At 45.3% G+C, this 288,358-nt stretch overlaps 1 protein-coding gene across 4 annotated transcripts; it reads right to left on the bottom strand.

Annotated features, from left to right (window-relative positions):
- Positions 1–126,880: 126,880 nt before the first annotated feature.
- Positions 126,881–264,215, bottom strand: AJAP1 (adherens junctions associated protein 1). 4 transcript variants are annotated; one of them, XM_090024068.1, is made up of 6 exons: positions 263,527–264,215; positions 211,251–212,014; positions 155,854–155,941; positions 150,376–150,618; positions 148,014–148,177; positions 126,881–135,935 (listed from the first exon to the last, which is right to left on the bottom strand). In XM_090024068.1, the coding sequence occupies exons 1-6, from the start codon at positions 263,553–263,555 to the stop codon at positions 135,922–135,924; spliced, it is 1,302 nt and encodes a 433-aa protein (XP_089880194.1). In that variant the 5' UTR covers positions 263,556–264,215; the 3' UTR covers positions 126,881–135,921. The 4 variants fall into 4 exon arrangements, with proteins under 4 accessions (XP_089880194.1, XP_089880196.1, XP_089880198.1 ...); XM_090024070.1 differs by having other exon boundaries at positions 148,014–148,145; XM_090024071.1 differs by lacking the exon at positions 126,881–135,935 and adding an exon at positions 146,712–146,775 and having other exon boundaries at positions 148,014–148,145.
- Between the last annotated feature and the right edge of the window lie 24,143 nt (positions 264,216–288,358).

The raw sequence follows: 288,358 nt of genomic DNA, 5'->3' as shown, positions 1-288,358 counted from the left end.
GGATGATACTTACTCATTCTACATCGGGCTATGATACTATTCATAGCATGGTGAATTGCTTCCTAAAACAGACAATACATGTAATGTAGATGAGGCTCTACTGCAGAGAGGTCATTTTTGGATATAAAATGTTTCGCTTCCTATTCCCCTTTTAATAGATTAATTTATTTTCTTCTATTAGCAATTAATAAATTAACAAATGCATGGGTCTATCCACAAAGAGTGATAACTGTGCAATTGTACAATACCCAGTTTCATTCCTGCTTTTGACTTGCAGTAACATGTCATTGCTACTTCATTGCTCTAGCCTTCCTTTGTCTGGGAATGACAGGATACATCCAAGCAAAGATTAGCTTTAAAAATTCAATGGGTCAGTTACACAGTTTGGAACATGCTCTCAACTCTCAACTAAGCTTTGGAAAAAGAATTTTGACTTCATCGCATTAATACAGATCATAACTTGATGGTCACTATCATTTGAAAAAAAACAGTCTTTGTAACCAACTCTGATTCAGGGGACAGTGATTCAATTTGGTGATTCTGCATGAGCCCCCTGACCCCCACCCCTGCATTTCTCTCTGGAATGGCTAGCCAGTAGGGCTGTGTGAAACACCATCATTTTGTTTTGATGTCCATTTGGCCATTTCAAAGGGACAATGTTTTCTTTTGTCATTTCATTTCATTTTGAAGCACTGTCCCATTTCGTTTTGTCAAAACTTTCACGGTTTTGACGAGTTTTGTTGTTTCCCCCATAGGCTATAATGGGGAATCATGAAAATGTCTAATAGTTGCCATTTCTTGCCTGATTTGGAAGAATGGTACAGGGATAGTAGCCCCTTCTGAGAGCATGAATTCTGCCAAATTTCAAGGAGATAGGTGCAGAGGTTTCTGGGAAACTTCACCTCAAACTGTTTAAAGCAAAACTCGTGATACTTGCCGGCGGCAGCTTATCCAGAGGCCTGCACCACAAGTAAGGCTGCAGGGATGTGCTGGACTCCTCCCAGGGGTATGAGACCGTGGCTCTGCACACCAGATGAGAGGAGGCTGCCACTGCTGCCTGGGAAAGCTGGCGTCAGCAATTTTCTCCAGTGCTGGGCACAGCCCTTGCCCAGCACCAGTCCCAGGGAACAGGGCAGCCTCTTCTCATCTGAGGCATAGATCTGGGGGCTTACATCCCCAGGAGGACTGCTGGGCTGTGCTGGACTCCTCCTGAGGGTGCAAGCCCCTGGATCTGGGCACTGGATGAGAGGAGGCAGCAATTTTCCGGTCCCGGGTGACAGGGCAACTTCCTTTCATCCGTGGCACAGATCTGGGGGTTTGCACCCCTAGGAGGGCTGCTGGACTGTGCCAGACTCCTCCTGAGGGTGTAAGCCCCCCGCATCTGTGCTAGATGAGAGGAGGCTCAGGTTGCAACAGCAATCTTGTCCAGTGCTGGGTGCAGCCCATGCCCAGAGCTGGTCCCAGGTGGGAGAAGCGGCCTGAGCCTCCTCTCTTGTAGGGCGCAGATGTCGGGGCTTGCACCCAGGGGAGGGCTGCTGGGCTGTGCGGGCCCTCAGATCTGTGCACTGGATGGGAGGAGGCTGCCGCTGCCACCTGGGACCAGCAATGAAGCCAAGTAAGCCCAGCTTCAAAACTCGAAACATTTTGAAACGTTCGAAATATTTTGAGTGCCGCTGTTTCATTTCGAAGCCTTTTGTTTCATTTCGATTTCACTGTTTTGAACTCAAAACAGATCGAAACAGCTTTGAAATGAAACATTCAGTGAAAATTCACACAGCCCTACTAGCCAGCTGTCCAAAGACAAACTGTCTTCCCTTGGGACGCACATTATAAATGCTTAAGCAAATTAGCCATAAATGGAATTTGTAACATATGGGTCTGCAGATAATGTTTCTTTATAAATTGTCATATTCCCCAGGGTGATACGCCTCTTCCCTTCACACCAAAGACTTTTTATTTCTTCTTATGCAGATTTTGGCTTTATTTTTCTTTTTTGCTACTGTTTTATGGTAATGATTAGACCTGATAGCTGATTTCCAGGGTGTAGAAACCGAGATGTAAAATTCAGTCCTACTGAAACCCACCCTGGATTTAATATTCTCTCATAAAAAAAAGTTAATATAATATCAGAGAAAGGTGCCAGACTGAGAGCTCTGAAGACTAAACTGTTTATCCAGTGAACAGTTAAAGCAAGAACAACAGAACTGCCTCCATCAATTTAACTTAACCCAAGCCTGGAGCAACAGCTACTGGCTAAGTGGTCTATCTACACTGGTCTCTGTGGAAAATGCAAATAAAAGCTAACTGGAACCAGTTTGGAGTGGGGATCTTTTTTCTTTTCTTTCTTTTTTTTTACTATTTTGCCATGAGTTCAATTGTTCTTAAGTGTTTGGAACAACAGTCTCATCAGGAAAGCTACAACCAGATACCAAGCGGTAAAGATTTTAGTTGTCATTTGCTCTGAGGGCCATTTCAAAAGATGATCTATATGTCACTGTTTCTCCTGGAGCCATATATTGTGAATAACGATCTTCATTATTTTTCTTCTCATGTTGGTTAATTACCCCTTGCAAATAGGTCTTCCTGATTTTCTTCAGTTGCATTTTGGTTTTTTGAGGTATTTATCAGGGGTAGAAAAGATCATTTTCCTTCCATAAGATGTCCCTAAACTTTCACTTTAGCCACGCTTTACGCATTCTGTATGTTTTTTTCATGCTTTCCAGTTGGATGGTTGGAATATTTTTAAAGAAATGAATGCATTCATAACCATTGCCACGTATTTGGTGGCATAAATAGGTTGACCTGCTACCCATAAATGTTATCTACAACGATGCCAGAAGTCACAGGAAACCTAATTCAACGCATATGAAAATGGAAAACTAACTGTATTGTATTATTCAACCACCTGTAGTTCCTTAAAGAAAATAATCTTTCTACATTCTTGAAATCTCATCCTGTGCATCCTGAAAACTGATGTTCCAATTGTTCGTGGTTCTATACGCCTGGGTTATGCCCAGACCTCACTGAACCAGGAGTTCCTTGGAAAGTTTCAACTTATCATGCTTGAGCTTATTTGAATTATGCACAAGAAAAAATGTTTAAAAATCTTTCACTCTAGAAACGAGTATGAGTTTCACTTTTCTCTTTCCAAACAAATTTACATTTGGGCTGAGAAAAATACAAATACGTTAGTATGCATTTACATATATTCCAGAATGTTTTGAGCATATGGAAATATAGTCTGTATGATGGATGTTTCATAGTTGGTAGGGTCGGAAAGGACCTGAGCAGATCATCAAGTCCGGCCCCCTGCCATGGGCAGGAAAGGATGCTGGGGTCAAACGACCCTGGCTAGGTGATTATCTGGCCTCCTTTCAAAGACCCCCCAGGGTAGGAGTGAGCACCACTTCCTTTAGAAGTTGTTTCCAGATCCTAGCTGCCCTGACTGACACATGTTACAATGCACCAGCTAGATTTTAAGTAATAGCCCATAGTAGTATATAGATGTTGCTTATGTGCAAAATGTATTGAAATGTTTTGGACAATTTTAAATGAGATTATTATAGACTGAGAAAGTTACCTGCTTTAATTAGAAAAAAATCTTGGCACTCACCCCATGAAGCTAATTGGCACCATCAAAGCACTGAATGATTCCTAATTTTGCTAGTTAGAGTCACACCTGGTGTCTGTGTTTCTCAATAATATCCAAAGACTTAGGGGAAAGAGAAAATATACAGTAACATCTGCTGCAATGCAAACATTTCAGAGGAATATAGGGTGAAAGCTGTTCTTAGTGGTAGATCCACCAACTATGTGTAAAATCATCCATTCAATTTGCTAACATTTTTTTCATTGACTTCCACTGGGACTCAAAATACTTGTATCAAACACGACAAGAAAATTTCAAGTGAACTTCCGAGCTGTTGTTGCAAAGCTTTTTCAGCAACAAGACCACAGTGTTTTACAGTTTTAAAAAACCCAACTGTGTCCTTAGGTAGCCTGTTCACTCACCGGTGTAAAAGAAATAATTATTAGTTTTAACTCCTTTGGAGCATTTTGTGCACATGTTAATTGTGCAACTGTTATTTCAGGACAAATCCCTGATGAATGAAATAGAAAGTGTGTGTCCCCAGTACACTGCATAGCTGAATGTGGGCTTCTACTTTTAAACACAACCATTGTTCAGTATAAAGTAAAAGTGCCTCAGTTAATAAAAGAATTTGCTGTGAGCAAGCCTTTTTAGGGCAAAAAGATGAGTAGTCTTCTTCTGTCACATACAGAAGTATGAATCTGTCTTCTCCACAGGAACCAACTAAAGATATTTGTGACTCTTTCACAGGAAAGGGTGACGTTCCTCAAACAAGTTCAGCATTGACCTGAACTTTATCTAACTAGGGCCCATGAGAGCTTAATTACTGACCTTATGGAAGCAGAGTTGGGCTTACGTGTCTGTGGAAATACACTGCTATGTCACAGTTGTGTGAACTCATGGTATTCAAATCCAATGCAAAGCAAAACATGTCCAATAGAGGTTTTACTATAACATCACAACAGATGGGATTCTGTGAAAGAGCCTCTGAAGGTGACTGAACTCTGAACAGAACTGGTTTGATTTAGGGTCTGCCAACAAAATCTTGTGAAATCATAGACCATAGGGGTGCTCAGGACCTTGAGAAATCATCCAATCCATACCGTCTGCCCCTAATGTTTGCTTTCAACATGCAGCGGAGGGGTTTTAAATTAATTTTGCATTGTGGCTGTGAATACATTGGAAAACCAAACAAAAAGTGAAGCCTGGAGGGGAGAGCCCATCAGCAGCCCAGATGCAGCCAGTGTTACAGGAACCCTTGTGCAAGCTGAGCTGACGCACTGCCCCTCTCTAGCCACTGCATCATGGATACAACAACTGCTTCCAGACAAAGAAATCCGGTTCTGCAGCTCTCCCTGAAGAAGCACCTTGCTTCTAGGTACAGAAGACCTGACTCCCAGGGTTGACGTTTGCGAGGTTCCCACAAACCCCAGCAATGAAGAGTGACACAGTAAAAACACTTCCACTTCTTAAGCTAAGCCTGTGATTGGGGTTGGAGAGATGGTTTAAAGTCTCTTGTTAAAATACATTTTCCAGCAAGTTACACTGCAAAGCAAGTAGCTTGAGCAATGGGTTTGCACCCCCAGACCATCCTCAATTCTCTGTGCGTTTCACAAGGTACTGTAAGGGAGGATTTTGGGTTGCTTTCTCTGTCTCACTGAAGGCTTTAAAAGATGTACTATTGAAGTAGAGCTCAGGTGACTTAACTAGGTCATCTGGCTTTGCTCTAAAAAGGCTTAGACCAAAGTATTAGCCTCCTTAGCAAATTTCCTGGCAAACTTCAAAAAGAAAGAAAGAATTATTCATAATAAAATTCCAGCTGAATCTGAATATAACTAAGGTGAAATGCATGTGCTGACTTCTCTCCATCACAACTAAAAAGAAGGTACCTGTGAGAAGGGCAGCACCTGCTGATGCTGACACATTGCAGTTCTGATCTTGCTTTAAAATGCAATGCCTGACAGTTTTGCTATTCATTTTTTTTCTGGGGCAAGAACAGGCTCTGCATAACCCTATCCTTTTCATCTGCCTATCTACTAGTATTCATAAGTAGTGATCAAAGTGTTGTTAGGAGAACACTATACAAGAACATTGATCTCACAATAATTCCTTCCCCAGATACCTAAATCTCCCTCAGGGATTTTGTTCCATATTGAATCCCATTAGGGCAAGAACCAATCCACAGCTGAGGAGATAAATGGAAGTGCCAGTTATGTTGGACCCTTCATAGCACCACCTTTGCCAAAGCAACTACTGTGACAACTTGGATTCCTTCCTATAACTCCTTCCTTGGACTCCATGCTATAACTGGCCTAGTAATGTTTCAGGGCCTTTATCCCTGGCTGAAAAAAAAAAAAGGTCAGTATTAAAAAAAATGCCCAAGTGCTGCTTAAACAGAATGGCTGCTTTAATATGAATATTATTAAAGGAAACATTCCTTTCCCCACCTACCTGAGCCTTATGTACCGAGTAAAACAGTCATATTCTGCTTTAAGCCAAAACTGCCCAATGGCAGTGACTGCCTTTTATTTCTAGTACCACAAGGACACTTTGCTGGAGACTTAGGTTCCTTGCTAAGCAAAATGGTATCTGATAGCATTCGCTTCTCTGAGATATTTCCCAGTTCTAACAAGGTAGAGAGCTTTGGTTCATTATCACATGATGGGGATTGACTATCTTTGTTCATGTTGTATCAACTGTCCATGATCATAGAAATGACTGGAGAACCATGTGGAGCTATGAGAAAGAGGCTTAAAATATGATGGTTAAATATGGGAAAAAGAGTATTGAAGTGGTGGTAAATCATTCTGAGGCTTAGATTTGTTACCCCAGGTCACTGGCTGATGTAATACAGATCCATTGATGTTCTTCCTTCCAATGGTCATTCTCTTCTGGGTATTTATGTGTATATATTATTATTAAGTATTTATGTACATTATCTCCCTGCCTCTTTCCAGCACAGCCACCAATTGCTTGGTAATCTTCACTTCACAGTGCTTGGGCAAATGGAGTATTTCATGATGATTCTCTATTGATGCAGAAGGATGCACATATTAAAACAAACCATCAAGAGCAATGAGAGAGAAGACTAAAGGACCAGACTCAATGACCCAGTCCCTCCCAGTGCTATATTCTGAAGATGGAGCTGTCAAGGGCTAGCTGGGGGAGAAGAAACATTGAAGAGTTACAGACAGTACAGTACTGTTCTTTCAGTCATGCTCTAAGAAAGCAACAATGGGTTCTTTAGTTTGCTTTGAACTATCATCCTAGTTCATTGGGGAAAAAAGGCCTCAAGGTAAGCACTGCTGCCCTTGAAAGTATAAATGCCTCTTGGAGCCTAGTAACATTTTTTTACCTTTTCTTTTTGGTAAAAACAAGGCAGATTCAGCAACACAGAACTATTTCATGAAATAGTTAAGTCTCGCCAAATTGTTCACATAAGAGGTAGGCAAAATCTGAAAAAAAAATAAAAATGTTTTATTTCACTTTTTTAAACATGTCAGTGATTTTTCATTTACAAATTTCCTTTAATTTAAAACTTTCATGCATTTCAAAATTGAAATGAGACATTTTTCTATTTTCAATTAACTGAAAACATTGATAAAATTGTTTTCCGTTCCATCTTAAATAATTGCTCATGAACTGAAAAATCCATTATTTATCCAGCCCTAATTCCTGCATGTACATCACAGTATATGTACAAGTGGTAAAATAATTAGTCTACTTATTTAAAATAAATAATAATCAAAATTTGTGTTTTTTTAAAATTTTCAAATCTTTGATTTATTGCTCTAGTCAAGAATTAATTACAGCCCTGAGGTCTTGGAAATGAAAAAGAAATACAAAAACCAGGATGACAATTACACATCTGGTAGCAAAACAGCTGCCTCTGATTAGGAATAGAACACCCTTCCTTCTCTCCCAAAGCTAAAGCAAATGGCCTTTTCTCTCCGCCTAGCTCCAGGGGCCCAGGAACCGTCAGCAGTTGGAATATCATTGGCATCTTTTTTCCCTTTGGGTTACAGGGAGAAGATCACATTCTTACTACAGCTGGGATCTGTGTCCTCAGTTTTTAAATGAAGATATAGAGCCAGTGGTCTCTGGTCCCATTCAAGGTAACCTTTGCGGACTCATTATGCCTTTAATAAGAACTCTTGGAAGGGCAATGAAAAATGTTTTTCTACTAAAATATAAGCAGAACAACAATATAAAGCAATACAGGATTGTTTTAGAAAGAAAACAATAGATTTATATTTTCTTTTATTAAATTCCAGATCTCCCACATTGATTGCTAAAGAAATGGGTATGGGGCATGATATTTCATCTGCTAGTTCAGCTGTGCTGCATACTTGTACACGTGATGGGGTTTTAGTCCTTAGGGTTGCATTTTATGCCCCCTAAATTGAAATGGTGATTTTTTTAAATTGAAACAGTAGGTTTTATTTTTCTGTCGCTGTATATGTGTTATTTTCTTGGTGGATACAGGTGCCCAATTCTTTTTTCTTTTTTTTTTTAATGAAGCCTGCCCTCCTCTCCTGCAGCCAGGGGGCCATTTATCTGTTCCACTGATCTGTTAGCTTGCCCCTGGCTGTGGGAGAGGTGGAAAGGCTCCACAGGAAAAAAGGATCGGGCCCCTCGCCGCTTCTGACTTCAGCAGGCTCCTGCAGCTGGCAGGTCGCCTGGGGCTGCCCAGGAATAGGCTGGCTTGCCCCTGGGACAGTGTGAAGAGGCAGCAGGAATGCCACTGGGCGGGCTGGTGGCTGGAGAAGGTGCCGGGGATGGTGTACGGGGCACTGGAAGCCTAAGCAGGCTCAGGAAATCTAGTAGCCGTGCCCTGTGCCCCATCCCCACTGTCTTCTCTGGCCACAAGCACGCCCAGCTTCCCTCCTGCTGCCTCCCTGCACTGCTCCAGAGGCAAGCCAGCCAATTCCCAGGTGGCCCCAGGCATCCTGTCGCCAGTAGGAGCCTGACGAAGGCAGAAGCGGTGAGGGGCCCAGTCCTGTTTCTTCTGCAGAGCCTGCCAACCTGTCCCATGGCCCAGGGGCAAGCTGACTAATGGCTGCAACTTTCCAAGTTGCAATGTTGCAAACTAAATTACATTGGGATGTAGTTTAGTTTGCAATGATGCAAACTCATTTGAAACTTCCAAAACTCATGTACATGTAATGTGTGATGCCATTAAGCCACACAAAGGGAAATTTTCATCATGTGTACATCGTGACATTATCACATGTACATGTGCCCAATGAGTCATATAATAGTGTAAAATCTTTTTCCAATGATAAATAGGGTAACACTTCTATCCCTTCATTTGTTTGCCGTCATTTGTTCCTACAGTTTATCATTTAAAATCATTTGAGAGTAAGCTAAAGTGGGACCAGTGAGCACAACCTAAAGCAAAATTATTGCCTCAGCAAGTAATTCTCCCCATTGGCTTTACAATGATCCCCATTACCATGGTATCCGAGCATTTCCCTGTTCATGAGATTTATTGTAGCAAGTCTCAAGAGGATTTCCTTTAGACACAGCTCTCCTCTCTCCTGCTAGAAAAAGGCTTTACTTGGGGTACACAGTTTTCCTAACTCTATTGGAAGCCATGCTGTTATGACAGGGCTATGTGCATCCCACAAAGACAACATTCAGCCTTGAACACAGGACAATCTGAACCATCAGCTAGGATAACAAGCAACTGGTTTGGCAGGGGGTGTGGAAAGGAAGCATGTGTTCTTTGTTTTGCTTTTCAATATCCTCCTACTTCACTGGGGAAAAAAGGCCTCATGGCAAGCTTTGCTATCCTTGAAAGGATACTTACAGTTTCATAGTGCTTAGGGTTGGAAGGGACCTAAACAGATCATCAGGTCTGACCCCCTGCCCCAGGCAGGAACGGGTGTCAGGGTCATATCACCCCAGACAAATATTTGTCCAACCTCCTCTTGAAGACCGCCAAGGTAGGAGAGAGCACCACTTCCCTTGGGAGCCCATTCCAGAGCCTGGCAGCCCTAACTGTAAAGTCAAGTCTCCTGATGTCCAGCCTGAACCTTCTCTCTAACAATTTGTGGCTGTTATTCCTAGTAACCTCTGGTGGCGCCCGGGGGAACAGAGCTTCCCCTGATTCCCTTTGCTTTCCCCTGGCGAGTTCGTAAACAGTCACCAGATCCCCTCTCAGCCTTCTCTTGTGGAGGCTGAATAGATTCAGGCCCTTCAGACTCTCTTTGTAGGGCCTGACCTGCTGCCCCTTGACCATGCGAGTGGCCCTCCTCTGGACCCTCTCCATGTTGTCCACATCTCTCCTGAAGTGCAGCGCATAGAACTGGAAGCAGTACTCCAGCTGCGGCCTGACCAAAGCTGCATAGAGTGGAAGGACCACCTCTCTGGACCTGCTTGTGCTGCATCTGTAGATGCACGACAAGGTACGGTTAGCTTTACTGACTGCTTCCTCACATTGGCGGCTCATGTTCATCCCAGAGTCAACAATGACTCCAAGATCCGTCTTTGCCACCGTGTTGACAAGAAGGGTGTTCCCCAGCCTATAGGTGTGTTGCTGGTTCCTTCTCCCTAGATGCAGCACCCTGCACTTGTCTGCAGTGAATTCCATCCTATTCTCATCTGCCCACCTCTGCAACCTGTCTAGATCTAGCTGGATTCTGTCTCCCCGCTCCAGTGTGCCCACTTCGCCCCACATCTTGGTGTCATCAGCAAATTTGGACAGTGTGCTTTCCACATCCACATTCAGATTGCTGATAAAGATATCGAACAGTACAGGCCCCAGGGCAGAGTCCCTGGGGGATTCCACTGCCCACATCTCTCCAGGAAAAACAACCTATCCACCACCAGTCTCTGGATGCGACTATCTAGCCAATCTGCCACCTGTCTTACTGTGTAGGCATCGATGCCATAGTCACTTAGTCTTTTTGAGAGGATGTGGTGGGAAACCATGTCAAAGGCCTTTTTAAAGTCCAGGAAGATGACATCCACCCTGACACCCTCGTCCAGGGACTTTGTGACCTGATCATAAAAGGAAACCAGGTTAGTCAGGCAGGACCTGCCCTCAGTGAACCCACGTTGGTCACCTTTGAGCATTACCTCCCCTGCTGGGCCCCTGCAGATGTGCTCCTTGATAATTTTCTCAAAGGTCTTCCCAAGGACCGAGGTGAGACTAACTGGCCTATAGTTACCCAGGTCCTCCTTTCTCCCCTTCTTGTAAATAGGGACCACATTGGCCCTTTTCCAAGGTATCTGGCCAGAGCACCACGAGCACTCATAGAGCCATGCCAGGGGCCCCACTATGACCCCCACCAATTCCCTCAGCACCCTCAGGTGAAAAGCATCTGGATCTACTGATTTAAACACATCCAGCCTCTTCAACAATTACCTAACTAGGTCATCCCTGACCCTAGGCATGGCAGTGCCTCCCCAGGGTCTGTCCGTAATCCTAGTGGGGGAAATGTCCCGGTCCCTGTTCAGGAATATGGAGGCAAAGAATTGTTAAAGGGGTCAGCTTTTTTGTTAGCTGCAAGCACCAGATTGTCAAGCCTGTCCTGTAGGGGCCCCATGTTCCCTGGTGCCGTCTTCTTACAAGCAGGCAATGACTTACACTGAGAGACTGAATCTTTCCACAGTTCCTGGTGGACAAGTTTGAACCTCTCAAAAAAGTATAAGAACATATTAAAACTGCCGTTTATTGGGTCAGACTGTAGGTCCATCTCACCCAGTCTCCTGAGTTAGTGCCAGAGTGGATGTTAAAAGGGAGGTATGAACAGGGTATGACCAGAGGTTTTTTCCACAGTTCCTCTCCCACTTGCAGCCTCAAGCTTTTAGGGTCTTCAAAGTTTGGTTTCAGAGTTTGCACCCCTAACTCTTATCCTCAATAGCTACTGATGCCCCTTTCCTCCAGTTATTTGTCCAATCCCTTTTTGAATCTGGCTAAACTGTCAGCTTCCCCAACATCTGGTGGAAATGAGTTCCATGCTTTAATTACATGCTGGGTAAAACAATAACTTCCTTTTGTTAGTTTTAAACTTACCTGCTAGTTTAAGTTTATGACCCCCTAGTTCTTGTACTGCATGAGAAAATAAATACTTAAACCCCTATTTTCTTTCTCTTCACCATTTAGTATTTTGTAAACTCTTATGTCCCCCCTCAAGTGTCTCCTTGCTAAACTGAATAGGCCAGGCCTTTTTAAGGCTCTCCTCATACAAAAGCCCCTCTATACCAGTAATCATCCTTGTTGCCCTTCTCTAGTACTTCTTTATTCTTTTTAAGGTGTGGGGACCAAAATGGGCACCATATTCAAAGTGCAGATTCACCAAAGATTAATAAAGGAGCTCAATGATACTTTTTGTTTGGTTTAAACCAGCTTCTTAATAATCCCTAAAATTTTCTTTGCCCTTTTGATGGCTGTTATGTTTTTAGCCATCTGTCCACAATGACTCTCAAATCTTTTTTCCTGTGTAGCAACAGCTAATGCAGAGATCAGCATAGTGCAGGTCTAGTCTGGGTTATTTTGGCCAATGTGCATGACTTTATACTTATCTATATTGAGTTTCATCTACCACTTAGTTGCCCATTCACTCAATAATGCCAGTTCCTTTTGTAGTTCCTCTCAGCCTGTGTTCATCTTTACCACTGAATAATTTTGTCATCCACAAATTTGGCCTCCTTCCTATTCACCGACTTTTCCAAATCATTTCTGAGTATGTTAAACAGTACCTGTCCCAACACAGATCCCTGGGGGGACCCTACTGTTTCCATCCTGAAAACTGACCATTTGTACTCACTTGGTTTTCTATCTTTAAACCATTTTTTAATCCATGAATGGACCTTACCTCTAATCCCATGACAGCCTAATTTCATTAAGGGCCTCAGATGGAGGACAGTAACAGGAACTACCTCAGAGGGGGCTACAGCACCCCTTATGGCCATCCTATGCCCGTTTCCCATCTCAGGCCCATCAGGGGCATTGGCCCCTTAGCTTCAATTCTGCCTATGCCTGGCTATTGGCCCCTCAGCACTCCATGCACAGGCCCTTTTAGGCCTCTGCCCATTGCCAGTCCCATACTGGCTGCCCTTCATGGCACCTACCCCTCTAGGCCTCACTGAGCTCATGCCTGGGCCTCGGCCCGCTTGGTCTCAGCCCAGTGTACTCTGCCTGACCCTTTTGCAGGGCTCAAAGCTCAGGGTGCTTCATATACTGTGCTTGGTGGCCTCTCCCCCCTCATCCCCACAACCTGGTCCTCTTGTCTAATGTAAACTCCAAACAACAACAGAAATAATACATTATTTATTTAACTTATCTCCTGCCTATATAGCCTGTCTGTACAGCTGCTTTTATTGTAAGGGTCTAAGCGTTGGGCTCCAGGCTCGGCTTATATGGCCCTAGCTCCTCCCTCTTCCAGTCACCTGACCTGGCTTGTTGCTAATAGGGCCCAAATGCCACTCATTCCCTAATCAGTATACAAATGTTTATTTGTCTCAATCTGAAGGCTGAGTCCCACAGTCCTTTCAGCCAAGTTCCTTGCAGGCTACACCCATGCTGCTGCTCTATTCTTCCTTCCTCCAAAGAATAGAGCAGAAGGGTACCCTGTTACAGGACACTGTCAAAGGCTTTTAGGAAGTCCAATTATACCGTGTCAATGTAAATCACTCAAGTTCCATTTTAAGTAGCCCATGGGTCCTTTTGCTTGCTTGCTGGAACATAAGCAGGATTTCAATCTAACAGAAGAAAAGGCAAAATTCATCAGTTAAAGTACTTATATGAATTATTCATCCTGTTTTAGTCAATATTAATATTCAGAGTGTTGGCTCAATATTAAACAAACACTACAGATGTGGCAGAAATTAGAAACCTAATCAGTCTCCCTTTGGTGTCCAAAATATACCAGTATGTCTTGTCTTTTCACACTAATGAAGGTTATGGCTAGAAATACTTACAAGGCCAGGATGGAAATATATGTGTACCTTGCGCATCTAAGTACATTATACAATTTCTTTAGACCTTTGATTTCACATATCATTTTTTTCTATGTAAGTATAGGTTTACTTGGGAGGTAATTATCATCCTTTCAAAACTGTTAGAGGAGAGCAAAATGAGATGGAGTATTCTTTCTATAATTTCATTGTAAATAAAATGGGCCATAATAACCCCCAATTAGCACGTTAAAATATGTTGAAGATTTGTTTCATCATTCTGCTGTAAATAAAGGAGGCAATAATAACACCTTCTATTGACAAAACAGCACCAGTTGTTTGCCTTTAAGAGCAAAGGGAATCTAATTTTAAAAACTCAGTCATTTTTCAATAATTGCATTCACACCAAACAAACCATTAGAGGTTCCATATTTTGCTATTGGATGCAAAAATTATTCCCTAAATATTCTGAAAGTCATGTGGCTTCTAAGCAAAATAAGAGAACAGCATTCATATGGGGTAGGAACCACGCTGAAATGATAGGCGTTATTTTCCCGTGTGTCATATAAACAGAACGACAAGAAGTGTAGGGTGTCCCTAGCACCACACTGGAGGCACTCAGTGGAGCTTTCAAGTAGCTTGATATATATGGGGTCGAGGGGCCCATATCCGGGAGAAAAGTTTTGCGTGGCAAAACCTTTAGTTGGGTAGATGATGGCTTGGACTGGAAAGCTATGCAGGGAAATTAAGAGGAAAGGAAGATCCCTGTGTGTGCTGCTCAGAATACCATATGCCAACCTGAACAAATTAATTGTTCGACTTCTAAGGTCCTGCCATGTCCAGAAGCAGAAATACCTTAAATCTCACCAAAAGAGAGAGAGAGAGAGAGAACTCCTCTTGTAATATTTCCAGTTGCATTCTGCAGACTTGGGAGAAGATGTGGATAATTCATGTAACATAGTTGCAATCATACGTGCTTCCATGTGCATCTCAGGATCACAAGTAGCAACAGAAATGCCAATTACACCAGCTAAAAAACAATCCCAATTAACAGCAAGGAGAAGCTGAGCTTAAAGTTGCAGTTGGTGTAGTCATTTTCAAACACAGAAAAGAAAGGAGAACAATGTTCTAGCAAAATTGTCATTCAGACTGGGTGACGTTCCTGGTACAAAGGGCATACCCACTGGCATTAGAAAGTCAACGTTTAAGCTCATAAAAGGAAATGCTTTTGAGTGCAATGTGTAATCAGCCCATGGAACTTGGTGCTGCTGCATTTCATCATGGCCAGGAGCTAAATAGGATTTAAAGGGTATTGGCTGTATATCTGGTTGTATCAGATAACATAAAATACCTTTATTTACAGTCCAAACACCAACTGATGGGAATTTGACAAAAAAGCACACTCAGGGCAGGTTCTCTCATCATGAGGTACCTTGCATCTCCTTCAGAAGCAACTAAGGGGGAAAGGAAGCAGGACTGGGGGAACGTTGGCTTAATGTTTATGTCAATACTTTGGGAAGAGATCACAAAAGCAAACACCAGTTGTCAGAGAAGCAGCTGCACCTCCTGCTCCACTCATTTTGTGAGTCCTGCACAAAATAGAGACTCCAATAAGTGTGGGGGAGGTTTTATACTAGTGACTGTCCCTGAAGCTATTCTCCTAGCTGTCCCAGACAAGCTGTTCAGCAAGTAAACCTCTCCTGAAGAACCACCAATTATTAGCGAAGAAAATCTGTGATGCTACTGAACAGCAGAGAGCTCCCTTACTTTACAGTTCCACTAGCATTAAACGAATGACTCTGACTAGTGACACATGACCTGACTCTCCCCAGTAATGAGAAAACTCCTGAACAAAGGCCTTGTTCATAGCATGATTTATTTCATTTTCCATACCGGTACAGTCTGAGAATTTATTCTAGTCACCACTGCACCAGGGAAGGAAACAGAGCTTGCTTGATTACTCTGGTCATTCGGAGGGTGTTGGTTCCCCTGGCTCAGGCTGCCTCCTCCCAATGCAACAGAACTGCCTTGAAGGCATTTCTGCATTTCAGGCGTCTGTCTAAACTGCCAGCATAAATACAGACTTTGATGTATAAGTGTTAATTATAAAATCCAGTGTGAGAGTCTTTCCCTCCTCCCACCGCCCTTCCTTCCCCCCCTGCAAAAAAAAAAAAAAGAGGAAACTGAGTGATACGTCTTTTTGCGAGGCATCCAACACACTTTACTGCACCAGTCTATACGCTTTGTCTGACATATGAACAGGGAACGCAGCCACGTCCTAATATAAAGTGAGATGTCTTTAGTGTGGGAAATTAGAAGTACAACTCCCTGCTAACTGTAACTGAGTTGCATCGATAATTCTCTGCTTCCTACACCTCATTCTTTAGGCCATGGATCTGGGTTTCTGTAACAAAGATTTTGTGCTTCTGCAGTTTACACCTTTTATCTGTGTTTTACTGTGGATTTTTTCATTTAATTTGATTGACCCTCACAATGTGTTTTCCGAATTACTGTCAGGCTTGAATCCATCAACTTAAATGGAAAAGGGGGGAAGAAGTCTGAAAACTATTGTGTCCCTCTGTTACCAGAATTTAAGAACTCCAGAATCACTGCCATTTTTGCCCTGTAATCAGAAAAGAAATAACTGGGGGGAAAGAATGGTTTGTATTAAGGGAGAAAAGCTTACTCAGAAACACCATTCATTTGGGTCTTCAGTTACAGAACTAGACAAAAAGGAGAGAGCTAAAATGCCCAGAGAATTTTTATTATCAAAGGAGATGAAATGCAACAGATGGGCCTGTGTCTGAATTCAAAAGAAATTCAAATAAGAATTCATGTTAGTGGATCACACGGCAGTAAAATACGTAGTTTCATATTTTCATAGTTTCTAGAGTCGGAAGGGACCTGAGTAAATCATCTAGTCTGACCCCCTGCCATGGTAGGAAAGAGTACTGGGGTCAAACGACTCCAGCAAGGTGTACATCTAACCCCAGCAAGTACATGAGAGTGGGCTTGTGCGTTTCACCTTGTGTAAGATACTGCCACTGAATAGACACGGGGCAAGATTCAAAGAACAGCAGTGAAAGTATAAGCCCAGCTCCTGTTTATTCACAAAACTGTCACATGGGCTCAGAAAAGATTCCTGTAGCACTTGTGCTTGATGGGGTGTGTATCGAACTGGCTCCCCGGGCAATCACCCCCTGACTGCCTACCACAGGGTCTCGGTTCCGTTTGCTCGGGGGCTTGAAGAAGTCGGGGGCTGTGAATGGCAGGAGTAGGATTGGCACGGCTACCCAACAGCAGCACTGAAGAGTTGTGACAGGACAGAAGGCACAAGTAGGCCTTTCTGGCCTCGTTTCCCATACCAGCTATGCCGTAGGCTTGTATGGCATAGTGGGCAACAAGTGATCCATGGTTATCCCTGGCAGGCTCTGGCTTCTCTTTCACCAGGAACTGCAGGACCCCTGAGCCCAGTCAGGCCAAACAATTCTGACCAGCCTTCCATCATGTAAAAGCAGGAATTAGCATTTCTGTCTCAATCAGGAGTACAACGAGTAGCTACGATACCAGGCGAGATAACCATATATGTCAGGTGTATGATGAGGTGTACAGCTGCGAGCTAAGCACCTGTGGCAACCAGCATGCCACCTTCCAGGGATCACACAGGCATTTTTGGCGGTGTCAAATTCTCATTACAGCACCAAAAACTTTCTCAGGTGACAAGGCTCTGCCCTTTGCCAGTCTACACTGGCTTCTCCATGTAGACTTGAAGCTGCACAGATTGAGTTGAATTTCTTATTGCCTTTGTTTACAAACTCTCTGTTCTCAGTTGCACATGAACTGGATCCAAATCAGTGGGAATTTGTCCATTCAATTGAACAAGTTTGAGAGGAGGGTTTATGTAAACTGAAAACCATAATTTAGCAATTGGGCTTTTCTGCTGGAATTTGAGTCCAAAAGGATAGTCACCTCTAATAAATATTTATCAGTTTGCCATGTTGAACATTACAACAATTGACTCGGAGATAACAATGTTTCTGTTGATTTATGTAAGTACATAGAAAGCAAAAAGGCCTAAGCCTTTCCCAAAGCCATGATTGCAATTCTCAGGGGAGACTCATTTTCAAATGATCTTGTTAGACATTGTTAGAAACTGATACATTTGCATAGCATGAATGTTAAAACTCTGAAAGAACTCAAATGCCAATTAGAACCACTGAGTTTTTCCCCCTAATTAATCAGTCATAAAAGAGCAGCTCCAGGTGTTTTTCTCCAGCTAAACAGTAAAAGTCTATCATTAATAATTTTGATGACCCAAGTGTCATCAGCATATGCAGATCCCTTTAAGGTGATTGAAGACTGGAAACATTTTAAAGCCTTTACTTAAGACTAGAGATGCGTGTGCTTGTTGCAGATTTCTCCTTGGTTCAAGAGACTCAGGTCAGGTCAATAATAAAACAATCACAACAACAGCATATACAGCACATCAAGATCCAGAGTGTGTTTGCTGTTTCTTAGATAAGCTTTGGTCCACCTAAAATTACTTCGGAGAATGCTATTTTAGTCTAGTCTATTCTACCTTGTTAGTCAAAAAAAAAAAACTTTGACAGAACTCTTTTCCATGGAAGAAAGTGAATAGAAATGCCAAAGGTCTTCCCAAGCTGAGTGGCCCAATGGAGATGCATAGTTAAGGCATGCTGGGCGCACACAGGAATGATGTGCCTGGCATCCTATCTAACTGTTTTTGGTTCCCCAGAATGAATGGCCAGGTACCCATTGTCAGGAAGGTTGGGTGAGGGAGGCTTTTGGTACAAACCTGGAGGCTCAGACTCATGCCTCTGCAGCTGCAGCAAGAAACATGAACTGCTCTGCCTATGGACCCCACAAGAAACAGTAGTTTCAGCACAACTGAAATGTTTCATAAAGTCATATTGGCTTCACTGACATTTATTTCAGCAAATGGAAGGGGTAGGGGAGAAGCTCTGTCAGGTTTTTTTAAATTTCAAAATGCCTTTTCCTTTCATTTAAAAAAAATCGTATCAGATAATAACTTATTAATTATAAAATTAAAATGGAAATTGGAACTAATCATTTCAATTGACCTGAAGTGAATCTATTTTTGGAATCTCCTTAAGTCAAGGGGATCTCAGTGTTCAGGTTTTGTTCCTAATTGGAAAGAAAAGAGATTGCATAATCTGGAAATCCTGCCCAACACTGGGGGTCTGCTTTCTGCACAGGGGGCCTGCATGGCATGAGCACTAAAGCACACAGTTGATAGTCCAGAGGTCACAAGTTTGTGGGCCATAGTAGAAGCATTCGAAGTGCAGCCATGTCAGGTTCCAATAAATCTGTGAATCCTGCTAAATACCTGTTACAAGGACATGAAAAGGAAGGACTCGTCCCCAGAAGGAGGAGGTAGATTGTTCTATTTTAGCATTTCATCTACTGGGTATTGCTTCTCTTCTCAGAGTGGCTGAAGATTTATAAAAAGAAGGGCAAGATTCTGGTGTAAAGAAACAAGCACCTGAGGGTCCAGAGGAGGCCACTCGCATGATCAGGGGACAGCAGGGCAGGCCCTACGAGGAGAGGCTACGGGACCTGAACCTGTTCAGCCTCCACAAGAGAAGGCTGAGGCGGGATCTCATGGCCTGTTACAAACTAGTCAGGGGGGACCAGCAGCATTGGGGGAGTCCCTGTTCCCCCGAGCACTGCCAGGAGTGACCGGGAATAACGGTCACAAGCTGGCAGAGGGTAGGTTTAGGCTGGATATCAGGAGGCGCGACTTCACGGTCAGGGCGGCTAGGTCTGGAACCAACTTCCAAGAGAAATGGTGCTGGCTCCTACCCTGGGGGTCTTGAAGAGGAGGTTGGATGAACATCTTGCTGGGGTTGTTTGACCCCAGTATTATTTCCTGCCATGGCAGGGGGTCGGACTCGATGATCTACTCGGGTCCCTTCTGACCCTAGAAACTATGAAACTATTTACCCTTGAAGTATCTTCAAGCCTATGAAAGTACGAATATTCTCATGAAACGCAGCCACTTCCCATGTGCATGAACCAAACAAGATTTTGCACAGGGGGTCTTGGGAATATGAGCAGAAAAGGGAATGAACTTGGCTCAAACCAAAAGCAGAAAACACCACCTTCACTAATGACAGTTCTTACTGCTTGCCCAGCCCTTGTTGCAGGCAAACCACTTACTAGAAAGACTCTGGCCACGGTGAGATGTATCACATAACTAGTCCACTACCTGGGGAGCCTTGGAAAACCAGACTAGAGCCAAAGCGCCTTCCCAGGCCCAACTTTGCAGCTGCAGTGGGAATACTGGGCTACTGCTCTCTCTTATTACCCTTGCCAGTGCACATTAGTGCCATACTGACTGAACTGCACTGATGAGCAGCCTGTCCTACCCCCTTCCTTTTGCCCCATGCAACCTACACGTCATGAAGTAGTGATGTGGGTATGACATGAAAGAGGGTGAATTTAACTGCAGACAGTAAGACCTTCTAATGTTTGTTTGCAACTTATACATATGTATGTATGTATGTACATCCCTAGATATATAGATACCTATATATTTCCATATATTAATATTTAAATGTATATCTTACTCCCAGTAGATGCAAATGTATTTAAATACACCAAAGTATTTTCTTTTTTTCATTTAGGTGACAGCAACTGTCTAGGGCAAGTACCTAGTTAATGATCCCTAATTCAGCTCCGCAGAATATCTTACAAAAATAAGTCTCTAGCTTGCTAAACTGGTGATCGAAGGAACTTCTCTAGCACTGTAAAAATGCAATCTCATAGTTTAGACAAATGCAATGGAACATTTATCTCCTGCCCTTCTGAAGTACACAAAGTACTCCTGGAACATTTCACTCTGCATAATATTGCCAAAAAACATGGGTTTTCTTTATGAAAACCGGAAGAAAGTGATGAGTCAAGCAAGAATGGACCTGTCTCTGAGTCAGAGGAAATGCACTTGCTGAGGAAGATAATTCAAGTTAATGTTCAGAGACAAGAAATATCACACTCAGGTGAATGCAATGACATTTTGAAAGTAAAACATACTGCAAATAGAAATAAAATATGTGTACTTTAGGCAAGTGGCTCCTGTTGATATTAATAAAAACTACAAATATGTAATGCAGACAGGAGGATTTTCACTGGTTTGCTTTTTCTTTTTCCAGGAGCCAAGTGACTAGTTTCAGTGGCTTTCCTGAAGATTTATTCTTTTATTAACAGATTCTACAGCCCCATGCTGGAGGAGTCAACAGAACCAGAGAAGCCCTTTGTGTTTCTTTGGAGCTCCACCTAGAAGGACAGCCTTAAAGATCGTGCTAATAAAAAGTAATAAATCAGAATCTCAGCTGGTGTCATTCCATGTGAGGCATTCAGTTTAGTAGGGTAGCACCAAGTGAGGGTATGGCCCTATTTACACATATCTGCATTACACGATGGAAAAAGAAAAGGGTTCAAGCCACAGCTTTTAGATGTCAGTAGAGAAGAACTGCAGATGGTATGGTCCCTGTCCCAGCCAGCTATCAGCCTGGCCCCCGACACTGGAGTCTTCCTGTTCAAAGGGGCTCTGTCACTCAACACCGCAGAAGGTCAGGGTTGCAGGGGCCCTTACCTAGTCCCTCTGGGCTTGGAAGAATCATACCAAGAGCACACCCTGGCCCGTGCCATGGCAACTGGGTGTGTGGGAATGGGCAATGGCAAAAAGTCCTTGCAGCCCTGACATGGGTTATTCTGCACCGTGCTGAAAGGAAGGCAAAGAGCAGTTCTGACGGAGTGTCTGGATCTGATCCTTTCTCTCTCTCAGTGAAGTCTTGATGTCTTACAGGGCTGAGACTGGCTGGCACTACTGACTATTCTTCTGAGAACCGCTAGTCCATTCTGCATGCTTTCTTTCATACAGCAAGCTTTTGGCTGATAGTCTTTGTATATTTAAGTTGGCTTTGGAAATGGCCTTCTTAAAAATGTCAAGATTCACTTTTGCTGACGGAAACGTAGGGCAGTAAGTATATCATTAGGTTTGTGATTTTGTTCGTAAATGTATTTCTTGTTTTTATTTTCCTCTTATTTATATCTCCTTACAGTTTCTCCTTCTTCTTTTCTGGCTGTTGAAAATAGATAACATGCTTGAAATATCCACCACGTTTGGAAATCTCTGCTCGCTTTCCCTTCTGTTCTCCAGTTCTTTGTTGCACAAGTGATACTGCAACTATTTTCTCATCTTGTTATTACTTCCATTGTCTACATTAGACATCAAATGGCATGATCTATATCACACTGTCTAACACCTGATTCACTGTTTAAATTAGCTGTTATTTCTTTACACTGCATTACAATCTGGGTATAATTTGTTTATGAATCGAAACGTTCTTTTTATGGTGCAAGGCTTGAGTATGCATTCATTACAGGTGAATCATAATCACTATATGTCATAGGAGACTCTGTCCCGTGGAACAGACCGACACTTCATCTGGTTCAGTATCCTACCCCTTGCCCTACCAGTACCAGAATACTTTAATCTACCTACATCAGTATCCTATCTCCACATGACCTGTCATGAATACTTCATAAGAAGGTTAAACAAAACAAAACAAGGGACTAATGTTTCCAAGCAAAAGCAATAATACTATCTCTGAAGGTGGAGACTAAAGGGACATCATAGGGCAAAGGCACTGCAGTCCACTGCAGGTTTAGCATTAAAAACTAACTACAGAGCGGCCTGATCATAGGTGTCCTTTTTCTATTACCTAAGTGAGCAGGAGAGGGTCTGGAAAGGACCACCTGCACTTGCAGGAAGAGGTGGTGATGGGGGGCACCTCCATTAAGTGGACAATGGGAGAATGCTACTTTCTCATGCCACTTGGATGTCTCCTGTCCTACAAGCAAAGGCATGAGGGAGGGAGTAAACTTTTTAAGTCATCAACCCTTATGTCACGTTACAAACTTTATTATGATTGGGCTGAGGATCCACTGAACTCCGTAGCTGACCTTACAAGCAGACCGCCCCCGCCTCCTGCACCACTATATCTGGCCCCCATGTTCATGAAAGCAGGTTCAGTTTGTCGACTTGAGGTGAAATTCACTCCTGTCCCAGATGTCAGTGTAAGGCCTATGCACCAAGTCCCACCTGTGGAGGAATTAAATGTTGCCTTGGAGCAACTTGGTGGGAACGTCATCCTTCAATGTGAATGCTTGCTTTTGGCAAACAGATACATCTTCCAGATCCAACGCTGGTTTTGTAGTGCGTTCCTTCAGAGCTGTAATAGGAAGCAGAAGCACATCTCTCATGGTGCTGCCAACCAAGATTTGCACACTTACCTACCTTGAAGTGTGCATGTGATTTGCTTAATTCAAATGAACAGGATCCATTTTGCATGGCTCATAAAAAATAAATGATGGATTTTTTATTTTTTTTTTTTGTATGAACATAGAAATATCCTCCCTGGGACAATGACGGGAAACATTTCAACTTATTAAAAAAAGAAAGCTAAAAACCTAGCTACCTTTCTGCTTAAAAGATAGCATTTCAGATATGCAAATATGAATAGACTTTAGACATTGTCTAATAAAATTCTGTTAAATATTAATTATATTGCTATTTATAAATGTATGCATAATTAATAAAGGTAACTAATGTAGCTAGGGTTTGCTAAGAATGATTTTTAAAACATATGAATAATGAGACATAATTATGTTTTGATGTGAAAATGTCAAATATATAGTCAAGTATCTTTATTATTAAAATTAGAGAAGTTTGATGGGAAATATTTGTAGCAAGAAATTAGGTATGTGGCGTGATGCTGCTCAGCTTGTGTGGGGTCCCTAGTGCACTCAGATGCTGTGGTGCCAGAAAGGTTCTATAAAGCAACAGTTACTGCTATTATTTTTGGTAGGGTTCTATTTATTTTACACTATCGTTACAGGATATATTGAAGTTGGCAAGCTTTGAGCTTAATCTCAAACCTCTTTACCTGTGAAACTCATCTGCACAAGATCTGCTTCTAACCATGCTCATGCACTTACCCAAATAGGGAAGTGATCTCAAGTCATAATAATGTATAATTTTAATCCATTGATTTTCCTGAAAAATGTGGTTTAAATTTGAAAGTGCCATATCCTTCAGAATGTCTTGATAGACTCAAAACCTCTGTTCCACCTTCTTGGGGCTTGTATGCTATGAATCAGAGAATCAAAGAAAAACGGAGTTGGAAGAGACCTCAGGAACTCATCTCACCCAACTCCCAGTTTAAAGCAGAACCAGCCGCAACTATACCACCCCAGCCAAGGCTTTGTCTATCCAGATCTTTAAAACCTCTGAAGGTGGAGCTATCATAGACATTAGGGCTGAAAGGCACCTTGCAAGATCATTGGGTCCAGCCCTCTTCCCAAGGGGCAGGAAGTCAGCTGGGGTCAAACGATCCCAGCAAGATAGGCATCCAAGTGTTGCTTAAAAGTGTCCGGAGTAGGTGCTTGCACCACTTCTTTACTGTCCGAGTCCCCAAAGCCTGGAATAGACTTACCCCAGAAGTTATTTTTCTTATATCCAGCCTAAAATGGTCTTCCCATAGTTCATGACCATTAGACCTTGGCTTCCCATGGGTGCCCTGGTGAACAGACAGACATTCTCCCAGGTCCTGATGCACACCCCTTATATATTTGAAGCTGCCACCAAATCCAGACTGAACCTTCATGTCTTCAGGCTGAAGAATCCCATACCTCTCAGCCTCTCCTCATATGGCCTATTTTCTTGTCTTCTAATCATGCGTGTCATTCTCCTCTGGACTGTCTCAAGCTTCTTCACATCCTTTCAAAAGTGTGGAGCCCAGAACTGGATGCAGTACTCCACTTGTGGCCTCACCAAGGCTGAGTAAAGTGGGAGGATGACTTCCTGGGTCTTGCTTGAGCTGTATTGGTAGATGCAAGCCAGGGTTTTGTTGGCTTTGCTGGGTTATGCATCGCATTGGTGGCTCATGTTCATCCTGTGGTCAATAATGACTCCCAAGTCTCTTTTGGTCATGGTGCTAGTGAGTGTAGCACTGCTGAACCTATAAGTATCATGTGAATTTTTTCTTTCCCCAGGGTGGAGCACTTTATGTTTCTGTTTCTCCATGTTGAACATCATCGGGTTTTGATCTGCCTACCTTGAGAGCTTGTCCAGGTCATCCTGAATTGCCAACTTATCCTCTAATGTGACCATACTTCCCCATAATTTGGTATCATCAGTGAATTTACCCAGTTTACTTCCGATACCTGAATCCAGATCATTTATAAATATATTAAAGAGTACTGGTTCAAGTACAGAGCCCTGAGGGATGCCACTAGTCACCATGCACCATGTTGACTTGTTTCCATCAGATATTATTCTCTGGGTCTGACCATAGAGCGAGTTCCCCAGCCATCAGACTGTAAATTTGTCAAAGTCATAGTTCCCCAGTTTTACTATGAGGACTTCATGGGAGACCAAGTCAAAGGCTTTTCTGAAGTCCAAATAAATTATATCAACCTCTTCTCTTTTGTCCAAGTGATGCATCACCTGATCATACAAGGAAATGAGGTTGGTCAGGCAAGACCTATTCACAACAAAGTCATGTTGGCTCTCTCTCAAAATGTTGCGTTCCATTAGTCGTTGATGTTTTTTTCCAATATCTTAGCAGGGACTGAGGTCAAACTGATTGGCCTGCAGTTCCCTGGATCTTCCTTCCTTTCTTGAAGATAGGCACCACATTGGCCATCTTCTAATCTTCAGGAACCTCTCCCGAGTGCCACGAGTTCTCAAACATCCTCCCCATTGGCCATGCTATGATGTCAGCCAGTTCCTTTAGCACCCTTGGGTGCATGCCATCCAAAGCAGCTGGTTTGTGGATGTCCAGCCTCTCAAGGTATGCCCTCACAAATTCTTCACCAATGGTGCGTATGTGTTCACCCATACCCTGGCAATTCTGCATCTTGTTTGGCAGGGTGATCCCTCTGGGCTGGTGGAAGATTGACACAAAGTAATAATTAAGGAGATTAGCTTTTTCTTGGGTGTTGGTTGTCAGCTGCCCCATTTGGTTTAGCAAGGGTCCAATTTTTGTTTTTCTTCTGACTACCCACATATCTGAAGGAGGACTTTTTGTTGTCCTTGATTTCCATAGCCAGTTTGAGTTGGGTTTCATAGATTCATAGACACTAAGGCTGGAAGGGATCTCAGAAGATCATTGAGTCCAGCCCCCTGTCCCAGGGGCAGGAAGTCAGCAGGGATCATAGGATCCCAGCAAGATAAATATCCAAATGTCTCTTGAAGGCATTCAAAGTAGGTGCTTGAACCAGCTCTGGTGGCAGTCTATTCCAAACCTTGGGGGCTTGGACAGTAAAGAAGTTCTTCCTTATGTCCAGCCTGAACCGGTCATGGAGGAGTTTGTGACCGTTCGACCTTGTCATCCCTTGGGGTGCTCTGGTGAACAGATGTTCCCCCAGATCCTGGTGAGAACCCCAGATAAACTTATAGGTGGCCACCAGATCACACCTGAGCCTGCACTTTTCCAGGCTGAAGAGTCCCATAGCTCTCAGCCTCTCTTCATAAGGTCTGCTTTCCTGACCTCTGAACATGCATGTGGCCTCTGTACCCTCTCAAGCTTCTCCACATCCTTTTTGAATTGTGGAACTCAAAACTGGATGCAGTACTCCAGCTGCGGCCTCGCCAAAGCTGAGTACAATGGGAGAATGATGTCCTTGGATTTGCTTTGGCCTTGGCTTTCCTAGTTTGCTCCCTATAGGTGCTGGCCCCTTCATCATGTCCCCCCATAATCTAACCCAAAGGGTCTGAAGTCACCCTTCTTGAGTGCCAAACTCCACTTGTAAGGAAGCATACTGCTCCTTTACATAGAGAGCTACACCACCACCCTTTCTAGCAACACAATCCCTCCTGTACAAGGTACAGATAGCCATCTATACCTGTGGTCAGTCATAGGTGGAGTCCTACCAGGTCTCCATTATTCCACAACCTCTTTGGGTAACCTGTTCCAGTGCTTTATTACTCTCCTAATGAGAGACTTTTCCTAATATCTAATTTAAACTTCCCTTGCTGCAACTTGATGTACAGTGCTGAAGGCAATATAACCTCTCTATAATGAAAAGTATTTACCAGCCACAGTGACTCGTCTTCTGCCTTTTGTACCCACTAAATAGAAACAATGTTAAATTTAATTGTAAATGAGTGTTCTAACTCAACAATTGAAAAGTTTTAAAAGGTCACTGATAGGCTTCAGTGCTTTCCAAGTGCCATGCTCTGGCATGAAAAGGGGTCATTAATGCATGCTATATTCAGAATATCTTTTGTTCCTGCCCCCTGTTAGCTGGAAAGGAAGTCCATTTATTAGCAGGGTTTGGGCAGTTGGGCATACCTCATATCCCTTTTACATCCCAATGTTGTGATAAAAGCATACAACATGGGATAAGTGATACAATAAATTCAGTGTACTTTAATAGAATACCATCCTTATAAATTACTACATTGATAGAGAAAAAATGACTAGTTAGAAGATACAAAAGGAAGGAAAGGAGAATTCCAGTGTCAGTCTGCTACATTTTACCATTGCTAAATTCATGCATGCATAATATCAGGTTTAACTGATAACAAAGCTATGAATTCAGTCTTGGACATTTGATGCAAAAAAGTCAGAATATGCATGGAACATGCAAAGCAAAATGCACTTGTGCATTAAGAAAAGGTCATTTTAATTTGTAAGAAATAGTGTAGCTCATCCTGGTTCCCCGAGGCAAAGAAGTTTAGCATAAGGCTGCTCCTTGTGAAACCCAAGGTCCTAACTAGAGTTTCCTTTGTATATAAAATACACTTACAGCATGTTTAACTGCTGGAGAAGACACTGCACTGAACAGCTAGGTCAATCAGCAGCCATGCCACCAATGAACAGTTTCTTTGCACCTACATCAAGGACTGTTCCTGCTTGTCTAGACTCTGTAATGCTGAAATCTGTTTCCAGACACTGGTTAGTCTTTGAAATAAATACTTTTTAATAGGAATGATGCCATACATATTTCTTCCTTAGCACTTTTCATATTTGGATTGAAAATTACATGCAAGGGGAGGTTCACATTTGCTTCCTTCCTCCCCCAACCCCACTTCTTTAAATGGAAGGGATATTGAGGCATAGAGAGGTAAAATGACCTGCCCAAGTTGATTATAAAAGTTAAAGGTCACCAGCTCAGGTGGGGATAAAATCCATCTTTCCTGAAACAGTGATGTTTATTGAATAAAGCATGCCTGAGAGTGAAGAGGCAGCATACTGCATCTCCATTATGCAGCCTTTAGTACTGCCAAACAGTAACTTTTCACTGAGGGGGAAGTGTTCAGAAACACTCTGCAGGAATGCAGAAGGCAAGTACAAGGAACGTGCTGTGCTCTGCATGAGCGAGTAATTTGCAGCTGATCAGAAGGTACACACATGATAAGAATTTATATCCCAGATTCATTCACTAGTGAAAAGCAGCAAAAGAATGCATCATCCCAAACTAAGCTAGGTTCCTGAAGCAGAACCTACCCCTGAAAAAAGGAAAGCTATGTTGATACACAATCAAGACTGTGGGCACCAAAATATGTGCACTGATGCCAAAAAGCGCACACAAACCAAATGTGCATTACTCAGCAGCTGTCAAGTGTGCAGAAACCCTTTGCCTATGCAGGCAGTACACTCAGGGAGAGAGGAACTACCTGTACTTTGGGCATGTTGCCAAGTGAAGATAGGCTTTTAAAAAGACTCCATCTCCAAGACTGGGTTTAGATTTCATGGGAGCTGCTGGCTGCTGAGCACTTGTGAAAACATGGCTACTTTGCTGAGATGCCTGAATGAGAGCAGAGCTTTCTTGAAAATCTGGCTTTGTGGAACGAGTTATGCTGGAGATGCACTGACCTTCTCTGACACTTCAGAGGTTCCCTTATTTGGGCCATAATGAGTGTATGGGAAGAAATACAGATGTCCAAATGCTTCCAGGATCAGGCTGAAGGAGCTAAGGCAAGCTAAACATAACACGAGAACATTGCACCTTCAAGTCAGTCAGGAAACCGAATTTTGAGTTCTCTACTTAGTGCTCCATACTTAATAGAGTGACCTTCAAGGAAGGAAAATTGAAACTCACAGTAATGACATGTTTTCAGAGGATATTCCTTTGGGCTTGCTCCTCTATTTTGGTTTGAGTTTCAAATCAATCTAAACATGATGGGTAGGGTTTCAGAGGGGCATTTCTGCAATTCCATTTTATTTCTGTCTTGGGAAAACAGATCTGAAGGAAAATTTTAACTGTGAAAAACAAAAGCTCCCAGGTCCCTAAATGACTAAAACCACCATGACAACTGGCCTCTTGCTGGCTGTCTCAGAGGAAAGGACAAGGACAGAATTAGCTGTAGAGACCAAATTCCCTTTGTGTACAGAGACAGTGGCATGTGACCTTGCAGGCACATCATAGCACAGTACAGTCTTGTGATGCAAAGCTACAAGTGGCGCCAGCAATAGCATCTAAATTTGTCTTTTCAATAGAATTAGTTCCCATTCACACAGCTTCCCACAGTCCTGTTAATTCAGGAGCCACACTGGAGAACTGCAGTTGGCAAATAGTAGATGGGGGAGGAAGGGTTGAAATAACCTTGATCAAGTTGCCACGTGCAATTCCATAGTCAAGTGCCAATGAGGCATGACTGCAATTGTCAAGATGTTACACGATGATAGTGCTTTGCTGCTTGTCAATCTCTCCTACACAATCTAAGATGCTCAGTCCTTTATGTGACTTCTTCACCTTCTGGACTCTTCTGTTCTTAGCCCATGCGTGCCATGAGAGACTCAACATGAGGAGACAAGCCTTCTGGACACGAACAGCTAATCATGGTGATGTATTTCCTCATGTTACTGAGGTCAGGTGTTAAGAGGGGGATGTCCCATGTGCACTCCATCCTCCATACACATAGCTTTCTATTACCTAAACCAATGCCTCTGGAAGTGCTATGGATATGTTGTGTGGCCACGGATTGATTATAATAAGGAAATGGCTGTCTTGTCCCTATTACTTTACTTCGTAGCCTATAGGAGGATTCAGACAGTACGAGCCATCAGATCAATCAATCTCTAATTCAGCAGAAGAAGTGACTGGGTTCACTCACTCCTTGGAAAACAGAAGTTCATTGTACCCAAAATGCTTCAGCAAGAACTTACCCAATCCATGCTAACATGAGATATTTGTCCTGCAATCCTTTCTTCTCAGGCATGTCTCCCCCCAGGGTCTCACTGATTTAAAAAAAAAAAAAAAAAAAGTCTTTTCTTTGGAATCCCCCAAGAGCCCTGGACATTTCTATAAGGCTGATTGCCCATATACCAAGCCAAGTAATGAAAATGTTATGGAATCATAGGGATCTTTTCCTAATAGTATTTGTAGCTGTGCCTGCTGAGGTTACAGTAATTAGGGACTACAATATTCCTCTGTTCAGTATGGTATTCCTGGGTGTGAGGGGGAAGGAAAGTGACCTCTAAAACTTTTCATACAATGAAATAATGACATTTGAAGAAACAGCAAGATGGAAATTAAGTGGAATTGGCAGGGAAGGCAAGAAGCTTTTAGAAAATCAAGCTTTTAGGCTTGAGAACAAAGGGTGCACAACTTAAGGGCTGGGGAAGTATATTTCCCATGAACAATAATGCACAGATGAACACATATGTTTATGGTTTTTCACTTACCCAAAGCAATAGGTATTGGCCATAGCTTGAGACAGGCAGCTGGACTGGAGTCTAATCTTGGATGGCAAATTCCATGCATACATGTAACATTTTTGAGGATGTTCACTAGCTACACTTGCAGTTGTCTGATGACTGCAGGTGGCCAATAGGTTGAGAACATCAAGTTCCTTTTCTCCCTAGTATCCAAAAATGAATTTCACATATGGACTCCAAGAAAGAAAGCAGCACTCAGTAGCATTCTGTGTCACTTTGCCCTCTTCCAAGCCCTGCCCTTTGATTTCTGGGCCGCTTTCACATTTAACATTCTTGTAAAAGGCAAGGATTAGATTTTATTTAGCAAAGGCCATCCTGTTGTAGAGGAGCACAATGAACCCTTGATGTTTAAGTGCTCTGCAGTAGCACTTGGGCACACTTTGACATCATCCTGCCTCTTAAAAGGTCCTTCTATTGAAACAAGAGCTGCTATTTGGTGGGGGGGGGGGGAAGCACAATTCAGAGTTTCTAAAACAGCACCTAAGTGAATGCTCTTTCTGAGCCTCATTCCCCACAATCACAGAAGCACATGATACTCAGCTTCACTGAAGCCAACAGGCACTCCTCTGCAAATATTCATGTCTACTGAATGGAAATTCACTTAAACTTCCCCAGCTCAGTCCACTGTGAGTGTATGCCTCCTTCCCAAGCAATGGCTGTACCTCCCAGCCCCCATGTGGATAGAGACAGCTTCAAGCCTCTGGTATCCTTTGTGCAGCTTCCATTGTACCACAGATGGGAACTGGTCAATTTGTTTGTTTTGTACAGGTGCAAATGATAACGCTTTGGCTGTACCCAGACACCTGATGGATGATGATATATTGTAAAGGAGAGAGGTGAATAGGCTCGTTCATGCTCTGAGGTATGTCTGCTGCAGTGAATGCTGCTCTTGGCAAAGCAGCACAGCGCAGAATTACACACGAGTTGCATTCAGCTTCCCTTGTTCTACTAGGATACCCCGTAGGATAACACTAGGATTCGACCCTGATACCATGTGAAGAATTGGCGCAGTACAGAAGGAAAACCCTCATGAATCACACACTGCTGGTTATGACATACCCTCCCTCGAACCTATATGGAAAATACTCAAACAATTGCAACCCGTACTAGGAGGAAACCCAATTCTTAAAGAGCTCTTCCCAGAACCACCCATCCTGTCCTTCAGCTGAGCACCAAACCTCGCTAACATCATCACCAGAAGCAAACTTCCTATGGCCCAAAACATACCGAACAGATACAGACCATGCCACAACAAGAAATGCAAAACCTGCCAATACGTCTCCACCATTCCCACAACAAAACAATCAGCATTCCTGGATCTTACAGCTGCACCTCCAGAAATGTACTATATTTCATCCAGTGCACTAAATGCCCTGATGGAAAATACATAGGAGAGACCAAACAACAACTGTGCACCAGAATGAATGCCCACCAGAAATCTATTAAAGACAAGAATACCCAATTACCAGTAGGGGCACATTTCTCACAAGAAAACTAATCTCTCTCTGATCTTTCAGTTCTAATCCTCAAAGGGAATTTACAAAACATATTTCACAGACAAGCCTATGATCTTCACTTCATCAACCTCCTGGATACAAACAATCATGGATTAAATATAGTCATTGAATGTATGACACATTATAACCCACCTGACATCTGACTCCCCAGGCATCTCTTCACTATATTTACCAGCTCCATTCATCCCCCTCCTGCCCCTCCGGCCCACCGCCCCAGCCTCTCTCTCACCCAGTGACTCCTCACTTTTTACATCTTAACTGACTGGCTTTCTTGCATGCATACCAGCCTCTGGCTTCTTTACTAGTCATTCCATTCAGGAAGAGCACACACCAACTGCAGATGCTTCCTCAGCCTGGCAAAGGGTATTTAAACCCGAAAGCTTGCTAAGAAGAATTTTTCCAACTATATGAGCTGGCCTAATGAAAGATATCAGATTTACCCAAAGAACCTTGTCTGACTATGTCCTTAGGCCCCCTACAACCTACACCATTGTCCTGCTACCCATTAGAGTCACTTGTTTCCTTCTTCTGCTCACCACCCCAGTGCCCCACTCATTAGCACTCCTACCTCATGAAAAATCACATCTCATTTTCATTGGTTCGCAGAGATCCTCTGCCTACCTCAGGAGTGACAAACAGAGAGGTTGAGGTCTGTGACAGAACTGCACCTAATGCTCACTCAGAAGCCTTGGTCTGTAGGGTAAAAGATGACTCGAAGTCCAGGATCCCTAACACTGCATACTGACAGAGGGCTCTTTTTTCCTGCGCAGATGCTTGCCTACTCACGGTGTCCCACTGAAGAGAACCCTTCCTCTTCCCTTGCAGCAAATCAGCTAGGGGTGCTGTGATTTCTGTGAACTGAGGTATAAACCATCAATAATATCCCACTAATGCTAAAAACACCCTCAGTTGTTTGTGGTTCTGGGGTGGACCATAATGGTGCGGGGCTTCTACCTTGTCAGCTAATGGGTGAACACACCCTTGGCCTACCATAAGCCCTAAGTACTTAGTTTCTGCCTTACCCAGGACACATTTTTTGGATTGGCCATGAGACTGACTTGACGCAATTCCTGCAATACTGCCTTGACTGCTTCTAGGTCTTCCCAACTTTGCATATATATAATAATGTCATCTATGTAGGTGGCAGTGTATTGCTGATGTGGGGCCAACACCAACTCGATCAACCTTCGAAAGGCAGCAGCCACCCCGTGTGGCATATAATCCCCATTGGATGCCAAATACAGTTTTAGCCCTATCTTCTTTCCTCAGCAGTACCTGCCAGTACCCCTTTGCCAAATCCAGGGTTGAAATGAATCTGGTTTGCCTCACTTTCTCCAATAGCTCGGGGAAAAGCATCAAACTGCGATATGGCATTCACTTTCCTCAAGTCCACACATAGCCACAATGACCCATCAGGCTTAGTTACCGCAGAATGAGGATGCGCCATGGGCTTTGGGACTCCTGGATAATACCCTGTTCAAACATTTTAGTAATCTCTGTGCAAATGGCATTATATCTATAATGGGGGATCCTTCTCCATTTTTCTCTAACGATCTGCCCATGCGGGGGTTATTATACAATGAGTTATTTCCCTCGCACGTCTGTGAACTTTGCTGAAGACATCTTGAAATTCATTTCCCAAACCCCTAAACTGATGTTGCCGCCGAAAGCTAAGTTGGACTCCAAGCAGGACCATTATGTCACCTGCCTCTGGCCCTGGATCTGCCCCTACCTCCCAACCGAACTCTGGTGAGGAGGGAATCGACCAACAAGCCCTCCTGGTCCCTCCATTCTTTAAGTAAATTCACATGGTAAATTTGTCTCTCTTTCCTGTACCCCGGTTTAGAAACCTCATAATCCATGGGGCCAGCATGTCGAACCACTTCAAAAGGTCCCTGCCAACACTTCAGAAATTTGTTTTCAGTATTGGGGAGCAATACCAAGACTTTCTGGCCAGCTTGAATGCTCCTTTCCTGAGCCTTATCATCATATGTAGCTTTCTGAGTCTTCTGTGCTACTCTCAAGTGTTCTCGTGCCAGTTCCCCCACCTTCTGCAAGCGCTGTCTCAATTCCCGCACATACTCTGTGTGATTAACACCCTCCTGAGGGCTTTCCTCCCAACCTTACTTTACCAAATCTAACAATCCCCTCAGCTGATGCCCACACACCAAGTCAAATGGGACACTCCCTAAGACAACTTCAGGGCTTCCCATGTCTTAAATAACAACAGCAGAATCATCAGGTCCCACTTACGGGGCTTCATCTGAACACACCGCCACAGCATATTCTTCAAGGTCTCATTAAACCTTTCCACTAACCCATTAGTTTGGGGGTGGTATACCATTGTATGTAGCGGTTTAACTCACAGCATCCAACACAGATTCCGCAGAACGCCTGTGTAATCTCCCGTGTCTCTCCCCTGGACATTGTGTGTGTGCATGCCTCTTGAACCTTGCCATGGCTTTTTGGGACGGATGTTCTGGTTACTGAGTTACTTTGGGGCAGTTCCTCAGGGGCCTGCCACGTCTTTAATTGGTTTGCTAGAATCGGGAGGACAATGTTTGGTCCCACCCCCCTGGTGCCTTCCATGGTTGCTTCCTCTGCTCCTTCTTTGTGGGGCTCCACCTCCTCTACACCCCGCCTACTGCCAACTGTGATGTTGCCACTCAGGTCGTCAAGGGTGATGTCCAGGATTTTCTCAGTGCTGGAGTTTGCAGGGTCTCATGGCCACAGTTGAGTGGCACTGTTCCTTCCCTAAGTGTTTCCTGTGGCCCCCTTTCTCTGCCTATGCGGCGTCCATCCTTGGCACTGTCCTATTCCCTGGTGTGTCGCCTCTTCCCTGGGCTTGGTCTTTGCTGTTCATCAGCTGCGTCCAACTTGCGGTGTTGCTAGGTCCCACAGGGCTCCAGTATTCATTGGTGCCAGTCAATGCCCACGTGAACTCTGTGGGTGACTTCTCCAGCTCACACTGGCTGTGGATCCTTGGGGCAACTGCCTCCTGGGGTACCCACCAGTTCCTCTCCCTGGGACCACTTGTGTGCTCCGTCCATTTTTTTTCTTTGATCTTTGTCTGCACCTGCTCCGCCTGCTGCAGTTTCACTTTCGCTGAGCTCGTCTCCCGGCACGGTGCCTCCCAGCTCCAGCAGGTAAGTCTTTTTCACAGCCTGACATAAAATTACACTCTTGGCCTGTGACGATCTGTCTGGGTATGCCAACCCGGGTAATCCATTTTAGAAGCTCTTCCACCACCTGGGGTCCCGTGATGGCCCACATGGGGACTGCTTCTGGGATCAGGTCGCATAATCTATAACTAGCAGATACTGATGCCCTGCTGAACACTTGGGGAGGGGCCCCACTACATCCAGTGCAATATGGGAGAACAGAACCCTGATCATGGGCATAGGCTGTAGGGGCACCTGAGCCAGTTTACCCACGCTCATCCTCTGACATGCCTGGCAGACCCAGCAAAAACTGCCTGCTTGCTCATATAGTCTGGGTCAAAAGCACCATTTGGTTAACCGGGCTTCTGTTTTACTATACCCTATGTGTCCTCCCAAAGGAATTTCATGGGCCAGCTTCAATAGGAGAACCCTAAAAACTGATACAGTATTAACAGTTGGGCTACCTCCTCCCCCTTTTGTGGCCTTCACTTTACCCAACACAGGAACCCTCTCCTAACCTCAAATCTGGGCAGACTTGTATAACACCCTGGGTCCACTACTTCCTCTTCCTTTTTCACCACTTCAGTCTCTTTGATGGCCTAGAACTCCTTCTATGCTCCCTGTGTGCTTCAGAATGCCCTAGCTTCCATGTGAGGCAACTAACATGCAGTTTCTCCAACTGTATCACCTTCCTCACTCCCTAGCAGGCCAACCTCACCCAGCCTGTTGTTTTTTATAACATGCAAGACTTTGTAGATCTCTTTCCAGTCCCATCCTAAAATCATTGGATATGGCTGGTTGCGAGCGACTCAGACGGGCATCTTCCGAGTGGTTTTTAATACAGTGACCTGAAAGATCCTCCAGGGGTACATCCAGCACAATATGGGAGAACAGAACCCTGATCATGGGCATAGGTTGTAGGGGCACCTGAGCCAGTTTACCCACACTCACCCTGACATGCCGGGCAGACACGGCAAAAACTGTCTGCTTGTTCCATGTCCATGCATGCACATCATTCTGACCAGGGTGGCCTTCTGGGCATATTTGTTGGGTGCCAGCGTGTCTTGTATGAATGTGTGAGAGCATCCAGTATCCACAATAGCTTCAAACCTTTCGCCCCCAAACCATGCTTCCACCACCAGATGGGGCAACAGGCCACTCTTAATCTCCTTCCCTGTGCTACAGGGCTCTACTCCTACGGAATTCACATGACCTGGGGTTATGCCCAAGTCTTCAAATGGAGAATACGTCGCTCTAGGTGTCATCCGTATCAAGTTGGCGCAGACTTGGGACACGTGTCCTGCTTTCCCACACCAGAAACAGATTACCACATTACTGTTGGGCCTTCTGGGAAATAGAGAGATTTGGGAACCCAATCTCACAGATTCACAGGGTTTTGGATACCCAGTTACATTCAAGTTCCAGTCCAACGCCCTCTCCCCCGAGCACAGTGCCTTAGCCAATGATCCTGGCCTATGGTAGTGGACTCAACTCTGGGTTTCTTCATCCAAATCATTTAGGAATTGTTCTGGTAGGGTCTTGTCACAAACGCACTCTTTGAACTTTCCGCTGACTTCATCCACTTTGTTGCTTGGTCAGCCAACTGTTGCAGCAAGACCCATGGCTCCTTTTCCTCTCTCTTCTTTTTAGTCCTGAATGGCTGCCAGTAGGCTTTGGGGTTGATATCCAATCAGCATAAGATTTCTTTTTTTACCTTCTTATTGTCCAGGGCTTCATCTCATGTCATGGATCCAGAGGCTGCTTGGGCCTTCCCTATTAGCAATACTCCCAATTGCCCAGCCCAACAGGATTTTTCAAGCCCAGCCAACAATGCTGCCCACTCAAAACTTTCCAGGAATACCTCTGGGTAATCATGTACTGACACCTTGGGTATTCTTAATTCTACTGCATTCTGCTATAAGATCCAACTTAGACACAGAGGGGGAAAAAAAAAGTCAGTCAAAAAAAGAAACTTGTTGTCCATACTGTGCTCTTTTCCCAGCTGCAGGGGCTTGGGGATAACCTCCCTCTTCTTGTATTCACCTGCAAATGCTTGACTGCTGGGGCTGCAAGCAAGTGGGGGGTTTTTTGTAATTGACTCCATGCTAGCTTAATTGACCGCCTATGGTGTCTAATTAGCATGGGAAACAAAAGAATGCCTCTCTCTTCTCTTTTTTTCCCCCCTTTTAAGTGTGAGCTCCTCCAAACTCACAAGACCGGACCGGTCTCTTGCCCCATTCCCGGGGACTTCAGGCTTGGGTAGCAGATGGCTCTCTGCCCTACCTGCCCACGTAGTCTTCTCCACCTGCACTCCTCTCCTGGGTCCTGCTTCCCACCACCAGTAGTAGTCCTGGCTGCTTAATTAAGCCAATCTGCCTCAACTGGCAAGGCAATAAAGCCAAGCCAGGACAGACCAGAAGTTCAGGCTACAACATAGTCACGCTGTTCCAGCCAGGTAAGTGCTCTTGGCTAGGGACCCACTCTGGGTAAATAGTCTTAGGATCTTTACAGTCACTAGGGTTGTGCAAAATTTTGCTGGTGCTGTGATCGGGCTGGGGCAGGGAACTCAGCCTGGCTCAGTTCCCCAGCCTGACTGCAGTGCTGGGGAGGGGAACTGGGCTGGGCCTGGCTCAGTTCCCTCAGTGCAATCAAAGTGCTGAAACAGCAGCAAAACAGTGATACTGTTTCAACTAAATGGAACACAACAGTGTTTTCGAAATGAAACAAAACTCGAAATGAAACACTGTTCCGTTGAAATGCCGAAATGGATGTTGAAGCAGAACCCTGCTGTTTTGCATAGCCCTATTGGTCACCCTCTTCAGGCTTCCACACCTTTACCTTCTCAGCTTGCAGAATCAAACCCTGCAAGAGGTTTGGCAAACAGAGAGACTGCAGTGTTTTGTGTGTTCCTTCTTTCTCTGCCAATTTGGTCCTTCCTTATTCTTCTTTTTGTGCATGTACCATTTCCATATAATTCAGTAGGGCGATTAGAAATGAACAGTCTAGCACTTACTTGCATCCATCAAGTAATGCTAGCATGTACAACATAATACATGCCACATAGACCTCTCTCTCAGGTCTCCTTTTCCTTAGCAAAATATTCTTATAATAGCACCTTTGGTCTATTTGATGGTCATTTAAATTATAAAATGTGCTTGCTATGGTGTTAATCTATGCTCTGTGAGCTACACTGTAAAATGCTAATTCTTACATGAACAATTACTGAAAAGCATATTTGCTTTTCCTAGTTGTGCAAGATTAGAAAGATTATCATGGAATATCAGAAAATCTTAATTTAGGCATTAGGCTTTTAGGCATGTTAGCTGCTAGGCTAATATTTATTAATTAAGGACCACCAGGCCAGTACTGCCATCTTATTTTATTATCTGGGAGATCTAGTTAATATTGGTACTGCCAAAAAGGAATTTCTAAATTGTGAATATAACATGCCATGAACAGACCCTTTTACAAAGCACAACATGTCTTTCTATCTTGATGTGTGGGTTGCAATACAGAACTGCCCTTGGCTTTACTCTGAATAAGGATGCTCCCTCTCTGTGTTCTTCCATTCTACACTGTTTCTCTCATCTCGGAGAGGTTTTCTAAAATGAGACTGATCTTGACCATTATCTTTGATGAAAAGTGAAAAGAGATGTAGTATAACGTTATGAATTACTTCAGACTTTCTTCCTAGGACAGAAATTGACAATCTATGATTACAGGAACTGCTCCTCTAAGGCGATTTTTCAGAACCCACACAATCTACGTTGTCCCAGTCACTCCCTTTAGTTATGCTTTCTGCCCAAATAATAACGCACACTTTGAAAGAATGTGGATTTACTTTACAGAGCACTATAGACAGCTAGTAAATTTACCAAATGGTAGATATGGCACATTAGCAGGTCACAATCGACTTTGGGAACTTACCCTTTTAATGACGCTTGTTAGGACATCAGGGCTCTCTCTTACTGTAGGTTTTAATCATCATCTTTTCACACACGCATCCAAGACAGATGAAGACACCTTGGCTTAATGGTTCATCCAAACCTTGCAACCCTGCTGAGCTTGGTAACACAGCAACAGCATAAAGTTCAGGAGACTTATTTCTCCCTCTCCCTCCATTTTTGCAGCCTGTACAGGCAAAGAGTTCTCTATCTCTTGCAAAGAGCCTTTAAGACATCTCCTCCTGATACAGCAAATTCTAAATAGAAGCTGCTGTTAAAACTTAATTCTAAAAAGTAAGAAGTAAACTGTGAAGTGTGAATGCCCAACAAAGGCATACATACACTTATTTTTGTTTTTGAATTCCATGTTCCGCTGGTTCTGATAAGAAGAGCTGAAGAGGCCCTTTGAGCTGGTAGAAAGATCTTGCATTTTCTATCAACAATGCAAAATCTGCAGTATTCCTATATTTAAAACAACATGTGTCATCCCCTAATGCTAAAATTGTACCTAATCACAGTAGCAGGGATTCAGCCTCATGTGGTTATTGTTATCATTTTCAATTTGTTTTGGAGCTAGGTTTCCTGTGATAAGACAGAAGTTGTTTCACCCATCCCTGTTTTTTAATCTTTTGAGTAGGAGCGTGACTGTGTGATTGGAGCCCTGCTGAGTGAAGGAAACTAGAGCAAAAAAAAAGCCATTCCGGCAAGCCATGGAGGCAGGTAAATTTGCAGTGTTCCTGGAGAGAACTTTAAATTTCTTTCCCTCCCCAATAATCGTGGGGAGATGTGTGCTAGAAATTCTCATGTGTAACAAAGCACAGATAGCTAGACTCAGTACAACATTTCCCCTCCACTCTCCCCACTGTTCTCAGCCCTCCATGCTCTTCAGATGCACCTGAACTGGACACTAGTTGCAAAGCTGGACTTCCCATGAAGGCTACCAAGAGTTTGGTGAAGATGCAGTTAACATCCTTTACCTGTGTGAGGGTGTGGGGCCTAGGAGTGGCCATGTACTCCCTAGCACCCCCACCACCATCACTTCAGGTAATTCAGCACCCTCTGATTCTCACCCACCACAACTTTGATGATAATTAAGTTTATATGGGAGGATGCCTGGGTGCATGGTACGCGTGTTCCTACCCCTACTCCATATGGGGTGCCTCTGCGCACCCCTGCCTTAAGGGATACGCATATTGGAGGAACCGTGCCTCCTTACCTCCCCTTTGGCACACCCCAAGCCTCGCAGATGTTCTCTGGACGTTGTTTGGTCCCTTGCCCTCTGGTGCCCCTGGGCCTATCCCGCCTTGGTGCCCCTCTCTGGCACCCCAGGCCTATGCCGCGCCTCACACGCCCGCTGCCCCCTTCGGAGGCCTATGCCGCGCCTCACGGCTGGGGCTACAGCCCCACACCCCGAGTGCCCTTCCAGCACTCCTCATGCTGTGCCTACAGCGGCACGGCACACTGTGCCCCTACTGGGCACCAGGAACCCTCAAGCTGCTGGGGAGCCCCCATGAGGCCTCCTCACACCCCTACAGCCTCACCCGGTCCTCCGGTATCTATAACCGAAACCCGAACCAACTGGCTACAACACAAGCAACGCAGAGCCTCCCCACTCATAATGTAAACTCCAAGCCCCTCTAGGGCTTCCAACCCTACCTCTCTTCAGGGTGTTCTCATCCCTAGCATCATTGCAGCCAACCAGCAAGGTCATGCTGCAACCAACCCTGCCCCTGCCCCTGAGCCCTGGCCTGAGCTGTTATAAAGGGCCCGGCCCGGCCCTGCCCCCTTCCGGTCACCTGACCGGCTGGTTGCCATAGCAACCTGCAGGTGCACTGCCCTGTTGATTGGCAGCTCTGTTACTTACTTCTCTAAGGCACAGGACACCTCAGTGCTCCTGTGACGACCTGGACAAAAGAATCACCTGAGCTGCTTGGCGTAACTTGGACCTGAGTGGATGCATCTACACATGCTATTAGTACACATGAATAAACTCCAGAGCTTATTGCTCCCAGGGGCCATGTCTGCACGTGTGCCCAGGAGCACAGGCATCTGGCAGGCAGCCTTCACACTGAAGCACCCTCATGCCCCTGCCACCTGGGGCAGCATCTACATGCGTGCTGCTGATAGGCGGCAGAAGGCCAGGGCTAATAGGGCTTAGCCCCCCAAACATGAGGCAGAGGGTAGGGCCTCAGGGCAGCCCAGGCAAGGGCTGCAAGCAGCTGCAGTGGGAGGTGGGCTAGGGAGAAGGGGAAGGGTCCACACACTCGGACACAGCCAGGATTGCAGCCCTGGAATGTGGATTACTGGTCAACATGGCAGACAGGCAAGGAGTTTCAGTCTTCTCTGTGAAGGGGAAGGGACTTGGGGGACAGATCAAGGCCCCCACAGTGTGGGAGAGAGTAGGGCAGAGGTAGGGGAAGGGTTGGGGTGAATGGAGCTCAAGGGTGGGTTATGGGACTATTAGAACCTGGGTGGCTCATTCAAGGGCATGGGGGGCTCTTGCCACCATGTGTACCCTGGGGGAGACAAAGGGGGGGCATGTGCCCCCTCAACTGTGCACGGGGTGAGTGTGGGCTGCTGCTGTGGGCTGGGCTCAGCGCCCCATTAGTACTGCCCTGGGAGCAGTATGACACTATGTGCCTACCACCACCAGGCTGTGCCCAGTCCTCTGCCCACCTGGTGCCAGTAGGCACATGGTGTTGCACGGCAGTGGGGCACAGAGCCTCAGTGTGCAGTGACATCCCTCCCTCACCCCGTGCACAGATTGGGGGGCACATACTCTGCCTTAACTCCCCTGGGGGGCACGCAGCAGTGGGAGCTTCCCCGCACACCTGGACAAAGCAGCCTGGGTTCCAACCCTCCCACAACCCGCCCTGGGGCCCCATTCACACTAGCCCCTGCCCCTGCCCCTTCCCCTGCCCCACTCCCTCCCACAATGTAGGGGCCTCAATATGCATTCCCACATCCCTTCTCTACATCAGACTAACCTGTTGGGGGGGGGGGCACACACTAAGCACACACATGCTAAGTCCCCCAAATATTTTCTCCCTCTGCCTATGGTGCTGCTGCAAAGTAAAAAACTCTACAGCAGAATATAACTTCTATTTACAAGTACTATCCAGCTGTGAAGATAATTAATCTAATCTGGCTTAATAGGGGCACACATGTAGATGCACAATGTTTATTGCACAGCTAATTAGTCAACTGTTTGGTAACTATCTCATGTAGACGTACTCAGTGTGTGAGAGAATGGTGCTAGGTAGGGTGGAACCTGATACCCATTATCACAACAAGAGATAGCCTGGGATGTGGGAACACAACTGAACACTACATGTAAGGTTCAGATATTTGACATGATGCCTAGAGCATCACTTACCCTGGATTTTACTCCATAGTACCTTTATAAAGAAACAGACACACCACCAGCTCTCCCAAGCAGCTGTTCCAGTGTGACAGCATTGGTCACTTTGTGGTGAAACAGCTGATTTGAACTGGAAAAGTGGAGACCCCAGGATGCAACAGAATAGGGCAGAGGACACATAACTGGTACACTGAGATAACTTATCCCAGGGTACAGTTACTGCTCACTTCCTAAGAGTTAACTTTATCCAGAGAGTATGTCTACACGTCACTCTATATCTCCATACCGATGTGCTACATTGCTGTATGACATGCTACAGAGGCATAGTGATTGCGTGAATCTACACATGATTGGCAGCTACTTCCTCAAAGTGACGTGCTCCCTTAGCGCACCACTACAGTGAAGTAGTGGTGAAAAGTAACTGTTTGCCATCCACATGGCTCAGTATGGGTGGTTACTGAGTGCTACTCCTTGTGGAAATACTAAAGCACAATGCAATAACAACATCACCGTAGGGCAATGTGTAGATGCGCCTAGAGTACATGAAATTACACTGGCATATGGCTGCTCTATTTTTACTACATGGAAAAGTCATTTTTTTCCATAGGAACTGTCAGGTGTATACACTTACAGTGTTGTGAATAAAAAACCCCACAAGCCCCACATGTTCCTTCACTCCACTAGCACATGCTGCAGGAATTGCCTTGTAAAGGACATATCTATTAGGGCTGTGTGAAACACCCCCATCTCGTTTCAATGTACATTTTGCTATTTCAAAGGGACAGTGTTTTGTTTCATTGTTTCATTTTGTTTCGAAGCACTGTCCTGTTTCATTTAATGAAAGCTGTTTCTCTGTTTCAACGCTTTTTCACGTTTCACCCATAGGCTATAATGGGGAAGCATGAAAATACCTAATACTTTGTCATTTCTTACCTGATTTGGATGAAAATTTCAGGGATGGTAGCCCCTTCTCCGAGCATGAAGCCTACCAAGTTTCAAGGAGATGGGTTCAGAGGGTTATCAGAAACTGTAAAACTGTAAAAACTGAAACTTGTGACACTTGCCAACAGCGGCACCCTCCTGTCATCTGGGGTGCAGATCTGGTGCCTGCACCCCCAGGAAGGCTGTGGAGCTGTGCCAGATTTGTCCTGGGGGTGCGGGCCCCCAGATCTGCACCGGATGACAGGAGGCTGCTGCTGCCATCTGGGACTGGTGCTGGGCACAGCCCACACCTCGCTCTGGGCTCCATGGCGCTCAGCCCACCAGCAGGAGACAGAGCACAGCCCTGGTCTGCCCATCTCCCACCACCGGGCTCAGCCCAATGGTGGGAGGCAGGGAGAGCCAGGGCTGTGCTCTGCCTTCCGCTGCTGGGCTAAGCAACATGGATCTGCAGAGCCACTTGGAGGAAAGCCCTGGCTCTCCCCTGCCTTCCACCACCAGGGTGCTTCAAAACTCGAAATATTTAGAAACTTTAAAAACATTTCAAGTGCCTTCATTTCATTTTGAAGCTGTTTCGAAGCTTTTTGTTTTGTTTTGATTTTGCTATTTCAAGCTCGAAATGTGTCAAAACAGCTTTGAAACAAGACACTCAGCAAAATTTCACACAGCCCTAATATTTATTTCTGCAAACAGTGCAGATTTCCACTGTGATTGTGCAATGTCTTGTCAAGCGGTTCTAATTCTTGTGATGGAAAAACAAAAAAAGGCATCAGACTGGTAATACCTGACTTCCAGGAAAGAGTTTTGCATGGTAAATCCCCACATAGATTACTGAGCTTCTTCTTATCTTCTCCCCCTCTGGAAGTGAGACACCTTCTGCTTCCCTGTGTTGGTGCTGATATCTCTCCTGCATAGGCTAAGAGAAGGATTTTCATTGCCTTCCCCAATTCAGCTTCTCTTGTAATAAGTGCTAAGTAAAGAATGGGGATTGTCAAGGTAATTAGGTCCTTGGTAAAGAGATTGCTGGTGATTTATAAAATGGTGCCTATACTTTCTTTTCCCCTTAACCTAAATTCAATAGTAAGAGTGAAAGATCTGTGGAGATTCATGGCTTGTTCACTGGGGCAGCAGAAGTTTTGCTCCTGGGTAAACAATGCATAAGTCTAAAATACAGTCATTCGATAGGTGGCAAATTATACCCAATTAGAAAATCTCCTTAGTGCAGTGAGAAAGTGTTCAGAAGAGCCTATTTTCATGTTAGTCTTCATATCAGTTCCTGTAGGGAGGTGGGTAGGACTAGCCCTGTGCTGAGAGGTCAGTTCATTTCTGTAGGTCTGGGTGCAAACCCTAGGTCGGGGGTATGCAACCTCCAGCATGGGTGCCAGTGTGCCAAGGCATTTTGTTTGGCATGCACACTTCAGGGTGAATGGTGGAGAAGGGGCCTGGGTTGTGCTGCCCCTTGTGGCTGCCCTTCTACCTGCCCCTGGAACACCAACATCCTACAAGGTTACAGATGTTTTTGGCACTCTGCCCAAAAATGTTCCCAACCACTGCCCTAAGTGATCTCTAGAGAGAGCTTGGCTGAGTCATGGTGTGCATATGATGGCAGGGCAAGGAGTGCTGTGAATCCAGGCCATCCTCGGACAGGAAGAAATTCTTTGCAAGCCCAGGCCAGTCATATGATTGTAGGAGAAGGTTGCAGTCATGTAGGGACTGCAATTAAATCCTGTACTATAAGGGCTTGCCCTGCCCATCCTCCACCCCCAGTCTTAGCTCTCTTCCAAGGGATGTTGAATTAGGCACCATAAGGGACACCCTGCCCAGAGAAGCTAACCAGAGCTTCTAGTCAAACAGATGATTTGGAAAGAGCTGGCCCTCTTTTCTTTTCACTGTTTGTTGCAAACAAAAAGTCCCAAGCAGCTTGTAATTGAAATGGGGTTTAAATCCTTAAGTGACCTTCCACACCAAATTATATTCAAATCAGCAAGACATGTTCCCTTTTTAGTCAGTCTGCACAACTGATAAGGATTCTTCCTGTTTTTGGTTCAGTAACTTCTTTACAGAATCTTATTAGCATTCAGGATCTGTACATGAGTGCAGAGACTGCTCTGACGCATTGTAATTACAGTCCATCGGAACAGACTCGATTAATCGAGTCTGATGGAACATGGTAATTACCATGCTCCAGCACCCTCCCATGTCTTGTGCAGTGCTGTAGCAATGTGGGGGGAGGACCAGGTGGGACGACTACCCTAGGCGCTGAAGACGAGGGGTGTCAAAAGGTGCTGCCCAGCTGGGGCAGGGCATGGGATGGAGCCATGAGCAGCCTGTTTGAGGGGGTAAAGGGATGGGGGGAGGGTGGCTCCCACTGTTGCATTCACTCCTGTACAAGCATAGGAGGGCTGTCTCCCCTGGATCTGTGTGCAAGGCAACAGCAGGCTGCTACTACGGGCTTTACACCAGGCACCAAATTTCATTGCTATGGTATTGCGTATTAGTGTTTTTGGTTTAAAAATGGTGATGGTCAAATGAGCTTTTAGTTCAAGTGCCCCCACCACCATTTTTAAGCACAGGGACACTAATACATGAGATGCTGAGGCACTTTATTTAAAGTGGCTCTCGCAGCTGCTATAATTAAGGCGCTGCCCTCCCCTCCCCCCAAGCATGCATAAAAGTGCCTCTAGAGACCAAGGTTGACATGGAGCCTGGAGGCATATGTGGTTTAAATTCATGGATTATCTTGGGGGGGGGGTGTCTGAAGGAGATGTTAAATTAATGTATATGTGGTGCTGTGTATTTGGCCTGCCCCTTTCAGTCTTTTACATCCAAAACCACCACCAGCAGCGGAAATTTCAATTTCATCCTCAGTAGTGCAGCTATGTGAAGTAGCAATCCAACAAGACAGTTAATGCCCTGAAAACGAAAAAGCAGAACTGGGCCAGAAGTTTGCAAATATGGCTAAAATGGGTTAATGTTTTCAGACTCATTCAGCCTGGACAGAAACTTAATGTTGTCAGGGAGGACCTGAGCTCTGGAGTATTCCCCAAGTGTATACATTTAATCACATCTCAGATTCTCCTACCATCCAATCTTGTCCAAAGAGCTAGGAGGATTCCTGTTATTATGACCATTGTCGAGATGGTTCTGTCTTGGAAGAAAAATATGTGGCATCTAACCATCATGGCCGCATGACAGCATTCTGTTTGCCACCCATATCCTTTTGGGCTGCAGGCCTTATTTTGTTTTTATTAATACAATGTAGTTCCAGTGCTCTTGGTTCAAAGTAATTTCTGATCACGTTATCCTGAAGGATCCAGTTCTCCAAACGGTGTTCTTGAAGACCTAAGAATCCTACCTTTATCCTTTCCAGCTTGTGGCTGGTGGGTTAATAACAATAGAAACTGGTCTTTAGAGCCTAAACAGGAAGCATAATTTGGTCAGGTTGTACAGGTATAACTAACTAAAGGAACAGCTGCCCAAAACATCAGACCTTGCTGCTCACTCTGGACGTCATTTTTCACATCTGCAGGAGTTCACTTCCAGCCTGTGCTTGTCATTTTAATGATTCCTTGGAAGGAGCAATATGGCCCATTGTGATCCTGCTAAGGAAATCTGGCAAGAGATACAGGCAGGGAAATATGACACATTCTGGGGAGTAACAGCCTTCTCAGAACAGTACTGAAACTCAGGCTGCAAGCACACTTGGCCAGATACTCTGCCTCAGGACCATATTGAAATGACAGTGACCTTACACAGATTTAGCACTTTCCATCTGGAATGATATCAGGCTGTGCACCAATTACAACCAAAAAGATATCCACCATTGACTTGGAAAAGCAACTTGGTGACACAGAGGAGTAGCATGACAGCACACAGTAACACAGTCCGGCAGGTTAGAATACGTTGTGGCAAAGCGTATGTTAGCCAATTACATCTGGAAGGTAAATATGACCTTGAAAGAAGTTATTGTTATCCTGAAATTGGACACAGCATTGAAATACATAACCCTGATCTTTCAGAGAAAGACTTGGATTTATTTCTAACCTTAACAGTGTTACTATATCACTAGAAGTGTGGTACCCCCACTGCCAGCCTGGAGTACTGCCAAAAGACTAGACCTAGAATAGGATCATGAGGCTGAAAGGGACCTCAAGGATCCAATAGTCCTACATCCTGCACAGAAATGCAGGATGTGCTGTTCTTGAACTGCCTCTAACAGATGCTTTTCCAGGTACTTAAACAAATAAAGATGCAGATGGGCTCTTTTTAGGATTTACGAAGATGCCTCTCCCCTTCTGAAAGGGATGTCCCCAACAGTACTTTTGTTGAATCATAAACTCATCGTGAACTAGGCCTGTAAGGGACTTCAAGAGGTCATCTAGTCCAATTCCCCTCATGAGGCAGAATCATCCCTATCCAAACCATCCTATACCAATCCACTGTCTAAATTCTTAGCAAAGCCACAAAGTCAACCCTGACAAAAAACACAAGACAACACTGTAACTTGTCACAGGAAACACAGGTGGACCTGTTGCTGATATATGCTGGAGAATTTCCATGAAAAGTGCCATGGCCCCCAACTACAGAGGGAGATAAAAACCCCAAGAGTCCTTACCAACCTGGCTAGCGGGGGCATGGCAGTGGCAAGCAGGGACTGCCCGCAGGCAGCCGCAGTGATGTTGGTGGGGAAGGCGGGCCGAGTAGGGACCACCTGCAGGTGGCTGTGGCGGTGTCAACGGTGAGGGTAGCGGGTGGCAAGCAGCAGGCAGCAAGCAGGGACCGCCTGCAGCTGCTGTCTGTGCTGTTGGTGGTGGCAAGTGGAAGGGGAGGCAGCAGCTTCAGCAGCAGCCAGTCTCGGGGGGGGGGGGGGGGCGCATGCCCCTCTGTGGCGTCACTATGTGTAGCCTGTGCTGGGAGATCCTGGTGTCACAAAAAACCCACACCTGAAAAAAGCGAGGCAGTGCAACCCAAAACCAGCTGGGCTGCCTGGAGCCAGACTCTGGCTGCTGGCCAGGCTCCACACACTGGATCACCACTGCTGGATCCCGGGAGGCCTCCAGGACCCCCAGTAAGGGTGCCCAGCCAGCCCAGGTACTGGCCTCAGCCACCCCTTTGTCACCTGGAGCACCTTGCTGCACACCAGAGTGCACATGCAAGGGCATTCCCCAGGGACAAGGAGCAGCAGCACAACTGTGCCACTGCTATTTGTCCCTGGGAAAATGCACGTGTGCTTGTCTGGATGTGCCCATTGACTTTAAAGGGACTAAGTCACAGGCTTAAATGTCACTGCATGGTTAAGTGCTTTACTGTATCATGGTCAGAGAGCCCAGTGCTTTCCAGGACTGACCCTTGAGCTGCCAGAAGCCTTCCAGTTCTCAGAAGCCAAACATTTAATCCTACAAGTGGGGCCACTGAAGACATTGCCAAGAGAAGGTGAAAGGCACACAGAAAACAAACTTCCATCTTGTCGCCTAGGCTATCCAGATCCACAAAAATGCTTAAGAAATTAAGTCCTACTGAAATCACAAAGGGATTAGACACCTAAGCATTAGGGCGGTGCAAAATTTCACCAGCTGTTTCAATTTGATGTTGTTTCGACTCATTTTGAGCTCAAAACAGTGAAATTGAATCGAAATGAAGGGCTTCGAAAGAGCCTCAAAATAAAACGAGGCTAATCAAAATGTTTTGAAAGTTTCAGAATGTTTTGAGTTTTGAAGCAGCCAGCAGTGAGGTGGTGAGAGACAGGGGAGAACCAGGGCTGCACTCCCACCAGCAGCCAGGAGCGCCGTCTCCCACCGCTGGGCTGCGGGAAGTCAAGAACAGAGCAGGGGAAGGGAACTGAGCCTGGGCTCAGTTCCCCTCCCTAGTGCTGCAATCGGGCTGGGGGCAGGGAGTCAGCCCAGCTGCGATGACTCCCCATCGCCAGCACTAGATCGGACTGGGGGCAGGGAGTCGAAACGGCGCCGAAACAGCCTTGCTGTTTTGATGAAGCCAAGTGGAACAGCTGTTTTGAATCAAAATTAAATTCAGAACAGAATGCTGTTCTGCTGAAACCTTGAAACTCAAGGCAAAACGGATCAGTGCCGTTTCGCACAGCCCTGCTAAGTATCTCTGTGGACATGGGCCATAGTGAAAGGGATATAGCAGGAATTGTTACTGCCGGAATCTTTACTGTAGTTCAAGACATGACATCAGTTTCTTACTAGAGCATCTCTCAGCAGCAATACATTTACCTGACTTCCTTTGAGAAAGAAAAAAGCCCTCGCTTCCCCTCCCCTGCCCCAAGCACAGTGTCTGGTCTACGAGTAAAAAAAATAGTGCCAAAGAAGAATCTGAAATGAGAACAGATTTAAAGTAATGCAACAAAAGATGGTATTTTGCAAGGCTGTTAAAGAGTGGGAAATGCCTCTCATTAGTTATACAGAGTGATGTAGTTACTAAAGGAACAGATGGAAAGAAAGTTACACACAGCACTAACTTAGCAGATCGTCACGGAACAAGTGTAGCTGGTACCTCCCAACATGTCTCTAATGGTCTGTAGCAATGGAGACTGGTGGAACTGGAAGCTCAGGCTCATGTGGACACAGACAAATAATAACTAGAGATCTTGAGAACTATTTTAAAAAATCTGATTCTCTTTTTTACATGGTGAAGTTTCATTGAAGAAGGATTCTGGGCTCTTACAGTTCTTAAATTCATAACTCCTTTATTTGAAGTAAAAATTCTGGGACTGGAAAACACAATTATTTTCAACACTTGATTAATTGGTAGACCAAGGAGAAGTAAGAGAGATAAAGACCTGCATCTTACTTGATCCCTCCGGCTTCATGGAGATAGTGTTCAGCAACTGAACAAGACTCTGTGAGCGCTCCACTAACTTTTTCAGGAATCAAAGCGGAAATTGTAAACCCTATTCTTTTCTATATCTACCAGCAAAATTAAGGTTGCAGCAAGTCTAACATGCCCAAACTACAAGGTGCAAATGCAGTCACCACAGGACCCTTCCTCAGAAGCTGTTAGGCATTTTTTACAAGGGTTGTTTTTTTTTTGGTTTTGCACTCAAAGTGCAAATGAATCACACATCTCATTTCCAGAAAAATACAGTACATGCTTTTGCACTTTACTTAAAAGGTAAAGCTATAAGCAAACAATAAATTCCAAAGAAGCCGTATTTCTAAATGGCATCTTGTAGTCAATGGCTTTGTCCTGAAAAATCCTTGTTGACTTCCCTCACCTCTCCTTTATTTAATGAAGAGTGTGGTCGGTTGTGACAATGACAGGATCACAAATTTAGCTAAACTCCTACGGCATCCTACCTGAGGTATCCATGGGGAAAATATCCCTAAGCAGATGGATACTGCACTGATTATGCCCGAGTGCAATGAAAATACTGTGCTCCTATGGCAAAGAAATGCCATTCCTGAAAGATACCATCTTCCCAACATTGTAACGTTTGCCCCCGGATCAGTGGAGTTGCCCCCAAAAGTAGCATCTCCATTGAAATGAGACAGAGAAGTGCCCTTTTCTCTCCAGTAAAAGCAAAACTCACAGTGAAGAACCCTGTTTGGTGGCTTTAGTAAAGTCTTCATTTTGTTGCTTTTATTTTGGAGCAAAAAGCAGGTCGAGGGAAGGACTGAAGTTAATGAGGGGTTTACAGGGACCTGGCCAGTGAAACAGGACAGCTAGGTTGCTTTTCCAGCTCAGACACAATGTGCAGTGTGGTCATGGGCAAGCTGATTCCCATCTCTGTACTTCTCATTCCCTGCCTGTCCATCATCTGTTCTACTTGTTATGTGTTTATACAGTGCCAAACCCAAGATGGCCCTCGTCTCCACTGAGTCTCTAGCTGACAGGACAGTATAAGATGTCAACAGTAACAACTGCACACAATAATTACATTGATGGCAGAATCCCACAGATCATTCATCGTGTGGAAGGTGTGAGGAGGGTTTTTTTTAAAGGCTATTCAGAAGAAAACACCACTCAAAATATTAAATGCAATTACAACCATTAATGGTTTTTTACTTGTGTCCCTTTTAAAAGAAAGACAAGCATTTAAATGTAAAGATAAAGTATTTAAATTGAATAACCGTTCCCCCTTCAATTAGGAGTTAACTTGAATCTGAACTGTAGGAGCATGTTACCAGGCTGCAAGAAATAATCTACAAGGATAGCTAATAAAATAGATTTTTTTTTGCAGATTCCTTATTTGTTGAAGAGTTAATGCAGAAAGGGCTCTCATGTGCTCCATTTACCTTATGGTTACATATTCCTTCTGCATGGAGCCTTGAAAACACTTAGCAAGATGGAAACCACTGTTCAAATAGTTCATTTGGCTCTGTACGTTGCTGCCGCAGAATATTAACCTCTAAGACAAGACTGTATCATTTAGAGTGAATAAAGTAAATTAAGCATCTGATTTGAAAGGTTTGCAGTCACACATGGACGTTTATCACATTTCTGGGACATTATCTTAAAGGTCATAAAAGTCTGCCTTATGCAGGTGGACTCAACCTCGGAGTGTGTCCTTTTGAAGTAATGTAATTAGACCATAGATAAATTTATTCCAGGAAGCTGAAAACACAGTATACATGGAGAACATGACACCTCTTAGTACTGGGAAGACAAACTAAGCCACTTTGCATTCTTATTTTCTATAAATCCAGGCCAAGATTAACATTACAAATAAGTGGAAAGAGAGTGTAATGTGCCTCACAAAATCCATATTGCATGTCATTCCATAAACCAGAAAAAAAGGGTCAAGATGTCTTGCTGGGGGTGGGAGGTATTAAGGAGGCATAGAAATTTTTCCTGGCAGTGTCCACTTCAGTCCATGCATCATTCCTAATGAGTCCTTGTATTTATATAGCCATAAACATTACCTGTTCGTTTAACATGTCTTTGACATCTGTTGCTTTGTAAAATGCTACTGGAAGTGTTTTAGATAATTTGACAGTTATACTTTTTTAGTGGGAAGAGCTGATAGATTTTGATGAAGGGGAAGAGATGAGTTAGAGAACAAAGACAGATTCTTTATTCATTTCCATACTGGAATAAGAACCCAAGACTGGAATGGAGCTAACCTAAAACGTTGTACAGCAAAAGCTTTCTTATCCAGCACCCATGTGGAATTGGGGGTGCCAGATAACCAAATACGCCGGTTACCTGAGAGGCCCGAACAGGCATCTTCCTGCCACTTCTGGCGCACCACCGCCCCTCCCTGGCATCAGTGTGCCAGGGGACCGGGGGGGGGGGGGGGCCACATAGGCTGCTTTACCCCGGGCTCTGGAGGCTCGGCAGTGCAGGATGCTTTGCCCTGGGCCATGGGGGCTGTGTGAAATTGGAAGTGCCACAGTGGACACTTCTGCTTTCGGTTTTGCCACATTGACCGGCATGCCAGTTAATGGAGCATGCTGGTTTGTAAGGTGCCGGATAATGAGGCTTTTGCTGTACTGTGAATGTAATATGTCTAGCAGCAGGAGGAACCGGGGCAGTCTGCAGAGATGTGCTGACTGTTAATTTGAACTGCAACTCCCAGAAACCCCCAGGGGCTGGGGGGCAAGGGCAAAGGGAAGAGGAAGCCTGAGGCTGGAGTAAGGGGAAGAGAGAGCAGCATGCACATGGAGCCTGGTCGCCCTGCACAGACAAGCGCGCAGCGAAGCTGGAGATCTCCCTGGCTCAGACAGCTGGACTGTGGGCTGAAGGAGCTGGATTTGGACCTGGGGGCCAGTCTGGCCCCAAGACTGGGGTCTGCACGGTTGGCACAATATGTATCTACATAGACATGTTTCCTGCTAGTTGGGATTCTGTGGGATTCTCCAGGTAGAGATCATTATGCAGCACTGCAAGTATCTTTTACTATGCACTTACCACTCAGAACATACACCACACATAAAGAAGTAATTCTATCAGTGTTAAACATTTGCACACAGTATATAACAAACCTGTGCCCATTAACTGGTCTATTGGTCTGCTAATATTCCACAGCTGGGATGTTATGACATGCCTGTATGGTGGTAATAAAGCCCTTTTAGAGCACAAGCTAGAGTAAAACATGAAGAATGTACTGGGGACCATGAAAGAAATGCTACAGAACAATAAATATCATCTTGATGAAGTCTCTGTGCTCATCGCAGCAAAGGTCCAGATGCTCTGCCTCTTTCAACACTGTTAAAAATGAAACTTTCTAAAACTCAAATATATGAAAAAGAGGATTTTTTATTTGTTGCAACAATGCTTTGGGTTTGTTTTCTCAGTCTAATATGATTGAGGAGAAAATTCACCACTGACTTCTGGGAAGGTCTTTTAATTTTTTGAAAAGTTCATGGCGGTGTTGTGTCTTATAGTGCTATTGTTTTACGTGAAGAATAAATAGACTCTTAAAATCACTTCTGCCAAGCAGTTCTTTTGTACCGAGGCACTTGACTGTCTCTGATAGATCATGAATTGCTTCCTGCTCAATTAATCTAGTGCTATTTAAAGAGAAATATTGACCATAAAATTTGTGCTTCTGTTTATGGTATTGATTTTTATGTTTTCAAAAAATATAACATGCACAGACACCTCCAATGAAACTTCCGATTAACAGGCTTGCACAGAATATAATTAGTTGGGTATTCTGTTGTTGCTGCCAAAAATCCCACTACTGCCTGAGCATCTTTCTGTGATATGTGATACCGAGAAACACTCCACGGATAGAACTTGAGAGAAGTTAGTTAAACGGATGGAGGCTAAAAGGTTCATCTCCAGAAGCTGTGTATGCTGCTGTAACAACCTGATTCAAAGCCCATTCAAGTCAAAGCTGTCTGGAATCAGGCCTCCTGCTGGCAATATTGTAAATATTATTGTAAACCAGATTAAGGTTTGGAGCAAGGAGATGAAACTCTGTTCCAGCCAGTGACATCTGGCTGTTCTGGACTTCGGCACAAGTATGCCATTGTAAGAGTTCCTCCAGTCTTACAACTTCGGTGGGTTCAGTTTGAGCATAATTGAGTACAGAACCTGGCCAATGGCCCTGCATGTTTCCCCAGTACTCACTTTTTATATCACTCAGTCATATGTGTTTTACACACAGAAGGTCAGACCATGTGCCGCTGTTGCTTCACCATCTCAGGATCTCACCCACACACTGATTTCCATGTGCAATGCTGATTTACACAAACTGGGGTGTGGCCCTATGCACTACAGTGTGTGCTCTTGGGATACATAGAAAATTGAACTTCAAGGCAGAGCAACTTTTACAGTTCTGCTTCCTGGACAGAGAAAACCTCTCCTCCTCTGTTTGTACATTATGGTGCAACCTAGCCAGGCATGGCTGTCACTGTAAAATGGAGCCCCATGTAGGTAAACCTATTATACACCACAGAGTGTAATGAATCCTCAATTGCATATGTAGCAGAGCTGAGTTTCAAATTCTGCTGGAAGATTCAAGTATTCCTTTGACCCCTTCATCTATTCCCCCGCCCATAAAATGTACAAACTCTCAGTAAACGTGTAATGACCAAGCAGCCAGAGAGTTTCATTTAAAAAGGTAAAAGCAAAATAGATCAAAACATCCTTTATTCTACAACCATTTCCCCAAAGCAACATGTTAGCCCTAAGGTAAAAATCAATGTTCAAAGCCTGTACCAATTTTCAGAAAGATAAACGTTGCATTTAATACTTTGCAGAAAGGATTGCTCAAGAAACTGTCCTAAGTGTAAATAACACAGCACCAGCATTTGCCAATTATTTCTACATATTGGTGAAGAAAAGACTCTGGATTAGTAAAAAAGAAAATGGCTCGGGAAGCAGACACAAGGCTGAATCGCATCATGTTACTTGCCTATGAGGAATTTGATTGTAGATTGACAATTTGAAAAGGATGCCAGTAATTCAAGGCTTGGGTAGTGTAAAATTAAGCTTCTTTAAAACTAGTGGGGATGTTTCTGCAATTATTCCTCCTTTTTTTCAATTGGAGCGTCATTTCCACTGAAAATCTGAGCTATAATAACACCAAGGTCACCTCAGCCCTGGCTCTGAGCATCCAGGCAGTTATTTAAAATGACAAAACTTATTTTGTTCTTGACTTCTACAGGGCACATCTACACAAGTCGCTACTACCTGTATAAGCAAGTACTAAATAAATGTGCAGTAACCGGAGTAACGGTGCAGTAGTGCCAGCAAATGCTTTTTAAGTGATGCCACTGCACAGTAGCCTAATACTATTGCACAGTAGCGTCTTGGCATGGTTTCTGCCACAGAGCACTACTAAGCAGTAGTATCAGGCTACTGCATAGTTGGCATCGCGTGTAAATGCACCCACAAGTCACCAAAAACATGGACAAAGCAAACTGACACAAATTATTTGACATAACCATATGTAGTAACTGGGTAAAATATACATGCGCACTGCCATGGGTGGGTTTCAGAAAGCTTCAGCAAGAGAAGACAAGGAAGTTCATCGGAGGGCACAAAGTTTTTAAAAGACTGTGACATAACCTATATTTGGCAAAACAGTTTACCCCTGCCTTACAACGAGCAACAGCCCATGACTGGAGCTGGGGGATTTTTTTTTTTTTTACCTGAAATTTTTTCAGAAAAAATTGCAGGTGGGGGGACACTGAAATAGTTTGTGACCTTGTGCCAATCTTGGGGGAATGGTTTATATAAAAAAAACCAAACAAACAAATCCTGAAAAAGTGAAACTGAAACAGAGTTTTTAAAAATAGTTTCAAAGTGAAACAATTTGAAATCGCTATGTATTCAAAAATGTTCAAAACTGAAACAAAATATTTTGCTCCACTCCAATTTTTTTTTCAATTTTTTTTATTTAATCAGAAAGTATTTTAAAATCCTATTTAATTTTCACCCAAAACAGTGAATTTTATTTGGAACTGTCAATCCCCACAAAACAAAAAGAGTCTATTATTCACCCCACTCTGTAACCAAATACTAACATGCCGTTCATCAGGATAGAATTTCTTTTTCTCTCTCCCGTCAGATGAGCCCAGCAGCATGATTTTTAAATTGCAGTAAATTTATCACATTATGCCCTAACTTCCTGGAGAAGACAGGACCAATAACAAAGGAGAGCACCCTTTGAAATCAACTGCTTTCCATCTTGCTTATGCAGACAGAAGAATTCAGTCCAACATGTCAGCAGGTGGAATGAACACCCACTGGAACAAGCTCCAGAGCATCAGAACATTAATTAATTTTCTATCTGTGGTTAGACAGGCTGTAGACCAGGAACAAAAACTGGAAGAAACCCATCCCAAATATCTCCCACTAAGTTCCTGCATAAAAAGAATCTCACTTATCTTTGACTTTATATTTGAAACTCTATGAAAACAGTTATTGGATGCCATAATTAAAAAACCCCTCCAATTATCTACCCTGTACCTGATACTAAGGTACGATGCATGACTGGTATCCCCGTATCAGCACAGTCCCAGGGCAATAGTGAATGCTATATTCTTTAGGGTGTTCTTGTGTGATTTGTGGTGAAGAGTAAGATAAGGCGTTCAAACAAGGTTACTTTTTAGCCTGTAGCAGTTTAATTACTCGTTGCTAGGATCTCTATTCAGATGGGAAACAAGGGACAATGTTTCTTTTTCCTTTCTTTCTAGTACATGCTAAAAGTCTGTCTAATTTCTCATATTCACATCTTTCCCCCCCACATTATTGTGGCAGGATAATATACTGGAAGGAAGGAAGTGAAATAGAAGCCAGTTTTGCTCCTGATCACATTTATTTCAAATGCATTTTCCAGCTGCAATGGAAGTTAATTCTTCTTCATTATAAAACATTAGGGGCTGAAAAGTTTCTGCTCCTTTGAAGTACTCAGTTTCAGGATACTTTCCAGAAGTGAAAAGCTTCTCATAAAGGTAACTTAGGCCAGGCTGAGCTCTGTGCTTGCATGGCTAGCCTGTCTCTGACACCTAAGTTGGCAATTAATGCCTCAGCCTTCAGTGTTGACCTACAATTTCCAGTAGCCTAGGCATGATAGGAGCAGACAAGTTTTGCCTGATCTGGTCCCAGAAAGCAGTCTACAGCCATGACCAAACACAAGTGCATGGCTGCAGTCTGCTTTAGAAGTCTCAGATCTCATGACACTCTGAACCCTCATTGCACGAGGATTCAGCACCTTCATTAATTTGTGTCTGCATGAACTGGGAGCAGGGCTCGGCTGATGCAGCCCAGCCCTGCTCTTGGCATTGTTTTCAGAATGGGAAGGGGGAGAAGGCAGGGGAGGGAGGTCTATGCCAGGGGTTTCCCAACTGCGATGCAGTGGGATGGCAGGTGTATTGAAAGCCCCCAATTCATGGCCCCCTACACACAGACACACTCCAACATGGCTTGGGAACCTCCAGAATCAGTCTCCCTCCCCTGCCTTCTTCCCCACCTATCCTGAGAGAGCGCTGGGGGTTGGGGGTGGAGCCAAGGGAAAGAAGCTGCAGGCACACAGCCTCCCTCCCTGGATCAGCTCCAAATTGAAGCCGATCCTCCACCTCCTGACCCAACAGCTAACGTCTGCTGTGAAATACCATGAATTAGACCAGTGAGCTGCACTTCTGTCTGTGCCTCATATGAAACCAAGAAATGAGTAAGAACAAAGGAGCAGGGCACATTTGCATGGCTCCACTACCTAGAACTGTCCAACACAGGGTAGACATATCTGAATGCTCTGCCTTTTGAGCTCAATCCTGCAAGGTACAGAACATTCTGGCCCAAGTGCAGCCAGGTTCTCAGGCAAGGCTTTCTGGGTAGATGTGATATCTTTTATTAGACCAACTGAGTGGTTGGGAAAAAGTTCTTTGCAAGCTTTCAGGCATGACCTCTCTCTCTTGAGGACACTCAACAAGGACATTCCTCAAGAGAGAGAGACTGTACTTTTGAAAGCATATACCATGCAAAGTTTTGCTGCAGTACAAAAAGAAAACCCTCACAAATTGCACACCATTCATTATGACATACCATCCTTCTCTGGAATCTACATGGAAAATCCACAAACAATTGTAACCCATACTAGACAAAGACCCAATTCTGAAAGAGATTGTTCCAGAACTACCCATCCTAGCCTCTAAACAAGCACCAAACCTCACTAACCTCATCCCCAAAAGCAAACTCCCTATGACCCAAACCATACCAAATGGATCCATACCATGGCAGGACAAGAAATTCAAAACCTGCCAATACATCCCCACCACTCCCACAATAAACTACAGCCCACTACAGAACCATCACCATTCCTGGATCTTACAACTGCACCTCCAGAAATGTTATATATCTTATTTCTCATCCAGTGCCCCAAATGCCCCAATAGAAAAATACGTAGGAGAAACCATCCAACAACTGCGCACCAAAATGAATGCACACCAAAAATCCAAAGACAAAAATATCCAAGTACCTGTGGGGGCACACTTCTCCCTTTTCAATCTCTCAGTTCTAATCCTCAAATGGAATTTACAAAACACCTTTCATAGACAAGCCTATGAACTTCACTTCATAAATCTACTGGATACAAAAAATCATACACTCAATATAGACATTGAATTTATGACACATTAAAACCTGCCTAACATCGGATTCACCAGGTACCTGCCTGACCTTACCATTTACACTCCTCCCCACTCCTTCCTCCCCTCCCTTCACTCTCTACCCTTTGTCTTTCTAATTTCCAGTTATTTACTTTTTCACAAACTTCCTCTTTCCTACCTTGGAGAACTCAGCTACAACAAAGTCTCCCTTACTAACCTTTGGCATTATATTCCCCTCCTTCCCCTTCTTCCCTCCCTCCTCTACCCATTGTTTTCCTAATTTCCACCTATTTACATTCTCCCTGACATCCTGCCACAGTTTTAGCTTCTTTCATCCCTTGGCGATCTCAGTACAGCAGAGAGTCCCTATGCCTGAAGAATGGTGGTTGTGCCTGAAAGCTTGCAGAGAACTTTTTTCCAACTACTCAGCTGGTCTGATAAAAGAGAACACATCTACACAAAGAACTTTGCCTATGTTCTTAGACTAACATGGCTACAACCAAAAACCCTGCCAGGTTCTCAAGCACATGATCATCACTAACCACATAAAGTCAATGGGATTCCTTGTGCTGAAAGCTAAGTATGTGCTTAACTGTTTTGCAGTTTGGGGGCTTCATGGAACAACAGCCAAAGACAGGAGTGGGTATATCTATCCTGGGGGCTGACCATGCATTCTCATCTGCAATAGGGACAGATCAAAACTGATACAATAAGCAACTTTCCCCTGGGGTCAGGAACACACTGCTGGTTTAGTTAAGTTTTCTGAGCTAAAAATACTTTTTGTCCTTGATGGATTCTGAGCTGGATAATTGTATTTGCTGTGAAGTAAAGTAAAAAGTAAATTGCACAAAATTAATATTGATTCAAATTAAGCCATTTATCTCCTTGTGCTTTTCACTCCACATCAAATACAATTATTGCTTAAGCTACTACACAGCAAATAAAATTGCAAGTTAATTTGCATCCTGTTTTATTTTTTCTCCCTCAACCCCCTGCTTTGGTGGTGGTGGTGGTGGGGTGGCTGGGACCCACCACCTGAATTAACTGAGATCTTTCCACCCAAACGAAAACAAGCATCACTATGTGGTGCCACATATTGTTCAGATCTATTAAAAGAACCACATTTCTGAGTGTAACCCACACAAAATAGACAAGCCATTTTGTACTGCAAAGTGTGTTGCTGTATATGGTTTTACTTGAATATGATTTGTATATGTGTGTATATGCTATGCTGTACGTATGCATGTTTTCTATATTTGAGTATCTTGTTTTCTTTCCCTTTCTTGGATAAGCTGGAAGGGGACAGAAGATACTACAGTAGGCAAACTACAGGAGGCAAATACCTGTGGATTTCATTAGGCCTATTGTCTGGGGGTGCCCCTGTTGTTTACTATAAATAACAGGGCATGGGGGTCAGTCACATAATTGATTAAACTGGGCAGCGGTCTTTTTTAATTAATTGGCTAAGAGAAAAGGGCTGAAGGCCTGGCTGAGCCCTGTTTGGATACTTGGGGGGATGTCACACCAGGTACATAAGAAAAGGGAGTTGGAGAATGTGAGTGCACTCCAGGGAGGACCACAGCAGGGAGACCTCTCAGGTACAGGGGAGTGAGAGATTTTCTGAGTCTGGGACTCCTCGCCTCTCCCTTTCTTTGTCTCCCCTTTGCTTCCTGGGTTTTGAGTGGGATAATACCATAGTGGGGTAGTAAACTGTGGAGGATTAGAATCCACCAGGATTCGAGTCTTGTAGAGTGTGGGTTAGCATTTGGAGCCTGGCCCTTGTTGTGACTGTAGCAGTTCTTGTGTCTTAGACTCAGCTATCTAGCTAGACTATCTGCAGTTCAGGACCGGGAACCAGGATAGGTCTGGCTTTCCTTCTCTTGAGTTCTTTTGCAGTTTTTTCCCCAACTGGAGCTGTGACATTTGGGACCAGGAATTTTGGGGGGTGGTCAGCCCTCCCCTCCCCCCCAAGCCACCATGTGGAAGTGGAGATTGCCACTCTACAGCTTCCCAGGGAGCAACAAGGGGCCCCATGCACCCCAGAAGGACCCATGCTCACTAGCAGCTCCCAGAGATGCAGTGAGATCCAAGGAGCAGTTTATAGGACTCTCCTGCTGAGTAGCAGGTATAGGGGTGCACCCCCCCTGAACTGACCCTTGGGTGAGCCCCCCATGTCTCAGACTGCCTGGGCAAGGGAGAAGTCTCCCCAGAAGGGGTGCAAACTAGAGACTCTACTTCGTAGTTGGCAGTGCTTTAAGTTGCATTTGGTGTTTTCCTTTGATTTCCTTGCCTTTATTTCCTGTAAAAAAAATCTGTCCTCTGTGTTTACACTGCTTGCTAGGATGAGGCTTTGTTTATGTGCAACACCCCAGCCAAATTCAATGATCCCAGACTTCTGGGTGGGGGGTTAAGTCATAGTGGAAACTTATTGGGCACCCCAAAATTTGAATCCTTGTTGTTGCCGACTGGTACCCAACAGAAGGGTTACATGAGTGTCACCAGTACCTTTGCCTTGAGACAAACCGTCTCTCTAATTGAGCTGAGAATGGCTTTCCTTAGACCTGGGGTGAGCAATTATTTTGGCTGGAGGGCTGCTTAATGAGTTTTTGTGAGCTGTTGAGGGCCATAAGGGTAGCTGTGCCCCTTGGCGGGTGCACTGCCCCTAGTCATCTACTTGGGGCCAGAAGTCCTGCCTCAAACCCCTGATCTTTGCCACTGGAAGTCCCCCCCAGACCCCAGAAGTACTCCTTTGGGGTGGGGGAGGGAGGAGTGCCATCTTGGAATCAGAAAAAAACCGATTATCTACTAAAAGTCAAACACCAACTATAACATTTTAATGTTATTACAAAAATATTTTTGTCATGATTTGTGTTTTTTATAGTGTGTTTATAGGGGTAATTGCATAATACCTCAAAAATAAAGTCTTACCTTTGTATATTGTGTGGGGGAGGGGGGTTATGGTGGGGTGGGAGGTTGTGGGGGGGTTGTGAGAGGGTGTGGCTGTGTGTGGGGGACTGTAGGGTATGTTGTAGGGGTGTGTATATGTGGGTGAGTTGTGGGGGCAGGGTGTGTGGCATTTTTGAGTTGTAAGGGAAGGTGCAGGGGTGAGGAGACCCCCCCCACACACACAATCCCCACCATGGCGCACAGCCCCTGCTGCAGCAGCAGTAGGTGGTGGGCCCTTGGGGCACTTGTGGCCTGCGCAGGCACTGCTGTCTGGTAGTGCACAGCTCCGGCCAGAGCTGCACACGGTGGCAAGAAGCACAGCCAGGCTGACCTGCCTCAATCATGCAAGGCTCCCCGCAGCACACATGCAACTCCCAACACTTGTGCACCCCTGGGGGAAGCCCCTCACAATGGAGCCGGCTGCCTTCCTTGCTTCGTGCTGCCACAGAAGCAGGGAGTGGGGCTCCCCTCTGCTTCCGGGGAGGCCCAGCATCTGCATGTCATGGCAGGGAGTGGGGAAGGTAGCTGACTATCATGTGGGGCTTCCCCTGGTCATGCACAAGTGTCGGGAGCTGTGCATGTACTGTAGGAAGCCCTGCATGCTAGAAGTGGGCTGGTCTGGCTGTGCTCCCTGCCACCACGTGCAGCTCTGGACGGAGCCATGCACCACAGGATGGCAGCATCTGCACAGGCCATGAGTGATCCAGGGGCCCACCACCTGCTGCTGCTGCCAGTGGTGGGGTCTGTGTGCCATGGGGGCAGGGGGAGTCTGTGGGAAGTTCCCTACACCCTTCCACCCTCCCTTACACCCACACCCTGCCCATCCAAGCTCCATGCTCCCACTGCCCTTCTGGGCACAGGCTCTGCCCTCCTGCCAGCCCTTGCTCCATGCTCTCTGGCCCACCCAGCTGCATCTTCCACCCATCCACCCCCACTGCAGGTTCTCTATCCCCAGCTCAACCCCCACCACTTCCCTACCTGATGCGGGGAACGAGCACTGCAGCAGAGAGATGAGGGGGAATCCCTGGATGCCAGGGAAGCCAAGCAGGTTCCCTGATGCCTGCACCAGTGACAGCAGCAGCCCTGCCTGGAAGGTGTGTGCTGGCTGGGCCAGGTGCTTCCACGCAGGAGGGTGGGAGCAAGGTGTGCGGATTGTGGGGGTGCAATTAATTGGTGGGTGCCCACGATCCGGATCCAGTCCATGAGCCATATTTTGCCTGCCTCTACCTTAGACACATGTGCCAGAGCTGCTCTGCATATTGGTCTAGGGTGGGCTCATGTAAAACTGCCATATAACATGAATGTCTGTGGGGTTAATGAGGGATGATGCAGAAAGGGAAGAAAGCCACAAGCCCAACTTTGCCACAAGCTGGCAAAATTCAAAGCCTTTTCTTTTCTATCACTTCCTTTTAGTGATAACTGTGGTGAGGAAGGAGCTATAAATACCTCCAGCAATTAAAAGACGTGTATGGCCTTGGTAGAAAGAGCAGCATTTTCTGGGGACTCTGCTTCATCTTCCTCCATCCTTTCCTAAGTGTTTACTTTGGATTTTCCATTTGTCCCCCACAGGAGCATGTCTGAACCAGTATCAGATAGTTCCAGTGGGATGTGTTTTCACTGTCTCTGGAGTAATGTATTGAGACTTTAGAAAAATGAGACTTGGGCATTCTCAGTTCTTTGACTTAAAATGAAACGTGGGGCATTGCACTAAAAGCCCCTAAATCTTATCACTTCCCCTTCAGTTCTGTCTGTGACCATCCATGGGTGTAGGGGGGGAAACCAGCTGAGGCTGGAAGAGGGCGTCTGCACTCCTCCATCCAATCAGGAGCCAGGACTGGAGTTCTCTGTGTGTAGTTTTCTAGCTATATACAATCATCTCTTCCTTCAAAATATCACTGGTAAGAACTAGGCTTTCCTGGTGGCATTTTGTGCTTGTTATCACAGGTTTGACTCAAAGGCAGAAACTAATAATTAGAACAGAAGGCCAGTGGGGCGAAGACGGACCATGCTGAGGTAATAAACCTCAAAAGCAGTGCAATGAAGGACTCTACAGCATTTTAAGTTTGCAGAAAATTTCATTGTTTAAATATAGTTTCACTTCTGCAGCACAGGTGGCTGCTCCTGCACCCCACTTTGCCAAATCCTGGATCCACTCCTGACCATGCATGCCCTGCTGCCAGGATCTGTTGGGAAAGGGTAGTTTGATTAAACCATTCTCTTTGGGAGAGCTTCTGGCCTCCTTCTGCACTGTTGTAAAATCCAGAAGTAACTTAAGAGACTAGCTCAGACCAGCACCTGAATCTCCAACCCTTTTCAGCTTCTTTACACCTCATCATCCTTTTATGTACTTCTGTCCCTGTCACAAGGTCTACGCAAGCCAAAAGCAACTCTGCTGTCTGTTAAGAAAAGGCTGAGTATCCAGAATGGATAAGTGTGTTTGGGGCTAAAGCTTTGTAAAACTTCTTCCCATCCGGGAACTCTTTGGTCAGATTCAAACCTCTGGCAGAGATTGCAGAAGAATGTACAGTGCTCACTGTAGGTGATGGTGGATGCTACACCCAAAGCACATAAAGTGAACACAGCACCAGCTGGATTCAAATATTTATAACCAAAAAATGAAGAACCCTCAGAACTGAGGGGTTTTAAGAAAAAGGCAAATCCAGACTTCATCCTTGACTATAAATAATTGACAAGGTGATGCAGCTACTTTAATGGAACAGCAAGTATGGTGTGTTTTCTCTTTTCCAGAGCAAATCATCATACTGTCAAGGGAAGCCAGATCATGGGTATAAGAAAGTACGATATAACTTGAGCCTGTTGATGTCTTTCATGCAAACTGCATCATGAAAGATTTGCATGATACTAGCTGCTTCACACGGGCCTAGTGTGTATTTGCAGCAGTACAAAGCGCCAAAGAATTGAACAACATGGTCTTAGTCATACGTGCATGTGTGTATGCACAGATGGCTCAGGTTTGCTGGGGGCTTATGAGGAAGAGGTTGCAAAGGTACCTTTCTAAATTATGCATTTTTAATTGGTAAAATAAATGAAAACACTTTCCAGCTCCAGTCAGCATCATGGATTTGGGAACCTCTTGTTTCCTCAGTCAGTATTCTTGGCAGTTTTAGTGCTAGCTGAAGTAGAGCCAGATGGATTTTTTCAGGCAAATATTTTATTCACAGAAAACTTCTGGTTCTGATCAACCCAAACTCTTCACGCACTTGTGCTGAATTTTGTGAGCAATTTTCACTAAAATAAATGTTGAAAAAGTCAAAAAAGTTCAAATAACATCTTTTAGGTTCTCATTTTGAGGTGTTTCAAAACACAGTTTCCTTCAATATAATTTTAAAAAGGAAAAAAAAAATCAGAAATGATCTTTCTTCTGATCTACAGTGTGTTTTTTGGGGAGGAGGATTTAAATGTGGTAAGAAAATCCCTCCAAAAATGTTTTTTTCATATGAACTATAACCAAGTAATAAATGATGCCAACATTGGAGTTATATGCAGTATTGCTTGAAGGTTTAGCGTGGCAAGATTGCTCCCTGTAGCTGGACGTATGCCCACCTCTTTGAAGCAGTTAAAACCTGCCCCTTAGTTCTAAGATGTGGCCACCCTCCATTGTGAAGAAGTTATCCTCTTTTAAAAGTCTGCAGCTGCCTTTGAGCTCCATTGACTCTGTAGTAAGGGTCTTGTCTGTCTGTTAGCTGGAAGCTCAATGATAAAAGGGTAGTGGTTGCAAACAGCTTGGATGGTTCTGGATGAAGATCCTAGGTATTCCCAGGATAGAAATGCCTGGGCTACTTGCAGCAGGGGATGTGACAAAATGGGGAAAGATGAACTAAAAAGTAGTGGTATGAGTTGGAGCAATCCCTCTAACATACCACTGCTGGGCTAGAACACAATCAGACCTACAGCCAGCTCCAGCTCCATGATGTCCCATCCATACACTGAGAGTGCAGAGTCCATACACTGTTCCAGTGCTTTACTACCCGCCTAGTAAGAGCATTTTTCCTAGTATCTAGCCCAAATTTCCTTTGCTGAAACTTGAAACTTTTGCTCTCTGTTCTGTCATCTGCCATCACTGAGAACAATCTAGCTCTATCCGCCTTGGAACCACCCTTCAGGTCATTGAAGGCTGCTACTAAATCCCATCTCACTCTTTTCTTCTCCAGACTATGTAAGCCCAGTTCCCTCAGCCTCTTCTTGTAAGTCATGTTTCCCTACCTCCTAACCATTTCCATTGCCCTATGCTGGATTCTCTCCAATTTGTCTGCATCCTTTCCCTAGTGCAGTGAAACTGGACATGGTATTCCTGATGTGGCCCTACCAGTGCAGAATAGAGGGAAATAGTCATTTCCCACGATCTGCTGGCAATGCTCCTACTAAGGCAGCCCAGTAAGCTGTTAGCATTTTTCGCAACAAAGGCACACTATTGGCTCATTTTAACGCCTTGGGCCTTTTCTGCAGAGCTGCTGCTTAGCTGGTTGGTCTCCAACCTGCACTGGTGCATGGGATTGTTCCATTCTAAGTGTAAGACTTTCCACTCGTCTTCATTGTACCTCATGAGTGTTTTTTTGGTTCAGTCCTCCAATTTGTCTAGGTCTTTCTGAATCCTAGTCTTGCCTTCCAGCATATCTATTACTCCACCCCCCAGCTTGATGTCACCTGCAAACTTGCTAAGGGTGCACTTCATCCCATCTTCCAACTTCTTGATGAAGATATTGAACAAAACCAGCCACAGACCTGGCCTCAGGGCACCCCACTCGACACTGGCTGCCAATTACACATCGAGTCATTGATTCCAAGCTGACCTCAACAGGCTCAGGAAATGGGTGGACAAGAACCTGATGGTGTTTAACACCAAAAAATGCAAGGTTCTCCACCTTGGGAGGAAAAACCTCCAGCATGCTTATAGGCTCAGCAGTGCTACACTGGCTAGCACTACAGATGAAAAGGACTTGGGGGTCATGATTGACCACAAGATGAACATGAGCCTGCCATGTGATGCTGCGGCTAGTAAAGCGAGCAAAACGCTGGCTTGCATCCATAGATGCTTCTCAAGCAAATCCCAGGACATCATTCTTCTGATGTACTCAGCCCTGGTGAGGCCGCAGCTGAAGTACTGTGTCCAGTTTTGGGCTCCACAATTCAAAAAGGATGTGGAGAAGCTTGAGGGAGTCCAGAGAAGAGCCACGCGCATGATCAGAAGACAGGAAAGCAGGCCTTACGATGACAGGCTGAGAGCTATGGGACTCTTCAGCCACGAAAAGTGCAGGCTGAGGGGCGATCTGATGGCCACATATAAGTTTGTAAAGGGTGTCCACCAGGATCTGGGGGAATGTTTGTTCACCAGAGCTCCCCAAGGGACAACAAGATCTAACGGTAACAAACTATTGTAAGACCATTTCAGGTCGGACATAAGGAAGAATTTCTTTGCTGTCCGAGCCCCCAGGGGCTGGAATAGCCTGCCACTGGAGGTGGTTCAAGCACCTATTCTGAACTCCTTCAAGAGAAAATTGGATATTTATCTTGCTGGGGTCCTATGACCCCAGCTGACTTCCTGCCCCTAGGGCAGGGGGCTGGACTCAATGATTTTCCGAGGTCCCTTCCAGTACTAATGTCTATGAAATGTATGAAATCACTACCCTTTGAGCCCCACAGTCCAACCAGTTTTCTATCCATCTTACAATCCATTCATTCAACCCTGATTTATTTACCTTGCTTGGGAAAATGTTGTGGGAGACCATATCAAAAGCTTTGCTCAAGTCAAGATACATCGTGTCCATGTTCTTCTTGAATTCAGTGAGCCAGTCATCTCATCATAGAAGGCAATCAGGTTGACCAAGCATGACTTGGAGAAGGAGACGGTGATTAGGAACAATCATCATGGATTCACCAAGGGCAAGTGCTTAGAAATGGATTCTTTGAGAACTTGCTCCATGATTTCTCCAGGAACTGAGGGGAGGCTAACTGGTCTGTAGTTCCCTAGATTCTCCTTATTTCCTTGCTTAAAGATGGGAACTATGTTTGCCCTTTTCCCATCATCCAGGGCCTCCTCTGATTACCATGAGTTTTCAAAGATGATGGCCAATGGCTCTCCAATCACATTAGGCAACTCCCTCAGCATCCTTGGGAGCATCATGTCAAGACCCATGGACTCATATACATCCAGATTTTCTAAACAGTCCCTAATATGTTCTTTTGCTACTGTTGGCTATTCATCTTCTCGCCAAACTGTGCTGCCAGGTGCGGTAGTCTGGGAGGTGACCTTGTCTGTGAGGTCTTAGGCGAAAAAGGCATCAAGTACTTCAGCCTTTTCCACATCTAAACACTATGCACCCCCACACATTATTTAACCTTGCAATGTGATTCAATGCTTTTCTTAAATGATTTTAGACAATATTATTTTTTCTATTTTTGTGGGGACCGTTATCCTCGCATGCTATCAAAGTCTGATGGCTTAAATTCCACCATTGTTTCTCAACTGTTTAATACACACCACTGGTTTTCTGTCCTACTCAGTGGAGTTCTGGCAATTTGCAGTTAAGTCTATCAACACGTTTGCAGCTGCTGCTGTGAAAAATTAATTTTATTTTAAATTAGTACCACATCGCATCTCTCTCACCCAAGCTCACAGCTTGAGTTGTGGGGGATATTTATACTAAACCACAAACCCACTTTGTCAGAACATGGGTTTGATGTTCAGTGCCATGGTGATCCTCAGCCCATCCTCACAAAGTGGATATGAAAGTTGTTGTTGTGTTGTCATTGAAATGAGGAAAGTTAGGCAGAAAAAAGAAGTTTCAGAACTAGAGCGTGCCCTGCTCTAGTCAAAATTGTTCTCGGTATTACATTCCCCAGTGCTTTAAAGTATCTAATTTAAAGTTCCCTTTCACTCAAAAGAGCAACAAAATTCTAAATGTTCTTTGTTCAACTTGTGAGCTAAAAAAAAGTATAGGTGCTCAACAGTAGCAAAAAAGTAAGTAGTGAGCCCTACCTGCAAAATGCACTTAGAATATGAAAGTTGAGCTGGTTCTTTACGTCGCATTCATCCGCATGAACAATAAGAATACTGTAGGGCAAATTCTGCCCTCATTGCTACACGCATCCTTTTTCCTTTCAGCAGTGGACTGAAAGGAATTTTCAGAATTGCTATTGGGCTGATATTGCTAAATGGACTAAAAGACTGGAGACAGGAAGAAGTAATTGAAGTAACCTGGAATAATAAAGTGACCCCACTAGGTCCCTAAGGAACAATAAATTACTGGAATGAGAGTTCTTATGATTCACTCAGTACTAACTTAGTAACTTGTGTTTTTTGCTTCCATAAATAACGGCAGCAGCACTTTTTTATGTTCATTCCCCTGCTGGTGCAAACAGCTCCCATGGACCTAACTATACAAGCGAAACATTTTCTGTGGGATACTGATTGATTTTATCAATTTCTTATTTGATATCTCAGCCTTGTTAGTTCTTTAACACACATAACATTATCATGAAATAGCATTAAGTCTCCAGCTTAAACTAACAGAAGCCAGGAATAAAAAGAGCTTAAGGAAGATGCATTTAGCCTCACTCTTCAGTCCCCCTTCTGGCCTGTCCCCTCATGCCTTCCCAATCTAACAAGGCACACTAAGGTTGCAGAGGACTTTAAGTTCAAAGGAAAGCAAATAGGCTCACTGAGATTCATCCCTGGAGCTCTAACACCTGCCATTTGTAGAGGACAAACTGGTACGGTGACTGCTTATATAAACCAGGTAAATCCCTCATGACACCAATGAGCAGGAAGGGCTTGATCCAAAGCCCACCAGACTCAATAAGAGTGGGATGTTCAAAACCATTTAAGCAGGTTAGGGGCCTATCTCCTGTTGAAGTCACTGGAAGTTAGCACCTAATCTACTTATATGCTTTTTGAAAATCCCAGCCCAGGAGTTCTGCCATTTATTTGAATGGGATTTGGCTCATATCCTAATTATTCAATCCCCAGCTATGTGTTCATGTAATTCCAAGATTCGTTGGTATAGTGAGTCCATATGTGTTTTTGTAGCGCTACCAGTTGCATCCCTACTTGGTGAGCAGCATCAGCTGTCTACGATACCTCCGTGTAAAAACAGATGTGGGAGATACAGGGACTCCACACTGAAAATCCAGCCCAACTGCTTAGGACAGGGGCAAGCAATTATTCGGGCCACATAGGCAATTCTGGGGAACTGTCTTGGGGCAGTCAGCACCCTGTGGGCTGTATCCTACCCCTGGCTTAGGACCTCTTCAAGCAAGCATGTTTTTAAGTCCTACTGAAGTCAAGTACATATACAAGTGCTTTCCCAAAATAAGGGTTTTATTTTTATCTTGACTATATGCTGGGTATTTTTTGCCAAGTTTTCTATTTTTGAGCACTTCTGTATTTTTTTTTTTTTGGGGGGGGGGGGGGGGGGAGGTTGGTTGTTTTTCTTTAAGGGAAGTATACTCCAGGAATAAGTGTACAGAAGGTGACCAAGTCCAAAATAATTCCATTTTGTTCATATGGATTTACTGTCATTTCCAAATGTGTATCATGCAAAGACATACCCAGCGACCTTTCCAAATGTGGAATTTATTGACCAGCTAGATGCTGCTTTAATCTGTCTGGAAATGTGCATTAAGGGGTTTTTAAAGCCTGGATTATCTCCATAGGGAGACCTTAATGGCTCTTTTGCAGCTGTTACAATGTATTGTGTAAATATTGTAAATAAGTATTTAAAGACCTTTAAAACAGGAATTATTGACTAGATCGACCATAAAAGGTTCAATATCTCACTAAATCCTACTTCAAAGGTTAGTTGCCTAGTAATAACAATTATCTATCTAGTTCATTTGGCTTTTGAGTCTAAAATCTTTGAAACATTAACTGTTTTCTAAAGTCAGATAATACCACCATTTTTCATTATTTATGAATGATGTGATTGTTTAAAGGAATGCTAATGCCACTTCTGTATTTTAGTTTTTAAATCTTTATTAAGGATTTGTATCTGCCTAACAAAGGGAGCAACAGTGAACTAGAAATCAGTGAATGATGTGCTATGCTTCTATGCTATGCTGTGTTATGATACGATAATACTCTGGGCTTTCATGATCCGAGGCAACTTTCAGTGGTGAAATTGGAGAAGCAGAAAAACAGTGAAATACTTTGCTCAGATTACCTTTGATCCCAAATAACTGCACATAGCTGAGTGTCCCAAGAGAGATAGGTAGGTTGATTCTGATAAGGCTGAATTTGAAAAGCTGTCTTCTTGCATGGTTTTGAGAGACACAGAGAGAGAAAACGAGAGACCTGAATTTCTAAAGTATTCCTGATTTCTCTGTATACCCTCCCTGTTATTCATGTCCTATTCGTATGCTCTCCCATGTTCTCTCACTAACATATTACACATGACTCCCACAGAAGGCTGTGAGATTTACTGGTATCCTCCAGTAGGAAGATTAGAAACCTTAAGGCAAGCTCTCATCTAATCTCCCTGGTCAGCTTACCAATAAATCCTTGCTAAATTAGGATGCTCACTTACCTCAGCAATTAGGATGCTATTAATACAATAATATCTGAGTGTACAACAGATGGATAAGCACACTGTAGGTAAATATAGCATCGATTTAAAACCTCCATCACGCATCACGCCCCCACACATCATTATATTTTATTTTTCATTTTACATCAGCTTAGTTTATTGACAATCTTCCTGGTTATTAGAATCAATCTCTCTCATCCCATAAGCAGTACCGTGATTTCCAAGGGTTAACACAGTCTTCATGCATAAAAAAAATTAATTCAAAAGTTCATAATGCTTAAGGCCAAGCAGGAAATGTTAGATCATGACTTTATGACCTGCTTCACAGGCCATTACATTTCACTTAGATAATCACTGCTGATTGGGCTCAGTACAGGGTTAACCAAGGCATAATTTGTGTTTGGTTAGTGCAGCCCCTCTTTTAGAAAAGGCATCCAGTCTGGACCAGAAGGCAGCAGAATATAACAAATCTGCCACAGTCCTTGGTACCTTGTTGCAAAAGAAACCACCCACACAGTTAAAAAGTCATTCCTAATTCAAATTTGTCCAGATTCATTTTATACCCATTGGTTCTTTTTAGGCCTTTCTCCACTAGATTAAAATATCTTCTACTACCCAGTATTTTTTCTCTGAGAATGTACTTATACACCGCAACGAAATCGCCTTGCAATCTTCTTTTTTGATAAGCTAAATAGATTGAGCTCTTTATGGCTCTTGCTGTAAAGTACTTTCTTCAGCCCACTAATATTTTTCCCTAGCTCTTCCCTGGATCAACTCAAGTTTTGCAACATCCATATTAACGTATGGACACTAAAACTACACTGTGTTCCCACATCTGTCTCACCAATGACATATACAGAGGTAAGAATCCCCTCCCTCTTCTCATGAAAGAAAATTAAAAGGCAAATCCATCCCAACAGAGCTTTAATGCCTTAATAACGTACATAATTATGTCTGAAAGGAACATCCACCAATTAGGCAATCCATTGATACTGACTAGTTAATAAAGTCTTCCATAAGACCTCTCTTCAACTTGAGTCATCATTTAAAATGTGAAGTGTGTTAAATAAAAGTCACCACATTCAATCAGCAACCAGGTTAACAACGGGACAAAGTAATACATTGTAATCTGCTATAAATCTGATTCCTCTTGTGCAAACAGGAGCTGCAAATCCAATGAGCTTTGTCGCTGACAGGGAAAAGTCTAGTAATTCCTGTACTGTAAGATACATGAACCTGCATTGCTGGCCCTGTGCCTTAAAGACTGGTCACTGCTCTCTTCCCACCTGGAGGCCGTTATCCAGAAGTGCCTCAAAGTTAAATTTATCTTCCTGATTGGCAGCAGTACTTGAAGGTAAATATCAACATGCATGTAGCAATATGTTAGGCTGCATCCACACAAGCAGGGGTGTGTATTAGGGCTGTGTGAAGCTTCAGGTGCAGATTCAATTTGGAGGAGATCTGGCCCAATTTAGTGTTCGAATCTCCAAATCTGAATCAAATCAGGAGACCGGTTAAAAGGTCTGAATCAATTCAAAGCTTTCCGAATTGATTCTGAAAAGATTTGGAAAGCTTTGGCGATTTGGGCAGTCCCCACTTGCTGAAGCAGGGAGCTGGACGTGGACTTCATGCTGACAAGTAGAGGGCAGGGCAGGGGGAGCTGGAGGAGGGGGACAATGGGGGGATTCCTGCCAGACCCCATCCCCTGCCAGGGGGGAGGAGGGCTGGGAGAGCAGGTGGGGGATGGGAGCTCATGACACAGCCCCCCACTCAGCGCGGGGCAGTGGGGGGAAGCAGGGATTGTCCCCCATGTCTGGCAGCAGCCAGTGAGTGCAGGTTGTTTTTTTTTTAAAGACCTGGGAGAGCAGGCGGGGCAGCCATTGAGAGCGGGCGAGGGATGGGGCCAATTCAGAGATTCGGCCGATTTGGTGGTGGCCGAATCTCTGAATCAGATTCGGCCATATCGATTCGGGACAGTGATTCAAAATCACCAAATCGAATCACTGTCCCCCAAATCAGCCGAATCCAAAGTGAATACTACCCGCTTCACACAGGCCTAGTGTGTATTTGCAGCAGTACAAATGGTAGTGGCACAGATTTGTGCTGCTAGTTTGTGCTGCAGTGCACACCCATGCTTATGTCTCTCTGCTGCTCCCTGTGCTGCAGACAGCCCCAACTCTGAAGCACCCTGTGTCCCAGCCAGCTGGGGAGTGGCACATGGAGGCAGGGGAGCAGGCAGCCCAGGGCCCCTGCACCCCAGCCAGCTGCTCCCTGGCAGGCTGGGGCACAGTATGCCTTGAGACAGAGGAGCCCTGGGCTGCCTGCTTCCCTGTCTCTACATTTGTCCTGGCACACAGCACTTTGGTGTGTTTTGTGCTGCTTTTTTTCCCCCAAGGCTTTTTGTTGCTACTGAGATTTCCCAGTAGCAAATTTTGCCACAGCATTAGTAGTGCTGTGCAGTTTAACTTGCAGTACATTCAGCTTGTGATGCAGCAAAGAGGTTTGTGGCGCTACAAATCACATGTACCTGCATGTCTGGATCCAGCTGGTATTACTGTACTACTGCCGAGTAGAGGAAGGTCTGGTCCAGAGTTGGATTATTTTAAAAGGTCTCCCATCCAACTGCCAAAGAAGAGGAAGGACCCTCACTTCTGAGTTTGAGCCAGTACCCGCAGCCTGAAGCCCCATTAAAATAATGTTATAATATTAAAATAATGTTATAATGTTAAAGTGATAAAGTGTGGATTAGCTTCCCTAAACCTGATTTCTTGTTTCTTGGTTCGTTTGGTTGGATTGCGGTTGGGGGGGGGGGGAAGAGGGCGGTCTATAAAGAAGAGGCATATGAAAGAAACTCATGCTTCCTGTTCATGTGAGCCCAGAAACAAACTGTGCAACCATATTCCAACCTACCCAGATCTTTCAAGAGAAGAGGCAGGCAGAGATCACAAAAGCAGAACCCTCTTCCATTAATGCACATGGCTCAAAGGCGGCACCTGAATTCTAGGAGGATTTAATTGAAAGAAACCTAAAAGTTTTCTTAACAACTTCAGTATTACACCAGTCATGCTCTGTAGCAATAACACTTAACAGACCCCCAAGCATCTCAGTTGGTCTTCAGGGGCTACTAATAATTTTGCTGTTATTAATCCTCAGTATAGATTTGAGTACCCTTTCCATAAGCTATAATGCTTGCTTTTAAATTCATTAACAAACTTAAAATTAATTGCATGTACAAAGGCAATGATCAATCATGTACATACAACCGGTCATTTTGAACATGCAGTTGTGCTAAATTACACATGTAAGTAAATCAAAGCAAACTTCAAAGTCCCGGGGAGATTTGCAAGGAAAGAATTTTAAATTTGCATGCAGACCAATTTGTGCTGGATGTACTTTCCTGCCCATTCACTTGCAGAAGAGGAAAAATACCATGTGGCATGTGACCAGCCACAATTAAAAACAGAGCTGAGATTTTTAAGCACCCTGATGAATTGAAGGAGTAAACAGTTCTCATAAATATTTGCCAAGCAAATGCAAACAAGCCGATTTGTGAAAGCTGTGATCTTCCAGGATCAGCAAGAGGCAAAGTGAATCCACTACAGGTTTGGGAGTTTTTTGCTCCTTGATTTCTCACTATAAATGAGCAGGGAAGAACAAACACACAATACCTACGACAGGAAGGTGAATTATTAACACAACTATATGTAATGAGCCTGCTAAATCAGAAACAGTGCTGGCATCTATCAGTTTTATTCCTCTTGCATAATCCTGAAATAGCCATCTTACGCATTGCCATAAGCTATTGAAGTACTCAACTATTATTTCCAGTGTAAATAATAGCTTACCATGCTGCATTCCTTTGCAAGAGGTATTAAAATGCATCTCTCTCCTTGAATTGTTCTATCCTACTGGAGTTAAATTCCAGACCTTTCAGACTGGTATCATATTGCCACGGAAACTACATAGCAGAACAACGTTCACTGGTGTCTTAAAGCAAAAGGGCTCTTGATTTGCAGCGGATGAATTTCAGCAAGATATTTTTCTTTGTCAGCAGGGGAGCAAAGACTAATTTCTTTAAGACACTAATAAATTACATGGCTGATTTATCTCTGATAATGTCAACATGAATATTAAAATCCTTCATGAAACATAAATCTATCAGACTTCAATAAAAATGATACCAGGAAATCAAAAAATCTCATTAACAAAAACTGAATTAGTGCTTAGGGGTTTATATATAATAGCCAGAGACACCATTTGTGGTGTTATCACCTGAATAATAAGGCTTTCAAATTGACCATATTCTGGCATTGGACTAGAGTGCTAAATCAGAACTTGTCAAAACCATTGCCCCTTCCCCACCTTTCCAGCCCATCGATCAAGGTTTATGTGTACATGAGTAACAACTAGATTATACTTCATTTAAAATGAGTGTAAGGAAATATTTCTGCCTGGCTGTATTTCAATCAAGCAAATGATGCCAAATACATGGTACATTTAGAAATCAATGCTTCATTCACCACTAAGCTCTCACTATATTGAGACTGAATAACTGGGTTATCTAAGCAGTTTCAGATAATATATAGAGCCCTGTGTCAGCTGCTTCTAGTTTTAACCCAGAGGGGAAAGGGAAAACCATACTGGAGTATCTGTGCGACAGTGTGCACATGAATACAGAGAGTGACAGCCTGTTTCAAAGCCCAAAGCAAGATTCCTGGTCCTTCACTGGACTTTGGACTGGTTCACTATGTTTATAGAACAGGCTTGGGGCTGAAATGAAATTTCTCTGCCAATCACTTTAAAATAAAATGATTGGCAGAGGTTCTCAAATTCTGATACGTAAGCAATGTCAAATATTTCTCCCTGGACAAGTTCCTCCTGTAATGGGCATAGGCTACGTATAGGGAGAACAAAGAGGGGGCATGTGCCCACCCTGAGATTGGCCACCACTGAAGCCACTGCCAGCTTCTGTGGGTGGTTGCTGCCACCCCCTCACTGCCAATGTGGCCACCAGCAGCTGTGGGCAGTCCCTGCTTGCCACTTGCCACTACTAATAATGTAGACGGTAGCTGCAGGTGGCCCCCACTCACTACCCGCCGCTTGCCAGCCCCCACTGACACCACCGTGGCTACCTGTGGGTGGTCCCCGCTCAGCCTGCCCTCACTGCTGACATCACTATGGCTGCCTGCAGGTGGTCCCCACTTGCCACCACCATGCCCCTGCCACCAACACTGCTGCCTCTTCCTGTGAGCAGTCACCATGCCCCCTCAGCCTCCAAGAGCACAGACCATTCATGGTAATGGGGGAGTCTCCACCAGCATAAAGACCTTTCTCCTGCTGTAGGCAGAGACCAGGTCATGTTGAGATGCAGATGGATGAGTGGCAAAGTGTGACCCCAGTGACACTACCTCCTGGGGGATTTTTTGTTAGCTCCCTAGTGCCCTTAGCTTATGGTAGGGCCAGGAAGCTGACAATCAGTACTATCCCATCCAACCTCTTTGCAAGAAGCCTGAGCAAGACTTACCTGGGCTAGGGACAGACATTCAAAAAGCCTGAGCCTGAATTGATTCACTCTCTGCAGGTTAGTTTAACTTGGCTAGACTAAATCACTTTTAACTGCACAGACATCCCCTCTGGACTGAAAAGAATGCAGGCACATGCTTGCAGAGCTCAAGCTAGAAGCCAGGGGGTGCTAGAGCAGCCCTTCCTTTGATTCTACAGGGCTAAGATGGGGGAGGGGGATGTGGCCAGGCCCTGGCAGGACACTCTGATTATTCCCCCCCCCCCTCCCCCCCCCCCCACCAGCTGCCCAGCAGGGAATGTTTATCATCCTTTACTCAGTGTTTATCAACCCATTAAGAAAACAAGCCTCTCTCCATTAACTAATGGGGCTTTTCTTAAACAGCTCTTCCAGGGAAGGACATTAAGCTACCTGCTGATTAGCTCCAAAAAGCCTGTCTGTCTTTTTCATCTCCCACAGCAGGGAAGATAGCGAGCATGTGATCTGCTAGCTAATGCTGAGGTGTCTGCATAAGGCATGGGGGCACAGCAAATTATTCCTGCTTAGCAGGGAGAAGCAGGCAAAACACTCTGTGCTTGCAAGTCTCTGCCAAACTCCAGGGAGCAGAGGGGAGGGGCCAGCCTGGTTGTGGAGCAGAAAGTCCCACCCAGCCCAGAGAGCATGCCAGGATGCTGGGGGAATCTGGTTTATCTAAAACCAGCAAGAGGTCTGGGACAGACAGTGCATAAAGTGGCTTGATCCAAATCAGTTAAGTCTGATACTACCTTCAACCAGGTTTATCTCATACCAGTTTCAGCCATTTTCAAACTAGTTTATGTGCACTGAACATCTGTTCTGTTACAGGTTTAAACCAGTTTCTGATCATTTAAGCCAGTTTATGTGTAATGTTTGTCCCTAGTCCTGGAGCCAGAGTTTGATTTACATCTTGAGGTGGGTCTGTGGCAGCCGGAAGGAGCTGCTGCTGCCACCTGAGCTGCTTAGAAAAATGTAGGATGGGCCAGGGGCTCTCATTTCTTATGGGTGGGCTCTCATCTCTTACGAAAGGGCTCAGCCCCCCCCGAGCCTCCCTGTATTTCAAGAATGTCATGATATAGCCTTAGGTTCAAAAAAGCTGCTGTAAGACATGTGGATGAATCTACCTCACTTGAGTTTAGGAAGACACAAATAGGATTTGTGTCCACAAGAAGGAGAGGAAATGTAATTACCTTAACTTTTGAAAGTTTGTGAAAAAATCCCTTTCCCCATATTCAAGGGCAGATCCTCAGTGGATGCATAATGTCACAGTTTTGTGAACTCAAGAGGGGCCAATGGCAGTTTACACTAGCAGAGCATCCCACACCTTAGTATCACTTTTGGGACAACCATAAGCAAATTACCCAAAAGTTCACAAGTAAGAAACAATGGCAGAAGTTTGAATGCAAATCTTCTGGATCTCTTCCATTCAGGAATCAGATAGGAAATGCATTTCCTCTCTCATGTGTTTTCTACCATTTCTTATTTCTGCTACATGATAAGTTCTATAAGAACACCAGCATTTCCCTGGCTAGTTGAACTCCAGATGCATTATCATAGGCAAATGTGAAAAGAAACAGCAAAGATTTTTAAAAAAGGCGAGGGGGGCATAGTCTCGCCCTTTTTTGCCCAAGTTTGGACAAGAGTTTTTATGAAATTCTGCTCTTCTTTCAGCCGTTCCTAGGTTCTACTAGCTCAGAAGCTAAAATCAAAATCCAGCACAATGGGGATATCAGTAGTTTTCACCTTTCCTGGACAGCATGACTCTGTAATACAACATGTTGGATCAAATCCATCACTGGCTTTTTCATGTAACGCCATTCAGCACAAGTTGATATGACCCAATAAGATACAGCCACACTCAACAATAAGCTGGACAGAAGTGCATCTCTGAGATTAATGGCATAAAACAATGCTCTTTAGTGTAACATGTTTTGGACATCTTGATTATAAAGACTCCATTAATGAATGTTTTATCAGTTCTGCTTTCCTACCACCTGGTGTTCTCAGTAACACTGGCATGTGTGGGCGCTCGGGAAATCACTGTTAACTAGAGATGGGAAGAATCCACTTCTGATTCAAACTAATTCTTATTCTGTCCAGACTAGTGATACCATTCTTGGTATCACTGCTGTCCCTTTAAGCTGGTTCCTTCCACTTCCCTGTTTCTCAGGTATTGGTATCTTTTTGGTTACCCAGTGTGAGCTGAATTGAAAATGAGAGAGAACATGCTGCAGTAATATCAGCAGACAAGTTTTCAAATAGCCTTCAGACTCCATTATCAAGAAAAAAGAACATGCTATTCACAGTTTTGACTGAGTTCTGTTTCTAGCACAGCACAGCAAGTTAGGAAAAAAATTGTCTGTGAATATTTGTCTGATTCTAAAGGTGAATTTCAATTCAACTCTATCTGTAATCTCTTCTCATCAAAGATTCAAGCATTTTACTTTTCTAAGACAAATGTACAAAAAGGAAACAGTTAGCTTGCACGTCCTGCTTTTTAGGCAATTTTCAAATTTTTTTATTCATCTGTAAAATTTGTAATTAACTGGGGTAACTAACCAACACACCATGAATTTTTAATAGCAAATATGATCATCAAATATATAATTACAAATTTCTGCTGTGTTGGTTTTTTTCATCAGGTACATAAGCCATATCATGTCATATAAATTTCATATTTAGCATCTAGATTCTGGTGATTGGTGTTTTATTAATCTACTCAATTGATGGAAAAATAGTAATGGCCTGCAGTCTAGTGACTATCCAATGAAGATATTCACAGTAAATTAACAGCAAATTTCAGCAACCTATCTGCAGATAATTGAGGAACAGGGAAAAGGTTGTAACCTCTTGAACAAACTCCTTGTTGAGCACATACCTGGACTGAGTTCCTGGACTCAGACTGGATATTCTCAAATCATGTACTCCTGAATTGACCATCCTGACATCTCTCTCATGTCATGTCTCTGCCCTCTGGAACCAAGTAACATAGCTCTTTAAATGTAGGCACAAGTAACCTAACCCACCTAACAAGCTCCAACAGCTGTGTCCTCTTTGAACTAAACTCCTTTAAATGGAGGCAAGAGCAGGCAGAAACCACAAAGAGGGAGAGAGGTTGGTACTACTGACTCTTGCCTCCATTTAAAGCCTGATCTTGCAAACTTTCAGTGCAGAGAGTACAGAAGAGCTTGCTCCTGGGAGTGAATGGCAACTACCTCCTCCCACTGGATGCAGAGCAGTACATGGGGTGACCCCCACACCTTACTCTGGGAGTACTTGGGACATGGGCTCCTTCTCCACCCCACAATGAGGGCTTGCAGAGAACTGCACCAAGGAGCCAGACAGGGACTCCAACTGGTCCAGGTAACCACAGAAGCAACCGCTGCGGGGACCCGGTGCTGCTCCAAGACCTTTCCACAGGGCAGATGCATTGCTCTCCACCTCGTATGGTGTGGTGTTTGCCCTGGCCATGTCTCACCGTATCCATAATAATCTCTTCGCTGCCACTCCCCTCCACACCTGACCCTTTTGCTGTCTTTGGCCCTATTTTGTCCTCTTCTCTTTCCCCTTTTTTCACAAGCAGTTGCTCTCCTCCTCATTATACCTACCCTCCAAAAATACCATGGCCCTCTCCTGTCATTCATTGCCCATGTGTTCAGCCCCTGACACTACCCTGGGTCTGCCTGGTCCAAATGGACCTGCTCTGTGCAGCAGGGCCCATTTGGGGCAGGAGCACAATAAGGGCCCCTTTCCTAGTTAATGCTCAAGCCCTGGTATAACAGACATGATTACTGATCATAACACCAGTTCTGCAAGCCAGGTCTCCCTCTGCATTTGTTTTATACCTTTATGCACCTTTATGGCACTATATTCAGTAGCGATAACCAAGAGACACTGCTAGATTTCAGCCCAGACGCATGGATTCTGCTGGCAGAGAGCTTAGCTTCAATTAATGAGGAAAACACTGCCACTTTTCCTCCTTGAAATGAAATCAGCAAACAACTCTCTGGAAGGCAGTGAACAGCTGCTGAGGATCTGCGAACAGGGACATGACAAAGAAAACTGAGGCTGTGATAGGAATGAGACAGGGCCTTTCTCTACTGTATTCCCCTCTCCCCCATCTTGTCTGTTAATACCATCAAGAAACTCACTTGAACCTTCTAAGTTTGTCTTCCATGCTAGCCCCACTCCTGGTAAACTTCTACAGGGTTTCTGTAGCGTTAGTTTTCTTGATGCTGTCAAAAATATTCTGTTCCTCTCAGTGACTCATTTTCCTCCACACCTCAACAGAAACACTGAATGGGCCTCATAGCAACTGCCAAATTAGCGTATCTTCCTAAACCAGACTTATTATAAGATGAAAGTCCAAGTGCTCACGCTCACTTGCACATTCAGTTTTAGCTTTCCAGAGGCTAAAAACACCGAAACAAATTAGATAGAATATTACTTTTCGGGGTTCTCTGACATCAGCAAAGTGAAAAATGGTATTTGTTTTTCAGGGTAAAAAAAACACTTTTGTTTTCTCACTAGAATATCTGCTAAGAGTGAATTTGACAGGGGGATCAATTCATCGTGGCATCAGAAGGAAAGCAGCTCTGTCCATATAAGTATTCCCTTCTAGCTCATCTCATCCAGCTAAAACATCAGTTTGCTGGCTTTGACTATGAAAAGGGAATCCAAATTTAAGACTAGAATAGGGCTAACCCATTCTAGCAAAGAGTTTGTAATGAAATGCAAAGCAGCTCAACATTCAGATGAATTCATAATGGGGCCAACAAGTTGATAAATTTCAGAAATTTTTAGGGTCAAATTTGCCAGTTCCAGTACTGTTTAACGGAAGCTAGGTTTCATTGTGGGCATAGATGACTGGTAGGGGAGGTATGGGGGGCACATATCCCGTCCTGACAGGGCTATCCCCACTTCCAGTGCTGCCAGCAGCTTCTGTGGGTACTCATCAGCTCCATCCCCACCGCTGATGCCACCGGCGGGTTCTGCAGGTGCTCTCCCCAACTCAAGAGGCACCAGTCATCCATGATTGTGAGGAGAGCGGAGGCACAGCGACTGTGGGTGCCCTGCCCTTTATGTCATCACTGATGCCAATGCAGAGAGCACCCCTTGGCAAGGAGGAAGAGATCTGATTTGATGCTGGTGTGAATGGCAACATCTGGTGAAAGGTAACAGGCTAGGGAGGATCTCAAGTGGCCTAATAAATAGTTAGATGCTTGTAGAAATTCAAGGGGAGCTGGCCATCTACTGTTATTGTCCCTGAAACATCTCCCCCAATATCCCCCTCCAGCCTACGTTACCACTCAGTCACAGTTCATGAGTGCTTATTGTTTCAAATTAAAATAAACCATGATTCTGCCAGTTTATATTCTAACCAATATGCTCTTCTGCTGTGTTTCAGGGAAATGGTAGAATTTAACCCATTGATGTTTTCTTTTATCATTTTCAAAGAGATGTTTTATTGTCTTATTTTTCACCTTTACAGTTGGCCTTCTGCTTCTCATTTGCTCACTACTGGAAGGAAAGCAGACAGTCATCCAGTAGTTAACTGCATGGGACATAAAGATCCCTCAAGGCTGTCACGCCTTGAAGAGCAGGAAGAGCCAAACACTCCTATGCTAGGTTGCATCATGGATCAGCTGCTCCTTCACAGCTCCAAGTCCTTTAAAAGGGAGAAACCCAATGCAGAATGGCCTCAAGATAAGTGCACACCCAGTTCAAACTACAGGAGTATTTTAGCTAAAGACACTCTGTTACAGGTTGTGTCCTGTGTAGCAGTTGTTAGTGTAGGGTTTAATCGGCCCAGTCCAGGGGAAGACAAAATCAGGGGTTGGCTGCACTGATTTCTATTAAAGAGAAGCTGGGCCAGCTGGCAAGAGGCCTCCAGCAGAAGTCTTTGAAGGGGTATTCTGAGTGGGACTGGGATTTGCCAGTGGTAACCAGGATTAGAGGAGTTCTTGCTTTAGGGCTAGGAATGAGAAAAAAGTGATGACCTCTGGAGTTGGACTCATATGAGTCACTCTAAAGATTTTATCTATAGTAAACTTTCTTTGGCTGGGGATAAGTCCAGTTGCATTTGTGGTTGGCCCTTTAAGGGCTGGGGCTTGCTTTGCTTCACAAAGCCCCAGAAGTGTTTAAAGTGCTCCTCCAAACCTGAAAAATTCCTTCCTGCAGCTAACTGGAGATCAACCATTGCACGTGGCTACTTCTTACAGCTTGTATGTAAATTATGTTCACACTTCTGTTTCACTTTCTATACTCTGCAAAACAGGCTGGGGACTGGGAGAGAGGTTTTCAAATAGCCATACTTTAATTTTTACCTTTTCATAATTGTTTGCACTTCTGACTGGGAATGTTTTTATTGTGGTTACCCTATTGATTGTATAAATCTGTATTACACTGCAGCTGCAGAACAAACTAGAAATCATTTACTACATAAATATTTCACAGTCAGGTAATGGAGTGAAGAAATGGATATCTTGTAACCCAAGGGTACCTTATGGGCAAGAGACTTTCAAATACTGAAGTGCTTATTCACTGGTATCTTCAGCGCTTACTATATAGCATTTGTTAAATCCAAGCCACACACTGAAGTTGATGGCCTGCTTTCTTCAGATCACCCCTGTCCTGGGGTGGTTATTCTCCAAGGATTAGATTGCTGGTGGGAAGATTTCTCAGCATTAGCCATCATAATACCAGGGAGATGTGGACTGCACTGACTTCTGCCAAAAATCCTCTTTAGAAGGAAAGGCATCTTTTTCCACCTGATTTAAATGTACCCTTGGCCTCTAAATCCAATACCTTGGCATCCCAGATGGAGCAATAATCCTCTAGGTATTGCTATTGCCATGAGATGCTGAAGAATATATATAAGGTATGCATGAGATACTGCCACAGATGGGAAGTGGGGTCTGGTCCCAAACTGAGGGAGGGAGGTGTTCCACACAGGCCTCTAGTCTTCCATGGAAGTGCCGCTGCCTGAATTGTGAACACGCCCATGCCATGCCTTCATGCTTCCCACTGGACTGGAATGATACCTTAGGGTTTAAAGTAGATGTTTTAATCAAAAACTGTAAAAGGGTGTAATAAGCAATGAGTACTTCGGTCATTTCAGATATGCTGGCTGAGACGTGCAAGCAAATAAAGGATGATAAATGGCCCCACTTTACTTTGAAAACAAACATTTTCACAGGTAATCTGCTTTCTTTGGAGAAGTTTGGTCCAGGAAATAGAGCACTAGACTAGGGCAGGAGGAGCCAGTACTCAGTTCCTGCTGCACCATAGACATCTTGGTCATTTGATTGCTCTGTGCCTCAGTTTCCCCATCTCGCTGCATGCTGGCTTGTATCTGAGGTCTGACTGCGCACACAGCAGTGCAGTTATTCCCACTGAACACAGCTTGCTGCTCAGATGCTGCAGTAATGGGGGTCATGTCAGACAGACAGATCCTAGCAACCAATAAGTATCTTCACAGAAGTGCTCTTTCACACACACATGCAGACAGAATCACTGGGTACAGGATGTCACCATTATCTCTGCGGCGTTTCCAGCTGAGCGAGCCTGTGAACACTTCACCTCCCAGCAAGAGCTCCCGCTCTATTTTCAGGTTCTTTGGAAACAGCATTAAATTTTCTCTTGGTCGGGGCAAAGATGGGAAGTGGGAGCAGGGTGTCCATCATGCTCCTTCCACTCGGAGTGCTTTCCTTGTGATTGAGGAACAAAATTCTGGCATATCTGAACCCTAAAGAAACACACTGATTGATGCTAAGCCAAAATGTATGCATCACTTAGCATTGCTGCTGGCTTTTCCTTCTCTCAGAAGGGGAGATTTGGCAGTATCTTATCCCCTTATCCAGATCGTCAACTGTCTGGATGGTGAGACTCATTAACACGTTGTCCTTGTCTCTGGGGGTTGGCTTGACCCAGTATAATGTGAACGTAATGCATGTAACAGCAAGTGGAACAAGGGGGCAGTCTGCAGAGCGGGGCTGACTGTTAATTTGGACTGCAACTCCCAGAAACCCCCAGGGGCTGGGGGCAAGGGAAAAGAGAAGAGGAGGCTTGAGGCTGGAGTAAAGCGAAGAGAGAGCAGCGTGCACATGGAGCCTGGTCACCCCGCACAGAGGAGTGCGCAGTGGAGCTGGAGATCTCCCTGGCTCGGTCAGCCGGACTGTGGGCTGAAGGAGCTGGACTCGGACTTGGGGGCTGCTGCAGGCTGCTGTTTGAGCACTCTAGGGACTAACGGGTGGTTTGGGGACACCTCTGAAGGTGTGTGTGTGTGGGGTGGGGGAGAAATAAAGGTACTGAGTATATGTCACCCCAGTGTTGATGTTTCTTTATCTTTTATCTGTTCCCTCTTTTTGGCTTGTGACCCTAATCCCTATGCTGTTCTATAGTGGGAAGTCTCACTTGCTTCTGGAGCTGCAGGGTTGTACACAAACCCAGGGTGGCTGGCAATACGGCAAGACAATACCCCTCATCCTTCTCAGTTCCCGGAGAAGGACTCCTGAATTCCCTGAGACTTATCAGTACTCAGACTTGTCCTCACATGTGTTATCTTCACCTTTCTGGTGCTGCAGAGATGTGAAGAATTGTGCATAAAAGGCTAGAAAAGATACTGGGTTATTTGAGGGTGAAAGGAATGGCATGAAGAGGCTCCCTGGCATGTGTATACCCCAGTCCTATTTACAGGCAGTCCTCAGACTTACGACACAATTGGCTCCTCAAAACTGAGTCTGAAGTCGAAACGTCGTACTCAGAACCAATTTTCCCATAGGAACAATGTTATAAATGGGGGATTGGTTCCTTTATGATGCTCGACACAGTTGTGTCCAGCTGGTAATCCTGTTGTGGGGGGGGGAGGGTGGAAAGGGCATTGGAGGGGCAGTTTAACACCCCTGCAGAGAGGGAGGGATTGCAGCTGTGGCTGGGACAGGGTCTCCTGCCCTGCTGCCAGCCCGGGAGTGCACAGGGGGTGCCCCCAGATCTGCGCGGGGCAGGCGCGGCGGGGCTGCGCTCCAGGTGGAAGGCGTTGCTTTTAGTCTGAATGACTCCTTCCCCCCTTCCTACAGGACAGCTCCAGTGCATTGGTGAGAAGGCAGAGAAGGCCCCAGGTTCCCCAGAACATCATTCCTCCTTTCCTGTGACACAGCTTGCTTTGCCCTGGCAATTGTCTCGAGCTGAATTCTCCCCAAGAGCCCACTGACATGCCAGAACAATGTGATCTGTACTACACTGGAAATGCTCTGCAGAGCACTTTGCATCCCAGCTGGACTCCTATGCAGGGTTTTGGCAATGTACATACACGCTTTCTGTCCCTTGTGAAATTTCATGTGGGTTTAGTTGCAACTAGTACTAGACTATCATTTCACCAGCCGTGTGTGTGTCATTTGCTTGGTTTTGTCATGCCATGTCCACCGCCCTTTGCTTACCATCTGGCCCTATCTCCTCATCAATGCTCAGCAAGTTATAGACACTGCTATTGCACTTTGGGCAGCCTGCTGAGAGAGGGGGTACCTGGAGGTAGGGGCCATCACTAGAGGCTCACAAGACAGAAGTGAAAGGCAAGGAAGCATCACTCCATGCCTGAAGTGGTAGGGAATAAACCATCTTATTCTTATGTACTGAACTATACTGATGGTGGCACATTGGACCAGCCTAGAGCTCAACCCCAGGGTGCCTTCCCTCCTGCTCCGCTTGCTGCTGAGCGTTTCCCCTCCCACCCCTCTGCTTTCCATGCCCAGCTATTTCTCCAGCTCCCATGGCTCCGTGCACTTGAAGCCTCCCTGACATTACATCTGGCTGCCTGAGTTCCCGCTACTCCATTGCCTCTCTGTCTCCCACTGTGCACTGTCATCTCCCTGGTTCCTGCTGCACCAAGGTCTGTTGCTTGTGGCCGGCTCACAACCAGAAACAGCAGAGACCCTAATTGCTGGACAGTGGGTGGTCCCTGGCTGCCTTGCTGTGTGCAGGGCAAAGTCCTGTGGAGTCATGCTCCTGCTTCAGTGATTTCAATAGCTGGGTGGATGCTTACAGAAATTTTTTCACATGGGAGAGTTTTACTGCTCTTTGCAACAAATTCTTGGAGTGTACTTTAAACACTTGTACTATTATGCCATTATCTGTGCCTAATTTTCCATCTCATCCCCTAACATTTCAATTTCTTCCTTCACTGATCTCTTGCTTTAATAGTGCTCACAAACTTTGTTAGAGAAGTATCCATTTTTACATGCATCTTTCTAACTCCCCTCTATCTTCCAGATCCTTACCCCTCCCTCCATCTCTCTCATTACCCTCTCCTCTTTTGCTGCTTATCAGTTGTCTTTATGCCATAGGTAACTGGTGCCACCTTAGTCAGGGGGGCACATGCCCCCACTCCGACTAGTCCTCCCAGAAGCGGCTGCAGCGAGCGCAGCAAACATCCAGCGCTTGCAGGGGCGGGCACTGGCACCTGTGTTCCCCCCTGCCCAGCACCTAAGCAGCGAGCACAGCTGACAGGGGGTGCACTGGCACTCTCAGGGGATGCACGTGCACCCCCCTGCACACTCTATGCAGTGCCACTGCTTTATACTCAGTCTGTTCCTTCTTTTGGTCCTTTCCCTCATTTGGAAAGCTCGGTGCTGCTGTTTCCCTTGCCTAGTGCACAGTTCTGCCTGTTGGCATTGCTACCACAGTCAGTTTCCCTTATCATGAAGCCCTCCCCGCCTCCCCCCGCCCCCCAGCTGTAATGGGAAGTGAGCAGGCACCATAGAGTTCAATATCAAGTTCAATGCAAGCTCTTTGCAGCATAGTTATAAGACTCATTCATGTCTGCAACCTCCATTTCTAGCCATTTAAACCACTCAGGAGAGCATCAGCATTTCAATGGCAACAAGTTCCTGTAGCAGGCAGGCAGAAGCGTCAAAAGCCTCTATGAGGGTTGCTGAGGCAGGAGTATCACAAGCTGGGAAGGCTTTAGAAATAGAAGAAACTCTATGACCTGTTGATTTCCAACCCCGTCCCCCCCCCCCCCCCCCCCACCAAAATCCATACACAGATGACACATTGGCTAAGTACAGACATACAAAAAGCCCAAGACATTTGCTTTTGACTCCAGAAATGCAAGCACATGCCTGCAGTGGCCCAGACCAGAAGCCAGGGGCACTACAGTGAGCCCTCCTTTCTCTTTCACAGTGACTGGAAGCGCCACTGTCTATGACTGGGGAGAGGTTTAAACCCCCACCCTGGCCTGTGGGGACCCCAGCCAGGGTCCTGGAAGAGGAGTGGGGAAGCAATCCTTGCCAGGCTTTTCGGATAAAGGGGGAGGGAGTGCAGCCAGACTGTGGCCCCCACTGGCACCAAAGGGTCCAGCAACAAGAGTGAGGTCATGGCCAGACCCTGGCCCTAGGCCTGAGGCAAAGCAGGGGGAGGGAAGGGGGAATCGCGCAGAAGCAAGGCTGGCAGGCACCTCCAGTGGTCCTCTAGTGTCTAGTCCAGCCCCTGCCTGGAGCCTGACCAGACCCTCCCCTACAAGGCTTGCTCACAGCACCTACGGCCAAGAGCACCTGCCAGGGGCACTCTGTACTACTGGGGAAAAAGCCACCAAGGGCTTCCTGCAGCCATGCCTCCCTCCCCTCCGCCCGCCAGCCCACAGCAGGGCCTAGTGCTGCACACCTCCAGCCCTGAGCGCCAAGACAGCACTGTGCAAATGCGCCCACCAACCTGCAGCGAGGGAGGAGGAGGAGGAGGGAGAGATCCCTGCCTGCCTTGGCGGCGTGGCTTGGCCCCTCAGCACCCGCCCTCAGCAGTGCCTGCGGGCCAGCCCAGCTCAGCCCCACAGCCCCACTCCAACCCAGCCCCAGCCCCAGCCCCAGCCCCAGCCCTGGGGGAGATGAACAGGTAGGTGGGCTGGGCCAAGCCATGGGGGCAGGGTCTTTCCCAGCAGGCTGCAGCTCAGGCTGGGACTACAGGCGCTGTGCCCCCAGTTTGCTCACCAGTTTGCACCCGCAGCAAGGAGAACGCTCTGGAGCAGAGGGATGCTGGAGCAGGCATCCTGGGATGCTGGCAGACTGTCAGTTTACTTAAACCAGGAAGGAGTCTGGGACAGAAATTCTGTGAACTGGTTCGACCTAAATCAGTTATGTCTGATAGTCATTACACCAGGTTTATCTTAAATCAGTTTGGGCCCTGTTGAAAGCATTTTATGTACACTGAATTTCTGTTTTGTTTTTAAACCAGTTTCTGATCACTTAAACCAATTTATGAGTAACTTCTGTCCCTAGCCATTTTGATCTCATTGGCCCCTTTGCAAACTGGCTTGTTTACAATGTCATCACTGCTGAGAAGCTGCCGCATGGAGCGGCTCTTTGCACTGAGATGTCTTTTTCTGCCCTCCCCATCTCTTTTCTCAGTCTCTCCAAGTCACAGTGTGAACTCATCTCATGCTTTTTTAGCTTAAGAGGTTGGAGTGCCTTTGCAGGCCGGCCAGCAAATTGTTGACCCTCCATAGTCCCAGTAGTGCTGCGTAGGGGGTGCATGGGAGTGCACGTGCACCCCAAGAGCACCAGTGCACCCCCTGACTGGCCACACTCACCGCTTAGGCGACAGGCAGGGGGGCAGATGGGAGCACCGGTGCCCCCCCTACAAGAGCCGACCGGGGTATGGGAGTGCCATGGCACTCCCAGAAGTGACCGCAGCAATCGGTGGGATTGGCTGGTCAGTGGGATCGGCTACGGGGCACCCCCCCCTTCCGGTCACTGGCTGGTCACTGGGTGGGGAATGTGTCCACCCTAACTAAGGTGGCACCAGTTGCCCATGCTTAGCTGAAACTCAGCCGGAACCTGCTCCGCAGCCCTTTGCAGCACAAGTCTGTCCACTTTCACTTGGCAGGCTTGGCAGCATCAACTCCAAAAGCTTTCTTAATTTCACTTTGTTTCAGAAAAATAAAAATCACACTCCAAAAATATTCCTTTACGTTTGGACATATGCTCATTGACGGTGAAAACACTTCTGGCTGCTCACAGGTAATTAATTAGCAAGTCCAGTTTCATCCCAGCCGAGCTTCAAAAATAAAGTCCTGTTTGACTGTGCTCCATATTTCCACTTCAGCCCGCCTGTCAGCCGAATTTCAAGAGAGACCAGTATGTCAGGCTTTGACATATTGTGCCAGGGGAGGGTTTCTATAGCAACATCCACATTTGGAAACACGCGCCCCAGCTCTGGGCTCCTTCTTCCCTTTCAGGCTTCACTCAGAAAGCAGAAAGGCAGGGAACCCGCCTGGATGGGAACACGCCACAATTCCCCGAGAGAGGCTGCCTGCATTGTACCACATGCTGGCTGCATGCATTATTAATGCTACATTTATATTTCATACACTCACGCATCTGTTTAATGTAAGTTTGTTTATGCGTTTAGGCCCACGTTATGGCTCCGGGAGTCACTGGAGCTTGGTTACAGGTGGAGAAAGGGATGGCTGAAGAGTTTGGGCAGAGGCTGAGGAAGGTTTTGGATGTCCTACCCTTTGGTGAGGACTTTCTATGTGGCAGTGCTCTGCTACAGATGCAGCAGGCTCTTCTCCCCAGCTTTGCCCTTCTGCCCTGTAGGAGTACCCACAGAGACAAGGCTGTGGCCATGCTCCCAGTCCACGCAGAGTGGCTCAGTCTGTGCCAGAAGCGTTTTTACTTTTATGGAAAGGGTGGTCAGTAGGGATTCATAGGAAAATAGGGCTAGATCACAAGATCATCTAGTTTAGCCATCTAGTTCAGCTGGGGACAAAGAGAAATGGGCCTCTGCTACTAAAGAAATAATTCATTTCCTTGTATCCACAGCAGACTATCCTCTTCAGTGGCTGATCCAGTGCAGTGGATACATAACACACGCACCGAATCAGTGAGTTAATAGAGACATAATTTGTAAGGCCTGTAGGGACCATTATAATCATGTCCTCCTGCGAAGCCAAGCCAGTACATTTCACCCAGAGATTCCTGCCCCCAGACCACAGTTTGTGGTTCACATGAGCAGGAATTAAAGAAGGGCAAAGAACTGAAACGAAGTGTTTTTCTCTCTCTTCTTTTGTGGTGCATGTAGAAGATAGAGCCCAAGTGAGGTATGGTACATTGGAAAAGGGGTCCCCAGTGAAATCTTTCCATATGCAGCCAAAAGGTAGGCCTGCTTGGCATATTATATAAGCAAAGAGACCTAATGAGGCAATTTCAAGCCATGACAAGCTCAACAGTACCTACTCCAGGCATTTCATTATAAATACAAGGAGGTTATGTATTTACACTGGTAAAATAGCCACCTTTGCTTGCTTACTTTACATTAGATTCTTAACCTGTAACTTCCAAATTATGTAATTAGCTGCATTATTTAGGTGCAATAACATTGTTACTGATAACTTCATTGATTTGGAAGGCGGGCATTGGCATGATGCTTTTTTTTAAAAAAATCATGATTACTTGTACAAATATTTGCAGTAACTCCTGCATCCAAAATGTTAAAGCTTGGTGAACAAACTTTAATTGAAGTGGCCCCACTGCTGTGTTGAAGCCCAGGATGCTGAATACACAAGACTCTGTGGGTGCTTTAATTACAGTGGCTCCTAAGAGCTGTTCTAATTACAGCCCTACACCCCCAACCCTGGAGCACATGTAAAGATGCCCTGAAAGCCAGGCTTTCTCCCCAGGGTCCCACAAGAAGGATGCTGCGGGGATTTTGACATGTTCTTCCCCGGAAACACAGTCAATAGCTCTTGGCCATGGTTAATTTATTTCACCATGAAACCACACTGGGGTTTGCCTGAAGGTCTGTACCATAACTGTGTGGCTTTTACATGCACATAAAGGCCTCCCAAGGAACACAACCTTGACATGGTGGAGAGGCCCATGTACTACCAGTGACACCAAAAGTAATGCTGTTTGGAGTCTTGTCCTCTTTGTAGGGTCATCCATAGTGAGAGTGAAGTCTGCAGAATAATAGTGATCCAAAAACAAAAATGAAAATCTTTAATGGTGCAGCAGGCAGATGAAGAGAGTACTTCACAATGGCTGCAAAAATGGATGAAGGCTGTGGCAGAACAGAAACCTCTTGTCATCTAGGTTTTCCTTGCCATTGGATTACAGTTTGGACCTGAAACCAGTGTGCAGTTTGGCAGCTTCAGTCATGACGGAGCAGGCCCATTTAGGATCCACGCTGCTCACCCTAACTAGGAGGGGACTTAAAAAGATGCTCTAAACATAGAGTGATCCCACTGGATGTAGTTTTCCAATCAGATGAAGTGAGACAAACTATCTGTGATCTGAATCAAGAAATGAAGTTTGCAGACTGGAGTATATACACCCTGATGGGTAACCCTAACAATGACTGATCAAAGTCGAGACACTACTAGTGGCCAGAGAATTTGCATGCTTTGAAGTTGATATTGCTGTTCTTAGTGACACCAAAATGCAGGGGAGGGACAGCTCACAGATCATGGTAGTGGCTACACTTTCTTTTGGAAAAGAAAAGCTTAAAAAGACAGATGCATCCACAGCACTGGTTTTGCTATCAAGCCAAGATTATTTCTTAGATGCCAGAATATCCAGCTGGCATCAATGAGTGTCTCATGAGCCTTCATCTTCCACTGACCAATGGACAACATTCAATACTCATCAGTGCCTACGTCCCAACCCTTGATGCAGGTGAATGAAACAAAGGAAACATTCTGTTCTAAACTCACCTAAGTCCTGTCATTTATCCTCAGTGAAGATAATGTAATTCTTCATGGCAGTTTTCAGTGCCAGGGTAGGCAGAAACTCTGAGCTATGGAAATGAACAGTTGGAAAGGAAAGGGGTGGGAGAAGTCAATTCAAATGGAATTCTTCTCCTGAGAAAGTGTTCAGAACATGATATCATCATCACAAACTCCCCATTTCATCCAAGTAACAAATAGAAGACAACATGGATGCACCCTGATTCAAAATATTGGCACCTGATTGATTATATCATAGTGTGTGCCCAGGACCACCATGATGTCTGTATTACTGGTGCCAAGATCAGCACACAGGACTAATGGACTGACCATCATCTGATACATTCCATCATGTCCTTCCATATTCTCCCAAAATGACATAAGCAACAGAAGCAATTGAGGAAGAGATTCAGTTCTACTTGCTTAAAAAACCCTGCTAAGAGATAATTTCCGGCAGTACCATAGTGTGAAACTCTCCAACCTCTCTGATGACCTTGACACCACTGATTACTGGAAGAGACTTAGGAAAGGTATCCATGGGGCATGTGAAGAACGTTTGAGCTTCTCCACAAAGATACATTAGGACTGGTTTGATGAGAATGATTAGGAAATTCAAATTCTTGTTGATGGAAAAAAGACAGCCTCCAAAGCTTTAGCAGAGTGACATCATCCCTGAACAGAATGAAGACACGTCACCACATTAAAGCAGAGACCCCAAGGAAAATTTGGGAGAAAAAAAAAAACAAGTGGTGGGAGGACAAAGCAAGAGAGATCCACATGTTTTCTGACAGCCATGGTATGCATAGTTTCTTCAGTTCAACCAATGCTATCTAGTGTCCAAGCACACAAGGCAGCATCCCTCTGAGTTCTGAGAATAGAGCAAGGGCAGACCGTGCTCTCTGGGTGAATATGGTATCTTTTATTACACCAACTTAAATAGCTGGATTTTTTTATAGCAAGCTTTTGGGTTAAAAAACCCTTTGTCAGGCTGCGGAAGTCTCTGCAGTTGATGTGGGCTCTTCCTGGATGGAATGAATAGTAAAGAAGCCAGAGGCTGGTCAAGTATGCATATAAGATAGTCAGTGAAGGTGTAAATTGAGGAGTCTGTGGGTGAGAGACAGGCTGGGGTGGGGGATGGGTGGAAAGGGGGGTGAATGTAGCAGTTAGATAATGGAGAGGTACCTGGGGAGTCAGATGTTAGGCAGGATGGAGGATGGAACAACGCTCTTTAGAGACAGCGCCATCATTACTGCGTGATGGAAGGAACACTTCCAAGAGCTTTGGAACTGAGATTCTAATGTCAGAGAAAATGCCATCAAAGTCGTTCAATAACACCCCATTAAGAACTACGTGGCATACCAATCAACCTATCAAGAGGTCGTGAAAGCCACTGAACAGATGAAAAAAAACAAAGCATGTGGTCCTGATGGAAGGTTGTAAGCATGGTGGAAAAAAAGAATCTCTCTCACCAACTATTTGCTGTTATTCTGAAACTCTGGAAACGTGAACAGATTCCCAGTGACAAGAAATTCCCAAATTGTAACCACATTCATGAAAGGAGATAGATCAGATTGCAGCAATTACTGCAGCATTGCACTCCTGTCCATAGCTGAGAAGATCCTCCTCAATAGACTCACTCTTCTTGCCAAGGAGCTATTACCTATGTCTCTGTGCAATTTCAGACAAAGCAGAGGTATGATAGGCATGATTTTTGTTGCTAGCCATCTGCCGGAGAAATGCCGTGAGTACCACAGAGATCTTTACATGGCCTCCGCTGACCTAAGGCCCTATGGGAGATCCTGATGAGATTTGAATGCCCACCAAAAATTTGTTACCATCATCAGACTTGACTCACTGTCAACTTCACAAAAACCAAGATATTCTACCCCAAACCAACCAGCTTCTCCCATACATATTACAATTAGAGGGCAGTTTTTGGAGAATGTTTGAGTATTTCCCCTACCTGGGTAGTCCAGTCAGTCAGTCTTGAGGCTACACTGACTGTTGTGGCAGCTGTGGTGTAGCAATAAGTTTCCTCCATTCTTCCCAGTCTTTTGCAATCCTTGTACAATCAGCCAGTTTTAATCCCATCCACTCTTTGATGTTGGTGGTCCAGCTTGTCCTAGGTCTTCCTCTTCTTCTTCATCCATCCATAGTACTCTGCAGGATGCTGTCGGCAAGGGTGCGAGGACGTCTTGTTACATGCCCAAACCACTGCACCTTTCTTCTTATGATTTCAAGTAAGGGTTTGTATTTGCAGACTTTTGTCTGATTTGAACTTTCACTGATTCATTTGTTCTATATGCAGTGTAGGTGTACACAGCACTCTTCTGAAGCACCTCGTTTCAAAGGTCTCAGTTCACTTTTCCAGTGGCCTAGTGAGTGTCCTGGTCTCACAGCCAGAGAGTTGTTGAAATGACAGCAGCATGTAGTAGGTTGAGTTTTGTTTTCAGAACTTTCAGTTTGTCTACTGAAGACACCGAGGGTAAGAATGGTCAATAATGCTACTGGGTCCAAAATCAAGATCACTAAATAAGAAATCACCATTGGGATATGGAATGTGAGAGCTCTCCATGACATAAGAAAACTTGAGGAACTTGTTATTGAAATGACTCGCTGCAAGTGAAACATCCTTGGTCTTGCTTAACCGCGATGGACACATTTAGAACTATTAACAGGGAAAGGACACAAATTCTGGTACAGTGGAGAGGGAAATGATCATGGAAGAGGAGTCGAATTTCTCATACACAAAGGCTCAGTCAAATCAGTCTTAACTTGAAAACCAATAACCAGCCAAATCATTTCTATCCGGATTTCTATGTCACCTAACATCACAATCATCCTCGTATATGCACTGTCTGACTGCACTGAAGAAGAAATTGAAATGGCCTGTAAAAAACTTGATGAAATAGTAGCAACGACACCAGAGGAAGATACTCTTATTGTCTAAGGTGACTGGAACACCATAATTGAGATAGCCAGGGACAGCAGAAAAATATGGATTAGGAAACACCAATGATAGAGGACTGAGACTGCTGGAATTTGCACAGCTACACAACCTTGTACTTCCCAACACCTTCCATCCACATAAGACATGTAGAAGAGTAACATGGTACCAGGTGGTATCTACAATAACTACATTGATTACATTCTCATGTCCAAACTATATCAATCAAGCATCAATCCAAACAAGACTCAAATGTTTCCAGGAGCCGATATTGGCAGTGACCATAACTCAGTGATGATGTCAGTCAAACATAAACTGAAGATCACTAGCAAAAACCACCAAGAGTTGGATATAATCTAAGAAAACTAAAAGATCCAGCAGTCAAAGCTGACTTTGAAATGAAAATAGGGGCAGGTTTGAACCACTTGTAATGCTCACTGACTTACAGAACTTTACAGATGACTTCACTCAAGCACTCAGTGAAACTGAGGAAGAAGTACTTGAAAGAACAAAGAAGAAGAACTAACCATGGATGAATGACAAAATCATGGAAATGTGTGATGCACGCAGAGAACTAAGAGCTGAATGCTTTCAGACTATAATACCCTCCAGCACAGAGATGCAAACAAAAAAGTTATACATTACATAAGGAAAGTGAAAAAGAACTGGATCCTAAACAGATGTGAAGAGATTCAAAGAGTCTCTGAACACAACAGCAAGGAAGTTTTTGAGAACCCGAAACAGATAACCAAGACGTATCAAGCAAAAAAATCTTCAATAGAGAATAAAAATGGTGACTTGCTTACCAAAAGCAGTGCAATACCTAAGAGATGGGTGGAGTATGTGAAAGAACTGTATAATCACAGTATCAAAACATTCCTAAAAGTAATAACTCAGTTAGAGGAAGGAGGATTGGGAACTGTAGAAGAAAAAGGTAAAAGCTTAGATATCACCAGGCATCTTGATTTTCTCTGATTTAAAAAAGAATCCCCATGTTTTGGTTAAAAAAAATAAACCCAAATCCACATTTTTCCATGATTAAAATGAAATAGCACTATATATTGATTTATATATTAATGTGTTTCATTTAAATCATGGGAAAATGTGGATTTGGGGCTACTTTTTTTAAAACAAAAATTGGGGATTTTTTTTTAAATCAGAGAACACCAGGATCCCTGGACATCTCAAGAGAAGAAGTAGAAAAAGCTATCAGAAGCATGAAAAATGGAAAAACTACTGGTCTAGACAATATGCCTCCAGAACTATTAAAAACAGGGAACAAGACAATTGACATACTGTACAAAATCTGCAATATAATATGGAAAAGGAAAAGCTGCCCAGCACAGTGGGCAAAATCAATAATAATCCCTATTCCAAAGGGAGTATACCATGTACAAACTACCACACTATTAGCCTTATCAGTCATCCAAGTAAGGGGCTTCTTAGAATAATATTAAACAGGCTCAAGCCACAAAAAGGGACTGTATTAAAAGAAGAGCAAGCTGGATTCAGATCTGGAAGAAGTACCACATATCTTTAGTCTTAGAATCATGTGCAGAAAGTACTGTGACCACCAAAAAGAACTTCATCATAATTTAATAGGGAAAAAAAAACCCTATTTCTTAAAAAAGCTTTTGACAGTCATGTTGAAAAGCACTTTGGTTGACAATGAAGAAGCATAACATCAGTCCCACACTGATAAGTCTTATAGAAGAACTGTACAATAATACAAGTAGTGGAGTCCTGCTTGACAGCAACACTGTGGAAAGGTTTGCAACATCAGTAGGAGTATACCAAGGTTATCTTCCCTCACCATGCTTATTTAATTTATACCTGGAACAAATCATGTCAGATGCCTTAGAGAACTTCACTGGAACAATTTCAGTTGGAGGACAAGAAATTAACAGCCTTTGTTTTGCTGATGATATTGATCTAATAGCTGAAACTGCAAAAAAGTTTTAAGGAAATAACAGAAAGGCTGCATAACGCTATGAAGAGATATAGTATGGAAATTAGTGTGGAGAAGAACAAAGTAATGATAACATCAGCCAATAGCAATGATGATACATCAGTAAAAATTGGTAATGAGAAGCTAGAAAAAGTAACACACTTTAAATACCTTGAAGCAACCATCATAGAAGATGCTACACCAGAAAAAGAAGTAAAAACAAGAATAGTCATCACCACTGAACAATAGCAAAGCTGAAGAAAATCTGGGCTTTGCAGCAACATTGCAATGAAAACAAAACTCCTGGGTAGTTACATTTCCCAAAAAGTAAACACAGATGATACGCAATACTGAATAAAATCTGCCAGTGTTATCTTTATTCTCATCTACCAGGCTGTTGTCATCCCTACCCTGTTATATGGGTGTGAAAGCTGGGCAATATATCAGAAACAACTAAAAGCCTTGGAATATGACCATCAGCGATGTCTTTGAAAAATCCTTGACATCAATTGGAAGGACAGAAGAACAAATGCCAGCATTCTGGCTCAAGCAAACACCACCAGCATTGCCGCTATATCTATACAGCACCAGCTCCATTGGACAGAACACGTCATAAGGATTTCTGACAACTGGCTCTGAAAACAGGTGCTATACTCCCAACCGATCAATAGTCACAACTCTAGGTGTGGACAAAAGAAGAGATTCAAGGACACCTTGATGGCCAATCTGAAGAAGTTTGATATTAATATCAATACCTGGGAAACAAGAGCTAAATTGTCCCCAGTGGCATTATGAAATCCAACAAGGTACCAACCATTCTGAGCAAACTCACTTCACTATGGAGGTAAATAGGAGCAAGAGACTCCCCACCACACCAAGCATCTGAGTGGGGGGCCCTGCTGATGGCTAGAAAATGGTAGTTAGAGGTTTGCTTTTGGGAAAGGGCTTGTAGGTAAAGTAGATATGCATTAGAGCAAAACATTGTTTGTATTGGCTTGCTTTTTGCCTTGGGGTCTGACAGTTACTGAGTTATCGTCCAGCAGCTCAGGAGCGTTAACCGATGAAGCCTGCTATTACCATTGATTTGAATGGTTTCCTACTTGCTAGCCTAGCAAGTGGGATTCCACAATACCTTTTGCTTTTTCACCAGCATGACAGTCTCCTTCACCCTTCCCATGCTGAGCCTTCCAGTACCAAAGGAACAGCTGGAGTGGGAGCTGGATCTGAGTGCCTTAGCAAGGGAAATTCTTGGGGAAGGAGGGCAAATAATGTGATTTTGTGCTCCACACCCCTCAAGTTTCCCCTAGATTCAGGTCTCCTTTTCCAGAAGGCACTTCAGAGGAGGCAGAAGTAGAGGTTGCGGAGGCAAGCAACTCAGCTGAGTTGGCTCCTCCTGTTGCTGTGCTTCTGCCTGCTGAGGAGGGGGAAATTGCAGCATCTACATATGCACCCGCATCCCAAAAACAAGTGGGTAGTGTGGTCTGGGATCATTTTTAGCTGCTAGATAACCATGCATAATCTATCTGCCTGCACTGCTGAGCCAAAACCAGCCAGGGCAAGGAAATAAAACACATGAGCACCATGGGAATGCTGATGCATCTCCACAGGCACCATCCCTTTGCCCTTGCTCCTCCTCTGCCTGGCACTAGCAGAAGCATGCCCAAAGGTAAGTTCCCTTCTTGCACCAAAGCCCCCATCCCATCAAAGCAGAGGCAGGCCACTCTGGAACAGTCAGGAAAAGATGGACCAAAAGTGGAGTGCATTGCAAGGGCAAGCAAGATCACCCAGAGCACTGGGGATATGCGTACTGTGCATGGCCAGCCCTTCTCCTTAGTTGAGTGGCCAGGGTTCAGGTGGCTCATGGCACTTATGGCCCTATCCTACCAAGTGCCTGCATGCACCACCTTCAGCATGGCAGCGGTGCCCTCACTCTATGAGGCATGCAGGGAGTACTTGAGGGAGAAGCTGTGTGAGGCAGGTCCACAGGTGGCTTTACACTTCACCTCGGACATCTGGAGTAGCCAGGGTGGACATCTGGAGTTGCCCTACCTCACCCACACAGGGCACTGGTGTGACCAGTCAGGGCTCTCCTTCAAGCCAAGGTGATGAATGAGTCCTACACGGCAACCAAGATCATGGGGGCCATGAACCGCTTGGTGCAGGGGTGGCCCTTTGGGCAGAGTGAGCTCACCCACAGGTTCATGATCACCAAAAATGGTGCCAATATGGTCAAGGCAGTCCACAATGCCAACTTTGTTGGCATCTGCTGTGTGGTACACAAGTTCCACCTCATTGACAGAGATGCCTTGGAGGGGGACAGGGCTGTCAGTGATAGTGCCAGCACCACAAACAAGCTCATTTACAAATGCAGGAAGGGGGCAAGCTACTTCCACCAGAGCCTCAAGGATGGCAAGATGTCATTGGACAAAGAAGCAGAGCAGAACCTCCTGCAGCGCAAAATCATGCAGGATGTAGAGACTTGGTGGAATTCCACATACATGGGGCTTGAGAGGCTGGTGGAGCAACAGAAGGCCATCCATGAGATGACCTTGCTTGGGGACAGTGGGATCAGTGGCTCCCTTAACAAAACTGAGTGGGATACCATCTCCCAGATCTTGGTGGTCCTCAAGCCCTTCCTCAAGGCAACTGAGACCCTCAACACTGATGTCCTCCTTAGCCAGGTTATCCCTCTAATGAGGGAACATCATAGCCAAATGGAAAGCTTCCAGGGGATCAATGTTCCTGGCTGGGGCAAGCCACTGTCACCAGATGTGTAGGCACTGGTGAGGTGGCTGAAGGTGGGCATCAGGAAATGGCTTGATCCAGTGAGGTCCCATATGGTCCACGTGCTGGCCCCCATGTGTGACCCCAGGGTGAAAAGCAGTGTGTGCAGCAGCCAAACCCTGGATCAGTGGACAGAGGTGCTGGTGAAGAGAGTCAGGGAGGCAGAATGGTGGAGGCAGGTGGACGTGGAAGAGGGGGATCCACTGTCCCATGCTAGCATGCCATCCACCAGCCAGTCTCCTCCTCAACCACAGGTGCTGCCAATGTGGGCTAAGGGCATGGCTTCCATGATGGGGTCCAGAGGCACCAGACCCCACCACCAAGCAGGTAACACTCAGGCTTTGGTGGGTGCTTATCTTGCTGAGGACATGGAGCTGCTGCTGTGTGACCCCTTAGCTTACTGGGCAAACTGTAGCTAGATGTAGCCACATCTGGACACAGTTGCCCAGGAACACGTGTCCTGTCCACCAACTAATGCTCTGAGTGAGAGGATGTTAATCATTGCTGGGGATATAGTGACATCCAACTGCAACTGCTTGGATCCTTGTTTGGTGGAGCAGCTGGTTTTCCTCAAGTTGAACCTCCTGCTGCTGGGGTTCCCCAAGCTCCAGGTGCAGAAGGAGTGAAAGCCACCCTTCTTACTGTGTGTGTACTGATTTCCTTTTTTCATTTTTTTAAAAACATTTAATACCCCACTCTCAGAGCTGGAGCGGGTAATCACTGCATCACCAGCCAACAGGGGAAGAACATTTTCCTGCTGAGCTGCTGTACCAGGACAAACTTGGAGGTATGAGCTGGGGCTATGGGGAAGGAGGAGGCCCCAGGTCCTGTGCATGACCACTAAAACTGAACTTTGCCAGGGTTGGGGAAGCTTGGTGGGACTGCTGGCATCATGGCAGCCACAGAAAGTGCCAGGACCAAGGATCCCCCTGGTGGAAGGCGGGTAGGAGGCGCCATAACCTCCAGCCACCACACGCACACAGTCCTGACTGGATAAAGCCCAGACCCATCACGTCTTTGACAGGCCTGGAGCTAAGTTCAGCTTAGCTGCCTGGGATGCCAGCTTTTGGGTTGAAAAACCTTTGTCAGGTGAGGAAGCACATGCAGTTCATGTGTGTGCTGTTCCTGGATGGAAGGAATAGTAAAAAATCCAGGGGCTGGCATGCAATGCAGGCAAGAAATCCAGTAAGTGAGAATGGAAATACAGGCATCAGGGGGTGAGGGACAGGCTGGGGTGGGTGGGGAGAAGGGGGATGAAGCAGCACAGGTAAAAGTGGAGAGGTACCTGGCGAGTCAGATGTCAGGCAGATTGTAGTGTGTCAGAATTCCAATGTCTATATTGAGTCCATGTGTTTCTGTACCAAGGAGGTTGGTAAGGTGAAGTTCATATGCTCATCTGTGAAAAGTGCTTTGTAAATTCCATTGAGGATCAGGCCTGAGAGAGTGGAGACAGGTGGTGTTGTGGTGTTATCTTTGATAGATATTTAGTGTGAGCTCATTCTGGTGTTCAGTTGTTCCTTGATGTCTCCTATGTATTTTCCATCAAGGCCCTTCCCCCCCTGTGCTCCTGGTGGACACTCCATTCACCCCAGCATCGCCACATTCACAAGCTGCACCTGGTACCACAAGGTATGTAGAAAAAACTTTTAAAGCTGTGTCTATGTCCAAATCACTGATTCTTCAAATCGACATTGAATCTTCAGATTCAGATTCAGCCAGATCAAATCAGGGACAGTCGTCCAAATCAACAAATGGAATCGCTATCCCTGATTCGGCCCAAATCTGAATCCAAATCAAATAGGGCCTGCTTCGCACACCCCTACTAGGTAGTAGGTACAGAAACTCATGGACTCAGTTTAGACATTGGAATTCTGACTCACTACCACCTGCCGGACATCTGGCTCCCCAGGTACGTCTTCGCTTTTATCTGCGCTTCTACATCCCCCTTGCCCCGCAACCCTAGCCTGTTCCTCACCCCCTGACGCCTCCATTTCCATTTTCACTGACTGGCTTTCTTGCCTGCATTGCATGCCAGCCTCTGGCTTCTTTACTATCCCTTCCATCCAGGAATAGCGTAAAGACAGACCACCTGCAGGAGTTTCTTCAGCCTGACAAAGGGTTTTTCAACCCGAAAGCTTGCTATGATATATTTCTGTAACTATTCAGTTAGTCTGCTAAAAGATACCAGCTTAGATTGACCCAAAGGAAAGGACCTTGTCTGCCGGTGCCATGTCCTTAAACCAACACCTCAGTCAGTCAGCTGACTGGAAGGATGCAGGGCCCTGGGCACATCTAAGCCCCAGGGCTGGGCCCGGCAGGGAGAGTTCTCTGGCAGCCGGTGGAGAAGAAGCTCCTGCAGGAGAGGAAATAAGGGCTCTGTCACAGTTTGACTCCCTGAGATGCTGCTGGTGCTACTGTATTAGTGCTCACTAAGTTATTTTTATTACCTGTTGTCATTTAAAGTGGTGGACTGAGCTGAGGCTGTAAGGGAGGAGGGGACCACATTTGGGCATGCTACCGTGTCATGTAGAGGCCCCAGCACCAGTGAGGGTGCGCCTTACACATACAGTTTTACCCATGTCACGAGTTTTGCTTGTCAGCAGCCTGAGATACAGTTTTCCAGAAACCCCTACACCTATCTCCTTGAAAGCTGGCAGACTTCATGGCTTCAGCAGGGGCTAGCATGCCTGCAGTTTTCATCCCGCTGTGCCTTAGCACACACACACGAAACAAGTTTTGCTTTCAAGACTTTGAGGTGCAGCTTCCTAGAAACCCCTGCACTTATCTCATTGAAACTTGGCAGACTTCATGGGGCTACCATCTTTGCAAGTTTTATCTGAATGAGGCAATAAATGACAAAGTTATAGGCAGTTTCATGCTTCCCCATTATAGCCTATGAGCGAAACATCGAAACAGCATTGAAACAGCAAACCGGTTTTGATGAAACAAAACAGAACAGTAGTTTCAAAATGAAACCAAACTCGAAATGAAACACTGTCCTGTTGAAATGTTGAAATGGAAGTCAAAACAAAACAGCCTTATTGGAAGAGACCTTAGGAGATCATCTAGTCCAACCCCCTCCTCAAAACTGAACCATCCCCAGTTAGATCATCCCAGGCAAGGCTTTGTCTGCCTGAGTTATAAAAACCTCCAAGAATGGAGATTCTACCACCTCTCTGAGCAACCTATTCCAGTCTTTTACTACCCTCCTAGTAAGAGAGTTATTCCTGATAGCTAACTTAAATTTCCTTTGCTGCACCTTGAGACTATTTCTCCTTCTCTTCCCCAAACTAAATAATACCAGTTCCCTCAGCTTCTCCTCAGAAATCATGTTCCCCACCCCCTCTAACCATTTGCATTACCCTCCACTGCCTTTCTTCAATTTGTCTGCCTCCTTTCTGTAGGAGGCATGGGGGGCGGGGGGCGCAAAACTGCACATAGTACTCTAGATGTGGCCTCACCAGTGCTGAATAGAGGGGATTAATCACTTCCCTTGATCTGCTGGCAACGCTCCCACCAGGGCAGCCCAGTATGCCGTTAGCCTTCTTTGCAATAAGGGCACACTATTGATGTCATGCGAGCCAAACATCTTAAGGCAGCTACCCATGCAGAGATTTTACTGCTGACCTTGTGAAAGTGAAGGTCCGCACTGGCCTGGAATGAAGCAGAAGCACCGGGGCTGGTACCCCCTATTGTTGTTGAGCGCTTATCAATCTGTCTTACATTGAGTGGGGCCATAAATCTGGGGAGTTGTTAACAGTTAGTCCAATCCCTCAAGGTCGCATTGCTTTCCTGAGAGACCAGCATGTTTACCGGGATCCATATGACACAAACCCGAACACGATATACACTGAAAGCTTTTTTTAAGCCCCATAGCCAAGGTGTAACCAACCTGCAAAACTGAACATTTTCACTGGCTACACTTCAGGCACCATTTGGCAGAGCAGCTACAAATGAGCACTGCTGCAGGCAAATGAGAATTCACCCTAGAAACTCCTCTCCCCTCCTCACCCCACACTCACTCCCTCCCTCCTCCTCCTCCCAGAGGACCAGAGAAGGCTCATGCCTCCAGGACCTGATGCTTGGGTTTCCCAGCCCTCTTGGCTCCCATAGCAGGGAGATGGGGCCAGGCCTCTGGTTTTTCTCAGGCTGGTGACAGACCACAGAATTTCACAGCATAGTCAATGCTGGGTTGTGAGCAGCTGCATAGATTCTGGCCCCAGGCTGGAGAACGGGTCTGAACAGGGGACTCACCATAGGTTCCTCGGTGTCTCTCTTGTCTGCAGACTCTGCATGTGTACCTGGGAGGCCCAGACATGGAATCTGAGATACTGAATCCAGGATTGCTGGCCAGACACTTACAAAGCACCAGAGACATGTGCGTAGACAGTGCTGGCAACATGAGGACCAAGGGGGACCATTGATGTCAGGGGTTGGAAGGGGAAGATTGGTGACTGCTTGCACCCATGGTGCCACTGCAGTTTAACGAGCTGCCTAGGCCCAGAAGCACACTGCAAAGGTCCAAGAATTAGGTATATTGATGCTCACCCACTGTTTGAGGGAGGTCACACGCGCTGCTATGGAGCTGAGAGATTCAGAGCCAGGGTAAGGAGTTTATCCATAGGGTCAAAGACTCCTTGGGATTCAGCTACAACACCCCAGAGAGGCATCAGCGCCACCTCTGGAGGGAGACTGCTGCCCTCCCATGCCAGAGTGATAGGGCAGACTGTCACCCACCCCAGCCCACCACAGAGATCCTCACTGTGAAATGCCTGAGAGCCCCACACGGTGGCCATGGAGAAACACTCCACTCCACACATTGATTTGTGGGATGCTGGAGGGCAGCAGGGGGCCTGAAACAGGAGATATGCTACATGGGAGCCAGTGACCCATGATCTGAAGAGCCAGGAGGGCACTTGGCAGGGTTTGCTCTGGGGTGCAGCAGTGCAGAAGGGGGCGGGGCAGGACCAGGCTGCCCAAGACCTGATGCCACAACTGGTATTGGTTCAGCCCACCTTTCAGGGCCAACTCGCTATACCTGGCCACTAGGGGTTACCAGCATAGGCACAGGGTCTGAAAGAAAATTGTGGGGGGTGGGGCGTGCATTCCACCAGCCTATCCAGACAGCAGTGGGTCTGGGTCCCACTGCAGAGAATGGCAGCCCCGGGGCTCTGCTCCAAGTCTGGGAGTGGGCAATGTTCCACAGCTTGTCTTTATTATGCACACAGAAAGTTTGGCAGCTGCAACATTTAGTTAAACTGAGGGGAAGCAGTTTTGCACAAGGCATTCCCCCTGCCACCACAGGTTTTCATGTTTAAGCTGAGTTCCCCCTCTCCCCCCATAGCATAACTGCTTGGTGCAAGCAGGGCCTTTTCCCACTCTCTCAATGTCAAATGAGAAGTAGGTTCCAAGTTCCAGAGTGGGTGACATTACGTGGTTTTTGTTTATTAAACACACTAACATGTTGGCAGTTTTGACATTTGATTAAAATGAGGCGTGTCTCTTCCTCATGCCACCTTACCCAGCCCCTGGTGTCTGTTCTTGGGGGAGCTGGGCAGGGAGAGGGGAAGGGGAACAAAGCCCAGGCATCCTGGATCCTTGTCAGTGGTACCCATGATGTGGGGATAGAGAGGGCTGGGACATGAGACCCACGATGCCAGGACATGGGCATTCAAAGCCCTCTGGCCCTACTCTTCTGGGGAGAGCTCCTGGTCCATGAGGGTGGGGAGGCAGTCAGCCACAGTTTCATGGATCTAGATAGCCTGCCATGGTGTGGGGCCCGGTTCACATACGAGACACGCTCACCCTCTCCCTCATCCCTGCGCGACATGTGGTCATGGTGCCAGGCCCAGGCTGTACTCTTCCAGCCATCCAGCTGTCCCCCATAGGGCCTCATGAGCCAGGGCAGAAGAGTATAGGCTGGGCCCCTGGCAAGGACTGGGGGGCCATGACATCACCGATGATAAAATCAGGGACCCTGGGAGTGTAAGGCCTGCTCTCCATCACCCTGGGGAACACAGGGAGTTGTGCAAGAGGCAGGCATTGTTTTCATCGGCTACATGAAAATCAGTGGCCCAGCTGTGCCCCAGATGCTTGGGTTCTACGGGTGTGTGTGGCATCCAGGTGAGCAGCCGTGATGTCCCTGCCGGCCTTTCAGGGGTGGTTCAGCCATTCGGCTCTGCTCAGGAGTCTTCAGCAGGCCAGGGAGTCCACAGGCCATGCTGGGAGGCATGCAAGAGTCCCCCCACCCCCACAAAGGGCTAATGAGTTTCTTCCTCCCCACCTAACCATGGGTACTTAAGAGTACAGCTTGAAAGTTAGAGTGTTTATGCAGCAGGCTTCTTGAATGCCTGTACTTAGCCTGAGATGTGTATGAAAATCTCTACACTCTTTGAACTGAATGATTATGTGTTTCTCTTTGGTGCTATTATGTGTGATAGTGTACCTCCCTTTGTGGCTGATATTTGGTCATATCAGACACATAGGCACCACCATGAGAGAAATTTGGATAGCTTTATGAAGCTGACATCACCACCATCATTTCATCAAAGCACTCTATCTACATGCCTTCCAAAACACTGACAAAATACAAATAAAAACCATGAACAAATCTATTCTGCCGCTTACAAAGTGAATCCCTCCAGAATATCTCTCTGGTTTGATTGAAAGCAAATTGACAAATGCAGCATTTCTGCTTATCTGGAACTGTGCTCATGGCTAATTGCTATGATGTTCAGGTTTATGACCTGTAACATGAATATTGCTCTTCTCATGGCTTCACAAAGCCCGTTTGTAAATGGGTTTGTCCACCATCCACTCTGGTATGTCTGCAGCTGTTGTTCTGGATGTCAGCATGGAGTCTGAGGCAAGAGAGAGGGAAATATGAATGAGAAATAGGTAAAACATAAATGTCAAGCGGTGCTTTTTATAGACCAAGGGCACAGTGCTGCCTAGCCTTTTAAACTCTGTGAGGTACAGAAAGATGTGCTGGTAATTGAAAACATGTAACCTGGGGGTAAGAGTAGAATTCAGCTTCCCTTATCATCAGGCAATTGTAGAACCTGCTTGTTTACATCCTTAACACTGTGATGCATGCACTGTTTGGCGGGGACTTGTATTAGGCCAGCTTGCCTGTTTGCTTCGCTGCATATTGAAAGGTAGGTATCAGCATGAATCTTCATTTTCCATGCTGATAAGTAAATCAGAGGTCACTCCACTGAAACAGCAAAGTGACACTGGTGTTTCAGGGACTGGAATGAGGGCTCTCAACGTCAGCATGGTAGCTCTGGCCTTACACATGTATATGAGACAAGCAATGGGCTCTTCATCACTTTTCTCAGCAGAATGGCTCCATGGGTAGCAGATCAGTGATGACAGTCTGAAGCATTTCTCCTCCAGACAATACCCCTGCTCATGTAGAAAATCTTCCAGAAAGACATTCACTGTGCTGTTTCAAAGCCAATGAACCACCAGCTCTCTGGTGTTAGTGTAAGCATCTGTTAAGGGTTTTGGAGCAGACTGGGTAGATGTCACACAATTTCACAACATATAAGAGTCTCAGGTGGTAGAAGCTGGCATCACCCATTGAATCCAAAGGGCCAATCCTGACTTAGACCAGCTGAGAATCTGGGATAGAGGTTTTTTGCAGAGCCTGTGGCGCCTAGCAACTAGTGAAGTGGACAGAGGGCCAGAATTAGGCCCATGGCAGACGTTACACTTAAGACACTATTAACCAGTTAATTGTGCCTTAACGTGCAACCCAGCCATGCATTCAAGCAATTAATGGGGCAATAAAGCATGAATCCAGCCACAAAGTTATTACACAAAATATGTCTAATAACTTTGTGGCTGGTTACTAGGGCTCTGCGAAGCTTTGGTGGCCAATTTGATTCGGAGGAGATTCAGTCCGATTTGGCTGTCGAATCTCCAAATCTGAATCAAATCAGGAGACCCATTAAAAGGTCTGAATCGAATTGGAAGCTTCCGAATCTATTTGGAAATATTCAGAGAGATTCAGAGATTCAGGAGGCTTGCAGGAAACAGAAACTGAGAAGAGGGGGCGGGGTGGGGTTGTCTTCAATATATGGAAAAGGCTGGGGGAGGAGGGGAGGAAGACTGCTTCGATATTGAAACCTGTAGGTGACCAGTGACCATGATCTTTCTCTGAGTTCCCTTCCAATCCCAGTGCTCTGGGGGAGGGACGTAGAAACAACGTATACCGCTGTGTCTGAAGGGATCTGTGCCTTTTGTGAGTTGTGTCTCTCCTGGAGCAGCAGCATCTGAAAGGACCTGGCTTGCTATCTAGTCTCTTGCTAGCTAGTCTCTCTTCTTGTAACTTGTATCCAATTCATTCCTACTTATCCTTGCCTAAATTTCCTACTGTTACCCCCATCCATTCCTTTCAACTTATTCTTCCCCCAGTATCCTCTTATTTGTTCATATTAGTTTGTCTTCTTTCCCCCCACAAAAAGAAATCTGTGTCATCACTGTGCAGGAAAGCACAACATATATTACACACGCGCACACACACACACGCGCGCGCACACATTTTGCAGCACTCCAAATATTCCTGACTCTGTTCACCAGCACCTCCGTCCAGTGATCGAGTGTTTCAGTGCTGCAGGCGCCCCCCTTCACCCGCGGCACACACATGCCCGCCACCATGTGGACTGTACATGACCGCAACTGATCCAGCTGTTTTTTCATGTCCTCCTTCATCTGCTTCACCAGTGCCTGCACCTCTGGTGAAAGCGGCTTGCCCCAGCCAGAAACATCGATCCCCTGGAACTTCCCCACTTGATTCTCCAGTTTTGCTTTCAACAGTTTGAGGTGCACTTTCACAGAAACCCCTGCACCCATCTCCTTGAAACTAGGCAGGATTCCTCAGAAAGGGCTACCATCCCTGTTGTTTTCATCCAAATCTTCAAAAACATGACAAAGTTACAGATATTTTAGTGATTCCCCATTATAGTCTATGGCTGAATACCCAAATCCGAATCAGCCGAATTGAATCGGGACAGTGATTTGAATTATCAAATCAAATCACTGTCCTTCCAAATCGGCCGGATTCAAACCCAAAGCGAATACTTGATGCTTCACACAGGCCTGTTGGTTACCATTGTGCCTAAAACTGAACGTGTGGCTGGATTACATTTTAAGACAGTGCAGGTAGAGCATGGGATAATGATCGTGGGCAAATGTTGTGCAGTTGAGGTCTAATCCACAATCCCAAAAATGTGGCATGGCAGGAGGTGCAATTCTTAGGATCATGGATTAGATCCCATCATGCTTTCATATGACTGTCAATCAACAGCCTGAGATATAGATATTGTTACTCCTTAGGAAACTCAGGGGGATTCCCCAGTAATAACCAACACTGACCTGTAAGCATACAGGTAAGCATACTATGTATGCTATGTAAGCATACTGGGAAGGGAAGCATATCTTCCCTTCCCAGACACACTGCTACAAGTGGTTTTCAAGGAAACAGCTGGAAAGGAGCCCATTGCAAACCAACTTTTGGAAGTGGATCTGGGTGCAATACAGAGCACTGGAGCTGCACCCAAGCTCTCTTGGGTATTCAAAGGGATCTCCCATTCTCCGCATTGTCCAAGGTTGATCCTACCTAGCTTTTGGAGACCAAAGGGATTGTAGCATGTAAGGGCAGCTCTGCCAAAAGGTGAAATAAATTGGAGCAGGTAAGGAGGTTGGAAATATTAAATGGTAGACAGAGCTTTGCTTTCAGAAGAAACACACATCCTAAGTCCAGTGTAAGCAGCTTGCTTACTTTCACTCTCTGGTAAGGGACACTAAGAAATATATTGACCAACACTCACCTGCTGGCACAGGTAAAGGATATACTCACCAGTTCTCACCATTTGGATAACAAGCACCAGATGAAGCAATCAGCTGCTCTTTGATTTGAACTGACTGAAATCAATGGTTGCAGGAGGAGAGAGGGGTCAACCATGTTAAAGCCCTCTGACACGTCAATAAATGTTGTGCCTTGTCAGGAGACTTTAATCCACTGAGGATGAAGTATTTCCTCCCATGCCTTTGTTATCTGAATGACCACTTCACACAGGACAGCGTGAACATTGGGTGGTGTGTGCAAGGGCTGTGTGTACTTCATCTGCTCGGGCATGACCCAAGTCTGACCTTCAGCAAACTGCTAATAATCTCAGAAACTCCAAACTCACTAGTCTCATAAGGTCCTTGAGGCCTTGTCTGCAGGCTCCCTTCTTTTCTTGTACCTGTGCATCGCTTGTATACCTCTCTGGTCCAGCCCTGATTAGGTCTGTGCGAATAGGGAACTATTCCATCTGGGTTTGGATTCGGCTGATTCAGATGCCAGCAATTTGATTCAGAGCCCCGAATTGGTTTACTGCTTCAATTCAGCTGAATCAGCTCTGAAGCTGATTTGGAGATTCGGCCATAGGGAATAACAGGGAATCAATGGAACACCTATAACTTTGTTGTTTTTTGTCTGATTTGGGTGAAACTCACAGGGGTGGTAGCCTCTGCTGAGAGCATGATGCCTGCCAGGTTTCACAGAGCTAGGTGCAGAGGCTTGGGGGAAACTGTACCCCAAATTCATGAAAGCAAAACTCATGTCACGTGTATGTGTTAAGCCACAGCAGAGTCAAAACTGCAGAGATGGTAGCCCCTGCTGAGGCCACAAAGTCTGCCAAGTTTTAAGGAGATAGGTGAAGGGGTTTGGGGGAAACTGCACGTCTAGCTGCTGACAGGCAAAACTTGTGACATGGGTGCTTGTGCAACTGTGTCTGTCTTGGGGCAGCGTGGGGAGGGGGAGAACTACTGCAGGCCTGGCTGCTAGGCCCTGCTGCAGCCACAAAGCCTGCCAGCTGTCAAGGAGATCGGTGCAGGGGGGTTCTGGGGCCCTGCACCCCTAGCTGCTGACAGACAAAACTCAAGACATGGGTGCTTGTGCAACTGCCTGTCTCTGTCTTGGGGCAGTTGATTGTCTGTGTTGAGTATTTCCTCTCCTTAGTCAGTGGTGTTGTAGGTGTTAATCCTTGCTCCTTAACTCGTTACATTAGGTCCCTACTGTGTACTGAGCTGGTCCCTGAGTGAATCATGATTGATTGGTAACTGGTGTGGTCTTTCAGATAACAAAGGCATGGGAGGCAACCAAAATGCTCAGAACTCATTTTAAACTCAGGGAAGAGGCAAAGATTCCTCTGTGCTCATGCTGGCAAGTGTAGTGCAGGTGAGCGGTCAAATCTCAGGAGCAAGCACTGACAAAGCACCATTTTTCAGTGAAAGCAAGTTGGGGTCAGAGGTGACGCATTGTAGCAAGCATGAGAGAGCTGCCAGAGAAGCACCCCGCAGGCCCTGCTCTAGATGACAGCTGTCCATGGCAAGCAAAACAAGCTGGCAAAGAATGGATTGATTCTCAGTCTATCATGTTAGCTTTGTGAGCCAAGACTCACAGCAAGTCGGATGCAATTTATTCATAGTTGGGAACTGGTCATTTTGGCTGACAGGAGTGTTTTCTCTGGGGATTACAATTTGACTTAAAAATCTGTTGAGCACTTGCTGGTCAGTCAGATTCAATCTGTGCTCCTCATTCATCTTCTTAGCCCTTCTTTTGAGAAAGCAGTCTTCTCCGAGACCTGCCTTCCCTTTTCAAAGGGAGCACGGTTTGGGCAAGCTCAAAACAAAGGAAAAAACAGCAAAGCAATGAGTGGTTCTGGTGAACCCCAATGTGGGGCTCACTGATGGGGCAGAGAGAAGTGGACATGGAGCAATCCACTGCAGGGTTATCATATATGGTCATTTCCAAGGCTTCTCCCATAGGCCTCTCTTACTTTTCTGCCCTTTCCTTCACACCAAAACTGAAGGATTTTCCCCTTTCTTTTCATTACTGGATGATTGGGGCTTATATGAAGAAAGGTTCAGGGCAAGCTCTGTGATGTAGCTCTTCACTATGCCATGTTCATTTTTTGTTGCTAGGTATTCATCAATGACTCACACTTCACAATTTACATCAGGAAAAAACAAACAGCAGAGCTGAAATTAGTTGTTTGGTCCCCTAGCCTCTATCTTTTACATCCTTTTCTACACTCCCTATTGAGGTGACTGCTGTGGAAACCTGAAGAAACTCTAGCCTGGTGAAAGTCTATCAGGAAACTAAGACACGTGCATTCTTTCACCAAGCTTCTCATGTAATACCTAGTCCTGAGTGTAAACAGAGCTACGTTTATGGAAAGGATTTCATTTTGGTGGGTTTATTAAGCACATATACAGGCATGTCACTTTTGGCAGGACTCTGCCCAGGTCAGCAAGTCTGTGAGATCAGATATGATCAGCCTCAATAAAACCAAGATTAACTCTGACAACAACCTGGCCTTTGCAATCCAGCTAAAAGCATGCTTATGCACTTCCTGCGCCTGGGTTCTAATAAATCACAGTTGAATAAGGCGCCTTGTGCTTAAATGGCAGGGCTGAAATCAGCTATTTGCTCCCCTAGGCTACATCCCCACATGCAGGGGCGTGTGCATGCAAAGGCACAAAAGGTAGCGCCACAAATTTGTGCCGCTACTTTTTGCCACTGAATACGCCCCTGTACATGTGTGGTGTTGCCCCTGCACGCTTCGGGCAACCTGCCAGTTTTCAGTTCACACACCCTGCTTCTTCCAGCTCCCAGTGTGCTGGGGAAGCTGGGGTTAGACCTAGAGGAGGGGACATGCTCTGCAGCACACAGGTCTGAGACCCTGCAAACCACATGTGTGCACTCACCTGGATGTGCCTCTAATCTCCATCTTTTCTATCCTTTCCAAAATTCCCCATTGGGGCAGCTGCTGTGCAAATCTGATTTCAGAAGCCTGTGGTCTGTCAGGGCTATTTTAAGATGACAAATGATTTTGCATAGATTTTATTTAGTTTTATTGTTTTTTGCCCCTTGCAAAGGAGACCTGCAAAAATGGAGCAATCACTCAATCCTGGACCTCAAAGTCAAGCAGTCTCCCTTCAAAAGCAGCAGTCATAACCAAGGGCTAGGTTGTTGGTAGCTTTAGCAAGGATCAAGCTGTGGAAAAGTCCTCACCCTTTAAATGATATGTTCCTGCCCTGAAAGCTCAGTGCATTGGCAGGTAGGCCCAGTGTTTATCCACTGCTCCTCTCTCTCGTTTTGCTGTGGTGTGTGTTATCGTTTGCTAAATACATTGTGACATCCTATTTTCCTCGGCCTGCCGCTCACAGACCTTTGTGCTCCTTCATATCCTCTAGGAATTCACAAATAAATCATTAGCTTGATATACCTTGAAATGCAAGATAAGCTTTAATATCTTCTGACAAAGGTTCGGTTGTGGGTAATGCCGCTAATTTAGGGCCTAATTGTCCTCTCTATTATGCAGTGTAGCTCTGTTTGCTGTGCTGGGGCTCATCACATTCAACACCTGCAACTCTTGCTTTGATAGTCTTCATGCAGAATTAGGAGAGGATATTGCAATCCAAGCTTGCAGATCAGCAAGGGGAATTCATATATTATTGCCTTTGTGTAGTGACTGGCTCCAAATACCATGGACAGACAAACCGGATCAGTTTTGCACGTACTTACTGAGGGGGGCGAGGCACTCCTTTTCAGTGCCTGCAAGCATTTTTTCCTACCTCTCCCCATTTTGGTTAGCTGTTCTTCCATTAGAATTCCTTCTCTTAAATGAATTTCTGCCATAATTCAACTCTCTGCTGAGAGAGTCTGCAGCTTGAAGCTGCTTATTACTGCAAATTGCCTTGAAGTATTAAAGCACTTTCACAATATTAGCTGTTTACTGGGAGAGTACCTTCCCTAATATTAGCAATATACCCAGAGAGGGGGCCACCTCCTGACCAGAAAGCTCCCAGCATGCCTCAGACAGAGAATACTGTAGGAAATGATTTCAGGTAACCATTGCAAACCCATACATATTTCTGTTCTCATCGTGGGTGTAAGTGGGCATCATTCCATTAACACCTATGGAGCAAAAGCAGTTTCCCCACACCAAGGCCCTAACCTTCAGTCTCCCGTCAGAGTGAAGTCAATTTTCCAAGTATAGGCACGGGATGCAGCATACAAATCTCATTGGCATTAGTGAGGAAATTAAATTGCACATGCAACTCCCTCTCCAGTGCTTTGATGTTTATTTCATTCAATTGTGCTAAGTCTATTAAAGTCGCAGCTTCTGGCTTTACTGTGTTAAGACGGGGTTGTATCATATCCCCTGATTCAAGGAGAGGCAAACATAGCACAAAGAGTACCACTGGGAGGAATAAACCTTTTTTGGGTACTGCCTGGTGCCTGCATGCATTTCAAGTTTCATCTGCAGTAGCCTAGGCAAACCACTCTAAAACACATGGTCAAGGAATGGGGCATCTCTGCTGGATTGAGTTGTTTCCAGTATTTGACCACTAGCTGGCAGACACCAAAGAAAATACTGAGATAGAATCATGGCTAACAGAGTCCATTACAAGTCAGATGGGCTAATGCCTGTGTGTTGAATGAGACCATTAATGGCACTGGAAAAGGATATGATGCATGGAGACCTTGGATGTAAGATCTATCAGCTCAGATGAGAGTTATTTCTTATTAAAAGTTTTTGTTCATCAAGTTATAGTGCATTTCCAGCACTTACTGAACTGGAGCTCTGTCTTTTCCTTCGTAGAGCCCTGATGCCTATCCTGGATGATTTAAGAATGATCCATCTGGAAAATGACGCAGACAATTTGTAACATCCAGCCAGAGAAGCTACAGAAACCACAACAGCAAGTTTAAATGATTTTAGCACCACTCAATCATCCAATACAAGCCAATTTTCCTCAGAGATATTGCTGAGTCTACAGGGGAAAAGAACAGCCAAATGGACTCCTTGTTACCATCTCCTTCTGCTGTATGTCCAGTCTCCAGTTGCTTGCGTTGGTCTCTTGAAGCTCCAGGTTTTGAAGTCCGGACTTTGCATGAGAAGTTCAACTTCCACTTACATTAACAACAGCAATAAAAAAAAGTGTCTAGTCTACAACTCTGGATGCAGAGGAAATCTCACCTGAGCACACATCAAAAGACCCTCAAATCTCAAAAAGCCAATCCCATCCCTTTTGCATTATGAAAGATGGCAATATGAGGGAGTGCAAATGGCACTGAGCTGAGTATTTCTAAGGAGCAAAATATCTTTCAACTGTTGTTTGCAAGTGGGCTGGCTTGACTCCAGAGCAAGTCAGCATTAATCCAGCTACACTTTGCTTGTGAACAAGCAACCACTTGATTAACAGCCATGAAGCCAACCTTACGTAAACAGCGGAGTGTCCATTATTCACCACCGGGTGGAAATTGTATGTTAAATCTTCGTCTTCATCTGACCATGGTAACAGATGCATCATTTTATGTCAAAGAAAGTGGAGAGGCCTGAGATGAGACATGCGGGAGCCATTTTCTCAGCAACTGCTGAAGCAGAAGCATTTACAGAAAGGCACAGGTTATCCCCTTTGAATATGTGGGGTGGAGCATGGTTTCCTGTATACCACTCCATATTTTTCCAGTCACTTTTTAAAGTTGGTGTCTGTTTCCCCAGAACTGTTTCACTACCTTTGTTCCTAAAAAGCATGACAACCAGGAGCAAAGGTGGCTGCCACCTACATCCGCTACCCAAGTGATGTTGGCACAGTGTGAGTATTGGGTGCCACCAGCTTTTATTGCTGCCATTGTCCATCTCAGCTATTTCCAGATGAGTGCTGGATGGCATCTTGCATATGGCATCAGGAAGGGTGTGAGACATTTGTAGCTGCGAAAATCCCCCTGCCAACACATTCCTTGCTGGATGTGACAGGATAATGGGATATAAAATTCCACACTTTAAAACATTTCTCCCTCACCCTGTCCATTCCTCTTCTTCAAAAGCCCCATAAAATGTATTAGGTGTTTGCTAAAAAAATTATGCAAACTCAAAAGTTGCCAAAATTGGTTGTTTGTGCAGACTATAATGCTCTGTGTGGGTGGTTACTACCTGTTCCTGGAAAAAAAAAACAGATTTGTTTTTCAAAATACTATGTTGATTGATGCTTAAAATATCTCTGGCAATTTCATCTCCCTAGTATAATTATAACAATTAAGCCTGGATAACATTGAGTCCTGCTTTGTAGCAGAATAATGTGCCACTACCAAAGAAAGTTTACTCTTTTGTAAAGCTTAATTTTCCAGTCTTTTCCTAGACTTGGGAGAAGCCATATCATCTAAGTGCTAATAGGGAACGCGCTAGTCAGGGCTCCTCCCTTCTCTGTGGGACTCTTCTACTGACTTGCTGCATGACCTCAGGCAAGTCACTTAATGGTTCTGTGCCATGCTTTTCATCTGGCAAGGAATTCATCTGTTGGAATTCATGCTGTCCTGATGTAATTTTTGAGCCTTAATTAATTAATGCTTATAAAACACTTTGCAAGCTTTGGCTGTAACTTCCAGCTTCATGGGTACATCAGATGGCGTATTTATTTCACTCACTGGCCACATTTCCAAGAACTGCCAGCTCAGAACAATGTCAGAGACATTTTCCTGCTCAAAGCTGAGAATCACAACCAGAGAGAAAAGGATCCAAAAATAAAATGTCACAATGGCCTATCCAGTGACAGGGGAAAACAATCTGTCTGGGTCAGAGTCCAGCTGTGCACTAAGTACATGCTTCATCTGGAAATGTTCAAGTGGGGCTGTGAGCAGTGATCATGGGAGGCACAGCCTGAAAACAGGGTGCGTAGCAACATGTGTATACATGCAAGAGCTGGCACTGGGGAAGGTCCTTTCCTAGCTCTCAATCTGAGCATGGAAAGGTCTTTGCTGTTAAACTAGCAGAAACAGGCAGTAGGGAAAGTGGGCTGTGGGAAAAACCCAAAGCATGGATGGGAAGAGGGAGAAGGGTATTTCCATCTGGATCCGTGCCACTTTTCACTGTCCCAGAACACGGTTCCAGCACATCTTTGCCTGTGCTTTGGACTCAAGGACTTCCTCGTGCCTCTGCCAACCTGAAAGATGCACTCAGTTCTAAGTGTCACACTTGGTCATAAATGTCCTTTGGGCCCTTACTCCTTAGTGCTGACAAGGGGCACACCACTACCCCAACTCAGCAGGAATGCCACACTTGCTTAGCAAACTCCTCCTACTTCTAAGGGACTGCAAGGTTAGACTTGGAGCGCCTTTCGGGGCGGCAGAGGCTGCTAAGTGTAAAAGCTCTGGCTTGGAGCCTCAGCAGCATGCAATCTCCCCATTCACTCCAGGACACCTAAGGTCACAAAGTGCTTGCTGGTCTCACATCTCAAGGAGTCAAATGCACATGTTGCTAACCGTCACAGCTGAGATGAGTCTAGGGCAAGCACAGGCAAAATATGGCCCATGGGCTAGATCTGGCCCACCAGGCCATTTGATCCCACCCACAGGGCCCCTAAAAAATTTAGAAAATTAATGATTATCAGCCCCTGGCTGTCAAAGATCACAAGGCACCAGCAGCAGCAGGACCCAGGAGGAGCCAGCAGCAGGACCCAGCAATGACACCAGCAAGGCCTGCCCAGCTCTGCTGCCACCCAACCCCAACCAGAAGATTCTGCCATACAGCCAGGAGCCATGTGCTGTTGGTGGGGCTGGGCTGGCTCCTGCACCACGTGGTTCCCAGCTGCATGGCTGGGAATGCATGGCGCAGCAGGAGCCAGCTGTGAACCATGGGGGCTAGGCCAGGACAGGCTGGCTCCTGCTGCGCCCTGCAGTCCCATCCATGCAGCCAGGAACCACATGCTGCTGGAATGGTTGGAGGGTGAGTGGGGGAGGAGCAGTGTTAGCAGGTGGGGTAGAAAAGGAAGTGGCAGGGGAAGGGCAGCACCAGGAGACATGGGAGGGGGGAGTAGCAGCTAGTGGGCAAGTGGGCGCACAGTGTCTCGGGGCCAGAGCCAGTGGCAGCAGGAACCAGCTGGGAACCATGGGGGCCAGGCTGGCTCCTGGTACATCCTGCAGTCTTGGCCACGCGGCTGGGAACCGCGCACTGCCGGAGTGGAAGCGGCAGATGGGAGGGAAGGGAAGGGAAGTGACCAGCAAAGGACAGCAGTGGCAGGTTGAGGGGAGTGCAGCAGAGTGGGCAGGTGGGGGGGCGGGGCGGGGCCTGCATCAGTGCCCTGGGGCCAGAGCCAATGGGGTCCCAGGGCAGGGTGGGAGGAGTGTGAATCCCAGGCTGGCAGGGGCTCTGCGGAGCCAGGCCAACACAACCACTCTCCTTGCTGGCAGCCTGGCCACATGCAGTCCTGGGGCTCACTGAGACTGTGCACCGCCAGGGGTCCCTGCCTTTTGTGGGCCTGAACACCCTGAAGCCTCACCACCTGCTCCTGCCACTGGTAGCAGAGGCTGTGCACAGTGAAGAAGGGGAGCATGCTTGAAGGGGGGGGTCCTACATGCACACCCCACCATACACGTGTATCTACACTCCCCCTCACACTGCCAATCACACGCACCCTCCACCCCCATGCACACCCAGCACCCATACCCCCTCACACACCCCAGCTCCCCTCCCCCTTCATACATGCCACAACCCCCAGCCACCTTTCCCCCCCACATTCACAGCCCCCGCAAAACCCCATACCCACCCACCCTCACACATCCACATGCACACCCATATCCCCCACACCTATCCACCCCCCAAATCCCATGCATGTTCACACACACTCCCACAGCCTCCCCCACACATGTACCCACACATCCCCACAGTCCCCTACAAACCTTGTACCCACCCACCCACCCCCCACACCTCTCCATACCCCCTCCCACAATATACAAAAGGAAGACTTAATTTTAAGCTATTATGCAATCACCTCTATGTACACTACACAAACACAGATATAAATCAGGACAGAAATATATTTCTTAATCAAATTAATGTATGTTGTTTGATTTTTAGAATAAAATTTGGGGGGTTTTTTCTGGTGCCAAGATGGCAAACCCTCTAGCCAAAAGAAATACTGCTGGGGGCAAGGGGAAGGACTTCTACTGGCAAAGGTCAGGGGTTAGAGGGCATGACTTCTGGTTCCAAGATGGTGACCAGGGGCTAGGGTACCCTTGCAGCCCTTTGATAGCTCACCAAAACTTGTTAAGTAGCCCTCCAGCTGAAATAATTGTCCACCTCTGGTCTAGGGTCTCCACAATCAAGCTCCAGTGGGTGATGCCTCAGGAAGCCAGACCAGGACAAAGTATCAAGGGATATAGGGTTTTTTTGCTCCTCAAAAGTAAGACTCCTCCAATGTACTTGGGCTATTCAGGAAGCGAACAGAAAGACTACCAGCCATGCAGGGGATACTTAGGGCAGTAACTTTGGCCTAACTAGCCCCATAGAAACCATGGTGGATGAGGAAAAAAAATGGATAACAGAATCATGCTATGTCTGTTGGTTTTTTTCTTCAGCGTTATCGATGGTCTAAACCCATTAGAAAAGCTGTAGTCCACACAAAACACATTTAAATATAGAAGAGCTTACAATGCCATATTGCTCCAGTCATTCATCTCCAGCCTCAAGCCCCACAATATCTGATCTCCTGTACCACAGGGCTCAGAATAATATTTTTCATTTGCTTTTACAAGAATGACACTCACAACAACTCAAGCTGGTAAACACTTCCTCAGATGTGATAAATAGTAAGGAAGGGAATGAGATCCCAGCACTGTATTTCATCCCCCGAAATCCTGCTTGCCTCTGGAAATAAACAGAGCTCCCCTGATTGATATATATTGCCTCATGCTTATTCTCATTCCTTTGGCCTTTTCATTGTCGTGCTGATTTAAATTTGGCTCCAAAATTGAAGAGCATCTCATTCTGCTTTTTTGCTCCTCCCCACGTTTCCCTATACAAGAGAGCAGTGCTCCAGGCATTTGGACAAGCAGAGATGTGGTATTTCTGGTCCCACATTCCAGCAGCCACCAGGTCCCTGTTGGCCGTAGCAGGGAATAAATATTGCTATTCCGTCAGAAAAGATTTTGTTTTAACCTAGAAAAAAATCAAAACCAAGATTAAATGGGCGAACGTTACAGGTAAGTTACTTGATGAGTCACTTAGGGCCTCGTTATACATTCATTTTAGGCAGCTCCTGGTGCTCTTAACTGCTGGATTGTCCCTGCATTAACAACTAAAACTAGTTTTATGAACACTTCATGCAACTTAAAGTTACACCCCTCCAGGGCAGGTTTCATCTGTTTTACCCAGCTCATGTGGCCACTCCCTGCAAATGGGTGGCCCAAGTTGCAGTCCTCCAGAATCCCAAGATGCAGTGTCCCTTCTTTCACCCACTTGTTCTGTGTGAAACTCTACTGCTCAGGGGGTGGTTCTGGCACGAAGCCAACTCCTTCTCCTGCTCCTTGTTGCTTGGCTGACTGTGATGTATGGTGAAGACCTAGCTTTGCAAAAAAGGTGTTTTTATGATCAAAACACTCATAGCATCTCTTATGTAGAGTGGCAAAAGGTATCTTCAAGAAAGAGCAGGCCCAATTCTCAGCAGATGTAAATCACTAACTCTGGGGAAGGCACCAGAGATGGGCTGATTTATACCACCTAATTCACACCATTTACACCAGCTCCTCAATTATTATCCACTTGGGGTCAAAGGAGACAGGCTTTTAGGGTACAGAGTGTCTAATAGCAGGGTAAGGAATTCAGGGAGGGTTGCTGTGCCTGTAGCCTGTGCTCCTGTGCACATCACGGGAGCAGGCAGGCTGCAGAGCTGCAGTAAAACATGGTACTCTGCTTCTAACACATCCCAGCATCATTAATGAAGCAGAAATGCAGCCGAATTAATATCACTGGAGATTTCCAAAGCCCCAGCAGGTCTTCCTGCTCTACTCAGCTCTGCTAGGACAGCAGAGCTAGTCCGAGACCACCAGAGTGCTGTAATTATTGTAATATCATCCCCTCACTGCAACCGTGCTGCTAGACCATGCTGCTGTTCAACTACAGCCTTTATTACCGTGGTTTAGAGTGAGCAAGTTTATAGATTTCAGCACAGCAGGCAAATGGATCACTTCTCAGTGAGACAGCCCCCCAAAGCAGGAAAAAAAACCCAGATGGGAGGGAATTAGTAGGCTCACAACATTAAGCCGCCAATGCATCTGTATTATTGGTTAGCATTAGCGGCACTCTTGTTGTGACATAGCATACCAGAGCTTTCAAGTCTGCTTCCTCATGTGGGGACCAGTAGCAGCATGCAGAAGGCAGACCTGGAGCCAGGACAGTTGAGTGGGAAATATAAGATGTGAAAAGACATAAGCAGGTTGCATGCCACTTGCAGGGGCCCAGACATTTTTATTTTTTATTTTCACAGAAACAATTTGCCAATGAATGTTTTTATCTGAGGAGTTACCAGGCAGTGTTGGATCAGTCTCCCTGGCAAAATGACACCAAGCTCCAAACAGCCATGACTGGGGCTGCCAGGAGCCAGTGTTATCAGCGCAGCCATGCTGTGCTTTCAGTGAACAGTCGCTGACAGTGTAGCGCAAACAAGGCAATGACTGGAACAGGGTAAATAATGGGGGAAATCATCGGTGGGAGCACTAAAATCCGAACTGCTGTGCAATCAGTCATGTTCTACTGCTGGGGGCATTGCCTGCGCAAGTAAGCCTCAGGGCCGGCGCAGACGATGTAACAGTGGAGGAAAGTCTTAGTGCTTGAACATTTATATTCCTGGGTGGATTACTGTCTTAGAAACTTACAGCTACCCTTTCATGTGCTGGCATCAGTGGGGTCTCCCCATAGCACTTACTCATGGTTTATACTGCATTTCTTTGATGTCATCATGGAGTTTTTAGCCCTGGTTTGTTTTCTTTCTTTCTTCATTTCCACTGTGCTTTGGCCACTGAAGTACAAGGTGTTTGCAAGCACTTTGGGGTATGTCGACAGCACTGCACCAAACCATCTGGATCCTGCAGTGACTCCTGTTGCTTCTTGCATCTCCTAAGCATGACCCACAGAGAATACAGGAGGAGGTTAGGAGTAGTAGGGTAGGGGGTGACTTGCTGAGACCCCTAGGTGTGCTGTGGCTTCAGTAACCAGGGCAATTCTAGATTGCACAAGGAATTGAGGCTGCACCTGCAGAATGGTATAATAATAGGTTCAGGCTGAAGAGAAGTGAAAAGCACACACAGAAATTATTATGGTGTGTCTCCTAAATTTGTGTATACCATTTTAGAAGGGAAATACGAAGCTGTTGGCAATAAATATCTGGGAGGGTTTTTTATGTAGAGTACTTATGTGGGGTATGCAATTATTAAATTGATGCTTGTCTCAGGGTAGAGCTGTTTGTTTGAAACATCTTTAATGATGTTTAATTAACACCACTACACTTGAATGACTGCCCTGGTTCACTCACTTCAACCCTTCCCTTGAGGGATCCCAGAGCAGGGAAGGCAGCGTATCACGGGAGCCCTGGTGCACTGCCTACTGATTATGCCAGTTGTGTGCAGCTTAATGGCAGCCAGTAGATCCAGGACTTGGGACCTGCTGGGAAAAGTAACGCATGGGTTGATCTTCCAACCAGCAGGTGAGCTTTGTGCATTCAAGAAAATATGGGGCCTTCTGAAATAACCTGGAAACCCAAGTCCTATAGGAAGATCACAGCTGAAGGGCTAGCCTGCCTTCGTCTCTCTGTGTTTGCTAAGATGCAAGGCAGAGCTATGTGGGCTCAGAGCTCTGGCTCCTGAACAAGAGGTAGGGTAGCCACATGAGCTCAATCTGGCAGAGAAGCAGAGTGTGTCAGCCCACACTGCTTAACACGGCTGCACTGCATCTGGGTCAAGCAAGTGCCTGCAGAGGTAGGGCAGCGTGTATAGGCAATAGACCTGCTTCTTACATCCTCCCCCCGCCTTCTCCAATCTGACCCCGAACTCTGCACTGAGGGGGGCCTGGTTGCTTCCTGCCCCTGGAACAGCTGAACTGTTTGTGCATCTATGAGAACATGGTTCGCTGTCTTTGACATGCTCAGAGCCATAACTGTCCTCCTTTTCTGCCAGGAAAAGACAGAAAAAGAAGTCTGGAGGGACAGTTCTGCAGGTGAGGAAAGCTTAAAAGGTTTGAGATGGCTTCCCTTGGCCCATTTTTCATTCACTCTCCTTCCCAGGAAATGTCAGTACATCCCAGCCCCTGCCATGGTGGGTTGAGTTTATTTCCTTCAGGTGCACTGCATTACTTTTTACCTTGGTCTCATGTTTGCTAGCAAATGAGTTTATTTTATTTGTCTCCAGGCATTTTTATTGGTTCTTTTTAAAATCCAGTAAAAATGACCTAACTGGATGCATTGTTTCTGCTTGTTAAAGACAATGATGAGCCTCATTCATCAATCTGTCCAAGGGCATTATGCCTCCTTAGGATTAACGAGGCACCTTTTCTTCCCTTTTGAATAAAGGGTTATTTCTTGGTCATTCATCTGAGGAATGTGCAACTCTGAAAGAAAGAAAAATCCTCTTGGAAAACAAGGCAAGGCAATTGGTAGAGCATTGTGCAAACTACAGATATTCAGCATGAGCAGAAAGAAGCCATTCACAAGGGCCACTGCATAAATTACCGCAGTGCTAACACGGCTGCAAGATGTGCTGTGCGCCTGTAATTGATGTGGCCGTTAATAATTTTGCTACAGAATAGAAGGACAGTCTTACTTCTGCCAAGCCTGGTAGTGCCTGCTTCACATTTTCCATCACTTCCCAAGACATAAAGAAAAATGATGCATTCTGCAGGCTCATACCTCTTCTGTTTTATATGCCAGCTTTTCATATGCAAGCAAAAAATGTGTACATGCAGCTGCTATATACACACAGTCCAGTGTCTGTACTTGCTTAGTGTACTTGTGTTTTGAAACAAGCCTGCGCATGTACAAATCAGTGTAAACCTGCTTTAGTGGGCAGTTATCTAGATCTCGTGCCTCATATTCCTATTGCACATGAGAGTAAAGGGTGTATATTCACACAGATGCATGCAAGTGAAGACAGTGGGATTACTGAATTTAGTAATAATCCAACCCAACCCACAATCCCTTCATTTTCGCATGTACAATTTTGGGAAAAGAAGAACCTGAACTTTTTCGTTTGAGTTTTATTTATTTATTTGTTTGTTTGTTTGTTGGGAAAAGTGTAAATGAAACTAACATCCTTCTTTCACTTTTAAGGATTTTTTTCTTTTCTTTTTTTTTCATCAAATTTTTGTCTTGGTCTCTATGCTCCCTCCTTTGACTATTTCCCAATGGCCACAACAGCTAGGTTTGGGATTTTATTTTTTTCAGTCAACTCCTTTTTGAAAATTCCCTAAATTATTCATTTGGTTAAAAACCTTTTTAATGGACAAAACTTTTGCATTAAAATTGCCATTATGTACCTGGGTCAGTTAAGTTGAGTGCCTTTTTAATGTTATCTAACCTCCCCCTAACCTCCCTGAGCATCTAGATCTAGCAAGTGTCCTCAACACTTCCATTCTGACAATGGGCCCAACTTCCCACAGTCCTTGGCCTCCCCTACACACCCAGCGCCCTCACCCACACTGTGCCATACAAATAAGACGCCCCTTTGAATAAGACCGCTGGCTTTTCCTCCATTATTACGAATCACATCAGCTGTGAAACCTGTAAGAAACTGGTCAGAGGGGCACATAGGATGGGCTGGCACTGACGAGATTCATATGGAAGAAGCTAATTTAGTCAAGCAATGCTTGCAGAAATGGGGCCCATCTTCTAAGCAGTTTCTTTTTGCGGAAGACTCTCAAAATTTTTTTTTTGCAGACCACTTGAAAAGTGCTGAGGGTCTCAGCGGACCACTTGAACTTTTTTTTGCTCTCCAAATCAAAGCACGTACTTCATATTTTAATATCAGTAGCCTTATCTTATAAGTACAGATATTCTCGATTGTTCTGCATCCTTTCTGCGGACCACCTGAATGGAGCTTGTGGACCAGTGATGGTCTGTGGATCACAATTTGAGAACCTCTGCCTTAGACGGTGGATGGGTGCAGTGTGACTCAGAGCTGAGCCTGGCATGCCTTGCTGACCACAGCCCCACTTGCAAGCATCTGCATAAGACAGCGTTCCAGCAGGCCACTGCCAACTGATCCTGCAATGCCAACCAACACTATGCATTGCATGCTTAAGTCTTGGCTGGTCCCTGGTGAAGGGGAGAGGTGCCAGGACCTCAGACTGGCAGGCTCAAGCCCTCTGCTGAGCTACATGAAGGTGTGTAGCAGCACTGGGAGATATAGGTCAGACTTGATCTACATGACAGATAAGTCCAAGGGCAGCTCAGTGCCCATTGCTGTTCTGCCCTCAGTGGTTGGAGGAGTCAGCTGATATTACCCAACGAGGACAGTGCAATTGATGACATCCTAAAACACCTGACAGGACTGAGAACTGGGTAGCATTTTGAGGAACGCTATATCAGAGGTCAGAAGAGATGGACCCCAGAGCATGAGAACCTCAGAGGCTGGGGCATCACAATGCAGGAGTCAAACCTCTAGTTTAGCATGCAGAAACCACATGGACAGGAAGTTTCTACAATTCTTTGTTGGCAGCATTCACCGCAGGTCTGTGCTTGCACTGTTGAGAAATGAAACCATGCGCTGTGGCCTCCTGGAAACATGCTGCACAGAGTGAGAGAGCACAGAATGCCTCCTGCTTGGAAGCCAGTCCAGCCCCTTGATCCTTAGCCAGCGTGAGCTCCCAGGCATTGGCAAAACAACCAAGACCAAGAAACGACTCGGCTCAACCAACAGCCAGAGGTTGCAGCCCAGGTCTGTTTTTCCCCCTGTCGAATCACAAATACTTTGTCTGGGTTCCCTATGTGAAAAGTAATGTTTCTTTCCTTAAAAGACAATTTTCTGCTTATTTATATATATATTAACTTCCAATGCTGGGGAAGAAATCACCAACACGAGTGAGGGGAATGGAAGGGAGTGTAGCTCCTTCAGCATTCACTCCTTCAGGTGCTCAAATTATTGATAACATCTTTGGAGAGACTCACTATTTTACTTTACTGAACCTTTAAGGAAATGTGAATATAGGAACCTATAGTCAAAACTCTGCATGTTTTTCTCATATTGTTTTTTTAATAGCAACATCAGAGTACTAAATATACATAGGGAAATTGGTATAGGGTTGCATTTACAGTGCTTTCCAAATACACAGCTTTGAAATACAGAAACAAATTAAAAACCACTCTGGAATAAAATAGTTCACCTGTCTGGAATCATAGCCAGTTGACTCCCTCCAAAACCCTATATGTCATTTATTAGTAGTAAAGTGGCACGATCTGTTTAGAAAAGGAAAGTACAGTGTTAAAACTGACACAAAGGTTTAAACCCATTAAAGACCTATATGTGTGTAGCATATATGAATATGTATAGAATAGATATATGTGTGCGTGGGTGTATGCAATTTTATACACACACACACACACACACACACACACACAAACACACACATACCTGGTAAATAGCATTCACAGAAAAATAAATGGTCTTCCATGATGTGAACCTTTGATTACAAAGTAAAAGTTTTCTTATGTTAAAAAATGTTTTGGCAAAATGAAAATAAACAGTAAACTTTACTGTACATGTTCCTGCAACCAAAAAACCCTTCAGAACCTGAAGTAAAATAGTCTTGGTCAGAAAACTGTGCCCTTACTGTATGTTTTGTGCAAGATAGTTTTTTTTTCTTTCCCCCTCAAAGTAAATATCTCCACGCATGACATTTTAAAAATGTGCCTACAAATGCTGAGACTAAAAAAATTGTGACAAGCGTCATGTGACTTTGCAGTACAAACCAGACCCAAGTCAGTCTTTTAAAATCATCAGGGATTTCTTGCTGGTTTTGAAAAACATGTCCAGGTTTCATACCTGGTTGAACAAAAATTCCAACCACATTCATCTCAAAAGGGGTGGGTGATTTTGTACATTTTTTAACAAAAGCTATCAGGTGTGTAAAATATTTCCTGTTTGACTACCCTTTTAGGTGCATTATGCTCCTTCGTAACATGTTGCCAATGGAAAATAAGTTAACTGAAATCCATCTGAAGTTTCAAATAACCTTTGGACTGGTTGACCTTTTTCTATTTGTTTTACTGACTACACTGGAAGTATACTTTAGATCTGAGGACTCTGTAAGAGTGCTGCTTCTGAACAGTTTTCAATTAAATTAATCATGGATCAGCCACTTCGCCAGCAGGACAGATACAGTAGGGGGAAAAAAGAAACTTTTTAAGGTACAGCTAGATCCCTGGATAGTTGCAAAAATGCTTTCCCCACATTGAAACAATGTGGGGGTTTTTTTCCTCTTTTGTTTGGAGGCCACTAAACCTCAACATTTGTCCAGCCTCTTGCCACTACAGAAAAATACACATCTTTCCATCTCTGAGTGGCACTAAGACTAGTTGCTTCCTTTTGCAAAGGAAAAAAAATAATGTTCTCCTACCTGCCTGCACAATAACTAGTGATAAGTAAAATTCTGGACTGTGGCAGGATGCTTATCTGAGCTGGCCTTGCATAGGCATACAGGCAGGAAACCCAGACTTGTTTGCCTTCCAATTCCAGATGACACCAGGAGGCACAGAAGCATGAGCAGTTCAGGAGGTCAAGCACCTGACTCCCATTGACTTCAGAGAGTTTGGATTAAGAACCAAGTCCCTGTGTCCATGTTTAGATTTTGCTCAGATTTAAGGGGAAAAAACCCACCTAAAGTCAAACAGGGGCCTTTTTCTGAGTGAAAAAGAAAAACTCCTGCAAACTTCTGCTGATGCAATCGATCCCTGCTGGCAGGCTTGAGAAGAGGAGTGACCCCCAGGATTTTTGTACAAAAAAAGTGAACCAAACTTCTTTCAGAGCCTTGGGCTAAAATCAAATTGCCAGTTGTGTTCAGGCAAGTGTTTGAGCATGTCTCGTGTGTATCTCTGCTTAGCTCTCCCACCCCTTTTCTTTAAAGATGCACTTGGTTGAGAAAAGATCTCTCTTAGGGGATTTTATAACATTATAAATGGTGGCTATCATGTGTATTTATGGGCAGAAGGAACCAAATGTCATTTCAAAGGGACTAGCAGAAGTTTTCTGGTATAGTGAACAGCACAGCTCTTTGTTGGAACTGCTCTGTCTGTTATGCATTGGAAAGAAAATCACATCTATGTTGTTGAGAAATGGCGCGTGCTGGGCATTGAGATGTGCACGTTTGGCTTGTGACCCAGCCTTGGTGTCAGGTATGAGTGACGCACACATCTATCACGGCAAAACATCAGTGTGTTATCAGTAATGCAGCTATGATCTCTGAGGGTCCCTACAGATTTGCAGACAGCTTGGCATTCCATACTACAGGATTAACTGTGTAACAGCTGTAATAATACTTAGTTCTTATACAATGCTTTACAGGTTCAAAGAGCTGTACAGACATCAGCTAATTAATCCTCACAACACCCCTGTGAGGTAGGTTTGGTCAGTATTATTATCCCCATTTTACAGGTGGGGGAACCCAGGGCAACAGGTCCAGCACTTCGCACCTAAGCTACTCACTGAGTCTTTGCTGCAGCTGTGGTTAAGACTCCAAGGAGTCTCGCTTCCCTGTCCTGCACTCATACATGCCTGATGCACCTCTGCACACACGGCTAGGACCCCACATTGGCACTACCATGCTCTGATGTTTTGGGAAAGCGTGGTCAGGGTCATGACCCGAGGAGGTGCTGAGTGCCCTCAGCTCCCACTGAAATCACATGACAATGGGGCTTACAGAATTTGGTCCAGGAGGTGCTAAGCACTTAGAAGAATCAGATCCATGGAACATAAACTGCAAACGACTCCAGAAAGAAACGTTCTAAAATTTGCATATGTGTGTATGTATGTATGTGTGTGTATATATATATATATATGTATATATATATATGGGGGTATGTGTGTGTATATATATATATATATGTGTGTGTGTGTGTGTAAAAGAAACATGTATGCAGCAACACAACTCGGTCTCAGGGCTCTGTATGTAAACAGCCAGTCTTGACTGTTCACAGTGTCACCAGATCCCTTTGGAACACTATCCTTTTTGAGTATATATGGTTGCTTATCTATATTTATTATATATTCATCTATTCACAAGAAATATATACCTCTGATTCCATAGCATGACACTGTAGCAAAGCATGACCTCCCAGGATAGACTGCATATATTTACAGGAGATTTGACCTGACCTCCTTGCTCAGGATTGGGAAGAGATGTTGCCTCAAAGAATATGAATAAAATCAAATTGTCAAAGAACACAATGCTGCATTTTGAGGTATGGTAATCACACACTCGATGGAATGTGGTTTGGCTCCAGAACAAAATGCAAACTGTGATCTTAGAGCCTCTTGCTATAATCATGAAGATGAGTAGTTTTTTCTCCTAGGAGTAAGTCCTATAGAACCCAAAAGAACAACTCCCAGGCATAAAGGGACTCATTCTGTAAGTATTTGCAGAAACTTGCTCATCTGCTGTTAAGGAACTTCACACCAGATGTTCAGCTTGTGTAAACTAGTGTCAGTGGAACTGGGCCAGGTACCACTAGCCTTGCCAAACAAAGGCTATCTGCCTTTTGCAATTGCTCCTTATAAAGGAGATCCATACAAAGTGATGGCATGTGACTGCTGATTTTGTAAAGTTCTCATGGGGAAAATCGGGCTGTGGGAATAAGAGAAATCTAAACAGAAGAACATGCCTGCTGCTTTGTATCATCCGATAAAGTGTAGGGTGGACATGTTCTTTGTAACATAACAGCTAAAAAACAGACATCCCACTCAAAAATATTATTCTCTATATTTTTTTGGCTTCCATCAATTACAGGGAATGGATTAAATGCTTTTTTTTTTCCCTTTAACCATACAAAAGGTCAGGACACTAGAGTCCTGTGTGGCAATCAGTGTGTTTGCAGTGCTCTCCTGCTGGTGGTTCTACAGGCTTCTCTCTTTCTTGGTTTGCTCAGCATGCATAGGGATGTGAATATTCCTCTGATAAAGTGCAAGTGCCATTGGTCCTTATAAATAAGGGAAGATTGTGCATATAGTTTTGCTTCTGTTCTGTCACTGACTGGTCTCACAGTGACTGATTCTGTCTCTTTGCAGAGTAAGTGGAAAGCTCATGAAGTTAAGATCTTGCTCGAGTTAGATGAGGTCAACATTCCCTCCCTTGCCTTTGTTTGGCAAAAATTTTTATTGGATGCTAATCCCACAGGAGTTTTGGCCCCTCTTGTTTATGGTAGTGCAGAATATAACATTCACCCCCCCACACACCCACCGCCACCACCACCCATAACTGTATCTTCCTTACTTATAACACTCTAGTAAGGACTCAAATTCAACAGATGCATAAATATATAACAATACTTCAAACATTTTTGAAAGAGGGAAATGAAATATATTTTATGATGTCAAACTGCTATTAGGATTACATTAGAGTACCCACAAGAACTATTCAGATACAAATAAATAGAAGATCAATGGGTAAAATATAATACACATAGATAGTCCTCATGGTTGAAAGTGGATCAATGCAACGTTAAGTAAAAGGAAGAGAAATTCATATACTCTGTGACGGTGAGTTTTGGTTGTTTCTGTGGACTGCATTGTTTACACTGATAAAATACAAAAGTCCCCAGTATACTGAATCAACTGATTGCACCAAAGTAATCACCCAAAATCACATTAATCGTGCAAGTTTTGGTTTAATGGTTTGCTTTTTTTAACTCTTGCTTATTAAGTATATCCTAAAATATGATTAGTGCACAGACAGTATGTTTAGTGCACTAGGTGGTGCTACGGACTGTTTAAAGCCAGTTATATGTTAATTATAATCTACGGCCACAGAAATGACTGAAGTGGAACTATGCCGCGTAAATACTGTAGGCTGACTGTCCTCTCACTTCAACCTGCTTTACCCAGGTGTAACCCCACTGACTACAAAGAGAATTACACCTGACTTTCTCCAATGTGCAGGACAGACCAATCTGGCCCAGCTAAAAAACAATAATGATGATTTGTAGAATTAATAACAAAGAGGTTAGTCAATTATGCTTTAATTTTGTACTTCTAAAACAATCTTCCGTTGTACTTTCATCATTAGGCCTGGAACTACACGTTGGATGGACAGACCAGTGAAATACAACTGAGATGGAAGAATAATATTCTGCTGTGGCCATTGTTTAGTACTCTGTTAGGGAATGTGGAAAGATCTGACAAGATCTGTCTTTGACAGCAGTTGTGTGTAGGGAAGGTGGAGGCAAAGCACTTGGGAAGGTAATGTATGCTTTTTTTCCTAAGTCTTTTAAAGGAGCCCACTCCTTCTGTGTGAAATTCTCCCCTATGCAAAAGGCCTGGTAACAAAGGTTGTGCATCACTGAAATCCTGTTTAATCCCTCAAAATAGGGCATAAACAGCATTTAAAGTGCTGCAGAGGCAGTGCACGTGGGTACATTTAATCCTGTGCACACTTACTCTTTTTGTCTACAATAATCAGCATGTTTCTACCTTTAAAACAACAGGTCTTGGGAATTATAGACCAGCAAACCTAACCTGGATACAATGAAGTGTCTAGCTGCATACAGCACAGTAGAAAACTTGGGGAGGTTTATATAACCCTACAGGCTTGTCTAACCCTAGAAATGTTTGAAATAATCTACCTGATACTAGATTACTTCGCCCAAGAGACATCATTTACCTGGATGTGCTAAACAGAAAAAAAATTGCTAGGTTCCCCCAGAAAAGATGATGAAGGTCAACATTCTTATAGTCTACTACATCCTGGGGGCATCCACAATATGCCAGGACTGGGCAGTACTGGCAGCGCACAGGTCATTTCCGACCCTACGGCGCAGTAGTGGTGGCATCATAGTTAGTGCCCGCTGATGCTATGTCACCATAGCGATGAGGTACATTGCCATAGTTTGCCATTATGGCAACGTAGCATCCTACGTAGATGCATCCGCTGAACAGAAGCCATCTCTATGAGCAACCTCCCTGAAGTCAAGAGGTGCTACTCAAGAGGAATGAAATTTCACCTGAAGGATATACATGGTTCTTAAATACAGAGCAAAATTTTGTCAGAGGATACAAAATGATTGGGTGCTTCAGGAAACTGGTCCCACTGTATGGTTGAAGGAGGTAAGTAGGTGGGTGCTGTGGCAGTCAGTGTAGGTGTGGAAAGTGGAGGTTAAGTATATAAAACTCATTTGATAGGTGGCTTTGTAAAACTTGTGAGGTCCATTGAAAGGCCTGGGGTGGACAGAAACACTGTACATGTCAAGCAGCACAACGGAGAATGTAAGATAATACATGGTGACAAAAAATAATCTATGCTCGTCCTTCTTACCAAATACCAGACTCTGTGTGTGATCCAGCTTAATAGGAAGTGGAGTTTCTGATTTGAAGCCCCTCAAAGTTACAGTCATTCCATTGCCTTCAAAGGGCTTGGAGTCAGGCCCATACGTCCAAACGAGGGAAGGGAGCAGGGCCATGAAGATTTCTTTCCAGAGCTGAGCAGAGCAGATTGTAAAGAAAAAACACCTAGTAGTATAAGAAAGGGATAGAAAATACTAAGGAAGCAGGAGGACTTCAAAAGTGATCATGTTTTTCAGGGCTGTAATATACACTATTAGCCACATAAAATGTGGGACATATCCACTTTCTTCTGAATACTTCCCATATGAAGTTGAATACAGAAAGTGAGTCAAGTATTTAACATATGAATAGGAATGTTGTTCTGCATAATTCCAACAAATTGCCATTGCTTATGGAGGCAGCTTACAAGGAAGATCCTGCAACCTTGGAGCTAGAGTCTGGTTAACTTAGGCTCTTCTAAATGTATACTAAGTTCACTGCAATTCATTTCACTGAGGTTTCTGTAGGTTTGTACAAGCGTAAAAGAGGGCAGAATACATGCCTTTAGTCATATAGACTACTTGGGGTAAATGCTTCAGTTAGAAATAGCAAGAAGAGTCCATTCAAGAATAAAGTAGCTAATATAAACATTTGAAAAGACGTTCTTCAAATGGTGGTTGCCCTCCTCTAGGCATGGGGGAGGTCAGATTTTAGAAATGTGAGGAGCTCCTGAAACTGTTTGCAAACATTGCCCAAAATATGCTTGCAATGAGACATCGTTTAAGTTGTAGAAGCTGTTCTTGGATAGGTATCAGCTACTGTAAGTGGATATTCATGGATTATAGTTATTTCTGCTCCCTCCTATTTAAAGATGACAGCCAAACCTAATTATCTTTGGCTTGACCTAGCTACCCAGCACATCCCTATTGGCTGCACTAGTGATCAGAACCTAGTCCCACTGGAAAGATTTGTATGGCAAGTTTTGCTTTGTAAGTCATTATGTTAAAAAATAGTTCATTACCCTTGGTCAAAAATTAACCCCCAAAACTGGTACAAAGATGAGCTGGTATGAAGATGTTTTAATGTCATCATTTTTTTCCCAAACAGCTGTGTAGGGCTGTATTTATGTGCACCTTAATCCAAACCCACTGAAGCCAGTAGAAAGGCACCAAATGATTTGGTGGTCTTTGGATCCAGTCTGGTACCAGTTCGTTGTGATAGGCCAGAGGATTCACAAATTATTTTTTTCCCCTACCCTCAACTGAATGAGTGTGACTATTTATGCTCCGCACAGAGAAGTTTAAATTCAGTTTCCACAAATACTCTCACATCTGACTTTAAGATTCATTTCTGGGAGCGTTTGTGCCAATAAAATTCGCCACACGAACATTCATAGTAAGCCACATCGGAGGGGTTGGCCACAACCGAGATGGATTCATCATTCAGAAGCCAGCCGGAAGATTTGCAGCCATGTTTTTCCAGTAGCTGGGAGGAAAGGCAAAACCTCTGCTTTCCCCCCTCAGCACTACAGGAGTTTTGTGTGAAAGGCTGACTCATAACTTCCCACAGTAAGATGAGATGGAGTTTAGTGAAATGCAACGTGGTTTCCAAAGTGGGAAGTTCTATGTTTTTCCACCGAGAGAATAATGTTTAGACTCACCTCTGGCCAGCACATATGTATAACACGATAAATATACAGATAGAGCCTAGAGCGCTACAAAATGAAGGGAACTTCCAGTTGTTTTCAGGCCTTTCTTCTATCCAACTTGTCAGCATACGAATTAAAAAAATAAAAGAGTTCACTGCTCAGTTTTCGTAGTAACTTCTTCCTAGCTACAACTTGCTTTCAGTAACAATAGCTCTTGCCGCTGTCCCCACTTGTCTGCGTTGGCAAAGTCTACCCAACATTTATTATCTAATGAATGGCACAGATGCTGAATTCAGATTCCATTTTTAGGTTCCCTGCAATCCAATACAACCTATCTTTTAGGTTGTACAGTAATCTGGGAAGGTCTAGGATTACTTGATCACTTTGGTGCATGCATTTCTAGTGAAGGTGGGGAGAGGGTCTGGAGGTATGGATTGGTTGTTTGCTTGGTTTTTTATAGGACCAGAATAGCATGTGATAATTTTTGGTAACCCTGGCAAGCACATGAAGGTTCACCCGGAGTTGACACCACTTCAATGCATATATCTGGGATATTTGGAACAAAGTTTGATTTTCAATTTACCCTCCAAACACAGATCACTCTTTCAGTTCATTGCTGTTTCACAGCAGCACTAGCACTTGAGTTGGGGGGGGGGGGTTCAGCATGCAAATATCTGTGTGGCCACGTTCATGGGAGTTTCCACTGAGACTTCACTCCTTTGAAGTTTAAATTTGGACTTTGTTGTAATTCACAAAAACAAGAGTGCACTTTGTGAATTTGAGCCTAATGCATATTTTCAGTTGTAACCAAAATACTCCTGGGCTCAGCCTAGAAGACTATTAAGCACACTTTTCTCTTGCGAACTGTCAGAACCACCTGATATTTGCACTGTGAGCAATTTCATAAAATTCTGCTTTCAGCCAAAGACAGTCTCTTCCCATTCTTGCTGCCCCCCTGGCAATTCCACCATGGGAAAGAGAACTGTTATTTTCACAGCCCTTCCAAACCTCTTCAGGGAAGCCTCCATTATCAATTGGTTACTGAGCCTTACAAATAATATGTTCACTACGGAAAATGTATTTCAAATGTGTGTGTGTGTTATATGTTTGTGTGTGTGTGTATATATATGTATATGTATATATATCTTTATACATATAAATATATATGCTTGAAAGGCAAGCTGCCAAAGTAGAAAACATCAGGTTATTTAGTTCATACTAAGCATGTTAAGGAAACCAGATTTGTAGCCCATGACACAATTCTTTTTTAAAAATGAACATTTAAGATCTTCAAAAATTGCTACAGTACAAAAAAGTGTGTGTGTGTTGTATATATATATATATTTATATATATGTATATATGTATATTGACCAGAAATATTGACTCTATCAGAAGAGATACCCCACCCCTATTTTCTGTAATATGTCTATGTGTAATTCACTTAGCTTCGGCTTGCTGCGAAGTCTTTCACATCAGTACATGGCACATAATGGTATTATTGGCACAGGTTCAGAATCACAGTCCATATCCCAAACTTCAGATGTTCGGTCCTTTGCCTCATTTCTTCTCGACTTCATCCTTCTTCACAGAGATTCTTTGCTTGCACATTTTTTTCTCTTCTTCAAAAAAATGCGCTCTTTGAAAATGCAGTTACCTATAGGCATGTTCATTTTTATAAAAATATATTTGGCCCATAGAGTGCTGCTCTTTTAGTCTCCTACCAGTAAACAGAAGGTACAGGTAGGTACAGGTAACCCATTAATATTTTTGTCTGTTTTGTTTTTTACAGGTTCACCAACGGAATCCTGTTAAAGATGAAAAGAAAAATAGAGGTTAAATTATAGCAGGGAAAATTAGCAAGATGTCTCATTCATGCACAGTATATTTTGCTGTGCTCTTTTCCCCCATTTACAATCACAATAGTTAAGAATGTGTCCTCTTAGGATGCTGGAATCTTTCAGTGTCCTTTCAGCATAATTGCACATCATGGTTTAGGAGAAGAAATGGAAATAGCAACTGGTAAGCACCCCAGTGAGATCAGATCATGGGGCAAAGCATCATGTTAATGATAGTCTATTGCCCTACCTGTGACGTTTGTATTAGGGCTGTGCGAAGCTTTGGTAGCTGATTCAATTCGGAGATTAGGCTCGATTCGGGGACCGAATCTCTGAATCCAAATCAAATCAGGAGACCAATTAAAAGCTCTGATTCGATACGAAGCATCCAAATTGATTCAGAAAAGAGTTAGAAAAGATTTGGCGATAGACTAAACAGGTAGCTGACACAGCTGCCTCCAGCTGATAAGTCTGTTGGGGTTTGAGGAGGGGGAGGGAGGGACTGGGGCTGGGGAAGCTGCCCAGTTGGGGCGGGGGGCACGGGACTCGGGGAGGTAGTCAGGGGGGGCACAGGATGCGGGTGCAGCAGTGTTCAGAGTGGGGGCTGTGCCCTGCTGCCACTTGCCCAGCTGGGGAAGGGAGGGGGGTGGGATGCAGGCACAGCTCACTCCAGCCGGAAGGGGGCAAGCAGCTGCAAAGCAGAGCCCCCGCTCCCAGTGCTGCCGCACCCGCATCCTGCACTGGCTGGTAAGTGGCAGCAGCACCTGCCCCCGCCCCCGCACTGGCACGGTAAGTGGCAGCAGCGCCTGTCCCTCCTTGCCAGCTAACAAGCAGCGGCAGAGCAGAGTCCCTGCTCCCAGCACTGATGCAGGTGCAGCAGCGCTGGGAGCGGGGCTCTGCTTTACAGCCACTTGCCCCCTTCCTGCCAGAACAAGCTGCACCTGCATCCCGCCCCCCAGCTGGGCAAGCAGCAGCAGGACAAAGCCCCCTACTCCAAGCACTGCTGCACCCGCATCCTGCGCCCCCCCCCCGACTTCCTCCCTGAGTCCCACACTCCCTGCTCCAGGTGGGCAGCTTGTCCCCCCCAATCCCTCCCCTCCTCCCCCATGCCCTTTCCCTTCCCCAACCAACCTATCAGCTGGAGGCAGCTGTTAGCTGCCCTGTTTAGTCTATGGCCAAATCTCCAAAGTGGTGCCAAATCTTTCGGATCTGATTCAGCCAAATCGACTTGGGACAATGATTCGAATCTCCAGATTGAATCGCTGTCCTCTGAATTGGCCGAATCCGAATACTTGCCGCTTCGCACAAGTCTAACCTGTATCACCTGTGATCACTGCCTGCGAATCACTCTATATCACACAGATAAGATGGACTGGGCTCTTGTGTTCATTAACTACAGAGCTGTTGCCTCCACAATGCATACCTCTTCATTTACTTGCTTGCTGTCACATTCCCTGCAGACGCTGCACAATACTAACTCACTTCCAATGGCTACCTTCCTACTAGGTTCCTCCTGTGAAGAAAAATGTAACCTGGCTGCTAGACTCATGACTGTAGGAGTAAATTGAGTCTATTAAAGTCATATTGGCTGGCTGGGGGAGGGCTGCACTCTGACAGGAGGAAGAATCAGTTACTGCTCAGGGACGCTGCCTCAGAAGGAAAATCTATGCAATAAATGCAAAAGGCAAGGTAGATTTGCCCTCATAGACTACTAAATTGAGTCATCCTCAGTAAAGGAAGAGGGCGATCATGACATCCAGAGCTGACAGATTCTGCGGCTCCCTAGGGCTTGTAGAAGCTAGCAAAAACAAGTGGCTGAAGCCCTTGTGTGTGAACAAGAGCCAGCAGGTAGCAGTCATAATGCTAAGAATAACACGACTACTGAAACAGTTAGCAAAAAGCTTTCCTGACAGTGTTCTTGGACAGAGCGGCAGGTCTCAAAAAGGAACGCTGCCATGTGATTTTCAGCCCAACCTTGCAACTTGCAGAAGTTGGGGTAGTTTGGATAATGTTCTTAAGGTTTGGGCTCCAGGGTCAGACAGGAAGCTGATGTTTAGCCCAACTTTGCACCTGTAAGCCAAAGATCTGGCAATCAAAGAGTACCCCAGCAGCCAGTTCCTGCTCTACTGATGACTGCAGGCTCAGTTGTAGAAAGTGTGGTAGGAGTAAGTCTGGCCAGGGGAATAATGTCCTCTGTTTATTCACAAGTGGTAAAAAGCCCCTTAGGGCTATATCTGTCCAGTCTGGGGGCTACAGTCCACTGGGGTAGGGGCAGCAGCAGATAAAGTATCAGGGCTCACTACCTGTGGCTCTGCACCTGATGTGAGTTCCTGACTGTTGATATATTTCACACTTCATTCCCTATAGCCCTGCGTAGTCCTGTTTGGAGATTGATGCATTGTGCTCATTATTTTTAAATAAGCATTTGAGATTGACTTATCCACTTCACCATCTCTTGAGAAGTTTCAGCTTTGCAACTCTCATGTCTCAGTGTGTTTTGGGGGAAACACTTTTGAATAAGGAGGCAGATTTCTATCAATGGGTAGCTGAAGAGGCTTTTGGCAAGTAGTGGGAACAAATAAGAGGCTTGGGCATTCCTGATTTTACACTTTTATCTCCTCAATATGTTTTCCCAAACATAATTTATTTTTGATCGTCCTTGAATTCTAGTGCTTTTCATGCTCTGGCTAAGAAAATTATTGAGTGGCCCAGCAAATGAGAAAAAGAAGATGAGTTCTAACAAGATTTTCTAAAGTTTCAATGCCCTAAAGAAATCAATAGAAAATTGGTTAAACATCAAAAGCACAGAGTTCCTATTGAAGTTTCTCTTAAGCTATATATTTGTCCTTGTCTTAAAGATCTCTCACTACACAGTGTTCTTTAAGTTTTCTCTGAGGACACAATTGCCTCCCGTTGTGCATATGCCCACGAAAGAACAGCCTACGTTCTATGTACATATGTGGTTTGCATAAAAGCACATGTATGAATTAGCAAAAATAAGGACTGGTATTCACACGTGTATTTGTAAAGATGATACAGGCCTAGATGTGTTTTTCCTTCTCTGTGTATATAGGCATGTATTTGTCTTGAAGTGACTACACATGCTTATGAATATGTATGTATGCAGTCATGAGCTCTGTATGTATAGTCTGTGATGTATCTGTGTGTGCAGTTCTGCATTCACTTGAGCATGAATAAGTGTATGCCTGCAAGACAAGTACATGTGCTTATGCTTGTAAATGCAATTTTCATAAGAATTTAAGTTAAATGCTTCCAGAATGTGTTTAATTTAGATTTAACAAGAAAAGATTCTACGCTAAATACTAAACCATTATTAAAATAGTTATAGAGGATTAATAGTTATACAGGAGATAAATAGTCTCTCTCTCTTATCAAACCTTAATTAAATCTTTAAAATGATTGATATTAATCTAAAATACAACAACTACCCTCCCAAATCAGCAGGGTCTCCCCCACAAACCCATCTGAACATTAAGACACTGGTTTGCCTCTTTTTTCCCCTGACTGGTTATTTCTGTTGATAGTAGAGTAGGGATGATGCTGAGGACGTCCCTCTAGAGGCACTGTTTTTGGACACTATGCACACTCAATGGGAAATGCATATCATTGCACTGGGCTTTAACACAAAAGAAAATCATCTCTATGGCTAGGAAGAGAAGGGAGAGAAGTTGCACATAAACTGGTTTAAGTGATCAGAAACTGGTTTAAACCTGTAACAGAACAGAAGTTCAGTGCACATAAACCAGTTTCAAAATGGCTGAAACTGGTTTGAGATAAACTTGGTTGAATGTAGTATCAGACTTAACTGACTGAGGTCACACTGGTTTATGGAACTTCTGTCCGAGACCCCTTCCTGGTTTAAGTTAAATCAGAGTCCCCCAGCATCCCAGCATATTCTGCAGCCCTGGGCTGTGCTGTGCTGTCTGCTTCAGTGGAGCACGACTGGCCCTGCTCCTCTGCTCTCTAGCTGGAGCAGGGGTGGGAACATGGCCAGATGCCAGCCTCCCTAAGGCGAAGGGGGCAAGGAAGGGGTTTATTCCCCTGTCCCACCAGCATGAACCCCAGTCGGGGTCTGCCAGGCAGGGCCACAGCAGCCCCTGTCAGACATTTGACCCCGCTCACTGCTCAAGTGGCAGGGGAGATGGCCAGCCCCTGCAGCAGCCTTAAATGAACAGGGAAACAGAGTGGGATTTAATTTCCCTCCCCTGTCCTACCACCTGGGGTAGAACAGCCCATGTAAGGGTCCCCCCACACTGCTGCAGTGGCAGGGGCATGGCCAGATGTAGCCAGGGTCTGCCAGCCCCCAGGCTCTGCTGCTTACACCCACTCACGCAGTCCCTGGCTTGGGCTTCCTAGAGGTAGAGAGGAGGGAGAGGGGAATAAACCCCCTTCCTGCCCCCTTTACTTCAGGGGCCCATATTGGCTGGTGTCCAGCCACACCACCACCCCTGCCACTGCAGCAGTGAACTGGGGGAACCCTGACACCGGCTGCTCCACCCCAGCCCAGCAGACCCTGGCTTGGGCCCATGTTGGTGGGACAGGGGAGGGAAGACGGAATTAAGCCCCCCTCCTTCTTCCCTTTGTTTGAGGCTGCTCCCAGGGCTGGCCATGCCCCCAAGTACTTGAGCGGCACGTGGGGAGGGTGGGAAATGCCTGGCAGGGGCTGTTTCCCCTCCAGGTACACCCCAACTGGGGGCTGTGCATGCCAGGGTAGTGACTTAAACCCCTCTCCAATAGTACTCAGCATGCCGGGGGCCTGGCTATGCCTCCCCACCCCTCCCCCAACTGCCCCAGCTCAGTTTCTCTCCAGCCAAGCACTTGCCCTAGCACGCCCTGGCTTCTGGCCTGAGCTACTACAAGCATGTGCCTGCATTTCTGGAATCAGAAGTCAATGTCTATTCACTTGTTTGCTGGTTCAATCTACACAGGTTAGACTAATCTGAAAAAATTGAATTGATTCAGGCTCAGGCGTTTTAATGTACTTAGCCTATTGGTTTGAGGAGCATCCCAAGCCAGCTTCTGCAGCCTCCTTACAGCAAAGTAGACAGCAGAGTTTGGTCCCCCAGCCAAAGACCTCTTAGCTATTTCCATCTTTGGTAGGTCTGGGTATTCATTGAATCCTACTTTTTTCTTTATCTTTATCAAAACCATTTATTTGGTGGCTTTGTCCTGTTCTCCTTCCTGTCTCTAACACAAGCCATCCAACTCAGCAGCTGGGAACGACTTTCCAAATATCATCTCTGTCTCACGTAAAACTGAAATCTTAATTAACTAGTTTCTTTAGAATACTTAATCTCTGTTAGCAGGTCTATGTTTGAAGCACTATTATTTCTCATAAGACAAGCCTGGATGTTTTATGATGACTCATTATCTGCTAATATTAATACAAAAACATTTACTGCTGTTAGGCAGAATGAGGACATCACAGCAACTGCCTGCAGCTTTCAAAGCAGAGAAATCCTGTACAGTCCTGGAACTTATCTCTTCCTAGTGCAAAAGCTGTGGTAGTATCCAATCTATCCTATCACTAGTATTTTGCAATCTCAAGTGGTCATTTATATAATCATGATGCTTCACATTTACATAGCTATGTAAAATTGTTATTTAATTAAGGTACTCCTAGAGATAATATTTTTATTGCATTCAGAAAATACCATTTGTGCAAACTAGGTCAGCACTTGAAGTGCCTTATAGAATTTTCTATGATCTCATTCCACTATTTTTGTCAAATAGAGCAAGAGGCCAGGATTCAGGACAAGAGCCACATCAGATTTCAGTTCACCCTTCTGGATTCAGCTTCTGTCAATGAGATCTTTGCTCTGATTTTTGAACCAACCCCAAAAGTCAAAATGAAATTTACCCAAAGCAGCCAAGCCATGTCTTATTCCAGGTAAGAACCAGCAGCACACTCTGACTTTCAAAAATTGCACCAAATAGTAGAATATGGACTAGACCTTAGAAATTTCTGTTGGATTAGTAAACCTCAGAGACTCACAAAGTGGGCCTGACTTTCAGGTTTGTAATTAGAACTGGGTGAACATTTTGTCAAATTTCAGCCTTTCTTGGGCTGTACATCCTCAACTAATGGGATTTATTTGTTTTTGTCTTAACATATTCCCATAATTTTATATGTGAACAAGCTTCAGCCTTTGAGTTGCTCACAACTATTAGTAATTCATGTTGTTTCGAATATATAATATCAGAATTTCGGCTTCAACCTGTGTAGGTCATGGTTTGGGGTTTTTTTCTTTCTTTTTTTTTGCCTAGTCTAAATGGGCAAAATTGTCAGAATCAGCTGCCCAGTAGAAATACTTGCATTTAATAATTCAGTGTTCACTTATAACTGGAGTTTGGGGAACTTTGCTGCTGGCAAATTTGCCTGCTATCATATTGGCAGAGGGAGAAATACACTATTTGAAGCATAAAGAAAGCACATAGGTTGCATTGTGCATAAGGGTGACTTTTACCACCAGCAAGCAGTCCAAAGGGGCTAGAGCACATGCACAGCAAATCTGCTGGAGAATTCAACAGACGTTTCACCATAAGAGAAATTTCCCTTACTGCAGAGAACTAGAACTAGGTTGATGGACCACTTAAAGCACTGCCTGGACCCTCTAAATAGAGGTTTTGATGCATGAAAAGGGGTCTATTCCTTACATAAATACTCTTCAGATGTATTCCTCCCAGAAAGGCACCCAAAGGCTCCACTCATAATGGAACAAGCTGAGCTTTTCCTGGTTACAGACTCACCCACAGAAGTTCTGTGAAAACCCACATGACCCTTCTGTTTCTTCTTGACTCTTAACTTCCCCTGAAGCTTCTTCCCCTATCTGTGCCTTGGTTTGACTCTGCAAGTTGGGATGTCAATAACAATCTACCAACCAGAAGTGTAGGAATTGATTCCCTAAATGAAAGTAGCTGGGGAGACGTTATTTTCTAACAACCACCTATTGGCAATTAGGATCATGCAACTTTCCATGACCATGCTGATCCAGTGCTCCATTCCGTCTATGCTCCAGAACCTCAGTGAAAGAGGTGCAAGGGCACTGAGGAAAGGAAAGAAAAATCTAGGCCCTTTATGTACTGGACTTTGCTTTCGCTAGCAACATTTTCCAGCTATAGAGTGCAACCAGTTAAAGTTGAGTCAGTCACCTTCAGGCTACTTTACTAGTACTATAAAATCCTGCAGTGAAGATATTCACCTGTACAGCACACAGCTGGGGTCTGTAAGAACTCCTAAGTAGATTTTCCATCACTTTCAGTACTAGTAATAAGAGGCAGTTGCAGTCTCAACCTCTCAGCTTTTCCCTGCACTTACACTGTGCTGTCACTGGACAGACTAACAGTAATGACAAGGAATGATTCATGAGTGAAATATCTCACCCAGTACAAGCAACCAAGCCATTCATTCCATGAGCATGTTGTCCTTAAGATATTTAATTTGGTCCTGATAAAATCCTGATGCTGCAAACTCATGTGAATCGGGAGAGCCTTTTGCATGCAGGCCATTCCCTGGCCCTAAATGATTCAACTGGAATTTTCAGGGGTATTTGAAAAATAAGTGGGAGCTGGGCACCTAGGCTAGGGACAGACATTGCACATAAACCAGTTTAAGTGATCAGAAACTGGTTTAAACCTGTAACAGAACAGATGTTCAGCGCACATAAACCAGTTTGAAAATGGCTGAAACTGGTTTGATATAAGGCTGGTTGAATGAATCAGACTTAACTGATCTACCAATGATCAAACCAGTTTATGAAACTTTTGTCCCAGACCCCTTCCTGGTTTAAGTTAAATCAGAGTCCCACAGCATCCTGGCATGCTCTCTGGGCTAGGTGGTGCTCTCTGCTTCAGAGAGCAGGGCTGGCCCCTCCCCTCTTTTCCCTGGCTGCAGCTTCGGCAGAGACTGCATATACAGCAAGGTCTGCCTGGCTTCCTCCTGTTCTCTCCCTCCCCCTCACCACTCCCTGCTCAAGCAGGGATTCCCCCCTCCCCTCTGCCTTCCACAGACCCCTCTCAGTATTAGCTAGCATACCACATGCTGGGTACGGCCTGTGCTGTATGAGACGGAACAAAGGCAGACAGGAATGTGTTGACTAAGGGCTTTTTGGAGCTAATCAACAGGTATCTGGCAATGTCCCTCTATTCCTGCCTTGGAAAAAGTTGTTTAAGAAGAGCTTGAACTAATGACAGATGCTTTTGTTTTCTTAATGGGTTGATAAACACAGAGTTAGGGGTGATAAACACTGTGTTATCAACTCCCTGTTGGGCTGCTGGATGTGTGTGTCGGGGGGGATTTCTCCCTAATCAGAGCATCCTGCAGGGGCCTGGCCATGCCCTCCACCCTCCCAAACTCAGTACTATGGAAGGGAAGGGGCGTCTGCATTTCTAGAATGAAAAGGGAATGTCTATCCACCTCCAAATCAGTTCAAGCTTTGCAGGTTAGACTAATGCTTTCTATAGCACCTCTGCCTAAAAGTGTGAAGGCTGAGCTCCAAAAATGTCAAAGTAACAGAGTGCTACAAATCTTCCTTGGAAATCTTATCACACAGTATTTCTGATAGTTCCTCCTTCCAGTCAGGACAGACGTGTCTGCAAGGCAGAAACAAATGTGCATGAAAAATAACCATCATAGGGAGAAAAATAAACAACTTTTCCACTGGTTCTTAAAGACATTTTGTTTGCTTCAGTCTGGAGGTAATTTCGTCTGTTATCCAGACTGTGAGACCATCCTCAGACAAAAGCATCCACATGCCAGTGAAATCTATGTAGTAAATTTATTTTAGAAAAACATGTTTAAAATGATTTCAGTCCTGTAAAAATATGCAAGCATGCAAAGAGTGTATAGCTTAAAATTAGGATTAGCCTTGCATCTGTTGCAGGGGAAGTCTTATCATATTAATATTAATGGAATGCAACATCAGCTTCCAGGACTTTATTAATATTTTAAATATTATTAAAGGCCTAATGTTCCAAGTAAATTTTTTATAGATTTTCCAGAGCATGTCAATAGACATTTTATGGGTTCCATGAAAATAAAACGATGCTAAATTTTAAGACTTTAACAAAGCATGACAGACTTGCCATGGAATTATTTTTAAAAACCTACTGAAAAGAATTGAGGCTTTAATTTTCTGGTACAGAATTTTATAAAACCTCAATAAATACCAGCAGAAGCTTCATAGATTTCCTATAGGAGACAGTGTCCCGGAGGTAATTATTTTACTTAATTTCTATTTTAAACATGAGGGTTGCTGGGGATATTTGGATTAAAAACATTTTTCATTGCTTGAAGGCAGAGTTCGTGGAAGCCACAGAGTTTATTATGTAGGGATTTTGGGCAGTCGATTGACAGTATTTTTCTGTATGGCCATTGGTGAATTGTAGTTTGAAGCTAATATTGAAGTCTGTGGTTCTAAGGCAGGGGTAGGCAACCCCAGCACGTGTGCCAGAGCATGGCGCACAAAGGCATTTTGCTTGGCACTCAGGCATTGGGAAAGGGTCTGGGGCTCCGCTACTACAACAATGATTGGGTCTCTTGAGGCTTCTTTGCTGCCCACCGCTGGCACACCAACATCTTACAAGCTGAGGCTGCAGGCCAAAAATGTTGGCCAAAAATGTTGCCAACCCCTGTTCTAAAGGAAATGTACTTAGATCAGCTTTTCAGTTTATGTTCTCCTTCACCCTTCCTGGGCTTTTTACCACTGACAGAAGCATCAGCATCTATTCTGAGTGAAAACAGACACGGCTGTTGCAATTATAAAATATACTGTTAGGGACTGAAAGGGGAGGGATGAAGAGGAATCCTCACACTAACTTTAATGAGCCAGGATGTCATCCCAGATCACTCAGGGAACTGGAAGGGACCTCAAGGATCATCTAGTTCAACCCCTTGCAGGGATGCAAAATATGCTATTCCTATACTGTCTCAGTGTGATTACTATCCAGCCTCTTCTTGATAACCTCCCGTGAAAGAGATGCCACTGTTTTTCTAGGTAGCGTGTTCCATTGTCCTACAGTTCTCACAGTTAGGAAGCCTTTTTCTGACATCTGATCTGCTTTAAGGTAGTCTCTAGACCCATTGCCAGATGTCTGTCCTTTGTAACAAGGGAGAACAGTGTCTCCAGCCTCATCACAGCTGCCTAACAGGTGTGCAATTTGGGATTAAATAGCACTGAAATAATTTTTTTTTAAACCCAAACAAACAAGAGGGAGAAGTCCCGAATTGAAGACTCTTCTTTCCTTCTCATTGAAGGTGGAGGGCAGGGAGGGCTGACTATAATGAAACTTGGGTCTGAACCAGCCCATGTTTTAGTTTTTTGGATGAAGTAAAATCTGATCTGAATTCAAACACTCCCCAGTGGAACTCAGTGAGGGTCTCCTCTAGAAATATGCTGCAGACAAAACTGCTTGGCAAATAAGAGGCATGGCATTTGGGGTACGTTTCCCATACAAAAATGAATGAACTGCAGTTCAGAGCTTCATTATTTGACTTGCCTCCCCTCATTAATGACACTGAGGCTTGGCCAATCCAGGCTGTCATCCTGCATCACCACAAAAGAATATCTGCACATGTGGTAAAAGAGTTGTTGCCTCTACTGAATTGGGGCCCAGTGCTATCACAGAGGGCATAACTTACAAAATGGGATGTGTATCTCATATTGTTTTACAAATGCGATGGAAATGTCTTCCGTCCATCTGCCTCTGATTGGTACAGAGATTTTGCCACAATAAAAATGAAAATCCTCCAGCCATAAGAGAAGTTCTCGGTTGCCACATGTATTTTGAACTGCAAAAGGAGCGTGGTTTTAATGTGCATGATAATTATATTATTGCAGACAAAGAAGATAGACTGTGCTAAGAATCCTGATAAACTATTTTTCTCTCTGTTATCTCCCACCCTAATCAATGCACATGGACAGGTGTGCATTTCACCTTGCCTGGCCAGACACAACCATACCAAGCCGCAACAGAGACCATTAACTTTTTATTCTCTTTCCATTCTAATCTAATTACATTTCTGTGTTCAATAGCTGAGCATAATGTTAAACAGGCTATTCCGAGTAAGTTGCAGTTAGGGACGGTTGGAAATTTCATTTAGAGTGAATACGTGATTCATTACAGCAGGGATTTGGGATTGACCAATTAATTTGCCTGAGTGTGTAGCTCAAACTGGCATTGCTGCCCTACACTAAAATGCCATATAGTTAATCCTAATTGCTTTTCCTCCCACTGCTACCTGCAATGCCACCTTCAAAAGAAAGACAAGGAGGAAGAAATGGCACAAGATTAAAAAAAAAAAAAAGAAAATATCTCCTAAAAATATATTTGTATTAGTTTGGTTGCATCTTTCTCCAAGCTTTGAACCTAGATTACACAGGCAGAATAGGTGATGGTAGATATGGTTTTCTGCAGAAGGAAAAAGAAAGGTTTTTCTGCTACTGTTGCAGTGAAAGCATGAAAACATTGCTTGTTCCAAAATCCCAGACAGATGAGCTCTGGAAAATTGATGGAAAATGCATAGAATATGTGTGGTCACTAGTATGAAGTAGACTATCTGGCATGCAACACAGGGTTAATCGCTAAAGGAAGCCATTTTAGAGCACTGAAATTAGCATCATTTGTTAAACCTAAAGGAGGTGTTACGGTGGGCCAAAATTTGGATCCAGAGATGAGCTACCTCAAATGTTTACAGCATTTTTGCATGTGGGCATTCTGGTGTTGCCCTCTAACATATGCCCTCCAATGAAATCAGGGGCTATGTTCTTTAATTTCAGTTCATGCTCATCTCTATTTCAGGATAAAAGTAAAGGTCTCCTGATACTAAATCTTCCTTTTAATGCAGAAGACATTTACCATCTATTAAACAGGCTAACTTAAGCAAGTCAAATACAAGAATCAACTATTTGGTTAGCATTACACAAGGGATACATTGGTGAAGGGGGCCTAGCTACACATAGAAACGTTCAGAGGTACAAGAGCAGGGATGGTCAAAAAAAGAAAAGAGTTTTTAAGAGTGGTACGTACCAGGAAATAGCCACATGGCGTCTGCCCTGCCCCCAGGAAGTAAAACAGACTTCGGCCAGTCAGCAGGAGATTTCAAACCATTTCTCAGACACAAAGGCCACAGGAATAAGATGCCGATCAGAAGAAGAGGGTCTGCAGCGAGCAGAAAAATGGGCTTGCGCGTGCTGGTACATAACACACAACAAGCAAGCCTAGTCAGGCCTGCTGCCAAAATCAGCTTTTTTTTTTTGCTTTTTTTTTTAAGGGAAAAAATAATCTCTAAAATAATGCTTTGGATAGGCTTATTGGCCTTTGCAAAATCAGGCTAGCACCAGGAAGATGATGATGAATTGCGATGCCATTTTTGTCCCCCATCCCATAAATGAAATAAAGTAACTCTGAACCAAGCCAATTATTTATGGTAGTGGTTTTCAACCTGTGTCCCGTTGACCCCTGGGAGTCCAAAGACTATGTCTGAGGGGTCCACAAAAGTTTATTATGATCACTCAAAAGTATATGAATATCCATACTTACAATTCAAAGGGGTCTGCACCTCCATTAGAAATCTCCAAAGGGGTCCACACCTCCATTACAATTTTTTTAGGGGTCCACCAATGAAAAAAGGTTGAAAACCACTAAAGGAAGTTGTAGTCCAAACATGGATCACAGTATCTCCCTCTTTTTAAAGTATTTCTCCTCTTGCTCCTTTTCCCTTGGACTGCTTTTCTCGTGTTTCCTGTTCCCAGGTGTAAGTAACAGGGCATAATCGTTACCTCAGCATTGCTATAGCACACCAAGGTGGCTCACCTGGAAAAATACAGTGTTTGTGGGAGCCAGCTGGTAGACTAATGGGACTGCCCTCATTAGTTACTTAGGAAGTGACTGCTCTGGTTCAACTGGGCTTCAAGGAGAATTGTGGAGGCCAATAATTTCCAAAAAAAGCATTACTTTAAGACAAAAAAGCAATGAACCACTTCCAACCAATGCTCACATATCAGGGACGGTATTAAAAGCAGTGCAAAAAATCGACATTGCCAGTGTTCCAAACAAAACACAGACAAGACAAGAAAACAGATACAAAATGCTCCCATTCATGTCCCAGCATTGGTTGGCTGGAGTTCATGTGAAAACCAACATATACATACATTCAATGAAATGGTTTGAAAATCCTTGCCAATTCTTTGCCTCCCAATACCTGTGGAAACCCCAGAATATGGCAACTAGCAAATGTCATGCACGTGCATGTGCGTGCGCACACACACACGCAAAGGTACTTAAAAAGAAGTGTTTTACAATGGCTTTAGTTTAGGCTTCTATTCTTCATGCACTTAGGATAAGGACTCTGTGCATTAAATGTCACTTACAGTTCAATGAGATTATATATTTGAAGAAGTTTTGGGGGGCTTCCCCCCTTCATTAAAAGTCATCAGGGTTTTTTTCTTCATCTGACAGCAAACACATTTACTGTGTGGAGCGATTTAGGTAAATCTCTGCACCAATCATTAATGAATACTTCCTCCTAAAAAACCCACAACTAAATCAGAACCAGTGCCCCATGCAATTAAACTTTGACTGAAGGCTAGTATCTGCAGTGGAAAGAGGTCACTTACCAAGTTCTCCAGTCAACCTCCCTTCCCATACAGACAAGAGACAGAATGATGTCCCAATTTTTAAAATCCCTCCATCTAGAAAGTCCCATCGTGTTCCCTTGCTTAATGTATTATTATTTCATACCAGATAACATGATTCACATGATTCATTCATGCAATCTATTCTTTCATTAATCACAATTCCTCATTTGAAATTGAACAGCTGTTTAGATGCTGCTTAAAAAGCAGCATATAAACGCCAGAAGACAAATTCGAGGTAGATTTCTTTGTTGAAGTAAGCAAGGGGAATTGAAAAATGTGTGGTGCTACAGACCAGCACAGTGTAACAAGATGTGTTCAAGGTGAAGCCAACTGGCATTGCAAGGACAATAGCTCCGCTACTTAGAGTTGCCATGTGACAAGCAATATAAATATTAAGTCCTATGCCTGCTGGTCACAAAGGCTCTGAGTAATTGCTTGTCCTTAGTTTGGAGGGTGAGTTTTGCATTAGTGGTTCTACACAGCAGGTCGTGCAAACCAAACCAAAGTGACACCTAGCAAATATACCTAATTGACCAGTTAATTTGGAAAAAGAAGAGGCACATTATGGCTTTAAATAATAACTGGAGTTTCTCTGTGCCATACTCTTCCTAAGATGGATTTTGTCATTGCTGGCTTTATTATTCCCTAGAATTTCTTCCATAGGTAAAATTAATAAAATGAGACTAATAGCTAATGCAAATAAACATGAGTCTGTAAGTGTGCATGGGAACTGTGATCAATGCCTGTCTTACCTGTTTCCGTTGAACGTTGTTTTATAATCCCCTGGTGAGTGCAATGCCTCCTCTGTGTACACAGGCACAGCTGTCCTGACACACTCATGGGAGCACTGCAGTGTCTCGTTATAAGCTGTAAATATGTCCAGGTTACTGGGCACACGAGCTGGGGTGAAGTCCGTCAGATTCTGGCAGCTCTCCTCCTGTTGATTGATTTTGCGCTGGTGGCTGTTTCTCCTGGGGTTACCACTTTGTGCACAACTGAGGTGTGGGTTAAAAAAAAAATGAAGAAAAGAAAAATACAACTCCAAATATATCTGTGACACTTGAAGAAAGAATTACATGATCTGTTATTAATTATACATCATTCAATATTGGATTATAATTTGTGGGCAGTTTGGAAAGATCAGCCACAATCAAGCAATCACCCTTTATTTACTCTGTAATGATCAAATCTAAATGTTAAATGGAAGCCTTTATTATTAAAAGAATTACTGAGAAAAGCAGCATGCCCTTATTTTCAGAGTGTTAGAGCCTTCCTTCCACAGAGAGAATAAGCAAGTTAACTCCTTTTACTCTAGGGCTAGAAATAGATGTTGCTGAATGAAGCAGATCAGCTGTGCCATGAAGTGGCACATGTAGTTGGATTTTCCCTGCTTACCCAGATCCACCCTCAGAGATTCCAGCTGGCCTGGGTAAGCAGGTCCCTGGCATGGAGACGTGGGGCACTAGGGCATCCCAGGGCCCTGGGCCTCTAAACTGGGACCTGCAAGTTGTCCCCACTTAAGGAAATGTACCCCTGGAGATCCCAAGGTGTCTCTGCAAGTGGGGAACCTCGATTTCCCCATTTATAAAGCAGCACCATGAGATTCCCCAAGGTGCCTCTGTAAGTCTCAAGCCCCCAGAGCACCTGCCCAAGTTGGCTGCAGAGTGCAGGCAGCTCGGGCTGCCTGGAGGCTCTTGCCACAGAGCTAACAGATATTCTCCACTATAAAGAGACAGAATTTATCACTATTTTTTGTCACGCCACTGAATTTCCATTGATGTGGCATGACAAAGGATAGGGAAGTCTATTTGCCTGCCACTCCATCACATTGCCTCCCTTGTAGCTATAACATACCTGAGGCCTCAATACACAACTTGATTAACACTAGAGCTAAGGAAATAGATTACAAGGACACAGGAATTTAGGCTTGCATACTAGAGCAGATTTCTAAGCCGAGTAAGGTTTCTTCCATTTATTTATCTTCAATTGTCCTATGTTCCCTTCCCCCAATTCCTTCTTTACATGCCATATTGATCATATGCTGAGTCTCTGATATTATTGAGCTGTGCGGATTAATTATGATTGGTCAGAAAAATCATGTATGGTTACATAAAAATTTTATGGCGGCACAAATGTGACCCCAAGCCACATCTGTTCCTACCCTCAGAAGCATCAAAGGGGCAAATTTACCGTGACAAATAACTTCAGGAAATGGCTTTTTTGTTATACTAGAGTTTCGGGACCTGTTGGAAGAGCACTCGGAGCCCAAAAGCTGGTCCAATAAAAGAAAGACCTCACTCAACAGAGAAACCCTCAGACTCCAAATGTGTGCAGAAATCATTGAGTCACTGATGTTTAATTCCCATGGAACAAGACCTGGAAGTTTCATTCTGGAATTTCAAGGGAAATGTAAGTACAAACTAGGGCAGTTGCTGCACACACAGTACAGACCAGTTACTACCCAGCTTGTTAGAGCTTCCTAGCATGATACTGTTCCCTCCTGCGTACCCCCCAGCCTCAACCCCGTGCTTGACTCCTAACACCTAATGCAAAAAAAATGGGTCCTCCTACTCCATGTGGGCAGCCTTCCCCACACATAGCCACATCTACCCTATCCTGGGGCAGATTAACTAGTATGGGGACTGGCTAACTAACACTGTCACTCAGCAGTGCTAATTGGCCTGCCTGCAATGCCCTGCAGAGGTGTCTACGTTGCTTACAGTTCAGGAGGCAGTCGGTACAAAAGGTGCTGCTGCCATGGCACAGTATGTCAACCCTGAAAGACAGCTGTTAGTTTCCTAACTTTTAGCACCGAATTTAATGGCATGCAAGGTTGCAAGATGGCTCTGTCCAGCCACCCAATGAAATATCTAAATGTGGATTTATTTAAGAACATAATGTTCTTCATATAGGTTTGGTAATGCTGGCTCTAGGTTTTAAGTGGGACCTCAAAAGTACCTGAGGAAGTTGGGTGCCTAAAAACTAACTCAAGGATGAATGAGAGTTAATTACTTGACTGTTGTAAATGCTGTAGCACATCCCATCAAATTACTCTATTGCTGGACCCAATGCTGGCTTAAGCGTCTAAGCGAATCAAGTTATAGCCTCAGGCAAATCCAAGGGTCCATCACTAATGCATGTGCTGGTGCACAGGATAACCTCTTCACAAATGGAAGGGACCATCTACCAAAACCAGTCAGTGCCCATAATAGAGAAATGGCACAATTCTTTATAAACTTTGCACAACAGAGAGTCACCACTCATCCCCTTTTTAAAGTGCTTTGCAAAGTGGATAGACTATTAACATAACCTTATAGCAGTGAAAACAGTGTGCCTGATGCTGCCAAAGACTGAGTGTCTTTGGTGTCCCTGCCTATAAGTCTCACTACTCCATCACATTGCCTCCTTTGTGGCTATAATATACCTGAGGACTCAAAATACAACTCGATTAATTTTAGAGCTAAGCAAATAGATCACAAAGACACAGGAATTTAGGCTCTTTTTGCATGCTGCAGCAGATTTTTATACTGAGTGAGAGTTCTTCCATTTATTTATCTGCAGTTGTCCAAAATTCCCATCCCCCAATTTTTTCTTTACATGCTATAATGATCACATTCTGAGTCTTTGATATTATTGTGCTATGCATATTAATTCTGATTAATCAGCTAAATTAGGTGGCATTGCACAGGTATTTAAAGAAAGTGATAGAAAAGAGGCATATGTGTGGCTAAAGCCTGTTCCCATACAATATGAGCAAGTATTCGCCAAGGCTTTCTCAGTATTGGTACATCTCTAAGACATATCAATCACTTTTATTATATGAATTCTTTCTATGAGTGGACACTAGAAAATGTCTGTAAAAAGTAAGTAGAAAATACACGCACTTTGACTGACTTGCAGAAGCCATCCTACATTAGAGATGCCTGAATTATAGTAATTGGACATAAGCCTTCTGTTACCTTTAAGCACTATTACAAATCAGGAGAGATATTTAAAACTGGGTTCAATTCACTCTTTGTAACACATGGTCAGAAGAAGCTAATACCCTCTAAAACAGTCAGTTCAGTGTGAGAGACCGTGAACAGGTCTGGATGAAAATGAACCCTTGAATTAAACCCCAATTAATTACAGGATTAGGGATTTTGCCCAAAGTTCACTGGCATCAGGGGTCTATTGACTTCAGTGAACTTTAAGTGAAAGTCTGGATGTGTCTGACCTAAAATGCCAAAAAAATAGTTTGTCCTTGTGGTGCTGACCTACTGGCCAAAAAGTAAGTTTCCCAAAACAGTCTATTCTAGATCGGTTCTCCACACCAAGAGGCTGGATAGCTTTTCGATTATTACTGACAAAGCCAAATCCATGAACCTCTTCAAGATCAAGCCACACCTATGCATGAGTGTTCATATGGATTGTGGTTGCTTTTTCATTCATTTAATTTAAATAGGCAGTTAGTAAACTCTAACCCTGACCCATCCTTCTCCTGTCCTGCCTCTCTGCCTGTCCCATCAGGGTCTGGAAGCCCCATCCCTAGCTTGTGATGCCCTCCAAGATAACAAAGCATTCAAACACATGGGTATCTCTCTGCATGTCAGTAAGTCTCACTGATTTCTGTGGGATTCAATAGTGTGGTTTGCTATTATGTGCAGTATAATCCCAAAGTGCATGTACTGATTTTCAGGAGGGGCACTTGCTTGGTACTTTTAGGAAATCGGTCTTATTTGAGGGGTGTATTTTGTAAAACTGGGGCTTCCAAAATTATTACTGACTTGCAAAAGTCTTGGTTATGGGAAATATATTCCTGCACCACTGTCAGAAATGCTTCTTCTGAAAATATTGTACCTTTACCCATTCTCGTTTTAGAAGAACTGTACAAACTTTACGAAGACTCAAAATCCAGCTGTAACATTTTGCTCAAAACCTTCCCCATGACGAGGGCATATATTTATAATAGACAGATCTATGGAGGGGTTTTCTTCTTATGCCTCTTTGATAAGGGGATTCCTTACTCCCTAACTTTCTGATTTATTTCTAGATTCTATCCCTGATTTTATTCAATATCCTGAAGAAAGCATTGGGATCGTATGGATAAATTACATGATGAGACAGCTAAACTTTGAAGCTATTAGAGAACATACTTGCTGGAGGAGAAAACTACAGGTAGATGAGAGGACTAAGAATGGTATTGGAGACAAGCAGAGTTTGACTGCAGTTTTTCGGATTATCCCGGAGGTGCGGTAGGTAGTATTATTACACCCAGCAGCATTGACCTCAAAGTAGGCCAATTTCTCTGGGAAAATAGGTAAAGTCAGGAATGCCTGCAGCAAAGGACTAACCTATTTTACCATATGCATAGCTGATGCTAACGAATAAATGAGAGCAAATTAAGCTAGAACATGAGCCCATGGACACTCCAGGGGATGTGAAGCATGTAAAACTCGCTGCATTCAGGAGGCTCAGAAGGTGAGTTTCAATCCCTGGAGTTGTAAAAAAAAGGCCAGGAAACATCATTATTAAATGCTAAACCAAACTTTTGTTTTAAGGAATGGCTTAGACCCAGGCAAGACTTCAGAGCCCAAACAGCAAGCCAGAGAAAAAGTCAGGCAGCCCAGGACAGAGTGAATTATCCTGGTCTCCCGAGAAGAGGCTGCTATTAGAGTACTCAGGAACAACTAACCTAAGAGGGTGCAATATTATATCATGGCAGTGGGAAAGCCAATGGGAGCTAGGAAGTTAAGCTGAAGTCTTCAATTCTGCCAATATGCAAAATCCCAAATGTGGAGGCTTTTTTGGCCCTTTGTTTTAGGAATCATGAGAGTGTGTGCTATTTCAAACCTGTCTAATGTGTCTAACAGTGCAGATATTTGTTTGGAGGGTGATGACTTTTTTCAGTCTTGCAAATGTAGCTGCCTGTGATGGTGATGGGCATGATGCCAAACTCTAAATAAGAATTTAAATAAATAATAAGACTTGGATATCAAAGTAGCCCAGGGGCGATAAACAAACACAGAATTTCAATGGAAGCATACAGCCCAAATTCCCTTGCCTTCTTTAAACAGTTCAGCTTAAGCCATAATTTCTAGCCTGCTCTTACATCTAATAGCTGAAATGTTGGGTTTTTTTAATTCACAATTGAAATTGTTAGCTCTGCCCCCGCTCCCAGTCTTGCCCCTTCCACACACTCCAGCAGCACCCCCAACACTCAAGCCAAGCAGATGGACAACAGACCTTACCAATTTTTTAACACAAGAGTTGTTATCAGAGCAGCTATGACCATGATGAGAGACACTGTGATGGTGATAATCTGATGGACTGCCAGACCTGTGAAGAAAAACCAAAAGAGAGTAGCAATAGGAAGCGGAAGGGATCCAGGAGAACAATGAGCCAAAACCCCACCTGCAACCAAATTACTCAGTAGGACCTTGGTGCTGAACCCACGTCACATCTTCACCATCCTGTGAGGCAGACCAAGCAACAGGCGGGGCTTTAATTCCACATTAGGACTGGCAGGATGACATCAGGATTCAAACACTGAGATGGTGGATATTGCTGCTGGCCCCTGAAATGGCTGTGGAACTCTGTACCTTGCAGTCTGCCCCCGTATACAGACATGAGCCTGCCCCTGAGCCTGCCCCTGCCATGTTATCCCAGACATACTCAGAAGACTCCCATTTCTGATTCAACCAAGCTTACTGCTTGGGAAGGTCCTTATACCTTCTAACCTTAGAGTTTGAAGGTTTCTACTGTTGCTTCTGCACTTTCCTGCCAACAAGCTCTCGGGGCTCTGCTTGTCGCTTCTTTATCACCCACTTCTTCTCCCCTTGCTCCTAGTAGCCAGCAAGTTTATGCTTCACTTTTCAGTCTCCTTTGATTTCTGGGCATCTCTGATCCACTCTTTGGGGTTGCCTTTGCCCTGCCAAAGTGATTGTGTCTGATTGCTCCCTGTTACAGCACTGCAGACAGGCCTAGCCTTCTGGGCTAGGGACAGGCATTCAAAAAGCCTACACCTGAATTGATTCACATTCTTTGCAGGTTAGTCTAACCTGGCTAGCCTAAATCAGTTTTGTAACCAGACAGACATCTCAGACATGCAGGCACATACCTGCAGTGGCTCAGGCTAGAAGCTGGGGGGACTAGAGCAGCCTTCCCTTCCCTTGTACAGTGCTGAGCTGAGGGGGGCTTGGCCAGGGAGGGGTCCCCCTCCTTGATAACAGAGCATTTATCAGCTCTGTTATCAGCATTGAACACCCCATCAGAAAACAAAGTCTTGCTCATTACAAGCTTTTCTTAAACAGCTTTTTTCCAAAGGAAGGAATGCAGGGACATTACCATATGAGCTGTTGATTACCTCCAAAAGGCCCTAAGTGGACACTGTCCTATCTGCTTTACACAGCATTAGCTAACATACCATATGCTGGCTACAGTCCGTGCTGTGGGAGAGAGGAGGAAGGGATCTCTGCTTAAGCAGTGAGTGGTGAGAGAAGAGGAGAGGGGCACGGGGAAGCCAGCAGACCCTGCTGTGCATGCAAGTGTCTACTGGAGCTCCAGCCAGGAAGCAGAGGGGAGGGGCCAGCTCTGCTGTGGAGCAAAGAGCCCCACCCAGTCCAGAGAGCATGCTGCGATGCTGGAGGTGTCTGATTTAGCTTAAACCAGCAAAAGGTCTGGGACAGACATTGCATAAACCAGTTTGAGCCAAATCAGTTAAGTCTGATACTACATTTAACCAGGTTTATCTCAAACTGGTTGTAGCCATTTTCAAACTGGTTTATGTGCACTGAACATTTGTTCTGTTACAGGTTTAAACCAGTTTCTGATCACTAAAAATGGTTTGTGTGTGATGTCTGTCCCTAAGGGCTCACACCATGTAGCACCCCATAGTCCTGCTTTGGTATGAACCCAGTCATAGGCCTCCATGGAGACTCTCCAGCATGAAGAGGCTGTGCCAACATATCACCCTTTGTCACTGGGCTTCCCCATGCAAGTCACACTAGTTAGACTGACAGACTGCCTTCCAGAGTAGGGAGAGAGCATGGGAAAATCACTTTATTTCTAGAAACTCCACTGCATCTCAGCATTTCTGGGCTTAGCCTGGGCTGAGAAGCATACGGCATCAGTCCTCTTCCAGCTCCCCCAAGGATAACCCAGGTTATCAAAGGCCTCACAAAGGACAAGGCAATGCAGACTTCTTCCACCCTAGCCAAAAGCATGCAAGAATGCAGTGCACCTCATTTCTCTTCATCTCAGCCTCACGGAGAACACTGGCAACAGGGCTGCCAGTAAGTGCCCACTGCCAGGGTGGGTTTGAGGACATTGTACCTTTCCAGTATAAAACAGACACACACAGCCTCCCAAATCATTTCACGTGGGGTCAGTGAGCAGCCAGGAGACAGGAGGGACTTCGTTCTCCATCTTGCATTATAGAAAATAATCCAGGCTCTCATTTTCTATCCTCTCAACTCTGTTCCTTGTCAGCCTGAATTAAGCATGAAGGACAGAAGAAATGTAAAGACAGATATCTCTGGAGGGAAAAGGAAACTTCTGCACAATCTTGCGGTGGGAGAAGGATTAGCTATAGATAATAATTACAGCACTAAGTGCTATCACTTAGAAGGTCGGACAGGCTCATTTTCTTTTAATTCACCTTTCACAGGCTATAATTTTGGCTTGTGCATCATTCCTAATGAATAGTTTGGAAACAAAAGCATCTCCATGTACAGTATGTTTGTGGTTTTGAACTGCATTACAGTTGCAATTTTGTAATGAATTGATTTTGATGGCCTCAGCCCAAGGATGTGTTGGGTTGGTTTTTTTTACAAACAGATGTGAGAGCTCTAAGAGTATTACTCGGGTAAAAGATGTTTTTAATAAATAAATAAATGTTAGCGTGACAGTGAAATGAGTGTGTGTGTATACATAGAGGTTATAGTTTCATAGTAGTTAGGGGTCAGAAGGGACCTAAATAGATGATCTAATCTAACCCTCCCCCCCACTGGCTGGAACACATGCTACGATCACACAATCCCAGACAGGTGTTCATCCAACCTCTTTTTGAATTTACCCAAGGTAGGAGCGAGGACCACCACCCTAGAAAGTTTGTTCTGGATCCTAGCTACCATAACAGTGAAACAGTGCCTCCTAATCTCTAACCTGAACCTATTCTCCAGGGTTTTTTTGTTTTTTAAAGGGCCAGAGCTGGGGCGGGCAGGGCCTCCATGGGGGCACTGGGAGAGCAGGGGAGGGTCGGGGGGCTTGTGACAGAGCCCCATATGCAGCGTGGCTCTATCACATATGCAGCGTGGCAATGGGAAGCAGCCAGTGAGTCAGGCCTTTTTTTTTTCAAAGAGCAGGGAGCTAGGGCGGGTATGGCAGCCATTGAAAGCAAGCAGGGGGTGGGACCTGTGTGATTCGGCTGGTTCAGCAGCAGCCAAATCTCCAAATCAGATTTGGTCGATTCGCTTTGGGACAGTGTTTCGAATCACTGAATCGAATCAGCGTCCCCTGAATCAGCCGAATCTGAATTCAAAGCTAATACTAGCCACTTCGCACAGGCCTACTCAGTACCACTAGTTCTCCCTTCCTTCCTCCCTCCTCAAAGACTTCTTGCTTTGGGATGTATCTTTTATATGGCAAACTATCTGAGGCAATGAGTGGCCGTCCCTCTGCACAGCACTGTCAACCTGAGGTTCCCCTCTAGCTGAGACTCTTTGGTGCTACCCTTATAAAAATAATAGCGAACAACTATAATACCACCCTGAAATGGATTTTATCTTTCCCCCTAGCTCTAACATGACATCATCAAAAGCACCTTTTAAACTTTTATGTGGCATCCAATCTAGGCTTTGCAGATGAACTGCTCTTGAAGAACACTGCATTACGGAATCAATAGCTGCCTTAGGTACAGCTGCCGTTCCCTTTTTCCAAAGTACAACAGCCTTGTAAAATATTCCACCATCATTATAATCCTGTTGCTTGTATGATGCCGGATGTAAAAGCACCAACAATCCTGACTTGCATGTTTAACGAGTTGTGTTGGTGGTGTTGCAAACTGCCTCCATTTTTCATTTTTAAGCCTGTGCATATATTTTGTTACTTGCCTGACTTGCTTTTAACAGTGTGGGCTGCAATATTCAGCAGAGTCAGGAGCACCCCAGGGAAAGACCACGGCTGAGAATACCCTTTTCCTCTCAGGGCCAGTCATTGGCATACACTTTCCCCAGACCCACAAGGACAATGCGTCTGCCCGTGTCTTGTTTAAATCAGTTTCCACTTCATTAGAGCATGAAGCTTTTCAGGCCCTCCTGATCCCCAACATGCTCAAAGTGCTACTAGTTTTCCTAAAGCCTCATTGAAAGCTGTTTCCAACCTGAAGAAGTGTGGGAGACAGAAACTCAGCACGACTGCAGAGCTGTAACAATACCTGACAGCTGATCTCTGTTGTGACATTTCTTAACTTCCGAGGAGAGATGGAAAACGCCCTTTTCACTTCACTCAACATGAGAGGTGTCATAACAGAGAGCAGTCGCTATGCAGCTTGCTTGCTTCCTTTATTTCTTTCTGATTCTGCAGCCCTTATTCATGTTAATCAACTATTTTCAATGAGGTCAATGGCATTTACTCAAAGTGGTATAACGCCAACTTTTCAAAGGCCCCTCTGGTAGGGCATTCATTCTTTCACTGAATTGCACCAAAGCCTTAGACATGTATCTTCAGCCGGTGTCAATAGGCAGAGCCACTCTATTAACAGAACAACCCTGATTATATATCAACTGAGAATCTGGCCGTCTGTGTTCCAGCTATTCAGGTATGTGTATGGCTCAGCATTTATACTTTGCTCATCTAAGCAACTATGCTCCATGCATGCTATTTGTTATTACTTATCTTGTTTTATTTAGCCCTCTACTGCAGCACCCTACTTTTGCATCTAGCAGTCTAATGGGGGAGGGGAACATTTACTTAACATTGCATTGCAAGGATAAAACATTGAATCTGGCCCTAGCACATACAAAGTGTCAGTGAGAAGTGATATCTTTTTAGGAAATGGAGCAGGTTCCTCTGCCAAGATGTATTCGAAGTATAAATCAAACACTCAGAAATGTGAACCTTGATGGTTTAATATAATAAAACCAAGGTCACCTTTGCTAGCCCGATTCACCAACACATTCGCTGCTCAGATAATGATAGCTTACAATGGGATCATTATTCCCCCTTCCCCACCCTCCCTCCAACACACACACACTCTGAAGTTGGTTTGTTAAATATGGCAGAGAAAAGTGCAGGATGGGGTGCAGGCAGATACAGGATGCCCTGTCATGAGCAGACACTAGAAGGGAGCAGCAGGTAAGTCATCAGCTCAAAAGTGAAGTGAACAAAATCTGGCAATTCGCACAATCGGAAAATGCTCAGTGATGATCGAGGGGAGCATTTAGCCCTTCCTGCCTGCCTCTCTCAGCCAGATTTCTCCCCACTTTCAATGCAATAGAAGCACCCAGTTATGGCAGGCAAGAGAGGGAAGCTGGCCAGAACTGCAGGTTTTAATTCATTTCTTTTGTATATCCCTTACCTTCTTGCTCCCTGCCCCCTCTTTTCATAAACTCCCTTCTATGGGCACTTAGTTTCTGTTGCTCTGCATTTTGTTTTGTATAATTGGTAGTGTGGGATCCCATTGCTCCCATTGTACATTTCCTCCATTTCATACTTTGCTCCTCACAGCTCCCAGAAGCACCAGATTTCCAGCATTACAGCCTGAGGGGCACAGACAATGTTGATCGTCTTTTGCATTTAACTTCCTGCAGATTTTTTTCTGCTTTTTTAATTTAAGAAACAAATAAACAAGCTGAACATTTAGCTATTTGGGATTTTTCCCCTCCCATTCCCCTTTGCTCCCCCCCAACTCAAATTGTCCTGAAAGAGAGAATAATGGAGAAAATGGTGAGAAAGATATCAATTAAGTGCCCCCACGCTCCCCATACACAGCATCCAAATGTTCAGTTTTTCACTGGGAGAAAAAGAAACTTCAAATAAAAACAAAAACTTTCCAGATAAAATTGCTTGGAAAATAACACTATGCTTGTTTATTTGGCCAAGCGCAGCCATAAATACAATCCCAGTATCATGGATAAGAGTACGGCAGTACTCACACTGAATATATTTCAAACATAAAGTTAAACTAGAAATGAGTTGCCTTTAACACATTCAACAAACAAAAAGGTAGGTTTACATTCTCATGTGCACATTTAACTCATACATTGAAATACCTCACAATGTTTCGACAAGCCATGCTTTTGATGGGAAAAAATTCAGTCAACTCTCAAGATTAGTTCAGTAGTCCAGTCTGAAGTACAGGCGGTTGGCTGAGTTAATCTGAAGTCAGACAGAAGGTAGGGCATGGTGGCACTTTAGAGATTAACTGGTTCAGCGATGCATGAGATTTCATTTTGAAACAGTTTTTGAACGGGCACCTGCTGTGGCTCCTTTATCCCAGTCCAGTGCCACGCAGGCCACCGAACTGCTTCAGGCAGAAGCCTGCAAGCCCACAGACTATGCGAGCAGCCTCTGACTTTTGCAAGAGCCCTGGTGCAAGACCTGGGGCGGGGAAAGGGTGTCAGATGATGGGGCCGCAGCACCCTGCCGTGGATGCTTAGGCAGGGCTGCCACAAAATCGAGCAGCTTTCTGTCATTTTCCTGAAGACATTCAGTCTACTCTGTAGATCTCCTGATCCTGGTTTGTATAATCTAGATGTTTGGGTGCGAGTCTAAAGCTTCATATTCAGGGTCTAATCTGACAAAACTCCAGTCACGTGTTCATGCATGAAAGAGGGAGAGAAGGAATGCGCTGGAGAGCCTGGCTGTCAAGCTTTGAAGCTCTGCTGTTTGGGAAAAGCTGGTAACAGGAAAGCAGTGATGCATAAGAAGCCCAGGGCTGGAAAGCAGAATTAGAGGCACGTTGCATCTGGCTGTCGTATCAGCAGGGAAGGAGATAAACCACGTACCCAGGAGTTAGTCAATGCCAGGAACAGGTTTCCTCAGTAGCGTCACTAGCAGTGGCGGTGGAGGGGGAACTTCCTATACTTGTACGTAGGGAAACACAGAGATCAGGCTCTGAAAGAGGCATACCTCTCATGACATGTCCACGTTCACTAACTTCACTGACTGAGCCTACAACATAGCAAGGTGCAGTGCAACCCATTGCTCTCCTGGCTCCCTAACCCAGCTGTGCCCACGGGCCATGATCTTGCTGTGCTGACAGCCAAAGCTGACATAATGGCCGAGTCCACTGAATTCTGGATGAACATCCATTCACGACCCTACTGGGAAATGTTTTTAACAGAGCATCAGCACAGGTTAATCTGTGCCGTGTATGACGCAGTGCCAAAATATGAAGGGTCATCGCTGCTAGGTGCTGGCTGATTGGGTTGCCCTATCGATTCAGCTGTCCCTGTATTATTCTCATCATTATCACAGCAGTGCTTAGGTTTCGCATGAAATAGGAAGTCCTGCTCAGTCAGGCTCTACAGACACCTCCAGCACAAGTCACTCCTCAGTTCACAGACACAGCAAATACAGAGGATGAGAGGGGTAAACAGTGAAGTGGTTCAGCAATGAAGCCACTCTCCTGAGCCTCATTGCTTTGGCCCCTGGTTGTGGCCAGATCAACATTTCTTTCTAGGAAGCGAGCCATTGTATTTCATTTTCAGGATGGTTCCAGCGACTTCCCAGCTGTTTCTGGATTCCATCAAACTTTTACTGTCAGGCATTATTATTCGAGCATATTTAGTGGCTCTTTGTGATTGCACATTGTGTCTCAGTGCGGCTGAGAATTGGCTGTCATGCATATAATGAAAAATTATACAAGGAATAATAGCCAGAGACAGATGGATCAGCAAGTTATAAATCAATCGATAGGCTTTTGTTTTCCCCCTGATAGTTGCAATGCTGTAGTTTGTAATAAGAACAGCCCCTGCAGACTGATGTAAATTGATAATCCCTCTACCTCGAGCCATTGTTTCTTTAATTGTACACAATACAATGTAATAGTGTTATGGACAAAAAACACGTTTAAAATTTAAAATATACATATATCCCTGAAGCAAGAACAGAAAGGTTCCTCTCAGCTAGGAAAGCATTAATTTTTATTGACTTCCTCATGGGAGGGTGGGGGGATGGGAATGGGTTTAAATTATAGAAAAAAGGTACACAAAGCAGACTTGCTTTATGAACTCAAAAAATATCTCCAGGCTGACAGACCTGGCAGTTCCAGGGAGCAACTGGAGCCGTATCTGAAAGGACAACACTGTGAATCATAAGCAGCACATGCACTGCTCACACTGATCATGCCCACACCAAGGCCACTCCTTCCCATTCAAAACTAGTGTTCAGCTGTCCACAAGGAAATACCCATCTTGTAGCTGCCATTAGTAGAGTCTATGGAGAACCGCACTCCCTCTTTCCTGCTCTAACAAGACGGGAGCTGCTGCAGATCATCCTGAACCCAGCGCATCACCAGCAAGTTGGCTCAGCTTCTGCTTGTCTGCTAGGGCAGACTCTGTCCCGCTCCACATACAAGCTGTCTTACTGTGTTTGTCTCCAAGAAGCCCCAGATTCTCAACCGTTTTGACTTAAGAAATTCTCTGAGCTTGTCTCAGATCAGGCCTGCTGTCAAGGCCCCAGGTGCTGGCCCAGCCTGCTTTTCCCTGGGGCTAAGTGCTGGAAAAAGGACAAATAACATAGTTCTAGCAAATAAATCCCCCAGGCCCTACTGCTCTCCACCACTACCATGAACACCCATTTGCAGGATGCCCACCATGTCTGTATGTCTTCTTTTCCCTTGAAGGAAGGACCTTTCGCATCCTCACTTCAGCATTTGAGATGTTCAGCCCACTTTCTAGACATGGTTGGGCTCTTCATTTAGGTTTTATCCTTCTGTGTTTCGTTCTGGTGGTGTTTGAAGGCCAGCCTCTCTCATTTACAGTGAAGACGAACCTCTCATCAGGAGCTTTCTCCAGAGAGAGCAAGTGTGGGGCCTGCCTTCTGGCACTGCTATCAGAGGCACACTGCCCCAAGGAGAGCTTCTACCATGGAGCAGTGGATGCTTTCAGGGCTAGGAGCAGATATTACACATAAACCAGTTTAAGTGATCAGAAACTGGTTTTAACCTGTAACAGAACAGACATTCAGTGCACATAAACCAGTTTCAAAATGTATGAAACAAGTGTGAGATAAACGTAGTTGAATGTAGTATCAGACTTATCTGATTTGGGTCAAACCGGTTTATGCAATGTCTGTCTCAGACCCCTTGCTGGTTTAAATTAAATCAGGCTCCCCCAGAATCTCAGCATGCTCTCCGGGCTGGGCTCTGCTCTGCTCCAGAGCTGGGCTGGCCTCTCCCCTTGGGTCTCTAGCCAGAGCAGGAATGGGACATGGCGAGACACTGGGCAGCATGGTCCCGTTAGGGCAAAGTGGGCAGGGAGGAGGTTACTTCTTCCCTCCTTTCTCTCCTCCCCCACTGCAGCAGGAGTCTGCCTGTCAGCCTAGTGGGGAACAGGGGGGAGGGGGCTGTGGCAGTGGCCCCAGGGTCTGGCAGACCCCAGCTGCACGGCAGAAGGGATGGAAGGAGGAACTAACCCTTCTCCCTGTCCCCTTCACCTTAATGGGGCCAGGGCCCGGCAGCCTGCGCAGAGCACCCCCCTCCCCCTGCCCCTGCCCCTGGGCTGTTGGCGTGGTGGAGGAGGAGGGGGAAGAGTACTCCCCAGCATGGAAGACAGCCCCCCTCCCCATCCCAAGGGGGCGGGTTGGGGAAGAGTCCCCATCTGGGACCGGGCAGCCTTGCTGTGCCTGCTCCCCACTCCACGGTGGAGGGGGTTGGGAGGAGGAGGGGGAAGAGCCCCCCCCCAGCACTGAACAGAGCTCCTCTCCCTGCCCCGCAGCAGTGGGGAGAGGGGGGAGGGGGAAGAGTTCCTCTCTGGGGCGCAAAAGCCCGGTGTGCCAGGACCTCCTGGTCAATGCCCCCCGGCCCTGCCTATGCCAGGAAGCAGGCTCGGGCTGGGCGAGTCCCCGGGGACTGTGGGGCTGTATTCCTGGGTTCTCCGCTCTCATCTCCGAACAGAGCACCACCGGGCAGCAGTCGCTGGCTCTCTGGCCACCTTTGAGCGTTGGTAGGTGCTGTCTGGGGTGCTCTACTTTGACCACCTCCACATCCTTTAGTCATTTTTTGCGCCCCCCGCCCCATACTCAGGTCTTTTTTTGTCCCTGCTAGCCCCCAATTAGTGGAGGCTACTAAGTAACATGGTGGGCTAAGCCCAGGACCCTGCCAAAAAATGAATAAGTTTGTGTGCTGGGATTGCTCCCAGCTGTCAGAGAGCCACTGGAGCGGGCAGAGCTCTCCCCTCCTTCTCCGCACCCCCCAGTAGAGGCTCCCTCTTCCCCTGCCCTCCAAACCCTGCAGGATGAGGTAGGGATTTAAACCCCTCCTCAGGCCTGGCCATGCCCCAGTGAGCTCAGCTTCCCTGCTGGAAGGGAAATGCTGCTCTAGCACTCCAGGGCTTCTGGCCTGAGCCACTGCAGGCATGTGCCAAATGTCTATCTACTTGCAAACTGGCTCACTCTCTGCAGGTTAGACTAACCTGCAAAAATTGAATCAATTCAAGCTTGGGCTTTCTGAATGTCTGTCCATAGCCCGGGTGACAGGCTACTTGGAGAGAAGAGGTGTCTGAGGTTTCCTCTCCCTTACTGACTTTCGTGCGTCATGAAAGCTACCTATGCCAGGAAGTGGTTGGAGGAGGTTAAATCTACTCAGTTAACTCCTAGAGATAATGCTGTGAGTCGCCAGGGAGCAAGAGCTAGAGGAGACAGGAACTGGCCGGGACGCTGACGTTCTGGAAGCACTTGGGAGTTTGGCACCTCAATTTCACGTCGCTCCAGTCTGGTCGCTTGTTGAAATATCACATGTAACAGCTACTGAGCCATAAAAGCTGAGGGAAGGGAAAAGAAGAGGAGAAGGTGGGGAGGAGTCAGCTCTAGCCCTAGAGAGAGGAGGAAGAGAATCAGCCTCCAGCCAGGGGAGACTGAGCTGAAACTTGTCCAGGGAGCAGGCATCAGGACTGGGGAGAGCCTGTGTCATCTCATGAGAAGCTGATTTTCCCCGGCACCTGTGTCCCTGGTTTTACAGCACTGGACCCGGTGGGGAGAGTGGGGAGGGGTTGGTAAGCAAGGCTGGTGAAAGGGAAAGGGGTGGGGAAAAATCCCAAACATCTAAATGTTCAGCTTGTTTATTTTTAGTCTTCCTGAGGGGCTCCCAGCACCCTGAGGACCCCAAATCTGGCACATCACCAAGCCTTAGGGTGCTGGCATGGGTTACACACGTCAGGGTTTCAGCTACAAGCCAAGAATCGTGTTACAAACTGGTACACAGAAAGAAGCGTGTGCTCAGCATTTCCCAGCTCCTGCTCAGCCTCAAGGGGGATTCAGGTAAGAACTCAGGAAAGAAGCAAAAGTTCTCACTAGTTTAAAAGAGACTGATGCCCACGTCATGAGAAGAGGGGGAAGAGGGGCCCGGGCAGTGGTCACTAATGATAGGTGGAGTCATCATTGGGTGCAGGAGCACAGGGGCAGTGAGGAGAAGTGATTTGCTTTTAACCACAAAGCAAGTCAGGGATAGAGCCAAGACCTCAACTTCAGGCTGGCCTGGTATCCACCAAACTGTACTTTCACCTTTGGCACTATTAGGCATATAAGAGGGTACATTTCAGAACCAGACAACACACAGCTCCTCACACTGGGAGCCTCTATGGACTAGGCAGCAAGCAGACCAGGTTAGATGGACAGGTTTTACTCACAAAGACCTTTACATTAATAGACGGAGTGAAGCTCAAGCCAGAATGTATAGCAACGATCCCCTTTGCCAGCAGTGCCGTAAGATGCATCTCCTTCCAGATTTCAGGGAAAATGAATTATGGGCAACTCCAGGGTTTAGTGACAGGACATGAGGCCACTCTCCATGTCTCTCAGTGGTTCAGGAGTGCCTGCAAATCATCACTGTCTGCCTGCATCTAGTCCACAACCAATGTGAAGCAGGTTGAAACTTTCACCTCAGTCTAGTTCGATGCAGAGACTTCCAGTTCTCAGTGTTTTTTCCATCCCCCACCCAGGCTCATGAACGCCACGGACCCTCAGCGGCTGGGGGGGCACGGCAAGCTCCCGCAGGTGGCTGTGGCACTGTTGGCAGCAAGGGGTGGGGAAGCGAGCGCCGACCAGCAGTTGGCAACCACCTGCAAATGCCACTGGCTGCATTGGCAGCAACCAGCAGCGATCGTGGACTTTTCACAGACGCCGGCAATGGGGGCGGGAGCGAGCGGTGACTGCCCACAGGCACTACCGGCAGTGTCAGCGGTGCCTTTTTGCAGGGGGTGCACCACCACACTCAGGGGTGCGTGTGCACCTGCATGCACTCCCTATGTGTTGCCAATGCCCAGGCTGAAAAATGTATCGTTCTTTCCCTTACAGAACCGTAAGGGTGGTAGTTCGTCAGCATACCAGCAATATCTTAATGGCAAGGAAGTGAACACCAAGAGATGAGTTTAAGCAACTTTCCCCCTAGACTCAAGCACCTATTTTGTAAATGACCCATTTCCTCCATTTACTGCCAATTACATTTCAGTGGCTTGAGCAAACCGTGACAGGGCTCCTCAGTAGAGTGCGCGTGAATAGCGGCTGCTGTCAAAGGCAATGAGCAGGTGAGTGGAGGCAGAACGTAATGCACTCAGGAGTCTCACCAAATGAACAAGGTTTCTAATGATAGGAAGAAGATTATCATGGTATAAGTGGCATTTCTACATTAGCAACAACTAGGCAAAGAGCAGCTCAGGCACAGTTATATTACTTGGACAAATACGAACCACGAGTGGCTGCAATTTAATACAGCAGCATCAATTTGTATGGTATATTATTCCTCCCCTACTTGGGTAACTTAGCACTGGTGAGCCACAGAGATAGCAGCTCTGTCAAATCATCAGGTCTAATTTACTTATAGAGCAAGTCCAGAGGGGAAGAGAGGGGCAGTGGAAGAATGCAGCAAAATCTTATCTGTGCCTAGCTAAATGCCTCTAAACACAGCATGGTCAGCTCCAGCTGATTATCTGGAGCAGACTGGGGCTTTAATGCAATCAGACAACAGGAGGAGGACAGTTATCTCAGTGTTTCATTAAAACCTTTATGGACCAGGGGAAGGTTGGTAAAATTGCTGTTACTTTGAAAGGGGGTAAAAAAAAAAATAGCAATATCCTCCCCATGGAGGTTTTCCAGGCTTTTCTGAAAGGTTTCCTGGTGGGCAGTACCATTAAGGGAAATAGCAGACACCATGTTTACACTGCTAGCTGCTATTTTATTAAAACAGTAAAGATAAAGAGACACATAAAAGAGAGAAAAAAAATCCAAGCAACAACACATTTTCTGCCTTGCCTGCATATTTGGTCAGCATCTTCGTGAGCAATTAACAAAGGGAATCCTTCCCATCTAGATGGAGTTAAAATATCAGCAAAGAGCCACAGAGCAACAGAGAGAGACAGGACTCTCATTCAGCAGGATGTCAAGATGGGGGGGAAAGGGGGGCAAAGAGGCAGCCAGTTCCCCTACTGTCATTATTGCCAGCATTGACAGAGGCTGCATACAGACATTTGGGGAGGTTGGACTGAGTTAAAAATAGCCACCCAATCTAAGGTAAGTTGGGATGGAGCGGTGGGGGTTGGGAGGACTGGGTGAGCAATCAGGATCTGAGGTGTGGGGGAGTCAGGGGGGTAGGCAGGGTTTGCAGGGAAATTGAGGGCAGGAGGAGTCCGTGGAGGGGATCAGATGGATCATGGGAGCAGGCAGGGTCCACAGGGGGACCAGGGAAACAAGAAGGTTTCTTGTGGTCCAGAAGGGTTTGGTGGGATCAGGGGATTGTGGGGTCCACAGGGGGGCTTCGGGGGATGACAAGGAGTTATATCTAGCCCCCCAACCCCCTCTACCCTCGGACAAACATATTTAGCCCCCTCATGAATGAAACCCCCATCCCTGATACCCCTCCCCTTACCCCAACTTACTTTTGGGATAGGGGGTTTGGTGGGCTGGGGGAAGCAGGGCTGGCTGGTCCATTGTAGGGATTGCCAGTCTGGAGATGGTGGGGGGTGCTAAAATAGCTTGGTGCCAGGTGCCACGGAGGGGACAGGAAAAGCACAGCCCTGGGGCTGGGGCCAGTGGCTGGATTTTCCCAGCTCCAGGGCTGCACTGGAAACTGTACAGAAGTTCAGTTAGACTGGTCTCACCAAGCTAAGTTAGAGTAAGTTAGATTGGGTAGGCTGTTTTTAGACCAATCTAACTATCCTGAATGTCTGTATAGTTTGCATGTAAATCCACCTAGCTGGTGTAAAGTTCACACACGGGTGAATCAAGTTAGATTGGGTGGCTATTTTTAACACAGTCTAACCCCCGCCTAACCTCCCAAAATAACTGTACACAGCCAGAGCCTTGTTCATTGCTCTGCCTCAAATTCCATCAGAGAAGGAAAGTTAATCAGGGGGTGTGGAGCGCGAATGCATGGATCTTTCAGCCTTCCACCTTGTCCAATGGGACACAGCAGGAATGTCTTTGCAACACAGGGAGCACTGAACTCTTCATTTCTATATTGTTCCTGATCTTCCAAATTGCTTCTTACAATGGGCTGTGAGAAATGTACTGAGATATTCAGACAGAGACAGACACATAGATTTAAAAAAACCCAACACACATGAGTTAGAAAAAGTGTCAAGATAAGGAGGGCACAAGTATACTCCCTGACTGGAAAATTATTCAGGATTTGGAGGCAGAGCAAAAGTTGCTCAGGGTCTCAACCAAAACCTTTTGAAGTCAGTGGGTGCACAAACCATGATGCCAATGCTACTGTGCAGTAGTAATAAGCTACTGCACATTAGCTCGTTGCTACTGCACAGTAGGGTCGGAAATGACTTGTGCACAGCCAGGACTGTGCGGTAACAACTGTGTAGTTGGGCACATGTGTAGATGCACCCAATGAGAGTTTTTCTATTCAATGAGCATGGCTTCCCTAGCACTTCTTTCCTATACATGCCATGTAAACAATTTCTCCCTGGCAGTGGGTTGAAGACCAAGTACCGGAGACTCCCCTGGTAGCTACCTAGTGAGGGAGACTGGCAGGTCTACCTGGGTCACCCATGCTAACTGAACAACAGCTGATACTATATTGTGGATTCCAAGATCAAAATAACAGGCCCTTTAGATCAAAAAGCCTCTGCTGGTTCATCAAATTTTCATGTTAAAGTATGAATGCCACACATATCCCAAGGTCAGAAGCAATGCAAATATGAGAGGCAGCAAAGCGCAACCAATCCAACTGTACCACATGAAGAAAACTTGGATTTATTCCCAGTGAGAGACTGCTGAAAAACTGATAAAAAGAAGAATATTCTAAAAATACAATACAGCATCTTATTGCTAGATCCTTGTGAAGAGGCAGTAGTGAGGGCAATGAGACCACCTGCAAGGATGGGAGCTAGGAAAGACGAGGCAGAGACAAAGGAGAACTTAACAACTTCATTCACTCTTAACAGTCTGGAGCACCTGGCAGCAAAGGGTCTGCAACTCTGAGCAGAAGGTGCAAGGGTTTTAAAAAGTCCAGACAGAATAAGTATTACCAGATGTGTTCAGATACAGGAAGTACAATCTCATGCCTCAGGTTATCACCACGGAGGTCAGGAAGAGTCCTTTACCTCTTATGTATGGCTCTCCAGTGATGTGTAGGAGAAAGTCAAAGGAACTGAAGTTTCCTTCACTGAAAACATTGGCTAATGCAGAGCCAAAAGCAGGGCCAGAGACTGGTGAACTACTTTACTGGACCTCCTGCTAGGACAATACTCAGGTAGGCAAGCAAGCAGAGCAATGCCTACAAGGGAATAACCTTGCCGGATCCTGCCATACCACAACCTTACTGTAGTCATATACACAGACGTAGGGTATCTTCCATTTACACAGCTCCTGCCACCTTCAAAAAATAGTACAGGTGTAATACAGTATATAGATTGTTATTCCATCAGCACTGAAATGCAGCCGTCTCTGGGACACGGCACAGTGGCAGTTTACCAGTGCACAGCAGCTCTATGCCGCCGGTCAGGGAAAGAAGTGAAGAACATTCTCTCCAATTGGCTATATAAGAGGCAATGTAATTGTTACTTATGTTGGAGTCTGGTAAGAGGACAAAGTTGACTATAGGGAATTGCACTCTGATTTATGGGTGTTGAAAGCAAACCATCCTCTTCGGGTTCACTTAGGCTTTCCAATCTGACAACCTCAGACCTAGAAAAGGATGTTCTGCCCTCACAGACTTTCACCTATGAACTACCCTCTTCCTCCTCGTCATGCTGACTCCATCAGATTTTGGTGGTGCTGCAAGGTAAGATACTGGCATGGGCCATAGCTATTCAGGAATGCTCTGGATCAAAGTCAGGTAAATAGGGTACAGATTCAGGATTGCATGATAGCTGCAAACTGTCTCCAAAAGAGAGAGAAATGTCCAATATCTGCTTTTCTTTCTGAAGGATGATCCGATATGGGAAGTGCACTTCCTCTCATTTGCTGAATACAACATCCTCTCCCCTGCCCTGAAAACTTGCATGGCATGGTGTATAGAAAAAGATCCAACATACCAAATCCAGCACATGATGCTAACAGATGGGGCATTCGTTTCTGTGCTGCCAGAGGGCAGTCTCAGGGAGGGTGAAGTGTGAAAGAAAGAAGGTCAAGGAGAGTAAAATAAATATTTTAAATACTGGTTGGAAACCTGTCTGTCTGGGGGAAAGGAATTTGCAGTGTAAAATCAATAGCTTATAAAATAAAATGACCCCACTGAAAGACAACTTTGGATATTTTGCACCTGTGAGCCAGCAAGTTAAATAAAAGGACTAGGTACCCTGAAAATTAAACTCCTGGAGCAAATGATGGGAAATCATTGAGAAAGGGAATTATTGTGGGTCATTTTTATTACTTAATCCCCTTAGCTTGCCTATCACTGGGCCGCTCAATCTCTACTGCACATGCAGGTCTGAAGAGTCCTATCTTACACACAGTCCAAAAAGGGACCCATGTTAATTTCCTGTGCTCTGGACCACAAGCTGTTCTGACTGATCAATTAGTTCTAGTGTCAAGGAGTCAATCTTATTTCACTCAGCATCAGCTGAGTTCCCTAGGAAAAGGACTTACATCACAAAATGAGCTTTGAGTCGGGGAAAATGAGTTTAACTCCTGACAACCTGAATGCTAACAGCAAGTGAAGTGAAGCAGGGGAAGCGAGGGCATAAATAGAGGATAGGCATCAGAACTCTTTGCAGGTAATTAGTCATTACAAGTACTAAACTTAATTCACCATAATTATGGCACATTAATGAATGTGTAGCCGTGCCCAGTGTCAGGACTTCTGGGTCACAGACGTGATTCTGGAAGGGAGTATCGTCTAAAGGACGGTAAGTCAGCAGTTCTGAGTTCTACTCCCAGTTCTGCCAAGTCCCAAGGTGGTTTGAGCTCCACATCTTGCTTTACCCGCCTCTGAAACACATATAACTGCTTCTGTCCTACAAACCTGCCCTAACTCCTGTTCAAACAGAGAACTATCCCCATGCTAATTACAGGGGGGGTCAGCCCAAGGAAGAAGTTAGCCATAGGGCACTGCTGAAAGGGGGATCATCACTATAGGCGGAGCAAACAGAAGCCCAGTTCTCCAAGGTGATTTTTCAAACACCAAATTCCCCAGTTCACTTTAAGGGGAATGTGTCAGTGTTTATATTCACATAGGCAGCTGGCAGAGGCTGCTTCCTTCCCTGACATTACAAGAGATTAATGCAAAAAGTGGTGGAAATGATTATTACAGAAAAGCCCTGTTATGCGGCATGAGTGGGGTATGGGAAGGTGCTGGATATCTAAAAATTTCAGTTACCTGAGGCCAGCTGTATCTGGCCAGACTGGAGCGCGCAGGGGTGGGGGGGGTGGGGAACGGTAGCTGGAGCAGTGGCAGCGCAGGGCGGACGTTTTGGCCGGACACAGTGGCAGGGTGGTGGGTGGTGGTGGTGGTTAATAGAGCGGTCTGGTTAATAGAGAATTCCAGTTAATAAAGTGCCAGATGACAGGGCTTTTACTGTATTATGATTATAGTACTGATAGATTCAGGAGAGCTGGGCTCCACTCCTGACAATGAGTCCAGGGCCTGAACCATGACATGATTTTTCCCCTCTGATGTTGATTCTGAATGGTAACTCCTATTTTCATCAATATATTTGTAACCTTATCAGAAGCCATCACGTAATGTTTTTCAATCTAGATTTGCATGACAAGAAATCAGCAGTTGCCTGACTTCTCCCACCCCTTGGTTCATCTTGCCTAGAAATATTGTCTTTATGCCTTTAAACATGGACCTTCATTTACTTTTTCCATTAGCAAAGACTGTCAGTTTGAATCACTGTGGGTAAAGCCCCAGCAGCTGAGTTTGAAATGGCAAGATCTGGTTCCATATGTCACTTCCTAGCTCTCAACCAGCTGTGTATTAAAACTTGATACATCAGAGAGTGTTACTGCACAAGCAGCTCAGATATTTGCAATGAGGTACTTCACCCTGGATTAAGCCATTTCACTGTGTTAAACAGTTTTATGTTACCTTCAGGCTCTAAACGACAACCTGTGACATTATGGATATTAACTCTGGCAGTTTTCATTTGTGGAAACTTGAATGATTTTTCTCATTTTTCACTATTGGCCAAGGTAAAAATTTGGAAACCCCTTTCCATAAACTGAATCATGCACACTGGAGACTCAGCAAATACCAGGTGGCAGCAAAATGCACTTTTTCAAAGGTTTGTCTCTGGTACATATTTGCTAGTTCCTCAACAAATACTAATGGGGCTGGAGGAGGAGCCTGATTTGCAATGCTGCATGTTAACCTGTCAAAGATGATTATCATGTTTTGCTGAACGTGAGAAATAAATTCAATCTGAATTTGCATGAAGTTTTTCTATTCTGCAAAAAGAGCAAAATTTACAGACTTCCTTCCAGAGGTGCACTGATATATCAGTCCGATATCGGATCGGCACTGATGCAAAGAAAATTGGCTGTATCAGAAATCAGCCCAATGTGGCTGATAATTTGGCCAATAAATGCCCGTGTGTGTGCGCAGCCACAGCATGCAGACAGCGAGGAGCACAGCTGGCAGCTTGGAGAGCTGCAGGCAGCAGGTAAGTTTGTTGTAGCGGGAGGTGAGGGGGGAGAGAAGAGGTGGGGGGGCAGATCAATGCCCCCCATGATGAGAGAGGGAGTGTGGAAGGGGCTGGGACTAGGGAAAGCACTGCCCAGCCGGGGCAGAGTGGAGCACGGGACAGAGCTGCAGCTCATCTGGGAGGTGTGGAGGGTTGGCACATGTGCCCTCCAGATCTGCGTGGGATGGGGCAGGTAGGCAAGCAGACTGTAGCTGTGGGCTGGAGCCGGGGCTGTGCTGAGCTCTTCTTGGCAGGGGCTGGGCTTGGAGCAGGTGGCAGTGGCACTGGCAGGAGGGCTACGGTGGGGAGGGGAGGGAGCAGGGCTGCAGCTACCCCAAATTTCGTCATAGCCCACCGCTGCCTGCCCGGCACAACCCCAGCTCAACCCCTGCCTCCAAACACTCACCAGGAAAAGTCAGGGCTGCACCAGGCAGGTAGTGGTAATGCTGGAAGCGGGGTCTATGGTGAAATTTCAGGTGGCAGAAGCCCGCCCCCATAGGCCCCACCCAGTGCTGTTGCCGCCCACCCTGAGCCCAGCCCCTTCTGAGAACAGCCCAGTGCAGCCTGCCTGCCCCGCCCCAAGCAGATCCAAGGGGCACACGCCCTCCCTCCTCCATGCTTTTCTGGGGTGCACACAGCCATGGAAACCACCTCCCCTGCACACACTGTGGCTCCATCACACGTCTTGCCCCAGCTCCAGCCCCACTCTCTCTGTCACAGTGGGGGGCGTTGATGTGCCCCCAGCACACCCCTTTCCTCCCCCCTCCCCTTCCACCACAATACACTTACCAGCTGGATGCAGCTGTATTGGAAATTGGATCAGTATCGACCCCAGAATCTGTGCACCCCTGGATTTCACAGATTTCATAGATCTTTAGGGTCAGAAAGGACCTCAGCAGATAATCGCGTCTGACTCCCTGCACTGGGCAGGAAAGAGCACTGGGGTCAGGCGACTCCAGCCAGGTGCTTGTCCAGGCTCCTCTTAAAATCTTTCAGGGTAGGGGAGAATGCCACCTCTCTTGGAAGCCCATTCCAGATTCTGGTAACCCTTACCGCGAAGAAATTCTTCCTGATGTCCAATCTAAATCTGCTCTCTGTCAGTTTGTGGCCATTGTTTCTAGTTACCCCAAGAGGTGCCCCGGTAAACAGAGTATCTCCTATTCCTTGCTGCCCCAACCAATGAACTTGTAGATGGCCACAAGATCACCTCTCAGCCTTCTCTTGCAGAGGCTGAAGAGATCCAGATCCATCAATCTCTTCTCATAGGGCCTTACCTGCAGGACCCTAACCATATGAGTAGCCCTCCTCTGGGCCCTCTCAAGGTTATCCACATCCTTCTTGAAGTGTGGCACCCAAACCTGGATGCAGTACTCCAGCTGTAGCCTTATCAATGCTGCATAGAGGGGAAGTATCACCTCCTCAGGCCTGTTTTTGATGCACCTGCTAATGCATGAATCTGTTCCCTGCCCACCCGTGTGTTTACTTTGCCTCATAATTCGGTGTCACCTGCAAATTTGGACAGCGTGCTCTCCACGCCCTCATCCAAGTCATTGATGCAGATATTGAACAGCACTGGTCCAAGGACCGAACACTGGGGGACCCCACTGCCCACATCGTTCCAGGTAGATACCGACCCATCCACCATCACTTTCTGGGTGTGTCCATAAGCCAATTCGCCACCCACCTGACCATGTAATCATCTACGTCACAGCTGCTTAGTTTATTTATAAGAATGGGATGAGACACTGTATCAAAGGCCTTTTTAAAATCCAAGTAAATGACGTCTACCTCGACTCCTGCATCTAAGCATTTTGTGACCTAGTCGTAAAAAGAAACAAGGTTAGTGAGGCAGAGTCTACCTGCCATGAATGCATGCTGGTTGCCCTTCAACATTATTTTTCCTTCTGGACTCTCACAAATGTGTTCCTTAATAATTTTTTCAAAGGTTTTCCCAAGGATAGAGGTGAGACAAACTGGCTTGTAGTTACCTGCATCCTCCCTCCTCCCTTTCTTGAAAATAGGGACCATAAGGCCCGTTTCGAGTCACCTGGGACCTCTCCTGAGTGCCACAAGTGCTCAGTCTTGCCAGTGGTTCTGCTATGACACTGGCTAATTCCCTCAGCACCCTAGGATGAAGATCATCTGGGCCTGCTGACTTAAACGTGTCCAGCCCCTCAAAGTGTTCCTTCACTAGGTCGGCACTAACTGTTAGTGGGCTGGTGTCCCTACTTCGCTCCTCACTTTGTTTTAACAGTCAATTCCCACTCACCTGGGCTAGGGACAGACATTACACATAAACCGGTGTAAGTGATCAAAACTGGTTTAAACCTGTAACAGAACATAAGTTCAGTGCACATAAACTAGTTTCCAAATGATCAGGGCCTGACCACTCTCCTCCTATGCTCAATACTGTGGAAGGGAAAAGAGAGCTGTTCTAGTGCAAATGGCTTCTAGCCGGAGCAATTGCAGGTGTGTGCCTGCATTTCTTCAGTCCACAGGGAACGTCTGTACAGTTGCAAACTGGTTCAACCTAGTAGGTGTCAGGCATGTGTATAGTGCTGGTGGCTTGTCTACTTAAAGAGATCCAGTCCTCTGAGGGGCTGTTACACCTCATTTCTTGTTGACATCAGTGCAACTGATGATGGCCAATAGTTTCAGGAGGACATGGCTTCCATTGGCTCAATTCTGTAAGACCCAGTATGCTTCCTCCTGTCCACCAACGCTGCTGCCATGAAATCACATGCTGTCTTGGAGAATCATCAAGCTCTTGAGAAGGAAGGTCCAACTGAGGGCTAATGGGTGATAATGGGAGACTACGATCGTTACTAAGGAGAGCCAGTTAGTATTTTTCCTTAAACGACATTTTTAGATGAAAAATTGTATTTCATAGAGACTGGACTTTGGGGCAGAAAATGTTTCTTTCCCCTGATTTTTCTTTTTCTCAGTTTTTAAAAAACAGAGTTCAGTTGTTCAGCTGTCTGGCTGCTTCAAGGGCCTTCTGCAAATTTCAAGGAAAATAGACAATATTCCATTTTCATAAAGTAAATTCTGTTCCTGTTTACCCCCCTTTTTCTTTTAGCCAGGTTTAATAGCTAGTTGTTTATTTCCCTGAGATTTCTTTCTTATAAAACAAACCAACCCACAAGACTAATGCCAAGATCAAAAGTATTCTACCTTTTATAGATCAAGTTCTCTGAATGCAGCTGAGTTTTATGCCTAAATTGGAAGCCTATAATTTCTCTACTCACTTCCACCATTAGCTCTCTTGGAAGAGACATAACTGTTTCCATGTTTAATGGATACTGTTATCATCATCTTTAAAAGACTGACATACAAATGACACTGGAAAGAACTTTGTTTGCATTAGTAATTGGAAACATGCAGATGGAAAGCTTGGAGGAGAGAAAGCCATACTCCTCCTTTCAAGATAATCTGTTGTAAGTGTTTCAGATTATGTGTCTATACCATTTGAACATATTGTGTTGAAATCTATGTTACTCAAGGGGTCCTGAGGTATTTGTGTTCTTCTTCCTTCTAACCATGAAAGAAAACAACAGGTTTGCATCAGTAAGAAAAGAAGTACAGGTGAATGGTGTCACCACCACACGTACAGTGGTTACTGTATAAGGAAATGATGCCTCCTGCTGAGTAAACAGGGTGATAGAGAGTCAACAATTCTCATCTCTACAGTTTTTTCTGTACATATACTAAAAATCACAAAACCATTTTTGTAAATGCAAAGCATGGCTAACCACGTAGGAGGCATCAAACTACTAGTCATTGTAGTACCATCAAATTTTGTAAATGAATCCTGCATAGGATCCCAAAAGGACAAAGGTATTGCTCAATCTTTCCTAAATATTTTTTTTTTTTACTTACTCTTGTTTCAGATAATGGTATAGAAATTTGATACTGAGGTTCAAGCTTTGAACTTTTTGGTGCATGCACAAAATGGTTGATCATGGTAAGTCCCTGGAATGGTGGTATTATTTGTAAATGGTACTTACAAATGGGAGGCTACAGGCATATTAAAGCATGCTGCTGGGTTTGGTTGTGAATGCTGGATTCTGCCCAAGCAATTCTGTTGCTCATTTATGAGTCTTCACCTCCGAGGGCTGTAATACGCACAGTCATGAGCACAGGGGGTGAACTTACTATGGTTTATGACTGTCAGTTTGTACAAAAATGGGTCATTGTTTGGCAGTTGAGGAGAGCTGAGCTAAACCCTGTGCAGTTCCTTAAAATCATCTCTTCTGTTTAAAGACAGAAGCTAGTAGAAGTTTAATTGCAAAGCTCCAGTGTTAGGGCAGTTATTTTTTAATACTACGGACACAGGTGGTAATTTAATTACATGTTAATTATTGTACAATAAAAGGGTTCTAAAATTGCAAAGGATGAACCATATTATAATAAGAAATACAATAAATACAGGCCACTTTTTTCTAACACACAGAGCAGTATAGGTCTCACAGGAAATACCCTCTAGCTGTACAAAGTTTAATTACCTAATAGTCACAATGACTGCAAATAGTCTATTGTTCCAACACAGGCTATTTATCAGTAAAACTGACTTAGTGACCATATACCTCAAGGGTAATTATAAGGAAGGTGTGTAATGGAATTTTAAGTGTGTCCAAAAGTTTGCACTTATTCAGCAGACGGAGATTTAAAGCCTCAGATACCTGGAGGAAATGGAGGATATTTTTTCAGCTCTCTCTCTTTGAAGTCTGCAGGAAAAAAATGCTGGACATTTTCATGCTTTCATGCTTTATGTTGCCCTGGTGCAGCTGGGAATTGATGGTCTTGTCCCAGTGATGCTTTGTTCCAGTGATGCCAACTGGCAACTGTCAAGTGTTTTGAGAAATAGGCAGGAGGGTTTCCAATCCCCAAGCCCATGCGTGCCACAGTGCTTTCTTGGGTAACCAGTTTCTGTCTTCGTTTTACTGGATGCATTCATTATGGATGTGAAGACACACTGCAGAGCAACATTTGGTTTCTGCAGCGCTCTGATCAAGTTGCTTCTCTAGGGACGAGAAGTGCCAGTTTGAGCTATTCCCAAACTTGCAAAAATGAGCCCTGTGATTCCTCACTGATGCACCATCAGTGGTGGGGCTGTTATTATGAACAGGACTAAGAAGGGCAGGATTCCATGATGCCATGCTAATAATTCATGAGTCCTGGCTGTACTCTGGATCTTCTGGCAGCAGCCACCCATAGCACGGTGATTGTAAACTGCAAGTACAGGCTTTGCCAAACATTTACAAACTTCTGTCACAATTTTTATACTCCCCATTCAAAACATTTAGCACAGATGACAGCCTATGGACCCTGAAAAGGAAGTCATTACTCTGATGGTACCCAGCAAATATAGTTCTTGGTCAAGCAATGAGGAGTAGCCCAGCTTCTGATTTGCTCACTCCCACCAACTGTCAGGCTTCAGATGAATTTCAGATGCATAAGGTACTTTAATTTGACCTTGCCAGTCTTTAAGAAGAACAAGTCATATGCTGACTGAAAGAAGAACCTGCCTTCATAGTCATGGACATGAATATAAGCACATCTACTTGTGTTCCTGTTCACAGGGACACTGAAAGCATACAGTTGTCTCTAAAATCCATTCCCAAATCACCTAAAGCATCTTAAGACAAAACACACCTTCCACACTGGAGGCAAAAGATAATTTAAAACCCCCCCGAAGACCAGAGGGATCTCACCCTTTTCATGCTGGTGCAATCTGCTAGTCATCATGCTTGTCCTTGGGAATGGCCACTGAATGATTCAGTGCCAATATAATTCATTTTGTGAGAATATCGATTTGGCATTAACATTTTTGCAGAGCTCTTACCATAAAAGTGAGCATGTGCTGTGGTAATGAGCAAGGAGCACCAGTTCCTAATTAAAAACAAAGAAAATCTCTGTCCCCCAAGGCCTTCATTTCAAAAGCTTTGGTTAAAGACCATATTTTGCATTTTCCCGATCAAAACAGATATGTTCTGTAACTCTGAAAAGACTCTCATAGATGCCTCCAAGCTGCATAAACTCCTAAAAAACAAGGGTAGATTCATTTTATTTTTCAGAGTACAGATCTTGATTTACGGGTTAATGGTGAGGAAATAGCAGATGCTTTGCATACCTGCTCCCTGTCAGCAGTGAGAGTGCCTCACATTAAACACCTAAGTACTTTCCAGCACATATTTTCCACTGATTGCTGCTTCTCAGACTGAGCTAACCTGAGTTGTTGTTCTTCCCTCATTTGGGAAATGTTCTTTGCAACAACTCTGTAAGTGATTTAAGGCTTTTCTCGTGGTTAAACTATATTGAAAGAGGTTTGATGTCAAAAGCCAAGTCTGTTAGGCTAGGGACAGAAGTTACACATAAACTACTTTAAGTGATCAGAAACTAGTTTAGTCCTGTAACAGAACAGAATTTCAGTGCATATAAACCAGTTTCAAAAAGGCTGAAACTGGTTTAAGACAAACCTGGCTGAATGTAGTATCAGACTTAGCTGATATAAGCCAAACTGGTTTATGAATCTTCTGATCCAGACCCCCTCCTGATTCAAGTTAAATCAGAGTCCCCCCAGCATCCCAGCATGCTTTGCAGCCCTGGGCTGGGCTGGGCTAGGCTGTCTGCTCCCCAAAGCAGGGCTCCTCCCGCCCCTATGCTCCCTAGCTGGAGCAGTAAGGGCTGGCTCACTGGCCAGCGCACTGCCACCCCCCGCCCCCCAGCAAACTCCTGCTGGGGTCTTGGGCCAGGGAGGGGAGTTAAACTTTCCTTCCTCTGAATCTGGAGTTGCCCTGCCCTACTTACTGCGGACTGCAAATCCGAGAGGTACCTGGAAGCAGGAAGAGGAAGTGATGAGCAACCCTGCAGAGTCCTGCTGCTATGATTCTGGATTGCAAATCGCAGAGACCTTGGGGGTAGCAGGAAGAGGAAGCAAACACACAGCCCATGCTGGCTACATACCAGAGAGCCCTGCTTTAGCACCCACTGGCTTCTGGCTTGAGCCACTGCAGGCATGTGGCTATGCTTCCTGAATCAAAAGTGAATTTCTGTTAATTTACTTATTAGTTCAATCTTTGCAGCTTAGAATAACCTGCAAAGACTGAATCTATTGAGCCTTGGGCTTTCTGACTGTCTGCACTTAGCCTTAATGTGCCACAGCACACCGCAGGGAGTGAAGAGGACAATTCCGCAGTGGAGAATGCTTTAACAAACTTGCCTGCTACTGGCTGCGTATGTCTGTCTGCATGTGTTACAGGTGCTAACCACATGTCTGACAATAGAACATAAGGTCATAGCCTTAGTAACTCCATTTTTACCTCCATATCCCAGTCCTGTGGCTCTCCTCCCCTTCCTACCGCCATACAAAGTATGCATCAATTTTGCCACATACAATTTATCCAGTCTCCTACACCTATCTTCCCATAACCCAGGACATCCATGCCCCCATATATCCTGCACTAACAACTTCCAACACATGCCACCTCCCCATGGTCCCACCTTATTGTAACCCTCTCCTATCTAGTACCCACAAGCTTCATCTATCCTGTGCTAACAGCGAATCCTCCTGGCCTTCTATTCACAAAGCAAACAGACCTTTCACAGACCACTAGCTTTATCACATACACAGACAAGGACACCCCAGCAGTCCTCACCCTCTTCACGCTATAACCTCTTTTCCCTCAACAAGTTCACACTAGTCTTAACCACGTCACTCATTCCTGAAGGTACCCACCAAACCCATTATGTGCTCTCTGTTTCCACTCCCTGCTTTCTAGTCCACAAAGCCTGCCTCTATACCCTTCTATCCACTAGCTCAGTCCACATGCAGCAGACAGTCATTCCCTCTCATCGCTGTCCCATTCTCCTCTCTCCTCCTAGAGCAGTGACTTGTAAGAATACCTAATGAGCACAGCTTACTGCACTGTATTAAAATGGATGTCTCTAGAGCTCGCTTTCTAATAGCCTGTGTGAAACGGCTGTCTTGCCTACTCTTATTATAATTATGTCATCAAATCAGAATCAGCATGCAGTTTTATTGAAGCCAGGAGGCCAATTATTTCTCAATCAATTTTAGTAGGTATGTCAGGGGTTTCTTTTGGGTGGACCCTGCAGGGATGCAGTTGACCCTCCCTGCCCTTCACTTTGGAAAATCACTTCAATGTCACTTGTCTCTTGTATCTGCTTCATTCAATTTATCTTGGAAAATTGAAATCAGAGAAAATAATCATATGCCTTTCTGGTGTTGAAGCAGACACAGAATCTAAGGATCACAAGGTTAGGGAGATGCATCCACTGTCCTGTGAAAATGTATTCATTCTGTCTGAGAAACTGCATGAGGCCTCTGAATCTTCATAGACACACAGGCTCCAATTATGGCACAAATTTGGGAAGACTGCATGGGAACACATGCAGCACTGGATTCTTAATGGACCAGTAAGTCATGGAACTTCATGGTCTGAGATACATTCCTATTTCCTAGTTTCCATGTCTCTAAACCTAGTACAGGAAAGTAGCAGCATTACAGGCCTCTTTTTCATGACTCTGCACTTCCTGGCATCAGGATACTTGTGCAAAATATGTGCATGTGGTGGCAATCTGGAGAATAATGAATGTGAGAATGCTATCTGACCTGATGATATGTAGAAACAAGACAGTACTCCCAGTTTTGTATAGAGATAGGCCACACTGTCAAAGGAAGGAAGTACAATGTCTGGCATTTTGATAGTGAAACAGAGGCAGAGAATGAAACTAATTAATCCATGGCAAATTTGACAGAGGTAGAATTCAAACTCAAGTGTAGCACTCTTGCCACTGACTTGCTGTGTGACTTTCAGAAAGACATATGCCCATTCCCTCATCTTATTTTCTTCATCTAAAACATCAGGTTTAACACTGGTTGGGGGTTGTGCAATCCTTAATTAGCATATGCAAAATGCTGTGAAATCCTTAAATGAAAGGTGCGGTAAGAAAGGAAAGCATTATTACTGTGGAATAATTCCCAGGCCTTTTCCATTTACCATACACTCCTGGAAAGGATATTTCTCACAATCTACTGCATTCCAGTGGCTTCCTTAATGGAAAGGATGAAGGTGGAAAAAAAAGAAAGAGGAAGTCTGGGATGGGGGCTGGATTTCCAAAAGAAAGGCTTAGGGCGTGAAATGGCCTGGATGCTGGCTCAGCTAGAAGATCCACCCTGACTCCTGGCCTCTTATTAAAAGAAACATTGGAAACATCCAAAATACATATGTGTGGGGGAAAAGGAATGGTAACCAGTAGGGCTCTGTGAAGCTTTTGTAGCCAATTCAATTCAGAGGACATTCAGCCCGATTCGGCAGCTGAATCTCTGAATCCGAATTAAATCGGGAGACCAATTAAAAGGTCCAAATCGAATTAGAAGCCTCCAAATTGATTCAAAAAAGATTCAGCACTGCTTCAGAGATTCAGCCACAGACTAAACAGGCAGCAGTCCTCACCATGCTGGACACAGCTGCCTCCAGATGGTAAGTCTGTTGTCATGGATGGACCGGGGAGGGAAAGGGCATGTGGGGGGCAGATCAACAACCCCCCCCAGTGACGGGGGGATTGGGGCTGGGACTGGGAGAAGCTGCCCAGCCAGGGCAGTGGGGGTGCAGGACTCGTGTTATTAGGCTAATGAGCAGTTAGTGTCTCATGTAGATGCACCCACTGTGAGCCACACAAATGTTGATTGACTTAGTGCCAGCTTGCAGTCACCGCTTCAATTTGAGCACCACATCTGTGGGGAAGGGCCAAACTTTAATGGAAGAGGTTGGCCACACCTTAATGGAACAGGTTCTGGGTTATGTGGATCAAGAGATAATTCTGCTCTGGAATTCTGTAACTTTGAGCTGCATAACCAGTGCTTTAAACCACTTAAAGGTTTTAACGTGCAGACAACCCAGGGATTAAGAGCTCCAGAAGGCACCCACAATTAACATGCAACAAGGCCCTTAATACACTGAATCAGTTATATCACATTTTAGGAAAGTCATGTGCAGGAACCGTATATTCGGATAGGCTTTTTATGGGGGGTGTTGATAATGCCAGTCAAGATGTGTTGACAGGTTAAGTATTTCTTGCCAAGGCAAAGCTGTGTTCCACTTTGATGTCTGTTGGGCAGTGGAGAGTTTGCTTCTGGTGAGAGTTGGACAAGGTTAGGAGCTGTGTTAAAGCCAGGAGCCCTCCCCACCCCAGCACCTGGCCCTTTAAAAAAATAAAAAGCCCTGACTCACCAGCTGCTGCCAGGCAGGGGGTGATACCCACTGCCCCCCACCACCCTTCACTATGCTGCATGGGGGGCTGAGATAGTGGGCAGGGGTCAAGGGCGCTCAGATGTGCTGGGGGAGCAGGCAGGGGATGGAGCCTGGCAAGGGTCCCCCCACGGTCCTCTCCCCACTCCTCCAGCCTCCCCTCCCCTCCCCTACTTCCTACTTACCAGCTTGAAGTCCAGGTCCAGCTCCCTGCTGCAGTGGATGGGGACTGCCCGAATTGCTAAAGCTCTCTGAATCTTTTCCAAATCGATTTAGAGAGCTTCAAATCAATTCAGACCTTTTAATTGAGCCCCTGATTCGATTTGGATTCAGAGATTTGACTGCCGAATTGGGCTGAATCTCCTCTGAATCAAATCATCACCCGAAGCTTTGCACAGCCCTACAACTTATGCTAGCTGTGGATCAGGCCCCGCAGGTCTTAAAATGGAAAAAGGAGCAGTTAATGTGAGAGAGCAACAGACTTGAAAATTCCCATTAATAGAATCTGTGTGTAGCATTCCTGGGAAAATTCCCCTTGCAGAGGATTCAAGAGCTGCTCTGTTTGGGTTCCAGCACACCAGACACATGTGCTTTAAGTTTCCTGAGTCTGAGCACTGGCTTTTTCCTTGGCTTCTCTAATACATTTCCTTTCTCTGTTACCTATTCCTGGGGAAAGGACTTCATGGGGAAAAGCGTCTTGGACTCCGGGAGAAATTTAAAACCCTTTCCAAGTACTCCAACTTTCTAGGCATTCTGGATTATATGTACCTCTCAAGGGACATGTGGCATTTGAGGCAGAAAGACATGGGGTTTGCCTCCCAGCCAGCTCTTGTTTTCTTTCGCTAGAGGCCTAGACAAACCAGTACATGCTAGTAGGCCAGGGCGGACAATTATTTGACCCCATGGGCTGCAGGCAGTTTTGAGGAGCTGTTGAGGGCGGGCCTGCCTCCCACCCCACCCTGCAACTGTCTAGAGCCTGCATGCCCTGCAGCTCTTCCCTACCACTGCTGCCACCACCGGCCTGGGCTGGAGCAGAGTAGCTCCAGACTAGCCGGGACCCATGTATATAGCCCTGACCCTGGCCCTATCCACCCCACATCTGCACCAGATGCACCAAGATGAGCAGCCAGCTGGACAGAAGCTGCTGCTGGGTGCAGAGGGAAAGCATCCACCTCCCCCTTGCTGTTGTCAGGCTCTTCTTGCTATAGCAACCTGGAGCCTGCACCTGGACTGCCCTGTGGTTCCTCTCCCCTGCCACTGTTGTCCTGCCAGATAACTTGAAGGCAGTGCTGGAGGTAATGCCAAAGAGGAGCCACAGAGAAGCCCAGGCACGGGTTCCAGACAGCCACAGCAAGGGTCTAGCAGTGGTGAGGGGGAGATAGCTGCTTTTCCCCCATGCCCAGCAGCATCTTCTGCCCAGCTTCTGTCACTGGCTGGACAGGCTCTGAGAAAGCACGGGGCAGGGCTGTGTGCACAAGTCTCAGCTGGTCTGAAGCTTGTCCACTCTGATTGGGGGGGTGAGGAGTAGGCTAGGACAGTGCACCTGGGGCCCTGCCAGTCTCCGTGGGGCTGGGGCCAGCAGTGGCAGCAGCCAGGAGCCACTACTGCCTGGGCTGCCTAGAACTGGAGTCCAGCCACGGAGCTGCCCAGCCCCACTGTGCGCCTGGAGGTGACAGGGTCCAGATGGCATCTGGGCCAGGCAAGACCAGGGGATGCACCGTGGGCCAGATAATGTCCCTCTGTGGGTCAGATCCAACCCTTGGACCATATTTTGCCCACCCCTGCAATAGGCTATTTGCTGTAGGCATGATTATCTTCTTATTACAAGAGGCATAAGCCAGTGCATAAAAAGATAGGTTTTTTTATAAGACATAAAGCTATGGGCATTTCATAAGATCAAAGCAGAATTCACAAGTTGTGCATAAGCTGATTTCCCAAATCATCACAATATGTTAATTGACTAAATGCAATTTGCATGTATCTATCTACTCAACAATGCATCGAGAGCAGGTTTTGTTTCACAAGAAGTCTCCAACTAGCAAGAAACCCCTGCTTGTCAGTTTGTGTGTGCCCTGCATGTTATGTCAGATATGACTTGAATAATGACCCTCTCCATGCTCAGTTGTTTGAGTACCAAAGATACGAAAATCAGTTTCCCCTGGCTGAGGCAGCAAGGAGCTATGCTGAGTTTGTCTCCTCGCTGTATTACTCTTTGCTTTACAGCTCCACAGTATCCAATGACACAAAGGATCTGCCAACACTATTCATTTTCTCAAGACAAGCCCCTTTCTGATCTATAGAGGCTGTGCCCTCTAAATAAATGAAGTATTAGAACTTCATTATGGGAGATGTGTTTTGTCAATAAAGGTTTCATGACCCATCTTGTAGCAATCATGGCCTGTTTCCTTGGTGGATCAATAATATATTGCTACATTTTTAACTAGTACCTCATGCTATTTAATATTTCTAGGATAAATTATCTGTCAAGCAGGGCAAGCAAGAAAAAATATGTAGGAAATAAACAGTAAACTGAGTTTCCTTTGAAAAGATAGTATCTACTAAAACATGCTCTGCCAAGCTATATATTCTCTTTCTACTTTCTTGTGCATGTATCAGCAGCATTCATAGGTGTGATACATGCAAATTTCACTAAGCATTAGCAGTAACAGAATACCAGTTTGTGCTCCACATACTGTCTCTTGCTTATAGATAAATGCTGGGGGGAAAACTAAGCACAAGGCAGGTAACAGAGCTAAACATCACATGTGCAGAGTTGCTACCACATCATATTCAGGTGAATAAAAGCATCTCCGGTTGTGATAATAATTAATATTATTTAACATTTAATATTAACAAGTGCAAAATGACTTCCTTCCTGAGATCCCAGAAGAGCTTGACAGACTACTTGCAAGAATCACTCCACCCAACCTCTAGGAGGAAGGCAGCCGCTGTCTAAGGACAGCACATACCGTTAAGGCTGGAAACTGAAGAAAAATCTAATTGGGGCAGCAGGGTTGAGTTAGGCTGACAGAGATGGTGGCGTATCTACACTGCATTCAAAGGTGCTGTTGCTGCTTGCAGAGATGTAACCTCTAGTCTGGTTAGCCACAAGCTGCAATGGCAGGATGGCCTTAGCACAGGATGCATAACCCCATCACAGGCCCTGAATAGGCCCTCAGTGGCTGAAGGCTGTCCTGCTGCACTTTCATTGCTATCTTTACTCCTGGGCAGTAAATTAAAGTCGGTTCAGGACAATTTCCCCCTCTACACTCACATCTCTGAAGACCAGGGAAGCTTGCTGCTGGTCACCCCCAGTGGAGTTCAGCCAGGCCACCTGCCCAAAGAGCTTGTATTAATTTTTTTAAGTATTTTGGGCCCGGTCTAGTCTTCCTACAGCAATTCCCTTCAGGGAACCTCCTCCATAATGCTGAACAGCTGTTTGAGGTATCCCTTGCTGTCACTAGCACACTGTTGGTCAGTTTTCTACCAATAATGCTCTTGTTTTCCTGGCTAATTCACAAGTTAAAATCAGGCCTTTTCATGCTGCCCCTTCCCCCCCCCCCCAACACACAGATTCTTTCAGTTCAACCCAGTATGTACATTACACACACCCAATCACTTCTACACACATGCACGTATGCAGAATATTGACCTTAAGTATCTTTGCAGTGAGGCACATTTTGTAAGCCTGATTGTTATTGCACCAAGGAAAATTCACTGCTCAGGTCTAACTCAAGTAAAATTAATGTGGGTTCCTGCAATAGCTAACACTATCCCTAGGTGAATTATTGCATAATCTCTTCTTCTCCCCCACCTCCACTCTCCGGGGCTCAGGACAGGCATTATACATAAACTGGTTTAAGTGATCAGAAACTGGTATAAACTTGTAACAGAACAAATGTTCAGTGCACATAAACCAGTTTGAAAATGGCTTAAATTGGTTTGAGATAAACTTGGTTGAATGTAGTATCTGACTTAACTAATTTGGGTCAAACTGGTTATGCAATGTCTGTCCCAGACCCCTTGCCGGTTGAAGTTAAACCAGACTCCCCCAGCATCCCAGCATGCTCTCTGGACCGGGAGGGGCTCTCTGCTCCACAGCAGAGCTGTCCCCTCCCCTCTGCTCCCTGGCCTGAGCTCCAGCAGAGACTGCAGACTGCTGTCTGGCTCATCCTAGCAATAGGCTCCTTGAACTGGTTGAGCAGAACTTTTTGATCCTTTCCATTTTTTTTCCTAGCACTTGGCATCAGGGTGAAATCATTATAGATGGAAAGCAAAGACAAAAGGATCAGAAGCAACAGAGACCCCACTCTGCCAACAAACTTCTTTTCCCAGGGCTTGCTTTCACTTCCCTGAAAGCAAAACATATCACATGAGCTTTGCCCCACTTCGATTTCTGCCCACACACACAAGACTCTAGCTTGAGTTAAGAGCGGCTTTTTAGCACACAAACTACCTGGAACATCAAGTGAAGGACCTGACCCTGCTGGCACTAAAGGCTTTGCATCTGGGCAGCTTTTGCATCCCCCTGCATTACCTAGTGCGAGACAATCACACTGACAACCAATGGCTTCCCCCAACATGCCTGTTCTCATTCCATCTCATTAGGCTGGAGCCACTCAACCACGCTCACCTAAGTTAACTCATGCCATGAAACCCAACCCATCATGTATCTGGAGAAAGCATCTCACCCAGCGCAGCTCACTTATTGCTGGAAGGGCCTTGAACAGAAATACAGCAGTGGAAAGTGCTCTTTTAGCAACAAGGTTCTGTCTAGATGTGGTTTAAAGGATGAGTGTCTGATTTGTTAACTAACATGCTCACACAAACACTGAAAAAGGGAGCATGTACAGCGCACTAAACCTAAGGTGAAGTGAGTGAGCTGGATCCTAGGGTAAGCCTGGTCAGGACAAGGGCACTGATGGCAAATCAGAATGTGTGAAAGCTCATCTTCACTTACACAAACTGCCTTCTTACCTTGGGGTAGCATGCATGCACGTGCGCACACACACATGTGCTAACCCTAGGTATAACCACCAGGAAGACGAAGCACTAGGGTTTTACCATGGGAGGAACTCAAGGATCTCACCCTTGGATGAACTTGCCTGAGATTCCTTCAGCAAGTTTCCACTATGGTTAAACTACAGAGCTGTGTCTTCACTGTGGCTTCACCTCAGTGGGGCTGATGTGCGTTAAGAACCCCCAGGTAGGAAGGCAACTGGCTTAGCCATAAAAAACAATAGTGGCCTTAGTGGCAACATGACCTACCATTAAGCAGGACATGCTTTTTGCCTTGACCGAGGGAAAAGGAGACAAGGGAACACGGAGCAAACACCCAGCAATGTTCCTAGAAGCTTTCTGGTATTTGGAGTTGAAATGGATGTAAGCATAAAAGATCCTTCTGTTGTTCAGAGAGATTCTTGCCACGAAAAGAGATCCTGGATACTTTCAGCAAAGATGCTGGGAATTATCCTCTTAGATACATTCTGTGTGTTGCAGCAAATACCACCAGTTCATTGATTTCCAATAAATGCACCTGAGAATAAAAGGGGTGAGTTTGTGCTTACGTTCTCATTTACACACACGGGTAGACAAACATGCATCGCTGCTGGAAAGCTGATGAAAAATGTCACTTTCCATATGTGAAGAATCCTCAGCCCGCAACACTTTTTTGCCTCTCTGACTCCACATTCTATTCTTTCCAAGTTTCTCAATCCTCACGCAAAGCCAGATCAATTGGGGAGATGATGTATAGACTTAAAAAGAATTTTTGAAAAAAATCTTGTGCAGGGGGGGAGGGAGGGGAAAGAAGACCAACCGCATTTCTTGTGCCTCACAAACACAAAAGCTCCTTTCTGCCTGGTGCTATAAGGCAGGTTCTCCGCTTGCCTCACTCTGATAATTAATTGGCATTGCAATCCTGAGTCTGGCAGAGGCTTGTACAGAAAATCAGGCAGGTCGTCCTGAGAGCCCAGGCTTAGAGCTGAAGTACCATAAAACACACCTCGTTTACGAAGAGCCTGAGCATGTAATAAGCTGGGTAGCGCTCCTATAGTTGGGGCCTTCCACCTTTTTGCTTCTTGTAAATACTGCTAGGGTGGTATTTGGTTCAGAGCTATGAAGGGGCAGCACCTAAAGAAATGCAGTCTTTTTTTGTTGTTGTTCCTTTTCTCCAGAGGAAAAAGAGCGATAGCTTGTCAATAGCACCTCCTACTCCTTCCAACAGACCAATGGGTGTTAAGTGCATGGGCTGCTTCCAACTGGAAAAGAAGCAGAGTTTATTAATTAATAACTGTTTTCACTCTTACCCACACATCTCAGGCCTGTTCCAATGCCTTTTCAAGCATACAGACTCAGATTTTTGATCAGGCCAGTACTGCTCCCATGTACACACCACAAGGCTTGCCCTCAGCTATAGCACAATCAAAGGAAAAAGCCTAATGCAAAGCTACAGCCAAGAGATTTTTGATGCACAGAAACACCTGCGGTCTTCCCATGCAAGAATGCAATGAAATGGCAGGAGCAGCTGAGGATGCTTGACAGACTGACAACTTTTAGCCAAGGTTGAAGAGGCCAGGGGTTGTAGGGAATCCAATAAAGTGTAAGTTGGTAGTCAGAAGAGACTGGGGAAGGGTTTGAACCAAGAAGGAAGAGCAGTGTATTTGTTGTGCCTGGGGTCAGTAACCTAGCCAGAGAAGTTGTACTGAGAGTCAGGTCGAAAGGGTCTGTGCCCCCATACTGAACAGGAAGCCAGTGAAATCTTGGTACCTGAATAAAAATGCCTTTAAAGCTATCCCCTATACTGATATAAACAGGGAGGAAAGTGAGCTGACAGACCAATTAAGAATAAGTACAGCCTCATTTCTGGTTAACTTAAGCATGTAAAAAGCTATTTCTGGCCTTGGACAAATGCTTCCATCAACAGCTGTTATAAACCTGCAGAATCAATAGATTTTCCAACCAGAGCTTGAGAGCTTGTCTTTTGTTTCCCTTTGTTCTGTCTACTGAAGCTTCAGCTTTCAGGTTGTAGCATGAGACTCAAATGAAGAGTCACAATCCAGGGCACTGCTGGTGTATGAGCTGCTCCATGGACTGAAGATGCAGCAGGTACAATTTAGCATCCTTCCATCAGTCAGTAGTGCAGCTGCCCTAAGGCTAGGGACAGAAGTTACACTTAAATCTGTTTAAGTCATCAAAAACTGGTTTAAACCTGTAACAGAGCAGAAGTTCAGTGCACATAAACCAGTTTCAATATGGCCAAAACTGGTTTAAGATAAACCTGGTTGAATGTACATCAGACTTAACTGATTTGGGTCAAACTGATTTATGAAACTTCTGTCCAAGACCCCTTCCTGGTTTAAGTTAAATCAGAGTCCCTCAGCATCCTAGCATGCTTTTCAGACCTAAGCTGAGCTGGGCTGTCTGCTTCAAAGAGCAGGGCTGGCTCGGCCCCTCTCCTCCCTAGCCAGAGCTCCCCCTGGCTGAGAAGGGGATGGGGGACTGCAGCCAGGAGACAGCAGCATCTGCCTGGCTTTCCCCTGTCCCACTCTCTCCTCACCGGTCTGTCTGGCTTCCCCCTGCCTCACCCTCTCCTTGCTCACTGCTCAAGCAGGAATCCCCCTTCTCCCACAGCAGGGACCCCAGCAGCACAGACCCCAGCCAGCATCTGGCCATGCTACCCCCATGCTAGCTAATGCTGAGAGATGTCTGTGTACGTGTCTCCAATTTCACTGGAAGAAAGGCAGACAGGATAGTGTCTACTTTGGGCTTTTTGGAACTAATCACCAGGTCAGATGGTAATGTCCACTCATTCCTTCCTTGGAAAAAGCTGTTTAAGAAGAACTAATGAAAGAGGCTTTGTTTTCTTGATGGACTGATAAGCTTCCTGCTGGCTTGCTTGCTTCAAAAAATGTGTCAGTGTTCAAGAGGGTCAGACAGAGGTGTGAGAAATTACTTTGATTGCAATGCATGGGACCTGTGAGTTCCCGTTAGTTTGCTGCAGACAGTATGAAGAAGCAGGGAGAGGGAGATTGAAAAGTTCAGTATCATCAGCAGATGTATGCACTCCCCTCAGCTCAGCAGCGTACACGGGAAGGGAAGGGAAGGCTGCTCTATCACTCCTCAACTTCTAACCTGAGCCACTGCAGGCATGTGCCTGCATTTCCTGATTCAGAAGCGAATGTCTTTCCACTCGCAAATCAGTTCAAGTGCTGCAGGTTAGACAAACTTGCAAGGAATGAATTCAAGCTCAGGCGTTTTGAACGTCTGTCCCTAGCCCAAAAAACACCTTCTAAAAGTCCAGACCTGGACTCTAAGCTCTTATATCTGACGGCAATTCAGGGAGGGAATCATGACAGGGGAGACCTCCTAAGCTGCTGCAATCCAGATTTGTTTGTGATGCTGATGATTTTTTTGCATCATTCTGTTGTTGGTATGATGGAGACCACAGGGAATGGTAGTCAACTGTCTCCTTGAGGAATCTAAATAACTCCCATGGATGCAAATAAGAGTTATGGGACTTGTGGGTCCCTGGGCAGAATGAGAGTTATGCAGTCAGTCCAGCTCTGAACTGGACCACTTTGACAACTTGTGACAGGACCTGACCCTCAAAGCCAGCCATGCCACCCCCTAGTGGCTCCACTTATCCCACCTTGCTCCCTGACCCCTTCCATCCCCCTTCCTATTTCCTCCCATGCCTTGATGTTAAATATGATTAGCTGGGAAGGCTGCCTCTAAGAGCCAAAGTAGCTTCTTTCAGTGACTTCCTTTTAAACACAATCTTTCAGAACTCTTCTGTCCTAAATGCAGTCTATCCAGCTCTGTCCCTTCTGGCACTACCTCTCTTGTTCAGAGCCCTGGCCTTATCAGCCCAAGGCCTAATCTGACCCTAAGCATGTCTTAAGGGCTCTAATTATGGTCTCCATCCACCCCCACAGCCACACCTAAGGTATCACTCAATTGCAATTCCATGGGCCCCCCGGCCCAACCAACAAACTTGGCCCCCCAGGTCTTAAACCATTGTTCAGACCTCAGCCTTACTGGGTTTGGCCCTTTTCATCTAGCTGAGACCCTCAGCCCTGGCCTGCTACCTCAGACTTCAGCTTTTTGGTCTCTGCCCACAGCAGGTCTTACAATACAAATTGTCCTAAGCAACCTGCTGCAGGAGCTCCAAGCTGCCCCTATAGCCACAGTTCAGCCCTTCAGTCTGAATAAAACTCAAAGCACAAACCACTTGTTTATAACTCAAATACAAATCACTCCTTGGGTCTCTAACTACTGTAGCACTGCCACTCTAGGGACCTGGCTTGTTTCCTACCTCCAAGGGACCTCCTTTTTTCTGTCAGCCCACTGCATTTATAGCTCCTCTCTCTGCACCCTGAAGGTATAGGCTGCCTGTCCTAACCCACAAGCTAGCCCTACATGCACCTAAGCTTTGCCCAGTTCTCTGTTAACAAGGCCCAGGTGCTGCTGTCTTTCTAATCATCAGCCCAGCATTCTGCTGCCCACAGTCTGCAGGCTGGGTCCTGAAGCCCATTTTACTAAGCTACTTGCACTTTTTGCTGCATGCATCCAGGCCTTCTGCAAGCTGCCCTGGCTTTGCACTCCCTGCCTGCTCTCTTCTTTCCAGTAACAGGGGTAGGGGTCCCCTGTTACACAGCCCATGCTAGCAAACCCATTTTGCAGTGTTTCACACTCTACCTCCTCTGCGGCAAAGGTCCACAGGATGTCCATCTGGGCTGTTCAGCTGCATTTAATTAACTAGAAACAAACAAACAAACAAGATACACTATTTAAAGAGTATCCTGTAATGGAACAGAACAGGGACTCTTCTACTCTTCACAGGCATTATATGACCCCCTGAACACATTTTGTTTCCTTTTCTTCCCGTTGCTTGCAAGGCTTGTGGTATTTGCTCCCATAAAGTTGCTAAGAGGCTGCCCAGCATTACTCAGTGGAAGATGAAAAGCCTTACGAACGATGACTCATGACTGAAAAGATGAAATTCAGACTGATGAATAATCAATCACTCCAAACTGCCACAGGCTTGTCTCCTGAAGAGTGGTGGAATATGGGCTTCACATAAATAATCCCCGGTGTCGTGGTCTGATGGGCTTGTGTACCTGCAGCACAAAGCACTGTCCTCTGCTTCTCTGAATCTCCAGCATACCTCCACTCCCAGGGACATCTCATGGGTGATGACCCCAACATTAGCCAATCACACTTACATTACAAGGAAATGTGAGAAGCAAGGATTTCCTAGGGAAAGGCTTTTATTGTATTAACTGTATAGTTGGGATAGAGTTAGACAAGTTTTCGAACCTGAGACATTCTTCATCCAGTCTCAAATTTCTTTAACTTGTGGATTTTCCTTGTAACACATCACAACATAGAGGGACCAGGTTCCAGACATCCCCTACACAGCTCACCAAAATTGATGCGTCTTGCTGTGGCATCATTCCGCCACACCATATGTGAAGAAGGCAGAGGAAACCTCCTCATTACCAGAAGACAGTGTCTTCAGGAAAACACACTGTAGAGACAGGCACAATGCTCCTACAGATGGGGAACTCTGTCTCACGTAGCCTGTGCAAAGTGACGTGCCCTTTTGCTCTTCACTAATGAAACTGCTTCTAGACAGACCAGTGCAAGCACTTCTGGGTGCCCTGCTGCAACATTCAAGGACCAGAGAACTTGCAAAGCCAACTGAAATGTTCAGACATCTCAACCAGCTGCCAGCTGTCCCCAGAGGTACATTTACACCCTCTTCCAACACATGCTTCCAACCCTTGAGTTTTCTCACACTTGTCTGCTGCTTCTGGAGTTCCTAAGGCTGCAATGGATCACGATGTCTTAGCGAAGTGGATCAAAGAGGCTGTTCTCTTCCAGTTGCTCAGGGTTTTCTTTTAAACATACTTTATCTTTAATTAATTCCTTTGAAGCCTTGTTCAGGCTCTGTCTCTTTGCATACACAGCACTCCCTCCCCTGGCACCCTCTTTTTGAGGATGGGGTCATTTCTCAATAGGAGAGCAGAATGTTTCTCTATTATTATTAATTCATATACAGTCTTAGTGCATTGGGATGGAGTGAAAAGCCTTGGATTCTGATGGATATCCCTGGAGACTAAAGCCTTCTGTGCCTGCCTTACACATGCAGTATCATGTGCCATAGTCAATGCACTTTAACCCACCTAGAAGTGCCTTTGAGGGGTCACAGAGCATATACCACACTAGTAGAAGTGGATGTTGATGAACCTTGCAACCAGGCAGTCCTCAACCTCTGTTCCAGGACAAACGTCCTAATTAGTACCAGCTGCAGGGCTCATGTTTGATAAACATACTTGTCAACTAAGAACTGGATGGAGACACCAAATTCATTGCACATAAGCCATCACCTCAAACAGTCATTAAGAGCAGCAGATGGCACATAAAGCCATACTTGTTTTATACAGCTTATGCCTTATAAAGAACTTAAAGGTTTAATTAGTGATTACTTTGTTCGAATAATAATGAAAGGAAAGCTTCAGAAAACTCAGTGAGCCCAATCCATGCTAGCTGGAATTCTGACAGCCAGCTTCTGATTCCTATTCTTTTTTTTCAGCCTAGCCAATAGTAAAAAAGGATAGTCAGCTTTCTATGAAAGACACTAGTCTTTGCAGATAATGTCCTTTGCACCAGTCTGATAAAAGCTCTGTTACAACCTTTATCTCCCGTAGCATTATAGAATTTTAATTATTCCTCTCTTTACATGCTCCTTCATCAAATGATTACAAAAGCCCCAAAAGAGGAAGTGTGTTTTGAAAAGCATAAGCATAAACTACGCGTGGGTGAATATGTTGAGTCCCCATCTGACTACTATCTGCACTCCTGCCACGCACAGAACAAATCTGAGCTGCACCGAGGTAAACATACCTAATTTTATTTTTTCTCGCTAGAAGAACAAAAATGCCAAATCCTCACACACCCAAATCCACCATCACCAGCTTTTCAATTCATATTATTTTCTGGACATTAAACATAATCATTTTTCTATCTTTTTTCCTACTTATCAGCAAAATATTTTCTATTCCATAAGAATTTACCTTAAGCTTGTTTTGAAGGGAGTAGGTCACAGATAAATAGTTTTGTTTTTTGTTTGCCCCTTATTCAGCAAGACAGGAGGAAAAATATCGCCTAAGTCAACTTATTGTAATGCACGTTTCTAAATAAAACCTAACCATTTATTGAATAGAGCATTTTATCCACTCTGTCTCTGGGTATCCAAATGTTTTACACAAATCTTCAGGTCCTGTTATGTAACACATTTTTATACAAATGAAAATGAAAAGACAAGGAAGTCATTTAATTGCTACTTGTTAATAAGACACTTGCAAAAGCAGGAGGTGGAAAATATAAGGAATATCCGTGCTATTTTTACAAAAAGTAAACAAGATGCCATTCACCTGTTTGCTAGGAGTGAGAGGCGGACTGCCTTTCTGGTACAGGTATCTAAGGGATGGTTATCAGCCCCCATAGGCATGTCTGGAATGGAAGGAATGAACTATCTAGAACTGTCAACATACAAATGGTATTTCCTCAGAAACAGAATGAAAGGCCAATGTGTGGATGTAAGCTTTTAAAGACTGGAAGCCAAGGGAGAACTTGTGAAAACAGTGTGAGCAAAAATTGAAACAAGGAAATGGTGTCAGGAAACTCTGTGTTGCGCTGCAGGCAAAGTGGAATCCTGGACGGCCAGGGAAACCAGAAATGCCAGAAGTATGGAGGTGATGATGAGCCTTGCATTTCCATTCTCGCCCCAGGACCCTGACATCCTGTGTCCTGGCTGGCTCAGAAAAAACACCATGTTTTGAAAAATCTGCCCTGTACTGCTGAAAACATCTGCAGAGCCATCAAGGAGAGAAAGTCTCTGACATGAGCTCAGATTCTCTTTGGTTTGTTGAAAGAGGCTACATGAAAGCAGTACTGCTAAAGCCTGAGCCCAAACTCCAACCAATAGAGCTACCAGGCTCCCGCTGCCAAAAAGTAGAGGCCCAGCTAGTACACGTCTGGAGGGACTGTAGAAACAAGCTCATCCTGTGCATGCATGGCAGAGTACGGGAAAGGAATCCTAGTTTGGAAAAGGCTGTGGGCCACCATATTAAGTGAATATGTGCTCTGTTCACCATTCCTTGCAAAGGACAGCCTTTCAGACATGCACCATCATAAAAAGTGGTAAATGGAAACCTTTGGCTCTCATTCAGGTCCATGGCTGGGGCTTTTATGTGGTACTAGAATAAATAACAAAAGCAGCGGACTGCAGTGGAACTATTCAGATGCTTATAGGTGAGCAGATGGCTGTTTGGGAATTGATGCTTGAGCATGCATCAGGGGAGTCTGCCTGACATGCACAGAAAAATTAATCGTAATTTCTATAGAGTAATCCTCCCCTCTCAAAAGTACGGAAGTCTGAAAATGAACAGCTATGGCTACAGCTGAGCCATGAAGCCTGTTTTGACTCCCAATTATCCATGCCAGTTACAAACCCCAACCTGGTCACCTGGGTTCTGAAACAACAGTAGTGAGATGTATGATGAGGATATCACATGCAATGTGTTTATTTAAAGCTAATAATCTCAATGCTAATTTAGTCCCATGATCCTGCCTCCATGAGCTTCTAGTTTCTGTAAGTAGAAGCATATACAGTGCATTTACAGGGCTGCTAATAATATTCACCAATATCTCTATAGATTTACTGCTAATAATAGCTATATATATATATATATATATATATTGCCTGGCCACACTGAATATAGACCCACTATTAAAGAAATCAATGGGGGCGGGGGGGATGGCAGGGGAAATAACATCTGGAATTGATATCCTGGGATGTAGCAACTCCTAATCCCCAAGAAAATACCCAAAACTGCTACTGCTAGCGTGCACTGAAAAGCAAAAGCATCATTTATGTATATAGGTACTTTCATTGTAGGCCTTGACATAACGGACACCATTAGCTAGATGTGGGGCATGTAGCATCTGGGGCTGACCTACTTAGATGACCTACTTAGCAATAAGAATAATCTACTGATCAGTAAAAAACTGAAAGACAATGTGGGTGACAAAGTAATGGGGGAATAGCTGCTGTGAAGGGATGATTGGTGGGAACCTGTGACATATCCACATATGGAAGTCTGTCAATCATGTAAAAAAAAAAGAGTTGTAAAAACTTATAAATAGCCAAAGAAGCTGCTTAACACGTAGGAAGCCAGACAAGCAAACAACACCTAGCTAATGTAACTGCAACCACCCGTGCTGTGAAAACGCCTGGCTAGCCACGCCATCACACATCTTTTGGAAGGCCTACATAAGGATACTTTTATAGACTGCTTGGAGTTTTTGGTACTGCCTCAGTGTTTAAAAAATTGGATTTGATACCAAGATAGTCTCACTGATCTATTTATTCCATCCACACCACCCTTCATCAAAATTAAGTACAACAGATTTGGCATCCCTGGGTGGGCACAAATGGACAGAGATTGGAACTAGGCCTGTGCAAAGTGGCTAGTATTTGCTTTGGATTCAGCCGGTTCGGAGGACAGTGATTTGATTTGCTTCGGCCAAATCTGATTCAGAGATTCAGCAGCAGCCAAATCTCTGAATCAGCTATGCCAGGCCCATCCCCCACCCCTCTCCCAGACTGGCAATGGCTGTCCCAGCTCCTGGCACTTTAAAAACAAAAAACAAAAAAGGCCCCAGTTCACCAGGTGCTGCTGGGCATGAAGCAATCCCTTCTTCCCCCCACTGCCCCATACTGCATGGAGGGGCTCTGCATGAGCCCCCCAAGTCCCCCCACCTTGCTCCCCCTGCCCTCCCACAGGTGCCCCACATGGGACAGCTCTGGCCCTTTAAGAAAAAAAAACAACAGAAAAAAACCCTCACCCACCACTCCTTCTGGCAGGGGGAGATCCCCGCTGCTCCGCACCACACTGGGGGGCTCTGCACAAGCCCACAAAGCCTCAAGGCTGCCGGGGGCAGTGAGTCCCAGGGCTTTTCTTGTTTGTTTTTTTCTTAAAGGGCCAGAGCTGGCCCAGGCAGAGCAGCCATGGGGAGGAGAGCTGGGGTAGCAGGGGAGGAGGGTTGGGGGTACTAATGCAGAGCCCCTCATACAGTGTGGGGCAGTAAGAATCTCCCTCTGCCCAGCAGCAGGGGCTTTTCTTTAAAGTACTGGGAGCTGGGGCGGGAGGGAGCCGAGGACGAGGGGCTTGGCAGAGTGAAGGGAGGTCAGCGGAGCTGGCAGGGGTCCCCCCATGGTCAGTGATGTTAGTGGAAAATGTCCAGGTGGTGGTACTAGAACTGTTCTCCCCTGAAAAGCCAGTGAGAATGCTGTTTCATGAAGAGAGATAGCAGTCCAGGGAGAGATCAGATGCTTATGTGGAGCAGGAAAAGCTGCTATATATGGCGACTGATCCACTCATCAGAAACAGCCCCCTAAAACCCTAACTTTAATTGGGATGAGTTTAAGGAACCATTAGTATAAGATTTCTCAGTGGGTATACGAATGTGTTTGGGAGGTGGAGCAGCAGAACTTCCACTCTGAGCTATTATGCAGGGATTAGAGATGGTTATGAAATTGGGCAGCAGGTCTAAGGGAACAAGGAAAAGGAGGAAAGGTAGCTGTGGTTATCTTTACTAATAGTGGGCAAAAGAAAGATTTTAAGGGACAGAAGGGTAACCAGGAAGGGAAGGAAAGGAAAAAGCCAGTTGATTCCCTCAAGGTACAAGTGTGACACAGACTACTGCATTATGAAAAGAAGGCTGTGATCAGATGGACAGGTGTTTTGGGCTGCTTGAAACACCTGTTGAATGGGGTGTTAGTGAGCTGGTCATGTACCGGGCTTATCAAGAAAAGGCCCATGCATTGTGCTCCATCTGTGTTGGACCCACCACAACTGTAATTAAGGATGGTCCTACTGTGTATCAAATTGAAATTCAGTAAAAGGGGAAAGAAATTAAATTAAAATGGATCCATGCATCACAGTGAAAGGCTTGGAAATGGGGAAACACTTTGAATAACAGTAACTAAATTTTTAGGAAGGTATGAGCCTTGACAGTATCTTCATTTTGTTTTGCAGATTGAGGATGCATTTCCTACAGAACATTCACCAGAGAAAAAGACAAGTTGTTTTTACTTCCATCCTAGTTTGGACTACCATCATCATTGCTTTCAAAGATGAAAAGTGGCCTGGTCTCAGACAAAACATTTCATGGCACACCATCTGGGCCAGGGTTTCCCAAACTTCCTAAATTTCTAGTACTTGTTTTGTTTCATGATAAAGATACCCCAAGGGTCATCTTGCCTGATGGGCGGAAGGTACACAGGCAATCAGGCATGGTCGACCCATGGTCTAAAGTAGGGGTGCACTGATAGAGATTTTGGGGGCCGATACCTATACCTGATATTTAAGAAGCCATATTGGCCAATACCAATCCAATACAGCTGCCATCAGCTAGTTAGTCCGTTGTGATGGAAGGGGAGGGGGAGGGAAGATCAACACCCTCTGTGATGAAGGAGGAGTCAAGAGCAGGTGCTGCCCAGGTGGGGCAGAGGTAGGGTGTGGGAATGAGCTAGGGCTTATGGGGTGGGCAGCTTCCACTGCTGTTTGTATGGCAGGAGGGCAAGGGGGACATGTGCCCCCCCCCAGATCTGCGTGGTGCAGGGCGAGCTGCACCTGTGGGATGAAGCTGGAGCCAGCACTGTAAGGGCTCTTCTCAGTGGGACCTGGGCTCAAAGTGAGCTCTGGTGGCACTGGGGGGAAGCCGTAGCCACTTCAAATTTCATCTCAGTTCCACTCCCAGCCCCAAACCACCACCTGGCTGAATGCCCCTCCTCCACCCAAGTGCCAGGAAAAGCCGTGGCTGTGCTGGGCAGTAGGCAGCAATGTGGGACTGGGAGTGGAGCTGCAGCAAAATCTGGGGTGGCTGCAGCCTCCTCCCAGTACCACTGAAGCCTACTCTAAGCCTAGCCCCCACCAAGAAAAGCCCCGGCTCCACCCTGCACCTGCAGCTTGCCCCGTGTCACGCAGATCTGGGGGCACAAGCCCCACCACCCTCCTGAGGTGCAAACAGTGGCAGGAGCCACCTTCCCCAATGAACTGGGTCTCCGTCTTGTGCCTCCCCCCCTCCTCCCCAACTGAGCAGCACCTGCCCCCTCCCTCAACACGGCGGGCATTGATCTGCCCCCCCCACACCGCTTCCCTCCCTCTCCCCTTCTGACTTACCAGCTGGAGGCAGCTCTCCACACTGCCGGCTCTGCTCTGTGCTGCGCTGTGGCTATGCATAGGAGGGCATTTATCGGTCAAATTATTGGCCCCATCAAGCCGATATCCAATATAGACGATTTTCTTTATATCGGTACTTATCCAACATCATACCGATGTATCAGTGCATCTCTAGTCTATAGTTACCTACATGAGAATTTAAGCACAGGATGCTGGCTGAGTGAATGGGATAGTGCCATCAACCAAGGAATTGAGCTGTAGGAGTGTAGTGAAGATAATAGTGACAGTGAATGAAGAAACTGCACTAATCGCCCCCCGTGTTGGATTAACTTTACCCTAAAATGTCAGGAGGCATTACATGTTGGAACAGAAAGCATGGTGCATTTGCCCAACACTTAATATGAATCCACAGTAAGCCCAAACCACCACAACCTGAGCCTAATACCAAGTCATGGTGTTGGATTCTAAAATGGCAAGCTCCCAAGCATGTCCTGTTGGACAAAGGATTTCCACAGTTATGCAATTTAGCAAATGGGATGTCCTAAATTTAAGCCCAACTCTGTTTAAGGAAAGCATTGTTGTAAATGTATTAATAGACCTTGTGGAAAAGCTCACCAGACTCTACAGAATTCTCAGATGCAGGCATGGATAAAATCTGGTATACTCAAAAATACGGTATTTGTAATGATAATGACACCACCTCAAACTCATGGCTAACAAGAGTGCTGAATATCACGTTGACTCCTGATCATGGAGGTCTGTGGATAATTAGTGAACCTGGTGGGTATACTGAAGCTTTTTGCATTGTACCTGCTCTCACACCCAATGTTATTGGTAGTCAAGCAGGAACAAGTGCAGGAATTAATCACTGAACCTGTTAGATCTTTAAAGAAAGTTATGTCGTCATTAGACTCCACCAATGTCTCTTTTGTAAAGCCCAGTTGCACTGTGTTTACCCATATGTTGGGGACTGGATGGTTTAGCTGGCTGCAGAGTCAGTACCCACAGCATCAGAGATCACATGCCAAATGTGATGTTGCCAACATGTTAGGTGGAGTGGGAGCTGGACTTGGCACCCTTAATTCTATGAATGCAGAGGTTCTAGCTAATAAGCTAGTGGCAGTGTCAACTCAAATGAAAGATTTGGCTGCACTACTAAATTAGTCACTGATTAAGCTGGGCGTGGGCCAGTGGTTCACTGGTAGCCTGTTGCCAGAGTGGGAGAAATCTAGTTCTGTTAAAAGCACTGGGAGTAGCCCAGGAAAATGTGCCCTTGGTCTTGGCATGCATTCAGAGTCAAGGATGGGTCCAAACTATTGGAGCAGCCATAATCCAAGAAGGAGACAGCTGTACTTTACCAGCTGAAATTCTGAAAATTGTGTGAGATGTTGCTTTATCCCGAGAGCCTCAGCTCATGGCATGGTGGAACTTAGTTAATTTAAACTATCATGAAAGGGACAACATGATTACTGCATATGTTTCAACTCAGGCAGAAGCATAAGTCCAAAAGATTTACCGCATTGTTCCAGTGGATTTAAGACTAAATGGGTCCCTCCTTATCCCCAGTACCTCTAGGAAATGGGTAACACAATATGGAAACCAGTGGAAAACTGAATTTAGAGGAATATGTAGTGGAACAAGTTTTAAGGTTCATGTGTGAGGATCATGCCCTGGACCTGGTGGATACTTGTCTAGATATGATTGTCAGTAGCTGTTACTTTGTATTGATTACTCAACCTGTTCAAAGCAGTTCCTTCATTACATACATCGAGCAAGGATGTATTCGTGTACATGCAATCATTAACTTTTGTAACCATTAATGAATGTATAATGCAGTGTATAACCAGTCCATAACTAACCATAGTAACTTTTGTAGTTGTAATGTAACCAGTATAAATGGATGTGATTCTATTTTTAAAACTCCAGTGTTTACTGTTCAATTGTTACAGCTCCCAATCCTTTAAAAAAAAAAAGCACCGTTCACCGGTTCCTGCCTGGTGGGGGAGGGCCCATCCCTGCTGCCCCCCCGCCCCAGCCCATGCTTCATCAGGGACTCTGCCACAAGCCCCTCAAAGACCTGAGGCTGCTGCAACAGCCAGTGAGTTGGGGCTGCTGCTGGTTGTTTTTTTTTAAAGGTCCGGGAGCTGGGGCAGGCGAGGCAGCCATGTGGGGAGGGCTGGGAAAGTGGACAGGGGTTGGCGGGCTCATGGCAGAGACTCCCACATGGCATGGGGCAGTGGGGGGCAGCGGGGATTGGCTCCCCACTGGCAGCAGTCAGTGAGTGGGGGCTTTTTTTAAAGAGCTGAGAGCTCCCTGCTGCAGCCAGTAGGGACTGCCTGAATCACTGAAGCTCTCCAAATCTTTTCCCAATCGATTCAGAGAGCTTTGAATTGATCTGGTACTTTTAATTGGTCCCCTGATTCTATTTGGATTTGGAGATTCAGCCATCGAATCAGCACCTGAGCTTTGCACAGCCCTACCGCTTAGCAATAAGAAAGCTGAAAGACAGAATGTGGGTAACAAAGCACTGAGGAGATAGCCACTGTGCAGGGGTGACTGGCAGGAACCTGTGACATAACCAAATACAGAAGTTTGTCAATCACATAGGAAAAAAAGTTGTAATAACTTAAAAATAGCCAAAGAAGCAGCTTAACACTTGGGAAGCTGGAGAAGCAAATAACATCCAGCTACTGCAATTGTACCCCCCAGTGCCATGACAACACCTGCCCAGCAAAGTCATCATGCATACATAATGATACCTTTATATACTGTTGGGAGTTTTTGTGTTGATAAAGTGTTTAATACATTGGATTTGAGATCGGAGTAGTTTCACCGATCAGTTTACTCTGTTCACATTGACCCTTAATCAAAATTAAGTATGACAGAATGGATGATGTATTTTCACCTGATCCATACAAAGTATTTCAAGAGAGTATTAATGCCTGTGTGCAATCACTTTGTTGACTCATATTACTACATATACTATATATCCCATGGTAAACCTTGAAGAGTAGGAACTGTATTTGTATACCAAGGTGAGCCAATGATCCAGTCTTCGTGCGCATGCTCGTGTATGAGACAGAAACACAGGGAGAAAGAGAGACATTGTCAAGAGCTCAACAGCACTTCATTTGCAGAATCTGTGAATAGGTGTGGGAGAAGGGAACAGTTTTAGCTACAGTACAGCTACGTTTCATTATCTCTTTGCAGCTCTGTAGCACAGCCTTTCTTTCTTTATCCATTTTGCTTATTGTAGCACTAATGTAACAAGACCACAAGACAATGATTTGTAATGTCCGCTGAACCAGATAAAAAGTACAGACAAGTCACCTAGTCTTTATTTCTAACATACGGTATTTCTAAGCAGTTTAAATACTTCAGCTTTCTCAGCTTCATAGAACAGAGTAGCAAGATCTGAAAAAAGTAAAGTCTTATAGATGCATATCATTATTGTTAAAATAGGATACTTTAGTCAGTGCTTAAAGACACAGTTGGTTGCTTCCTTTGCGTATAGAAGTGACGGGGGATGGCGGGAGACCCACTGCTACTATAATGTATCTTCTAGTTTAATGCAGCTGCAGCGTATAAATTTTTGGTATCAGTCACACATCACAGGCAAGGAGAACAAACCAGCAGGGCCTGAGACATTATCTGCAGCTCTAATGGGAAGCTGAGAGGTTGAAATAGTAATATGTATTGATATAGGATTTTTTTTCAACTGGAGGCTAGATTAGATGCTGGAACAATATTTATTTTGTCAGCTTCCCTTTTCTACGCCAGTTCAAATCCCTAAACTAGCACTGGGAGTCTGGGAGAAGCTTTTGCTAAACCTTGGCTTAGATGCTGTGTTTATACACACCTTTTTCCCTTTCATTTCTTAGGATGTGCCAGGTTCCAGCAAACATTTTTGTTCTACCTTCCTTGCAGAATCTTGGACTTGATGTTTCACTATATGTTGATCCAGTGTTGAGTCAGGAACCATGGCATATCTACAGAAGGGATTTTTTCTGATTAAAAAAAAATTACAAGCTTTCATAGGGGCTTAACCTAGAGGTGAGTAAGAACTGAGTGGAAAGCTTCCAAAAATTGTCTCTGAGGTGGCCAGTGTGCTTAATATGGATGAAGAAAACAAAGGCATATTCACAGTTTAGGCTTTATTCAATTTAGAGTAGATAAACTAAGATCAAAAAGGTCCTTTAGCCATTGAAAGTGGTTTATTGTATTCACTTATTCAGCAAAAGAGGTTAATTAATGAAAACTCTAATCATTCTGAAACACTCCCTAATGAGAGTTAAGAGCTAAAAGATTAAAGTCAGCTGGAGAGTTCTCAACTCCCAGGTGCCTCTGAAACACTCCTTGAATTTAAACCTTTGAGGAATTGGGGTAGGGATGGGAGGAAATTATGCAGAGATTGGACAAAGCTGGCTGGAAACTCAGGTCTCTGGGCACAACCTACCTGGATGCAGAGCCAGGCAGGGACTTCTAAAGTAGGTCAGCACAAGCTCTGCGAACCACTTAGCTTCTGCAGTCTCCAGTCCAAGGGGTACTTGAGATGATAACCCCAGATTCAGATGCTGAATAGAAAGTTCAGGCTCTGGATTTTGCTCTTTCCTTCCCACCGGCAATGTCCACTAGAACTGGGCACAGGTTGCACAGCTGAAGGAGGAAGTTAAGAGTCTGGGTGGAAGAGAACCAAGAGAATCCCACCCAAAAGAGTACTCAAACACCAACAGACTCTCCCCATGCCTAAAGAGGGGTATCTGTTCCCACAAGCTTGTAAAGAGCAATTTCGCCAACTATTTACCTGGTCTACTAAAACTTATCACTTGAGACCTACATCTTCAAAAGTGTGTAATGAGATAGGGATGTTGGTCTAAGGACATAGGCAGACCAGGTTCTTTGGGTAGGTGTGATATCTTTTATTAGACCAACTAAATAGTTGAAAAGATTGTTCTTTGCAAGATTTGGGGCACGAACACCCTTTTTCTGGCATAGGGAGAGTCTGTTGGTGTGCTCTCCTGGGGAGAACAGAAGCCCAAGAAGCCTTGTAATGAGGCAGGATGTTTTAAATTCTGGGAGCTCAGTCTGAGATATCCAAAAGGGGTCTGTAATACCCAGAAGAGGACATACTGACAGTAGGACTTTCAAAATACCACACAAAATAGCTAAGTGGCCAAGCCAATAAGTTTTGGAGATTTCTTAAAAGGTCCCAGTCTCAGATTCATTCATGGCAGAGACCTAAACTCTGGAGGGTAAAAAGTGCATGTTTATAAAGGTGCCGTCCAATGATTTCTAAGTTAGTATCAGAGCTAGAAACAGAACCCTGGAGTCCTGCTTCAAGTGACCTGCTGTTTAATAGTGGGCAGCACCACTTACAACTGGAACTGTGTGAGGTTTGTTCATTACCAATGCAAATTTGAGTCCCCGCTCAAATCAATGTAGGCTTTATTGGGCATACCTACACCTGCGCTTTCATGTGCATTAGGCTATTTTAATGCACATTAAAGCATCGCAAAAACCCCTGTGCTCTTTAGCTAATGCACATTAAAATAGGCTAATGCACATTTTTCTAGTACTTCACAGTGGAGGTAGTACATTCAATGCACATTACCTAAATCACATTAATGAAAGTGTAGCTGCACCCATTACTAAGAGCAAATACAGGAATGAACACGCAATGCTGAATGGCTCTGCAGAAGGCAGTTTGCAGACTGACAATGTCATGAGTAGGGCAGATAACACAATGGGGCAAGGGACAACAATGATCCCACATCTATATTCAAGTTCTGTATTTCAGTGGGTTTACTGAGATCATTTCTCTGTTATCCTAGCAGGCAGGAAAGAAATCATCTGAAGGCTAGTTTGTGAAATGACAATTAACAATGGTCACTTGATATTTCAAGCAGAAATATATTATGATATTTCCTTTACAGTGACTTAAACCTGTCAGATATCATTACCAAAGTGGCAGTATTATGTTGTAGATACTCAGGAAACCATATGCAAGACAGTAGTTTCCAGGCATCATAAGAAAGCATTGTATAACTAATGCAAAGACCAAAAGAGAATGCAACAAGTCAAATGTAAGCTCCTGACCTAGGCACCATAAATATAATAATACTAAGTCAAGTCCTAGATACTGAACCAGTGACTGGGAGTGTAGTTAACAAACCCTGACATAGCAGGGATAATGAACCATGAGTCACTTTTTAGACAAATAATCTATGTCATCTGTGAGGAAGAATCTCCTCTGATTCATTCTTCTGATATTTCAACATCCTAACAAAGCTCTGTAATCCTTTGACAGTGTTATGCCATTTGTAATTAATTCACGGCAATAAACAGAACTTTACTCGGTACAAATATGTGGGAAAGGCGCCCATTTGATTTCAAATGCGTGCCCAGAAATGTAGTTAGCTACAGATGTGAAGACTGCTAATAACAATAGGATTTGATGGCACTATCTGCTTTGCAGACAACATCAGCAAGTATGGGTTTGGAGAAGTTGTAGCATTTCATCAGATGTCTTAGTGTGAATTGATTAGATTTCTTATGCTGGGGACTGTGATTGATATTTTGTCTCTAACAGAGCCAGCTGATGTTAACATTTCAGCTGATGCATAGACTGAGAGACTTCACTGACATTAATAACTTCTTGAAGTTAGAAACAACATTCCTTTTTTTTTTTCCTGCAGAGGGCTGCGTGGAAAAATTAATCTAGACTGAGATTACATTATAAAATCTATAATTTTTTATTAAAGAAGCACCTGTCATTAAACTAGTAGTCCATGCACTCTGAATTAATTTGCCAAGTTTCATATTATCCCACAGTTTAGCATTAATACTAACAAATGTAATTTGAAATAAATGGAAAACTCCTTTCTCATCCATGTCCAAATAGTGTTGGTTAAAATATTGCAATAAATGAGTGCTGGACTAAATCTGATTATGGTGATGGTGTGTAGATTTATAGAGATAACAGGCAAACTGCCTGTAAGCCCCTAGCAAATGCTGCACATGAAAATGATTAATCCAATTCTCATTTATTTTCAGAGTGCTCATATGTCTAACTCCAAAGTCATTGTAATTTTCCTCAGCAATCTTACCCAAAGGAAAAACTAGTTAGACGTGATGAGGAAGGTAATGCTGACTATTATCACTGCATTGTATTTATATTATCATATGGCCAACAAACCCGACTCATAGACCAGCAATTTGTCAGGCTACATGCTGAGCAAGCACATACTGGAAAGACTGACCCTACCCCAGCACCAAGGAGCCAATTCTCCGAAGCCCTGTGGAGCTCCCTTAGTGATGGCAGGGAATGAATGCAAAGGGCTGCCTGCATGGATTGTTTTATTTTTAAGGCAATATAATGTACATGTTGCTGAGATCCCAGTCTAGCATTCACAAGAGATCCTCATCATGAACCGAACTCATCAGTGAAGTGTGGCAAGTTTACAACACTTGAATACTTTGGGTAAACAATTCACCGTGAACAATTTAATAAAGGAGTTATCCCCTTTCTCTGTTCATAAATTATCCATGGCCTCTTACCTGTTTGTGCACTTTTTACGCTTAAGGAATATTACAGCCCATGATTTGCTTGTGTAACTATTAAAGTATTTATAAGTTGGTAGATCTGGCCTCCCAAGTCAAGCAACGTTCTTGTTATTCCCAAGCTCACAGAGAACGCTAGAGATGGCCACCAAAGACAAGCCATGAACACTTGTGCAAAGACACATTAATGTGGATACCCAGGGATACCTTTCAAACAAAAAATCACTGGTATGCATTTCTGTATAGAACAAATAAGAGAAGTCATGAAGAGAAACGACTCTTATTCCATCAAAGCATTGTGTCTATTTCTTTATCTGTATGTGGCCTACCAGATCAAATTGTACCAAAATAACCTTGATGTCCAGTTTGCATGAGAAATAAATGTTACTGCAAGGCAGAAAACAATGATTAGATGAACATTAGCAGACAATGCCGAATGCTACAGTACAACAAAAAGCTACACCTAAATTAAGTAAAGAACACTGGGGGGAACCCACTCTTTTTTCCCCCTGCAGTCACCACAGCTAAAAGGTATGTATACTATTTGCAGATCTTCCAATAATAATATGCCACAGAAATACACTGATTATTACTGCACTTTTCTGAGATGGTGAAGATTTGTATGCCATACAGAGTCTGCATCTGCAGTGCAAATATAGCAGCTACACAGTACATAAGGGTGTATGATTAGCAAAATGCGAAGAGGACTAGGAATGAATGGACAGCAAAAACTCTTTAGTGGGATAAAAAAAACAGTCCCGCCCCACAAAGCCTGGATACTTTCACCCCAATTTTTTAAGTTTATCAAACCAGGCTCCAAACCTTATTAGGATACTCTTTCTTAACGTTTCCATCCAGTACTTTCTTTTGCTGGGCAGGTCAGAAGTACCGCAAGAATGCTCCCCTCCAAAACCCAGCAGTGAAAATTAACTAGAAAGCATGTACAAGCACTTAAATAAATTATTTTAAAAACATAAGGAAGGTTTCATCTGAGTTAAAGACTATAATTTAGGCCAGTTTGCCTTTTATCCAGAGCTATGCAACTACCCTGTCTGAAAATTACCTCAATACTTAAAAACAATGTAAAGACGTAGCCACTCACTGCACCTTCTTAGCACTGTGGTACTGGCCCATGTGGGCATCTCATTAATGATGAACAGCATACAGAAAAAAAACTGCTGCCCTTCCCAACACGATCTTCACTCTGACTTGTCCCATGTCACGAGTTCCAAACACACCCCTACAAACAGACAGAAAATACCTGAATTGTCTTTTGGCGCTGTAGCATCCCTCTCATCACTACTGCGGATGGAATGAGGCTCTGTTGTGCTAATCCTGCCAGGGTTGTTCTTGTGTGTTTTACTCCCTGGCCCAGGTGATGCTGTGAACCCTTTAAACTGTACAGTCGTGGAAGTGGTAGTAGTAGTGGTGGTTGCCACAGTAGTTGTCCTTGTTTGTAAAGTGGCAGTGGTGGTGGTGGTGGTGGTGCCATAATTCCCGGGGAACGTACTGGTTTCTACGGAGTCCTCATCTCCTGTTGGACCCCATATAATTACTTCAGGCAGTGTGGTGGGCCTGCTGTCTCTGTGATCAAAACTGCTTTCTCGGAGGTGCCTTTTCCCCCTTTTCAAATGAGTCTGCTGCTCAGTACTCCTCTTGTTCCCATCTGCAATGGAAGGGGCTGATTTTGCTGCAGTAGAGCGCTGAGACTGCATGCTTTTAGAAAGAAAGCCTGAAAACTGGTCTGTGGTTTTGTGTGGCCTTCGGGAATGATATGTTTGTATTTGCTGATCAGACCATTCAGGATGAAAAGAAGCCTGGTTCCAGAAAGGACTGAGAATACGCAGCTGCTGTCCATTTTTAAAACTCCACAAAGGACTATGGGACAATCTGTGCCGGTGAGACGGCCTCTGCCAGAGCCTAAACCCTTGGCCTTGGGCTACAGATTCACAGGTGGAGAAATCCATGGCTAGTTGAAACATGGCTATTAATATCCAAGCATGGCTTCCTACTGGGCAACCTGACCTGCAGACAAACATTGAATTGTGTTAGCAAAATAGAAAGAAAATGCTTTACATGACAGATTAGAAAACAAGGTTTGTACATCCATTAGCTCAACCTGCCAGAAGCACCTCAACTGAGAGGAAACATCTGATAACCAGTTCAGAAGAAATACAGGGAAAGTCAGCTTAGTAGCTTCATAAGAACATACTGCTACCCTTTCTAACTATTACAGCCCCATTTTTCAGAATGCTGCAGAGTCCCAGGATGCTGATCTCTAGCAATACCAATCCCTGCCATTAGCCATGGCAAAACTGTCATGGATCTGGGAAAGATATTGGTCTGGGGGTGTACCTATGTCATGCTCTGAATAAATGGAGAATGGGTCCTATTATGAACAGTCCTTAGGAGTACAGCCAAGGTGTGTGTATTCCTGACCTCAGCATTCTTCACTGAATTGGATATGAACTAGTAACATGCATAACAGATACACTGCCTGTATTCAAGCTCTTTATTTCAGAATGTATATCTAAGTCAAACAGAGGAGATGCATCTCCATGGCTGGCCAGTTTCATAAGAAAACTTTTGGGTTAATGAGATTTAATTATAAGGAACTATTTGAAGCAGAAAGGGTTTGAATTCACCTAAAAAAACCTATTTGCAATGGCTCAGATCCCTGAGCAGGCATGGGATACCACTTGAGAGATGCTTCTTGGGTGTGCAGGACTCTGCCTGTATGAAACACATGATTAGGGTCAACTCTGTAGCTGTGAAGTATAACCCTTTGCAAGAGAGTAATAGGTCCCTCGTCTTTCCCCGTACGGCCAATATGCAGTGTTGTCCAAGAGGCCTTCATTAATGCAGTTGTATTGATTCTTACCCTCAGCTTTAAATATGTGGTTTATCTTTAAAGGCATATCTTTTGAATTTTGCATAGCGCATGCTGGTTTTCCTTATAGAACTGTTTTCCTAATTCAAATAAATATCCTTTCTCTCCTGTCCCTTCTTATTTATCTGGACTCCATGTCTCTTAGAAATAAGCAGACGAGATAAATTAGAAGTCAATAGCAAGAGTCTGCTGAACTCAGACACAGGACAGTGAATCTATGTATAACAAATGTACTTTTCCTGTAACTTGAGGGATGCTTCTAATAAAATGAGACTTTCACTCACGTTCCAGTTTCCCTGCATGCAGCATTCTCACAGCCTCCCAAAGCTGATCTGCCTTTACACCTTAATTAAACCCAACCCCAAACTCACAGAAGCAAAACCGTAAGGCAAGTCACCCAAAGGAAACAAAATGTGGTGCTGCTTCAGAGTCTCAGGATGCTGATCTCCAGGAATACCAATCCTTTCTGTCAGCCATGGCAAAATTGTCTTGGAAACATAATGGATACAGGGAAGATGTTAGTCTGGAGATGTACCAGCCTTCATTCAAATTACCAGTTCAATAGCTATGCCAGCCTCACTGTGGCTGCAGTACCAAACAAAAACCCGAGGCAGCACCTGCCATTGAAACAAGCAAAGTTCCTCTCTATGACTTTAAATGAACATAACTTTAAATGAACTTATCAACAATGTTTCACCTCTTTAAACGATCCCTGTTTACATCCTTCTGTCTCTTGTCAAGTGTCTCTAGGAAAGTCAACCTTGCAGGTCTTTCCCGTCCCATAGTTCTGGGGTTAGGTGATCCTAAAACAGGGGTCTGTGTTTCCCTTCCATGCGGCACATCTAGTATGCTGTAAAGCATCTTATGAAATGAAACTGAATGCGACAGGTCAGCAGAGTGGGCACACTCCAGCCTGCCAATGGTACCTCACAAATGATCAGAGCTGGCAGGATCAGAGGCTTAAACTGAGTTCACACCAAATAGGCCAGGGACATGAAATATTTTAAGCAGTTCTACAATTTTTTCTTAAGAAAGTACATGGAAGGCAGATGTGTTAGTCAGTAAGTTACAGCCTGAGAGGACCTGTACTCTAGCACTGAATGTGTAACCCACTTACTATTAATCAGGTCGCTTGCACTTCAAAAAGAGCGTCTACTCCCAGAGCGGGTGTGCAGGCCTGACCTGCATGGCTAAGCAATGTGATACGCTGTACATTGCATCATTAAATAACAGTTTGCCTTCCTGCAGAGCACCTTGTGCTAGGGCTTTTTTTAAGGAGCCTGTTCTATTACAGAGAATAAAAGAAAAGCAATGCCATGCACTTTACCTTTAATTAGTCTTTCTCTGTACATAAAATGAATGGCTGTAAATTGCACTGAATTATCACCATATGCTATTTTTATTTTGCTCTAAGATCCTTAGTCTTTTTCTGGCTGGAATCATTGTTTCTTTTTCAATTACTTTCTATTTTGCAAAGTTTTCAGGTTTACCTTTTTCCTTGGTCAAGCTGTTGCTCATTTCACTTACCTGTTAATCAACTTAGCATCATCCTGAGATACATATCTGCTTTTATTAAGGATCATGGAACCAAATCCTAACACCTTAACACTGTTTTTGTTCAGCTTTTCTACAAGGAAAGCTCTCAGTGAAGTCTGCAGGAATTAATGAAAGCTTTAAATGAATAAATGACCTAACCCTACCTTGCATAGTGGCTTGTGAGGTCATTTATGCCTGAACAAAGGACACGAAAAACCCTGCCCGCCTCTTCTGGTAGATGAGAATTTGGATACTCACTTTTTACAGGAGTAAAGGAAAGAAGAATCACTCCCAGACACTGAGACTCAACGTATTTGCAGTTCAAAGACTCTCCTTCCTACCTTGAGTCAGATTTTCCTTCTCTTTTTCCTCAGAGCTGATTGAAATGTTTCATTCAAACCTTTTTTTTCCAAAAATATATTTGGTTTTCTTTTGAAATTTTCCAATTTTTGACCCAAAAACTAAACTGCAAAAAAGCCTGAACCCCTCATGATTTACCATGTCTCCTCCCTTCCCCCTTCCCTTTCTCACTCTTCTCCATTCCCCCTCTATTCCAGCCAAAAAGAAATTATGTTGGTTTTGAACAATACTCAGCTTTGGATTTTTTTCCTCAAATAAAACTCAGTTTTTAACCACCTCTGTGGAATATACCTCCCATTTCTCAGATTTCCATCCCTCTAAGATGTGTTTCCACCCTGGCCCCTGAAATTCAAAAATAACTGCAGATCTTGATTGTGTTCACATATGATTTTTCACATTAACCAAAAGGTGAAAGATAAGCCTGTTACCCCTTTGAAGACCTGTTGTTCTACTGTTTGCTCCACTGAAAATTTAAGACAGACTTTCCATCCGGATTAAGAAAACAAAACAATATCTGATACAGTGCAGCAGCATCTGATGGTCAAAATATTAGAGCACAAATGGTTTGGAAGATCTGACTGATACCACCTTACAACCTGAGGGTCCACTGGGATTTCAAAGTCACTATGTGAAAAAAGATGCGTTCTCAGCCCTGAAGAGCTCACAAACTAAGTGAAAAGTTGTTCCACCAAATGTTACCAATAAAATTGCAAAGATGGAGAAAAAGGAACAAGGGTCACAAAAAGGAGATGCTGAATCCCATAGCTCAGCCATTGCAAAGTCCAACTCATCCTAATAATTATTTGTGTTGACATAAATAAAACCATGCCTTCTCCTTTAACTATCCCTGGCCAGCTAATTTCTTGTAGGAGTCACATAAGAAGAGGGAAAGTAAGTGTGACATTACAGATAGGTTTAATAAGTCTCCATGCCTAAGGGTGATGGGGAGGGAAGCATAGAGCTGATTGTGGGTGCTCCAAGTTAGCACTGATGGGAAAGCAGAGGGAAGGGCACAATGAGAGTGGTTAGACAGGGATAGGCAGAGCAGTGACTAGGAGGAGCATGGATCTGAGGAAGAGGGGAATGGGGAGGGAATGGAGGCGGGGAAGGCATGGTAAGAGCAGCTGTGGCATAGTAGGCAAGGAAGAATACATGGGAGCTTCTGTGTTACATCTCCCTTCCCTGTGGGTAACTGAGTGGTTTTGCAGTGCTCTTAGTTTGATTCAGGTCCAAGTCAAGAGTGATCCTAGTGGTTATCATTTGATGGTTGCTTGGTGAAGTGTGCCAAAGAAATCCCATTGTCTCCTTCCCACATTGCAGTCTGATTCATGAGGCTCCAAGAGGCTCTATCAAGAACGTGGCTAAAAGGCTTCAGGACAGCTTGCAGCCTTCTTCATGAAAACTATGAGATGCCTAAAGTCCTGTCTTGATAGGGCATAATGAGGCTGCAGAGGAGAGCAGCTGGTTTATCCTTGCAAAGTTCAAATCTGTTGTTTCACTTGCTGCAGTTTTTTAATGGGATTTTCATCAGAGTTCGTATTCAGAACTCAAATCCACAGCAGGGTCCCCTGCTACATTTTGGAATCATGAATCTACTGTCCCTGCTATGTGAAAGTAACTGTGTTCCTGCACAAAGGACATTTCCTATATGCTGCATGTCAGTGGTTCGGTAGGTAACGCCCACACTCTGCTGGACTGAAGTCAGGAGTTTGGTTTTTCAATGAGAACATTAAATACAGATTCACCTTAATAATATTCATAGCCCTGCTGTTATTCTAATGGCATGTCAGACTCAATTTCAGTTTTTGTCTAACCCTGTAATACAATTTGAAATTTTTCCTTGCAGGAAAAGAAAGATGCAGTGCACCCTCTGACAGTGTATCCATCTTGAGCAATACATTCTCATGTCACATGCACTCACTCTTTGGCTGCTTCTCAAGAAGGAAACAGGATGCAAATGATGCATTTTTATTAATAGCCTCTGAATGATAGGAAGTAAGCTCAGACCAGCCATAATTTGCTTGTGGCCAAACCTCAGCTGTTGTATTTGATCTTCCCAGTGACAAAACCAAGCCCACCAGTGGTTTTGGATTCACATCCTACAAGAATGTGAGCATTGTTGTATTCCTCCTTCCCTTGTTCACTTGTGATATTATCAAGCTAAAGTAAGAGGGCTGGAATCTTACATAATGTAAACCAGGACAATTACGTAGACTTCAATGGAATTGTGTTGATCTAAACTAACAGAGGATCTGGAATTATATCTTCTTGTTATTCTATTTTAGTAACGTTAGAAAAAGTCCCCAAGCAACTAGCACCAATACAGCCCCCCAAGTTCAGCATTGTTCATCTCTATACTGTATCTAAGCATGCTGTAAGCTGGCTCTGCCCCCCTGCCAACGGGAATGTGGCTGAATACAGTTAGAAAGCACCCAGTGCGGCCAAAAATGCAGGCATATTGAGCACTGCAGCCACTGGTACTGCCTGCAAACATATTGGTACTAACCCAATGAAAAGGAGTACCATTGTATAGATAGGGACATAGCTCAGAACACCCCAAATGGTCTGTAGCCACTTTTGAGGATGTTTCACAGGAATTAACACATGCTGATCCAAATCAACAGGTACAGAGTGCTCATGCCATGGGGAGAAGCCCCCTTATAGACAGAAATCCTCAGATGCAAGCAGGCCCTTGAAATACATGCACAAAAGGCAGGGACCATATCCTCAGATGTCAGTGGATGCTGAGCATTTTGCAGGCACTGCTGCTGTGGCAATAGCTAGCTGCCTGGCATTTGACCCCATCCCAATGTGTGTATCCTAGATAGCTTCTATTTTATAATACTCTGAGTGATGTGAGGTCGGGGAGCTTTATTCTAAAGGACATCCTGATGGCCAGGCAAAAATCACAACTGGCTATCAACCCCTCCTCAAGATGTGGCACTTGGGACCGGCATGTGAAGCCCTATCACTGTGTAGAAGGGGATGTTATGTGACAACCAATTTTCCCTGGGTTTCATGATTGCAGATAAGATAAAACATCTTTCAAAATAAATAGCAATGTGTAGGCGTTCCAGTTGTCTAGGCAACACACTACTCTGCAGTTTAGAGCTGGGAATGGGGATGCCACTGACCAAGAGGAAATTCAATGCCCAGCGCTGAAAAGAAACTTGCTTTGTTTCCAGTGAGTCTGGGTGGTCTGCAAGAAAAGATATTCCTCCCCTTTCCGTTCTAGTGAACAGTACATGAGGAAACCCAAGCAAGACTCCTGTACATCATTATGTAGGGAAGTGACATCCCCCTTCTAGGAAGATAACAATATTTGCCTACTAGTTAAGAGGCTTGAGAATAAATTAACTGACCAGAAAGGGTACTAAAACACTGGAATAAGTTACCCAGAGGGGACTCTCCATCCTTAGAGGTTTTTAAGACCTGGTTAGACAAAGCTTTGGCTCAGATGATCGAGTTGGGGATGGTCCTGCTTTGAGCAGGGGGTTGGACTAGATGTGACCTCCTGAGGTCCCTTCCAACCCTGATATTCGATGATTCTATGGTCCTACGATCTGTGGCTTTGGACTTTAGCATTAAACAACTGAATAGCTGTTTATCAGCTTCTTGCAGTGTTACTTCACGGAGGAAGAACTTAATGGTGCTTTGAATATTCTATAGGCTGATTCCTCTAGATAATTAACACCATGCTAATTTCTCCATTCTAAGACCTACCGGCTTCTAGGACCTATATCATCATCATCATCATCATCATCATATTCAGTTACACAACAATTGCTACTCATTCCTCTTCAGTTGCACTACCTACCTCTTTCTAAGTGATGCCAGATGGGAACAAGAACAGTTTTTAGTGGAATATCCACAGTAGTTACAAAAAAAAAATGTCCAGTTTACAAAAGTAAGGATTTTTATTTAGCTCCAAAATAATCAGTACCATAATGATACAAATAATGCACCATCCCCTTAATTTGGATCTAAGTCTTGACTTAGGATATACATTCAGAAGAGTAGAATAAGGCTGTTCAGAGGTAGCAGGGCTGGGATACAAAGCAGGGGCATGCAGCAGGTCAAGAATGAGGGGTACCAGGAAAGCTGTATCTCTGCAAAGGGTAGAGATGTTTTAGCCCAGACACAAGGTACCACAGAAGTACCCTGTGCAGATTTTATTTATGTAGCATATGTGGTTTCAGCATATTGTTTCAGCCATCTTAAGGCAATGTCATCACCAGTGTGAAGAGCTTGAAGGCCAGCAGGTAGCACAGTAAATGGAAATGAGTTAACAATGTGGGGCATGGTTTGAACTTGTCCATAAGGGCATTTGTTTTCATTATGAAGGCCCCATTGATATAGGTTTGAGGCACAGTGACCCTGTCCAGTTCAAAAATGGTTGAGAAGTGCCTAACAATGGTGTAGCCAGTTCAATCCTGGTTGACTGACTGTAGGATCAGAGATGATGTGGTGATTGACTGGTGCTTGTGCTCACCATTCTTCATGCCATTAAGTAAGGAAAACTCAAAAGATTTTGAAAGGGTGGACCATGTTGGATGTCTTGAGGGGAGCCAAGATATCAGTGAGTGGAATATGTCCCAGTGCACTGGCAGTATAGTATTATCCCAAAGTCTGGCTAGTAAATTTACTTCAGCATTTGTGTGGCAGAGATAAGGGGGAGCAATGTGAATCAGGACTGGTAACCAAACCTAGATGAATGTAGCATGGAGGCATTGGCAGTCCAAGTGGAGCCTGCAAGTTTGGTAAGTAGGTTATTTCTTGTTTTGATTTTTCAAGCAGTTTTCTGGAGATGTGATTTATAAATTAAAGTCCAGTCAAGGATGACTCCAAGATAAACTGGGTGGGCTTCAAATTTGAAAGGCTGACTGTTTAAAGTGACAGTGAGTTCACAATTAGCACTAGCATTATGCAGATGAAAAATACTTGAGACAGTCTTTGAGATATTTGGTTTGAGGCGCCATTTTAGGCAGTACTCTGACATCAGTCTCATGTCTCCATTAAGTGTGAGTTCCACATTTGAAAAGTCATGAGCTTGGGTGGCAAAGGCACTGTCATCAGTGTAAACAAATTTTCATGAGCCAGTCACAGGCAGGGCATTAATGTTACAGGTTGAAAAGGAGAGACGCCAGTACTGATCCCTGAGGGAGGCCATTGGTTTTCTATCTCCAAAAGCTAGTTCAATTGGCCAGGTGGACTCTAACGCATCAACCACGTAGTAATAGTTCAACTAGACAAGTGACCCAATTTGACAGAATTCCTGATATTTTTGCCAGAAGACCAGCATGCCAGACAGTATCATATGCTGATGTTAAATGAAGGAAGACAACACTAGTCTTCAGGTTTTTCTGAAAGCCATTTTCAATGAAGATGGTTAAAGCTAGAACTTGACTGCAAGTGCCCTGGCCACAGAAGCATCCTGCTTGGTCTGGGCTTAGAGCAGAATTAATTACTAGAAAAATACAGGCAGAAATCTTGGAGAACAAGTTGTCAATGCAGCTGGCTGAAATTTGCAGAAGTTCTGTATTTTGATGATTTTTTTTTTCCTCCACAAAATTTAAATGAGAAAAAAATAACAAATGTTTCCATTACATATTTACCATTTTATGGTCAGTGGTAGAGTTGGGCTGGGCTTTGGAGTCTCAAGAAGTTTTATCAAAACATTCAATTCCCATTAGGAAAGGCAAGCAATCCAATGCTGTTTTTATAATTCCCTGCCTCCTCATTCTAGTTTTCAGTCCTTTGCTTTCTTGAGCCCTAAAGTCACCTGCATGATTTAGTGCAAAGAGAGGTTTATTCTCACACTCTAAATCTTACATCTGCAAATATTTACATGTGCTCAATTCTAAGTGCGAAAGCCCTCTCATTTCAGGCAATGGGGTTTCTCAGGTGATTAAAGGTAATCATATACAGAAAGATCTATAAAATAAAGGGCTAACACAAAACATTAACTACTACCGAGCCACAGCACTGGTGTAACCATACCTGGAAAAGTTTCATTCGAAAAAGAGTGCACATCAGACTGCCTGTGACAAGTTCCCAGAGTAGATGATCTTTCATCTCAAAAAATAGATTGGTTTTCTCACTAGTTTATAATTAGTCACAAAATTAAATTATAGTACGTCAAAGGCATTTCTTCTAAGATTAAACACTGTGATAATTTTAAGCCTGTTATCTAGATTTTAATTAGGTTCCTTTGCTTCCTTTTCTTTAAACTAGAGTGCAGACAGGAAGGTGGATTGACGTTTGGAGGGACAACATGAAGGACTCTGCAAGAACATGGGTGGGGAGAGAGCTGTGTTCCCTACAAGGGCCAGCAACAGAAGCACATGGAGTCCTGGTGTGTAGTGCTCAAACTCCAGCTACCCCCACTGAATCGCATCCTACTGCTGCAGGTACACCCTGAGAGGAAATAACAACCAAGGTCCCTCCTGGGTCTCCCAGAGGGCCCCCAGGCAGCAGGCATACCACGATGGCTGAAGAAGCTATTCCACACTCAGGTTGGGCTCCCCATATGCATCTGGGAAAGCCAGCCCTCAAACATGCCTTTCCCTCTGGACTCAAGAGGTCAGTCAAGGCAAGTAGCCTGCCTGTGACATCAGAGAGCCTGAATGGAGTGTCACACCCATCTCACCATGATGATAAAAGGTTGAAGGGTTGTGTCTAAACAAGATGAACTGGCAACACAACTCAGAAGCTTGGGTCTGCTTGCAAATAACTATCAGCAGTGTAGATGGCCTAGGACAGATAGAACAGGTATATCAGCCAGGAAGGCCAACTGCACCTTGTCACGCATCCACAGATGCATCTCGAGCAGGTCCAAAGAGGTGATCCTCCCCCTCTATGCGGCACTGGTCAGGCCGCAGCTGGAGTACTGCGTCCAGTTCTGGGCACCGCACTTCAAAAGGGATGTGGCCAGCGTGGGGAGGGTCCAGAGGAGGCCACTCGCATGATCAGGGGGCAGCAGGGCAGGCCCTATGAGAAGCTGAGGGACCTGAACCTGTTCAGCCTCCACAAGAGAAGGCTGAGGGGGGATCTCGTGGCCTGTTACAAACTAGTCAGGGGGGATCAGCAGGCATTGGGGGAGTCACTGTTCCCCCGAGCACCGCCAGGAGTGACCAGGAATAACGGTGACAAGCTGGCAGAGCGTAGATTTAGGCTAGATATCAGGAGGCGCTACTTCACGGTCAGGGTGGCTAGGGTCTGGAACCAGCTTCCAAGAGAAGTGGTGCTGGCTCCTACCCTGGGGGTCTTTAAGAGGAGGTTAGATGAACACCTTGCTGGAGTCGTTTGACCCCAGTAATCTTTCCTGCCATGGCAGGGGGTTGGACTCGATGATCTGCTCAGGTCCCTTCTGACCCTAGAAACTATGAAACTATCTTGGGACATGCCCTCCTGGGGGGGCGTAACTTTATCCTAAGATAGAGTTCCTGTGGGATAGTCCTATCAACAACAGTAACTTTGTCTCCAGGGTCAAGATCCTGAGGACCAAGCTCATCCTGCTATTACAGGAGTGAGAGGAGTTATGCCAGTGATGGAGTGGGCCCCGGTAGGTATGCCTGGCTGGGACTATTCCTGCATCTGTCTTGCTCTACTGGCTTGGGCTCTGCCTGACTAGTGACACACTTTGACCAGAGGCAGTGCCACTCTGCAAATCAACTCCAACCTCCTGACACAGTCATTCTGCTCCCTGCAGCAGTGTGGATGCAGGAGTCAGGCCCTACATGACTGAATGAAGGTGAAAATGCTGCATAGGTGAAAAGTGGCGAGAGAGAGAGAGAATGTAACTTGGCTGGGCCCCCATCTCCCCCCTGGCTCCTCTCCCTTGCTTGAAGGTTGATGCTACAGCTTTTGTCGCACTCTCCTTTCCCTGTCCCCTAATGTCAGGGAAGGAGGTGCTTTTTCCCCTCTCCTTCAGACTAATCGTTTCTGACATGCATTTGGCAACCACAACCAGGAGAGCCTGCCTATTGTGTTCTAGGTCAGGCTCACCTGAGAGAGGAACGTGGGCACTGTGCCTTTGAATTTGAGACCTAACTCCTACAAAAGAGAGGGCCTGACCCATTTGTGCAGTTCACTCTGTGCTTTTCTTCCACAATAGTGGAGAAGCTGCTCTGATGCCAATAGTTACTCCCAGCTATTCTGAAGTGGACCTCAGCAGCTGAAGCATCAGTGTGACCTAGCTAAGAAACATGGGAAGGTAGGACAAAAGTGGCCTCCAAGGCTGTCATACCCAGTCCCTACAAACACCATGCATCTGAAACATTGCCCGTTCTGGCTCCTCACATGCAGCACAGCCAGAAAGCACTTTATGAGACACAAATCACACACACCTTATACCATGCCACAGGTAAGATGCAGGAAAGTTCAGGGTGCATCCAATGTCCTGCCTCTGCAAAGGCAGAGAAGTTCTCAGATGATCCTCAGAGAAGGACCACAGCTATGTGAGGGAGGAAAGCAAAAATCCTCATCATCCTTGCCTGGCAAAGAGTGAGTCTAGTGAACTTTTAGGCTTTGCTGGCTGCTACAGGCTGGCGAGGATCCATGCTCTCCCCAGGTGTTTGAGCCTAGAGTGGGAGGGATGGCCTGCTCCGAAGGGCTTTGGGGACCAGCTTTGGAACCATGGTCACGGTTCCCTTGCATGGTCCTAAGCTTTTGCTGTCTGACCACTCTGCAGACACCTCCATGGGAGAACATGGGATTCCCTGAGCTGCCTCAGGGTCTACCCCTGGGTTCAGAACCATGCATCAGTGCATCACAGAGCAAAACTGCTGCAGCTCTGCCCTGGGCTCCTGCCAAGCCCTGGATGAGACCAGCAGAGAATCTTACACTTGGGGTTGCATGAGGAGAATGGATTTTCCAGAGGTCATGGGTTGCCAAGGCCTTGTGGTTTCTCTGCCCAACTCAGGAAGGTTATGAGCACAGGGTGCCACCCCTTAGGTTCAGAAGCAGCTGTGCTGCACTCAGAGCAACAGAGCAGTTGCTACTGCCTCTTGCCCAACTGGCCAAAACCTCAGTCACTTACATCAGTGCAAAGAAGCATCTTGTGCTGAGTGGCAGCTGCAGCAGGCCTAGTGAACAGGGCCTCCAAGAGGGAATTTTGGCCTCTTGCTCATTGCAAATGTAAAAGGCACTGCAAGGCTTTTGTCCAGTGTGGCATCTTCAGCAGGCATTGCCAGCAGCTTCTTGGTAACTCGTTCAGCAACTTTTTGACACAATGCTTCGGTCTCCAGGCACCTGGCTCGTGCTGCGCCCACCCTCCCCCATACCACCAACTGCAGGTGTAAGCAGCAAATTAGAAAGCAACACCTTTTACTTAGTAAAGCGTTGGCCTGCTCCTCCTGCCCCCACCCCTGCCACTCCCAGGCCCACGGCACAGGCGTCTTTCCTACGTGGCTGCACAGTGGTGTTGATCAGGTATCGAACAGCTATGGTGCTTGGCAATGAAAGTTGGTGCTTGCATTCCCCTTGCTGCATCAGCGCAAGCAGTGTGGTCTTTAGTCCAGCCTGTTCCCTTCATTCCTGCTGGGACACAGACCATCATCATTTTGCTACTTATACCTCATTCCCCTCTGCATCCTTGGTATCTCACCACCTCATAAGGCCGCACTGACAGAGTGGGTAGGAAGCACGAAGGCAGCATAGGTGTGAGGGGGGAGATGGCCACAAGGAAAACTATAAAGGAGCTGTTCAGCACTCATTCTCTGACTGCACAGCCCCAGAACAGGGCTGAGAGTCTGGCCCTGTAAGCAGGGGCAAGGGTTAAGTTGTGTGCGTGTGCTCGTGTGGAGAATATACAGCACGGCATTTCACAGGCCAGCTTGTGAATACATGCATCAGCCTGTCGCCGTGTGCAGCCACAGCATGCATACCTGGCGTTACTTTGCATACTTATATGGCGACAGCACAGGCGCATGTATTGCACTCCAACCTTATGTGGTTAGGTTGTGTACCTTCTCGGTGCGAGCAGGCACTGGTGGCTCTGCAGGTGCGCCTGTGGGTGTTGCCTGGCTACAAGGTGGCCATGTGCTACTAGAAAGGTATGTCCGTGTGAACAGGGTTAGGGGTGAGAGCGACAGGTGAGCAAAGGGAATTTCATAAGCGTGGCTCCTTGCTGCTGCCCTTTCGAGCAGGGGCTGCACCCAGCAACACCGGTGGGCTGACACTGCCCCCCTGGCTCCGGTGACACACCAGCTGCAGCACTGACCTGAGTGTGGCAGAGGGGCCAAGGGCCTGATGGTGCTGGCGCTGTGAAGATTTCTTTGGCAAATAGGCCTTTACTGCCATGGCACTGAGACGAACCACTCTCCCAGGGAGTACAAGCTGCCTTATCCCAGTGTAATAGTTACACAAGTGAGGTCTCTGCCCCTCTCCCCACACCTTACACCCACACTCCTCCAAAATCTCCCTGGCAACCAGCAGGGAGGTGGAATAAGCCCGTGCCGGGCTGCCAGCTTCCCATTCCTCTTGCCTTGCTGACAGATCCAGAACATATTCCTCTTCATATCCAGTTAAATAGAACCGCTAGCCAGAGTTTAATTTCCTGGCAGCAAATAAAAATACATAAATATTTAGTAATTTGGTTTTTTCCCCTCAACAAGGGTATAACTCAGGTGTCGGCGATAAATATCTGCTGGCAAGATTAAAACCCCTTTGTCAGAAACAAGTGCAAACAGGGGGGAGAAACTAACATATTTCACATTTAAAAGTTACAGCTTACTAAGGCTAGGGCTGATGAATAGCTACAGCTGACACAGGGAGGCTGCATGAGGCAATGAAATCTGTGATATAGAGGAGGAGGCAGTGAGGAAACAGAGCCGTAGATCTGATTGTTCTGAGTAGATGGAAGGGCTTCTGCAGCACTCGCTGCTACACCACATTTTAAATATGCTTGAATGATGTGGCACGGCCCACACGGCACATTAAAAAGCTTGCCTGCTTTGTTTGCCGCAGGCTGAGAACCACGTCTGGCCCCAGCTCAACAATTAGCTCTCTTATGCCTCAGTACCGCTGAGAAAGCTCCTTCCAGGCACACAGGCGCTTCCAGGAACATCCAAACACAGGGCCAAGAAGCCTGTATGCCCACCACCACTGCAGGACCTTGTTGTCCTAACTGTCCTGACCTAACTTTCCTAAGAGCCAAAGTCAATGCATCCAAACATGTGTACTTAAAGACCAATACCTACATCTATGTCTGGGCTCCAGAATGAGCTGTCTGGATACTTAGTTGAGTCCTTGAAACTTGTATTGCTTACAGTGGGATCTGGGCATACTCAAGCAATAAAAATCAGGTCCTCCTTGCAGGATCATCATCATCATCTACCTGGCCAAGCCAAGACTCACCATTCCCACAGACAGAATTCATGGCAAGTTAACCCATCCAGTCTGAGTTGGGGACTGTCCTTAGGGGTGCAAGTCATGGGTTGCACTAAGTCACACCTGCACTTTGCCTGTGGACACCAATAGGACACTGCAGTGTGCTGGGCTTGGTCAGTGCAGAAATAATGGGAGAAACCACATGCAATGCAGCACATCAGTACTTAGAAACAGGGTTTGGAGCTCAAACACATGAGAAGAAAATATTATTTGGGGGATCTGGGGGCCGTGCAGGATATGGTGCAGAGCATGCCATCTGACCACCACCCCACCATAGCAGGGCAAGCACATGCTGCTGCTGTACACAGCAAAGCAGCGTGCAGCAGGGGTGCTGGGTATGGCACTGCGGTACAAGGGCATGGTGGTGATGTGACTGGAGCCGCATTTGGAGGGGCTAAGCTCCATTAGCCCGGCCTTCCTCTGCCAGTGGGTTTGGTGACTACCTTGAAGCAACCAAGCTTGAAAATACTGACCTAGCTGCTTAGTGGGGTTTATTTTTCTCCCATACCACTTTGCCTCCTACCTGGTTGCCTGAGCTTGGAAGAGTTTCTTCCCTTCTAAAGGTCCTCTTTTCCTTCCAAGCAGCAGTCTTAATGTTGTATTTGTGGCACCAGATTTCTGCTCTTTTGTTCTCCCAACTTCCATTGCTGTAGGAATCAAGGGGAGCCTCTCTTTAAAGACGATTGGGCTCTACACTCCCCATAAACATGAAAAAGACTTTGACAGACCAAGTGCCCAGTTCTCTGCTCTACATGGCACAATGGAAAGCTGTGAAGCTTCCTTCATATAAAAGTTCCTGTTCAAGCAAAGTTCTCTGCCCAGTTCCCAGGCTCAGGAGGTGGGGATGTTTGTCTCAGCAGCCAGCCATAAAAAGGAGGCTTCAAAGTCTATTCATGCAGTGATGCTGCTGACAAGGGGAACTGCAGGGGCCTTGTCCCCTGAGCTTGATACATCTGTAGAGGGAACATTTTGTGACGATTGCCCAGAGGCCCCGGGAACTGGAAGCACTGGGGTCAGCATGAGCTCCTGCTTAAGGAGGATACTGTGAAGCTTAAATAAAGATCCCTGAATGCTTTGAGACCTTTGAATGGCAGATAATAGGTAAGGGCCAAGCATTAAACTCTGTGATTACCTGTGTTTCATGAGTGATCTCCTGGGATAGTGAATAGCAGATTTAACCTTCAAGCTCCCCCTCAGCTCATCTCAGAGAACCCTGGCTGAAATGCAGCATGCATGGTCGTGCCAAAAATCACCCTCCTTTTCACAAGATTGGGGTCTGTAGCTCCTGGATGGAGGAAGAGCACACACCAACTGCTGAAACTTCCTTAGCCTGAGGAAGGGGTTTTGAACCTCAAAGCTTGCTTAAAGATATCAGATTCACCCAAAGAACCTTGTCTACCTATGTCCTTAGACCAACATGGCTACAACCTACGCCCCTATAAAGGCAGGCATTATTAGTAGTATACATTTGCAATCATCTTCTCTAACCATAAAGATTGTGAGCATTCACTTTTCTTCTTTGTGGTATCTCTGTTTTGTGGGTTTCTAAGTCTGGAACTGAGCAATGACCCACAAAACAGAACCGCATTTCATGCAAAATGATGTAATACTTTTAATATTAAAATTGTTCTTCATAATAATATGAAATTCATGTTTATACTCATATCTAAATTCATAAAATAACTAATAATTATATTATGAAATTCAGTATCCAAACACCAACTCTGCCTGCTACATAACATGTGTAGGTACAGATTCTGTGGATACCTATATGCATGCACCCCCAACCCTCACCACACACATGCACACACACCAACCTTGCTTGTTAATTTAGAAAATAGGTGCTTTCCATGAAACAAATTAGCTAGTGAGCATGCAATCAGGCAACTCTTTGGCAAGAAAGCAACAGTCTAACTGCTTTAATCAGCAGGATTCATAAGGGGCTTGGTGTATTTATTTATTTAGCCAGAATTGCCTTTGATTTTTCCTTTTGAAAAAGAGCATTGTTCTTGCTGAAGATGAGAGAGGAGGATTTTTCCCTCCTTTCTTCAAAGGCAGATCCCATTACAAACATTCTTTCCCTCATTTTGATATGATCCTTGCAATACTCTGGTGGAAATGATGGGCCACTCGAGACTGCAACAGATCTATGCTGCTAGTTTGCCCTTTCAAGAATCCTGCTGTGGGGCAGGCACAGAAGATGGAGACCAGGCTATGAGCTTCTGCACTCTTGGCTGGCTTTTCCCTTTACTGCTTTTCCTACACTGTATTCTGTCCTGTTGTCTCTGGAGTTGTTCAGCTCTAATTCACTATCTGGCCACAGCACATTCTCTGACTCTTTCTTCCCATCCTACCTGCTCCTGCTGCTACTTCCCAAGTAGATTGCAATCCTTCCCCTTGTACAGCAGCCACTCTTGTGACAACTAGAAATAAACCAACATGAGCCAGTGAAATAATCAAGAATCTTCCAAATGGTAAATACAATTGACCTGAAAGCATCTTTCAGTTAGGACCTGGCAAACCAGCCTAGACTCTGGTATTTCAACCCCCTCTTGAGCATCAAACTCCTACAACATGTTTGCTTACTCAGTGAAGCAAGCTATAGAAGAGCACAGTGATCTACCCACAGCAGAGGACAGAATGACTCCAGCTCACATGGAGCATGTCCAGATGAGTGTTCCCATGTGGTCTGTGGCATCACAGATCTGTTTGCGGTATTTTCTATAGCACAAGGGCCTCTTCCTTGGTGTCTGTATGGTGCTCAGCTCAGTGAAGACCAGCCTTAATTGGAATTCATCAGCATTACTGTAATGTGAGCAATAAAGAATTGCCATATTTTCTTGCACACAAACAAGGTGGCCTCATCGAGTCTTCACCAGCTGCCCTGCTCCTGGGATAACCTCCCACTTTGCTTTCCTGCCACGCCTTGATGGAAAAATATGAGAGTTGTTACTAAGATGGAAGGCTACCCATTACTTGCCCTGTTGACATGGGTCTTAATACCTGCTCTGACCGCCCCTCCATGGGTCCCATGCCTCACTAATGTTACTCTGTGTGCATTGCCTCTCCATCCTGTGGCCGGAGCAAAACGGGGACACAGTTGTAGCTCTATGCTACAGCCCTGGAGGGCCACTCACTCACACACCACCCCTCTCTCACCGGGGTCCATTTACTTTGCTGGCTCTCACCCAGCCTCTTTCACAGATTTCATAGACATTAGGGCTGGAAGGGACCTCGGAAGATCATGGAGTCCAGCCACCTTCCTTGCCCTCTCTCTCAGGGCCATGCTCATACCGCTTGGCCTCACCCGGCTTCGGGCTTAGCTCTCCTCCCCTCGGTCAGATCCAGTGCAGTCTGTTGGGTGTTTCCTGCTACCCTCACCTGAGCATTGACTGAGCGATTCCACAACTGTAGGCTTATTTCACTCCTGGCCCCTCTCCAGGCCACTATGCCACCACTGGGCCTCCTCACTTGCCCACTCACGGGGCCGCTCTGTTCATCGCCCCTCTCTCTCTGGGTCTTACTACTCATCAGCCCCAGGCTTTACTCTGCCACCTGGGCATGGCCTCAGGTCCCTCCTCTGGCCTGAGCTCTGCCTCAGGACTCTTTAACAAGCTTGGGCTCCCCCTGCCCATTAGAACACCACCAAGGATGTGGGGCTGGGCTTATAAGGTTCCCTGGCCCACAGGAGGTAACTGACTTGGCATTTCCTGGGAGCTCCCATGCCCCTAGGAACCCCACCAGACCATCTTTCCCTGGCAGGGTACAGTTTTATGTCTTACCCAGTACCTGGGGTGTCCTTCACCCCATAGCCCCCCGCCCTTACCTCCTGAATTTCCAGGAACAGCCTCTCAGCCTGATGTTACCTCCTTCCTTCCTGCAGTAAACTGCAGCCCAGCTTATATCTCTGGGCCCTAAAATAGCTGCCCTCATCAGGCACCTGGCTGCTACCTGTTTTCTACCCTTAAAGTAGCAGGCACCAAAGATGCACTGCCTCACACACTATATGCCTCAGAATAAGACACATCTTGTTTTTGAAAGGCAAAATTAAGAAAGTAGTAACTGAGGCTGTGTGTAGATGAAACAAGGGGCACGTATGCATGACACTTTAAAGCGGGCTAAATGCTTTTGCACTGCTTTAATGGTGCTGGTGTTTGCATGTGTCAGTGACATATTGTGCAGTAATTCCAACTGCTATACCAAATTTGGCAGCGAAACACACTTTAAATGACTTGGGGTGCAGCACTGTTTGTTTCTCTACAACCGTGCAGCTCAGGGGCCCTGCAGGAAGCCTGGGCAGGCAGCCTGGCAGCAGCCTGGGAAGGCAGTCTCCACCCAAGAAAAAAAAAGCAGCAATCTTTTTCCCTTTTTTCCCTGGAGCTGGCCTGAGCTGCGCGGGGGTGCGGTGCTTCCCTCCATGGCTGTGGTTCCCCCTGCAACTGTCCGAGCCGGGTGCCTGCAGATAGGTGCTGCCTGGGGTGGAACCACAGCTGCCGTGAAGGGACGCACTAGCCCCACCCCCCACAGCCCAGAAACTGCTCCAACCGTCAGCAGCTCAGGTTCCCCTCCCTGCCACCAGAGAGGCAGGTAAGTGCATAGGCACGTGCATAACATGGGGGGTTACTTGGCCCTAAATTGAAGTAATGCTTTTAAAAAGCCACCACTTCAATTTAGAGCCCCTGTTTTGTCTACACATGCCCTCAGTCATAGCATCAAGGGAGTCAACTCAGGTCATCGTTCCACTTTCTATGGATCATATGCAAATACTTTTGCTTTTACCTGGCAGAAGCATAAGCAGCAGAAACTGTTACCATATTTCCTCATTTATAGTGTGCACCTCAACTTTCAGCAACTGGATTGGGGGGAGCTTTGGGGGGGAGGGGGAGGGGAAGTGTATGCTGTATGTGAAAATGTACAGTATTAGCAATCCACCCCTCCCCTCAGCAATAACCAGGTGCTCTACTCTGGCGGAAGGAGGGCCGTCACTGCCTGCCTAAGAACCAGCATGGATGGTGAATGAAGCACATCCCACACACGCTCCTTGGATGGAGGCCCTGAGGAATGGGGACAGGGCCCATTTAGCCCTTGCCCTTGCATTAAACTCCTTCCTTTATTCCAGCGCTGTGTGCTTCTCTGATTCAGAAAGCACAAGGTCAGAATTGTTTGAAGTTGCCATGACTGGGCAAGAAAGGGAGCCTTTCAGAAAAGCTGCTCTGTTGGTAAAATGCCTGCTTTTTAATTCACTCGATGCCATGCTTTCAGGTCTGTAAAATCCTGCTCTGTTTGGGGGAAGTGACATTGTTTTGGATGTTATCCACTTCTGCTCAATTCAGGGCAACTTCCAGCTTCTCAGGGCACAAGAGAAAAGCAAAGCTGTCAGTCTGTTTTAGCTGCTTCTGAGCAGAAAATCTAAGTCTGAGCAAGGGATTTGGGACAGAGGGGTGGCAAAAGGTCCTGACAGTAAATTTCCAAATGCACTGAGACACCATTCAGTAACCAAAGAAAACCAGCAGACAGGGCAGCAGCAGAGATCTCAGCCTCCCTGAGATGGCAGTCAACCTCGTGTGGCATTCCAAAGACCTACTGGGCACTGGAGTTCAAGTGCAGCCCTGGTAGCAGGTGCTGTAACTCTTTGAGCAAAGCAGTGATGCTCAAATACCATAGTGTTTAGGGGCAGAAGGAAGTCCATAAAGAAACCAGCAGAGGTATTACAGAGATTCTCTGGCCTACCGAGGTGGATCATTTATATCTCTAATCGCAGAACCACAGGCTTGACCCATGCACTTCTACCGAGACGTGTTTCTTTCCCCTACTCATAGCATAGGATTAATGAAAACAAATGATGCTGAAGAGAGACAGCGCTCTCAGACTCACCAAAAGACAAGAGATTCAGGCAAAGAATTATACTCAAGGGAAGGGAAAAACAAAATTTAACTCAGCGTGATGATGACTAGCAAGAGGGAAACAAGGAAACAAAAAAATTTTTCACAGAGAGTTCTAGGTGAAATGTTGCTAAGATATCTATGATCTCACACACTCTCTTTCCATATGCCATCTGAAATCCCTGGTTATGGCTGAAAAGGCACAGCAAATTGGAATGGATAAAGACATCATTCCCTGCTAGCTTTATATTAATCATGTGATCAGTCGCAGGCCTGAGATCAGGGGGGTAGGCTTTTCTCCAACATTACTGGAAGGAGATGCATCCAAGCCTGGTATCCTGTTTTCACAAAAGGTTCCCTGCCAGATAATGCCAAAACCCTAAGAGACTGAATATGTCCCCTGGAACAAGCAATGGGTTAATCCCTGCATCTGCAAAATTAAGCTACTTGCTACATGCCCACACTTCTGGAAATCCCTGAATTTGGTAATCTGTCAAAGCAATTAACTGGGATCATGGCCACAGAGTAGCTTAGACAAACAGCAAAATTCAAATTGCCAGCAACTTGCAAGCCGTTTGCAAAGAGCCCATTTCACTGAGGCCTCCAAAGACTCACTAGTGTGGTTCTATAGGGTAAGCAATGGCCCAGAAATGCTCATTTGCATCCTTTTCATAGGATACTTATTCCCTATCCAAAAATGTCCCCTTTCTCCCAGGGCAGTGGAGACACTTCACAGGCAGCATTTAAAATGCAGAGATTGGCTGATTTTTAATGCAGAATTATACAAATGGAACTGTTCTTCCATTTCATGATTGCATGAGGTAATATATTGATATTGCACAGAGAATCAAGGTTATGTCCTTGTTTTTGATGATTTATGAACTCTGTGCATTTTACATCTCCAAACACCAAGCAAAACAGAGATAAAAAATATTCCCACAAATGTCAAGAACACAACCACTGGCTGTAACAAGTGCTATAAAATGATGTTAGCCTCTCTTCCAAAGCAAATGTGCCTTCCTCACAGCAGCTTTACTTTAATAAGGCAGGACACTATCTGTACAACAGAAGAAGTATCTTTGCCAGTTCAGTTTTATATCCTACAATGAAATACAAAAAATGACATATTATGAGGGAATTTATAAGAATTCACTATCCTACTTTGGAAGAAATATCATGTCTCAGAGGATAATTTTCAAACCAGAGCAGCAGCTGGATCAGAGAAAGCCTGTGCAGGCAGCAGTTTGCTTGGCCTGTATTCCTTTGTACTCCCATAGTTGCTCTTGCAGATACCTGTGCTTGTGCTGCAGCTTTTTTGTCCCTCAGCCCAAATTCTTTTGTCCCAAACCCTGCAGTGCAGTAGATGTCCTGCATCTGTGAACCCAGAAAATACCATCACAGGTATTTATTTACTGGGATTTCATTACAGAGCTGAATAACACAGGTGCATGGGCTGGGAGGGAGGAAGCCAGGAAGATTCTGTTCATATAGCACAAGCAGCTAGGAAACCCAGGGAGGAAGGTTATGGAAGTCACAGAAGTTAATAGCAGGACAGAGGGAGGCTATCAACATCCCCCCTCCTCCTCCCCGCCCCCATTCTTCCAACCTCTCAGCCAATAAAAGAGACTTTCCTGTGATGGGTCTGGTCTAGACTTACATGCAGTGAAGCATATACTGCATATACTCAGGCTAGGAAAGTTGTAAGAGCACTTGTACACGTGCCAGGGTTTTAGTCCTTAGGGTTGCATTCTCTGCCCCCTAAACTGAAACAGTGAGTTTTTAATTGAAATGGTGGGTTTTATTTTTCTATCACTGTATATACATAATTGTCTTGGTGGCTGTAGGAGCCTGCTGAAGGCAGACGTGGTGAGGGGCCCTATCCTTTTTTTCTGCAGAGCCTGCCTGCCTCTTCCATGGCTAGGGGGCAAGCTTAGTAATAGCTGCAATGTTCCAAGTTGCAACATTGCAAACTCAACTATATCAGAACGCAGTTTAGTTTGCAATGATGCAAACTCATTTTAAACCCCCAAAACTTGCATGAGTGTAATGTGTGATTCTATTAAGCCACACAAAGGGAAATTTTCATCACGTGTACAAGTGCCCAAAGTCACAGAGTGGTCTCTCTTTAACATTTTCTGCTAGTCAAGAGTCACTCAGGGAAAAGTGTTATTGTGGCAATATTGCTATAGAATCCCGAACCTTCTGGGGACTAATGACTCATGAGGGGAAAAACAGACTGATTTTGCCCCTTTGGTCTTGGTCATAATTTGATTCACATGAACCGTAGTTTGGTTCAGATAGTCTGGTTTCCTGAAGCTCAACAGCCTCTCTCCCTATCATGTATATCCTGGGGAGGGAGGCAGCCCCATGGAGTGCAGATAAGGTCTGCTGCTTGGGCATGGTTTAAAAAAAGCCCACAGCATCCTGGGATATACAAACTCTGTCTACCAGGGTTCAAGCTAGATGCTTGTGTCTTGTTCCAGGTCGTGACTCAGTGACCCTCAGACCCAGTGCCTCCTCCCTCAGTAACGGCAGTACTCTGAAAGTAACAGACTGTGTATGGTCTGACAGTTCTCTAAATCCTCTCTGTGAGATCCCATTTTCAGGCCTGCCCACTGCTTGATTGGTGTAGCACAGCTCCACAGGTGCCAGCGAGCTGATACCCACTGGGGCCCTGGCCTAGGGTATTTAACACAATGCAATTACCTGCATTTTGGGGGGGGGGAATTTCAAAGATATGTAGTAGTCCTATTGCCCAAAACTAACTCTGTCACAGGGAGGAAGGAGCAGGTGCTGATTGAGGACTGGAAAGGTGCTTAATTTTCCTTGCAAGTCCACCCTTCCCTGTGCTGAAAGTGGTAGCCAGTGGGTGTCTACAGCGCAACTCTGACATGTTTCTAGTGACACTTTGGAATTTGACCAAACTTCACCGAATAAATAAAAGCAATTTTAGCTCAGTAAAACAAAGGAAACAGCAAGCACAGCCATTCCCATTAGGTCCATTTAGTAAGATCTGTTAACATAACGGATACACTGGCATCAACCAGCTGGGGGACCTCAGCAACACCCTCCCTGCCACAAGACACCTCCAGCCCCTACAGCACCAAAAGCAGCCTTCCCTCTTGCTCAGAGAAGGTAGTAAATAGCATTTTAACCATCTTCCAACTCAATATATAGGGATGGGCTAGAAGAGGCTTTTTCTCCAGTACCATCAGACTGGAGGTACTATGACCTTGCTCCTGTTTGTTTGCAGTGAGTCCAGGTCCAGATCTCTTGCACATCCAACATCCAGACTGATTCTTAATCATTTGTTCTTGCAATATCTTAAATTACTCTAGACTTGGAATTTTCAAAGCAGCCAAAGAGATTCAGGCACCAGCTGCGACAGAGTTTTATTGGGATAAAGCATCTTGGCTTATTTGAAAACCTAAGACTAAAAAGCTATATGGATTTCTCCTGCTTCTAGTATTTTTAGCCATCCCAAATTTCATGAGCGGAAGCATATGGACAAAGCAGAGGTCTGCCTACATGTCAGGTGGCGAGGAGCAGAGGAAAGAAGAGAGACACTTGCACAATATATCTGCAACAACCTTGAGCTCACTCAACTGCAGATAAATAGTTTTAAAATCTGAATAGCAGTCAGTTTTCAAGGCAGAATTAATATATAATGGTATCTTGGAGTTACTGATGTTGTCTACACAGGCCAGAGACTCAGCCAGTGTAAAGGGTGCCCCCTTGTGGCCAAACTTCTCATAGCAGCATTTCTGCTGCTTCTTGCCCCCCTCTGTAGTGTGCACCTCTCAGGGGTACCAAACAGTGCAAAGAAAACCCCGAAGTCTAGACCAGTGGTCTCCAAACTTTTTTGATCGTGCACCCCTATCAGTAAAAAAATTTTGAGCACGCACCCCCAATATATGTATATTTATATAAATATACATCTAAATAGAAGTTCTAATATTTTCTTCCCACAACCCAATGGATCGTCTTGCGCACCCCCTGGGGTGTGCGCACCCCACTTTGGAGACCACTGGTCTAGACAGCCGAGCATCTAGCCCTCAGGCTACTTCCAACCTGAGGCTCAGCACTCATTCGCCATTTATTTCCAGAGCTACTGGGGGCTCCTACCTGGCCTTAAACCAGGGGCCCTGCATTAAGCAGCTGAGGACTGCTCCTTAGGGCCCATCATTGATCCTGCCTCCCTTACTTCTCACTCAGGGGATGCTCTCTCTCCAGCTTCTCCCTGCCTGCAGTGTGGAACTGCTTCAGAGCAGACTCCAGCTCTCAACTTATTATTAACTAGCTCCTCAGTCAAGGCTGGGGAGGTGATTAGCCTCTCCATGAACCCTTTTTAAGTTGATGTCATGCAGGGCCCATGTACCCCATCACAACCCTACACAAATAAATCTGTCCCTCAAGGTAACACCACTAATTGCTGTTGAGTTGTACCAAGAATTAATCTGGTCCAGCATAGCTCAGAATGACTTTCAATTGAACAAAAAGTTAAAAACCGCTAGGAAGATGATCTGTGAGACACATCAGTCAGGCCTTCTGCCTTTCCAACTGAGCCAGTGGATCTGATCCTATGAGGGAACATATGCCTACAGGTCTGAGTCAACTCCCCAGAAGTCAGAGGAGGTGACACCAAGGTAAAGTCATGAGAGAGCAGATTGGGAGCCTGTGTGCCTGTCTTGGACTGAAGTGAGGAGAGAGCTACAGGTCAAAATGAGCCTGCTTAAAAGTCATCAGAGGCCCCGCATTGCTGGGGCATGAGATGGACGGCATCTGTTCACAAGCAGAGGCATGTTTCTGAGCTCAGAACAATGGAAGAAACATTTTTTTGTCTGCCCTTCAACATGCTACCAAAAGCAAAGGTAAAGCCTCAACAAATACAAAAATATCTGAGTATGTGGCAATCACTCAGGAATCAGTACTTCAGTTCACAAGGTCAGCTCAGTCACCACAAAAGCCAGGAACCAAGTTCTCCAAACTGGATGTCTAAAATTAGGTTCCTATATACTCATATTTTCTGAACTTGTTGCATGGATGCCAATGGCATTTGGGGTCACTTGGAACTACTGCTGGGCACTTTAAAATCATTTCATGAGCCTCATTTCAGCCAGACAGATTTGAAGATTATGGACATATCCAGATGAGCATGTATGTGTGGTATGAGGCACCACAGACCAGTCTGTAGCACCACACATCACACATGCAGGCATTTCCTGCACTACTACTTTGCAGCATGGGAGGCAGGGACTCCAGGGCCAAAAAACTCCATGCTGAAAAAAAGCAGGGCAGCCCATGTGGTGGCAGCACATGTCACCCAAAAGCAAAGCCTAGCCAGCCAGAGCCATGCTCCAGCTGCTGGCCAGGCTTCCTGCTGCAGGAGCACCATGGCTGCAGCTGTCAGAGGCCACGAGGACCCCAGGTAAGGCTGGTGGGGCCAGGACAACTAGAGGCCCCAGCATCTGCTACCCCACCTGCTTCGTGCCAGAGCATGCGTGGCACAGCATTCCCTGGGAACAAGTATCAGCAGGACAAGCACTGCTACTTGTCCCCAGGGTAATGCAGACTCCCACTCATCTGGAAATGCCTTATGGTTGTGACTGTGCCAGGTGCACATTCATCTAGAGGGCATCATGGAATAAGTGTAAATGTATGGGCATGGGGCTAATGTCTCTGCTGTGGTCTGTACAAAGTATCTCCACCGTGCAGGTCAACATGGCGATTTATCTTCCATTGGCATGCAGGGGAGTGAATGGATAATTATCAGGAGAGAGCTACGTAATAGCTCTGCATTGGCTTTGGCATCAGTTAGCACCAGATAACAAAAACTAAGATCATTTATTAAAAAAACAATGATTACCATGCTTCCTTAGATTTGCTGGAGCTAAACATGAATTTAATATAAGACACAGGCTCCAGGAGTTCATGGGATTAGTTCAGGCGCTGGCCTGAAAAGTTGAGAAAATAACCTCACGAATTCTACCTGAGAATGCTAAAGAAAAATGTTTCCCACCAGAGTCCTCTCTGAAAACCTGTGTCTAGTTATTCACCTGTTGCTGCTCTAACATTTTTGTGGTAGGCTGTCCAACAGAACTCAATGCACTAGGGCTGTGCAGAATTTCGACAGCAGTTTTGTTTCGACTCATTTTGAGCTTGGAATAGCAAAATTGAAACAAAACAGAGAGCTTCGAAACAGCCTCAAAACGAAACGATGCAAGTCGAAATGTTTCAAAATTTTTTAAACATTTTGAGTTTTGAAGCTCAAACTGGGCATGCCTTCAGGGAAACAGAAACTAAAGTAAGGAGAGGGAGAGGGAAGGATTGCTCTCATATTGACTATGTAGCTGGCCAGTTACTGTCATTCTTTCCTGAGGTCCCTTCCAATCCCAGTGCTCTGGAGGAGGGATGGAAAAACTGCATAAAAGGCAGCATTGTTTGAACTGCCCTGCTTTCTGCCTGGGTGTCAGTTGAGTGAGGGCACACCTTAACACACACGCAGTGTCACCCACCCATGTCACAAGTTTTGCCTGTCAGCAGCTAGAGATGCAGGGCCCCAGAACCCAAACTCCCCCTACACCTATCTCCTTTACAGCTGACAGGCTTCATGGCCACAGCAGGACCTAGCAGGCCTGCAGCTGTCACCCTGCTGTGCCTTAACACACACAGTGTCACCCATGTCACAAGTTTTGCTTATCCACAGCCTAAGGTGCAGTTTCCCCTGAACCCCTGCACCTATCTCCTTGAAACTTGGCAGGCTTCATTGCCTCAGCAGGGCCTAGCAAGCCTGCAGTTTTGACCCCACTGTGGCTTAACACATACATGTGACATGAGTTTTTTGCTTTCAAGACTTTGAGGTGCAGTTTCGCTGAAGCCCCTGCACCTATCTCCTTGAAACTTGACAGGCTTCATGCCCACAGAAGGGGCTACCACTCCTGCATGTTTCATCCAAATCAGGCCAGACATGACAAAGTAATAGGCTGTTTCAAGCTTCCCCATTATAGCCTACGGGCAAAACGTCGAAACAGCATCGAAATGGAAACTGTTTCAACAAAACTAAACGAAACAGCAGTTTCAAATCTAAATGAAATTCAAAATGAAACGCTGTTCCATTGAAACATCGAAATGCAAGTCGAAACGGAACGGTGCCGTTTCGCACAGCCCTACAATCACCCTTCGAATCCCCCAGGAAGAGTCACTGGGTTTCAGCCTCAACCTGCAAAAATCACCAGATAAGGCTGCAAAAGCATCAGCACTGGCTTCTCCAGCTCTGTACATGTCCAACTTGGCTTGTGTAAATAAAGTCCATTGAGAGGCTACCAGCCAGGTCCAAAAAAAAAAAAAATCAAAACATTAAAATGCAGAGGGATAGGTTACAGGAGCTGTTTTTTCCTTTGTACAAAACAGATACCAATTAAAACAGAAAGATAAGGCCTATACTTGGGTCTCTGATCTGATCCCCAGATTCCTGGGCTAGAGAAAAAGTTAGATATGGACCTGAGTTTTGTGGCTTGGGTTATGCCTCTTTAATGGATCAGAACTAGGAAGCAAAGGGCACATCCAAAACATGAACCAAAGGGCTGTCACTTTATGGGAACTATAAATTACCTGCCAAACCTGAACCTAGGACTCATCTGCACAGAAAGAGCCAAGCTTTGTTACAGATGCTTTATCCTACCAGTGACATGTCCATCACCCCAATATGAGGCATCTCATACAGACTTGTTCCAATGCAACCTTGCCAGGAAAATGAGAAAAGCAAGAGAAAAACAGTGGTGGCTAAAGTAAATGGTTTAGAAGCAGAAGGCAATGGCTGCTGCAGAAGCAAAGTGGGAATAAGAAAAAAGGGGGAAGAAGGAGGGGAGAAAATGCAGGTAACAACATAGCCCAAGAACATCTTGCTGTTCCTAAATCCTTAGGCTGCTGGGACCTTGTATCACTTCAGCTGTATGACCAGAAACAGGGAAGATAGTAAGACAGAGACAGTCTCTACACCTTGGTAAACACTTACAGCCATCCAAAGGGAGCACAAGGGGCATGAAAATACTATTTTTCAGATATGGCCCTTTTATACTCCTTTCTCACACCATTCAGCCTACTGGACAATCAGGCCCAGTAGGTGAAGTGACAAAAGGCAGACCTCCTTTCCTGGAGAATATTTGGCAAATTAATATATAGAGGGCAATAAAAAGAAAAAACACACCTGTGTAAGAGCTAGGATTTTATACGCAGAGTTCCCAGGCAGGCTGCAAACTCCGAGCATCAAGAACAAAAACTGGAGATTGCAAGATCACTGCATCTCTTAACAGCTGTCAGGAGCAACGTCCTCTCCGGCAGAGTACTTCCCTTTCCCAATGGTGACTGTTCATTCTCTTTCAGACCGAGGCCATTTAAGGAAATCACTGACAGTTCTTCCCCTCTGACACTGTTTTCTGTTGTGGTTTGCAACAATTTTGCACACTGTCAGTGCTTCTGCAAATGCAGCCTTCCAAAGGAGTTTCCCAAACACTGCATGTATTTAGTGTGGTCAGGCCGGACAGTAGGGCATTTCATCAAACTGTCTGAAATAACACTTGGTGTTTGTCCTGTCTAGACAAAGGGATTTTGTATGAGCTGGCATTTAAACTAAAAACTGCACCTGTCTCTTGGATTTATTTCTCTCTTCCCCCAAGGATTTTGAACCAGAAGCGAGTATCAGGAAGAAACAGGAGTGAGCTGCAGTTCAAACAAACTTCCAAGCAAGTTTTGTCTTGATCATATTTCTAAATCCACCAGCTGGGAAAGACATTTTTTCTCACTCCAGTTTTTCAGGCTATAGAGCATAGAACTCATAAACTATCTTTTTAACACTCATTCTTCAGGAAATCAGAGTATTTATTCACAAGCAGCATGCCTTCCCTTGGTGAAAGTGCAAGTATCCAACTAGCACCAATGCTTCTAAGTTTAAAGTAACTAGGTTTGAACTGGAGCATAATAAATGCAAAAACAGAATTGTTGGCCGCAGCTGCTAGGATCTACGACATGCTGGCTTCATACTTATAACTGTCAATGAAGGCACCAATTAGACCCAACTAGGATGGCACATCATTGTGGGTTCATAGTGCAAGGAACCAGAGTAAAACTGACCTCTTTTCACCCATGCCATAGGGTGGCCCCTGTGTAAAAAATGTCAGTCATTGTGGGGCAAACCAGGATGTAATCCCTGGCCTGGAGACAAGGGTTACCATTTTCAGCAGCCCTCAGTCAGGTAGGAGAAGCAAAATAAAATGTGCACTTAGTGCTAAGTCCAGACATTCAAAAAGTCCAAGCCTGAATCAATTCAGTCGTTGCCAGTTAGTCTAACCTGTGAAGACTGACCCAGCAAGCAGGTGAATAGACATTTACTTCTGATGATGGAAATGCAGCCACATGCCTGCAGTGGCCCAGGCCAGAAGCCAGGGGGCACATGAGTGAGCCCTGGCTGGAGGGAAGCTGAGCTCTGGGGGCATGGCCAGCCCTGGCAGGCAGAGTATGGTTGGGGGTGGGTTTAAACCCCCACCCTAGCCTGCACGGTTTCCAGTTGGGGTGTGCCTGGAGGGAGAAGGGGGATGCAGCCCCTGCCAGGCATTTCCCGCCCTCCCCACATTGCTCCTCAACTGGCATGGGGCATGGCCAGCCCCAGCAGCAGCCTGATGGTAATGAGGAGATGGAGGCAGGGGTCTAACTCCCCCCTCCCTCCATTATCCCAGTGGCAGTGACCTGAGCCAGGGTCTGTCTGGCGGGGGTGGAGCGACCCCTGTCAGGGTTTTTCCCCCACCCCCGATCGCTGCTGCAGGGGAAGACATATGGCCAGAAGCCGGGCCAGCATGGCCCCCTGAGGTGAAGGGGACAGAGACAGGCTTTATTCCCTACTCCCTCCCTCTCCCCGTCCCCGGCGGCCCTTGTTCGCTTCAGGCTGCTGCTGGGGTTGGCCATGCCTCCCACCACTCAAGCAGTGCAAAATGCCTGGGGTCTGTGTTGGTGGGATAAGAGAGGGGGATGGGAATTAAACCCCCCCTCTATACCCTGTTCGTTTGAGGCTGCTGTTGGGGCTCCCTGCCACTCCAGCAGTGACAGGGAGGGAATGCCTGACAGGGGTTGCTCTGTCCTGGCCAGGCAAACCCAGGCTGGGGTCCCCCAGGAGGAGAGGGGAGGAAGGAGAGAATAAACCTCTTCACCTTAGGGGACCATGCCAGCCCAGCGTCTAGCCCTGTCCCCACCCCTGCTCCAGCTAGAGAGCACAGGGGCGAAGCACACCCTGCTCTGCTGGAGCAGACCGCCCAGGGTTGCAGAGCATGCTGGGATGTTGGGAAACTGATTTAACTTAAACCAGGAAGGGGTGTGGGTCAGAAGTTTCATAAACTGGTTTGACCTCAATCAGTTAAGTCTGATACTACACTCAACCAGGTTTATCTTAAACCAGTTTCAGACATTTTGAAACTGGTTTATGTGCACTGAATTTCTGTTCTGTTACAGGTTTAAACCAGTTTGGCTAGGGACAGCCATTCAAAAAGCCTGAGCATGAATTGACCCCCCCAGGGGCAGGGGGTCAGACTAGATGGCCTGCTGAGGTTTCTTCTGACCCGAGAATCTATGAATCTATGATTCAGCCTTTGCAGGTTAGTCTAACATGGCTAAGCTGAACCAGTTGGAAACTGGGCACACATTCTCTCAAGGACTGAGGAAATTTAGGCACATGCCTGCAGTGGCTCAGGGTAGAAGCTGGGGGGAGGGACTTGCACAGAGTTGAGTGGAGTGGGTCTTGGCCAGGCCCTGACAGGACTTTCTCATTAGGGAGGTCTGCCTGCACCATCCTAGCCTTTTCCCCACTGACTTCTCAAGGGGTGGGAGAACTGTCAACCCTCAGACCCTTGCTAGCACTCCAAGGCAAGGTAGCGTGTGCAGTGCATGCATCTGTTGAAGATATGGAGTTTTCAATCTCCCTTCCTGCTTGTCAGACTGTCTGCAGCAAACCGACAGGGAACAAGGTAGCCGGGAGCTGGTAAGAGTCTTTATCAACTGATTAGTAAAACAATAGCCTCTCTCCCATTACTTCAAACTCTTCTTAAACAGCTTACCCCGGTGACCTGTTGATTAGCTCCAAAGGCTGTCTGCCTGCCTGTCCCAATGAAATTGGAGAGACAAACACACAGACACCTCTTGGCATTAGCTAGCACACCACATGCCTAGGGTCCATAGGGCTGGGGTCCCTGCTGTGGGAGATGGGAGGGAGGAAGTGGGCAAGAGAGGGGGAGTAGGGTAGGGTAGGGGAAACCCAGCAGACCCTGCTGTGTCTACAGTCTCTGACAGAGCCTTATACAACACGAGCTAGCATACCTCATGCTGATTATGGTCCATACTGAGGGGGAGAGGAGGATGGGATCCCTGCTAAAGCAGCAAGAGGTGACAGGGGAGGGGAAGTGGGGCATGGGGAAGCCAGCAGACCTGGCTGTGTCTGCAAGTCTCTGCCAGAGGAACTCTGCCCAGGGAGCAGAGGGGAGGGGCAGCCCTAATGTGAAGTGGGGAGCTCCACCCAGCCCAGAGAGTATGCCAGGATGCTGGGGGTGTCTGGTTTATCTTAATCCAGCAAGGAGTCTGGGACAGACGTTGCATAAACCAGTTTTTGAGTCAAATCAGTCAAGTCTGATACTACATTCAACCAGGTTCATCTCAAACTGGTTTGAGCCATTTTCAAACTGGTTTATGTGCACTGAACATCTGTTCTGCTACAGGTTTAAACCAGGTTCTGATCACTTAAACTGGTTTATGTGTAATGTCTGTCCCTAGCCTTTCTGATCACTTAAACCGGTTTATATGCAACATCTTTCCTTAACCTAGGACCTATTGAAAATGCTGCCCCCCAAGGACCCTGAGCTAGATTCTTATCTGGAGTTATCTTATCTAGATTCTTATCTTATCTTACCCTTGCTCCCCAGTGGTGTTACTCAAAAGGACTCCAAGTCAGACTCTGGCCCTGCTTGTTCAGTTACTACTTCTTGGGACAGTTTTAGCTACAAGTATATACAACTGTGGTCACACATGGCAGAATTTCTATGACACAGAATTTCATGGGTCAGACCAATGGTCCATCTAGCCCAGTATCAACCTTTCTTATCCCAAGAAATCTGTTGTTATTCTTCTAATGCCCTCCCTAATTGAGAAAGGATTATAGTTTTTTTGGTGGGCCCTCCTAGGCATCCACCATTTATTGGTTTAGAGACGCCAGAGGAAACATCCCTGTCTGACAGCTTTTAACAGGTCTATCATCCATTAATTTGTCTAGTCCCTTTTTTAATTTGGCTATACTTACCTACCACTTCCTATGGCTATAAATTCCAGAATTTAACTATATGTTGTACAGAAAAGTACTTTATCTTGTTGGTTTTAAACTTGTCTCTTGCTAATTTCAGTGGGTGCCCCAAGTTCTAGTATTCTGGGACTAGATGAATAACAGTTCCCTGTTCACTCAGTCCACACCCTTGGTGATTTCACAGACCTGTATCATATCCTCCCTCAGCCTTCTTTCCAAGCTAAAAAGTTCTAGCCTTTTTAGTCTCTTGGTATGGCAACAGCACCATACCCCTGATCATTTTAGTTGCCCTTCTTTTTACCATTTTACTACATCCTTTTTGAGATGCAGAGACCAGAACTGCACATAGTATTCAAGACACTGTTGTGTCAGGCATGAAGTTATAGCAACTGTCCCCACAGGGAAGTGGGGAACGGGGGGAAGAGAAAGCAGAGATACTTGAATTCTTGTGCTGTCCATGGGCAGCAGGAGAGTAAACACCATTCCCAGTTAAGGACAAAACAGTGAGATCTGAGTTTCCACCAGCTGCATGGGGAATTTCTGTGCTGCAATCCTGCTCTTCAGTCTGGAATTTCCATCCTCTGAGTCCTAGGTTGGAAGCTGGCTATTTAATGGATGCTTTGACATGCATTCAGTAACCCCAGCTTCTTGCTTTGGGGAGGGGCTATGCCACATAAACCATTACTGCAGCTGGCAGTGCTAAGCCACCCTTGCAGGAAACTGAGCATAGAAGAAATGCTTTTCCTGAGGACTGGACTCCTTTTTTACCCCTAACACAGGTCCCTTGGACCCAGAGCAGCCAAGTATCCCTATCTCCTGTGGATAAGCAGAGTCCTAAAGCACCCAAAAAGTGAAATCTTGAAGACAAGGGACTATGACACATGCACTGAACCAGCACACCCAGCATCTCAGAGATAATTTCTATTGCTCTGAAAGATAAGCAAATATAAACAGAATTCTTTAGCTTCAGGCCCAATCAAAAACAGAACAAGATTGCATTGACTGACTTGATTAAATGCATATTCCCTTCAAGACTACAATGCTGATTCCCCAAATGATCTGACATTGGCATTTTGATTAACTTCTCCCTTCATCGCCCACCGTCCCTCTTGGCTGACAAAACACACAGCGCTACTCTTTCCCCTTGGACAGGGGACCCAGGAAGATGAACTATAACAAAGCAGGTTTTATGTACTCAGGCAGCATTGCCCAGTGGTACAGCACATCTAGGCCTGGGAAGACCTGCATTCTAGCTTTGCCTCTTCCACCCAAGGCAGCTTGCTCCTCCTCTGTTTCCTTCTCAAGGAGCACAGTGGGCTCCAACAGCCATGCTCTGGTTCAGCGAGAAGGGACTGACTGTAGGCATCACTGTCTAGAGCAGGGGTGGGCAAAATGCGGCCCGGGGGCCAGATGCGACCCGCCAGGCCATTCTATCCAGCCTAAAAAATTTCTAAAAAATTTAGAAAATTAATATTAATCTGCCCTGGGCTTCCTGTCATGCGGCTCTCAGTGGCTTGCTGAAACTCAGTAAGCAGCCCTCTGCCCAAAATAATTGCCTGCCCCTGGTTTAGAGCCCGGCAGGTTTCGGGCAGCATTGATAATGAAAAAACAGCACGTGGCACACATCCAAGTATAAGATGCTTTGGTGGCAGGGGGCAGTAGTTTGTTATACAACCTTTGTGACAAATACTTTTAAATTTGCTTGTGCTGCTCCAAAGCTGAGAATGAAATATTCATTCTCTTCATCAAGAAGTTGAAAAGTAAGGTTGCCGGCTTTGGTTTGCTGGGATCTTTGATGCCAACACTGATAGATATGGCCTCTTTGAGAAATGTGTGTTTTCCCTGTAGCCACACATGGAAAATGAACTGTTTTCCTGACAGGTTCCTCTGCCTTTTCCCATATGTTTATTCCCTGTCAAATCAATTGATGGACAAAACCCAATGAGCACGCTTTTTTACCTCGCAAACTAAACAAATCAACATATGGAAGTCGGATATAAATCCAAGGAAGTGCTGGAAAGATGACAGATTAGAGTTTGCTTCCCAAACAGTAAAGAGCTCATGGAAGGGAGAACTTTGTAATTCAAATGGACAAGACGGCAAACAATAGTTCTGTGAGCTGTAATCCTCCACTGGCCCCTGAGCTTAGAGGGAAAGTGTAGTAGTCTTTAATTTCTAGGTACAACGTAAGCGTTAGCTGGTTAATCCTCATCAAAGTCATGGAAATTAAAAACATTATTTCTATTTTACAGATGGAGAAACTGAGACACTCAAGTCAAAGAACTGTGCCAAGGCTCTAAAAATCAATGTTAGAGTCAGGATTGGACCCCAGAGCTCTTTGCTTGAATACTTGGACTCAGACCCTAAAATATACATATTCTGGAGTTGGAAAAATTACATTTCAGGGTTTCCAGGAACATCATGCCCCATTGCCTGTTACATTCATCTAGCCCTCCTAATTGGAGCAGATCAGAAATCAGTCAGTTTCTCAGTGGAATGCTATTTTATTTTCATTTTATATCAGTTGATTACACAGGATTTTATTTCATTTTTTAAATAATTTAGAGCATCTGCTACTTAATACTGACTGATTTTATCTTTTCTTCCAGATCTAACTCTCTCTTTGTTTTGTTGAAAGGAAACAGTTGGGGACCTTGAACAAAAGAATAAGATAAGCCTTCGGTGTATTAATTGGAAAAACAGCTATTTTTAAAATCCTAGAAAAAGGACTCCAGGCCTTTTTCAATAAAATATATTGAAATAGCTTCTCTTCTACTAAGTACCCTGCCTACTTATCTGATTTTCTTAGATCTAGAAGATAAGGTAAGATGGTTCATTTCGTATTAAGTAGCAACTTTCTTTAATGAGCCTAAAAAAATCAAAAATTAAAAACTCATTATAGTTTGTCATAACGTTATGATGTGACATGAACTCACACATCTTATATACCATCTGTTATGAAATAATGCAAAAATAATATATAAAAATAAATGTCAGCTTGAAAATCTAGTTTCAGAATGAGTTTTTGAAACAAATATTGTTATATGTTTCCATTTCATGGCATTAAAGAAAACTGCCACTTTTGCTTTCAATCCAATTCCCACAAAATAGAAATTCTATTTTGGCCATGACACAGATCCAGCAATTTGAGCATGGGCCTGACTTTCCCACATATAGATTTAAGAGGGATTACTCAAATTGTGCAAAATTAGGCTCTTGCTTGAACACCTAAGTCACATTTCCACCCGCTGGCCTTGTACAAATAGGCATTGCTTTGTGAAGTGTGCTGGAACCCTGCTGTAACTGAACCAGATTCTGATCTTAGTTAAATAGCTGAAATTCACTGAAGTCCACTGAGTTATTCTGGATTTACAGTGGAGTAAAAGAGCTCAGAGCCTTCCCCTCTCATTTTAAACTAGAAGGTAGCTTTACAAGCTTACATAGGCACAAAATACTGGGAATTCTCATCAGCCATATAAGGCTAATGAACCAAATGGTAATGAAAAGAATAAAAAAGAAAGACTCAATGACAGCTGAACAGGCAGGAGAGAAAAGAACTGCTAAACAATATCCTCAAAAAAAGGAGAAGAGTCACAGGAAAGGCAAGCCATTTTTTTTTTAAATGCAAAATATCAAACTGAGGGAGTAGAAGAAGGAAAGGCATAAAATCCAGGCCAAAAGGCAAAGAGACACACTGCAGCTAGCAAGCAAACCAGTCCAGCAACCTGCAGTGCAGTTGTTCTTCTGTAATGTCAGTCCCACAAGCTCTGTTGCAAATGTTAGCTTCTTTGATCATTGCTTCCTTGCAGCTGCTCATTACATGTCAGATGATTTTGTTCAATGCCTATGTGATCAGTGAGAACACAACTCTCCACAGAGACTCTGTGTCCTCTCTGCTCAGAAGGCAGGGAAGGGGGTGGGGGAGTTTTCCTTGTTCTTCTTAATGAATCTTCTAACTCAGAGCACATCTGTTGTACAGAGGCTCATTAGAAAAGTTGGACTAGGTGATTTCAAAGTTGGGAAAACCTACAGCAACAGGAAAAGATTGGGGCTGAATGGTTATTACATGATATGCCATGGGGACTGCCAATATGGGTGATGCCCGTTTTTGAGTGGCACATTTAGTGATGTATGTCAGTTCCTGAAAACACTTATTGCTGCATGAAATGTTTAACATCATGAGTAGTCCCACTATTGTCAATTATTCAAAGAAGCCAACAGTGCACCCAGCAATGTAGGGATAAGGCCAGCTGTCCAGGGCAAAGTGGAAGAGGTGACTTCCAGTTCGTGATCATGAATGTGTGTCTGCCTATAACAACCACTCTTTTTCACCCTTACCCCCCAACAGTTGGTGCCCGGGGTGGCTGCCCCTATTGCCTTCCTTCCACATTTATACCACTGAGCGAACCCCGTAGCAACAGTTCACAAGATTGGGCTCTAAAATACATGGGGCTGACTTTCCTGTTACCTACACTAGAACACATGAGAGGCAATCCCACTGCAGTCAACTGTATTACTTAGGAGTAAATACACTGCAAGTGGGAGGAAAACCAAACCCTAAAATGTTGTCTAAAGGAAATCAAAGAAGTCTTCTCCATTTTAAGTTAAAGCAAACAGAAACTGCATGAAAATAATATTATTAATTACTTAAAGCTCTTGCAGCTGGTCTTTTGCCTTCAAAAATCCATGTTCTCTCAACTCCAATTGCTAAATCTTCATCCTAGCCATTTTTTCTTATTAAGAAGCCCTGCCTCATTTCCTGAACACTACTCTCACTAAGAGGATGAATTAATCACACACTATAGAAATTAGGACGGCTATTTGAGCTGGAACAGCGAGATTCCATTTAGGGGCGAAAAGAGAGGCATCTCTACATAGTCATCCCACTTAATTCAGCATGGTTGCATGTCATGCCCAGAAAACGGACCTCATCTGCAGCTACCCAATCCAGGGTAAAATGCAAACATTCCTGTTATTTTTAGCACAAGTGTGGTGGTGCCAACATGCCCCAGTGATAGGTTAAAGCCCTGTTGTGCTGACCACAAAGGATGCACAATAAAAGGATGCTCCCTTCTATTAGGCCTGTGCAAAGCAGCTAGTATTTGCTTCAGATTCAGCTGATTCAGGGACCAGTGATTCAATTCGGTAATTCGAATCACTGTCCCAAATCTGATTCGGAGATTCGCTGCTACCGAACTGCTGAATCTCTGAATCACCCAGGCCAGGCCCATCCTCCGCCTGCTCTTCCAGCCCGGCAATCCTGCCCCAGCTCCTGGTGCTTTAAAAAAAAACCCTGGCTCAGCGGGTGCTGCCGGGCAGGGGGACAATCCCTGCTGCCCCCCACTGCCCCACACTGCATGGGGGGGCTCTGCACGAGCCCCCCAACCCCCACCCTCCTGTCCCAGCCCTCCCCATGGCTGCCCCGCCTGCCTCAGCTCCAGCCTTTTAAGGGAAAAAAATCCCAAGTTAAACCCCAACATCCACCAGTTCATGCCACCAGGTGGTGATCCGTGGATTTGGAGAGCTTCGAATCGATTCAGACCTTTTTATTGGTCCCGATTCAGTTCGAATTTGAAGATTGGGCCTCTCAATCGGGCTGAATCTCCTCCGAATCAAATCAGCACCCAAAGCTTTGCACAGCCCTACCTTCTATACAACATTCATGTTTAGCAGAAGAAACAGGCTTCAGTTTTTTCAAGGGTAGAATATGAAGCAGCAGGCATCCAAAGACCATGAAAAAACTGCTTAGTCGTATTTATTACTTGCCCTCTGCTACAGGTGTATATGATGCTGAGCCATTTTGCCACTATCAAGGCTGCTTTCAAGTAAAGCTAGCTTGCTCTAAAAAGCAGGGCTGAGAACGCTGCTAGCTGTCCACTCTTTCTACTTCCATAAGGAGGTCCCTCTCTGCCTCAGTTCTGCTCTGGATTCCAACCCTTCCTTAAAAAGTGGAGGCTTCAAAACAGAAATGTGTTTAAAGGCCACTGACACTGCTGGCTTTGGGTTTGCTGCTGGTGAAGTCCTATAGCATGAGTCTATTGACTGGAAAAGGAAAGCAATCCATAAAAATGGAGGAAAAGAAATACAAAAATAAATAAATAAATAAATAACCCAAGGCACCCAGAGCAATCCCAGGGCAAAGGCAATGATCCTTGCACATAGAGGGCCATAACCTCCCCTTAGCATAGAGCCTATTTTTTATAGACCATTTTTTTTTCTGCCATTGCCATCTTATTACACTTACAGCAGAAAAATCACAGCTATATCTTGGCACCACGCAGACTTTTGACTAAGGCAAGAATGGTTACAGTAACAGCAGGAGTGAAATTCTGCAGGATAAAGGTGAACATGAGTCACCAGAGGCGTTTTTCTTCTTGTATAGAGCGTAGAAAATATTGTGGTGTTTGTGGGCACACACTCTGTGAAATCTAATTGCTGGTGAGTCAGATATTAGCTTGATTTCCATCTCATTAAAAAAAAAAACCTATGGCAAGAAAGATAAAACTTTTTAAAGCTTTTTCTGCAGGGCAAAGTCAGGGGTTTCAGCCTGGAAGACTGGTGATGAGAAAGAAGTTTCTCTTTCCATTGCTTTTCATTAAAAAAAAGCCTAGATAATCAGCCTGGATTATGCTTTATCAGCATATCAGGTTTAATCAGCCTGGATACCGCTTTATCTCTTCCTGCCACCGACTGGGTCAGACCCTGTAGGTTCCCTGCAGAAACTCTAAGTCTCCTGGATCATCATTCTTGGCCTTCCATTGGTTCAGATTTCTCTGCCTGACACTCATTTGTTTCAGGCTCTCTCTCTACTGGGGTCATACCACACACCTGCCAGAGACACCATCCCCATTGGTGTCATGCTGGCCACTATGCCTCACTGGTCTGAGAGGCTGGACAGAAAAGATGGAAATCTACTGAAGCCTGTTTTTTTTTTTTTATACTTGTCCCTTTCTCCCTGGGATGGCATGTGTAACAGAAGCAACATCCTGATTGCCCAGTACTCTGATTTCTTCCCCCAGGAGTACCCCAAAGTATCACTCTCACTGCAGTTTAATTTTGATTAGAGTTACTTCTCATTTACATGGCTCCAAGAGGGCATAGTGCCTCTTGGGGTAAACTTTCACTGTGGACTGCCACTGGGATCCTAAAATACCCTCTTCACACCTTCTGGTCTAAGTGCCATGAAACTTATAAAGGACAATATGCCCTTTCCAATATTTGGCCACCAAAGACAATGCCCATTAGCTGAGAAATGCATAGGAACTCCTTGGGTTTGGTGGCTGAATAGATGGCTGACTCTTCTCAACCCTGTTTATTTACAGTAGCACATCTTAAGTTATCATTGTGAGGAAGTAGGATGTATAATTTATTTAATTCTCACTGGGCACGTTTACATGAGATGCTAACTGCACAGTAGCCAAATAATACTGTGCAGTTGTGCATCACAGCACCAGCAGTACTAATATACTACTACACAGTAGCACCACTAAAAGGTGTTTGCTGGTGCTACTGCACAGTAACTCTAGTTGCTATACATTTATTTAGTACTTGATTATACAAGTACTAAATAAAAGTGCAGTAATCACTGTGCAGTAGCATCTCGTGTGGGCTTACCCAGTGTCTCTTAAGTATAGGCCATTATTATATTATAATTACTGAAATGTGCTAAGCTACAGCCTTTCTTCCATTGTGGTCATCACCTGCTACCAAGAGCTGTTAGTCAGTCTCAGGTCCCTCCAAGATACTGTCCCACTGTCAGGGACAGGACACTGGCCTGGATGAATCATTTGTCTGAGCCAGTATGGTATGTCTTATGTTCTTACATATCCTGTTAAAGAACCATTTGATTTAGTCTCCAGTACTTCACCATCTCTGTGCAAGGGTCTCAGAAGAGCACGCCAAAAAAAATGCTCAACTCGTGATGGAAAGGAACACGCCTGTGCAAAAGACACAACATACATGTTCAAGGGAGCAATTTTGTCCTGCAGTTCTCCACACGTGCCATGGCAAATGTTTGGCCAGGAACTGCGGAAATTTGGTCATGTATAATCTGAGAGAGCCATGTTATGTCTAAGTGCTGGTCAATTTGTATTGCTTAGAACCCTGGACCTTTTCCATCCAGAAGACAATGAAAGGGAAGCATAATGAATAAAATTCATTTCTGTAAGAAGCTTGTGCTGAAAGTCCTCAAGGAAAACCCCATGACAAATGTTTCCCTTTTGTCAAAATTAATTTGGACAGAATTTTTGTCCTTTGTCTGGAACCCAGGATAAGTTCCAAATTCTCCAGTTTATTTAACTGCAATGCTAGAGAGCTGGACAGAGCCTCTTAAAAAGTCAGGTAGCACAAACATATGTAAAATATCCTTCCTTCCTTCCTTCATTCATGAGAAAACCTATTAAAAGGAAATTGTTTGTAGCAAAAGGATCGTATGCCTTATGGAAGGATGTTAAAAAAAATCCCAACGTCTTAAGTTCCAAGAGGAAGAAAAACATATTGAAAACGCAGGAAGATTTGCACAGGATAAGTGTAGGTACACATAGTCTTCAGTGAAACAGGATACAGAAATGGTACTTGGGAACTGTAACTGGCCAAGTGAAGGTGATTCCAAAAAGGGAGGAGCAGCTGCCTGGGAACACGTCTGCCCAAGGAGGAAATAACGATTCATGGTAATTGGTATTTGCTTCCACGGAATTAATCATTGCAGTTCCATTGGGCACCAAAGGGGATCTTCTAATCCATGTCAATTTAGCATTAATTAATGCTGTATTATTTAAAGGCTGGCTGAGGGAAGGAAAGGGATGACATCATAATCATCCTAATAGCAGGACTCATGTCATTTTAGGCAATTACTTATATAGCAACAAACTTCCCGCCTGGAAGACACCTCTGCCAACTGCCAAACACGTGGCCCGATTCTCTGTGGTTTTGGGGGACCATCTAGTGGTCTAAATACAAGGCTGTGAGTCACAAGGTCTGAATTTTACTCCCAACTCCACTGGAGTGACCTTAACATCAGTTTATGCATTACAGCACAAAAACCTGCCAAGCCTGACTGCTTGCTGTTAACCAGTCCAGGCCTGCCTTGCTCCTGAACAGTTACTAATCAGCCCTGCAACCCTGAAGTACCACAGTCTCTAATACGGTTGCTCAGCTAACATTATGCTATTCACATTTCCCATTTATAGAGCCATAAACCAGTACTTGAACGTTTATCATAACAATATTCTCCTTAAAGACTAGTGCTGTTGTAGAAAGGAAAGCTTTGCTAAAGTGCCCTTACTGATGGGAGTGACTGATTGCTGAGAGATTGTGGCTAAATTCCATAAACTGTGTTTTTATTTGTGTATAATAAAGGTGTCTGCTTTCTAGTCGGCTTCAGCCTGGAACACGTATCTTGAATTTTATATCATGGGAGAGCTTTGGACAGGCCTATCTATGTTCAGGCCTCAGCAATGAGGGCAGCAAAAGCCTTGCCCTTGACATCAGGGAGTACGGGAGCAAGCCCCCACACCTGGCATCTTAAACATGCTCAGCATCTCACACTCCCTCTCACACATATGAAACCCTTCACTCTGCCTCTCCTTCGTTCACCATCCCTCCCTCTCTCTCACCTGAACAAGCATGCAGGAGCCATTTTACTACTGCGAGGCAGGCCAGATTTGGGGTGAGTCCTACATCAGTCAGTTTTTACTCAACCAAAATTCACCTGCGAGTCAATGGGAATTTTAGGGGGGCAAAAAGGCTGAGGAATAGCCAGAAGATTTGTCCCTTTTCTTACCCAGTTTGAACAAAGCCATGCCAATGAGAGAGTTCTCTGCTAAGGACCCATGAAAACATGAGTAGAGGAAAATCTAGTGCATGGCTATGGGAATACTCCTTGCCTGTGAGCCATTTTCCTTTCTGAATGTCTACATGGTCCCTCTCTTCATTACAGAAGTACAGAATCGTTTTGTTATTCTCACAGGTGAGGGCTCCAAATGAGAGAAAACATGACGAAATGGCATTTACACCCGAAAGCACCATACACAAATTGACAAGCTGTATCATGTTGGAAAATGCATTGTATTTATCATCATTGGCAGTATTACTCATCAGAATGTATTAGGTACCAGCTGCTATTATACGAAAGAATACAGTGCAATTGTCACTGCAATAACACATCCATAAAATTACAGCTTGAGAGAAAGACCTTCAGAACACAGAAAAAAAACCACATACTAGCTGACTTAAAATATAATTCCCTCCTTCAGTTATAAATAAGTCACAATTTTCTGGTAGTGGCACTTTTTAAAGTTGAAAATGAACATTTCTATGAATGAAGACATCCTTTCCAACCCTAATTTTCTATGATTGTATGGTATGGTTTATATGCAGAGAGGATTTTAAGGCAATGGCTTCTTCCTGTTTTTTTTTTTATATTTTTCCTGAATCAGTCTAATTTCTTCATGATACCTAGAAAAGTAAGGAAGAGGGGACTGTATTGCTCAGGTGAATTAGTGAACAAATTGGGGAGTCTGTGACTTCTGACTGATGTCTAAGATAGACTTGCACTGCCACATATCTACGCACCAGCCAGCCTCCACTTTCCACAAGCTATTCCTACAGCAGGAGACCCAATGCAAGTGTTTATCATCTCTTCCCTGACTGTCAACACACAACCTGGGTGGAAGGACAGGACTGGGCTGGGCTTGGGCAGGGACAGGAAATGCACTCTCAGCCAGGTTATAATAGAGATGAGTTCAGCAGTCTCTGTTCTCAACTAAACCTTTACTGAAATGCAGGGTCAAGCTGTTGCTTTAATTTAGCTGCAACTCAGACTCCCAGGCTTGCTCTTCCCTCGTCACCACTAAGGCCGTGGCAAGGAGGATGCAGCTCTCTGTCTTAATGCTAGCTGGCTCTATTTATTTTAAATGTCTTTTCTACCTGGGATGTTGCTCATTTCTGATACAGTTGTGCATCCATCTCTATCAAGCATGGTTTTTCTCTATTACTGTGGTTGCTTGGCATCAGAAATGCTGAATCATTCAGCGCTGACTAGAGGAAATAAGAAAGAAATTAATCCCTGACTCAGCCTCATCTTCCAGCATTAAGGGCTTTCATCTGAAATCTTCAGTCCACCTGTGAACCTCAACTTGCTGAAAGGGCTGGCTGGGAAAGGAGCTTAAGTTTTCTTTTGCCTCATGCCCTCTTTGCATTATTGAGACACACATGCTCTCTGAAACTTTTACCCAGCATTACCCAGGTAACTAGCCTGAGCCAGTGCCTCAAACCATTAAAATCCATAGGGAACTCCCAGTTCACCCACTGGCCACTGATCCAATCTATTAGTTCTGAAATGTCTTTATTACATAAGAAGACATTTGAATGAAAAACACTAGTCCTAAGACCAAAGAAAAGGTTTTTCTTGCAGCTCAGTTCAGGGGCTTGCTAACAGGACCACTGATGTATAGAAGATGCTGGAACAACAAATCGTTTCCCCCATTAGCACCAAACTTTCTCTTCACTCTTCTTTGAAACAGTAAAGTCTCTCCTTTAGGACATACCTAGCAAAATCTTAAGGGATATTCCAAGAGATGGTTTCTTGGGATCTGGGCCCTGCAGTTAGAAGAGGAATACCAGGACACTTTCAGAGTAACAAGTACTGTGGCAGAACAAAGCTGATTATGCCTCAGGTGAATTTGGGTGGACTTCTTTGAGGACCGGTGCGGCCTAGGGGGCCTCTGCTTGGTGTCACCCTCAGGCGCACTTATTTTTATGTTTTGACCCGTTGACCCACACGACACTCCTATCCTGGTTTTTTCATTAGTTGTCCCAAGTGTTGTGTCATCCATCCATTAGCCCCATACATTAGGAACTATTAGTTAGCCGCGTGAGCCTCAGAGCCCACAATAACTGGGTGATACGAATAGTCAGGTGAATTTGGGAATCATATTAAGGCCTTAGGAAGGGAAGAAGTACATGTTCAGAGTAGACCAAGCCCCTACTTCATCCAGACGAGAATTCTGTTCCTGTTGGAAACCAGCACTAGGTGCTTCAGAAGAAGGCACAACAGATCCCCCAGCAGGCAGATGTGAGGGAATCTCCCCCCACTCCCACCCTAATGCCTCTTCGCTGGAGGCTGGTGTAATTCCCAAAGTCTGAGATGACTGGTATCTGCATAATGGAAGGAGGAGTCTGTCAGGGCTCTGGCCAATGTCACCTGAGAGAAAATTTCTTTCAGCTTTCTATTTAGCAAACCATTTTGGCTTTGAACCATGGGGAACCCTGTGTCCAGGTACCATGGTGACTGGGCATATGAGAAACCCCGGGCTCGATAGCCAAGATAAAAATCCATAATGACATACATCATGTCCAAATAAGTAATTCCATTTTATAACCTAGTTGTTACCTGCATTTTCTTTTTGTTGATTCCCAGCCACATGGAACAAGGTATTTCAGGTGCTAATCAACCCCACAAGAACAGAGCCCCAAAGAGACCCTTTTTTTAAAAAGTCACCACACAGCTTGATCTCAACTTCTGTTCAATTAATTTTCAGATGTGTCCATATACTCTCCTGTGCATCTGCAACTAAAGCTGCTAATATAAATTGTGTTTGCTCCTGTATTACTGATCTCGACACATGTTTATCTAGTAAGCTTCATCAAATAGGATTTGCATTCTAACACTCTTGTGCACCTTAGAGAAATTGAGATGTTTATGTGGTTGGGTCAGAGATGAACCATGATAGGTTTTCTTGAAGACAGTTCAGTCCCTAAGGACCGTTATTATTAAGATCTCAAAGAGCACTGTAACAGTATCATTCAACTTCAGAGAAGTAAAGTATGGGATACACATTTCTGGAAGAAGAAGTTCTATTATCTTTTCAATTAACGTTCTGTTATTTATCTATCTGTCTCTTAGGGTATACCCTGCTGCCCACTGCTGTAGCATCTAAATGCAGATCTATTAATAGATATGTACTTCTTAGTTTAAAGACATTTCAAGAAACTGCTAGGAGGCAGGTTTTAATGCAGACATTACTAATGTAGCTGCTGGGTCCAGAGAAAAAAATTGATAAAAGCTGGAAACTAGTAGAGATTTAATGGCAGGCAAAAGCTCATTTCTGAAGGAATCTAACATTAATGCTGAAGAATAAAGGTGGGCAAGCCTCCTACCATTATGTTCAGGCAACAGAGATTGAGTTTAGACCTCTCAGCAGTCCAAATTTAATCATAATCTTCCAAAGGGAAATTAAATGAAGTGCATCCCCATCACAGGAAATGATATAGGTTGTAACTACCTACCTCTATAGCAGTGTGAAATAATGAGAGTCAAAGGAAATATACACATTAGTTCTGCCTGGTTTTTTTTAACTAGCCAGGCTGACTCCAGACTTCTCCTTTACCGCTATGAAATAGTACAAATGCTTAACAATTATAAGCAGGACTGCTAAGTGAATTAGTGCTATCCCTAGAAAGGAAATTAAAAGTGGTCTGGATTCTGCCACTTGTGCTGAATAATGAACCCTGTTCCCGGAGTCAATCCTGTTGTTAACCAGGGTTTATTGGGAGGGGATAAGAGAGGCAGGAGAGGAAACCCTGCTTTGGACTGCAATCCCATTCCTCCACCCTGGTGATGACTGAGAATAATGTGGCCCTCTGTTCTTCGTATATTTGCTCTATATTGGGACTATATCCTGTCTTGTTCCAGGCTGCATATATTTCATTCCTTCCCTCTTCCCTCCTAATCACTTCCCCATTAGCTATATTTAAACTTGTGAACATGCATGTTTTCATAATGAATCGAGGCCATGTGCAAAGTGGTATAGATTATAAGTGCCATATACAGCTGCTGAGTATGGCAGTTCTCATTGCTCTCTGCACCCTGTATACATATATAAAGGACAAGAGGCAACAACAAGGCCTCTTGGGCTACACTTCAAACAAAACAAAACAAAAAAAAAATCAAGCTCATCCCAGAGCTCATCTTGCAGTGCTTGAGTTGCTGCTTGCATGTTATGCTTTGAAGGAAAATTTAGCAATTACTTATTTTAAACAGATGACTGTTATATAAGGCAACATGAAGCCACATTGTTCAAATGCCCCAAGCAGATGGGCATCCCAGCAACAGTTCCAAGGCTATATCTCTCCGGATGACAACTCTAGGTATTGTTTTATTGACACAGATGAGCTCTGATGAACTGTTCCTAAGGGCTACTTAGAGGAATCCAGGAATCAGGGGGTTACAGCAGAAGCAAAGGCTGGGCTGGCAAATAGCTTTATTGGGGTCAGCAAAGGCATTTTAGGCCTGTGCTCAGGCATACATAATGCAAACATCACTGGTGCTCGGTGGTGTGACCATCGGAGGATAAACGGCAGAAATGCAAGCTGGGCCCCTCCCTTTAGACCATAAGGGACCGTCTCGGTGAAGTTCCCAGGTGCTCTCAGGCTGGGGAACAGGCTCTCCAGGATAAAAGCTTCCAAAGTGTCTTCAGGATGAGCTGCCAGCTCAGCAACTGAGTCAGCTTCCCATCCATCACTTTACTGAATACACATAATAAAAGGCAATACTGGGATGATTCCAATATTATTACAACAATTATTCATACCACAGGGAAGAGAGGTGTTAATATCAGCACATCTCCCTTTTTCTCATCTGTGAAATTGCTGCCTGTTATAAGGTATGAACTGCAGCATAAAAGTGCAGTTTATTCAAGTATTATTGTATCTGATAAGTATCATAGTGAGTGACACTAGATGAATTTCTGTGGCAATCAATTCATACAGCAACAGTTAGGCTTTGCATGGATTTTCTAGAAGTAAAAACCTCCTCATCGGAAACCATTAACTCCCACTATTTGGTGTTCTCATTAGTACTGCAAATGCAAAGTTTGCATCTTTGATGGCTGGCTGAATCTACATTTGACAATATGAACTTGATAAGTGAAATGCATTCCAAATTTTTGCTTTAACAGTAAATATAGTGACAATAAAGTTCTCTCAACACAAATATACAAATCCATATATTTTGAATGAGCATGTTTTTGTACAATGAGGGGGGAACTCTGTACACCTTACTGCTAGTCATACAGCAAATAGGTTGTGATCTAAAAGCAATAAAATTCTTGACACATTGTTGAGATCAGATTTCTTGCTAGAGAAAGAAAGATCTCAGCTATGACCAAAAGCAAAAAGACCTACAAGGTGAAGCTCAGATGTTAGTGATGCTAAGTGTATAGGGTGAATTATAGCATGAATACAGACCCCTGAGGCACATGCCTCAGGACACTCGCGGCTTAGGATGACCTACTATAAATCCTGCCAGGACAGTAGCAATTGTTAATGGAAGCTCAACGCAGCTGTGGAGGACATCAAAAACTTATAACAAGATGCTACTTTCTCAAGGATCTTCATAACTGCAAGATTCCCATTTAAGAAAATGGAGGTGCTGGAAAGAAAATGGAATTAAGGGAGTCTTGCTCCTGGTTACCTCAGCAGCATGACTGGTCCGGTCTCTGCAGAGCCTGGAGCTTTGTCTTTTGGGAGCAGGAGTAATCTGATTGGGGAGAAGTGGGGTAGAAAACCATCCCTTAGAGCCATCAAGGCCTCAAAAGGAAGATGATTTGAGGTGAACTAGGAGCTGAAATGTCTTTTGTGTTTCACTTCTCTAGTGGTTCTTCATGGAAAATGAGAAAGATCCAAAAAGGGAGGGAGATGAGGAAGCCAGGCAGAGAATACAGTTCTGAAAGGTTTGCATTAGTAAGTAGGACCAGTAAGCAGGACCAGAGCAGTAGAAGAGAGCACAGAAACCTTCAAAGCAACCTGGAGAGAGAAGGGGTAGCTGGAGCTGCTGTATCCATTGTTTAAAACACAGAAAAGGCAGAGATCATCAGCTATTTCCATGATTACGGTCTTCTGCCAGTCCCAGCCTGGACCCTGAAGCCTTTCTTTACCATGGTGTCTTCACCTTCCACACATCGGCAGTTGGGATAAGCAAAAAGAAACATCTTTGACCCTTGACCAAGCAGAAATTCCAAAGGGTCGTTGTGTTACTGCAGACATATTAAAGGATGAGTCCTTCCGACTAAAAAGCATCTCCCTGACAGGTTGATTATTTTTTTAATGATGACAGCTTGAAGATGCTCAAGGGGCTAGAATGTGAAAATAAATTGCAGGGAGATAGGGTGGGGGATGTGGTCAAAGGGACATGATATATTCATTTGCCCTGGGCTTCTTCACTGAATCACAAAGAGATCATGCCTTCAGATGTGGTGGCTGTGTATGTTCATGTATGCATCTGCATGTGTGTGATCTCACAATAATAAACTGTGGCAGAGAGGGAATACAGATTATGTGCAAAAATAAACCCTTAAGGTCTCCCCTAACTCCAGAGGTTAGGAAGATCTTTCTTAAAATCACTAGGAAGTTTCACTTCCTAAAGCCTGCTCCAAGTGCCAGCCAAGTCAGTGAAAACGCTCCCACTGGCTTCAAAGGGCTTTGGATCAGGCCCTTACAGTCTCCGACGCTAGAATTTAGTCTGCTCTGCCTCCTCCCCAGCTTCTCAATGCTCAAGATTTGCCAGCAGCAGAAAAGTCACGTTCCTAACAAGACTGTATCTAAGTGACAGAAGACGCGCTGGAGAGCACCAACTGTTTCATCTGGCCGATGCCCTTGCTAGGGGAGGATTGTTCTCATCACTCTTCTCAAACCATTCATTTCAGCAGCTTTACGGCCCCCGCTTCCTTCTCTCCTCCCCCTTCCTTCCCCTCCCCTCCCCTCCCCTCCCCCACCCCACCCTGACCCCTTATTTCCAATCACAGGGTGGCAGCTGCATGGCACAATTTCAGCATTATTTTCACTGATGCTTGACAGCCCAGCTCATACCGTGCAAAGGATGGGGAGCTTGTGAGAGCAGAGGAGCTTGTCCAGCAAACACCGAGTCCAGGACATACTGCCTGCATAAAGACAACAAGGGATGTTGCATACTTGGCCCACCAGGAAAATCAATATATACCCATATATACTTACAAGCTTCCCTAACTTAATCATGTTCTTCTGAACAGCAAGAAAAATATCATAGTCTCGGGCTCGTTTTTTTGTTTTTTTAGATCTACAATTAAACTCTCCTATCTAATCAACGGGAGCAAACTGTACCGCTGTCCTCTTTAATATAAGAAAGGCAAATAATGGGAGTACAGACTTGCTGCGACTCTTTCAGCAATGTAGTTTTCTTCACTGTTCGTTTTTCTCAATATATCCCCACTTTAAAATGTAACCACACTCCAGTGAAGGGAAAACACAGAAAATAATGTCATTATTGGAACATCTGCAGAAAGAATTAGCCAGTCTTGATAATTAACTATTAACTAGTGCTCTCTCTGATAACAGCATCACAGTAATAATAGGACCTCAGCTGAAATGACTTCGCAGCAGTAATAAACATGTGTTATGTAACACTTAGGTTCTGCCTCCTCCAAACCGTAATTCTCGATTAATCTACGATACTGATTGTCTGTTTAGTATTTGTCCCCCGCCCCCCCCGTCTGTCTACCAACTTTCCTGCCCTCAGTACTTAGATGACCTCCATCACTGTAGTAAATGAGCACCTGAAAGCCAGCATTCATCGGCAGCTTTCTGATTACTTCCTCCAGACTCCACAGAAAACAACAGGCAAAAAGGATCTAGCAAATTATGCATTAAATTTGAGAGTGTGGCCCAACCAGGAACTCAATGGAGATTGAAAGAGCATTTCATTTTCAACTAATCTGGAATACAGACTAGCTGGTGTCTGTGCCAGTACTTATCTGGAAGTAGGCAAGCGATATTGATTCACTCTCAACTCAATACACAGCTTAAGCAAGTTCATTATTTAACTGTTTAAGATCCATTAGAGCCGTTTTTCCTTTTGAGACAAGAGCCTGAGTGCGACGGCTTTTATTTAGCAGGGTTTAGTTAAAGAGGTTTGCCGAATGCTATCCAACAGGCTTGTCAGAAATATTTACTCCAGCACCGCACCTTACGCCTTCCTACGTTGACAAATGAACTCTTACATGAGCCTGTAACAAGGTTGTGCTGTTTGGATTTAACAAGCTGCCCTTAAGGACAAACTTCCAGGAGTATTTTTCAGGATAAGCATTTACTTATGCTTTAGGGAGGGTATGCCATTCACGAAGCACTATTCTCCAAGTAACACCTATATTAATTCCAAACACAAGCTCTTTCTTCACAAAACTAGAACCAAACATGGACAATTGAGTCAGCCTTGCACTAAATCTCCATCATCATTCACTGGATTTGGAAGGGGTTTAGCACAGGTGGGAGCTTGCTCTCAAAACCTGCTTCCTCCTCTCCTTCTCCCCAAAGCAGGAGTCTAGTGCATCCCAGTGGAGAGAGACACGAAAAACACATTTGCTTTCATAATTTTCCCCCATCGCTCTCCAGCGTGTCAAAAAACGTTCAGTCTCCAAGGAGCACAAATACTTGCACACAGGAGTTATGCCTTCTGGCAGCGGGGGTCATTTCTCCTTAGCACGTCTGATATCCACCAGCCCATCCACAAACCGTGCATTTGTAAGCAGAAATCCTTTGATAAGATGAATATCAGAATCCCAGCAGTTCATGTCACTGCATCACTTTGCCAGGGAAAAGAAAGTTGTTTTCCTCTTCCCTTCTAGCAAATTAGGAGAAAGGAAGCACTTACATGCTCCAGAGTTATTTTTATTCTGTGCATCCCTTATTTGTTTTCCCGTGAAACAAGCCTGTCACAAGCATAGCAAACAAAACGCCTGCGTGCGTGCATCTGTGCCTACATGCAAACCCTGGTCTGCACGCCACGCGTGCAACCTATGCAGCAGATTCACATGCAGCTTCCCCGCTCGGGATGAGCCGATGTCAGGATGTCTGTAGCCACATGCACGGCAAAGCGCGGCTTCTGGGTCGGCGACGCTGCGGCGCGTTGATGGCAGGACACCGGCCCGGGTCCGTCTCCGAGGAAGGCTGCAAAGACCGAGGGGCCGCGTGTGCGGACTCTGCCCGCCGCAGGTCTCGGGCCCCCTAGCCGGCGCAGGTGAGGGGGCCGCCGGCCCTGGCCTCGCGGGGAGGCGGCAAAGCCAGACCCACCCCCGTGCCTGCGCGGACCCGAGCGCCCCGGCCGCGGCAGCCTTACCTGATTCCCGGGAGCCGAGTCCTCCACATTGTCACGCTCGGCGGGGGCGGCTCAGACCTGCCCGGCGCGGTCCATCCGTGCTGCCCGCCGCTCTCGGCCGCTGCCTCGCGGGCACCTCACCGGGGCGCGCGTCCCATGGCCGGGCCGCCGCCGCCGGCGCTCAGCCGCCCGGGGGCGGGGGCGGGGGCGCGGGCGCCTAGCGCTGCGGGCATGCCGGCATCGGCCGCCGGCTCACGGGCTCGCCCCGCGCCGGGCGCCCGGGCGCGGCGTCCCTCCGGCCGCTGGGGCCAGGCGGGCGCGGGGCGATCCGCCCGCCCGGGCTCCGCGCTCCAGCCTCGGCCGCGGCGGCAGCGCGCCCGGCTCCGCGGGGGAGGCTGCTGCGTGCGCCTGTGTGTAGAGGTGTGCGTGCGCGTGCGGGGCGCGTGGGGAAGTTGGCGCGGAAGCGCGGCTCGGCAGCCCGGGCAGCGCCGGCTCCGGCTCCGGCTCCGGCTGCGGCGCCGCCGCGCGCTCTCCCGCCGCTCGCCCCCCCGGCTCCGCGTGGCCCGGCCCCGCTGACGTCAGGCGCCCCCAGCACCGGCGGCCGGGCCGGGCCGCCCGCTGCCCTCGGGCTGAGGTGGGGGTGGGGCCGGGGAAGTTGCGCGGGCTCCGGCGGGGCCGAGCTGCGCGGGACTGGCGCGGCCGCTCCGCGCTCGCTCCCCGGCGCCTGTGGCAGCGCGGGGGGCGGGACTGCAGCGCGTGAGGCGGTTTCCGCGGCAACCGGGCGGGGAGCGGGAGCTCCCACCGGGCCGGGCGCTGCAGCTGCCCTTGGGACACGCCGGGGCGCCCTCGGGCTCGCCGTGCCCTGCCCCGTGCCCACGGCCGCCCCCGCGCGAGGTCCTGGGGCTCCGCGGGCACGCGCCGCCTGTCGCTAGGCTCCTGCGCCCCCTTAGCCGGCAGGGGAGGTTTCCATGAAAGCCCCTGCGCCCCCAGGCTGAATATCTTTCGCTGCCCGCAGACCCAGGACCTGCTGCCCAGCGTCCGAGTGCTCTGCCAGGCCCCTAGCTTCAAAGCCTGGCGAGCAATACTGCATCGGGGGCTGGCAACACGTTTGGGCAGAGTGCCCAAAACTCCCACAGCCTCTGCTTGTAAGATGTTGGTGTGCCAGGGGCAGACTGTGGTGAGGGGCCCAATCCTTGCTGTGGCAGCGCAGCCCACCATCCGCCCCAAGGCACGCACGCCCACCGCAGCGCCTGGGCTGCTTGTTGCCCGCAGATGCGCGCACACCTCGAGGTGGATGGCGGGGAAGGCGCTGGGGCTGCACGACTAAAACAGGGATCAGGCCCTTTGCAGCTCCACTGTCCGCCTCAAGCATGTGCCAAGCCAAATGCCTTTGTGTGCCACGCTTTGGCATGCATGCCAGGGGCTGCCGATCCCTGCGTCGGAGCTTGGCCAGACAATTCACTGGCGTTATTTCCTGCTCTCAGGAAGGAGGTGCATTGTCTGCTGCGCCTTATCTACGTTTTGCCTGCCCTGCTCTGACATTTCTGTATCTATTTAGCAATATGTTCATAGCTGGATGGGGGTGGGGATGTTGATTGGGAGCAGCTTTTAGGAAGAAGCTGCCATCACGTTCATGTTTCTCCCCTGAGCAGATGGATGCGTCTCCTGAGACGCACTGAAGTTGAAGTCAGTTTCTGTTCTAAGGCACAGGAAGTTGATACTTCTTTTTATTATTATTGGTGTTTTGAAAGCACCCAGGGCCAGGCCACGCAGGCAGCTTGCCTGGGAGGAGCGGCAGGCTGCCTCACGTATGTCTTGTGGTTTAGTTCAATATATTCTCCTTGCGGAGGGAAGCGTGCCATACAGTGCGTCCCAGCATGATCGCTGCCCCTCCTTGCAAATGCGGGTGGAGTATGTAAGTTACAATATGTGCCACAGCCGGGAGCTGGGGAGGTGACTCAAGTTCCCATCACTCCTTGACAAATCTCTCTTTTTTAAATCTCAACTCATATATTTTATTCGGCAGCAGGGATGTCAAGCAAATGACAGTATTAGTCTCTCGCTGCTCCACAGATTCCTTCTGTTCTGTCAGTTTGCAAGCACAGAGCATGGAACCGCTCCTGCCGAGGGGCTATTGGTGAGAGCAGACTTCCAGGAAACAGCCTTTTTGACTGGTCCCATATGGTCCTCACTTCTTTTGTATGGCTCGGGCAAGCAACAGCAGAGAAGGTGCAGGTTAATTAAAGTTGCGATTGAGCCGTTCAATGTCTTCTGAGCCGACTAAGTGGATTGCTTCAATCCCTCCACGGTATGCAAGTTCAGGGCAGGAATTTGCAATGCATCTCATTTGACTGCACCTCACCGCATGTGTAGTTCGACGAATCCTTGATGCCCCATTTGTTCAATAAATAAACCCACCTTCCATGTTTTGTGTGAATGCAGTTCAGCACGATCCAATAGTTACATTGCAGGCGGAAACTCGGAAGCTCAATGGTCAAATCTGTGACCAAACTTTTACTGCATGCTGTTGCTGCAGAGCAGATCCCTTGCCAGTGGCTCTCGGTGTCCAGACTGTTCAACGGAAGTTGGAGCATGTGTAACTAGAAAGGTTTCCTTGACTGAAGCCTACATCTTGCTGGGTAGGCGATATCTTCATAAAACAGGAATTCAGCATCAGCCACAATCTTTTTGTACTCTCAAAGTACAACACCGAATCCCTTCTTACCACAGAGGGAGCGATATTCAATAACACCAGCAGCCATGGAAGCAGTGTGGAGCACTACTTATCATCAGTGTAAATAAATTTACACAATGCTTTGGGCAGGATGTTGCTGGTATATAGGTTGAAAAGAATCACGGAAAGAACAGACCCCTGAGGGAGGCTGTCATTTACCAGTAGCCAGAGGCTCAAATCCTTGCCAAGATGTACCCACTATCTACAGTTTGATAGGAACACATTTATTAGTGTGAGAGTTTGTTTGCACTCACCAGCATATTCCAGCTTTAACAAAAGTCCTTTTCTCCAGTGTTAGCTGCAGAGGAAAGAGCTATAAATGCCTCACTTATTTTTAATTTGCACTAAAATCCGGCCTCAGTATGACTGAGCTGTGCTAATGGCTGATCACAGAAGCTTCTGTTTGTCCAAAAGCTGGCTTGTTCTTTGGGTATGATAGCTTCCAGGATGGATTTCAGACGGGTGAGAATTAATCCACAAATTTTAAGCCATGGACAGAAGAGAGATTGGCCTGTAGCCTCTTGGGCCATCAGCAGGCTTTCCAGGCTTTCTGATTGCAATGACTTTTGTCTCTTTCCACGCTTTAGGGAGCTGATCAGTGGTATGTATATTGCTAAAAAAGGTCACAAGCCAAGTCCATGAGAGCAGCCCCAGGTTCCTTAGGAACTCTGGGAATACTCCATCAGAGTGAGCCACTTTCCCTGACTTTGTGACCACAAGTCCTTCGTCTACTTCCTCCAGCATGAAAGAGGGGGAGAATGGGGAGGAAGGTTGGCAGGCTGAATTAATCTGCCTCAGCTCTTTGTGGACGTGCTGCCTGACCACGTGAGCAACAGTGATCATCGCCTACTGGAATTCACCATCCAGTGCAGGGCGTCAAGGGCCTGCAGCAAGGCAGTAGCCCTTGACTTCAAGAGGGCCAACTTCAATGAGTTGAGGAGATTGGTAGGAGGCACTGGTTGTCCAAGACGAGTGGTCGTTCCTTAAGGAGACAATCCTCCAAGCCCAAGGGGTGACAGTCCCAACGAGTATCAAAGGGCACAAGGAGTGCTCAAAAGCCCCGTGGCTCACCAAAGGCATTCAGGAATGGCTGAAAACCAAAAAGGAGGTGTACACCCAGTGGAAGGGAGGGGCAGTCACCAAAGAGGAATATACCTCCATCATTCGGGTCTGTAGGGGGGCTGTTAGGAAAGCTAAGACAGATACGGAACTAGGGCTAGCATCAAGGACAACAAAAAGTCCTTTTTTAAATACATAGGGAGTATGAAGAAGGCACCGGGTAACGTGGGGCCCCGGCAGGATACGCTTGGCAGTCTGGTGGCTGCACCAGAGGAAAAGGCAGACCTTTTTAAGAAATTATTTGCCTCCATTTTTTTGTGCAGAGACTGGGACACCTTCCCCATAGGGATTCAGGACGGACCCAGGAGAGACTCCACCAGGCCTAGGGTCAGGAAGGACCGAGTTAGGGAACTTCTGGAGGGGCTGGACGTGTTCAAGTCAGCAGGTCCAGACACTCTCCACCCCAGGGTGCTGAGGAAATACGCAGGGGTTATCAAGGGGCTCCTGGCACAGCTTTACGAGCACTCGTGGTGCTCTGGCCAGGTGCCAGATGACTGGAAGAAGGCCAATGTGGTCCCTATTTTCAAAAAAGGGAGGAGGAAGGACCTGGGCAACTATAGGCCTGTTAATCTTACTTCGATCCTGGGGAAGCTCTTTGAAAAGATTATCCAGGAGTACATCTGGAAAGGACCAGCAGGGGGGATGATGCTCAGGGGCAACCAGTATGGGTTCATTAGGGGCAGGTCCTGTCAGACCAATCTGATTGCCTTCTACGATCAGGTCATAAAATCATTGGACGTAGGTGTCGCGGTGGATGTGGTCTTTCTGGACTTCAGGGAGGCCTTTGACACTATCTCCCAACCCATTCTCGTTAAAAACCTAGGCGACTGTGGCATTGATGCCTACACAGCCAGATGGATCATAAATTGGCAGAGGGGCCGCACCCAGAGAGTGGTGGTGGACGGGTCATATTCGACCTGGAGGGATGTGGGCAGTGGAGTCCCCCAGGGCTCGGTCCTCGGGCCCGTACTGTTCAATATCTTTATTAGTGACTTGGACGAGGGGGTGAAAAGCACCCTGTTCAAATTTGCTGACAACACCAAGATCTGGGGCAAGGTGGGCATGCTAGAAAGGAGGGACAGAATACAACTGGACCTGGACAGGTTACAGGGGTGGGCGAATGAGGATAGATGGGATTCAGTAGTGACAAGTGCAGGGTACTGCACTTGGGCAGTAAGAACCAGCAGCATCCCTATAGGCTGGGGAACTCCCTTCTCATAAGCACAGTGACAAAAACAGATCTTGGAGTCATTATCGATTCCAAAATGAACATGGGCTGCCAATGTGAGGTCAGTAAAGCTAACCGCACCTTGTTGTGCATCCACAGATGCATCACAAGCAGGGCCAAGGAGTTGACCCTCCCCCTCTGTGCGACACTGGTCAGGCCAGAGTTGGAGTATTGTGTCCAGTTCTGGGCGCTGCACTTCAGGAGGGATGTGGCCAGCATGGAGAGGGTCCAGAGGAAGCCACTCGCATGATCCAGGGACAGCAGGGCAGGCCCTACAAGGGGAGACTAAGGGACCTGAACCTGTTCACAAGAGAAGGCTGAGAGGGGACCTGGTAGCCATTTACGAACTTACCAGGAGGGACCAGCGGGGGATGGGAGAGACCCTGTCCACCCATGCATGTCCCACAGTAACATGGAATAATGGCCATAAGCTGTTTTAGAGTAAGTTCAGGCTGGACATTAGAAGGCGCTACTTCACTGTCAGGGCGGTTAGGATCTGGAACCAACTTCCAAGGGAAGTGGTGCTTGCTCCTACGTTGGGGGTCTTTAAGAGGAGGCTTGATAATTACCTAGCTGTGGTCATATGAGCTCAAACCTACCAGGGGGTCATATGAGTCCAGTGTTCATTCCTGCCCAGGACAGGGGGTCGGACTTGGTGATCTACTTAGGTCCTTTCCTACCGTACATCTATGAATCTATGACTGTTTTGACCACCGGTACCTTTGAACTGGTGACAGGGACAGAGGTGATGGAATCACTTGGGGCAGTTGTTATGTCGCCAGGGGTGTGGTGCCGAGAGACCAAAGAAGCTGCCAGGCACAGTGGCTTGACTCCATAAAATCAGGGTTCTCGACCATTTCATGCCACCGCCTTCACTGCTCTGAGCTCAACAACTTTAGGAGAGCTGTTGCTGTGGCCTGTTTTTTGTTCTTTTAGTAATCTTTGAAGAGACTTTCAGTTTCTGATGACCAGCATAGCGTGTATCTTTTTTGGAAGCTGCAAGGTATAACCTTCTTTGCTGCTTTCACCACCAGGCCAACAAAACGGCTGCAGTTTGAGGCCAAAGGTTGGATATGATAGATGTTTCCCTCAACATATGCTATATAACAGAGTTGGGCAGAATATGGCCTGTGAGCCAAATCCAGCCTTCCAGACACTTTCATCTGGCTCACGGTGTCCCCACAACAAATGGTGCCCTGCCCAGCCCTCCCTCCTGCGAGGCTGGGAGTGAGGCACCCACATGTACAACCCCCCAACATACCCTTTTGCCCCTCATTTCCACCCTCATGGGCAGAAGGGCACTGCCCAGCCAGCAGCACCTTCCAGGCTGGGGCTCCTGCTGCAGCCACCCCATGGGAACCTGCTTGGTTTCTTGGAAGTCCAATTCGTTCGGGGCAACAGGTAGGGAAGCAGTGGGGCTGGTGGGAGGGGGGTGGAGCTGCAGCTGGGTGGAAGCACAGAGCATAGAGTCATAGAATCATATCAATGAAGTCGGGTCGGAAGGGACCTTGTAGCTCTTCAAGGCCGACCCCCGCCTGGGCAGGAGAAAAACTGGGCTCAGATGACTCCAGCCAGGTAGGCATCAAGCCACTTCTTAAAGACCCCCAGGGTAGGAGCCAGCACCACTTCCCTTGGAAGTTGGTTCCAGATCCTAGCCGCCCTGACCGTGAAGTAGTTCTTGTGGATGTCAAGAGCACAGCAGGCAGAGCCTGCACCCAGCTGGGCAGTGGGAGCGTAGAGCTCAGCTGGGCAAGGTGTGAGTGTGAGGGTAGAGGGACCATTGGTGACACATAGGGGCTGCACACAGGTGCACGTGCCCCCTGAGATTGGAGGTGCACCCCCTGCAAAAAGTGCCACTGATGCTGCCAGTGGCACCTGTGGGCTGTTGCCATTTGCTACCCCACCCCCGCCACCACTGACACTGCCAGTGGTGTCTGCAGGTGGTCGCTGACTGCTGGTCAGCGCTTGCCCCCACCACCCTTGCAGCTGCCTGTGGGTGCTCCCTGCTTGCCGCTGCCATGCCACTGTTGCTACTGCCTGCAGGCGGTTGCCAAGCCCACCCAGCCTCCGGGGGCACGCAGCATTTATGGTAGGGACCCTCCACACACTCCCCCATAGTATTCAACCCCTGCTGCCAGCAGCAGCAGATGGGGAGATCAGGACACTCATGCCCAGTGCAGGTGCCAGGTGGTGCATGGTTCCAGGCAGCACTGTGTACGGGCGGGGGGAAAGCGCCGCCTGCCCAGCTGCCTCTACCACTGGGGCTCCTGCAGCTCCACCACTCACAGCAGGGGAACCTTCACGCTGGAGCTGGTGGTATGGTGACTGTTAAAGTCTCCAATGTGCACTGATGCGTGTTTAGGTGTTGGCAACACATTTTTCAGCCAGCACACACATGGAGTCTTGTACACATTTACCACGTATGTCTCACCAATCTTGATGATGACAGCATTGTCACTGATGTTGGTCAACACTGTCACCTTATCCTGTATGTCCTTATAGATGTATGATGTAAGGGCATATTTACAATGATATCATGAAGCCACTAACATATAACCAGAGATCTTAATATGGGGTCTGGGAGCCACTACATGGCTTTCCCGTGGTGTCAAGTTGGCAATGCCATTTGTTTTCAGCAATCTACACATGACTTTGTTCTTTGCAGTAGATTGTCCCTTGATGTTGAGTTGCATGGGTCCAATTTAATGATTTATTAAAATGATTTATTAATTTATGTAATGATTTATTAATGATTTATTATCCTGAAAAGAGCCATTTACACTGCTGTTGCTTTTGTGACCATAAGTTCAAAGACTGACTCTCAGCTACCAGAGTGATGACATTTGTTGTGTTTTTTCATTTATCAGGGAAGTCCACGAGCAGGTTGTCATCTTCCCCACTAACATGGCATTAACAGGAATCATGGACACACTGAGTTTAAAGCAGACAAGTTCAAACAGAAGGACCCCTGGTGTGAATAATTATTCACATCTAATGTAGTTTAGCTAACATGCTTTAACTTCAGACCCTGAGTTCACCAAAGGTAACTTCCTTGAATCCTCCTGTAGTAAGCCCTAGGGGGTCCTACTGCATTGGTGAGGCAGAATTTTTTTAATTTAGTTAAATGATTTATGCTAGGATTGTGCAATGGTGTGTTATGGTCAGAAGAGGGATAGCCTAGGGGTCAGGCTGGGGTTTTAGACTCAGGAGGAACTGCAGTCCATTTCCACCTCTGCCACAGATGTCCTGCATGATTGTGGGTGAGTTGCTTAGTCTGTCTGCACATCAGTTCCCCACCAGTATAGTGGGGATGATACTTTCTTGTCTCACAGGCCTGTTGTAAATTTCCAGAATTTCCCCAGCAAGGGGCTGTAATCCAGGCACTGGCTCTGTGCAAGGGCATTACCTAAAGGCTAGGAAGGAGAAACTCATCACTGGGTGTGACTACATAAGATGCTGCAACATAGCATCGGCGGGCCTACACTGTGACACCGCAGGTACTGCACAGTAGGTCATTGATACTGCTCAGTAGGGTCAGAAATGACCTGTGTGGCACCAGGGCTGCATAGTACCAGTAGTAACAACTGTGTAGTCAGGCACACATGTAGATGCACCCACTGACTGACAATAATAAAGGCTCTAATTTGTAGCACTGCCTCTCCATACATGCATGTATACACACAGGTATGTATAGCCTCTGATCTGGTCTGTGGCTGTGCAAAAATATAAGTGTCACTAGTCCATACAGCCTGAAGCTCTCCCCAGGGTCAGCCTATTCCCAAAGAGGATCAATGCATAACCTGTATGGAGACCCTTTCCATGGCATGTACACATGACTGGCCCCCACTGTGGCAGGACAGTAGGGGGTGCTACTGCACAGAGCCACCCACTTCACTGTGCCCGCCCCAGAAACCTTGCTTCAGGAGTCTCCCATGGGGTGCCTACAGCCAGCTGTTCCGCTTCCTGGAGAACAGCTGCAAGCGTGGGGTAATGACAATACACATAAAACACCAGAAAAAATTGGGGTTTCCATGCACCAGAGCTCTTCAAAGTGGTCCTGCATTCTCCTATGGATTGCCCAGAGTCTTTTCTAGACAGTAAGTCTGCCACCATATTCTGGCATCCCTTTATGTGTTTCACTTTCATGTTGAACTCCTGAAGCTGCCGTGCCCACCTTTGAAGCTTGGCATTGGTGTTCTGCATTGTCTGCAGCCATTGAAGTGGGGCATGGTCTTTTAGGACAGTGAACTGCTGTCCCCACAAATAGGGCCTCAACTTGTTCAGCACCCAGACAATTGCCAAACACTCTTTCTGTACAACGTCCTGCTTAAGTAAACTACTGTGTGCCATTTCCTTTCATGCTCCAGCAGAAGTATAGCTTCAAGTCCAGTGTTTGAGGCATTAATGGCCATGCAGAAGGGCTTATCCTAGAGCCCTTAAAATCAGCTGTTTGATCAGGGCAGCCTTCAGGATGTCAAATGCCTGCTGACATTCCTGTTCCCAGTTTACCTGATCAGGGTTATCCTTTCTTGTCAGCTCATGCAGGGGAGCAGGTATTGCCACCAAGGTAGGGGACAAACTTTCTGTAGTACCTAGTCAAGCCAAGGAAAGCTCTGACCTGCTTCTTAGTTTGTTGGGATGGCCAGTCTCTAATTGCCTCAATCTTATTCCAAATCAGAGTGATCTGGCCTCCACCGACACAGTGTCCCAAATACATCACTTCGGGCAATACCAACTGACATTTCTTTGCTTTTGCTGTTAGTCCAGCCTTTTTGATCCTTTGCAGCACAGTGGTTAGATGAAGCAGGTATGAGTCAAAGTCCTGGCTGAAGATGGTGATGTCATCGATGTTAGCCACTGCAAACTTCTCAGATACTTGTAGCAAGTTATTAATCAGTCTTTGAAAGAGGCAGAAGAATTGTGCATACTGAAAGGGAGTATTGTGAACTTATACAGTCCCTAAGATGTCGTAATCTCAGACTTGGCCACATTGGTAACACGTAGCAGGTGCATGCAGATGCACATGCACCCCCTGAGATTGGCTGTGCACCCCTTGGAAGCGCCAGCTGCAAGACTGGAAGTGCCAGCAGCCGTGCACTTACTGATGGTTTTGCCACTGGTGGTTGCGGGCTTAGTGATCGGCTGCTGCCCCCCAGTCCCCCCAATAAACGATCTGATGTCCCCCCAAACTCAGGAGGCACCAGTCACCCATGCTTGGCCATAGCATCTGGATCCAGTGCCATCTGCCAGAACCCTTTGGATAGGCTGAGAGAGATGAACTTGGCTTGGCCCAGGATGTTGAGCAGGGAGTCCATCCTGGGCATCGGGTAGGTGTCAGGGGTGGTGATCACATTCAACTTCCTGTAGTCCACACAGAACCTGATGGACCCATCCTGCTTTCAGACAAGTGCCACAGGGCTTGCCCAGGGACTCATCAAAGGCTGTATTACCCCTAGCTCTAGCATGTGTTGTCAAGGGGCTAGTATTACCCCTAGTTCTAGCATGTCAGCGAGATCACATTTTATGTCCTCCAGCACCTTCCCGTTGACTGGATATGACATGGAATGGATACAGCAGTGGCTGCCCATGTCTATAGTGTGTACTGCCAGGTCTGTCCTACCTGTTTTGTTTGAGAACATGGTTTCAAAGTCCTTGAGAGCTGTACTCAGCTTCTCTTTGTCTGGAAAACGAAGATGATCAGGCAGGTGAAGTTCCTCTACCCCTGCCTCTCCCTCCCCATCCACACACAGAACCGGCTCCTCCTGTTCCTCAGGTAATTCCTTAACAGAGGAAAACCAAAGTATGACATCATTCCTGTCATAGTAAGGTTTGAGCATGTTTATGTGTACCACCTTAGGCTTTTTAGCTGTCTTATTCATGGCAACAATACAAGTCATGTCATACAGGTTATCCTGGATGATATGGGGACCTTTCGAAGCTGTCTGAAGCTTGTCCGACTTTAAAGGCAGGAAAACCATAACTTTATCTCCCAGCTCAAAAGTGCATGGGCAAGCCCCCGTGTCATACCAGAACACCCTGCTTGTCCTGCCCTTGGGTAAGGGAGTCTCACACCACCTTCATCATGTCAAGTAGCTTTTGGCAAAAACACATATTCTATCACCGATATTTTAGAGAAGAATTTCCCTTCCCACTCCTATTTCACAAGATTGAGAGGGCTCCTGACTTGCCTCCTGAACATTAACTTGAAGGGCGAGAACCGGGTAGATCCTGGGGTTCCTCCCTGTAAGCAAAACAGCAGGTGTGGAAGCTTCTCATCCCAGTCGTTGGCGTGAGAGTCCACATAGGCCTTCAGCATACCCTTTGGGGTTGCACTGAACCTCTCTAATAGCTCACTGGTCTGTGGGTGATAGGCTGGTCTTGAGGTGTTTAACCCCACAACACTTCCACAGGCACTCCATCATGTCTGCCAGAAAGTTCCCACCCCTGTCAGTCGGTTGGGATCTCAGAGGGAGAACCCAACCGAAGAAAGATCTTTGTTAGGGCATCAGCAACCACAAGGGGCCTCTACAGAGGCTAGGGTGATTGCCTCTGGGTACCAGCACTGATTGCACCATGAAATCCACAAGAGCTAGGATATATTTTTTCCCCTCTCTGAGTCTTATGCCTAGGAAGCCCCACAATGTCTATCCCCACTCTTTGGAAGGCCTGATCAATGACAGGGAGGGGCTGCAGGGGAGTTTTTCTCTTATCCCCACTCTTGCCCATCTGCTGGCACATCCCACACGATCTATAATAATCTGTCATGTTCTGGCCTATCTTGGGCCAATAAAAGTTTGCCAGCAGCTGCTACCAAGTCCAGCCCATACCAAGGTGACTAGCACAGGGTAGATTATGAGCCATGGCAAGCAGCTGCCACCTGAATTTATGTGGCACCACGAGCTGCCAATAGGGCTCCCAGGACATGACATGGTCCTTAGGCACCCATAGCCTATAAAGGAGCCCCTTATCCCAGAGTACCTGTTCCCTCTTATCTGGTGGTCAACTTTGTTTCTTGCTCCTGGGCTATTCTTTGGAGTTCCTACAAGCTGGGGTCCACTAAAACCTCCTGCTTAAATGCCCCCTGCCCAGCTATGCAATCAGTGGGGAGCTCTGGTGCTTTCCTAAGGGGTGCCCCTTCCTCCACAGGGCTTTTCTCAAACTCCTCCCCTAAGCCTCAGCTTCCTCTGCAACTGGCTGACTGGACCCCTCCCTAGGGCTGTCTCTTATCTTGGCCCTGGGGTTGTCAGTTCCCTCAGAGGCCAGCTGGCTGCCACAGCTGGGGGGAGTTTCTTCTCTTGTCTCCCTTTTCCCCATAGCCAACTGGGTTACCTGGCTCTAGAGGCTTCCCCACCTACAGCCTGCACTTTCTTGCCCTGACAGCAAGTCAATGCATTAATGTTGAGGGGTTTTATAATGTTCTCCCATGCTGCTCCCATACGCTTGGGTCCCATAATGTCCCTCCCCACAAACAGGCAGTCAGGAGCATCTTCCATCACTCATATCTCCACACTCATTCACCAGTCCCTCCACTTGATGGGGAGACATGCTACCTGTACCTCGAATGGTTGTTGCCCCAGACCTTCTATGGTAAGGGTCTTTCCAGGGACTATGTCCAAGGGTGAAATGAGGCTGGCATTAATCAATGATACGCTGGTCCCTGAGTCCACTTCCCCAATGATGGTTCTACCGTGTACTTTTACCTCCTCCCTGTGGGAGGCCATCCCCTCTTCTGGGTTTGTAATCCTGAAGATACAGGTACTCCCTTCAGAGTGGCTTGGGGTTCCCTTCTCTTTGTGCACAGCTGTTGCTCAATTGACAGACTTACTGGGTGGGGTTGCTCAGCTTTGGGCAGTTGGTCTTGAAGTGACCAGACTCCCTGCAGTTGAAGCAACCCTTCCTATCTGACTTGGGTGGATTGACTGAATTTAGGGCCACCCTGTGCTCTGCAGGGGCCCCCCAACCTCCCATTTCAGGACTGGCCCTCCCTTTCCCCCTTTTTTGGAACGTTTCCTAGTCCTTCCCAAAGTTGGGAGGCCTTCTGTCGTGCCCCTCCCTATTTAGCAGCAGCTGATCGGCAATGTCAGCAGCCTCCCTGGCTGATTTGGGTTCCTTATCCTTAACTAGGTGTTTAATCTTCCGAGGGCACCTGAAATAAAATTGTTCCAGCACCATAAGGTCTAGCATCTTCTCTCTGGTGTCAGCTTTGGCTCCCTCTACCCATTTATGGAATGACTCCTTCAACTGGGATACAGACTCGGCCATAGACTTTCCCTGCTGTGGGGCAGCTTCATGGAACTTCTTCCTGAAATATTAGGACCCAGTGTATACCTCTTATGTACAGCCTCTTTAAAGGTGCCACAGTTATTCTCAGACCCAGTGGGCAGGCTGTCCAGGATAACAGCCATGTCGCCCATTACCAGTCCAGCAATGTATCTCAGGAATTCCTCTTTTTTCTAATTTCCATCAGAGAGCTCGTTTTTTGAAATTACTCAGGAACACTTCTAGATCCTCTCCATCTTTGTATGGGGTGATGTCCTTGGGGGCCACCCTAGGGGGTGCAGCTTGCCACGCATGGTGCTGAGCCTCTTCAGCTTCTCTTCCTTGCTTCATCTGAAGTATCTTGAGTTTGTGCTTTTGCTGCACCTCCTTTTGCTCAGCCTCAAGAGCTTTGGCTTCTAAGCTGTGCTTCTTGTTGTTCAGCCTCGAACTCACGCTTGCATTGTTTGGCTTCCAGCTCCAGCTTGCATTTCCAGATTTCCAGTTCCAGCTTGTGTTGCTCAGCTTCCAGCTCTAGGACCCAGAGATGAGTCTGCTTCATGAGCAATTCTAGCTCCACGAGGCTCCCTCCTTGAAGCCCACTGGAAGAGAACACCCATAAGCCTGGAGTAATGCTGCCACCACCCGGGCACTGGTCTTACTGGTCTTACTTGGGGCTCTGTGCAGCCCGGAGCACACAGACCCTGTGAACCTAGGGGTTGATTTGCTCACAGCTAATATTTATGGGGGGCCTCCTACAGCCCAAAGCTTCCCAAGATAACCTCAGGTAGGACTGGGGGAACTTAAACAGACAAGATCTTCTGGTCAGGCTAGGAGCTAAAAGGTTTGCCTCTCCCTCCTCCACAGACACAGCCAGGCACGCTGCAACCTGATACCTTCATTGATCAGAGAGGGAGGGTGAAGAGGGTACAACAAGGAAGTCAGAATACCCTTTGAGCAAACAAAAGTAAGTTGAGCTATTGGGTACGGAGACCATTTTAAAATGTGACTGCCCATACTTAGTTCTAGACTTCTGGTGAGTTTTCTGGTCTTTACTTACAGAGAATCATCCAGGCTGCACCTGGAGGCACATTGCTTGTTCCCTTTCAAAATGCCTACCAAAGGAAGAGAGAGCCCTCCCCTGCCCCAAGGAATTTATCTGGCCAAGTCACCTGGTTGACTAGCCTGAACCAAAAAGCAAGCAAGGAGAGACAGAGGGGTCCCTGGGGCTGACCCAATGACAGGCACAGAGACAGGGATTTCTTCACACCCACACTGTCCTACCTGCCTGCAGCACGTAAGTGGGGGATACAGTAGTAGGGAAGCCTATGTGCATGTATCACACTCTCTTTACACTCCATTTCCCAGGCCTTGCCATTTATCCAACATAATCCCACCTAATGACTAGTGCCCTTGGTTTTTCTTTTCCCGCTACCCTTTTCTTTGCTAATAGTTGTTATTAGTTGTCTTCAGAAATCAATCCCTGGCAGTGTTAGAGATTACTATTGTCAATAGAGAGTACAAGGGAGTGGAGCAACTGCTATTGTATGACACTTCTATCGTAGAGCAGTGGGTCACCGAGGCCTTAGGCCTGTCTTTCCTAAGTGATCCCTGATCATGAACCTCAACCCCGGTGTGTGCAAGCAGTACCCAGCCAGGGACAGAGTAAAGAAATCAATTTCAACTACTACCAGCCTGTCCCCAAGGGATAGTACCTGCTTTTGCACCTCCTGGTTGTGTGTCAGTCCCCAGATGCTGCTGTTTCCCACATTCTCTGAATCAGCTTCCAAGCCAGGAAGGAAATTTCCCTAAGCAACTGTTCTGGGGGGCTTTATTTGGCCTGAGATTCCCAACTCAAAGTGCTGGAAAGAAGTAACCAGCCTCCCAGCTGCATGGGTATTATTTGTCCTTGTGTTTATTTTAAACCATGAAAAGTTAAAAAAAAAAATATATCGGCAATTGCTTTGATCATCTAAGACACTTTTTATCATGGCCTAAGACAGCCCCAGGTTTCCATCAGCATTGAAGGTAAGTAACAAAATTATGCCTTCAACTTAGATTTTAAAGCAACAAGGTCTCTTTTGAAAATGAAACTCTTTCCTTTGTGGTTTCTGTTCAGCTGCTATAATAAAAGAGAACTGTTTGTTGAATATGGGGACGGACTCTTCTAAGCAATTCCTGGTTACAGATGAGAAACTCTGTTAAAATGTTCAGACTGAACTCTTTCTTGGACACTCTTCTTAGACAGACACTGTCTTTAAATAGTGCATGGTTTAACGCCAATAAAAAAATGCAGAGCCAAGTGGTAAAAACTCCCATGAAAGCGCTGGCAAGCAAAAAGCTAATTGAAAAAAAACAAAACTTACTTTGCTGAAAGGGAGCCTGCAAAGCAGCAAAGTTCAAGTAGAAAACTAATGCATCTCCTTGCCTAAGTGCTCATGGCTACTGAACTTGTCTTGCAGCCTCCATCTACATTTAATTTACAAACAAAATTATTTACTGGATCCAGGGAATCCAGATGGAGGTCTAGTATTGTCCTCACAAGGCCTTTCATATCCCAACTCGGGGTAGGATGGTGACTGTTGCCCAGTAGGAGCTACAGTAACATAACACAGTGGTTGAGAGCTCATGAATGACATTCCAGCCACAAATGTGCATGCTGTGGCTCTGACTGGTTTGTGTACTTTGGCCTGTACCAGACCCAGATACTCCAATCTGAGTTCTTTTGAAATTCATGTGAGTTGAACTGAATCTCCAACTCTGAACATAAGTCTACAGGTATCTCCTGGGTTAGATCCATAATTGGAAGAAGCCCATATTCAGCTAACTAAAATAGAGGGACTTGGGCCAGAAGTTGTTGAGACCTTTCAAAAATAAGCAAACTAATGATTTTTGAATGACGTGGAACAAAAATCTTATGAAGGACTGCTGGCAAGATTTCAGCCCCCTCCAATCCAAATCTAGCCATAGCCCTGCCGTAGGTCTAGACCCTTGCTTTAACTTAGTCAAGGCCAAGGCCTAGTCCAGCATTGCGAATGGGTTGCCTCACTGACTTTGGATCTCTTCATCCTCAGTGAGGTTCCTCCCAGATCCAAACTCCCAGAGCTTGGCTCTTTGTAGCTGCCTGGGGGGTTCCTATCAGAAGCATTTCTTCAGCTACCATGCAATTGAAGAGGAAGCTGTCCCAATGTGGGTGATGGTTTCCTGCCAATTCTTACTGTTACCAATCTTCTGCACCTTACTGTGTCTGGAATCAGCATTTAGTCTCACATCTTCTTTTAGCAGCATTTCTGGGTGTGTTTGGTAGGATAGCTCATAATATAAAATTGTACTGACGTTTCTACAGCTTCCAGCTCCCTAAGCCATGCCACAGACATCCCCTCCGTGGGCAGAGCCGCCTTAGTCACTAGAAACCTCTTTTCCAGGCTTCAGTCCATGGCATACTCTGAAACCCATAGGAGTTTTGTCCTTGATTTTAATGGTGCCAGGAGAATATGCAGAGTTTGTAAACATAACGCTCTATATACACAGTCTATATACACTCTAGCCAGACTGATTTTTTTGTAGAATTTAACCACCATTCTCATAAAGCATCCAATGAAATATTAACTCATAACCTAGACAATTTGATGCTTCTGTAATATTGTAAAGCCAATTACAGCTTTAGAAGGTGTGATATAAATCACAAAACTCATCTTGGTAGTAATGAAAACCAGTTATGGGTATGATTGCAGCACTGTCCACGTAAAGTGCTAATTCCTTCTCCATCTGGGCAGACATGAGCTGCAGGCATATTCCTGGTAAAAAGGTTGAAGTTTAGCAATGATTGAACTCGTCTTTGTAAAATAATACAATTTTAGCAAAAGGGTGTCTTTGAACACTTTGACTACTGAGGGCCTCAGTATCAGTCTTGGCTCTGAGTCAGTAATGAAAATCGAGAGTCCACGTCTGCCTCTGTGGGCAGCACTGGGCACATGGTGGGAACTACTGAAAAAAACAGCAGCAACTGTTACTACCAACATGAACGATTTTTGAGAGAGAGCAAGGGTGCAATTTCCAGTATTATAAGTCTATGGCATGATTATATATTGGAACGTGGTTGCTAAGCAGAAGAAAATGATTTAAGGCTTAAAAACAAGAAAACAGTTAACGGTAGTGAAACCTCGACTGAAACAAATCATTTTACCCAATCTTCACTTTGCAGAATTGGTTTATGATTTTTGTTTGTGCCAAAACGTAATCAGCTTTCACTGTGATTACACATGGGTACGTCACGTACTGGCCTGCTGGGCTCACGGCTACAATTACAGCCGGTGAAGGGGCGCCCGTAGTGCTCAGGGTTGGGCTGGTTTCAGACAAACTCCCACGAAGTTCTGGTGCTTTTCCAGGATTCCTTAGCACAGAAACAGGACTAGGAATCAACTAGAAAACACTTGATTGTGCATTTATTTGCTTGTTTGTTTGTGATTGAAATAAATGCCCTGGTGCACGTTTACCACACGTCAGATCTCAGTGAATGGGAGGCATGAGCTACCGAGAGAATGACTGAGAGGGCAGCCCACTTCAGTGACAGGAAGTGTGAATTGGCCCCTAGTTTAAGTAGAAGGAAAATAAGTCATTAGTGAATTGGTTTGTGTGACTTGTTCCTCTTAGATTTATCTCACCACCTCATTTTAAACTCCTAATAGCTCACAGAGGGCTATAAAATATCATTATAAATGACCAACTCCCACATTATGTATCACATATCTACAGGGAGAGTAGTGCTTAGAAGAAAAGCAGGATTTTTCCCCCCCGCTGTGAACTTTATTACTTACCATTGCACCACCACCTTCCCCACATTGTAATTTTTTTTTTGCTTTAACAAAGTGTGGGGCTCCTAAGGAACTTGCTAACAGTGTCATTATAAATGACCAACTCCCACATCATGTATCACAGATTGACAGGGAGACTAGTGTTTAGAAGAAAAGCAGGGTTATTTCCCCCATGCTGTGAACTGGATTTGCTTTATTACTTGCCATTGCACCACCACCTTCCCCGTACTGTAATTTTTTTTTTGCTTTAAAAAAGTGTGGGGATCCTAAGGAACTTGCTAACAAGTTGTGGGGAGGAACCTCCATTTTCTGGATTCAGTTTTTAAGAAGGCATCTGCTAATTTGCCTGTACGTGGAATGAAAGATGCTGTCCTGGCTACAGTTACCAAGGAGGATCACAGAATTGTCTTTACAAACAAAATAGGTGATGTTTAACTACTCCTTTTCCCTTGAGCCATCAGGGAAGTCTGCTGAGGATGGAGGAGTAGGGCACAATTTTTACCTTTTCCTTATCTTGTAACTACATCTTTCAGATCAGGTACTAATATGAGGAATGGTGTTGACAGAGGGTGTGATTTTTTTTCCCCAGTTGCACAGCACAGTATTTCTGAGGGCCCTGCAACCTGGCATGGTATGTCTGTGGGGCACTCGTAACCTAAATGTTTTGGTAATGTGGTCCTGCTGAAAGACAGTGAGGCTTGGCCTTGCTTTTGAAAGTTTTGCCCAAAACTATGAGTACCACCGGAAGGAGTCAAAGAGCTAAGGCATGTGTAGAAGCCAAACAGACGAGGCACAGCATGCTTTTAAGGCATGTAAAAGAAGTAGCCCTAACAAGAGAAGTGGGTAGGATGCTGCAGAACAGGACAGAAGCTTTGGCAGAGCCCAAGAGCTGAGCACATCTGGAGGAGCTCATGTGCCTTCTGCTCAATCCTCAAGTCTGAAGGAAAATGAATGTGTTGCTCCCATTGCCCCGCAGCTTGCAGAGCCCAATGGCCCAAGCCTGCTCTGCTGCCCCAGGGTACAGCAGTCATCTTACCATACTATTTAATTGCAGCCTATCCTTTTTTGCTGCCAGATTCCAACAGGAGATGGACCATTTCAGATGCTAAGGCCCCACATCCCTTTCACAGACAGAGAAACTCTAGCATCCTGCTTCACGCTGGATTAACATTACCCATCTTCAAACCCGCGCTTCTCCCCTGCCACCAGAAGTTGCCTGCAGCCTTGTATTCACTCTTTATTGAGACACTTTCATCACACAGAGTCATTTGTTGCAGGAAAGCTGGTACTTGTCATTGTATAAGTTTATCTAGGCATTTGTACATTACTCCTGCTTTTTAAATCCAACCACCACTAATCAATTCCTTAAAACATGTCCTCTGCACATCTCGCAGCGCAGAAAGCCCTGTCTGAAACACACACAAATAAAGCAGGCAGGAAACACCAAGTCTTATGTTTGGAGACCAGTTGTTATTTTGCTGAATTAAAGGGTGATTTACTAAAAAAAGGGACAGTCCCTTGTGCACCTAAACAAGCCATGGAATATCACAGACCTCTGCTGCTTTCAACTCGCTGACCAGTATTGGATTTGGCTCAGGCTCAGGTGTTCATTATTATTGTCTGCAGCTCTAACAGGCCACCTGGAATTCAGAGTCGCCAGGTAATTGGTTGAAGAATAGACAAAGGCTGACCTGAGGCCAGCGAGGGATGAACCAGGAAAGCAGCTGGCTGATAGAGCTGATTCTGGATGTACAGTGTTGTCTGTTCACAAGGCTCTGCAGTTTGCTTGGTGATGGGCAATAGGCTTGAAGGCACTCTGAGAAGTTTGACCCAAGTTTACTCTACCTGGATGCAGTGGGGGCTGGGCTCCAGACTCTGGGTATCCCGAGGCTCTGCCAGAGTAGGAAGTGTACCAGGTGGGGAGTGGGAGGAACCAGCTGGAAGCAGAGTTCCCTTTGCCTTCTTGGTTTTGTAATAACGTGCTTCCCAGTAGCTCCTTTTCTGTTTGCTAAGCACAGTGAGAGCTCACCATCCTGTCCTCCTGCTCGACTATTAGATAGAACAGGAGGTGAAATTATGGCCTCAAAGAAGTCAAGAGTAAATGTCCCTTTGGGGCAAGGGCCCTGGAGTCAGGTTCCTTTCGTGGTGTGCTGTCATAGTCAGAAACAATAAAATCATGGAGCTGTGAGAACATTTCCCCTTTGCTTTCCAAAAGTAGCTGGATTCTGGAAATAAACTCCAGCATACAGTGCTTTGCAATAGACCCCAATTGAAAGCAGGGTATTGCAGCATACCTCGATTCTGATTTAAAAAAAAAAAAAAAAAAAAAAAATCAAAGCCAGCCAAGAAAGGGAGATGGGGAAAAGCAGCAGGGTTTAGGGCAGTTTCACAAGACATGTTTTGTTGAACGAGCTTTGGAAATGGGGGTGAGCTTCAGAGGCAAGATAGACAAAAGAAGGCAAACCTAGAGGGAATCTATAGAAAAGCCTGTGTGTTACTTTAATTCACTCAAAGGTATCTTCCCACTGCCCTCAGAGGAGAGTTGCAAGTGATGTGGGCCCCTGATATTAAACTATCACCTCTGTAAAAGAGCAAGATGATTATAGGACATATAGCCAGGAGCAGCAGAACTCAAAGAAGGTGATTTCTGGAGATTTGTGGTTTTTCTTTCCAGGTATTTTCTGTCTTCTGTGCATGCACATCTGCAACAGGCTTATTTGTAACCCACTTGCTGAGACTGCATTGAGATGGTGTGTGAGGGCAGTAACGTGATTTATGTGGAGGTCTTGTCTCGTAGGACTTGTACAGGATTGTATTCAGAAGAGCTGAAATACAAAACCAAGGCAGATTTACCCTTGGCCATGACACCTTATTGTCCAAGGGCCAGATTTTCCTCTTACTATGTTCATTTTTTACTTGGTTGATGGACTCCTCAGCCTCTCCATGGCTCTGCAATCACCTGATATGCTGTCGCTGATTTTGCAGAATAATGAAATTAGCACGTTTATTTTAATAAATAATAGGTCCTTCTTAAATCCCTGGGAAATCTTTACAAAGCTTGTTGTAGATTCATTTTCTTTTGGCCATATTTGTTTCTTTAAAATCTTAGTGATGTTGACACTTGTGCCAGTTTAATTTTGCAAATCAGGGTAATAAACAGAGCATTTCTTCAATATTCAAACCATTTTTTTCACATCCTGGAAAGCTTCTTGCCTAAGGCCCTTATTATCTCATTGCACTATTTATCAATGTGTAGCAGGTGTATTACATTAAGCTCTCCTATGTAAAGTGATACAGAATAATCATTACTGTGCTTCATCTGTTCAAGAAGAGAAGTGAGCTTGACTTTCATGCATGTCAATATTCTTGAGCTGGAGTATTTTCATATTACTGTGGCATAAGTGTTTTAACTCAATAAGCTTTTCTCACAAATGACAATAGTCTTATAAAATGAAAGGAAGTGAATGTAAATTAACACAAAATTAACATTCAGCCCCATCATTTCAAAACACTAACTGCTAAATGTGAATGGAGCTAAGTGAGCACAGTCGTCTGGTAGCGGTTATAATTATCCCCTTCTGCAGATTTGAGATTATAATGAGACCAAACACTATTTCCCTATTTCAGTCCCAATAACCTCAGACCAATGACCTATACATGACATATTTGTCCTCTGCCATCAAGCAGGTCAGAGGCATAAGCCACAAGAATGATTCTTCAGATGCTAAGGCAATAAGTGCTATAGAAATGCATAGTATTAATCATACCTATAAATACAGCTAAATTCTGAAGAATCCTAATGCCTGAGACAATAAACTAGAAAGTCAATGCCTTGCTGCTCTCTCCAGGTCTGAGAATGTAGGTTAATGAGTCTTAAGTAAGTTTGTGAAAGGAACACAAGGATGCTCAGTAAGGAAGCTGAAGATAGATTAAAGTAAAGGTCCCTTCCCACCTGATCTCTTCTACTGCCATCCCCAACAAGGATGAAAAGATGGGGGAAACACAGTTAATAGGTTCTTAAAAGCAAAGGCCAGAAGTAAGTGTTATATCATAAAATCTGGCCTCCTGCATGAGAAATTTGAACTCCTGCATTATGAGCTGTGGAATTTGACCAGGATACCTCTGTCCTAAGCTCAGTAGCTTTTGTTTGATGAAAGTGTATCTTCTAGAAATGCATCCAGTCTGGAGCTGAAAGACATGAAGAACCTCAAGACTGGTAAAATAGCTGATACCCTCACAACCCCCTGTTAAAAATGCCTGTGTAATTTCTAACTGGAGTTAGTCTGCCTTTAACTTCTAGCCATAGGGACTGGATGGTGTAGCTTAGCTGGAGAAGGGCTAGGTCAGGCTAACAGGAGTCAAAAATCACCAGCAAAGCCATCTCTAGTGCACAGACCGCCAGGACATTTGGGTCCTCTTTCAGAGCATTTAATGTTCATCGCTGCAGCACACAAAGTGCTTTAACAACAGCCTATGCCTCCAAAAAAAAAGCTGAACCCAGTTGTTCCTCTTTCATATGAATGCATCAAATCTTTATCCCTTCTCCTCAATACAGATTTCTGTGTATGCGTACCAGAAGCTACGCTTTGATTTATTGTGCAGTTTAATTGACACTAATGCGTATACTTGTGCATATACATTATGGCCTGGAGGAGGCTGCTTGTTCATAACAGCAACTGAAGTTGCCTGAATGTAGCTTTTCTTCCACTAGCTTGTAATTAAATGCTTGGTGAAGTGCTTTGCAGTGTCTGGATGCCAAAAAAAGCTTGAGAGATAAGTCAGTGTGGGTATTTGATATTTCATCTGTTATCTAGGGAGAGGAAGCATGCAGTCACAGTCAGAGAAAAGGAGGATGGCAGTCACTGAGACTTGGCTAAACACAGTTAGTAATATGTCAGTGTTAACAGAGCCGAGAGGTTTACTGGACCTCCACCTCCATGCTGAGCACCTGCAAGGTACACTGCAAAGGCTGAACCAAAAGACAAACTAGTGTCTGTACTTTTGTGCATGACTCCTGCCCAGCCACAGCCAGGCTTCAGGGGCCTGCTTCAGAACAAACAGTAGCTTCAGCATTTCGTCAGTCATGAAAGCACACTCCATGCTATGAACTGCCAGCTAAGCCTTTTGTGGCAATTCCACAGATAACTTTATGTTTATGGACACCCTGCAGTAGCAAACCTCTGGGCATTTATCAGGTAATAAGCTGGCTCTTTACAGACATCTGGGGCCCAGCTGCCTCTTGTGGAAAATTCAGCACGCCTTCCAAATGAGGGGAATAATTGCTGGGGTCACACGGTCCAAGATGGTGACTCAGAACCAGGCCTGCTGGGAAATAAAGAGCAGCCGGTGGCCCAAGGAGCAGGTTAAAGGCTGAAAAGCCAGAGGGGAGGCTGGAAGAGAAGAGAAGCATTTTTGTCTTCCAGAGTAGATGGCTTGAGGCTATATCACTACAGGGAGCCAGTTGAAAGCTGGCCTGTGGGAGGACTAGTAGAGAGATCCATCTTAACCCACAGGATGTGGGAGTGAGGCTTGTAGGGAGCATGGGCAAGTATAGAAGCCCATGCTAGTGGGCTAGTGCTAAATGTAATTTTCTGTTGGGTACAGCTGTGAAACATGAGGATTATCATACTTTTCTCTCCAAGACTTTTGGCAGGTGGCTAAGGTTGCCAACTCTGTTTAAGTCTACTCTGGGAGGCTTTCAGAATGCCAACGTGCCCACAAAACACAGCACAAGTATGTCTGTGTGCTTATGAATATCAGTTATGGATTACAGTGCACAGACTTTGTCAAAAAGGCAAATGCACATTACTATTGCACTTGAAAAATCTATTGGACTACTGTATAAATAGGATTCAACATTTAATATTTATTTTAATGAATGTCCTCTCGCTTATCTCCTGGGTGACTCTCCACAGTCTCCTGAAAATGTGCATCTAATTCCTGGAGACTCCAGGGCACTCCTGGAGGGTTAGCAACCCTACAGGTGGCTATGACTGGGCTGCCATGCCAAGAAATAAGGTGTGGGGTTGGGCACTGGCAGGAAATTCTGCTGAGCTGGTGCAGGACAGGTCATCTTCACAGTGAGGAGATAGGGGTGAATCTCATCCTCCAGGATGAAATCTGTTTGAAGGATAGGAAAGCAAAAGCCTGGGGTTTGTGGATAGGCTGAGAGGCTTAATTCTGAAAATGAGTTCCTGTCCCAGGACATCTGGTGGGGGAGCAGGGGGGCATAATGGCAAGTGCAGGTGCTCTGGGGAAAAATGGACACTTCTGCTTGCCCTTACTTGAATCTGCAGGAATGGGAAGGAAAGAACTGGATCAAACAGCCTCTGCAGCTGCAACCCTGGATTCCTGGGAAACAGGTCCTCTGCTGGGGAAATGTATGCTCCCAGGTGTGGCAGTGCTACTGCAGATTGTTAGCAGAAGCTGCCTATTTATAACTCATGGGCCAATGCCTCTATTCTTTCCCCAGCACACAGAGCACACTGCAGTTAACACCGGAGAGGCACATGAGTTTCGGGCTAGAGGTAAAACACCAACTACAGAAAACACAAATAGAAAACTCCAGTGCGACAGGGGGAAGGGAGAGAGCAAAGCAACTCACTCAGCAATATGCTGCAGGGAACTAAGACCGTGGCAGCATCCTGGGGAAGAAGAGCTCCAGTCCATCCACCCCACCTTTCAGCTCTGGCTGAAAAAACC

The sequence above is a fragment of the Crocodylus siamensis genome, chromosome 12 (genome assembly GCF_052110815.1).
Source record: "Crocodylus siamensis isolate JL-2025a chromosome 12, ASM5211081v1, whole genome shotgun sequence".
Lineage (NCBI taxonomy): Eukaryota > Metazoa > Chordata > Crocodylia > Crocodylidae > Crocodylus > Crocodylus siamensis.
Note: the sequence above shows the minus strand (reverse complement) of the source record. Positions and strands in the feature narration are given on the sequence as shown.

What these genes read in the sequence shown, in the direction of transcription:
- AJAP1 (XM_090024068.1), bottom strand. Translation starts at nt 263,555, where the DNA reads ATGTGGAGGACTCGGCTCCCGGGAATCAG. An exon ending in ACTCTTGTGTTAAAAAATTG is followed by an intron (nt 150,619 to 155,853) that starts GTAAGGTCTGTT and finishes CCCACACCTCAG; the next exon opens with TTGTGCACAAAGTGGTAACC. An exon ending in ACAACGTTCAACGGAAACAG is followed by an intron (nt 148,178 to 150,375) that starts GTAAGACAGGCA and finishes GTTATGTACCAG; the next exon opens with CACGCGCAAGCCCATTTTTC.